This window comes from Artibeus jamaicensis, unplaced genomic scaffold (assembly GCF_021234435.1).
Source record: "Artibeus jamaicensis isolate MK-2021 breed Jamaican fruit bat unplaced genomic scaffold, CSHL_Jam_final contig_3152, whole genome shotgun sequence".
NCBI lineage: Eukaryota > Metazoa > Chordata > Mammalia > Chiroptera > Phyllostomidae > Artibeus > Artibeus jamaicensis.
The window spans coordinates 1,563,823-1,807,615 of record NW_026521729.1 but is presented as its reverse complement, the minus strand read 5'-3'; the positions used below and the strand labels follow the sequence as shown (position 1 = coordinate 1,807,615).

The 243,793-nt window shown below is 51.0% G+C and overlaps 11 protein-coding genes, 1 long non-coding RNA gene and 2 other non-coding genes across 27 annotated transcripts; 9 read left to right on the top strand and 5 right to left on the bottom strand.

Annotated features, from left to right (window-relative positions):
• Positions 1–475: 475 nt before the first annotated feature.
• On the bottom strand, positions 476–26,398 carry PSME3IP1 (proteasome activator subunit 3 interacting protein 1). 7 transcript variants are annotated; one of them, XM_037141511.2, is made up of 8 exons: positions 26,382–26,398; positions 26,171–26,248; positions 17,251–17,392; positions 16,675–16,773; positions 16,168–16,289; positions 12,032–12,165; positions 5,663–5,727; positions 476–1,275 (listed from the first exon to the last, which is right to left on the bottom strand). In XM_037141511.2, exons 3-8 carry the CDS (start codon positions 17,375–17,377, stop codon positions 1,058–1,060), a joined length of 765 nt encoding a protein of 254 aa, XP_036997406.1. In that variant the 5' UTR covers positions 17,378–17,392; positions 26,171–26,248; positions 26,382–26,398; the 3' UTR covers positions 476–1,057. The 7 variants fall into 7 exon arrangements, with proteins under 7 accessions (XP_036997406.1, XP_036997407.1, XP_036997403.1 ...); XM_037141512.2 differs by lacking the exon at positions 26,382–26,398 and adding an exon at positions 26,332–26,351; XM_037141508.2 differs by lacking the exon at positions 26,382–26,398 and adding an exon at positions 17,491–17,622 and having other exon boundaries at positions 26,167–26,325.
• A 201-nt stretch (positions 26,399–26,599) lies between these two features.
• On the top strand, positions 26,600–68,698 carry RSPRY1 (ring finger and SPRY domain containing 1). 2 transcript variants are annotated; one of them, XM_037141503.2, is made up of 15 exons: positions 26,600–26,748; positions 39,014–39,518; positions 43,750–43,802; positions 44,484–44,596; positions 45,662–45,788; positions 46,577–46,635; positions 48,451–48,517; positions 48,921–49,052; positions 50,281–50,396; positions 51,347–51,490; positions 56,094–56,205; positions 58,228–58,330; positions 58,713–58,865; positions 63,702–63,806; positions 67,173–68,698. In XM_037141503.2, the coding sequence occupies exons 2-15, from the start codon at positions 39,169–39,171 to the stop codon at positions 67,267–67,269; spliced, it is 1,731 nt and encodes a 576-aa protein (XP_036997398.1). In that variant the 5' UTR covers positions 26,600–26,748; positions 39,014–39,168; the 3' UTR covers positions 67,270–68,698. The 2 variants fall into 2 exon arrangements, with proteins under 2 accessions (XP_036997398.1, XP_036997399.1); XM_037141504.2 differs by having other exon boundaries at positions 26,741–26,830.
• A 3,788-nt stretch (positions 68,699–72,486) lies between these two features.
• Positions 72,487–78,905, top strand: ARL2BP (ADP ribosylation factor like GTPase 2 binding protein). The gene is made up of 6 exons (XM_037141501.2): positions 72,487–72,776; positions 73,485–73,546; positions 75,235–75,341; positions 76,488–76,573; positions 76,793–76,889; positions 77,550–78,905. Exons 1-6 carry the CDS (start codon positions 72,739–72,741, stop codon positions 77,649–77,651), a joined length of 492 nt encoding a protein of 163 aa, XP_036997396.1. The 5' UTR covers positions 72,487–72,738; the 3' UTR covers positions 77,652–78,905.
• A 1,348-nt stretch (positions 78,906–80,253) lies between these two features.
• PLLP (plasmolipin) lies at positions 80,254–98,836 on the bottom strand. Of its 2 annotated transcripts, XM_053663265.1 has the most exons (5): positions 98,548–98,836; positions 86,505–86,639; positions 84,130–84,303; positions 82,182–82,304; positions 80,254–81,190 (listed from the first exon to the last, which is right to left on the bottom strand). In XM_053663265.1, the coding sequence occupies exons 1-5, from the start codon at positions 98,680–98,682 to the stop codon at positions 81,074–81,076; spliced, it is 684 nt and encodes a 227-aa protein (XP_053519240.1). In that variant the 5' UTR covers positions 98,683–98,836; the 3' UTR covers positions 80,254–81,073. The 2 variants fall into 2 exon arrangements, with proteins under 2 accessions (XP_053519240.1, XP_036997395.2); XM_037141500.2 differs by lacking the exon at positions 86,505–86,639 and having other exon boundaries at positions 98,548–98,829.
• An 11,130-nt stretch (positions 98,837–109,966) lies between these two features.
• On the top strand, positions 109,967–110,049 carry TRNAL-CAG (transfer RNA leucine (anticodon CAG)). The gene has a single exon. It is a non-coding gene; the product is annotated as a tRNA-Leu (tRNA).
• Positions 110,050–110,268: 219 nt separating this feature from the next.
• Positions 110,269–110,351, bottom strand: TRNAL-CAG (transfer RNA leucine (anticodon CAG)). The gene has a single exon. It is a non-coding gene; the product is annotated as a tRNA-Leu (tRNA).
• A 7,161-nt stretch (positions 110,352–117,512) lies between these two features.
• Positions 117,513–119,986, top strand: LOC128627084 (uncharacterized). Its single transcript, XR_008391183.1, has 3 exons — positions 117,513–117,718; positions 119,450–119,519; positions 119,903–119,986. It is a non-coding gene; the product is annotated as an uncharacterized LOC128627084 (long non-coding RNA).
• A 24,482-nt stretch (positions 119,987–144,468) lies between these two features.
• On the top strand, positions 144,469–148,883 carry CCL22 (C-C motif chemokine ligand 22). The gene is made up of 3 exons (XM_037141609.2): positions 144,469–144,562; positions 145,696–145,819; positions 148,135–148,883. The coding sequence occupies exons 1-3, from the start codon at positions 144,490–144,492 to the stop codon at positions 148,217–148,219; spliced, it is 282 nt and encodes a 93-aa protein (XP_036997504.2). The 5' UTR covers positions 144,469–144,489; the 3' UTR covers positions 148,220–148,883.
• A 6,520-nt stretch (positions 148,884–155,403) lies between these two features.
• CX3CL1 (C-X3-C motif chemokine ligand 1) lies at positions 155,404–166,192 on the top strand. The gene is made up of 3 exons (XM_053663282.1): positions 155,404–155,591; positions 161,220–161,340; positions 163,132–166,192. Exons 1-3 carry the CDS (start codon positions 155,525–155,527, stop codon positions 164,192–164,194), a joined length of 1,251 nt encoding a protein of 416 aa, XP_053519257.1. The 5' UTR covers positions 155,404–155,524; the 3' UTR covers positions 164,195–166,192.
• A 14,304-nt stretch (positions 166,193–180,496) lies between these two features.
• On the top strand, positions 180,497–182,950 carry CCL17 (C-C motif chemokine ligand 17). Of its 2 annotated transcripts, XM_037141608.2 has the most exons (4): positions 180,497–180,576; positions 180,689–180,800; positions 182,036–182,153; positions 182,693–182,950. In XM_037141608.2, exons 2-4 carry the CDS (start codon positions 180,731–180,733, stop codon positions 182,811–182,813), a joined length of 309 nt encoding a protein of 102 aa, XP_036997503.2. In that variant the 5' UTR covers positions 180,497–180,576; positions 180,689–180,730; the 3' UTR covers positions 182,814–182,950. The 2 variants fall into 2 exon arrangements, with proteins under 2 accessions (XP_036997503.2, XP_036997502.2); XM_037141607.2 differs by lacking the exon at positions 180,497–180,576 and having other exon boundaries at positions 180,686–180,800.
• Positions 182,951–189,652: 6,702 nt separating this feature from the next.
• CIAPIN1 (cytokine induced apoptosis inhibitor 1) lies at positions 189,653–202,476 on the bottom strand. 2 transcript variants are annotated; one of them, XM_037141498.2, is made up of 10 exons: positions 202,381–202,400; positions 200,047–200,258; positions 198,213–198,386; positions 197,373–197,525; positions 195,947–196,023; positions 194,345–194,513; positions 192,961–193,034; positions 192,065–192,180; positions 191,073–191,154; positions 189,653–190,575 (listed from the first exon to the last, which is right to left on the bottom strand). In XM_037141498.2, exons 3-10 carry the CDS (start codon positions 198,367–198,369, stop codon positions 190,465–190,467), a joined length of 939 nt encoding a protein of 312 aa, XP_036997393.2. In that variant the 5' UTR covers positions 198,370–198,386; positions 200,047–200,258; positions 202,381–202,400; the 3' UTR covers positions 189,653–190,464. The 2 variants fall into 2 exon arrangements, with proteins under 2 accessions (XP_036997393.2, XP_036997392.2); XM_037141497.2 differs by lacking the exon at positions 200,047–200,258 and having other exon boundaries at positions 202,381–202,476.
• A 42-nt stretch (positions 202,477–202,518) lies between these two features.
• Positions 202,519–213,137, top strand: COQ9 (coenzyme Q9). Of its 2 annotated transcripts, none has more exons than XM_037141496.2 (9): positions 202,519–202,629; positions 204,774–204,942; positions 206,051–206,186; positions 208,278–208,420; positions 208,696–208,780; positions 210,191–210,295; positions 211,570–211,725; positions 212,064–212,117; positions 212,439–213,137. In XM_037141496.2, the coding sequence occupies exons 1-9, from the start codon at positions 202,554–202,556 to the stop codon at positions 212,472–212,474; spliced, it is 960 nt and encodes a 319-aa protein (XP_036997391.2). In that variant the 5' UTR covers positions 202,519–202,553; the 3' UTR covers positions 212,475–213,137. The 2 variants fall into 2 exon arrangements, with proteins under 2 accessions (XP_036997391.2, XP_036997390.2); XM_037141495.2 differs by having other exon boundaries at positions 204,762–204,942.
• A 1,803-nt stretch (positions 213,138–214,940) lies between these two features.
• On the top strand, positions 214,941–221,243 carry POLR2C (RNA polymerase II subunit C). Its single transcript, XM_037141493.2, has 9 exons — positions 214,941–215,103; positions 215,284–215,333; positions 217,115–217,183; positions 217,302–217,354; positions 218,601–218,729; positions 219,161–219,212; positions 219,414–219,582; positions 219,705–219,779; positions 220,314–221,243. The coding sequence occupies exons 1-9, from the start codon at positions 215,018–215,020 to the stop codon at positions 220,456–220,458; spliced, it is 828 nt and encodes a 275-aa protein (XP_036997388.1). The 5' UTR covers positions 214,941–215,017; the 3' UTR covers positions 220,459–221,243.
• DOK4 (docking protein 4) lies at positions 221,195–234,259 on the bottom strand. 3 transcript variants are annotated; one of them, XM_037141492.2, is made up of 9 exons: positions 234,095–234,259; positions 228,674–228,930; positions 224,790–224,897; positions 224,527–224,641; positions 224,135–224,254; positions 223,853–224,042; positions 223,026–223,164; positions 222,717–222,840; positions 221,195–222,608 (listed from the first exon to the last, which is right to left on the bottom strand). In XM_037141492.2, the coding sequence occupies exons 2-9, from the start codon at positions 228,737–228,739 to the stop codon at positions 222,490–222,492; spliced, it is 981 nt and encodes a 326-aa protein (XP_036997387.2). In that variant the 5' UTR covers positions 228,740–228,930; positions 234,095–234,259; the 3' UTR covers positions 221,195–222,489. The 3 variants fall into 3 exon arrangements, with proteins under 3 accessions (XP_036997387.2, XP_036997385.2, XP_036997386.2); XM_037141490.2 differs by having other exon boundaries at positions 221,195–222,840; XM_037141491.2 differs by having other exon boundaries at positions 221,195–222,840; positions 228,674–228,927.
• Positions 234,260–243,793: the final 9,534 nt, after the last annotated feature.

Sequence of the window (243,793 nt, the reverse complement as noted above, 5' to 3'; positions counted from 1 at the left end):
GGCCTCCATACCTGCTCTCCATCCTTTCCTCTTGCTCTGAGACACAGAGGTGAGGCAGCACCTCTAGGACTTGGTCACTCCCAGCCTGGGAGCTGCTCTCTGTGGGAAGGGAAAAGAGCGGGGGAGCGGGGAGCAGGAGGAAAAAGAGGAAAAGGGAGAAGGAAAGGACTAGGGCAGTACTGGAAGCTAAAAATAGCTTCCATCGCTGGAAGCCACACTATAAAGGTGTCAACCAGAGAGGAACCTTGACAGGGTTCAGAGTATAGTCAGAACATGCAGGTGCGTCGAGCTGGTTTTCAGTATCAGACATCCAGGGCTGCCAAAAATAAGTCACCTCCTTCTCATCCCTACTAGCGCTTCTGATTTCTGGCTCTGATGAAACCAGGCCTGTGTTCTAGAGTCTGAAATGGGATTGGATAAAGGGAGGAGGAGGACCAAGTTTTCTAAGAGGAAGGAAACGCGTCACACAGAGTGATGAGTGGTAAGTGACACCCCAGTAGGTGCAGTTTTTAATCTCAGTCACACAACATCAAGAACCGGTCAGTGCCCGGGGAGTGCGCCAGGTCGGTACCTGGGGCCGTTCTCTCCCGTCACATTTCCACAACGCAGTACAACCAAACAGCGTGTGCGTCTAGAATAGGACGTTTCAAATAACATCTGCCCAAGAATGGCCCTTGCTTCCCCGTGCTGTTGGAAAAGGAAAAAACAAACAAACCAACCCCCAAACCCAAGAAAACAGCATAACCCGAACCTGGTGCAAGCCAGCGGTCCCTCTTCCCAGGGCATTTTTAGTGGGGTTTCTGCCGGCCCCGACCCCCAACACGGGTGAGGAAAAAGGCAGAGGGACGGGTCTGGGCATCTGCACAGGAGTGGAGAGAAAAACCAGATGCAGGTCGTGCCACGGGCGGATGCGGCACGTTTTTTAGACGAGGTTAAAAATGTCCCGATGTGCACAGGGGACAAGCAAAAAAGTTCTCTGAGGGAGGTAACACCTGAGGGCAGATGCGCCATCCAGTCCACTTGCGGGGAGGAGCTCCGTGCAGCAGGGACGCGGGAGCTAGGGGGCCTCGAGGAAGGTGTTGGTTCGGAAGATGGAGGAGACGATCTTGCCGGTGGCGTTGATAGTGCCTTCGCTGTCCGAGCTGGACTCAGAGTCGCTGCTCCCAGAGTAGGCGCCCAGGCCCGGGAGGATGCCGATACAGACCGCGGCGGAGGGGCAGTGGATGGAGGGACTGCTCAGGGACGTGCTTCCAAGAGACACGCAGGACGGTGCTTCTGCAAGGAAGGAGGGAGGACTTTAACTTCACCACCCTCTTTCAAAGTCGACGGTCCACTTTCCACATGTCAGGCGCTGTGCTGAGGGCTTCCCGCTGGGAGGCTCGGAACAGCCCCGCACGGGCAGCAGCCCCATCACCCCCCCCCCTTACTGCTGTGTTCCTCTTGTACAATCGAGGACAAAGGAATCACAGGCAGAGAGCATTTTAAGACCATGCAGAATGTCACCAAGTAGGCTGAGGCTCTTTTGCCCCAGGATACCCAGTTACACTGCCACCTCTGTGACAGAAAGCCTCAGTCTATAAAACACGGGACCTAAAGGTTAAAGTGGAAATTAAGAGCTCTATTCCTTCCTTCTAAATGTTTCCAGCCTCATTTAACCACCACCACCTGCCATGCAAGTATTATCCCCCCTTTGACTGATGAATGAGGTCAAATGACCTGCTACGGTTAAAGGCCACTTAGAGTAGAAAATGTTCAAGTGAATCTGAATGAAAAAATGATGTACTAAAATGACTCCTGATCCTGTATGATCCCAGGTCAGGGCACGTGCCTGGGTTGCAGGCCAGTCCTGGGCATGTGTAAGAGATGTTTCTCTCCCTCTCATTCTCCTTTCCTTCCCCCCTTTCTAAGAATAAACAAACAAAATCTTTTTTTAAAAAACTAGGGAGGAACAGTCCCCCGTGTCTCTGTAACCAAGGGCACCCCTGTATTTACAGCCGGGAGGGCCGTGGAGGACTGGGCAGTCTTGCAGGCGACAGGGACGGCCTGTCCACCCTCTCCGCTGAGCCTAAGTCTCTCACGGACACGGGCACTTTCCTCAGCTTCCCCTGGACAGAGCACGGGACCCAGCACCGAGCAGGCCATGATCGCACGCGTGGGAACGCCAGACAGTGTGGCGCACACTCCATGGAGTTTTGTTGCTAAAGGCAAAATTTATTTTGGGCAAGGTGGGGGAGAGGTGTATGAAAATTTTAGGCAAACATCAAACCCTTTGCCATTTATGACTTGAACATTCTCTGTATTATTGAGTCACATATACAGTGACACTTTCAGTATTCTGTTAGAAAAATTTGATTGTTAAAAAAAAAACAACCTGATATAAGGGTATGAGTCAGTGACTTAGAACACTAATTTATGTGAGGCTGTTCGGCAAGATACGACATTTTATTAAGTGTTTCAATGGCGAATTTCTTAGACAGAAAGATGGACCAAATTCAAGGTGCCTGTGGAGGCCCTAAGCTGGCCGACGGGGAGGATGGCAATCAGCCACAGACACGCAACCGAAAGTCTGGACCTCTGGGGCATCGGCAGAGTTTAAGCCAAAAGACTGAATCTCCGTCTAGGAGTTTCAAGAAAGAAGAGACCGCGAGTCTGACAAATTTCATTCCAAAAGCAGTTAACTGTCCAAAGAGAACAAATGGTGCCCTCTGACCTCACCCATTTGGTGAAGTCTCCTGCCAACTGCTGCATTTGCGGGACCACGCTGTCATACCAAATTAACGCTGAAAATTACTAACAGCGAATGTTCTTGGGACTCACGCAGATGCGTGACTTGCGAGTAGATGGGGTCAACTTGTGCATTCACCGGCTCTGCTCACAACACAAGCCCAGAGCCTCCAGCAGGGAAGCCTGAATCTCCACTGGGGCCACAGAGACATCTTCTGGGGAACCAGAGGGGCAAAGCCTGCTACTGCTGAGGACAAGACTTTGAAGCAACACACAGGAGATATTCTCCCTGTGTAGCCTTAGCTCCTAATGAGAGGGTATGCCTCACCCGGTTTCTGTTGTAAAAATGTAAGAAGGGGAAAGAAGAGATTTAGAATGCCAAAAAGACGGCTCTGAACCACGTGTCTGCCTCAGTGCAAAGACCCCACGCCAGTTTTCCTTCCACTGATTCACGCAAACAGTCCCTCCCCGAGAACAAGCACCCGATACAGAGCTCCTAATTCACTAGCTGAAGTTTGTTTAAGGGGAAGTATTATATATGCGTGTGCTTACAAACACACACTAAATGCTTATTCTATTTAAGCAGTTTAGCAAGCTTCCTACGTATTACAAAGCCATCAGTGAAATGGAGTTCCTCGAGTGCTGATGGGGATGTAAACTGGGGATAACTTCTTTGCAGGGCAACTGGGCAACACCTCCCTGAATTACAAATGCGCATCTTTCTGACCCAATAATTCTAAGTATTTAACCTGATATGTACATGTGAATATAACACTGACCCATGTATAGGGTTATTTAATACAACGTCATGACAGAGAAAGAATGGAAACGATCTAAGTGTTCATCAATAAAAAACAGGATAAATATACTATGTACAGCCATATGATGGAACCCTGCAGTCCTAGAAAGGAAGGAGGAAGCTCTTGTCATGCTACAGGCAACGGCTCCCAAAGTGCAGTAAATGAACGAAGCAATGGAAAGATGAGCAGGCTAATGAAAATAGTAACGATGAGAGGAAGTACAAAAACACAAGGCATGAAGTATTCCTGCCAAAGAATCAACTTGACCCGATCGAGCTCTAGACCTAATTACCACGTTACAGGAAGCACAGGAAGTAAAGGAACACCGTGGGGATGCCGTCAGCAAAACCTGGAGCGTGGGAAACTCCAGGGGACAGGGACGCGGCTTCTTCACAAATAAAATACAAATGAAACAAAAACTAAATGAAAAGAGGAAGACCTCCGAGTTAAATGAGACTTAACACACTGTGTATTGTTAAGATGCCACGGGTGGCGATGTTCCCAAACTGATCTACAGATCTGAGCAATGCCCAGCCCCAGTTGCCCTGGTTACAGAAACTGACAAGTTGACCCCAAAAGTCATATGGAAATGCAGGGGACCCGGAAAAAGAACAGAGCTGGAGGGCTCGCGCATCCACGGTTGTAGCGATCCAGACCACAGTGATGGCAGTGGGGACAGACATATATAAATCAGTGGAAGGGAGAGAATCCAGAAACAAGCCCACGCTTGGTCACCGACTTTCAACAGAAGCGCCATGACAGTTCAGTAAGGGAAGAACAGTCTTTTCAACAAATGGTGCGGGGCCAACTGGACATCTGTACAGAATGAAAGTGGATCCCTTCCTCACACCGCACATAAACATTACCTCAAGCCCTGCCTCGTGTGGCTCAGCGGACTGAGCACCGGCATGTGAACCAGAGGGTCGCCAGTTCAATTCCCAGTCAGGGCACACGCCTGGGTTGCAAGCCAAGTCCCCAGTAGGGTACACGTAAGAGGCAAGCACACTTTGATGCTTCTCTCCCTCTCTTCCTCCCTTCCCCTCTCTCTAAAAATAAATAAATAAAGCCTTAAAAAAAAGTAATTATGGATTAAACAATTTCATTTGAGGAATTGCCTCAGAATACACAGTGGGGAGGAGGCATAGGACTGGATACACGTTATAAATTGTTGAAGCTATGTGACGGGGTTCATTATACTATCACTGAAACGTGACTATGTTTAACTTGTCTATAATAACTTTTATAAATATATATATATACTTGTCATTGCTTGTACCTGCAGAGAACAGCTCTGGACGGATACATAAGAAATGCACGATACTGCTTCCCTCTGGAAAGGAGAACTGGAGGGAAGGGGGTATGTGGGTAGAAGAGTTTATATGGGGAGACTCTTCACTGAATGCCCCTTTCAAAAGCAGATTCTACAGCAAAAAGGTGTCAGCAATAGCTGACCACTACTGGTGCTCAGTAGATGCATATTTTAAAATATTTATTTTCTTTGGAGAGAGAGAAAGAAACGTAAGCCCGGTTTTATACACGACCCACTGAGTTCAGCTCTGACTCTCAACCCCACAGGGAGGCAGGGGCAGAACTGAAAACAGTCTTGAGTTTCTCATTCTTGATCCAGCCCCCAGGATCTAGCTCACCTTCACTTAAAACTCTGCCACTTACACACACAGTGCCAGACTGGGTCACGCAAAAGCACCCACGAAAGAAAGTGGTACTCCTGGAAACTGTATTAAAACTAGGCTCAATCCAATCCTACCAGCAGCACGAGCCAGGCATTCTGCCTTTCTCTGAAAGCCAGCAGGGTGAAACCAAGAAACTCGACATTCGGGGAAAACAGAGAGAGAAGTCCTTTGTTAGAGGAGGCGATGTGACTCGGGCCCTGGCTCTGGCAGCGCTCCCAGGGAGCACGGCTGTCACCACCAGCACCACGGGTCTCCAGCGTAACAGTGCACAGGGCGGTGGCCGTGCCCTGGGGTGCAAATCCTGCTCGGTGTAAAACCGCTTGGGGAATTACGTTTAGGTAGGCGTGTTATACACGCATGCATTCATTCACAGGTGCGGCGCCTTCCGGCCCTTTACTGCGGCCACATGCATTATAAGTAGAGAGCGAAATGAACGGCGCCACCCACCTGGATTCTTGTCATCGGGGTCAGGGTCCGATTTCAGTCTTTTTACCCCGTGGCCACTCTCTGAGCTGTAACAGAAAACAGGGTGATGTGAGCTAAGTCCGGTCTTGAGGTCAAAGCCTTGAGAACTGGGAGCTCCAATAACCATTTACGTGGATCTTGGGCGGCCTCACGGAACAGAAATAATCTGAAATAAAACGCCTTCGTTGCAAAGTCTCCTTCTAGATATATCGTTAGGTATAAAGACGATTTAAACCCCTGACCAATTCAGGAGGTAAACCATTATAAGTTCAACCATTACCTAAATTTTTGATTCTTTGCTGTCCTTATCATTCATCTTGGTTAAAACCATGCATGGATTTCAAGATCCATCCATGCCCATCTGGGCATGTTCACAAATGACAAAAATTCAATTATTAAAGATCAAAGGAAACATCTTTAACGACACGCCAGAGATTCCGAAAGGCATCCAAAGACCCCCCCTGAAGGAACGTCTGTGCCCTGACGTGCGTCTCAGCCGGTCGGGTGTCGTCTGCAGAGTGAAAGGTGGCCGGTTCCATCCCTGTCCGGGCACAGACCTAGAGTGAGTTCAGCCCCCGTCGAGGCTGCGCAAGAGGCAACCGACTGAGGTTTCTCTCCCTTCCCCTCCCTCTAAAAGTAAATAAAGTCTTTAAAAAATGACTAGATAAAAGAACATCTAAACAATGTACTTCAGTGAGGAAGGAAATAATCCCAGAAGGAGAGGATGGTGGGCGGGGGACGGGGGCAACCCTGATAAATACGAATATAAATCTAAACAAGTGTTGTCTCTACAAAAAACAACACTGCATTTGTGGTGTTAAACATGACCACACGGAAGTGGTAGGTGGCGGCAGCAGCATGTAACAAAGGAAGGTGATTGTAGCTAAATGTCCTAAGGTCAGTATATAATTTTGTAGGGAAGTAAGGTGGCTATTTACTCTGGGTTTTGCTAAGTATGCCTGGTCAATGGTAAGGTTAGCCATTAAAAGAACAGAAATCCAAACTAGGGAAAAAAATGAGTTTTTAATCTTAATTTTTCTAAAACAATGCAAGAAAAAATTCTTTTAAGACAAATAACATTAAGATAGTAAAAATTGTATAAAAATCCTAATAAATCCAACCTACCAATAAAAAGAGATCAACAGACTAAATTTTTTAATTCTTTTTTAAAAAGATTTTTATTCATTTATCTTTTAGAGGGGAAGGGAAGGAGAGAGGAAGAGAAATATCAATGTATGGTTGCCTCTCGTGTGTCCCCCGCTGGGAACTGACCTGCAACCCAGGCATGTGCTCTGAGTGGGAATCGAACCGCGATCCCTTAGTTCGCAGGCCCAAGCTCAATCCACTGAGCTACACCAGCCAGGGCTTTATTCCTGTATTATTTATTATTGCATTATTTTCTGTATGAACAACTATAAACCTACTTTTTTCTTGCTTTTTAAGTATATTTTTATTGACTATGCTATTATAGTTGTCCCATTTCCCCGCCTTTATTCCCCTCTGACCTGCACACCCCCTCCCACTCACATCCCCCCCTTTAGTTCATGTCCATGGGTTGTACATATAAGCTTTCTGGCTTCTGCATTTCCTATACTATTCTTAAGCTCCCCCTGTCTATTTTCTACCTACCATTTACGCCATTTATTCTCTGTACCTTTTCTCCCTCTCTCCCCACTCCCACTTCCCCATTGATAACCCTCCATGTGATCTCCATTTCCGTGACTCTGTTCCTGTTCTAGTTGTTTGCTTGGTTTGTTTGGTTTTTGTTTTATGTTCGGTTGTTAATAACTGTGAGTTTGCTATCATTTTACTGTCCATATTTTTTATCTTCTTTTTCTTAGATAAGTCCCTTTAACAATTCATATAATAAGGGCTTGGTGATGATGAACTCCTTGAATTTGATCTTATCTGAGAAGCACTTTCTCTGTCCTTCCATTCTAAATGAAAGTTTTGCTGGATAGACCAATCCTGGATGTAGGTCTTTGGATTTCATGACTTGGAATACTTCTTTCTAGTCCCTTCTTGCCTGCAAGGTTTCTTTTGAGAAACCAGCTGACAGTCTTATGGGCACTCCTTTGTAGGTAACTGTCTCCTTTTCTCTTGCTGCTTTAAGATTCTCTCCTTATCTTTAATCTTGGCTAATATAATTATGATGTGCTTTGGTGTGTTCCTCCTTAGGTCCAGCTTCTTTGGGACTCTCTGAACTTCCTGGACTTCCTGGAAGTCTACTTTCTTTGCCAGACTGGGGAATTTCTCTTCATTATTCGTTCAAATAAATTTTCAACTTCTTGCTCTTCCTTTTCTCCTCTGGCACCTGTGTGATTCACATGTTGGAACATTTAAAGATGTCCTGGAGGTTCCTAAGCCTCTCCTCATTTTTTTGAATTCTTGTTTCTTCATTCTGTTCTGGTTGAATGTTTCCTTCTTCCTTCTGGTCCACACCATTGATTTGGTTCCCTGTACATTTTCCTTTATTTCACCTAGCATAGCCTTCATTTTTCCATCTAATATGCAACCCTAGTCAACCAATTCTGTGATCATCCTGATCACCAGTGTTTTGAACTGTGCATCTGATAGGCTGGCTATCTCTTCATCGCTTAGTTGTATTTTTTCTGGAGCTTTGATCTGTTCCTTTATTTGGGCCATTTTTTTTTTTTGTCTTGACGCACCTGTTACGTATGAGGGGCGGAGCCTTAGGTGTTCACCGGGGTGGGGCAACCCAAGTCGTTGGGTTGTGACGCTGTATGTGGCGAAGGGGTTCGAGAGGGAATAATGGCGGTTGCTCTGCTTTCTGTCGAATCTGTCACTTCCCCTGCTACCCACAAGTAAAATGGGCCCATCTGGTGCTGATTCCTAGGTGGGTGGGCTTGTGTACGTTCTAGGACCCTGTGGGTCTCTCCAACAAACTCTCCTTGAGGTTGAGTTTCTCCTGCTGCCGCTGCAACCCCCACAGGTGTTTTCAGTTAGAGGTTTGAGGCTTTATTTGTGGCGCTGGAGCCCTGGGCTGTGGGTCTGTCTCGCTCCCCAGCTGTTCCTCCTGGTTTATCTGCACGTGGATGTGGGACCACCTGGTCTGCCAGCTGCCACCTTGCCGTGAGTCCTCTCCACCAGGCCGCCTGTCTCCGTCCCTCCTACGGGTCTGGGTGAGTGTTTCTTCTTTAACTCCTTGGTTGTCGGACTTCCATACAATTTGATTTTTTGTCAGTTCTGGTTGTTTTTTGTTTTTAAATTTGTTGTTATCCCGCTTTTGGTTGTGCGAGGAGGCACAGTGTGTCTACCTACACCTCCATCTTGGCCGGAAGTCCTATCTAAATTTTCAATCAGATATTTACGATGAGCATCTAAAAAAATGAGACAATTACAGATAGAACAAGCAGCAGAAAAAAATACTAGCAAATTAGCTAATGCACTTGAAATGAAACGAAATGGATGAATTCCCAGAAAATTTCACCAAATATAATTGACGCAAAAAGATATGGATAAACTTAAACACTCCTATAATCACAAATTTTAAAAGGAGGGATCAGAATGATTTTACAGAGGAGTTCTTCCAAATTTTCATAACACAGAACTCTCCTATCTTACACAAACTCCTCCAGAGAACAGAAAAAGAATACTCCCCAGTCATTTTGTGAAAATAGTTTTAATCTTCATGTCAAAATCAGATAAAACTGGGCAGCAGGTTGGGGAATACAGGCCAGTCTCACTCAAGAACATATACTCAACATTCAACAACCAATACAAAATATTTACTAATGTAAAACAAGCCTGTAGAGTCCAGAAAAATCATGACATATCACTGCCAAACTGGGTTCCTCACAGGAATGCAACATTAGGGGAAAAAAACCTATAGATTTAATTTTTCACTGTTAACAGAGTAAAGAAAAAAATCTGCTGATAAGTTATTATAGTTAATAAAAGTTATTATTAAAGAATTATTATTAAAGCTAATAAGAGCTGGTGGCTATTATTAAAGTAAATAAGAGTATTTCCTTTTTAAATATAAAAGTAAATACTCCACTGACTGAGTTTTTACACACCAGTAACAAAAATATACATAAAGTACTTAGAAATAAATTTAATAAAAAACGTGCACAACTTTTTTGAAAAATAACTGTCAAGACCTTATAGAATGACATTAAAGAAAACCAGTAAATGTAGATATATGCCATGGATAGGAAGACTCACATCCATATACATCTGTTCTCTATAAATTTAACAAGCAATTTAATAACATTTCAATAAAATTCCAATAGAGACTTTTAAAGTACTTAAATCTAAAATTTATATGGAAGAACTAAGTGGCCATAAATAGAAATGACACTTCTGAGAAGGATATAAGGGGACTTACCCTACCAGATATCGAGATTTATTAAAAGCTGCAATAATTACACAGAATGATACTGGTCCAACAGATGCAAGGCCAAGGGAAAAAAAGAAACCTCACACAACCCAGTGTATGGAAACTTGTGCCCCAAATACGTATGGGAACTTACTATAAGACAGAGATGACGTTAAAGATCACCAGAGAAAAAAAGGCTGTGTTTAGTAAATGCTGCTAGAAAATGTGCTTTTTGTTGAAGAAAAAAATTGAAATGGGATCCTTACCTCATGCCCTTCAGAAAAATCAATTACACACAGATTAAACACTAACATGTGAAAGATAAAACTCTAAAACTTCTAGAAAAAAAACTCTCAAATGACCTCAGGGTAGGAAGACATGTCTTGAACAAAATATAAAATGCTCTAACCACTGTATCAAAAAGAAAATATTGATACAGCTGACCACCTTCAAATGGTACAAACTCCCAGTTATAAAAGAAACAAGTCTTGAGAATGCAATACACAATATGGTGGCTACAGTTAATTACACTATATTGAAGGTCTGAAAGTTGCTAAGGGAGTAGATCTGAGAAGTTCTCATCACAGGGAAAAAAAAATTTTGTAACTATGTGTGGTAACGGATGTTAACCAGACTTAATTATAGACTCCCAGACCTCACTCCAAACTTACCGAGCCAGAATTAGCGGGAGGCCTAGAAGCCACACTGACAAACTCCCAAGTGATTCTGATAAACCCAGGCTGGATACATTAGGAACTCCTGCCCAGGAGACTCATTTATCACCTTGCAACACAAAACAATAATAAGTGTAGTTTCAAAACTTAAAGAGGTTATATGCATGCCACCCAGGAAGCTAATACATCATCTCTTTGAAAGGTATCACACCCACTCTGCTCACAGCAAGATGCTGTGGAGGCACCTAATTGCCCACCTAGAAAGCCCTTTGTTGGCGGTCCTGAAAGACCTCGGCCAAACAGTAAAGCTTAGGTGAAAGCTGGCCTTCTTCAGGCTGCTGATTCTCCTCCCTCCTGCCGCTCTGCCATGAGGACATTCTCACACATAAACAGCGTCCCCGGGAGCGCCTGCAGCAGGTGGACAGTGTGCCAGCCCACAAGACTGCATCAGTTTGCTCCCTTCAAACACGTGGCGGGTTGACAACACACCATATTGATTTTCCTAATAGACTGCACTTATGAACCTGACATCATTTTGTCCACGGTTTGGTGGTCAAATCGAAATGGCCAGACTTAACCACTTCGGTGCCATTTCAGGACTGGAAAGGGAGGAGCAAACATAACAAAGAACTCACCAAATCTCCCATCGGTGCTGCCACCCCCACACCCATCAAGCAGAGCCCAGCCAGGTCTGTGACCCTGTCCCAGCTGCCATGTTCTTATAGGCCTCAGTGCCTTTGCAGCAGCTGCCCCGCCCCCTCCCCTCTGTCTGCCGGTCAGAGCCCTAGTCATTTCCCCAATCACCCTCTCCTTCCTACTGCCTCCCCTCACTTCCCCAGCAGAGGCACGAACGCACCCTCCAGGCAGGTGTGCTTCCTCCTCCCTGGTCTGTATTTGTTTGCACCCTATACAAGTGCTTTAACAGAACTTGCTACCTCGTTTGCTGGAAACATAAATGCAAATATCAAACCCCTGCTCCCATTATTTGGTGACCTTGGATGAAAGCACTCAATCCCTCAAATTCTCGGTCTTCTCATCTGATAACAGTGCTTTGTATTTCACTGCCTCCTTGAGAGGAATAAATGAGATCATGCGCAAAAAGCACTTAACACAATGCCTGGCACACAGCGGGTTCCCAGTGAAGAGTAGCTATTCTTACGTTGAATGAGGAGTCAGAGACCAAGGTCAAGGGCTACAGACGATACCAAATTCCAAAGGGGAGAGCAAACTTCACAGAGACTTACGCTCAGGTAATTTTGCTCTGGCTATGGTTACAAACGGCATTTCAGAGCACATGGTCAGAGGGAGGTTTACGGTGTGAAACTGCTGACTGACCTCTTATGCTTCACCGCTCCTGCCAACAGCTTCGCCTGGGAGAACTTGTTCTTGGTTTCTATGGGTTTCACAGCCGCTTTTCTCTCCCCTTCCTTCTTGTTTTCTGGAGAAATTCCAACTTTGTGGAGATTACTGTGAGTTACAGGTTAAGGGTCAAACTAATCAAAAAGAAAAGCTGTGGCAGAACAATGATAAATTGAGAGAAAGAACACAAATATAATTCACTAGTACTCCAGTTCTGCCATGTAACGCTTAGCCTACTGATTAAAAAAAAAAAAAAAGCCCTCCCCTCTTTATTCTGCCAGCTAAATCCAGCTGATTCAAAGAGAAATGAAGTTAAACGCACAGGAAGACGGGCAAATCAAGCACAAAATAATACGGACGAGCAAACTTCCTCCCTCTAATTCTCTATGAATCTGACTACAGCCCGAAAGCCTGCTATTACCAAACACGTAGTCAATACCATGCTCGCTAGGAAATGCAAAGATCTTAAGGAATATAAATGCAACAAAAAATACAGCTTCCCGAATGTCCTATGACTATTAATGGCATTCAATCTTAGACATAATGAAAACTAACTGCTCCTCTGCTGGTGCAAGGCAGTATCAAAATCACTTGAGGTTCATTAACAAAACAGCGTGCCCAGCGCTGTCACCACCCCACACTCCTGGCTCCAGCTTACTGAGCGTAGACCTCCCGAGGCCCAGGAGCCAGTTTCAAATACTCTCAGAGATTTTAACCAGAAACCCTTGTGTGTATTCAACACAGAACCAAAAAAGTTGTTTTCGAATCATAACCAGTTCACTTGTAACATCCCTTTTTTTTGTTCCTAATTCAATCTCTGTTTCCAAGGTTTTGTCACTTTTGTTCTCCCCACCAGCCTCCTCCTCCCCACCTTCCCTTTCACTCTCTCAGCCCATTATGCAACTGAGTATTCCATTATGCCTTATTCAAGATGCGGTAGTGTCCGACTGGGACAATAGCGACACCTAGTGTCCAGAGACTCCAAGAAGCATCGTGCATTATCAACCCCAAGAGGTGGGGGTGGGGTACACTGTCTGAGCTGTTTATGTCTTTAAGCAGTGGCAAAAACTGGGTACCAGAAATAAGGAAAGTCTAATGTGACCACTCTCCAGGCACCATCTCTGTTTTCATGAACACCAGTCGCCTTAAACATTCGGGGCAGTTAAGGGGGATGGTATCTCTGCCCAATGCTCAGTACTGCTGAGTCTCATCGCTTTAATGTTTTTAAGGTCACGTGGAAACAAATATTATGTTAATGCTAAGTGTTCATTTTTTTTAAAGACTAAAATTGAAAGAAAGAGATTTTATCTGTCCAAAACTGTGAGCATGCTGTGATTTTTACCTACAACTCTATCATTAAGGGAAAGAAACCCAAAGAAAAGTCTTAATATTAAATATTGAAAAAACAAATTGGAAACAACACAATGAAAGTATACGTGTATTTATAATGTAAGACCAAGACACACATAAAGACCACAACTTAATTTTTTATTATTTTCAAGTGAAGAAAAACGTCCCACCTTTTCTTTTGGGGGAGAGAGGAAGCTAGAAGGTGGTAATTTTGTTATTTTTGGTCCATATCCAAAGCACATTTTTCCCTTTAAGTCCCTCTCCCCTAAAATGCTCCAAATACCACAAACACACCTCGAAACTCTCAAGGAATTCATTAAATGCATTCATTTTTTGAAATTGGTTTTTAACACGCATAATATGCCAAATACTGGTCAACCTGAAGGGAAAAAAAGTTCTGTTGTTTATGTGGCACAAACCATCGCTTATTTGTATTCACAAGTATCACAGTACAAAATGTATCATAATAATCAGTGAAAGCCGATAACCAGCTCCTGGTTTAGAGCTTTCACAAACAAATGTCTAATCCTTCAATTCCTCTCTCAACATGTCTCTGGCTACACTACCTTTGGGATTAGTGCATTATACATCAGTGAGCTGCAAGGCTTGCTTTTCTTCAGTTTTTCTAAACAGTCAGAACTTTCCAAGTTTCCAGTGAAAGCCAGTACCCCTGGGGCTGCTTCTACGTGGCCATGAGGTCGCCAGGACAGGAAAGCTTCTTTGGCCTCACTCCTGCACCGCTCACGCTTCCCTTTGAACTGGAAACCGAGAGACCTCGCACACCCACACCACGGTCAACACTGCTGTCCGGAATCTGCGTGGGGAGGCGCCCCCTGTCTTATTTGCTAGCCTACCAAATTAAGCACATAAAACGAGACAATTCAAGTGAGGACCGTAACTCTTCTATTTCCTTAGAGGAAAAAGCCTGGTGCCTGAAACAAGGCACTACATGTATCCGCCCTCCCTGCAAACACCAATGTGTAATGTTACTCGGGGGTCAGCAGAGGGGGCTTCCGAGCAATTGGTCTCAGTCCTCCAGTTGGGATGGAGGTGGAACTTTCCATCGGCTCCTGTCCCGACATTACACCAGAAAGTCACTGGGAGAACTGGGACTGAAGCCAGGTCTCTTGCTGCCCGTTAAGAGAGGTTTGGGGGCACCATGCCGCCACCTTATTTCAATCACCACCACCACCTTGATTTAAACCAAATCCCTACGAATCTTTGCACACTCTTCCCCATATAACTCCTTAATGGAACCTACTGTACACTCCCTGCAAAGAAAAAACCAACTAACACATACACACAGTATCACCTCAATCTTGGAAGAGAAGCCTGTTCAAACACACTAATAGTTATTCAACATATAAGCTTGAAATATTCGATGGGATTTTTCATAGGGGAAAACATCGGGGGGGGGGCTTCACTGACCTCTCCTATGAGTCACTCATTACTTTACCCACGTAGATACCAAGAAACTACTACGCGCCACACACTGGAAATCAGTGGTGACCAAGCCCTTGTTCTTGCAGAGCTTACTTCACATTCCAACAGTAAAGAGGCAAACAAACCGAGACTTTCAAGCAGTGACAAGTGCTCTTAAAAACGGCATTACAGTGATAGCAGGGGTACAGTCTTACACGGGTGCTTAGGGAGAAGCTCCATGAGGAAGGGAGATATGAACTGAGACCCAACTGCCCTGAAAGGGAGCCTTGTAAAATCTGAGGGCAGAGCATCCTTGGCAGAGGAAGGAGCGAAGCCCAGTGAGAGGGAAACAAAGAAGGCCAGTGGGCGGCAGCACAGTGAACACCAGGAGGAGTGAGTTCAGGATGCAGTGGGGAGGTGGGTCGGCCTAAATAACGCGGAGCCCTGTGGGGCCTGGGAAAAAATGCAGACGTAATTCCAAATGCAACCAGTGTTCCAAACAGGGAAGTGACACGATCCCATGCATGTTTTCAAAAGTTCCCTTTGACTGTATCTGGAGAAGGAACTGTTGGGGACAAGAGCAGAAGCAGAGACTAAGTAGATGGCCACAGAAGTCCAGAGACGAGTCTCTGACTATTGCAATGGCAGTACGGACCGATTTGGAGCACATCGTGGAGGTCATTTTTGGGCCAGGCACCTGGAGGTATAAGGAGCACCATCACTGAGACCGAAAGACCTGAGAAGGAAGAGGTGTGGGGAGGGGTGCCACGCGATGAGGACGGGGGTAGTGAGGCATGGAGCTGAGAACTTCGATTTAGTGAAGTTACATGTGCCGTGCCTATTAGGACATGCGGGTGGATATTAAAAAGGCAATACCGAGCCTAAGCAAAGTCACCTTCGCTGCTTTCTCTACCCTTCTGTAGGGACAGACCTAGCTATACCTATAGGGAAGGTTACTACGGACACAGGGGAGCTGTTAAACATTTTCTTTTAGAACTCAGGAGACAGTTTCCCCCCTGGATGAGGTACCCTGCATAGCCCCCCTGTTTCAGAATCTAATCCCACAAGGCAAGAATACCTTGGTACGGACTATTAGTGTTTAGGCCTTTAGTTAATCCTAAAGAATCTGGACTTTTGATTGCAACAGATTCTTACATGCAGTGGACTCCGTAAATCACTGCCAGCTAGTTATCTGGAGCCATAAAAATATCACTGTTGAATGGGAGCTTAGAGATCACCAGGTAGAAGAGCTCCGTTCTCTTTACAAAGCAACTGCAAGCATAGATGTTGGTGGGAAAACTGACACCTCAGAGACTTCTTTCAAAAAATACAAAGGATATTCTGTATTCCTTCAGTTCTTTCAGCTCTTCTTCTCTTCGCTGCTTTTCTATGAATTCCTGCTGCCGAGAAACCTCATCAAGAAAGTTGGTCTCGTCTTCATCCAAGCCTCTTACCATGTTTTCTGAGGATAATTAAACAAGGAACACTGAGCAGGCTAAAGGGAAAATACAGTCAGATAAAATCTTTCCTACTCCTTTTTCTACATAAATGGCGGGTCCTTCAGGGGATTAGAAGAAAGAATTTGTAAACAGCATGGCTTTTGATTAGATAACTCGGCACAAAATCAAGGCATTTCTCCCATTCCTAGATATCAGCATAGAATTAAAATGGGTGTCTTGAAGTCTAAACAAAAATGTTCGACATGGTCTAGAAGGCAGAAGTTTGTCTCTTTTCCAGCAAACACGCATTTAGAGACTAAACAATCAAGATAATTCCACGGCTATTTAGAAGAATGTGGATCAAGAAGGCCCTGCAGAGACTGTGGGCGCCGTGTTTCTGAGGCTTACTGAATTTGAACTGCTCCTCGTACTCCTGCTGCTTCCTGTCCTTCTGCTCCTGCAGCCTGTCGTACAGGGACCGCGGGTCGTAAACCTCCTCCGGACATTCTGAAAGGGAGAAAAGGGGGTGGGGGGACGCATACTTTATAACTCTTTCTTGTTATTTTTGGAGCCACGAAGGACTTTAATGACCAAGTCAAGTCCCTGCATGATCTGAGAGCGAGGATGACACAAAACCAGTGCAAAGTCCAAGGCCTCCCTGTGGACCTCAGAGCCAAATGTCAATGTCAACGGGGCCCATGGCCTGAGACGGTTCCCTGGATGAGGGACTAGCCCAAACTGGGCCTAGCAGCAGCATCCTCAGTTGTTGAGGTCCTGGATCCACATGTCTAGATAGAACAGACTAGCAGAAGCTCCGGGAGACGGTGCAGTAGAGCTCAAGGGCAGGCACAGGGGCACCCTGGCTGTGCTCCCGGCGCCGGGGCCTGGCTTAGGCTCCCTCACCCCTGTGAGCCTCCTCTCCAAAGTGAGGACACTCACAGCTGCTTTGCAGGGGTGCCGTGCGGACCGAGAAAGCCCGTGTACCTTCTGGATCTTCAGGTTTTCGAACTTTCTCCCATTCTTCTTGCCTCCTTTTGCGCCGTTCATCCAGTTCTGCCTCGGTCACAAATCTCTTTTTGATAACAAGGTTACCATCATCCCCTCCATCCATAGTGGAACAATCAGTCTATGCAAAACAAACAAAATATTTCAAGTGAGAATTGCAATTAAAATCCTAAAGAGAAACAAGAAGATTTAGCTCTGTCTCACCCAGCAGTGGACTACCTCAAAATTCCCTTTGACCTCGCATCAAAGAAGCCCAAGTCGTTCCATTCATAGTCACTGATGAAAGCACCTGATGACATTCCCCCAACGTATGAAGCAGTTTCCTTACCGCTATGTTACCTACAAAGCCACCTGGGGGATATGGAATGACTGTCATTACATACTGCCCCGCGGTAGACCTTACATTGCAAACATTCCTCTGTCCCTCTAATCTAGACAGACAGGCCTCCTGGACACCGCCCCTTCCCGCATTGTTCCTTCTTGAAATTCCTGTTTCAGGGACGTCACACTGCCTCGACTCACCTGGTCTTGTTTCCAAGAAGACTCAGAATGAAGAAACTCGGGCATTTAGGGAGCCTTTTAGGGGGCCTTAGGAGACCAAGCCCGGCCTGCACAGCAGGAGTGGTACGCCGAGAGAGGCGCAAACCACCAGTGGAGAACCCAGGTCCCTCAGATTGGCCGCATTCTGCGTTATACTCCGCCGCCGCCGCCTCCACCTCCTTCCTGACCCTCCCCCCTGCGCATTCCATACCTGTGCCGCTGGGGGCTCTGTCTCCAACCCTGCTCTCTTCTCACTGCCACGATGACCCAACCACTTAATGTGTATCCCGAGGCAGAGGACGCCCAAATCCCAATCAGTGTAAGCACCTCTACCTGAACCTCTCTTCCGAAAGGCGGGGGAAAAGGAAATAAAGACGGAGGACTGTGCATTACTCCTTTTAAACAAAATTTCTTTGCTCTTCTTTGCTGGTGTCTTTCCTTCTGAGGAACTGTTCCGAGCTATTCACAGAATCACATGTTCACAAGGAAGCACGTGTTCTGCCCTGCTGGCACATCGAGTCAACGCCCCCCTCAGGCCGATCCCTGATAACCAAACAAGAACTCTCTACGGTTAGCACAAAACAGAGTAGCAACCATTTACTGAGTGCTACTGTGTACTGAATACTTTTTACACATACCACCCCACTTACACTCACACTGACCCTGTGAGAAATCTCTCTCTTTATAGAGGAAGAAACTGAGGCCCAGAGAAGTTAGGTCACCTGTCTGGGGTGATGAAGGTGGTGAACGGTGGAGCTGAGAATCACGGCCAGGCCTGACATCAAAGATTCCTACCTCCTTCCCCATAGCCCTCCCCAGGCACCACGCATCCCGGCGGCAACGCACAAGTTAATTCCAGCTCTCCTCCTGCATCAAACTCCGGTGCTGAGAATGTTCTTGCAAAGCTTTTATTTAATAAAGATGAAAAAGCTGCGAAAATAAATCCAAACATTCAGAACAAGAGGAGAGACTCAGCCTAAATTCTACTGTTGCTGAAGTTTAGTTCAGTGTAACAATAAGAGAACTTTCAAATTTCCCAGAAGGAAAACCAAGTCAACCGACAGAACCGGGTGCTCCCACTGAGGCCTACTAACTGGACTCTTCCAACTCAGCATCACCCAGTGTCTCCTCCCAGATGCATGTTACAAAAACAGAACTGTTCGGTCTCTGTGAACATGCCAAACATCCAATTTCTGCAGAATGACCTCTTGTAAAACAGGAGCCAGCATTCTCTTAAATGTCCCTGGCAGAGACCATGTCAACTATGTAGGACTCTAATGGATGGGAGACATACTAGACCCTCAACTTCCCCCTTTATCACCCTCTGCTAACTGTAGCTCTCCTTCCTCACCCTAGACTGGCAGTCTGGTTTCTTATCCTCACCCCCATTTCCTAGTTAATAACTCAGAGTGGAATGGGTCCTCGCTGTCCACCTAATCTGATTCTCCATCAGGTATCTGGAGATTTTCATCCGGAACCTACGTTCATTCACCTTAACAAACCCCCTGAAACTCAGGGACAAGGCCTTTAGGACAGCTGTACCCAAGGGTCTGAATCTGAAATGCAAACTCTGCAGTGGTGGCTTCCAACTGGCGTGCCCTGGCAGGCACACTGGTGCCACAGAGGCTTTCGTTTCCCAGGACAACACCCGACCCACTGAGCCACGCTGGTCAGGCCTGGGCTGCAGAATTTTTTAGACATGCAACACCTGACTATTTGATCAGGGGCCCTGACCTCTTTTCCCTTAGGTTGTCAAATAAAAAAATGACAACGGTCAACACAAAAATAACTGACCGGTGTGAACAAATCAAAATTATACCTGTTTTTTTGTGTGAGATCAACAAAAAATACATTGTTTGATCTGCTGCAGCATTTTAGTAATGAGTGTATGTGTGCCATGAGATTAAAAGGGTGAAATCGTGGCTCTAGAGAAATAAGGATCTTCCCAAGATTTATCACTCACCTTTGAAAAAGGCAAATTGATGGAATTCCAAGAATTTCTTACTCTCTTTTTCACCAATCTTTTCCACATAAGTGTTAGAATTCAGCTTTTACCCCAAGAGTTAAATCTATGCTACCCATCTGCCACCCACAGGGACAAAATCGGGAATCACAGTTGGTTCATGAAAATAAGGCAGAAGCTCATTAAAAAAGAAAACTTAAAGACAATGTCTTTAGAGTTCGACAGACGTTCTGCTACTCCTCAGCCCTCAATGGGTTGGTTTCCCGAAAACACAGTCAGTCAGAACCAATGAATATTTATAAAAGTTTGCTCTTTACACCTAATATTATAAGCCTGACATTGTCTTGATGCCAAAATAAAGCTACTTATAATAAACCCGTGAGTCTGAAAGAGACTAGACCACGTGCAGACTGCTCTATCCCTCTCTTTTTTTCACTCGCATTTCCCTGTAGGTCCTCGTTCCCCAGCACGTGCACCGTGGTCCCCTCCTTGTGCCCCCTGGCTAATTAACTTGGTCATCTGCTATGTGTGGAGAAGTCACAGACAGGGAATACTCTTTCTCCAGAAACATGCAGGCCTTTTCAGAATTCAAAATGTCACTGTCAATAACTACTGCCAAGAAGTAAGGTTAACTTCACACCTTCCACTACAACCCAATATAATTCAACTAAATACAGCGCAAGTACCTTCTGCTGCAGTCTTCTTACCAAGAGGGAGCACAGGTAACGATAAAGAGTATAGAAGACTCCAAAATCACGAGACTGGAGTTCGAAACCTGATTCTGCCACCTACCAGCTGCCTTGGTTTCCTCATCCATAACTGCACTCACCAGTGAGGACTGAAATAGCACTGCACAACATAAATCTGTGGTGAGGATAAACAAGATCATTCCTGTAAAGCACTCCGCACCGTGTTTGACACATACTTCAGAATGCTCTGAAAGGTCTGTATTACTACGAAGCACCGTGCTGAGCTCTGGACAGGTTGTAACAGAGAAATGCTGTCTGCCCTCAAGAAGTGGGGGAGACAGAAATAAATCAGGGACATAAACAAGCATGACACTTGAAGTGGGAAAGGGACCACATCAAACCGAGAGACGTTAGGAAGAATGTACATGTATAAATAATCTGGTGAGTCTGTATTTTCCCTTTAGTGCGGTTCTCTAGTGTACTGTTTACTTTATTCAATTTACACAAACTCAGCACTGTGCTGAATGATGAACTGTGTCCAGCACTGTGCAAATCTTCTAGTGTGCATAAAGGAAATAAACTTTTAAGAGTTAGGACTCTTAAACTAGCTAAAACCAGATACTAGTGTAGACGACAAATCCCCCAAGTGAGAAGTGCTGGTACTCGGCAGTAATGAAGGCCGTGATCACGGACCGATCCGGTGTCCAGGCTGAACACCTGCACCCCTTTTTCCTCCCTTTCTCCCACCCCACCTGTCACCCAGTTCTGCTGTCCCCACCGCATCATGACTTCTTTTCAATCCGCCCTCTCCTTTCTTCTTCTTCCTTCTTTCTGTTTCTTTTTTTAAGAGAAGATCCTTTCCTGTCTAACCTCTTCTTTCCAGGGCTGCCTGCTGGGTGGACTACTCTGATGGCGCTCCATCACTGTGTCCCTGTTTCCAGTGCAGTCCCTACCACAGCCACTTATTTATACCTCCACTACAGCACTTATCCTGTTTCCATTCACGACTGTTCCAACAGCTCTCGTATCCACAGTGCTTATTAACCCAGCGTCTGGCATGTATTAGGTATGTAATAAATACTTACTGAATAAACCAACCAAAGAGAGGACTGGAAGACTTTAAGCAGGGAGGAATGGTCTCACATAAATATTCCTAGGCATTGTTTGATCTAAGTTACAGAGAATGGTAGACATTAAATAAGTATTTTTGAGTCTTCTACGTCCCATGGGAAAGTCTACTCAAACACCATACAATTTGTACAGAAGGAAACACAAGACCAAAAATTAAATCACTTTATTACATAATTAATGTCTTCTTCAGGAATAACTCTCACTACTCTCCTTTAATTTCAACTAACTAAAAAATGCTCTTTAAACTGATTAATAAGAATTTCCCTCACAAAGCATTTTTCTCTGAAGAGTCCAATAGTCCTACAACTCATTTACCTCCTTCTGGAAATGATGACAGGAAAATGAGAAGTTAATAAAGTGTTTATTCCTAACTCCTACTGCCTAGCTAAATTTTCACAAGTCTCTTATTGCTCTGTTTACTATAATAATTCAAAACAAAACATAAATAAACAACTAGGGGTCTGGGGATCTAACTATGAAGATTTATGTAGGAATACTTATTTTTGTCCTTATTGTATTTAATTTTAGAAAGAATGCTATCAACTTTCCTTTACTCATATAAATTTTCTCTTCAAGGTGACCCAAATTAAATGATCAAACTAAACATTATATTATTTTTAAAAGAATTATTAAAAAAAATAATTATTTAAGTTCTCCAAATAGGGAATTCACGGAAACCCAAAACCATAACAAAATCCCTTTGTCCAAACTGAAAAGTTTCAAACTGATACAAAGAAAGAACATAGTTTTCACATTTGCGTGGCAGCCAAAAAAACAAAGTTCTTCTATTTCAAGCCAAAGTAACTGTAATACAGTGCTCTACTGTGTTTGCACTGGACACTGTGGTATTTCATTTCCAGGCTGCTGGGACAGAAACAGGCTCGGTGTCTGACACAGCACACGACACAAGTTTCAAGACACCAAATTTACCCAGCTGCCTCCAAAATAACTGCTGTCGCTGAAATGAGAAATTATTCCACCTAGCGAGCACCATGATACAAGTCAGTGAGATCTGGTTTCCTAAGGAATTAAATTTTACAACAGCAGATGACTTAACTTTGCACAGCACTGACCACCGCATCTTCCTAACTCTCCCCTTAGACAGACTGAAATGTAAGGACACACCGGGGAAACTTGGGGTCAGTGTGTCTAAGGCTTCTCTCTTCGGGCAGCAAAAGCAACGGGCCCATACACTGTCCCTTTGTCAGTAAATACAGTTAACTGCTGCTCTTTCTACGTTTTTATCCTGATGTTCCAGGCACATGGGATTTCAAAAGACAGGACAGCAACTAAGAGGAATGTTCCATCTGGCAAACTCAACTGTACTCCAAATAAAGACTGCTTTCTGGCCAGAAGGCTCTTCTACCAGCTACAGTCATTTAGATCAAGCCAATTTTCCCTACATTATAAAACTTAGGAGAATGACTAACACTGCTAGCATTTATTACTAGACAAAGTAATCCTCAATCTCCTAACAATAAGGCTTATTTAACATACCCCAGTACCTAAAAATGAAGGTACAGCATACCAACTTAATTCATGTTTAAAATGTTTATTATAGAAAACAATTGGTAGTAACCTTCTGGTTGTCTAGGCACCTAAAAAAACTCATGCAATAAAAAGTTAAAAAAAAATCTATATATGCATTTATCTTCCCACGAGAACTGAGTCTTATTATACGTGCATTTACCTTGAATTCATCTATACGCAGTGGAAGAGAAAGAGAACGTAAATGCTGGTTCCCTTGGCTGGTCCTCAGTTCCCCAGTTCATGCGGGCCTGACAGAGCATAAACACTTCTCTCACTATGTATGATTCTAATATTAGCTGTAGTTGTCACATATTGTGATTCCCAAATGCAAACCAACTACTTCATCTGGGGCTCACAGGAAGAAAAACAGCATCTGTTCCAAAGCGGGAGGAAATCCTGGCCGTGCCGGAGTCTGCTGTGCTGGTGCACCTATATGCAATGTGGTGCTTCCCGGAAAGATTTTCGAGGGTAGCCTTGATTACTTTGCCATCTGGGCTGGCTATGGCAACTAACCCACACTAAACCATACCACCCCACCTCCAGGCTGTGTATAACTAACTCCTTTTTGAGATCGTATTTTCTGAAAAATAAATAAAGGCTCTGCATTACACAACCATACAGAAGGCCAACTACCTCATTCAGCTATATTTTTGAAGTAAATCTTTACAAGGGGCAGATATTATGTTCAAGGCACAGGACTTGGCACTAACCTGGCACTCTACTATCAACACGTGAGGAATTTGTGTCCACTAAGAGCTGAGGATGGCATGTGAGCAAGTTAGAAAAAAGGAGTAAGATTAAATGCCGTGCAAGAATAGAAGCTAAGGAGTTCAGAAAAGGAAAACCTAAAAAAGCATCAGAGAAGCTTAATTCTGATAGTAGCCACAACACTTCCATGAAAATCAGTGTAAGTTTTAATCATACCAACTTTAACTCAGGATCGACCGAAATCACAAATTTCACATTCTAAAATCAAAATGAAAGGAAGGGTACCATCATTTACAGAAATAGTGGGTGAGGTTATTGAGACCAACCCTATACTTCTATAATAAAAATAGTAATAATAAAATATACTGGAAGAAATTCTAAAAATTCTTAAATAGAAAAGCTAACAAGACAGTTCTGAGAACCACCCCTGACCAGGGACAGAACCTGCAGCTTGGCATAGCGGGACGGTGCTCTAACCAGCTGAACACACAACCCGGGCTGCGCTTCCCGTTTAAAGAAACAAAAACCAAGCCTCAAAATTTATAGCAGAGAATAAAGAAGCTGTAAAATAGGGGTACAGCACATTGGAAAAGAACCAAAAGGAACTTCATGAACTAAAAAAAACGCAGTAACCGAATTTAAGATTTCAATGGATGAGTTTAATAACATATTAGAAATAGGTAAGAGAATTAATGAAGTAGAAATTGTCCAAAATGTAAAGTGGAAAAAAAAATAAAAAGGGGAAAAAGAGAACAGAGGAAAAAGGCCTATGTTAAACCAGCAAAGAAGGAGGAAGATAAAAACAATGGGGCAGAAGCAACACATGGATAGGAAAAGACCCAGAATGTTACCAAAGTAATCACAAGACACTAACCCACAAACACAACAACTTGAACAAACATCAAATAAATTTAACAGAAACAAATCCGTAGTTGGATTATATCACAGTGAAAATGCAGGAAACCAGATATAAAGACCGAACATGCTCTCAAGCATCCTGTAGTACAGAGTGAAACATACCATATTTAAGAACGAAATAGATTCCAAAGGTGTGCCATAGTGAGCACCCCGAAATGGTTTACTTTAGCTCACAAAGACATAATTCCTCTATACTGAGCCTATGAAGGAACCAGGCACTTACATTACTTTGTTTACCAGAGACGTGGTTTTCAGTTTCTGAAGCAGCAACTTGACTCTAACCGAACATCAACCTTCTTAGAAAGTGAATGGAAAGACTGCTGGCCAAGTAGATGGTCTGGAGGCCATTCTTCCTCTCTTAGAACTGTAAAGAATTTGTCTGCTGGGGTGTAAGGCACCAAGGCTTCAGATGAGAAAGACCATTGGGAGGCCTCCACTTTCAGACGCTTCCGAACTGTTAACAGCTCATCATTTCAAGCTCTACTTGAAAGACTATAAAAGATTATTTACCTAAGTTCAATTTGGGGATTAAAAAGGACTCTACACAACTGGTTCCTTTTCAAGAGTTCAGAAGCCATTTTATAGGGTCTCTCTTAACACATCAATAAACCAAACATCTGAAGAATCAACAAATCTTACCTCGCAGCTGGTACCCAAGAGGTCACAGGGAATTCTGACCCCCAGGCCGACACTTGGTTTCCTGGGTCCCACTCCACAATTACTCAAGTCAGACTATCTGGAGATGGGGTCCGAGAATCTGCATTTTAAAGGGGCCGCAGAAGATCTTGTTTTCTACGAGTTAAGAACCACTGCTAAGTCCGAACAGGTATCCTTCTCCCCCGTGGGGACGTTGACATTCACAGGGGCCACCAACTCTCAAACAAGGCGATTCAACTTTCGGTCTTTGTTTCCTAAGTTTTGTGCAAAACGAGTACGCTACGGCAACGGGTACATGGTACAGAATGAAACGTGGTTTCTATCTTACACTTACTTACATGCTATGATTCAACCATTTCTAACCAGGCATCCCCGCATCTCCTGGGTGGCCTGGAGCTGTCCCAAGACCTCTGGAATGGAGCCGACTCCTCGCCAGGAGCCTCGGTGGCCCCACCTAACAGATGAAGCGCAGGGAAGCCGGCAAGAAGCCTGAAGTCCTCATTCCGCTGAAAAGAGTCTGGCATCCTCGGCGATTCAACCCTGAGGCCATCCCACGGGCTCCCTCAGCGGCCACCCCCCAATCTCAGGCTGGGCCCTACAAGCCTCTGGCCCCGGGGACTAAGAACACTGGGCGAGTACACGGACCGAGAACAGGCCTGGCCCTCAACGACAAGTCAGACACAGCCCCCCATCTCCTCGGCGAAGAAGCTAGAGTCCAGGTTTCACCACCTGCCCACGGAAGGCCGGAGCCGCACTCACCTACCGACGTGCGGGAGGCGGGACACCCTCTCCTCAGTAGCGCCCACCTCGAACCGCCACGCCACCGCAAACGCCACTCGATCTTTAGGGGAAAAAAGGAAAGAATAAGAAAACAGTCTTTGCGTTTGTATTCCTTTTGACCCTTTGGGGCTTCCGGTTCCTCACCGCCACAACAAAAGTCCGCCCCGCTTCCGGTGGAGTAACCCAATCCGCACCTCTCTTTCTCCCCAGGAGTCCGATGGAAATCCGGTTCCCCAAAAAGCTGGCGGGAGACCCTCGATTGGACCATTCACACCTCAGCCTGGATTGGCCAATTCGCGCCTAGAGGGCGGGGCAGACCGTATGGTCACGTGACAACGTTCCGGACAGGTAATTGGTTGTCAGGGAGAGGGATTGCCACCTCGGAAGGGGCGTTTCCTAGAGGACTGTCGAGGGCCGGGGCAGTACGAAGCGGGGGTGGGCCCTGCGTGTAAAGGCAGCGCCGTGGCCTCGCGTCCATCTTTACCGCTCTCTCGGACCTGTCACAAAGGAGTAGCGCCGCCACTGCCTCCCCCTCTCGAGTGGATCCTGGAGCTGGAGAAAGTCAGTGCCGCAACCCGGCCGCCGTGCTCCGGGAAGCCCCTGGGGACAGGGTGGGGGAGAAGTCCGAGGGCAGGGGACATCGGTAAGGGAGGGGACAGTCCCCTGAGCTTGCGGCGGGGAACCTGACTGGTGTCAGGGGAGGCTCCAGGATGGGTGGCGTTCGGCAGAGCCTGGGAAACAGCCTGAGGTTCTCCACGGAGGCCCGTGCTGAAGGCGCCTGAAGATGTTCCTGGAAGAGGGGTTCTCGCTTTAGAGGGTTCTTGACGGGAGATTCTTAGGGGTTGCTCTTCTGAGAAGGCCGCAGCTAAAGCGGCCCAGGTGAGAGGCAGGTAGCTCTCGGGAGGGTCGTGATATTTAGGAAAGCTCTCGGCAGTGTCCAGGGCGGAAGAGATAGATGGGAAGATGCTTTGGGGGGGTTTCCTTTTGTGGAGTTCGAGATTTAGGTGGCCCGGGTGGGAAGCCGACATTTCCCCGGGAGACATGAAAATCGCCTCGGGGTAGAGAGATGCCTTGGAGAGAGGAGATAGGAGTTGGGAGCCAGAGCCAGCAGATTCCGGTACTCCGGAGGCCCGATGTGAAAAACGGTGAAGGGCCTTGAGGAGAGGGGATTGCGGGGTGGTTCTGGGAGGAAGAGACCTTCATCCGTAGGAAATTCCCAGTGAGGAATAGTGAGAGGGTAGCGGGACTGGCAAGACCGTTCTCTCTGGAGACCAACCCGGTGTGTTAAACACAGAATTCAGCTGCTTCGGGGCTTAGTGCAGGTGGGGGGGAGGAAGTCCATCCCAGCAACACTCCCTGCGTGACTCTAGATCAGGCTTTTGCCCTTACCGACTGCCTCAGTTTCTCTGTCTTTGGGGAGGGAAATCAAGGCAGGGATGGTCCACTGAGACTGCACTTCTTCCTTTCTCAGTGAGGTTGATCTTCGAGCGTTGTACTTTGAACTTTTAAGGGCTGAAGTGTCTGTTACTGACGGAGTAGAGTCCGTCAGTTGTCCCAGCACCTCACCTACCACCATCTACTCATCCTTAGACAAGTGACTTAACCAACGTAGGTCTCTCCTGTAAAAAAGCGCAGTGTGGAAAGTACTCTCCAAATTACAAGCCGTGTGAGAGTGAAGTATGTGATTCTACTACCAAATGGCTGTTAGGGAGTAAAAGTGAAGGCACTTAATCTAAACCATAAAGCGGTACGTCGATGTAAGGGGTTGGTGTTAACAGTGGTTGTCGTTCACGTTTGGAGTGCTGGGAGCTGTGTTAGACTGAAAGCCTCAAGGCTCACAGCCGTTTAGGTCACTTTATGGTCTAAACCCATGGGTGTCAACCCCTACCTCGGTGGGTGGAAGGATGTCCAGTTTTTGCTCTCGGAGTTTTAATTGGAAATTCTGACGGGCTGGCAGGAGGTAGCACTATAATATAATGGTTTCCTTCGGGAAGTTTTTCCCTGACAACTGAAATTTTCCTCCCAAGTAATTTCATCTCAATAATATAAACTACCTCTCCTGTATATGTATATGGCCTTTGTCTACAGGTACTGAATATCTGTCTTCTCAGCTGTGATTTTGTACACAAGACCTCCTTTTTTCTCCATGAATTATGCCTTCCTATAGCAGTTCCACACTACAGAGTAGCGATTGCCTTTGACTTCCTCTTCCACATGGTTTTTCATCATTTGTGGAGTTGGCACTTCCTGGGATGACATCTTGCTTTGTAGCATCCTCTGTGAGGTTATAAAGATGCTTGTGTCCAGGTATGACATTATTCTGTTTGGTTAGTGGCACTTATTAGCTGGTTTTCCAAATATTAGGTAATTTATGATGTTTGAAATTTGGCGTTTTTTTGTTTTTTAACAAAAACCTGACTTGTATTTCCTGTTTTTCTAAGCTTATATTTCATGGGTCTTTTTTTAAAAAAAAAAATCACTGCGGGGATTTTTGTGAGCTTTCTGTCTTCCCAGGATTCATGTTGTCCTGACCTGCTGCTTAATGTCCGTGACCTGCTTTTTGCTGTTTTCCCAAACCCTTCATTATTTCTGTACTCCATGATTATTTTTAAATTATTGATTATAGGAAGTGTGCCAGCATATGCTATGTAGACTTTTTCTGCTTTGTCAGCAAAATGTGCCCTTAGTAAGTTGGCTAAGAATCAAGAGGAAATAAAAACATTTCCCCTATTCTATAGTGAATAGGGGGAAACAAGAACTCTGAAGTATGTTTTGGCAAGAGAATAAAAAAAATCGTTTTGTGTTCCTGAAGTGCATTTACAACAGCTTATTTCAACTCATGAGCTTAGTTTAGTCTCAAGAATTGCCTGTACATTCCCTAATAATGAAGTAATTTGTTATCATGAACTGAGACGTCACTTTGCATCCTTTAAAATACAGCTCTCCCTTCAAAACTCTAACAACTATATAGTTTGAGAAATTGTTAGGAATTCTTGAGGATAGCAATCACTATTACACTAGTCTAAATCAGAGATTTTCTGTTGTGTGATGGGACCCTTGTAAAAGGAGGGCTTGAGAGCTACAACGGAACCAGTCCTCTCTTTCACAAGACTTACTTGCGGGTAGTAAACTACCAGTTTAGCTTCTTTCAAATATTTGACATTTTCAAGGCATTTACCATTGAATTTGGATAGTTCTTTTTCCCTGGTATGCAAATTAGGAAATGGAAAACAGAATACTCAGGAAGTAGTAAATGCCAAACTTGGGCTGCAAGCTTTAGGAGACTTAACAACTTTTAAGAGTGTAAAAGAAAGAATGTTTTCCCTTTGGTTTATCTATTCAATAAGTCAGCTTTTGAAATAGTTTTCGTGCCAATCTTCCTGATTAAGAAAACGTACATATTTGTTATTTTACTCTCAGTATGCATTCTGAAAGGGAATGCTCACTGGTTAAATGTGTTTTTTTAAAAAAGCCTATTTAACTGTAGATAACTGTGTGATATATACAAGGCTAAATGAGGTAAATCTTATGAATAGTGCTGGGCTCCCTAGAGAATATTCTCCTTTCTCTCTTTCTAAGCTTTTAAAAACTAAGAATGCATTTGAAATAGCAAAGAATTGATGCATTCCTTAAGTTCCTTAAGGAATGAACCCTGCTGGTATCTTTCTTATTGCTTGAACTTATGGCTTCCAGGCATAATTTTATGGGTCCTCTACACATCAAATAGAAGGTTTGAAATACCTTACTTGGCCAGTTTTTTATGACCTCATAGTTTCATGTTTCAGTGTGAGCGTTTTTACCCCTTCTGCCTTCTGAAGAATTGTGTTTCCTCTGCTGTGCTTGCTCCCTTTAGGCACAGATCCCCACTGATCCCTACAATGATCCCTACAATGATCCCCACAGTGATCCCCAGTGTCACACTCCTGCCCTGCCCCACCTTGTGGGAAATGCAGTTCCTTTTCTTCATTCTTATTGCTTCATAGCTAGTCATACTTACATATGCCCAAGGGCTACTGATTCACAACCTGCCAAGTGAATTATTAAGGATTACTAAAACATGGTATTCATCAACCAAAACTAGCACGGTAGAGGTTACTGTTGTCTGACAGCCTTCTCCCAGGAAGTCTGTCCTGAGACCCTGGGCGCAGTGCAGAGCTGGGTCCTGTGCAGACCGGGACTCCTGCAGTCACCAGGAAGGGTGCTGATTTTTCCACTGTGCTTCCTCTTGTGGTTTTTGTTTGTTCTGTTCTTCATGGGAGTTACTATTAGCTTCTTTATCAGCTTAATTCATGGGCTTCTGGTTAACCTTTCACTGTGGTCAGGGTATTTGTACCAACAATATTTTGGCTTATAATTTAAGACATGAGCATGTTGCAGTGAAGATGTAAATCCTCCACACCCCTTTGTTGATGCTGAGATGCGCTCACCTGAAAACCTGCTTGTACAGAAACACTTGACATCACTAGGTTCCTTTTGCACTAGAAGATGGTGTAGTAAGAGGCCTCCCCCACGGGGGCGGACAGCACTCCATCCACGGGCTTATTGACGTGTGTAACGTTATGCGTGGGGGCCCCCAGTGCCTTGTCTATCGCTGTCCTTCATTTCTTTGCCAAGAGCATAGGGGACCTATTTTTCCTTTTCTTTTATTTATTGAATTTATTGGGGTGACTGGTTAATAAAATTGTATGGATTTCAGGAGTACAATTCTGTTATATAATAGACCATTGGCATTATATAATTGCGTGGCATGGTTTTTCTTTTTTAACATTTTATTTATTTATTTTTAGAGAGAGGGAGAGACACATCAGTGTGTGGTTACCTCTCACTCGCCCTGCACTGGGGGCCCGGCCTGCAGCCCAGGCATGTGCCCTGACTGGGAATCGAATCCACAATTCTTTGGTTCCCAGGCCTGCACTCAGTCCAGTGAGCCACACCATCCAGGCTCATTGTGTGGTCCCCACACCATGTCGAGTCTCCTTCCATCTCCATTTACAGGGACCTTTTTGCACCTTTGCTCAGCGACATATAAGCATTGGATTCATATTTATTGAAGGATGTTGTCTCAGTTTTTCAAAATGATAAATATTTTGGAAACACTATTTTTACAGATTTTAGAATAAATTCACTTCAAGTAGTCATTGAATAGCTTTTAAGTTCCGGGTATGCAACTGAGTGTGTCATTGAGTAGATGACACCATTTTACGTAGATCGTTAAGGGAAGTGTCGCTCTTCACTGTTTGTGCTGTTGATACGTTTTGTTCACTTGTCTGAACAGTAAAGTGTTTTCTATAATAGAAAAATCCATATGCCTCAGATTTATGAATCCTGTGTTTAGATAACACATCTGCGCGATTTCCTATTATTCTGTCTCCTGGGGCAAAAATCCCAAATCGTACGGGTCCTGCACTTGGTTTTCTCCTTCGTACTGCAGCCATCACTAACGCTTATGTCCGTTCTTCCGCGGTGTTACCTCCGTTCTTCCGTGGTGTTTCCTGTTTGGGTCCAACGTGAATTTTCAGTCTCTGGGCCCAGGCAGGGATTATTTACTTGTGTGTGTGTGTGTGTGTGTGTGTGTGTGTGTGTGTCTTTTAACTATTAGTTGCGTCTGGAAATTCTTTACTCCATCCCAGCCCTAAATTTTATTTTTGAATACATTTTTTCAGATGCTGAAAGGATTCCCCTCTTCCCCCTTTTTCCTTTGCACCGTTTTAGGTCTGGCTGTATTCTGTAGTTAATTCTGCCCCAAGTCTCTCCTAACCACAGACCCTGCTGCTGCAGGGTTAGAAGGCTCTCGACATTTTAGGGGAAGCTTTTCCAGATACTCCTTCCCTAATAGTTCAGTCAGAAAAATGATCTGTTTTCCCCTCCAATGTGCACTTTCTGACACCAACCTCAGTGCGTACAACAAGCATCAGAACCATCCTGTGCCCCAGACAACTGAAAGGTTACAATTCAGGAGGCAATGCTACCTTGTATGAGTTAAGCTTCACGTGGCCAGTGTCACTGCAGGTAGATAATTTGGACACCTGGATGACATGTAAAAATATCTGAGCTGCCTTTCCTTTTGGGAAGAAAAATAAAGTTCCAAGCAAATATTCCTCAGCCTCCCTGCCCCACAAAACCAGATGTTTTAGAGTCTAGAGATGAAAATACCCTTGTTAAAATGCTTTTAGGTGGCTTCTATTTCAACCACTGGCAAGTGTATTCTTGGTGTATAATACACTTTTCTTATCTATTTATTATACTACCAAATAATCTTACTGACTTCCAAGTTTTTCCCATTTGAACACAAACTTCAGTAAGAAAATGATGGTCTTTAGGGTGTCTTGCACTGTATTTTAAAAGCAAACATTTCTGGGTAAGGTTTTCTGTCTTGAAACGGTTTGAGTTACAGAGGTGTATGCATTTGACAAAATCCTGCACACACACATGTAACACTTGTGCATTTCATTGTACGAGGGAGGACCCCTCCCCCCCCAACCCCCGGAATTATCTCCTGGAGGGCAGGCCCCTTGTAGTGCACGAGTCCTCTTTAGGCAAGTGTTCTAGGAACCCGTCTGTACCAGTGTACACCCTCCCTGTTTTCCTAGTCTCACCCTGATACGTTTTGTTTCCGTGGATGAAAAAATGTCTTCGAAGGGAAACACTTTGTCAGTGTGGAAGAGGTGAAACAAAAAAACAGCAGAAGCACTGAAAGGCATCAAAATTGACAAGTTCACAAACTGTTTTCAGCAGTGGGAAAACCATCTCAATAGGTGTATTGCATCAAATGGTACTTTTGAAGGTGACAGAAGTTTAAACATGTAAGGATACCTAGTTTTTACATATGGGTGGGTTCCCCTCATATGTAAATCTAACTTCTAAAAAATATATGGAGCCCAGACCAGTGTGGCCCAGCGGGTTGGGATTGTCCCCAGAGGGAAAAGTTTCTGTCTGTTCCCAGTCGGGGCACGTCCCTGGGTTGCAGGTTTCGTTTCTGGTTGGGGCACGTAGGAGAGGGAACTGATCCACATTTCTCTCCCTCTCTTTCTCCCTCCCTTCCCCTTTCTCTAACAAAGTAAATAAATAAAAGCTTTAAAAAGTATATTGAAATTCAGTTAGTAATACGTATGTGGAATTATTTAGAGGGAAGTATACTGATGTCTGCAATTTACTTTGAAATGCATCAAAAAATTAGATGGATTGATGATGGGTAGAGATGGATAGATATGCGATAAAACAAATATTACTATAATACGCAATAACAAAAATATGTTGTTACCATAATGTTATTGGCAAAATCCAGGTGGTGGGTATGTAGGTGTTCACTATAAAACTCAGTTTTGCCTTGTGTGTGAAATTTTCCATAATAAAATGGAAATGGGTCTGGGGTAGTAAACATGAGGGGGGAGGAGTTTTCCCGTATAATTTTGTCTTAGGGAAAAATCCAAAACATTTTCTAATGAGAGAAAAGTCGTTAAAATCCCCAGTGCATCGTGTATTGTCAGTTTCCGTGCCGCGTGTTCAGCCTTGAGCCCTTGAGCGGTGAGAAGTGAGGGGCGGGGAAGAATGCCTCGTCCCTCCCATAACCGTGTCTGCGAGTGACACCGGGAAGACGTCAGCCACCGTCCTCCTGTGACCCAAGTTTGTTTTTCCTGCCTTCGGTCATTCCTTTAGCCAGCCTCTCCTTTCTTGCCCGCATAATCCCAAAGTCTTATTTTCAGAGAAAAGGAAGTGTTCTTAGTGTCCCTGAGCTGTATTATGATGGAATGCAAGCAAATGTTTGCAGAGATGAATAATTGATTCCTGGACCGTTTGTTAGAGAGGGTTAGACTTGGCCAGATGTCTCCTGTGGTGAGCCCAGTTCCACTGGTGGAGGTCTGTGCTCTGAGTGCAGGAACTCATTGCTCGAGTTTGATTGCCCCCTCAGAGCAGCTTTGAAAACTATCTAAAATCTAGAAATCTAATAAATCACAAACGATGTAGAAATGGAAGAATGGTCTTTATGTTTTAAAAGGGAATCAAAGTTAGTATTACCGCTCTTCAGAGAAATAGATTTGCAGAGGGAATACTTGATTATAACTGTGCTCTTGCAGGAAAAAAGCTGAGCAGTTTAATGACGTAAACAGCACTACCACGTAGATGGGAGAAGTCTTTCTACCAAGCAGTGGCATCCAGATTAATTATCATTAGTACGGTCGATAATTGCCATATCAATTGATGGTTGCCACAGCTGCAGATTTAACAGTTGTATATGTTTACATTTTTTGATTAGCTTAAGGTCTTTGGTCACCAAATTGACTATACTGACCATCTACTGCTAAGCAGTCTTCAACGTTGAGGTGAGGTATATAGGTATTACATAGTTACGTGATCTCTAGCTTCATTCATTTTCTCTTCCATTTGGTCTGTCGACCCCTGGGTGACACAGTCCAAGAGCAGAGTACCATGTGGGTTCATTATGTTACTTCACAGAGTCGATCTGGTGAGAAGTATAGGGAGCCGTTTTATTCGTTGTGTCGATACACACGGTACACAGTCACTAATGGCTGGAACTGTACCCTGACAGGCACTGTGGCTGCCCATTCCAAAGATAGTCCCAGTTCGTTTTTCTGGAAGGGAAGACGAACTGTTTTGACCCCAGAAGAACCACCCATAAGTGTTTCAGTTCGTCCTGCAATCAGTCAGTCAGTACGTCCTGCCTACTGTGCCAGGTTCTTTGTTAGGTTCTTATGGCAGAGTGATTTCCAGGCCCGGCCACCATCAGAATCACCTGGGGAGCTTTTAAGAAAACACTTGCTTGGATCACATCCTAGAAATTCTGATTCTGGCTGTTTGGAGTGGAACCAGGAATTTGCACTTGAAGGAGTAACTAAGGGATTCTAATGCTCATCACCTTTAGGATGAAGTTACAATCCCTTCCAAGGTTCTTTGTCTGAAAGTACAGATTAAATAAAGATGATTTCAGTATAGGGGTAGATGAGCCCTATGACAGATTAAGTTGTTCAGTTATCTTAGTGCTCTGAGGCCAGGTCTTATTGTAGAGTCCCCCCCCCCCCAGATTATTTTGTTACCTCTCATTATTAGGCGCTCATTTTATAGTAACGCCTCGCATTTTGGGATCCCATTTAAGTGTTAGGCACTGTGCCACGTGTTCTACAAGCACCATGTCATTCCATCCTCACAGGGGCCCTGGGAGGCGTTGAGGAGTGTTACTATCTCCCTGTTTTACAGTGTGTCTGTAGTCAGGGCAGCTAACGTGCAGGGCGGGCTGTGGACATTGCGGGGCTGGGAGCTGTGCTTCCGGGGCCTCGGGCGTCCTGCACAGCATCTGCAGACCCAGCCTCACTGTCTGAAAACAGAGCAAGCACCTTGGCAAGTGGGCACGTGATGCTTTCGGAGCGAGATAAAACAAAGCTATCAAAGTGTAACTGTTTAACTTCATTGCTCAGTGTTTTGCCTAAAGAATTCACATTGGTTCTCAGAAAAGTGTCAGGAGTGACAGCCATGTCCAGGTGAAGAGCTATATAGATTTGTGGTGCTGAGGAGGTCCGAGAGTTCACGCTCTGTTTATTTGTGCACTCTGCCTTCAGGCCGCTACCCTCAAGAATACTCTGTAAGCTCATTTCAGAAAATTTTAAGAGATAACAGCTTTTATTTTTTCTTTGTACGTCTGATAGCATTATCTTTGAAATGCCTCACAGCTTCTCCCACTTAATTAACCTCTTCTTTATACTTGATCTTTACAGCTAGTCTTCAAGAAAGAAGGTCTTTGTTTTTAAAATATTTGAAAACTTTTTTTAAGCTCAGTTTCCTTCTCTGACAAATTTTGTAGTTGACATCATTTTGTGGGTCATTTTAAGGAAAATGAGTTGGAAGCAATCGATCTGAAACTACACTTGAGTTCAATTTGGAAAGAGGGAGGAAATAATTTTTATCTTGCAAATTTAGTCAGATTTTTAAAAATGTTCGTATGTATGTATGTATTGGATATCTTCCATTTACTTTGAAACTCTACTAAATGCAAAGCTGCATAGATTAATTCTATATTCAGTTTAGATAAGCCTTAGCAAAAATTTTTTGGATAGAGTAAAGTTTTAAAATTTGAGGTCCAACAAACCTTTTAACTCACTGCTTTCCTCATGAGCATTCCCAGCTGTTTCTTCCTCATTGTTCTGAACGGCTTTACAGGTGTTGACATTGAACTGTGACTTCACAGGATCCTCTGCTCCCCTTCAGGGCTTCGTTTGCTGGGTCCTAGTGTCACCTTGAACTCAAATCACTGCCAGTTTACTTTTAGTACCCGAGTGGCCTCTCCTCCTCAGGTATGTCTTCCCCAGCGTAATGCGTCTGGTGGGGCTGAATCTACTGTTTTCGTATCGTGCCCCCCCACCCCCTGACTTCCCTGCTGACGGTGGAGAGGCCGGGGAGCAGAATTCCCCTCTGCTCTGGGAGCTTGGATACCACAGAACAGTTTGGGGCGAGACAGCTCTCCCCCGGGACATGAAGCCTTCCCTGATAGATTCCCTTGTACGGAATTCTGAACCACTCCCTCTGCCGTCCCCAAAGAATTACTTGGTTTGGCCACAGATTTTTATAGCGTAGCGGTTAAGGGACACCGGTCATCCAGAGTGTGGGTTTCTTTACAGCCGTATGTAGCATGAGGTAGCTGCATGGCAGAGTGGTATAGGGACATGTGTCGTTAAGGGAGAAAAGCAAGTCACAGCACAATATTTAGGGCATCGTCCTAGGTACCAATGTTGTATGTACATAACAGTAGGTATGGGAATAAACAGGTGAAGCTTTTAAAGCGGATTACCTCTGGGAGAGGAATGGGTGGGGAAGGAAGTATTTCGGGTGAGAGCAGAACAGGCTTTCACTATCTGTAGACACTTGCAGGTTTAGGTCTCAAAATGAATGTATATTCGTTTTTCCTTACTTTTAAGAAGTAGTGGATAAAATTTTTAAATATAATACTTTAGAATATTAAGAAAGTGCTCTACTGGCCTGTCAGCTAGGCTACTGCCTCGTGGCAAACCTGCCAGAAAACCTTGGGTTCTCTGCCTCCTCCCATCTGAATGGTTCCAACTGTGTCTCTGCACCCGACCTCTCCAGCAGAAGGGCCAGCGCATCGCTTCTCGAGTGTTGCTTTTTGGTCTCTCTCGGAAACCGGCATAATTTATGAGATCAATAGAAATTTATACCAGGGACCCTTTAAATGCATCATTTCAGATTTCTGTCTGCTGTCCTTTTAAGCACTGAAACCTCTTGGATACGTAGCTTCTGAAGGACATCATATACCCTGGTTCCTGCACTAATAGGAATGGTATTACTTCACTCTTTGCTGGTTCAGCATGTGCTTTCTTTCAAAAAGCTATTTCCAGCCGAGTCCTTACGTCACACTCCTACCTATATTTTAGTCATAGCCTTTTAAGGTCAACCTCTCAATTTTGAGGGCAGCCTGTTTGGGGGAACCCAGAACATTTGTGGTATTACTTCGCTCAGCCATTGCTGTCCTGGTGTCCGGAGGGAAGTGCTGTCTGTCACCTCTCCTCTCTCCTCCCATCTTATGTTAACCCACCCTATCTCCTCCCCTCCCCTTGTATCTGTTTTACTAGTCCCCCCTCCAAGAGCAATAATTAAGCTGGGCAAATATTTTTAAAGAATTTGCTGCAGATCTATCTAAAATACTGGAAGTAATTTTTCCCTTGCTCTAATCCCACCAAATTATACATTTAATTCATGTCTATTCCTGAGCTATTGCTCAATATCGGAGGATTTCATAGTAAACAGCCAAGTGCTGGGTAAAAACTGTACACTAGTCTCTGTTCCTTGTGTGTCCATTTGCGTTCTCATGGGTCCCAGTTTCCAGGTCTCGGCATGATTTTTTGCTGTTTGTTTCCAGCCCCGTGTCAGCCTCCTGCCTCTACATTTTTACTTCTTTCTAGACTTAACCAGACTTCTCAGCTTAATGAAGAGCTGGTTCTATCATTGGGGTTTTTGATGACAAACGTACTGTGTGGGATGAGGGTGGTCATCTCCAGATGTTTGGAGGACAGGGACGGTGCCTCGTCCTCCCATTGCTAGGGCAGTGCCCGGCGCTAGCTGCTCGGTCAGTGTTTTCCATGGTAATCGGTGCATCCTTATCCTAAACGTTGTAGCAGATGTGTTGTGCAGCAAACTGATCATCGTGAAAATGTAACCGAGTGATAAATATTGGCCTTTCCCCAAGACGATCTTGCTCAGATAACAGAGAAAGTTTGTAACGACTGTTATGATTTCTGTAAATTCTCAGGGCCTCCACGGGAAACCTCCACAGTTTGGGTCATTTAAGTGGAACACTTCATCCTTTTATTCTTCTTGCTATCAGACAGATGCTATCACAGTTGTATCATAACTTTTTAAACAACAAATCTCTGTAATTAATTTATTTGAAACACTGAATTTCTCATACACATGAATTAAGAAAGGAGACGCTTCTTTTTGTTTTGTACGCAAAAGGAGCCCCAAATACCTGCACACATGCTCCTAATGTATCAGCAGTTCTGTACCGATAGAACTACACGTATATATTTTTTTAATCAGTGGCAATTCCTGTGGTTTACAAGGATGTGGTTTAGCAATCAATTTTATAATCTGAGTATAAAAGGAATTGGTGATTGTTAATTCTCTTATGCAGAGATACCTCTCTGGTTCCAAAATATATAAAAATAACCAAAGACAAGTCTTCATTTGTAATCCTACTGTCTATAAAATCAAACTAGGAAAGTTTGAGCAATTGAATAGCCAAGAACCTTTGATTCATTTTCTTCTTGGGTCTTTTTTTTGTGTGTGTTTTTCCTTTTAGAACTGTTGCTGGATGACCAGGATTCCCTGTAACTGATAATGTTGGAGATCAACTCTGCAACTTTCTTCAACACCCAGTTGTTAAAAACAAATAGGATGCAAGTGTCTCAGCCCCGGATTATGAAAACAGTACTTGGAAAACTGAAAACTATCTAAATGATTGTCTTTGGTTGGGCCGTGTTCTTAGCAAGCAGAAGCCTCGGCCAGGGTCTGCTGTTGACTCTCGAGGAGCACATAGCCCACTTGCTGGGGACTCCAAGTGCCACCGCTGCCATGGGTAACTCCTGCATCTGCCGAGATGACAGTGGAGCAGAAGACAGTGTTGACAACCAGCAGCAACAGGCCGAGAACAGTGCCGTGCCCACCGCTGACACGAGGAACCAACCCCGGGACCCTGTCCGGCCACCAAGGAGGGGCCGAGGACCGCACGAGCCACGGAGAAAGAAACAAAATGTAGACGGACTGGTGCTGGACACGCTGGCGGTCATACGAACTCTTGTAGATAAGTAAGTATGTGCTCACGGTCGCCTCCTATGCAGTGATAGGCGTCCTGCCGGGAACTGTGGCTCCTGGACCCCTCGGTTCAGAGCTTGTATTCGCCAAGCCTTGTGCTCCGGGGGCAGGGGGATTATTCTCCTTCTCCGATGGCAGAGTGCACCGTACGGTTTGGTGTTCTTACTGGCTGACACCCACTCCGGTCTGGACATGTCCAAACACTTCCGGAGCAGAAAACGCTAGTTAATCTGTGGTCTTTATCAGGGCACACAGTGAATAAGGAGTGAGTCTGTATGGTAGGCGGCCGCAGGATATAGTCTCACGAAGACTCACCCTTCACTTGTCTGCCTCTCTCCTCCACTGACCAGAGCTTCCAGATGAGCTGCTTTACCAAGAGCGCGGCTACGTGCGACTTCCGTTGGCAGCGCAGGAACACAGATCACGGAGTTTCCCCCTCCCCGCTTTTTTATCTCCCTGCTTGGCCCTCTTAGACTCGCTTGGGGAACGTGTAAATTGAAACTGCAGGACACACCTCTACCTGTTCTGTTTTCTCTTTTGCTTTGTCTGACCCTTAAACTCAAAACCCTAGATTGAATAACAGTGAAATCAAAGGGCATTGTTCAAACTGAAAACAATATTTTAACTGAACCGTACAGTTCGGTAGTTAGGAGCAAAAGTTTTTGAGCCGCGATGGGCCACAGTTCAAATCGTGTCCCAGCCCTTTAACTGGCTACGTGACACAGGGTGAGTTACTTCTCTAAAGCTCAGATTCCTCAGCTTTGAAAGGGAAATAATAAAAAAATACTTAAAATGAAAGGGGAATAATACCTTTCTTACAGGGATTATCACGAGATAGTGATAATTTTAAGTTATATCTGTATTCTTTTTGCTTCAGGCTCTGCTAGTAAATTTAAATATCTAAGGAGTGGATAATCACACTTTAATTTTTTTATAGATTTCATTTATTTATTTTTAGAGAGAGGGGAAAGGAGAGAGAAAGAGAGGGAAAGAAACATCAATGTGCAAGAAATATATCCATTGGTTGCCTCTCACATGCCCCCATCTGGGGACCCGGCCTGCAACCCAGGCATGTGCCCTGACCAGGAACCAAACCATGACCTTTCGGTCCACAGGCTGGCGCTCAATCCACTGAGCCACACCAGCCAGGGTGATAATCACATGTTTAGAATGTGGTTTTGTTTAGTTCCTCCAAGATTATAGCATAAAGCGAACTGTACCTGTGCATGTTATTCTGAGGGAGTTTTCCCCTTCATAGAAATAAATTTGTTTTACGCATCTCTGCATCTGCTATAGAACACACTGGAAGAGAGTGGTTCTCACAGATACTCCCCACTCCAGATCAGAAATGCCTTCCAAAGTTTATTAAAACCAGCCTGTGAAGTAGGTCTGGTTTCTAAATAATTTAATGCAACGCCACTATGTTTGGAGGAAATACCCGTTGAATAAAGCTATGCCATTTACATCCCCTAAACTCAGGTGAGGGGCTAGAAGCTGCTATGGTGAAATTTGGGAAGTACCATAAGAGTGTAGTGAAAAGTTGTCCGTCTCAAATAAGGAAATAAACCGTAAGCAATGCTATTTAGCCCATTGGAAAAACAGATACAGAGCAGACTTTGCCATGTATTTTTAAAAGTGTGTCAGAGAGCGCGGGGGCAAGATAGGAACTGTATTTCCAAACTTTGGGAAAATATTACACATTGCAAGTGAACTTGCTGATAAAGCACAGAATTCACTTCCATGAGGCAAATGGTGTACATTTGAGTAGTAGGGCAACTTCCATCTTAAACCTGTTGTACTGAATTGTAGTTAATAACTCTTTCGAGAACGGAAAAATAGGCAGGTGTAGAACAAACTCGAAGTGCCGTGCCGGAGAACACAGTGGCCAAAAGGTTCAGACAGTCTATAAACATAGTTATGTAGCTGGGTTTAAACTACTAAAGGAGAAGAATTTGAAAACCTATGAAGTTCATAAGGCTTTTAAAACAAGACATGAAAGATAGACAGACTTGGGAAGATCATACCCAGAGGGATGTCTGTGTGTGTTCTCCTTGTTACTCAGGAAAGGACGGCATTCATCTGACAGGAGACAGTTGCTGTGAGAAATACAGCAACTTTAAATGCACTTATTTTAAAATCATTTTAAAGTTCTGTTATTTGCATTTTGGGGGTAGTGACTTTGTCCTCAATGATATGAATGTTATCACATGAGAATCACATTATTCTCATGTGATTTAGAACTTTAATTTGCAGACTCCTCCTAATGGGAATTGTTTCCCTCACTGTGTGTGTGTGTTCTCTCTGTCATTCATATTCTCTCTCTCTCTTCCTGTAGAACCTGCCACTTTTGCTGCTGTCACCTTCTGGGTCCCAGGGACCTTCCGAGTATGACTGAACCTGAACTTGATGGTTCTGAGTCCCTTCCCGCCATAACAGGCCCAGGCCCTGCTCAGGGCTGCCTCTGCTTGTTTTTTTCCCCCCACTAGACACTGGCATCTTTATACCAGTTATAGCTCAGACTATCATTCATAATTTTTTCAACTCCTTTGACTGAGAGGGGCCCCGCCCCAGCCTCACTTGGTGAGTCTGCTTCATCCCATGCACAGGTGGTATTTGGTCCCCATTACCTGCCTTGCGGGCACAGTGCTCCTGGTCACCTCTGTCTCGTTCCTGACCCAGGGCCCTGCAGTCTTGTGGCTTTAGCACCTGCCTCCTGCCAGAAATTTCTACTCCATTTCTTTTTTACAAAGTTTTTTGTTTTTTTTAATGTAGGGATATATGTGTCCTTCAGGTATAACTGTATAGAATTGAAGTGCTCATATTCCTTACTGGTTGCTGACCCTATCGAATATTTTATTATTTTTTCCTCTTTCCCAATTTCATTATCCTCTTTACCACCTACCTCCAAATATCAGCAGGGGACCATTCCGTGAACTTAAGTTGTGTTCTTCCAATCTGCCTGTCGTATGTTTGTTTCTGTCTAGGAAGTTTACAGAGAGTGTTTTTTTGTCCCCTGTAGAAAAGGTACGTCACTGATATCATAACATAAATCTCTCTTTAACTTCTCTCTGCACTGCATTTGAGAACCGTGCTGCTGTGTGTGAAGCCGCAGCTGCTCTGACCGGGACAGTGTGTGCCTTTGTGTGCCCCAGGTGCTGTGGTGTGTATCCTCTAATCTGGTGATGGTCACTTAGGATACATCCAAGTTTTTGTCCCTACAGATAGCACTGCAGCAAATAGCATCCGGTGTGTCTGTGACCTGTGTCCTAGTTTCTCTGGAATTGTTGGGTATATGTATATTTAATTTTGTTATTGCCAGATTGCTCTCCAAAAGTGTTTTTATCTGTCAGCTCTTTTAAATAAGAATTTTCCCTCGTTATGAAAAGACACAGGATATGAACAGCCAGTACCTAAGGAATCCCTGGAAGGAATTTAGTAACTCCCATGTCACGAGGTTATTCTGACGATTAAATAATTGAAGACAATAGTTTTTAGGGTTTTTATCATAGTAAAACAGAGAGCCACAGTATGTGAACAAATAAATGGTAGCTATATTCCTTCAGTAATTAAGTTTATCACTGTTTGATGGAAAATATTTCTTTCATTACTGAAACTTTCCTAAAGCACTCAGGTTTCCCAGGATCACAGTTTGAAAACCCACTGAATTAGAGTACTTTAATGCCCTTTTAGAATATTAAATAGCTCCTCGATTAGTTTTGGTCTCTTTTTCTTCTAACACCATTTTTTGAAGCCAAAGCAGATAGTGACAATTTCCCAGGAGAGTCCTTAAAAATGAGGTATGCGGCTGAGATCACTATCTCCCTCCCTGACATTTTCTTTGAGGTGAGTATGAGGAAGATGATGTTGACTTCCCTGGCTTGTCTCAGTTGGCACTCAGCCTCTAGAGGTAAAGCCGAAAGAAAGTAGGCTGGGGTCTCTAACTCGAGTCCTGTGCTTCTCCTTCAGCCACGTGGTGGCCCCACTGTGTGCCCCTCTGCCCACGTGTTTGTGGGCCGTGTGGGCAGTGAGTGGCCTGGGAATGAGCGCGTGTGGAATGCGTTCGTCCTGCCAGATGACAGCTCTGATCGTCCCCTCCGGCCCATTCTCCGCATTCCCTGCGTTCACTGCGTATTTCTCTTTCTACCCCGACACGGCGTAAACTTGTCTTTGGAATGGTCCTTTCTTATTTCTTCAAGTCTGATGCCTTGAATGTTTGTTTTTCAGCGATCAGGAACCTCCCTATTCAATGATTACATTGCACGAAATGGCAGAAACAGGTATTTTTTAAGTTTTTTAAAAAAAATACTTCCTACTAAATTAATGAGTTTGAAGAATTGTGACCATGTTTTTAAAAAATAAAAGATTCCAAAAATACTTAACACATATGACAAAGAAAAAAAATCTCCTAGTGTATGGAAATTTCCTATAGAAAGGACAGGAAATGTATATTGCATCCTGAATTTGTAGCCACACCTCTCAGTAATAGTTTTATCTCACTGACATTACTACCAGAAAAACTCCTTAGCATTGACAGACCCTTGACCCTAACTTTCCTAGAGTGGGAAGGATGATTTTTTGTCCTTCAATTTCCTAAGTGTAATTCTAAAAGTAGAGCCAACCGCTCCAGAACCTAATCTTCTTAGTGAACTCCTATGTCATAAATAAAATGCCAAAAATGATTTCAATCCTATTTTGAGACTGCAGGGCCATAGCTTGAATTTTCTCCAAATAAAGATGCCCAGAAATCACCAGACCCCTGGAAGTTCCGATTCGTTGCCTCCATAGTAACTCCTCACAATCGCTAACGATGCCCATGCCACACATTAGCTGCTTAGAAGCTACAGGCCGAAGGCCAACAGTGTTTGTGTTTTACCGTGAAGTCATCTCATGTTGTAAGATATGTTTTCACATTTCGAAAGCAGTAGCTCCAATGCGTAACCTTCTGGATTTGCTCTCAGATGAAGGCTGGCTGGACGTCGTGCAGTCGTTGATCAGAGTGATTCCGCTGGAGGACCCGTTGGGGCCGGCCGTCATAACGCTGTTGCTGGACGAATGTCCCCTGCCCACTAAGGTGCGCTGGTCTTTACCCTTCATGACGCTGTCGTCCGTGTTCAGACACAGGACGAGCGGCCACAGAGAGCGTATGATACATTGCATTTCCTCTTCGTGCAGTTGGGGTCTGTTTTATTCGATATTAATTTCATTATGTACACTTGGTTTTTTATTACTAACAGAGTAGTGCATCCTTCTAGCAATAGCTTACTGTAAAGCTTTAGTTTAAAATTTTAAAAATGTTAAAACTGGAAACATTTATATATAAAATATAAACTTTGTTTGGAAACTAGAAGATAGTATTCAGTTGCTGAGCTAATTTTCTTATCTTTAAACAATTCCCTCGTAACAAAATTTTTTACACATTTTTCTATTCAGAAAAAACATACTGAAAGCACTTTCGAGTCTTACCCAAACATTACAGATTGTATAACCTTGATTATCCCTTACATGGAACGAAAGTATCAAACTTTCATTGCTTGAAGGCCATAAACTCCATGGAAACCCTTCTTAAAAATGTCGGATTCTGGCGTCTTTCATTCGTTTAAGCCTCCGACATTGAGGCCCATCCAACATGCAGAAACAATGTAGACAGAAGGGAAACGTCCTCGGCCATGTCCCTGATGTCCTAGGAAACCGGCTGTTTCCTAGGCTTGTAAGAGGTTTGTTTCTGTTTTAATTTGCCTCAGAAACTCTGGTGAGATTTGTTCTTGGTAAAAAAAAAATTTTTTTCAAGTAAACTTTTTACTTCAACATCTCTAGGCCCTATTGTTCTAAGTTACAGCGGCATTTGGGTAGATTGTGTCAACTGAAATCATTTAACGGTTTCGTGATTCAAGAGCCCATGGCGTGTGTTTGGTATAACTGATACATTTGGAATGAAGTGGAATTTAGCAGTTCGTGTGAGACAGCTTGCAGGTTAATCGGACACCATTTCCCATCAGTGACGGTGTCACTGGGTGCACTGTATCATTTTTGTGCGGTTGTTCCAACACCTGATTATAGATTTTGTCTGGGAGAATTGCCTTGGGGGAAAAACCAAGTAGCATGTTTGTCAGATCCAGTTGTTTGTTTTTGTTTCTAGGATGCGCTCCAGAAATTGACCGAAATTCTTAATTTAAATGGAGAAGTAGCGTGCCAGGACTCGGGTCACCCTGCCAGGCACAGGAACATATCTGCCGTCCTGGGCTGCTTAGCAGAGAAACTGGCAGGTAACTTGGGGAAGCCCCAGCAAGGGTGGTCCGGGCCCCTCGACATCAGGAAAGAGCTGCCCTGCGGGTCTGGGCAAAGCCGCCGTGCCAGAAGCAGGATGCGCCTCCCCCGGCCCCCAAGACTGAGGGACAGGGGTAACTCAGAAGCCACAGAGGACAGTGCAGTGTAATTACGCTTTGAGGATTTTCAGAAGGAAATTTAAGAGAAAATGTGTTTATCAGTTTTAAAATTAAAAATAGGAGAAAAGGCTGAACTCAGTATAACAAAGATTATGTGTGTGCACATGTAATATACATATATGCATGCACATTATAAAGTTTAGGTAATGGAGACAAAGGTGGAGGGAAGCAGAAAAGGGATTTTAAATCGGAGCAGTTACTGAGAGGAGAAGCAGATAGTTAACTTATTTACGAATAGAAGCCACTTTAGAAAAGTTAACATTGAAGTACAGCTGAACAGCTCAGTCATGTCGCACATGGTGGAAGGAACAGTGGGTGAGAAAGCAGAACAACTGGGTGCTGGTTCACACTCTGCCATGTGCCTCCCCCCCCTACTGCCTGCCCCCTGCCTTATGCCCTGGAGTAAGTCACCTCACTCAGGGGCTGAGTTGCTCAGCTGTGACATGGGGACAGTACTAGTCCCTACCTCAGAGCGGGAGGCTTGGGTAAGATAATGTACAGGAGAGTACTTTGGGAGAGTTCTACCCAAACAGTTTCAGTGTGGTTGTCTCCTGATTAAAAATCACCCAGCGCATTGAATTATATCAGTGTTTGTTGTGCTTATCTAGGTCCTGCCAGCATAGGTTTACTCAGCCCAGGAATACTGGAATATTTGCTACAGTGTCTGGTAAGTGAGACATCAAAGCCAGTTATTCTTAGTGGTTTAGAATTGTGCTTTTTTCTCAAACTGCCAGCCTAGCCGTTGGCACAGAGGATGGAATCAGTTACAAATTTTATTTGCAGGTGTTCCCTGAGTGTTTCTTCCCCCCTATGTTAGAAAAAAATGAGGGTGGGATGGCAGTTTATTACGAGCAATAACAGCTGGGTTGGTCTGGTATTGAATTTAGTTATTAGATAGCAGCCGTGACCAACTCTTTAGTGTGAGTCCTCGGGGTCTGCCAAATGGTAGTAGGGAGCTCCCCAGTGTGGACAAAACTGCATGGCATTCCAGGCCAGGAAGCCATCAGGTCCGATTTCCAGTGTAGACGAATCTCTGTTCCTCCCTCCCCCGTTGCTTCTGCTCTTAAAACTATTGCTGTTGAGGGTTCGGTGTATCGTCTCGTGGCTGCTGTGGCTCCGCCGTCAGGTCTCACTGCTGGACTGCAGCCTTGACTGGTCTGTAGTTTAAAGTTGTTTTCGCAGGCCTGGTGAGCACTGGCCTTCTTCAGAATCCAAAAGACCTTATATTTCAGTACCTACGTGATATGTACTTAAAACTCCTAACGCTGTTAGGAACGTACTCTAGGACCAGTGATTTGGCACTTGGGAAGTTCAGTTGAGGGTACAAAACCACCCGGACAATGCGGCGAGCCTTCATTTTACGACAGGACATAATCAAGAGCAGAATCGCCTCCTTCAGACGAAGAGCTGCGGGAGTTCTGAGAAGGCAATTGGGAGGTGGGAGATAGGGGCTGGGAGAGTCGTGGAGACGGACTGTCCTGATGAGGGTGGGGCCCCTGCTGGGCCACGCCATAGGGTAGGCTTTGATGGTGCACACAGGGAGGGGGAGATGGGTTCTGGGCTGAGGGCGGAGGCCCAGAGATACGCATGAGCACGCTCCTGGCATATTACGTAGAAAGGATTGTCTGATCCGAAGATAGTGTTCAGAGACATGAGGACATGTTTGCCAGAAGGGGAGGGCCTAGGGCCTGAAAAGCCAGACAGTGGGATTGCAAATGGACAGGGCAAGAAGCTGGCATGGGCTTTGCAGCAGGGGAGGCTGGTGGTTATACGAGCTCTGCAGACCCTACTCGGGCTCCAGGGAAGTGAGTGGATCTGATGGGTGCTCCTCTGCAGACCCCTCACGCAGCTGTGCGAGAGGATGGCCGTGAGACGCGGAGCTGAGCGGGCAGACCCTTCTGTCCACGTGAGCACATGTGATGTGCACGTCACTGTCACTGAAAGAGCTCCCTTGCTGCTCTCTCCCTCCTGCCATCAGCATCTTAGGGCCCCTTTCAGAGAACAGAGGGAAAACTAAGCCATTAGTTGTTAATTGCATTATTATTCTAGAACATGGCAGTGATGAATTGTTCCTTTTAGGGTGCTGAATAAAGAGTCATTTTTTTTGCTATAATTCTATGTTTCTCTTTGGCTTGCTTAAATGAATGTAAGAATCAGCATTATTTTTATTTAATAAAGCCTTAATATAAATGTTACTGAGTAAAATAACAGTGCATTTGACCAGATACTTTTGAAGTTTCTGAATCCAAGTGAACCCAGTAAACTCAAGAAAATAACATAAGACTGAAGAGACTCAATCTCAGTTTTTCATTACTTAACAATATTAGCAAATGGATAATCGAGGACTTGAATGAGTAAAACTTTCTGACTGCTCCAACAAAAATCTGGCACATACTGGGCGAGAAGAGGGAGTCGGCGACTTGCCGCCTCTGCAGGGGATGATGTTTCCGTTGCTGTTGTTTTACCTTTCGTTGTCTTTCAGAAGCTGCAGGCCCACCCCACGGTCATGCTGTTTGCACTTATCGCACTGGAAAAGTTTGCACAGACAAGTAGGTATAGTGACTTCTTGCACTAATGATCTTACATGTCGGGTGTTAGAAATCTTATTTCCTTAGTTACTGGCTGAGTTTACGCTTGGAGCCCCACCAGACACGCATCCGTCCTGTTTCTGTCTGTGTGGACACCTCAAGGCCAGTGAGCTGTAACAGGGACAAAGGCGAGAGTTTTCTCACCTAAGAACCCAGACTTGGTAACAGTGATTACCCCCTTTTTATAGCTAAAAATTTAGTGAGAGGTTGCTACTTTCTAGAAAATATCAGAGCTCTTGAGCCGTGTCATTATTCTAGTTTCCAAGTTCTGCAGTTACCTCTCCTCACTGCTTCCCACCACTAACCTGCCCGGCAAATCACGTGACTTTTTCAGGGCTCACTCGAGTTCTGTCTTTCCAAACAGGTGAAAATAAGTTGACCATCTCCGAATCCAGTATCAGTGACCGGCTTGTCACGTTGGAGTCCTGGGCCGACGATCCTGAGTACCTGAAACGGCAGGTTGGCTTTTGTGCCCAGTGGAGCTTGGACAATCTCTGTGAGTCGCCGTCTCCCACCGAAATGCCTATTTCCATCCCCAACCCATTTCTTGTACAGGATCACTGGTCTCCAGTTTGCAGTAGGGAGCCGGCTCTTTCCTTAAAGGTCCTCTGCGTGGTAGGTCGGCGGGTTGGCTGCTCTGTAGCATCAGAGCATTCTGTGGGCCCCGCAGACAAGAATCGTATGGAATGCTTCTGATTCCAGCGCTCTCCCGCTCAAAACACTGCTTCCCTGTCTCCTGCTGCATCAAGGCTGTTAATGAAATGGCCCTGTGTAATCAGCTATTCCCAATACCACTGTCTCCTCCTGCTCTACAGAGAGGTCTCCATCACGCCTGCCTCTGGGCCTGTTCCCTCGCTTGGAATTCCCTCTCGTTACTCTTCTCCCCGACCCAACTTTGCTCTTCAGAACTCCAGTTATGTCTGATACACTGACGTACACAACAGGGGTGGCTCCTGATTTTCCTCTTTTTCTCCTTTAAGGGCTGCTGGAATAAGACCATTTCACCCCTGTATCCTCACTCCCCATTCACAGCGAGCACCGTGCTGGAGCGCAGTTGGGCGTGGAACTGCCAGCTGTAGCTGCAGCATTGTAGGGCTGGCGGGGTGCACAGCCCGTGTTCTGCCAGTTAGAGAATAATTCCGAAAAAGTGCGATTCAGGTTGTTGCATGCAAAACTCAGGCAGACCTCTTTTTATTGCATTTTTGCGTTTTGCAGATAATTGCATTTTTTGCAAATGGGAGGTAACGCCAAGAGAAAGATTACAACTCACTGAAGACTCAGAGGATGGTTAGCATTCTTTTTTAGCAATTAGGTATTTTTTAATGAAGGTATATACATTATTCTTTTTAGACATAACATTGTTGTACACTTAATGGACTATAGTATAGTATAAACATAAATTTTATACGTGCTAGGAAACCAAACACTCCGTGTGGCCTGCTGTATTGCGATGCTCCCGTCATGCAGTGGTCCGAACAGAACCCACAGTTTCGCTGAGTCGTGTCTGTGGTGGACACAGGGAGTGCAAGCATAGACCCAGCAGTGCTGCCTTTCCTGGTATTTGCTTGATCCACGTGGTCGTGCAGCCACAAAGCCAAGGTTATAAGTCTTGCCACCAGCTCTGCCATTTACAAGTACCTGCACTTCTGAACAAGAGTGCCATAACACTAACTTCTTTCCCACAACAGCCTGCCTTAGAGACATGACCACTTTTCCTCTTGCAGTTTTGAAAGAAGGTAGGCAGCTGACCTATGAGAAAGTGGACTTGAAGAGCATTAGGGCCATGCTGAATAGCAATGATGTCAGCGAGTACCTGAAGATCTCACCTCATGGCTTGGAGGTAAAGCTCCTGCAGATGGACCGTTAGGGGTGGTGGGGGGAAGAATCTTGTTCTCGTCTTCACGCCCCGGTTCTGAACAAAAGCAATTTCCCGCAGAGGAGATGGAAGTGTATTTCATAGTCACAGGATGGTTAGAGGGACAAGAGGCAGGAGAGAGGTTGGGGATATCCTTTGCTCCTATATCCCTCGTGGTGTTGTACATACAGGAAGCACACTGATATTTATTGACTGTTTGGTTAAATGTGTCCATTTTTAATCTCTGCCATTTTATTCAGCTAAAGGTAACAAGACTAGTGTTTCTAATAAAAGAACCCCTTCTTTTTTAAATCCCCGCATAGCCAATGGTACTTGGGCTAGTGCTTCCCCTCTTTCCTGCATGTTGGAAATGCTTCCGATTTTTTGGGGAAGGTTGGTGAGAGCTGCTGATGTACAGGAAGGTACCGCAAGGCACTAGACACATCAAGATTAAGGAGCTGTTTGAAGAGTGACCGCAAACAGCTCTTTGATCTTACATATTGCCAAGTGTTCTCTGTACTTCTCTGCTTCCCATTGTTGTTAGGTGCCACATCCTATGCCCTAAAATGTCCCCCTTTCCCACCACCAATATCAAGGACAGGTTAGGGCAATGTTTATGCATTTGTGATAGATTCTACTTTGAGAGCAAAGCTCTGGAAGTATTTAAAAATGAAGTCAGTAGCCTTCACTGATTCTTACTGCAGCCATCTGTAAGGCCTTCCCACCCTGTTAGAATTCCCCAGAAAGAAAAGTATAACATGGCGTGTGCTTCATTCAGCTTTGCACTCCTGTCACTGCGGAACCACTGAGAAGGGAACAGTAGCCCACCAGCGGTTTTCATAAGGAGAAGGTGCAGTCAGCCTCCCCAGCGGTCGGTTTTCCCCGGTGGTCTTCGGGTACTGATGGCGGACTGTCCCGCTCTCTGGTTTCGCCAGGCTCGCTGCGATGCCTCCTCTTTTGAAAGCGTGCGGTGCACCTTCTGTGTGGATGCTGGGGTGTGGTACTATGAAGTAACCGTGGTCACTTCCGGCGTCATGCAGATCGGCTGGGCCACACGCGACAGCAAGTTTCTCAATCATGTGAGTACCCGGGGGATGTGCCGCTGAGCGTGGCGGCAGGTTTTTGCTCAGTGGGTGGAGGATACTTCTTTTTCAGATAGGTTTGCGCAGTAATTGTTTCCTGGGCTGAACCGTGCGGTGCCAGATCCCTCACAGTAGCTCACCGGCCTGATTCAGAGGCAGAAGCAAGTGAAACTGCCCCTCGGCTTTTTCTCTCTTGTGTTTTAAGTTCATGGTAATTTTCCCCCGAGAGGCTGGATGTGTCCTTTGTGCGCTCTGCTCTGGCCCCAGCCAGTCGTTGGCTCAGCTTTTATATGGGGGCCATGATCATTTTTAACTTCCATTTAGGCTTTAAGAACTATGTCGAAGTTTTCTTCCCTCCATTAAATATGAGGTGTAGGCTTTTCTTACTTGACGTCCCTTGGAATTAGTGGGCACATCTGTTTTCAGTATTTAGTATTTACCTCTCACTGTAGACGGTGGTAGCATAGAACGGAAGGGAGTCCAGCAGAGCAGGCTGGGTCGGGCCACCACTACTTGAGTGTGAGAGGCTGGGGTTCTCCCCTCCCTACAGGTATCGTACCCTTCCCAGGCCCAGTCTAGTCGGCTTCCTCCTGTTACCCAAATTGTACGCTGTTTGGAGTTAATCCAGTTTGATCAGGAATATTTTGTGGATATGTGATTTTTACCCTTTGAGCTGGGAAGAGCCCCTTGGGTTATTTTGTTAACCTAAACAAGTTCCTATCCCATATGCAAGGCCCTGGGACAGGTTTTAGAAGTGACCCAAGGAGACCAAACTAAGCTTGCCCGCCATGAGCACAGTGAGTAAAGGGGCCCTTTCAGGAAGGCTCCGTAGCCTCCAGAATCGCTCCTGCGTCCTGCTTCCCTCCTTGCTGGACCGAGGCAGGTTGGAGGCAGGAGGCCAGTGCACTGGTCAGGCCCAGACCCCCGTCCAGCGAGGAGAACCAGGCTCCAGTGTGCCGTCACTTTTGTCGGGAACCTTCCCTGACACAGGACCTCCTTGTCGACGGGACCTCATTCAGACCCAGAAGCTTGGGGCTTCTGTGGGGCACCTTGTAGGCAGAAGTAAGTGGGGCCAGAGAACAATGCTAGTTAATCTCTTAGTTCCCAACCTGGGCACTGATTTAAAGGATCCATTACATTTAGAGCCTGCCCCAAATGATATCCTAACGATGATTTTTTAGGACTAAGAAAAAAAAAATTCTAGCCTTGGCTGATGTGGCCCAGTCAGTCAGAGCATCAGCCCATAGACCAAAAGGTCACGGGTTCGATTCCCAGTCAGACCACATACCAGGTTGCAGGTTCGATCCCCAGTCCAGGCACATATGAGAAGGTGACCAATTGATATTTCTCCCTCACACTGATGTTCCTCTATCTCTCTCTCCCTCTCCCTCCCAAAACAATGAAAAAAACCTCAGGTGAAGATTTTTTTTTTAAATCTTAATTTCCAGAGCACCTTCATTTTAGAGTCTATTATCTGATTCCCACAACAGTTTTTACAATCCCAATTTCCATTTCACAGATGAGAAAACTGAGAGCAGGGCATAAAGAAACGGACCAGAATCAGTTGCCTTCCTATTCTACGATAGTTCTTTTCTTTGCTTTGAAATAGGGAGCATCTCAGAGAATTGTCTAATCTCCTCATCCCAGAAAAAGTTACTCAAGAATTAGAAGAAATATGGATTCCTCTAGGGAGGAAGCGTCAGTGTAAAATTCATCCCTCCCGATGCGGCGGCAGACACACGGGTCCAGGGGCAGGGCACCTGCGACTGGGTGTTGCAAATATGTCTTTAAACGATCACCGAAGCTGGACCCTTTCATCCGATGGATGAAACTCACTTCTGCCATGTAGTTGCAGAAACTTTGGCTCCTCACGTTAAGAGGCTTAAAATACTGTTTTCCTACCTTCCAAACTGCTTGGTAGACTGTTAATTTCTTTCCTTAAAAAACAAAAAACATTTTTCTGTGTCCCAAGTACTGGTCAATTCCCTGTTAGAAACTGATAAAGCCTGATTATATCTTTTCCCAAAAGTACAATTTTAATGATGTTGTCATTCTTACAACTTTGATTCAAATGGACATTGTTCTGGTGATTCAGACTCTGCCTGTGCAGACAGGGTGTGGTTTTATGGAAGAAGTCATTCCTAGGATACACCCAATTTCTAAATTTGGAGTTGGTCCACAGTGCCTTTTTATTTTAGCTCTTACTGCTTGGGCTTCGGTTTTGAACGGATGAGCAAAGTGTGGAGCTTGGAGATCCAGCGTTTAAATAAGAAACTTAAGGATAATTGGTGTTCAGGTCCCTACAGAACAGTTTGTTTTATTATTTTGTATTTTTATGGGGGTTTTGGAGTAGTAAGTTCCCAAGGGTGCATCTTGACTTGTCAAAAATATTTTTTGCCTTTTCATGAGTGTATACCTTGTGGCCAGCTTTTCATATACTCATCTTTAATCTTCAGAGAGTTTAGGAAGTTGGTATTCTCCTATTTAGAGGTGAGAATGAAGTTGGGAGAAATTAATTTAGAAACTTGCGCAAAGTCACGTCGTTTCCAAGTGCTGAAGCAGTCAAACCCTGGTCAAGATAACCCAAGGAACACTCTGTACCTCGGAGAAGCTGACTCTTGTCTTAGAAGAGGAGTAACTTGGAGGCCAGTCGGGGTCTCCCAGACCATGAAGGGGTTTGGGAACTAGACAGACAGGTTCCAGGGCTGAGAGACAGAATTAAAAGTGTCCGTGTTTTCAGGGCCACAGTGCCGGTACTACTGCAGCAAATCATTCAGAACCATCCCTCCATCCGGGGACCCTCTCACCACGCCAGGGGTCTGATGGGGCGGGTCTGGTTGGCCAGGCCCAACATCTGACCCCCGCTGCCTCCAGAGCAGGAGGCGGGACCCTGCGTCTTCATTACATTCCCGTAACAGGAAGGGGTTGGGATGCTGGGCAGCACAGAGAAAGGACAGTGTCCACCATGCGTGGGAGGATTCGAAACATTCCCTGAATGATGAGCTGTAGATAAACTTTCTTTTGTTTTGTTTTGTTTTGTTTTGTTTTGAAGTAATGTTTCTAGTACTAAAATACATGACCAGAAACAGGCAGATCAAAATTATCACCCCAAATACCAAGTTAGCTGCCCTGTCCTCTCACTCACTTGTCTCAGCCAGTGGAAACCACAGTTAGTCCTGCTGGGAAGGTTTTCGGGAGGATGTGGTCCACCTCGATTGCCCTCTGAGATGCAGGCTCAAGGGGGCTGTTAGAGTGCATCTCTGCTTGGCAGGGGCACCTGCTTCTCAGCCTGTAGAAGCTGGTCTGTGGTGAAAAGTATTTGAGCTCCCCCGTTGTCCCACGGTGCCACTCTGCTGGGAAGTTCATCTGGGCCTGGAAGACACTGCATGGTCAAGTCCACTCTTCACAAGTCTTGGTGGCTAGCAGTCTGCTAGGGATTTCTTTCAAGTGTTCTGCGGTGGACTTGTAGGACATTAGAAAGTTTAGAAAACAATTGTTTGCCTTTTGCCTACTTCCCAACGAACACCCATAAAATAAGAAGTTGGTTTTTTACTCACTTGATCAGGCTTTAAAAGGGATAGATAGCAAGGGGTTCTTTCCAGCAGACTGGTGAATTTCTGCCCTGCCTGAAGGCAATTTAGATGCAAGTTTATTTAACTCTTAAATAGTCTGAGTAGTGCATTCAGAGCAGCTAATTCAGAAGTCTCGCTTTGGAGAACAGGCATCCAAATTCAGTATGTTGTGTCCAGGAACTCTGTGCATCAGGGTGCACTTGTCTCGGAGTCTGGTAGAGCCTTTTTCCAGTCCATGTCTCACTGCGTTGTTTATCTCATGGACTGATTAGACCACCACTGGGCCCTGAAATCTTCCTGGGTTTGGCCCACATTTTCAATGTCTTTCTCCATAAGAATCTTTCACCCTTGATCCTTGGAGATAACAGACGTCTGATGTGCATGCTTCCTCTGTTTTTACAGTCGCTCAGAATAACTTAAGATTCCATCCACCTTTTTTAAAGCAAAATAATTGTGAAATAATTAAAAGGCGACACATAATAACAGAGGGTTCCAAGGGCCTGTATGCCACTCAAACTGAGCTGGTCTGAGTAGCTCTTAGCTGACCATCCACTGTAACCTTCGTCTCGTCTCCAGTCTTGAAATCTGTGAGCGTGTGGGGGTTTTAAAGTCCGTTACCAGAATGGTGTGCACCCGGCCGCAGTGAAGTGGACCGCACACTGTCCTTGGAATCAGAAGACTCCAAGGTCCGGACTTGACTCTCTAGTGATGTGCCTGTGGGCGAGCTGGCTCACCTCTCCGAGCCTTTATTTCTTCTCACAACGGAGTCGGCCGCCACCAGCCTCGAGGTGGTTAATGAGGATTCAATGAACTCACAAATGTGAGACGTGGCAGATACTTGGTGAGGTCATTCTCCATCCACTTAGAACAAGATTCTGGGTCAGAACTTGGGTATCTTCCAAGAACACAGGCTCTCCTTTCACCCAAAAGAAAATTTAGAATTCAAGGCACAGGTTAATGGTTAAAAAGACAGCCTCCTCCCACCAGCCGGCAGCCTTGCTGACCTTCCGGACCCTGTCTCCCCGCAGGAAGGCTACGGCATTGGCGACGACGAGTTCTCCTGCGCCTACGATGGCTGCCGGCAGCTGATCTGGTACAATGCCAGGAGTAAGCCTCACCTCCACCCATGCTGGAAAGAAGGTATTCTCTCCGTCCATCGGGAGTTTACCAACTGGGTTTTAGGGCATTGGTCATTGTGTTGGGCCTTGAGAGGTTTTAATGGAAGGTATTAAATGGGAAAAGGGTTAGTTAGCGTTCATATCCCCTGCCATGGATGTGAATAGTTTTTCTCTGGTGGAGCCCTTCCTTCAGCAAAAACATCTCAGAGTATAAAGTTCTTTATTTAGTGGGAAGTGACCCTGGTAAGGTTAATGTGAATTCCAGTTTCCTCTCTGGGGGTGGTCTGGAGGATATGGACATTGCCATGCCAGTTCAGTGAGGACGTTTTCAGAGACCAGATGGCCGTGGGACAGCCACCATCCAGTGGACACATTCCGGACACCTCTAGCGCAGCCTCCAAAGATGGCTTAAGCGTTTAGGTCCTCAAACACATCTGCCCAGCCCCCACTCCCCAAACATCAGGCTCAGGATGCCACAGGGGCCACCCCGGCTACCAGAACACTCAGTCCTGGGTCAAGGGTGTTTTGCAGGAATGTATCTTAGCAACAGCATGATCTTTTTCACCCCATTCAATTTTTGTTCCCTCCAGTTTGCAGTATCCAAGGCACCAGACCCATGAAAACATTTATTAATGAAAGATTAAAGCAGCAAAGTTAGAGCCACACAGTTGGTGTGTTAAATACTGAGACTGAAGGATTTAAGGCTATTGAGTCTTTTCACCCCTGGCTAAATTCAGTGTAAACAGGCTTTGCCCGCCACAGCACCACTGCATTGGAGGGTGGTATTCTCAGGGGGCCTCCTGGTGACCTGCCCACCCACCCAGCCACCCACCTACCACCCCCACACTGGTTCTGAAGATACACAGTCAGATGGCAGGGGATGGAGCCTGTGGAAGGATTTTATTCCCAGCACTGGACTGGAACTAGAGAGGGGATATATCCGCTCTTCTGCCCCAAGCCCTCTTCTCTCTGTTTCCTGCCCCAGTCAGCATTGTAAACGTAAATGGAATTTTCAGGCATGTTAAGAGAGCAGGAAATTGATCACTGTGCAGGGACAGCTTCACTTGATTAACTAAACTGACAGCGTGGGAAAGGAAAAAACTGTAAAAGCCAACGTAAGTCTTCACTTTAATGGCTTGCAGGTTCTTAAAGGAATATGAAACTTCATTTACCGGAGCATTAGATAGAGGCACTGTCTGCAAAGACTGTCTGGTTTGTTTTTTAAATAATTTTAAAAAGCATTACTGAAGTAATATGTTTATTACAAAAATTTGGAAAATAGGGGGGAAAAGAAAAGTGAAGCTAAAATCCCTTGTACTTCCTCCATTCAGGTATTTATTTTAAGAAACAAAAATTTGGTGTAAATATATTGTCATATAATTATACTTTATTAATCAGTGCCTCAAGATTGGCCAGTTACATTTTAACCTTTTTAAATCACTATTATAAAAATGTACTACAAGCCACTCTGGATTTCCTCAGGATAAACGCTTTAAGTGAAACTCCTCCTGCAAGGGGGATAAAGAATTTCATTTTTCAAGCCCTTTCGCTCCGTAATACCAGATGCCCTGCCACCCGCAAGGAGTGTCATCTTCCACGTCATCACTGTGTAATCCACATGTTCATCTCCAACAGTTTAGAAAGCAAAAGCTTCATGAGCGAAGGTGAACACCACCGCCAAAACCATGCTTTGGGGCGGCTGTTACCTTAGGGCGTTTTAAATCTCAACCAAGAGGCAAAAAAGCACATGGTTTTGATTCCAGCAAATTTCACTGATCCCAAAATGCACGTATCTTTTTTCACATTTTTAACATCTTCGAAATTGGGCCTGTCGTGGATTAACTGACAGCACTTTCTTCCCAGCGCTGCACTGAAGCACTGGTTACGTAGGGCTCAGAGCAGTGCGGAAGGAGCAGGGGAGAGGGGTGTTGACTCCTGGCTACTGCAAATGCAGGCTCAGCGCAGTGACATCGGAACCCTGCAGCACTTAGTAAAATCCAATAGTGTCACCGTTATCGTAACAGTGTTTTGCTCTATCCTGTAGGAGATACAGTAGGATTTCTGTTGGACTTGAATGAAAAGCAAATGATCTTCTTTTTAAATGGCAACCAGCTGCCTCCTGAGAAGCAAGTCTTTTCATCTACTGTGTAAGTAGCTTTTTCCAGTAAAAAATTTGAGGAGATGCACGGAATGCACTTTTCTCCAGAAAAAAGACTTTGCCCATTTATATAGTCAGTTGCGAATGGGTCCTCAAACTTGAAATAAAATGGTTGAGAAACCATTTTATTTCAAGTTTGAGGACCCATTCGATCATACCTACAGCTATCCTGGAGTTTTACCTGACAAGCAAGGGCAGGAGATCCCTTCCTGGGACCAGATAGAGCGGCCCGGTCAGCCTAGGTCAGGACACAGAGCCTGCCGCCCTCTCGGCCAGGGTGTGACAGTTCCGACCTCTGCAAACCCCGTCGTGTGTGAGCTTTGCTTTGCTTAATGAACTTGCCTAACCTCTGCATTCATGTTTACCTGTAGATCCGGATTTTTTGCTGCAGCTAGTTTCATGTCATATCAACAATGTGAGTTCAATTTTGGAGCAAAACCATTCAAATATCCACCACCTGTGAAATTTAGCACTTTTAATGATTACGCCTTCCTGACAGCTGAAGATAAAATCATTTTGCCAAGGTAAGGGGCCTGTGCCCACTGTGTCCAAACCTTCGCATACACCCCATGAGAAATTACAAGTTTCTATGTTGGGAACTGCCCTGCCTGGTTTCAGAAGCTGTAACCCCGCCATGGCTAAGGCTGAGTGAGTGACCCGGGGACCATAAGTCACTAAAGAGACGAAGCTTATCTCCCTGGCAAGGGTGTCACCTCTGCTCCTTTTACTTCACCCTGCCTGGCCCCCAGTGCTTGATTGGTTAGCCAATGACAGGTAAGATTCCTCAAGGAAGGGACGACCTAAAGACAGGCACGATCATGGGGAGGCCCCAGGGAAGGACTTGGGGGACTATAGAAAAAGGAGGTGATGGACCTGTGCCCCTCGGCTTTGACACAGCCTGAGTCCTCATTCTGTCTGGACGAAGTCTCCTAATCTCTTGGCTGCCTTACTTCCCCTGCCTGATTTAAGCCTGAAACTATGCCTTAATCGTGAAACAATGCTGGAGGTGGGTGAGGCCCAGGAAAGGGCAGGTTCCCCAGGGCTATCAGGCCTAAGAAAGAATGCATAAAATCCTGTGAAACCTGCTTTGCTAATACCCTCAATTTAAGTGATAAGGGTCCAAGCCTGAAATGAGTTTGTTTCCCCCAAATTTTATGGCCCTTTAGCTATTTGACCCTGAGGCAAAATAGGCCCTCAGAGTTCTTTGAATGCTATCTATTGTTTAATAATTTTTGCCTGACGATGATTGATGAGCTTTATTCCTGTGCTAATTGAACCCAGTGAAGTCCTGTCCAGGCAGGGGTCTGGGCCCTCACCCCTTGAGAGTGGGCCGAGGTGCTCTGAGGCTTTTTCTCCTCTTGAGAGAGAATCCATGCCGTCCCTTTTCCTCCACAGGACTCAGTAGTCCCTGTGAATTTCTCTAGCGTCACCCACAATGCCACAGACCCCACAAGCCAGGGTCTGTCCGCATCATTTCTAGAGGCTTTTTTTCAACTTTCTACAAATAATCTGAAATCTAAGTAAATAGTACTTCCTAGGAAATATGAATTACTAAAACACATCCCAGAAGAGTATTTTTTAAAAAGCCATTATTATAAAATTAATTGGAAAAAATTAAGAGCTGTGGTCCCCAGAAGCACCTGACCGAGGCAGTTTCACACGGGACTGCCACCAGGCTGTTAGGTAACAGGTGAGGTCACTGCCCTTTAAAGTGCTGCAGGCCCCAGAAAGAAAGACACTCCAAATGGTGGTTATGAGCTGAACGACCTTGGTTATGAACGTCAGACAGTGTAACACATGCACACACACACCAAAAAGCCCTGCACACCAACTTCACTTGATGTCCGTAAATCCTAAACGTTGGGAAGTGAAGTCCATCTTTTAACAGACTTGGGTTTGTGGAAACAGACTTCTCGTTGGGTTTCACTGCGTGGTAAGAATGCCAACGCTGTTCTGCAGCTGTTAGGACAGCGGAGGGCATCTTGGGTGAAACTTCACAGCAGCGGTGGTTGGCTCAGCCTCAGTGGACGAATGCCCGCTTTCCTTCCGTATGAAACGCTCCTGGTCTGTTCCTTAAGCTGGGAAGGACTCCAGCTGCTTCCTGGTAACCACTTCAAGTTGAAACTTGTTTCACGATGTGAGCCAAAGTTTCTCATCCTTTAACAGAGCAGCTTCCTGGGCCTTTGTGAAGAAGAGCATTGCTGTTACTAATTGCTGTTACTGTCACATGTGTTATGTCAGTGACGAGTCTCTCCCTGCAGTGGAGGCAACCACACGGGCCCTGGCGTGGCCCGTGTTGGCCCGTTACGCCCCTGAAGGTGCCTGTGACGTAATGTTGTAAGCCTAGCCCGGTGTTGGCTCAGACGGCGGGTGTGTGAGCACCTGGGCTGCGCTTCACCTTGGACTCAGTGCCCCAAGGCCCGAGAGTGCCTCAGCAGTTTCCAGAGGAACCGGAAAATGTCACACAGTGACAGCAGCATCATCTGCAGTAGGAAGCTTCCAGAAATGGCCCAAAAACCGAAGGGCCACTTACATCCCAGCTTAGGGACCTAAAGTTTATTCCTAGAACTTCCCCGTAACTTGTCGTGGTGCCCGACAGAGATTCTGAGCCTGATTTCCTCTTGGTGAAAGTCCGAAGTGACAGCTCTCTCATCTGTCACACCCCGTCACTTTTTTCATGTAGCCTGTCTTGCATGTGGTGCATACACCAGTCTGCCTTCTCACAAACACCGTGAAAGGCACGATCGATCCATCCAGAGTCCCCTGAAGGCTTGCTGAAGTTAAAACTGCCTTGGCATTTAGTTAGCCGCCCCCGCGGGATCACACTTTCCGAAAGTCAGATGGTAACAGGCATCTGCTAGGGGCAGATCTCCTTTTGCGGGCAACTTCTGGGCACTCTCTTGGTGCCGCGTCAGGGCAGCGCTGACAGGGCGGCCTGCCTGGAATAAGGGCGGCAGAGTTACAAGCTGCACTGGACTTTGTTGTCACCGACAGTGACGCCAGGTAGGAGTCGTCGGAAGCTACCTGAGTGGCTTTCTTAATGCTAGTACATTCCAGTCACGCTTGCTTACAAAGTGTGGCTTTAAGTGCTAACATGCCCAAGACCGTTTTCTATGCCATTAATGTTTTCAGCCCGTGTCCAAAATTTTACATTCAGGGATACTTCTCACTGGAATAGTGTCCTTCCTGGTTTCAGATGAGGGGATCCTGGCCCTGTTGCTTCTTGGGATTTTGTAGACTGGTCTGCATTGTGTGTGTTCTCTGTCTCTAGTACCTCTCCTTTTGTTCATTCTTCTTTTCTTCTGTACCTTTTTATAATGGAAAACTTTAAATACACACAAGAAGAAAAAAACAGAATAGCACAGTGAAGCACTGTGTATCCGCCCAGCTCTCAGCCACAGTAGTCCTCCACGTCGGGCCACCCGCCCCTCCGCAGTCCTCCTTCGTCTCTTAATAACCTCGTCATCACTCTGGGTTCCCTGGCCAGGACCCCGGTGTGTCCTTGACACCTTTCTTTCTGCCCTTCCCATGTCCCATTCCTCAGCAAGTCCTGTAGGCCGTGTCTTCAGGTTACAGCCCAGGTCCAGCCGCTCCTTACCGTTCATTCTCACTGCTCCCATTGTGGCTCCAGCCTCCTTTTCCCCTGGATTTACTTTTGCCCTGTTCCTGCCTTGCCCCCCTTCACTCTGTTCAGTCAGTACAGTGTCCAGAATGACGGTGTTACAGTTTAAATCACATCATGTGCTTCTCTGCTCAGAACACTCGTGGCTTGCCATGTCACTTAAGATAAAAGCTTAAATCCGCACGGTGACCTGCCATGCCCTACAGTGTGTCTCCTCCTCTGTTACATCTTCGAATCCATCTCCTTCCGTCTCCCATTCATTTAGCTTCTTCAGCCTCCGGCCTCCTTGCTGCTTCTAAAATATACTCTAGTTTTATTTATTTCTTTTTACAGAGCGGGGAAGGGAGGGAGAGAAACATCAGAGTGTGAGAGACACAGCCATCAGTTGCCTCTGGCACACTCCTGACTAGGAGCGTGGCCCCCAACCGAGGCTTGTGTCCTCACTGGGAATCAAACCAGCAACTTTATAGTTCACAGGCTGGCGCTCAAATCAACTGAGCTGCACCAGCCAGGGGTAAATGTCACCTTTTCTGGTGCGCCCTCCTTGTCATTTTCCCCACTGTATTTTTCTTCATGTTCATGCTCATCAGTGCTTGACACTCCGTATAGTTCACTTTTTTATTTAGTTTCTTGTCTGTCTCCCCGCACTGAATGTAAGCTTTCTGAAGGCAGAGAACGTTTTTAGTCCTGTCTCTACTGCTGGATCTCCAGGGCTGGGCACAGTGTCCGACACAGAGGAAGGCCTTACGTACCTGAGTGAATGTTTCATGTTTCTCCTGCCCACCCGTCAGGGCTGACCTTCAGCAGTGTGGTTCTGTCTTTCCATTCCACACAGTGAAAATACAAGGGTTCTAAGCTGAAGCGCCTGGACTTTCAGGGAGTCTGTGATGGGCAATTATAAAACCTAGTGAAATTGTATGAAAACTTACGTTGGTGCGTTTTTCTTGGGAAAGGCCCTATGCTTTCCATGAAGTTCTCAAAGATGTGTGACTTACACGGTTGAAAATTTGCTGGTAAAATGAAAAGAATGCTGGAGTAAGAACTAAAAGATCTGAACCTGATTTCTCAGTCTGTTTGCGATGTGTGACCTTGTGCAGATCAGTTCCTTGAACTGTTTGTACCGTGGCAGTGACCATGACGTCTTTATTCCAGATGGAACCCAGTGATTTCCAGCCTTTGTGAGATGAAATGCCTGTGAAAACTACTGGACCAAGTTTAGTGTACTTCATGTACTAGAATGCAAGAATGCCCAAATCTGCAGAATATTTTACGAGTTTTTAGCATTTATTTAAGCCAAACTGAGAACGTGCTCAGAACCAAGCTCTCACGGGGTACAGGATAGTAACAATTTAACATTTCCAGTAAATAGAGATTGTGCGTGGGCAACAAGGAGACAGGGCTTTGAGGGGCGCCACCTAGTGGTTATGCCTCCCAAGGGTTTGGAGAAGATCACATTTCAAAGGCTTGGTGTCCCAGGTGCCTGAGAACAGTGGAAAAGTAAGGAAAAGGTTAACCCATCACTAAGGAATGATAGGCCTGTCATGTGACTACCTACCATGACCCCTCAGTTAGGAATGTGTGGTCCCTTTCAGTCACTACTTGTCAGGTCGGCTGAGCGTGTCAGGTCTGCTGCGTAGCCCCTTTTTTGTACACAGCACGGAGCAGTTTCAGAGCCTTGCCTACGCCTCACTGCTCACGGGGCCCATTTATTTGTTGACACACCGTGTTTTCTACTCAGGCACAGGCGTCTTGCTCTGTTGAAGCAAGTCAGCATCCGGGAAAACTGCTGCTCCCTGTGCTGTGATGAGGTGGCAGACACGCAGCTGAAGCCATGTGGGCACAGGTAAGACGGTTTGTTTGAGAAGCGCCTGTCTCGTACATTACGTTACGCAAAGTTTCATCCTGTTCTTGAATTGCTTTTAGAGTGTTTCCAGTTTCATAGCAGTTCATCAAGCTTCTTTTATCTAAAGTGGGCTGAATGAGGAATTATACTTGCCAAGTAGTGCATGGCTGACTTCCAAGAAAGTACCTGAAATAGAAGCTGCTGCTTGACGAGGAAGCTCTTTGGTTTCTCAGCACTGTGTGCCTTGGGCCTTGCAACTGGAGACCTGCCCGTTGGGCTGTTTTCACATCACAAGAAGCTATTTATGAGCTTCTTAGGCAATTCTTAGTCTTAGAGCTTCCACATATATATTTATTATTTATACTCCCAACCACTGAGAAGGAGGCATCGCCCTGCCATCTAACCAAAGTTCAGTTGTATGAGATCAACTCAGAGGGCAGCCCAGACCCTAAAGAACAGGACAGCTAAATATCAAGACCACACAAAAAGGCCATCCCAGCCAGGGTTGGAACAGGGTTGGCGATGGGCAGGCCCTGGCCTGACCCAGGTGTGTGTGCTGACGATGTGTGAGCAGTACTCATGCCGACATTCCAGGCCAGTTCCCTGTAATTCATCACAGCCCAATTGCTCCTGCCTTGCTCCTATTTTGACATAGCTGTAGCCACCAGGTCTCCTAGGGGTCCAGAGCCTGGAGTGATGGATGCCAGTTTGTCACCCTCAGTATGTCTCAGCCTGGGCCCCTGACTGTGCCTCTGCTTATCTGCTGTCCTTTGAAATGGGTTATCATCTGACGACTGCTAAGGGACAGTCATGCAGTGTCCTGCATTCCACCCTCACCTGTGCCAGTGTCACTTTGAAAGGAAGGCACCACAGCGCCAGCCCAGAATTCCTCACTTTGCGCCCCTGCGGAAGTTCTGTTATCAGGGCCTCACAGGCAGATGCAGAGTTTAAGGCTGGGTATCTGGATACCCTTTTTGATCTTTGCTCCATAAGTATGTTAAGATCCCAAAAGGTAGAATCTGGTCTTATTCATCTTTGTGCTCTCTGGCCCTCTCAGTGTTTCTGCACAGAATAAGGCTGAAATCTAAAAACTTAGAACCAGGTTTCTTAAGTGTGAGCGCAGTATCCTTAATAGATAAATCCAAAACTGGTTGGAGGAGGAAATGAAAAGAATTACAAGAAAATCTAGCTCAGGTTTTAGCAGCAACAGTTTAAAAGGATGGAGTGGAGGGTAGCAGTTCAAGAAAAGAAGTCTGAATAAACTGAATAACATGAACAGAACCTGAGAAGAGACTGAAAAATCTTGTATTTCTGTTACCAAAGAAGAATTTGAGATGATGATCGCCCCTGGCTGGTGTGGTTCAGTGGTTTGAGTGCCATCCTGTGAACCAGACGGTCGCCTGTTCAGTTCCCAGTCAGGGCACATGCCTGGGTTGTGGGCCAGGTCCGCAGTGTGGGGTGTGCAAGAGGCAACCACACATTGATATTTCTCTTCCTCTCTTTCTCCTTCCCTTCCCCTCTCTAAACATAAATAAATAAAATCTAAAAAAACCCCAAAAAACATCAAAGCTACCTTTGGCTTTCCCCACAATCACCAAGCCCAGAAGATTTCCCAGGTGAATTCCTCCAACTCTCAGGGAGTAGATAGATCCTATTTAAAGTTCTCCAGACCACAGAGAAAGCAGGAAAACCACCATATTCTTTTTACAAAGCCTCCAGGATGATCATACCAAAAGGTGATAAAGGAAACACAAAAACAGAAAACTTAAATCTAAAAATCTCAAATATTAGCAATAGGACCTAGCAACTCAGTCAAGGGGGGGCTTGTCTCAGGAATGTGAGGTTGGTACAGTATAGAACGTCTATTAGTATGACGCACTTAAATGGGCCAGCAGGAGGAGGCACAGGGAATTAAACACTGTCTCCAAAAATGTTGCAAAGGCACTAAGTAAAATTGAATATCCATTCCAAATGGATGAGATATTTCAGAACCACTTAAAATAGGAATGTGTGGATGCTTCTTTAACAATATAAAGACATATATGTCTCAACCAAATGCTAGCATCTTTTTAATGGTGACATACTGGAAGTCGTCCAGCAAATGTTGGGGACAAGACATGGATGCTTGCAGGCAGTACCATGACTTACATTCTCTAAGTGAAGGCAGTCAAGACAAGACGAAAGCAGGGAGAGGAACGGGAAGGAGGAGCAGAATCATTTGGAGATGATAGATTAAACACTGAAAACCCATTGAATAAACTAGTCAGTAAAAATTAGCATCTCTTTTCTGTATGAACAGCCATCAGTTAGAAGGTGTAATTGAAAATTCCTTTTATAATAGTCCCAAAAAGGCTATCTGTGAATACATACCAGGAAGTACATGGTGCCTATGGGAAAAAAAATTAAATTACCAAGGAACGGAATAGAAGATAAATAAATCTGCTCTTGGATAGGACGACCTCAGTATTGTGAAAGTGAACGTTTTCCCTAATCCCTAAGTTTAATTTGCTCCATATAAAAAGGGCTACATGAGTTCTTTTCTAGAAATAGAAACACTAATTTAAAAATTCATATGATACTAAGGCCAGAAAAGTTTTTTATCTAGTTTTATGGGGTGTTTTTAAAGATTTCATTTATTTTTAGAGAGAGGAAAAGGGAGGGAAAAAGGGAGAGAAACATCAGTGTGAGAGGAACATCGATTGGTTGCCTCTTACACGCACCCCAATCGAGGACCAAACACACAACCCAGGCATGTGCCCTGACCAGGAATGGAACCGGTGACCTTTCGCGTTGCAGGATGACACCCAGCCAACAGCCACACCAGTCAGGGCTGGCCAGAAAATTCTAAAGCAGAAGAGGTATGGAAGAGTGCCACCCTACCTACCACATCTTAAGATATTAAAACAAATGTTTATTGTCCAGTCCTAATCTATGAACAAAATGACAGAACAGCAGAACAGGGTAGAAACCCAGAAACAGAACTAACTACAAGTGAAAATTTTAACACGTGATAAAGATACGGTGTCAAATCTACGATAAAATACGGACTATTTGGCAAATGATATTGGGCTCAATGGCTAGCTGTCTGGGAAAAATAGTGTTGAGTCTCTACATACTTATACACGTCTGCACATATATGCCGTGCACATGGAGACTTCGGGAAGAATGCACACAAGCTTCCTCGGGAGAGGAAGACCAAGGGTCAGAGATGGGAGAGAGACTTATTATTTATATACTTACTTCCTTTTTTAGCCACTGATTCTTACTCGTTCCACTAACAAGCTTATTGACGTTTTAGGTGGCCTGAGTCGGCAGCGGTGGTCCCTTTGACGCGCTCACCTAACTGGTGTTTGTCTTTCTTCTCAGTGACCTGTGCATGAATTGTGCCTTGCAACTGGAGACCTGCCCGTTGTGTCGTAAAGAAATAGTGTCCAGAGTCAGACAGATCTCGCATATTTCATGACACACGTGAAGAGACATTATGGACTTATTTCTACTCAGTTCCAGCCAATGTTGAAAAGAAAAACAAAGGAAAAAAAACCCATCTCTAATCAGTCGTATGCACATTGAAACTTATAGCCATGGCCAGATTTTATGCTAAAAACGGTAGTTTTTCAAAGACAAAATTCTCTTAGAACCTAACCCAACTCGCCAGCCCTGGGAAATCCCTTTCGTGGCCGAGGAAGGCCGAGCGCTCGCGAGCAAGGCCCGGGTCTTCCATGACAACCGGTAGGGGAGCGCGCCCTCTGGAGCGCCGGAGCCACGCAGGAGTTCTCCTGGTTGGGGTCATTGGATCGTTTAACCCAGGATGTTTTGTCTCGTGTCCTAAAGTTTTATTTTGGCAGAAGGTCATTACGGAGGAGCACATGACGCCATTTCTGGGTTAAGCGTGACTTCCCACTGGCCCGAGGTAGCCGTGTGTTAGTGTGGCTCTTGCACTGGAGACTCGAATCTGTAAAGCTAGAATCACGCAGGTCAGTACTGCGGCAACGCGGAGGGCCTCCAAGGAGGTGCACAGACGATAGGAAGAACAAAACAAGCCCGATTTTTGATATTTCAGTGATTCCAAAGAACATCCTCGTTTTTTTTAACCGCAGAACATTGGTGGTGTTTCCACACTCGTGTTTCTGTCCAATTTCAGGACCCACGTTTTGTGAGGGGAAATGTTCTCACATTGCAGGAGGAATTCTTAAACTGACTGCAATGGCTGACTGGAGAAAATTTGGTATTTAGAGTATTTTTAAGGTACCATCAAATCAGGTTTTTGTTTAAAAAAATTTTTTTAATCAGTATTGTTTTTGGAAGTAATATACTTTGAAACTCTTGAACGAATAGTCTCAAAGACTCTTAGAGGACAGTCTGAGAGCACGTATTCCTGTTGTGTTAAATAAATCACATGGTTCTGAATAGTGAATTCAATCATGGGTTGCTGACCATGTCTTCATCAAAAGTGTTCATCCCTCTCAGGGTCTCTGGTGAAGACCTTCAAGAGTTTGGTTTTTTCTCCCAGAAAATTGGAAGGTAGAATTGTAAATTCCTAGAACTTATTTTATAATGGTGTACCTCAGCAGCTGCCTTTCAATTTATGCCAAGTCCTTACTGAGTTTATACTTGAATAGCAAATATGTCTTCTGAGTTTTACAATGTCTTAAACTCAATGCACATTTTTTTTTCTTCTTTCCCCACCCTTTCTTGTTTGTGGTTCTTTAAGATGTCCCATTACAGAGCTGAGTTCCTTCCTGGCTGTACTTGTTGGGGTGCTGGGTTTTTTTCCATGTCTTCGTCTTCCATAAATCAAATATATATATAAATATATGTTTTCTTTAGCTTGTGGTGAATACAGTAATTTGCATTGAAGAAATAAAACATTTGTTGCCTTTTTTTACTAAGATTTCACAACTTTAATTGGTGCCTGCTGCTGAAGTTCCAAGACAGCATACTCTCGGGTTTAGGGGCTACTTTCCAGAGTAGGGGAGAACCAAGCAGTAGGATTAAGAAGCAAGGTTAATTCCTGTTCATTCAGCAACTCCTTATTGAGCATCTAATACGTTCTGGGCATCGTGCCAGTACAGTATTCAAACAGGCCTATTCATGGGGCTAACATCTGGTAGTAGGAAGAGAGCAACATATATTTATTACAATAAATTGTTAGTGCCTTGAAAGAAAAGAGTGTGATGCTATGAGAGAGAATGAGGAGAACTTCGTTTAGATGGGGGAAAGGGTAGAAGAAACCTCACCGAGAAAGTAACATGAGCAAGAAGTAGGACAGGGCCAGCCAGGCGAGACTGAGAACGGGCATCTTGGTCCGGGTGGCTACGTGAGCACGACGCTGTGGGCAGAGGCCCTCCCCCGGGACGCTCCCCGGGCTTCAGGATCTGACGGAAGGCCCTGCAGCTAGTAAGAGAGGAACCGAGTGGGCTGCATTGTGGGCTCCAGTGATGGGGAGATCAGGGGGGTTGCTCATGAAGCCATGTGAAGGTATTTCATCCTAAATGCAATAGAAAGCAAAGAAGTTTAAGCATGCAAGTGCTTTGATAAATACAATAGTTTTAAAGAATGGTTCTGGCTTCAATATGGAGGGTGGGGTGGCGTGCAGGATAAAAGGTGAGCAAAATACGGAAATACACCTGTAGGGAGACTTTGGAGTAATTCATCTGAGAAGTGAAGGTGGTCTGTAAATCCAGCAGAGACAGAGGAAGTAAGTGGAATTAATAGGTAATCTGTCAGTAGGCAAAGGAACGTAGCTTTCCAGGAATCTTCTCTCAAACTTTGTTCACAAGATGGTCTACTTCTCCGATTCTTAACTTCTAGACCAAAGGGAAAGATATTTGACATAGAACCAACTAGCAAGCTGTGTGAGAGAGAGGAAACAATAGCTCTGTACCTGCGCAGCCTGTAAGCATTTTAACAGAAATTGAAAGCTAGGCTCTTACTGATGACATACTGCACCAGAGAGAACAAAAATGTAGTTTATATATTATGTGTTCCAGAAATACCCTCAGGATTCCAGCAAAAAAAAAAAAAAAGTTTTTAATGAATTGCCACCTTTTTTGAATGAGATTGATAAAGCAAGGTGAAGTCACAGAGCCATTTGCAGAATGCCAGGAAACAATGATTCAATCACAGAAATAATTTCACTAGCAGAAGATTTATGCAAATGACTAATTTGCATAAATTATGTCCATCTTGAATACACATCCATGAAAACACTATACCACTAAGATCAGCTCTTTCACAGATTGTCCATTTTTTGCTATCCACTTAAAACAAGTAGTAACTACCCCACAAAGGATTTAAGAAATAATTCATGGGAAACATTTAATACAGTACATTTATTTTTCTACAGAAAGGACACCATTCTGGAGTTTGGTTTTCTGGCTCTTTTTTCAGAAGGGTATCGTTCTGGTTTCCGCTGTGGTCTAACTCAGAGATTGGAGTTTGGCGTGATGAGTAAAACAGGAGTGAGCCTGGATCCATGTTTCAGGCCCATGATTTTCCTTGTTGCAAGTTTGCAAGGACTTCTGAGCCTTGGTTCCCTAATCTGTGAAATGGAAATGACGGTACTTCATTGCAGTTTTTCTCATAGGGTTGCAAGTATTTCAGAAGGAGACAACATATTTATAAATGTTTGGCGCCAGTAGTTGGCACATGCCTGAGTATACTAGTGGGTACCTATGATTATCTTTATCCCAATAGTTTTTGTTTTGTTGTTTTAGATTTATTTTTAGAGAGGGGGAGGAAGGGAGAAAGCGGAAGAGAAACATTCATGTGTGAGAGAAAACATCCATAAGCTGTCTCTCGAACACCCCCAACTGGGGACCCAGCCTATAACCCAGGCATATGCCCTGACTGGGAATTGAACTGGAGACCCTTAGGTTCACAGGCTGGCACTCAGTCCTCTGAGCCACACCAGCCAGGGCATATCCCCATTTGTTGTTATAGTTTGTTCTAATAGCCAGAGGTGGTGAAGTGGACTAAAGTTGGTCACAAGTTCTTTGACATTCCTTCCATCTATAAGTGAGGTTTATGTCCCCTCCCCTTAAATCTAGGTGGACTCTGTGGCTGCTTGATCAATATGATTCAGTGGATGGGATTCTATGCCAAGTGTCTAGTCCCAGACCCTTAAATGACTGGCAGCTTCCACTTCCTGTCTCTTGAGGTAATTGCTCTTGGAACCAGCCACCACGGAATGAGGAAAAGCGAGCATCCCTGGGAAGGCCTATTGCACACGTAGAGGAACTGAAACCCCTCCACCCCAGCCCTCTAACAAACATCCACACTGAGCTCCCAGCCAACAGCCAACACTAATGTTCCAGCCATGTGAATGAGCTTCTGGGGAAGAGACTCCTCTAGCCCCATTCCACTGCCCCAACTGATGCGGAATAGAATAGACACAACCTAGCTCTCCCTGCAAGTCCTGCCAAACTACAGATTGGCGAGCGAAATCATTATTTTAAGCCACCAAGCTTTTCGGGTGGCTTGCAACAGCCATAGGTAATCAGAATAGATGAAGTCATCATTTCTCCCTCCACTCGGACCCCATACATGATTTAGCAGTAGAAAGGGTGGGCAAGTTCATTTAGTCCAAAAGAAAAGAGTGGTTTATACAGAAAGTAGGTCATGAGGAAATTTGCCAAGTTTGCTTTGAACTGTGTGGCCAGTGCTGGACTTGAACAGAACTCAGTCCAGTTATTCCGCAAACCTTTTTTAGATGCCTGTCTCCTACTGGGTGTTAAGCAGAGCTAGTACCTCTGAAAATTGATCCTATCCTAGATACAATTGTGTCTTGATAACAATTGCCATATCTTAAATCCCTGTACCATGTGCCACACTTGGCCAAAAGGTGATACAATGCAGATGGAAGGGACTCAATGCCCAGTGGTCTGAACAAGAGAAATAAGCTCTCAGGAATCGTTTTGGCAAATTTGGGCATTTTCTCTGATTGCATTGTTCAAAGGGAGTCTGTCAACTTTCATCTCGCCCAATTAGCAAAGAAACCGGTTGCTATCAAAGAGTCTTTTTAAAAATATATATTTTATTTTAGAGAGGGAAAGGGACAGAAAGAGAGGGAAACATCATTGCGTGGTTGCCTCTCGTGTGCCTCCCACGGAGGACCTGGCCCGCAACCCAGACATGTGCCCCGACTGCGAATGAAACTGGCCACCGTTTGGTTCACAGGCCAGCATTCAATCCACTGAACCATAGCAGCAAGGGTCGAATAGTCTTTATGATGTGAATATTTATGATGTTCCAGATATCCACTTTCTGTGAGGCTGTCCTTCCACGACAGGGAGTAACTGCCTTGCAAATCTGACGTCGGCAATTATTTGTTTCAAAATCTCTCCAGAGATTTGCAGTTTACAGTGCTCTTAAAAACCGTTTTAAACTAGCTAATCTTGTAATTTGCAAATGAGGAAATTCAGGGACTTGGCTTGGATTCCTTCTACAAAACGGGGGTGATGTGAGATTTAATCGCCGCACAGCACGAAAACACGCCAACCAGCCCGTGGTGCTCGCTGAGAACCACCGCCTTTCCCTCCGAGACTCCATCCTTTTCCATCACTTCCGCTCCCTACCTTTTCCCCGCCCCTAACATCAGGCAACACGTCTGTGATTGGTTGTCGGGAGCCTGAGGCAGCAGGACAGGTTTGCGGTTACCGTGGTGACGGGAGGCGGGCGCGGTGCCTAGTGTTCAGTAACCGCCGCTTGGGCCTCACGGCAGCTGCAGTAGCTCAGACACAGGCCTGGCGGGGTAGAAATGACGGGCCGGCGCGTGGCTAGGCCGTGACCGGGCTGTGGCCTCGGCGTCAAGGCCTCCCAGATGCCGGTTGGGGCTCTGCGGAGCAGAAGCGAGGTTGGACCTGGGCTGCGGGCCCGTTAAGAGGCCGACGGGCCGGCTCGCCAGTGCGGGGTGGATGCAGCGGCGGCGGCGATGGACGCCCTAGAGGAAGAGAGCTTCGCACTGTCTTCGTAAGTGACACCTCCCGGTCTGGGGCAACTTGGCGCCTGGCCTTGGCCTCCGCCCTTTGAAACGGGTGCCCTGGCGAAGTGGGGGGCTGTCGAGGCCCCGCCCCAATTCCCGGTATCAATTCTGTCACTGTGGCACCCGCCGGCTTCAGGCCCAGGAGGACAGGAGTTCGAGGCGGGTGTCATGCAATGATCGACGCCTCCATCACAGCCCGCGCCCCACCCCCCACTCCCTCCTCCAATCTTTCGTCGTCAGCAAAAGTGGCGGCTTTGAGCTGCCCAGGCCCCAACACGGGTCAGAGAATCCTCCACCACCAGGGACTCCTGGTCTAATAACCCCCAACCCTGGCCAGGATCTCACCCGCTCCGGGTTCACGCTCGCACGGATAGTGTGGGTTCCTAGCAAAAATGCGGTGGTAAATGGCGGAGGGGCTTTAAGATGTTCTACACGACCCTTTCCCCCCTTTATTTCAAATTTTCTTAAAAATGGAGCCATTCTGTGCATCTTTGATGTCACAATGTGTGTGTGTTTTTCTGTCTGGAATTACTAGATTAGACAATAATCGTTTTAACTGTTGTCTGATCAAACAACAGTGAAGCTGAGTGAAGCTTATTATGGGGGGTTCCCCCCACACACACATATAAAAATGTCCAAATAAATTTTTTAAAAAACTATGTGAAACAGCAGCTAATCCAGGTATTATTTTTCAGCTCTTCCGCCTCTGACGCAGAGTTCGATGCTGTGGTCGGATATTTAGAGAACATTATCATGGGTAAGCTTCCTCACCAGTGTGGCCCGTGCGCTTCAGTTCTTTTAAGGACCCTTGCTTTTAAGGACACTGACATCAGTTTGGAGAGTTAATTATTTTTTTTTAATTTTATTTATTTTACAGAGGGGGGAAGGGAGAGGAACGTCTATATGAGGGAGAAACATTGATCTGAGGCCTCACACACGCCCCCTACAGGGAACCTGGACTGCTCCCCAGGCATGTGCCCTGAGGGGGATCCACCCAGAATGACCCTGGGACCTTTCGACCTTTTGCTTTCTGGGAGGGTGCCCAACCCACTGAGCCACACTGGTCAGGGCAGAGTTAATTTTTAAAAGAGAAAACATAAAGCTGTGTATAATTTTTAGTGTAGCACAATGTAATAGTAAGCCTTACTACAAGCGGCCCAGTATTCCTTAAAACAACTAATGTCCACAGATCCAGGAGTCAGGACTTAATGGTAAATTCAGCACCCAGAAGTTACGGGGCTCTTGGCAAAACTTCAGGAATGATTGCCCTCCTTTATTTCAGAGCCTGTGAGCAGTCTAGTTTTAACATTTTATGACATAAACGACAGGATCATACCATAGTCATGGCGCCCATGTCCACAAGGAAACCAAGGTGTCATACTTTAGCTGGTTCTGCGCTTCCTGTTCGTGGGTTTGTTCGGCATCCGTAAGTTCTAAGTCGTAAGCAGTAAGTGGCACCAAAGGCTTAAGACAACTATGCGAGAGAGAAAAACTTACAGTCTGAGAAAATCTTGTCTATTGACTTCAAGTTTTCTGAGAATCAGGAAGAGAACACTTCCTTGGTGTTACTAGCAGTATTTCTTCATCTAGTTTAGTCTGAAAATCACAGCCCATTTTTGTATGTTTGGGTGTAGGAGAGGTCCGTGCCCTTAACCCTGTAAATACCGACGTTTCACCATTCACGTTTCACCCTTAAGCTCTCATTCCCCGTGGGTCTGGGGATTTGGGGGAGACTGAGGAGTTCTGCCATTTAGGGGTACCCTGTATGCTCTGGGAAAATGAGCCTTCTGTAAGCCCAGCATATTTACCCCAAAGACTGTTCAGCTGTTAAAATTCCGTTTTCTGACATTTAAGTGTTTGCTATGAACTAATCTCTTTGCATGAATTCTCTTGTAAACGCCACCTAGCCATCCTGTATAATAGGAACTATGATCGTCCGGGTTTTCCAGGTGAAGAAACTGGAAACTAAGTAACGTGCCCAAGGTCACACAGTGCAAAGCGGCTGAGGTGGCGTTTGAACCCAGGCAGTCGAGCCTCTCTCCGAGCCCATGCATTTACTCACTGAACTGTTTTCACTGCTGCTGCCGGATTTATGTTAGGATTAGAGAACCATTTCGTTCCTTTGTGGACGAGTGATGTGAGGGGGGTAATGGCCGCGAGGCAGTGTGAGGGTACTCAGTGCCACCAACCTGGGCGCTTACAATTAGAGAAGTCTTATGTTGTGTGTATTTCATTACAATTTTTTAAAACAATAATAAAAAGACTGTATCGCTGTGTTAAAACACTGGGGTCCCATTTAACGCTTCCTTGAAACACCTTGAGCTTTCTCTCTCCCCGACACTGACCACTAAGAAACCAGTTCTGACTTACGACTCCCAACTACGTATGAATCAGTATGGTTTTCAGTCTGCATCACGAAGAACCACTCTTTTCATTGTGGCTCAGATGACGAGTTCCAGTTACTGCAGAGAAACTTCATGGAGAAGCACTACCAGGAGTTCGAAGACACAGAAGAGAATAAACTCACCTACACACCGATTTTTAACGAATATGTAAGTGGATTTCTACTTCTCTTACCAGAGGGTAGGGTTTCGTTAAAATGTGAATTTACGATGAAAAGGTGCTGAAATTTGCCCTGACAGGTGTGGATCGGTTGCTTGGCATTGTCCCTCAAACCAAAGTGATGCCGGTTCGTATCCTGGGCAGGGCACACGCCTGGGTCGCAGGTCTGGTTCCCAGTGGGGTGTGTAGGAGAAGCGCCCAATCAGTGTTTCTCTCTTTCTCCCTCCCTTCCCTTCTCTCTAAAAAATAAATAAAATCTTTTTTAAAGAAAGATGCTGAAATTTGCTTAACCTAACATCTGCCACCAGTACTCTGCCCGGAATTCTAATTAGAATCTGGTCTGGCCCTCATCTCCTGTTGCCTTGCTCTGCACAGCTTTTGGGGCTGTTTTTCAAACGTTCGATTTTATCAACTTCTGTTTTAAAAGGCTTCATCACAATCCTGCTTTCAGTACTATACGTGGGGTCACCACACCTCGCACTTACATGCTTTTGACCTTTTCACTTCACACACTGTGTTTCTCCTTCTAATCCAGTCAGGCGGGTATGACTTAGGTAAGAGTCAAGACCAAGACCAAGGTCACTAGTTGGTGGCAAAACTGAAACTAGAGTCCAGGGACTTCGATTCTCGACCCCTGGGCCTTTCCACTCTGCTGAGGTCTGGGGCCGCCTCCCCGAGTGACCGCACCTGTCCGAGAACGGCCGTGGGCCCGCAGGACTCTCTCTTCTTACACAGAAGCTTGGCACAGTCATGCAGGCTTCTCAGGCCAAGCCCCAGCTCACAAGGGCCCTGTGATAGCCTCTAGCCACAGGCTTCTGTGTGTGCGCTTTCTGCACGAATTCCATCTGCCCAGGATGAAAGGCCCCTTCACTTCACTCCTGACTTCCTGCCACGGGGTGGGAGCCCCGCTGCTGTCCCCACCGACCAGAGAGCCTCCGTGTTGTTACGGTGTAACAGCCCACCAGTGCCTCTCCCTCGGTGGGCCTGGCGAGTCCTCTTCCAGGACAGCAGCCATGGTTTGGTTCTCTTTGGCATCCCCTGCACTCAACCCATAGCTTGGCGCATAGAACAGGCTCTTAGTTCAGGCTTTCGGGAAAGAAGTCAGGCGGTCCGACAGAGGCCCTTTGTTGGTACAGATCTCCTTGGTAGAGAAGTACATCGAAGAGCAGCTGCTGGAGCGGATTCCGGGGTTCAGCATGGCGGCCTTCACGACAACTCTGCAGTGAGTGGGGCCCCACTCCGAGTTCCGCCAATCTCCACCTTCCTCCCCCTCCCCCGTCTGAAAAAAGACCCCCTCTGGTTTTCGGTGTTTGAACATCCAGGCACAGTGCACTCAGCAGATGGGTCCCAGGTGGGAGGGCCCCCGGAACCTTTGAGCGAATCTCAAGGAGACAGTCTGTCCCACCATTCACACGCGGACCAGCTCTCCTGTCCTTTGCAGGCACCATAAAGATGAAGTGGCCGGTGACATATTCGACATGCTGCTCACGTTTACCGACTTTCTGGCCTTTAAGGAAATGTTTCTGGACTACAAAGCAGTAAGTCACTTTTCTTTCCTGTTTTTTGTTTTGTTTTTACTGAGTCACTCTCGCCTGTTGAGTTAGTCGCACCAAGCCACTCGGAAAGGTCCGAACAGAACCGTTGAACACACCACCGCCGCCACACTCCTCCCCAGAAGCCTGGCCAGCAGCAGCCAGTGGGTGTCGGGACAGTGAGCTGCTGACCTCTGGCAGGGGCCTGGGACCCTCACTGGGGAATTGCATTCTCACATTTAGGTGACTCAGGTCCCAGGGACCTCTCAGGGCCCCTACATAGTCAAAAGGACAAAACTAAAAGGTACGCCTAATTGAGCCTTGCCTTTCTTTTTTTTTTTTTTTTTTTTTTTAATATTTATTTATTTGTTTATCTTTAGAGGGGAAGGAGAGGGGGAGAGAAGTTTTCTTTAGTGCATCCTGTGGGAGGGAGGGGGGGATGCTGCGACTCTGGTGCGGAGCCTTGCCTTTCTTAAACTGCAGGCTCTTAAATAGGAAAAATAAATGTTTCTCGGTGAAGAGAGGTGCATTTTTTTAAGACTGACCAGGGCCTGTGCAAATAAGCACCTCCCACCCTGAACGCCTCCTCCCCCAGGCCAGGGTTCTGAGCGAGACAGGACGGTTTTCTATGTGTTGCCTCTTGAAGTTGTTTCTTTCCCCGTGTAGGAAAAAGAAGGCCGGGCACTGGACCTAAGCAGCGGATTAGTGGTGACTTCACTGTGCAAACCGTCCTGCCTGCCAGCTTCCCAGAACAGCCTGCGCCACTAGTCCCACCACTGGCGGTGAGATCGTCCTGGGCCTCGGCAGCCCAGTGGCTTCGGCTAAAGATGGAAGAATAGATCTTCGAGGGACCAGCTCTGTTCTGCAACTCTTCATTAATGTGACAAGTATTGATGAGTAAAAAAAAAAAAAATTACGTGACCCTCCCAGAACCCATTCCTTCAGAAAAACCTGTGCCCAGTAACCCTGGTATCCTTCTTAGGTGGACCTCTCGCTCAAGGGCCACAGCCGGGCCCTGCCGCGGGCCGCACCCAGCACCCCAGCGGGGGTCTTCCCCAGCCGGTGGTGGTGTGTCAGCGCGCAGGTCTCAGGCCTTTGCCTCCGTGGGGCTGTTACCGTGTGTAGCTTCCACCTCGGGCTCGACTCGGGCCAGCTGTCTGTCGTGGAGTCCCTGAACCTCTATTGTCACGGCGAGTCTTGGCCATAGGAATGAACTGAGAGTGTCCTTTATGTCCTTTACCTGAGAGCTACATGTTCAAGTCCATTTCTGGTCTTCTGTTTGCAGTCCCTGTATCACCGTGTCTTCTGCTGGTCCTGATATAGTCCCTGTTTCTAGAACTCTCTCCTAAGCATTTTTGAAAAATATTTTTATAGATAAATACTCAGGCTAACCTAGTGGCTATAATCTTGGAACTTCCACGATTACCCACTTCAAGATCAAAGTATTATATGCGTGTGCTCTTTAGTTGTTAGTCATTAGCGCAGGGAGAGGGCAAGTGCTCTCTGCGCCAGCGGCCCCGGCTCTCCGGGCCCCAGTGAGCGTGCGCTCCTGCTGGAAGTGGACCGAAGGCGTCCTCCTCTCCTTCCCCAGAGTGTGCTGCGTGCTGCGTGCTTGAGCAGGTTAGCTTTATCTTCTTCTGTGTAAAGCACTGTGTTAGCCTTTCTGTTGGAGTAGTGTCTGCAGTTGCTTCTTCCGGTCAAAAATCTTCCTCCCAAGGCAGGAGGAGGGCGCACAGACAGCTTCCCAGCCCACCTGTCTGCTTCGGCTCGGTGCGGCAGCTTAGGCAGTGCTGCCAGACGGAACCGTGACACACGCTGCCACGTCTTGAGGAAGAGATAACGGCTCAGTTCCCGGTGTGCACCTTAGATTTTTTCTTTTAAGTAAAAATAACCTGTACTGACTTTCCACCTGGCTGTTCCGACTTTAAACAATGAGCTATGTACAGACTCTGATTTTGTACTGATGTGGCGCTTACTGAATACATCTGCACTGTGAGTAAAATTCAAGGTGTTTTGCAAGAACCATGATTCTAAACGAGCCGTTTCTTTTCTTCGCTGTAGCTGCTGCCGTGCCATTGGCCTTGCTTTGGTCCCTCGAGCCAAAGGCACCCAGAGCCAGCTCTCTAAATGCTTCCTCACCTGGGCTTGCCTTCCCCTCACCTTTTCATCGGCGGGCCTGCCCACGCGGGGGGGGCACGCTGGGGGCACCTGCCTGTCAGTTCCCCTGGTTGAGAAAAGGCAGGTGGACAAGTCTAGAGATGAAATGATGAGAAAAGAATGAGAAGAAAACAAATGGTTCTTTACACCATTTCTCACTCAGAGAGAGAAGCAAGCTTGTTGTAGTTCAGTGTTAGAAGACAGGCTTCCTGACTTCTTTTAAACAAGCGAGAATTCTCTGTCCCAATAGCATCCTGGGTCACGTGCCACCTGGGCTCCGGTCGGCCTGGGCAGGAGGAGCCTGGCATTCCACCCCAGCCCCAGGAGACAGCCGCATTCCCATTCCCTTCTCACTGCGGGAGACTATCCACCCAGACCGAGGGGTGGAAGGGCCAGGGGGGCGTCGCCCCAAACCAAAGGGTGTTGCCTGACTAAGCGTGTTTACACTTCCCCTGAGACAGGCCATGTGTTAGGGTGTCTGCAATCTGTAAGACTTGCCTGGAATTTGTTCTCTCTTAAGCCTCAAAAGCAGCTGATCTCTGATGGCTTAATCCTGGCACGACTGATTCATCATCCTGAGACATTCGAGGGTCAAAGGGAATGCCGTTCATGGTTCATGTGTACACTGGGACCACAGATGTGAACTGGGACGTGCGCAGCTGGCTCAGTGCCCCTCCCTTCGTGAAGGAGTTGCTCATCCATAGTGGTTTGAATCTAGTTACATAAAAGGACCAGGGGGTACCCAGAAATGCCTCCAGCTCATTATTCAGAGCATGTTGCTCTGTGGTAGCAGAAAAACAAGCTCGGGCCCCTTTTCTCCATGCTGGCTATCCCTCAGTCAAGCAGGACCACTCGTCTCTGAACATCACAAATGTAGAAGGTGACATGACAGCAGTGTGAATTCAACATGATGACCAGACTTGCCTAAAGCTGAGATGACTAAGTGATTCACTGTTAAACTGAGATCCTCTGAGAATAAAGGTGACGCTATCAAACTTACGCCAGGGCAAGCGGCATAAGCCGGACCTGGTGTGAGGAAGCAGGCAGGATGCTGGTCGGCCTACCTCAGGCCACAGGAGTGGCTGGGGTGCCGAGTGACTCCAGGACTGGTGCTGCCCCATCCTGGACATTTGGAACCTCCGTATTCTCTTCCCCTGCAGCTTCTTGAAGTTGATAAGCATCTACAACCATGATTCCACAGCACCTTCTCAAATAAGTTCTTCCATCTTTATTTTTGTAAAAAAACATAACAAAACACAAAAACTGAAAACAGTGGTCACCGAGAGCACGTGACAGCTCACCGAGCAAGTTCCTGACACCCTCCTTCATGTCCCACGTGCCTAATCAACGGTGCCAGGGACACAGTCGGCACTGACGCTAGCTTTTCCCCAAGGCACATTGCACAAAGGCCTTTGAGACGGGTTTTCATCATTGAGAAGTTGCTTAAAACCAATTTGTTTTTAATAAATGGTGTGTCTGAGACACAGGAAAGGAGACCGTGCTGTCAGGAACATCTGCCTACAAGCGACATGTTGGTCTGGGGGAGGGTGGGTCGGGATCGTGCTTTCGGGAATCAGAATGGTCTCGCGAGCTTGCTCGGTGCTGCCCGGACAACAGCCATGATGAAGACGCACACATGTGGCTCGTTAGGCTTATTCTACGGTGGGTCAGGGGCAGCAGGTCTTAGTCCTCGTTAGTGTATTTAGTGCTGGTGGTGAAGCTGGGCCCTGCCTTGGATGCCGAGGTCCTCTAAAGACAAAGCAGGGGCAGTGAGCCCCGTATCCCCCGTCACCTTCTGCTGAATAAGGGGGATGAGGAGGCGGCGGTGGAGGAGGTCTCAGCCGTTGGCCTGTTTCCAACCCACGCGCACGCCAACTCGGGCCAAGCCGGAGGGAGGATCCTGATTCCTTAGGCGTGTCGGCTGAGCCCAAGTGTGATGGTCAGCGAGGAGCAAGTGCAGTCCCTTCTGGGCCGAGCCGTACGGTGACCTGGCCACAGCCTTCAGCCCCAGGCTGGGCATTGGCCCAGGTGGCTCAGGCATAGCCACCAGCCATCTGACTGGTGGCTGCGTTGCTGCCTCCTCCTCGCCAGGCCTGGAAGCTGAAGAAAGCGCTCACTCCATAGGCGATCATCACTAAACACGCAAAGAACTGCAAGAGGAGAGAAGACACCAAAGCTGAGCCGTCTGCGGCGTGGCGCGGGGAGAGGGGCGGTGACGGTGACAGTGACGGGACGGACAGCCTGGGACCAGCAGAGTAAAACCCTAGGCCCCTCAGGGAGCTGGGGCCAGCGGCTCTGGCAGCCACGCCAACCCCTCCTTAGCCTGCACCCATTGCTGACGTGACACTCTACTGGGGGACCATCGACCACCAGGCCAGGTGCGTGGTGAGGGCAGCCGGATGGCGTGCTGGCCGGAGTGGCTGAGAGGCAGCAGCCACACGAGCTTCACCTGGGAGTTTGTTTGAAAAAGGCAACATTCCAGGGCTAGCCCAGGAAATTTCTGGAATCTTCATACATGGCGTTCAGAAGCCCCGAGTCTCGGTCTCAGTGTCCAAGTTCACTGATTTCAGAACCATCCTCACCGGGAAGACTGCGGAAACCCCAGTCCTGGTCTGGACCCTGCCCTACCCCGGACCTGGCTGAAGCGCGTTGCCTGTCTAGGCCTCAGTTCCCCTGCCTGTCAGCAGGGCCTGGTGGTCCCTGTCCTGCGAGGCAGGGCCTGGTGGAGGGGGTTGCCTGAGGCTTCCCGGGACAGCCTACGAGCCCCCAGAAGGTCTTCACCAACAGGTTCTAGCACGTGCCCTTTTCAAGGTACAGACGGGGGCGACCGTCTGTGACGGTTTCTCGGAGGAGGCGTATGACCCTACATCAGTGCGCCACGACTGATTCACAGCCAAGTTCGACAGCTGACCTGAAACTTCCCTTCACCACAGATACGTCCCAAGCACTGCGGTTCTTCAGGGTCTTACTGTTAATTGGGGAAGACGGAAAATGAGCTTGGCTCCTGTGGGACCTGCTGAGAGTGAGGAGGACTCTCGGGAGGTGGCGGGTGCCTGGCCTCAAACCAGGGAGCAGCGGGGGTCAAGGGGTGGGGCCCTAGCTTCGGGAAGCCCACTGGCCCTGCCGGAGAACCGTACTCACGGAGGCAGCCGCACGCTGGTTATACGGCCGGGTGCCCTTCAGGGATGTCTGTTCGACCGAAGCGGAGCAGGCGATGAAGGCCGTGATGTAGAGAACAGTGGCACCCACGTTAAATATCATCAGCTAGTGGTTGGGAGAAGGGAGAACTGGCTTAGGACATGAGACTCCCAGTAACTGGGACCTCCCGGTTCCCACTGGCACATGCCTTAAGTAGCCAGGACAGGCTGGCACTTGAGGATGGGGCTGGAAACACGAGGGCCTCGTACATGCTCTGCTCCGAGGCCCTCTGAGCAGGGGCTCAGGCTGATGGGAGGGGAAATGATGGGAAGGCCCGCAGGGAGATGGTCAGGGGCTGTGACACTCGTACCAGGTAGAGCCCATTCCCGTGGCGAGAGGCCCACCCAGCCCAGCTCTGAGTGCACCAGCTAAAGCACAGAAAGCCACTCCTCCCTGTCCACTCAAGGCCAAGCTCAGGCCCCCTTCCCGTTGCCACTGCTAGGGGCAGGGGTGGGGGTGGCCTCACCTTCTGCTCTGCCCCCAGTGGGAGGAACCTGTTGGCCCTTTGGGCCACCCTAGGCTCAAGGCTCCACACCCAAGACCAGGGTCAGAGCCCAGCAGGGTGCCGAGCCAGACTGGCAGGGAGGACCTCAGGGAGCAGACAGCCAGGCCTGGTGCCGTTTCTCCAACACTGGGCCCCTGGAGCCAGTCAGTGGTCTTACCGGGGACTGCACACTGGCGACCCTCAGCATGCTTGGCTCCGGCCACAGACTAGTTTTTAAATTGCCAACAATGTAAGATTAGATTACCCATGAAAACCTGGAGATCTCGTTAAGATCTTTCCACCATAAAACATCAGGAGACTCGGTACCAGGGGGTTGTTTTCCCATTACCAGCAGCTGGAGACGAGCAGAGGCGGCTCCCTGCAGGCTGACAGGGTCTGGGCTTTCCAGACCCGCTTGCTGACCCACTTCACGTTTCTTGCCTGCCCTGGAGAGGGCTTGTAGCCCCCATCCCAGAAAAATCCCACTGGGCGTCCCAATCCAGCCTTCTGTGGATACACAGGCAAAGCCCTCCCACCCTCTGCTAGAAGGTCCAGGACACGCAGCCCTGCCGTCAGCAGCTGGGGCCAGAGACGCCCAGGCCCCTCCACCCCCAGAGGCACAGGGCGGGGGCTGGACCCCAGCCTCAAAGTCAGCCCGCCCCTGCTGGCCCCGGGATCTTCCCTCCAAGCCCAGCAGCCACTGCCAACGCCACCTGGCTCCTGCCAGTGGTGTCAAGACCTAACAAACCCGTTCTGTCCCGAGGATGACTCACGTTTCCTCGGTTTAAAAAGTCATTGAATTCCAAACAATGCTGCCCAGTCCCAGCCCCGCTTCTCTTACAGTCATGTGCCTCTCTCTGCTCACTGAGGGCCTCACACCCCAGCTACAGGGCTTTCCGGGTCAGAGGAAAGACCACAGCACTTTCTGCGTGGGGCTCAGGTACTTCCTGTGGATGCTTTCGGTCCTGAGGAGCCTGATCTGGGCAAACCTGGGACGCCCCCCTCTCCAAGCTGCAGGGGCTTCACCCTGGAGGCGGCGGGTGGGCAGCCCTGCTGCACCGACCTTGTCCTGCACCCACCAGGCCCAGCCAGGGTATTCCTGCCCGGCCGGCCCAGCCTCCAGAGACCTTCCACAATACAGGTTCCAACTCCAGCTGCCCTCAAAACAAAAAATATTTTCAAAACCCCGAATGGCTTCCGATGTCTTCCTCCAACCGCCCCTCACTTCCTTTCTCTTCCCCGGACAAAGTCCGGCCCGTGTCCTCCCTGGCTCACGCTCCTGGTGCTCAGAAAACCCGGACACCCAGCCACTTCTCATTTTGGGAGAGTCGACATGGTCACAGGTACCCCCGCCCCGAGGCAGAGCGCTCAGCCTGGAACCGCCCCAGCGCCCCCACCCAGACTCACCACCAGCGGCCAGGGCACCCTGTACAACTTCATGTGCAGCTGAAACAGGTAGAGGACGAAGAAGACGATTGTCACCAGCCAGAGGAAGACAGCGACGAACATCACCCAGCCGTAGGCCGGGTACAGGTGGTGCGGGGTGTCGGCAATCAGGGCCCACACCAGCAGCCCCAGCACCTGGAGCGAAGAGACAGGGGGGCGTCAGCCAGAGCCCCCCAGCACTCGGGCCACAGGCCACAGAGCGGGGCCCCCCGGCCCCGTGTCCACGGGCTCCCGTTTAGTGGAGAAGTGTCCTGCGGCTCCTCCGGAACAGCACCGCGTACCAAGCCCTTGCCTGGTAGCTCCTGTTCTGGGTCTCGGCTGAGATGTGGCGTGTTCCAGGTCCCCCACTCCTCCGACCTGGATTCCAGAACCCTCTCCGGTGCTTTCGAGGCTCCCCCGGCACCCACCCCTTGGACTGAGGTCTCCTTTCCCAGACTGGGAGCTCCCCCAGGGCACGACTGCCTCACTCATGGCTGCCTCCAGGCGCCCAGTCCAGGACGTGGGCACTGCCAAGGGCTTTCCTAAAAGCTGTTGGAAGAACGATGAGGTCACCAGCACACCTGAGGGGCAGACAGACTCCCAGAGGCGGGAAAGCAAACAACCTATCTGTGTCCTCTGGGTAAGAGACACCTGGAGCGCCTCCCAACCCTGTCCATCCACCTGCTCTGACTCTCCTCATTGCCCCTCTACACAGGTGTCACCAATCTCACCTTGCAGGTGAAACCGGACCTCAGAGAAGCCAAGCTCTCTGACCCTGTTCCCACGTGACGGCGTGGGCCCTGACAGCCTGGCAGGCGAATGTGTAGCTACAAACAGCGTGGACTCCAGAGGCACCTGCCTGGTTTAAAATGCACCCCCGTCACCAGGCAAGTGACCCTGGTCAGATGTGCCCGTTGCCTGTACGTCCATCGCCTCGTCTGTCCCTCGAGTGTGGTGCCCCAGCCTGTGTCACAGGGCTGCGCTCAGGACCAGGAGCTGCTCATGGAGTCGAGTGAGTGTGACGGAGCGTTTGCTTCTATTATTCCCAGCGGATCCGCGGTGCCCGCCCCAGCCCTCCAGGCCACAGCGGGTTCTGCACAGCCCTCGTGGGGCCCCCCGGGTGGGCCCAGCACAGGGCCAGCTCTGAGGCAGGGAGCTCAGGGGAGGCCCCCGCAGGGCTCCACTCATGTGGGGGCCCTGGCATCCCCCGGCCCCCCTCCTCCACAGGGACATTCTCTGGGAGCCCTGGCCAGCAAGGCATGACTCGTCAGGGCCGGCCACTGAGGGGAGGGAGGGTCTGCCATGGGGCTTTGGCAAAAGGCTCCACGGTGGATGAAAACTCACAGGAAGAGCACTGTCCAGGCACATGGACAGTGACCCTGTCACCGCCCAAGATAAGCCAGCTATCAGATCACAGAAAAGCCACTCAGGAGCGAGACCTGCCTCTGGCTGCTGGTTTTGGGGCACAAAACGTCCCCCTGGCCACTCACGCCCGTTGATGGGCTGTGGCAAGCTCCTGGACACACATGAGAGAGCTGGTACGCACCCAAGGGCCATGACCCAGGGGACAGTCTGAGCTGGGCACCTGCCAGACACCCCACCTAAAGCAACCCGCCCAGACCCAGAGGGATCTTCTGTAGGGAACCCTCTGTGGCCCGTGGGGTCAGGCCAAGAAAGACCTGAGCCAAGTGGCCCAGAAGTCCAGCAGCCCCTCTGGCCGCCGCCTTTCTTTCTCCTCTTCCTGCCCCTCCCCTGCAAGAGGCTGGGGAAGGCGCGGCTTCTCTTCCTGCACCACTTGGGAAGGGGGCACGGAGCCCTGGGCATCGACAGCTGGGTTTCAGTCCTGCCTGAGTGGTGTGACCCAGGGTATGCGCCGTCCCCTCTCTGTGGCCTCCCTGGACAGCTCTACCGAGGTCCGCCCAGTAGAATGCAGGCCCCGTGAGGAATCCGGGCTTATTCATTGCTCTGTCTCCAGTGCCCAGCATGTAGTACCTGCTCAATAAATGCGTGCCCCGGAGCGAGTGGGCCTCAGTCTCCCTCATCTGTAATGGAGTGGAAGCCCACCCTGTGTGGGTGCTGTGTGCTGGGAGAGGAAGTGGGTGTGCACTGGTGAATCTGCCCATCTGACCAGCACGGACAGGCTGGCGGTGGCCTGGGTGGGGGGCCCAGGGAGCAGAGCCTTGCCAGCTGTCACAAAAGCTGGGGACAGAGCTCTTATCAATGAAGACCAAGGGCCCCTCCCACTCCTTTGCCCCCACCCTTAGGATGCCCTGGCTGAAACAGACTCACGAAGCAACATCGTGAGAGTGTTGCTTCCACTCTCACAGAAGCCTGGCCCGTTAACTCTCCGGGCTCACACTTTGCTGCTGCCACCTGGTCCTGGACCCTCCCGGGTGACAACTGGGCATGGAGGGCAGGGACAAACGGTTCTCTTCTCCCTGAAAGCGGGCTCCTTCAGGGACCATGCCATGGGGTTGCCGGGCTCCAGCGATCTGAAAGGAAGCCAGACAACGCCGTGAACTGAAAACTAAGAGACCAACTCAGATACATACGCATGTACACCTGTCGGTTACAGGCATTATTACTCATAGACTCGGCTCCCGCCACCACACAGGCCCCGGCTCTGGGCCCCGCCTCGGGCAAGCTCCTCCCCTTTGATGTCACAGGTCCCCACAGCCCTCCCATCAGTCGGTACTATTGACGACCCCCATTTCCCAAACGGCTCTGAGGGAATTGTGCTGGGTTACTCAGTCACCCGTGGGTAAAGGGCAGGGCAGGACTTGACCCCAATCTGTCCTCCCTGGGAATCCGGGGCCTGTAAGAGTTACTTAGTGATGTGTACAAAATGAGGACACTTCAGCTGGTGGCCCCGAGGGTGAGGCCCGCTGGCACCCAGGCTCCCCCACCCCTGCCCAGCCCTCCCGCCAGCCCTGGTTTCCAGATGAATGAGCCCGGCCTCCGGGAGATGGCGCTGCTGGGTTGGCAGAGGGAATTTCTCCTTTTCCTTCTGGCCTCGCTGCCCTGGCCATGGGCCCAGGGCACCACCTCGGTTTCTGCCCTAGAACAAGGAAGGTCCGTTCCTCCCTCTGAACCAGACTGACCGGCTCCTCCTCGCCCCCACCCCTCATCTCCTGTCCCAGCCCCAGGGAGCCAGAGGGAGCACCCCCGCCCGGGGCTCTAAGGAGAGAGACTCCAGTCAGAAATGCAGCCCCCCTTTTTTTTCTGAAAACGAAGATTTCGGGTTAGGAATGTTCTGTTTAAATGAGGACTGTCAAAAAAGACACATCCACATATGCCCCAGGACCTTTGCGCCTCCAAAAGCATTTCTAAACTGGCTAACGGAGAGATTTTTGTTAAAATCACCCGCGGGGTCAGAGTGGAGAGAGATTCGGCACAAACACCAGACCAGGCGACATTCCATGGTCAGCGTGGGCCCCGTGCCAGTGACGGGTGCCCTTAGGAGAGAGAAACCGGACACGGAGAACACCACGTGAGGGCGGAGGCAGAGACCGGAGGGATCTGTCTCCAAACCGAGGAACGCCAAGGGCTGCTGGCAGCCCCCACAAGCCGGGAGCGAGGCATGGGACAGACTCTCCTCTGGGCCCCGCAGCGGGCGCCAACCCTGCGGACACCTTGATCTTGGACTCACGGCCTCCAGGACTGGGAGAGAACATGTTTCTGTTGTTTTTGGCGCCCCACCGCCCCCAGTTTGGGGTACTTTCATTATGGCGGCCCTGGCACACACCCACACAGCTTCCTCAGCTACTCTGAACCTGCAGGTGGGGTCCCGCTCTGATTTCACTGTGCGGGGCCAGCACCGGCTCTCACGGACGCCTGGCCTGTTAACTCTCCAAGCTCACGGCACGCTGCTGGCCCGCTCTGCCTCAGCGTCCTTTCGTCAAAGTGTGCCGACCTCATGGGGTAGCTCTGAGCTGTCCCCGAAGACCTGTCCAGGAGGGGGCGAAAGCAGGTTTAGCAGGTTCGCCGTTGTTCACCTGCAAAAGGATGTGCAGGTGATGAGCGTGACCACAGCTTTATTAACTCAAGAGCCTCCCAGTGTGCCTGTCAACCGACTTTTGCCCACCCCATGTATAAGGTATTCGGACCACCACCGCCAGAGACTGAACACTCAGGGCCTGTTCTACCTATCACTCTCAGAGGAGAGGCGCGGTTTGCAGGTCATTCTCTGTGTCTAGTGCCCTTGGGTCTCACAGGGTGTACACCTCCTAAGGGTGTAAAGCCCGGGTGAGATATTTACTGTATCTAAACTTAAGCACCAGGCACCGTGCCTGGCAGATAAGGGCCCTGTGCCAAGGTGGGTCCCACCCATCTGTCAGATAAGGCAGTTGGACTTCTTGGAAGGGGAGGCCCCGGAAGCCCACCCAGCCCAGCCACAGGATGCTGTACTCCTGACCCTCATAGGCTGAGGGCCCCTGGGAAGAACGTGTCACCCCTTCAGACCTCAGTCTCCCCCTCTGTGCACTGGGACCTCTCAGTCTCCCCTCCTTGCAGCGGGGCCTCAGCCTCCCCGTCTCCAGTGTTCTCCAAGGCAGCCAGAACACCTAACTTTTCAAGAGGCACCAGAAATCTGACTTCCAATGTGAAATCCTCAGCTTTTTAAATACCAAAATTAAACCAAATGTTCCAGAAAAGTGGAGGGGCAAGGCCCGCCCATCAGCCCCCAGGACTTCCTCTCCCCACTGCACCATCCGGGAAACTGAGGTGCAGGCCAGTGACGTGAACCCTCTCCCGGGCTTCCCCCTCCCAGGGACACATCTGGACATTTGAGGACACTCAGAACTTGGCTGGCCAGGCCCCGCCTCAGCCTCCACCCCCACCCTGGCCCTTCTCCCTATAGTGAAAGGGACTTTATGGGGACAAAAAGCCACCTATTGTGTCACAGGAGACAAAGGCACAGGGGACAGAGGCTCCAGGCACCCGTGTTGGCCACAACAACTCCACACACCACCCCCTCCCTGTGCAGCGGGTCAGGCCTGGGGGGCGGCTGCTTGGAATTCCCTCACTGAGTACTGGGAACATTAGAGTCACGCAGAGCAGGGTCTGAGCCCCACGGGGGCCGACAGCAGGGTCTGGCGTGTGTGTGTGGGGGGGCGGGGGGTTCCTTATCTGGAAAGAGGGTGTGACTTAATCCATGGAGTAAATTGAGTCCTTCAGTCACTGAGCAAACTGTGGCGGCGGGTCACTCTGTGCCAGGGGCGGCAGGGAGCCAGTGGCCAAGGTCCCTGCCCCATGCAGCTTCCAGTGTCAGCAGTCACAGGGAAGGGGGTCACAATGGGTCACCTCCACGGCTTCCCAAAGACGGCCTTCATCACGTTATTCCTGAGTCCCAGGATTCAGAGTTAGATTTTGAAAATTCACAGTGATGGAAGAGCTTCCTACACACCCTCCCCAACAGCCCAGCCGCCCCCGGAGGCGGTCCAGCCTGTCATGCACCCTGCAGGTCAAGGACCCCACAGCCACTATTGTTCCTTCATGGTCTGCCTCAGGACTCCAGAAAAATCTTCCCAACAAGAAGTTCACACGGGGCCTGGAGACCAAGCAGGCCCCACCCACAGAAGGTCCCAGGGGTGTGAAGGCGGGGGGGGGGGGGGGGGGGTTGCATCACATCCGCGAAGCGTCCCCTGGCTCCCAGAGCAAGTGGCAGTGGGACCTCTCAGTCTCCCCTGCACCTCAGTTTCCCAGATGGTGCAGTGGGGAGAGGAAGTCCTGGGGGCTGATGGGCGGGCCTTGCCCCTGCACTTTTCTGGAACATTTGGTTTAATTTTGATATTTAAAAAGCCGAGGATTTCACATACGAAGTCAGATTCCTGGTGCCTCTTGAAAAGTTAGGTGTTTTGGCTGGAGAACATTGCACAGACGGGGAGGCTGAGGCCCCGCTGCAAGGAAGGGAGACTGAGAGGTCCCACTGCCACTTGGCAGTGCTCCTTGGTGCGGTTCTAGAAATTCAATCCTCACCTACCTGCCCTCCTCCTCCTCTCCCCCAGCCCCTCAGGAGTCTCCGGGCCCACCCCACCTCCCTGCAGCTCCAGACAAGCTACACAGAACCTTTCCAGGAAGCCCTTGGCCCCCTGTAAAGCCCCAGGTCACATCCAAGCCCAGCCCCCGCCTCACTCAGGCCACCATGCCAATCCGTGCACCCCTCCCACAGCCTTCCTCCCCGAGCCTGACCCTCTCTCTGTCCAGCACTAGGACCATTTTACAGTCGAGGAGGCCAAGGCACTTGGAAGATGGGCACCTGCAGGGCCAGTGCTGTGGCCCAGCAGGTGGAGGTGCCCCAAGGACAGACCTTCGAATCCCAGGGTGGAAGGACACTCCCCTGGAGCCTGGAGGCCCTGGAGGGGCAGGGGCTGACCTTGAACTGTGGGCAGAGGTGTTCTCAGCACCCCACGCAGGCCTCCATCAGCCCTCCAGAGACAGCTGGCTGTTGGGAGCACGTGGAACCTCATTAGCACTCCAAGAGACCTGCCCTCGGCCTGCTGGGGAACTGGGGTGTGGGGGGTGCTAATGTGAGGATCTTCTCTATTTCCCGACTTCTCCCTGAGACCCTGGCTCTAGCCCTGACTCTGGCACAAATGTTCTGGGAGACCTTGAGTGAGATGAGCCCATCTTAACTTCAAGGAGGTTGGGTGACCCCATCTGCTAACTTCACGCACAGTGGCAGGTTATCTGGTGTCTGACAACCTCCCCTCCCCCCACCACCCCCATGAAAGCCCAGGTCTGTTGCCTAGCAGCTCATCTGCTGGGCCCCGCCTGACCTTTGGCACTAGCCTTCCTGTGAGACCCTGGGGTGCCACCCTGGCCTCTCCCCCTTCGGCAAACAGGAAGGACCAACCCAGCCCAACAGCAAAGGACCTGTGAGTACCCAGGGTGGGGCTTACTGGGCTGCCAAGAAAACAGCCCCCCGCCCCCAGTCAGGTTCCAGTTCACCATGGGGACCAGGGCAGGACCCCTGCAGTTCCCCAGACCACCTATGAGCAGGACATCAGGACCTGGTCCTCCCTGAATTCTGCCAAATGACTCACCAGCTAACAAGGGGTGACCAGCGCCGGGCCCTGCCAGGCGCCCGGAAACAGCAGCTGGCCACGGCGTGTGGACAGCTCCGCAGCACGTACCCTGCCCACACCGGCCTCGCTGTGGGGCCGTGGGCCTCATCCTCTTCCCATGACAGATGGCTAAGAAAACAGCCCAAAGCCATCCGGCCGGTACCACCGAATTCAGGACTGCTGCTTGCCGCTGTGTGACCCTGGGAGTTGGCCTTCCCCTCTCTGGGCCTGAGGACCTTCAAGGGCCACCTTCCTGGCTCTGCAGTGCCTACCAGCTACCTGCACTGTTTTCTACTCGGTGTTCATTTCCTTGAAAGACGTTTTGATGACTTTATTTATTTTTTAAATATGTAATAGTTATAGCATGGTGGATAACGTGATATATCTCTCCCCCAGGGTCAGCCAAGAGCGGATTCTCATGCGCCTCTCTCCAAAACCTGTGTAACACACACACACACATGTCAGAGAGACAGACTGACAGGCACATCTGCATTTAGTCTGTGGGCATACCTCCCATCTGAGTGACAATGACCCATCGCACAGTTCACCACCTTTCCCTCAGCTAACGGGACAGTCTGGAGGTTGTCCATCATGACATACAGAGCTGCCCCCCCATTTTCTTTGCATGGGTAACATCATCTTTTCACCGCTACACAAATGTATCATTATTTAACCAGTCCTCACCAGTGAGTGTATACATGCCACACAAATGAGTCCATTATTTTAAAAGGAAACTTTAAAATCACAAAACAAGCGGGGAACCGCATTGTCCGCCACAATAGAAGCTGACTGTAACACTAAGTACAACAAACACATAACAACGTCACCACATCCTGGACAGACGCAGTTGTCTGCCAGGGTCCAGAGCACCCTATTTTTAAGAGGGAGGGGGAGTGGGAAGGTGTTAAAGGTGCTTTAGCACCAGCCTGAGGCTGTCCCCTCTAGTAGTCTCAGGAGTGTGACCGACTGGGTGATGCGACACTCTCCCAGTTCTCCGCAGAATTGCCTGGGAGTGAGGAAGTCCAACTCTGAACCGATTTCCAGAAACCAGAAAGAAAGAAGAAGTTCAGCAACATTAAAAACAAAAACCTGTGCGGCAAAAAACACCGTGAGCGAAGTAAAAAACAAACTAGGAAAACAATACTGAAATCCTGGAGAGCTGGTGGCAACTGGTGAGGCACAGACCACCAGCTTGGCCAACGGGGAAGGACCACACACAGTAAGACAAATGGCTCGTCAACATATTTGAAAAAGGTCAGCCTCACTTGTTGAGAACTGCAGAAAAATGCTGCAGTGACCTGCCATGGGTCACTGCCAGACTGGGGCCCATGGGAAGGCCCTGGGGGCCGCCGGATGGGACCCCTATGGGGGCACTCAGGACCATCTCTATCAAAATCACGAACACACACACCCCCCAAGCCAGCGGTCCACTTCTGGAAACGCACTGCGCAGGTGCAGGTGGTCGCTCGTGCAACAGCAGGAGGAGACCCCAAGTGTCTTCCAACACGGGGCAGCCTCCCCAAAGTCACACCACAGCCACACAAGGGGCCCCTACAAAAGCCAGTGCACTGCACACGCTGAGACCAGTGGACTGCCAGGCACATTTGTAAGTGAAAAGGGGGCAGAAGGACATGGATGGACTGCATCTCTTGGGTAAAATGGAGAGGTGGGAACCTACAGCTGCATTTGCACAGATCTACTGAAAAACACATCGGGGCCCCGGGCAGGTAGCTCAGTTGGTTAGAGCATCGTCCAAATACGCCAAATTGCAGGTTTGATCCCGGGTCAGGGTACGTCCAAGAATCAACTAATGTATTTATGAATATAATAAATAAGCAGAAAAACAAATCCGTGTTTCTCTCGCTCCCTCCTTTCTCTCTCTGAAATCAATAAATAAAACTTAGAAGGAAAAAAAAAACGGTGCCTGGGAAACGAGGAAGAGTTTCAACTCTACCCAAAAGGTACAGACTTTTTCCCACTGTGCTCTTTGCCACTCCATCAGACTCCCGAGCGTGGTAAATATATTACTTATTAAGGAAATTAAGTAAATAAAGGATTAGAGAAAGGACCCAGGCAGGGTGATGTGCGCTGATACAGAACATCCTGGATAGACTGCGGAGGGGGAGAAAGCCTGGCAGGGCCACGCACGCCGGGGGCTCCCCTCTGTGTTTTTTTTAAGTGAGGACAGGGGTTCTGTGTAGAAATACTCACCGGCTGGCTCTGGGACTACACACACACACACACACACACACACACACACACACACACACACACACGAGGGCGGCCGCCCTGCAGGCCTGGTCAGGGACAAGAAAGACTGTATTTCCACTGACAACTCTTGGTACTGTTTGAAGGTTTTGCCACAGGGCAGTAATTTTTTTTTCAAACAATAAAATAATTTTTCAATGGGTCCATCAGTAGCCCAATGGCTAAAGAAGAGGGGGCCCCCCTGACACTATGGGGTACCCCGGAAGAGTGAACAGGAGGGAGACAGCTCTGTACGGCATGAAGGGTCTGCTTGTGCCTTGGGTGTGAGAAAAGCAGCTTCCTGAATGAAGAATACAGAATAAAACCATCGATGTTTTATTTTTAACGGGCACGATAAAGAACTGCAAACAACCCAAAATGGTGGTCCCCTTGGGGAGAGGGGTTAGTGATCCAAGAATAACTTCAGCCTCATCTGTAACAGGTTTTTATTTTTTAAGGAGGATGCGTTCTTATATTTATTACAAGTTAATTCCAAACAGCACCCTCCCCAAGGCAGTGGGAGGGGAGATGGGCGGAGCTAACAATACAAAGCCCTGGTTTGCTCAGTGTTGGAGGAAGCGGCCTAAGAACGGCAGGGCCTGGAGCGCTACACTCGTGACTAGGAACCCACAGATCTCAGAGGTAAGGAAAGCCCTGGGAGACCCCGGCACTGTGGTGCAAAGCAACCAACCTCTGCTCACACCTCTCAGACCTGAACAACCTGGTCTCGGCAGCCTCTTCCTGCAGGTCAGAATTGACCTTCAGGCTCCGCCCTGCCCTCCTACCTGGAGAGGAACAGGCCGGCCTGCTGGGGCTGACAGCAGAGCCAGGATTGTCAGGAGGGAAGAACTTTCTAAAACTCCCAAGTGCACCAGGATGGAGCAGGCCTCCTTGTGAGGGACTGAGCTCCCTGTCCCTGGAAGCATGCAAGCTCATGGTGAGCATGCACCAAAGGACCTCTGGTAGCAAGCATAAGAGCCCTAGGATTCTGTGACTGTGGATCAATCCTAAGTGCCCTCCATTCCAACCTACTCCGTGCTAAGCCCTTTGTAGGCATCATCTTTCCATGGTCCTCACACCCCCACCATGTTACAGACAAGAAAACTGAGGCCCTGAAAAATCAGGGAACTTACCCAAGATCACACAGCCAGGAAGGGGCAGAGGCAGGATTTGAATCCAAGGCTCTCTGCTTCCAGGCCTGTGCTCCCACCAATACTCTCAGCAACACCACACTCGATCACTGTGATGGGATGCAGGTGAGGCCTCTGATCCACTTACTCACCTGCGAACTAGGAATTGTGTAACTGCCCCTGATCCCCGTAGGCAGGAGGAAAGCTAGACAGTGCCGCAATCACGAGGGCTCTATTAGCATTCAGCTTCTACAACCTGGGCCTCAAGGATGTTCTTGCACAAGCTCTGGTCGGTTCGGTCCCTCCTTAGCACTGCCTCCTTCCATATAACTAAGCCCTTCAGAGCCCACAGCTGTCAGGAAGCCGTCCTGAGTGGCCCTGGCTCCTGATGGTCTCCTTTCCTGAAGTCCCTCCCCTTCCCCATCCCCCAAAACCAAAACCAAAACAAACAACAAGAAACAATAAAAACAGGAAGCATAGCTAAAGCCAGGCTCTCATGCCCAGATCCCAGTGCAAACCCCAGCTCTTCCACCGCACCCCATGACCCTGGGCAAGTTTCTCACCCCCTCTGAGCCTGTTCCTGCATCATCATCTTTCTCCCCAGGACTTGGGGAGGATTTAAAAAATAAGAAACAGATGGTTGTGGCAGCCACTCTGTACTTACCCTATAAAGGCTTTGGGATGAGCCATAAGCATGAATTAGTCACTACACCCCCCCACGACCTTCCCATACGCCCTGCCACACAAAGATCCGCAGCATCGAACCTCCACGTTTTTATAACCAAAAGAGCTGCCTCTGGATCAAATTTGCCTGCTTCTTTTATTAAGACACTAGCTGCATAAATTCATGTTTTCCTTTTTTGCCCAGGCTGCTAGGAAGCTCAACTAAGAGTAACAGCCTTAAACTTCCTTCAAATTGGTGTTACAATGATCTCTTTTTAGCTTTCTTTAAGTTAACTGCCCTCATTCCCATACCCCTACACACACCAACAACTTTAGAAAATGTATTCTTTTGTCTCATGTGGCTTAAAATCATAATCCGTCTAATGTCCTTTTTGGAACTAGGTGAAGTTGGGTTGGGGGGTGATAAATCAGTGAACACTGAGGTTGGTTCCTCAGGGCACATTCAACACCCAGCAAGGAGCACATCGTCTCCACCCCTCTCCTCTCAGCACGGCTGGGCCGCCTCACCAGGTCCTGGGAAACCGAGAGGCCAGTGCAGCTTCAGCTCCCTCCTTCCCTCTTACCACCTCCTCTCTGCAGCCCTTCAGCACCAGACCCTGGGCCTGGTGAGAGCTTAGCAGAGTGTGCTCATGAAGAGCACAGGCCCTGGCGTCCTGGCCAGGTAGTTCAGATGGTTAGAGCGTTCTCCCAATGTGCCAAGGATGCGGGTTCAATCCCTGGTACATTCAATCGATGTAGTATGTAGGGGAAATGACAAATCAGTCTCTCAATCCCCCCTCCCCACCGTCCCTCCTTTCCCCTCCCCCACCCCCTAGGTGGTTCCAGAAAAAAAAGTCAGACCGCTGCAGACCACTCAGGACCATTGCTCCCTATGAAGAACTGGCCTCTGAGCTCCAGTTCCCTCACCCCTAAAAGGAGAATATAAAAGGGCACACAAAGCCCTTGGCAAAGGGCCTGGACCCTACTGGGTTCCCAGGAGATGGTGGTACCCGCTGAGTGAGCCCCTGTGTCTCAGACCCAGTGGAACTGCCCGTTGCCAGAGAAATGGCTGGGAGGCAGCTTCTCCCAGATGCAGATGAGGGGCAGGTCTTCCTTCTCCTGGGAGACCCTCATCCTCCAGGCCCCACAAGCCCTGCCATGGAGGGCAGAGGAAGGTGCCTCGGTCCCAGCCAGTTCCTGGGAGTCTGGAGACTGAAGGGCCAATCTCCACTACTGGACTGCGTCCTACCCAGACCTTAGTGTCCACATCTGTGTGATGGGACCCAAGTGTGCAGGACAGAGACCCAGGCAGGCGTCCTCTGGAGAAAGCTACCTAGGTCCTCGTGGGCACAGCAGGAGGCTCCTCTTATTCCAAATTCCTCTAATTCCACTTATTCCAACTCTTTGTTCAAATGCAAAGGGAGGGATGCTCAGCTCCTGTCTACCAGGAGCAAACCTTAGGGATCCACCGACCACCTCAGCCCAGCACAGACCCCTCTGCTGGTCCCAGACCACCTAAGGCTGCCAGTGAACATGGTCCCCACCTCTCCGGCCACCCCAGAAGCTAGTGCTTCAATGCCAGTCTCACCGACCTGTGGGCTACTTCCCGCTACCTCCTTTCTACTTTCAGTCCCCAAGCCTTGGGTCACAGGATACCCTGCCCTTTGTAATTTTTAAAAATATTTATTGCTTTTAGAGAGAGAGAGAGAGAAAGGGAGAGGAAGGGGTGGGGACGAAGAGAGACTGAGAAACCTCGATTTGTTGTTCCACTTATTCACGCACTGATTGGTCGATTCTTGTATGTGCCCAGACCAGGGATGGAACCTGCAACCCTAAAGGCAAAGATGCTCTAACCTGCCGAGCTACCCGGCTGGGCACCGTGCTTCGAAAGTCCTTTCCCTACCAGGCCACAGATTTCAGGGAGGTCCCTGCTCCAAAGCCACCTCTCTTCCAAGAAATTTCCTGGACTCAGAACTGACCTCCTCCGCCGCCGCCCTGCACACCCCAGGGCCCTGGGCTTCCTTCCTGCTCCCTGCGGCTCTGTTCACTACCACCCAGAGCCTAGCACTCGCCTCGCTCCAGACTGAAGTTAGTCTCCGACCTCCTCCTCCACCCCTCCCCCATCTCCAAAACAACTCCTGGAGAATTCAAAATGTAGATTTCTGGACTGCACTTCCTGAGATTCAAATTCCAATTTCACATTTTTTCCGGGGGTGGAGACCAAAACTCTACCTTTTAAACAAACCCCTTCAGGAGAATCTGAGGCTGGCGTGCAGGGGGCAGGCGGGGGTGGGGGGCAGGGGGACAGCGCGGCTCACAAGCACAGAATTGAGAAATTCATAAACAGAGACAACACTGGCTCAGCCGGCAGAGGGGTGCCAAAAGGGACATCTGTCTCAGAGCACCCCTCCTTCCAGACTGAGCCCGGCACCCTAGCCAGGACTCAGCAGTGGGGGGAGGGCGGGAGAGGCCCTGAAGGCAAATGGATCCTGGCCCACCTCCGAATCCCCCAGTCTTCTGAAAACGGCCCAGGCCCTTGATTGGGGGAAAGCTTCCCACAGGGGCAGCTGCCCAGCTTCTTGACTCACTCTAGAGAGGGAACTGGACGCCCCCAGACCCGTAATGAGTGTGTGGGGAGGGACAAGGGCTGTTCCCATGGGTCGGCCAGCAGCTAGGGCGTCAGACAGTCTGAAGGCACAGGAGTCTTAACCCTGCTTCCCACAAGTCACTCACTCCCCCCGGCGCTGGGCGCGGCATCTCAGTCCGCTAGGCCGGCCAAACCGGCTGGAACCTGGCAGGTCACCGGGTGGAAGACAGAAGGACCCGGCTTCCGCGCGGGGCCCCGCAGGACCGGGCCTCAGTGCACGGACTGGGTCGGATGGCCCTCTGGACTAGACCAGAAGTGTTCTGGGGTGCAGCCCGCGGGCAGCGTCAGCAGAGACTCGACTTCGATTTTGCCTGAGTCCTCTGGAGGGGTGGACATCGTCTTTGCCAAAACAGAGACCGAGTCCTCCGCAGTGACAGCGACTTAGGGGAGCGCTTCTGCGGGTGGCCTCTGGTGACCACCTGGGGGCTGGTGGGGCGTTGGGGTGGGCACTCTGAACAGGGGTGCCCGGTGTGTGAGCTCGCAGGGATGGCACCGGGGACTTTCGGGGTGAGAGGGACCTCGGGGGCATCGGTCCTACAAGTTGGAACGGCTTGTCGGGGCCCGTGTGATCCTGGGTTGGTGGTGTATGAGGTGCTGAGGAGGGTCCCCCCGGAACGCCGATCCCCCCCAGGGCCCCGCGCGCACTCACCATTTGCAGCAGCATGAGCGCGCCGAGGATGGAGCGCACGAAGCCCAGGTCCGGGCGCAGCGCGGTGACCGAGGCGCCCACACCCTGTGCGGGGCTGCTGGTCCGCGTGCTCACTTTAGACGGGAACTCGGCCATCGCGGCTTCGTCACCTCCCGGAGGTCGCTCCTGCAGCCGTAGCCGCCCCTCCCGCGGTGGACACCTGCTCCTGCGTGGCTCCCTGAGGGGGACCCCGCTCCAGCCGCCGCTCCCCAAGGGATCGAAGGGGAGGGATCCAAGAGCAGCCAGGTGCGGCTGGAGCCCGAGCCCCGCCCTCGCTGCGGGACCCTCCCCTTTAACCCTTTGCTTGCCCCTGGCAGCTCCAAACAAATGAAGTTGCATCTGTCTACTCTATAGGCGGAAAAACCGAGGCCGCCGTCGGGAGATGGCACGCCAGAACCAGCCTAGGTAGCTGCGCGCTGCCGTCCTGGGGAAGGCCGCCTGGTGGGAATTTACACCGCTGCTCCGCGCCCTCCTAGCCGGTGACAGCTGCTGGCTCTCCTAGGTGTCTGTAAGGCGCAGGTGCCCTTTGGCCAGCCCTTGAGCCTCTCTTTGCTCTCTCCTTAAAGCGGGATCGGCATCCGGGGAGAGCGGGCACCCTGCAGGGAAGGGTCTGTGTAAATGGTGGATGCATGGGACTCAGATGAGGCGCTTTTCCTTATCAACACACTGAGCAGTAACTTAGGCGATCGCTGAGCCTCCGCTGTAATGTAGAAAATGAGAGGAGCCGCCTCACGGAGCAGAATAAAGGAAGCCCTTGGGACTCAGTGGGGCCAGGGTGTCCCTCAGAAGGTGAGAAATGATGTTGGAGTTTCGGTTTCACTGCCCCACCCGCACCCTGAAACGCACAAGCACATCCCCCACCCCTCGAGTCTCGCAGGCTTGCACAGATCACATTTTGTCCGTCAGCCAGTGTTTGCTGAGGGCCTGCTGAATGGCAGGCCCTGAAGAGACAGCAGTGGACAAGCCAGACAAGGCCTTCCTGGATCCCATTTCCTTGTGGGGTGACGAGTAGTCAACTGGGGAGAAAAGAATAACTTTGGATAATGCCAAGTGCTATGGCTAGAGTAAAATGGGGGCGGGGGGGGGGGGCAAGCGACAGGCAATGTTTAGATGGAGTGGTCAAAGAAGACCCCTCAGAGAAGGTGATGTGTGTACAGAGACCTGACTCAGAAGCAGGGATCTGCCCTGGGAGGACCTGGGGGAAGAAGTAAGTGCAAAGGCCCTGCGGTTCGGTAATCCTGGACCGTTTGAAAGATCGCTGGTGGCTAGGGCAGAATGAGGGATGAGAGATGCGACCTGTGGGCAGGGACAGGGTCACAAAGGGCTATTTAGATCATTCTTTTAGTTTCCTGTGGCTGCTGGAACAAATTATCCCGAACTCGGTAGCTTAAAAGAACAGAAACAGATTCTCTCAGGGTTCTAGCGGCCAGAGTCTGAAATCAGCCTCCCTGAGCCAAAATCAAGGTCAGCAGGACCTCTGCTCCTGTGTCCCAAAACTTCTCTTGGTGGCTGTCGGCATTCCTGGACTTGTGACCCCATCACCTCAATCTCTGCCTCTCCCTTGTAAAGATGCCTGTGATTGGATTAAGGTCCACCCAGGTCATCCAGGCCATCCTTCCCTCATCGAGAACCTTAGTTCGATCTGCAAAGACCCTTCTTCTCTGTGAAGTAAAAGTTGCAGTTTCTGGGACAGGCTTTGATGTTTCTGGGGGCCGTTATTCATTCTGCAGGGTGGTGGAGGGAGTTAACCTTTTTTTTTTTTTTTCAAGCAGGAGAGTGGAAAGTTATTCCTTGACAGTATCACTGGTTGATGCTGACTTAACCCTTTACTCACTCAACTGGATGTTCAAGGGCTTCCTCCCAACACACCCGACTCTGCCCCCCAGCAGGTACTCAGGGAAGGAGCAGGGCTTCTTGGTAGCTGCAGAGCCCCTGCCCAGAGACCAGCCTTCCTGCTCACTGCTCCAGCCCAAATGCAGAACAAAGCACTTGGGTAAACCATTAATTTTATTGTGACACAGAAGAGAATACAATGATTGTTTCTGAGGCTGATTCTAAAACAGTGGAGTGGTTTTGTTTGGTTTTGGTTTGGATTTTGTTTTTTGGTTAATCCCACTTTCATTCCTTTCAAATGGCAGCAAGCAAGACTCAATCCCTGCATTGTTTTCTATGGTGACATTTTCTTCGAAACCAACTTTGTTTACCCCCATCCCAGTCAGAAAAAGTGGGAAGGGACCTGTCCCCAGGCTAGGACCTGCCGCCCACTCAGGATCTCTGCCGCCCCGTGGGAGCCCTGGGTTCTCCGGGTGGGGTGGCTGAGCAGAACGCCAGGATGAGGATGTGGAAGCCTGCGTATTCCCAGGGCTGGTCCCCGACCCCAGCAGGGGTCTGAACAGGTACTGTCACACAGATCAGTGTCACGCAGGTCACCTGAGGCACAAGTCTAGTCACAGTTCTCACTTCTACAGAGGCTCCTTACTCTGGCCAAGCCCCTGTTGGGAGCTGGGCCTGCCGCACGTCTGGGTGGGTGCGGCATGCGGGTACAGCATGCGGGAGGGTCACCGGGCAAATGTTTAATGTGTACCTCGGGTGTACCCAGCGCTGGGGACGCAACTGGGAGCCCTCCAACCAGACCCCACCTCCCGGAGTCTGAGGGGAGAGAGAGACAGTGTAGATGCACAAACCCACGGGTCAACAGGTATGTGATTACCACGTGTGATGACTTGGCTGTGGAAAAGGAGCAGGGTATCATGGGAAAAGAACAGTCATTTAGATAGCTGGGTCGGGGCAGGTCTAAATGTCTAAGCAGGGATCGAAGGGATGACTAAGAATCAGGCAGGAAAAGAGAATTCCAGGCAGACAAAACCATGAAAAGGTCCTGCCCTAAGAAAAGTTGGGGGAAGAGAAGAAGGTTTTGTTTTGTTTTTTACGATATCTGAGTTTTTTCTCTTTTTTTTAACATTTTTAAATATTTTATTTATTTTTTAGAGAGAGGGGAAGAGAGGGAGAAAGAGTGAGAGAGAAACATCAATGTGTGGTTGCCTCTCGTGTGGTCCCCTACTGGGGACACGGCCTACAACCCAGGCATGTGCCCTGACTGGGAATCAAACCAATGACCCTTTGCTTCACAGGCCAGCGCTCAATCCACTGAGCTACACCAGCCAGGGCAGGACAGAAGGACTTGAGTTGAGGGTACTGGGAAGAGATTGGGTTCCCAAGGCAGTCAGGGGCCAGATCACCCAGGGTTCAAACCCTTAGCAATGGAGTGGATTTTATTATAAAAGAAAACAGACCACCAGAAGGCAGTTATACCATTTGATTTACATTTTTTAAAAAATGTCCAGAAAGGTTTTCCCAGGGTTCATCCAACAGTGAACCCAGCAGTTTCCAGAAGCCAGCATCAGGAGGTTGGTGATTGTAATCAGCAAATATTGATTTTGCACTTTTCCGGCTGCCCCTGTGCCTGGTGCTGTAGGGCTGGTCAGTTTTGGTTTCTTTGTTTTTCATCATTTAATTCATTCATTTATTTCATTGCACGTTGCACACGTATCTCCAAGCCTGGACCCTGACCTCCCCTGACCTCCAGTTAATCACTGAGAAGCATCTGGAGAATCTTAACCTATCTTTTCTTTTTTAGATTATTTATTTATTTATCTTCAGAGGGGTAAGGGAAGCAGAGAGGGAGAGAAGTGTCAATGTATGGTTGCTTCTCATGCATCCCCTGCTGGGAACTGCATGTGCCCTGACTGGGAATCAAACCATGATCCTTTCATTCACAGGCCCATGCTCAATCCACTGAGCTACACTAGCCAGGGCTCCTTTTCTTTATTTCACTACTATATGCTACATGGTGGAAATAGAGAGACTTGCTTGGTACATAACTTTTAAAAAACATTTACTTACCAAAGAAGGAAATTACACTCTATACACTGAAATTTGACTTTTCCACTTAATGTTATGCCTCGGGAATTTCTCCATGACAGTACATGAAGATTAGCCTCATTCTTCTTCTATGCCAAGTAACATTTGATAGAGTAGCTGTCACGTAATTCTTTAGCCCTTCCCCCACTTGACAGACATGTAAATGGTTCCCAATAGCTCCTCAATACCAGTGACATCATAGAAGCACTTACTTACATACCTTTGCACACATGTGAGACTCTACACATCTTTGAAGACCTGCACATTAAGAACCACTAGGTTGAAGGGTATTGGAATGTTTTTTTTAAATGGAAATTGCCAAATTGCTTTGAAAGACCGCGTTAGCTGACACCCCCCACTAAGAGCATTAAAGAGAGGCTCTTCATTTCCATTTCTATTTTCTGACACTTCGCTGGTAGGGCCAGAGCTTCTCCCTAAGCCTATTTGACCATTCCTACTTCCTTTTCTCTGAAATTCAGTTTTGAACCATCTGCCCTTACCTAGCGAAGAAGTTAAATGTGCCCCAAGAGAGGTCTGTCCTTTGCCCTCAGCTTCTGGGAGGTAATAAATAGCTAAACCCACGGAATGGTGCGCCTGATGGAAATGTGTTTGTTTCAGGTGAGGACGGCCACACCGGGCAGTCTAACTGTGTGGTTTGGGGTGGGAGTGTACAGTTTCAGCTCATTTAGTTCCACCCCGAGGAGCTGGACACTGGTCAGCTCTGTGGGCGGGCAGCTGTGGCCGTATGACGGAGCCCCGTGCAGACTCCGGACGCCGGGGCGGTGAGCTCACCTGCGTGGCAGGAGTCCTGGTGAATCTCCGCACACCGCACACCGGGGCTGGGAAGGTGACGTGTAGGGCGTCCATGACTCCTGGGGAGGGGGCAAGAGAAGCTCCACGTGTGGAACTTAAAACTCACCCTTTTAAAGACGAAACAAGCCCCTGGTTTTTAGTGCGGTCACTGTTAGTGAGTCATCACCACTGCCTCATTCCAGAACGTATCCGTCGCCCCTGTGTGCGCTCGCCTCCGCTGACTTCCGTGGGCGCCAGTGCATTTCCAGTTTGCAGGCCGTTACCGAACCTGAGAGTGGTATGGGCGACGCCCTGAATCTGCGGCGGCAGAAGGGACAGCTGCTTGGCTGATGACGTGCTCCCTCTCACATTGCAGCCCTGTCTGTCATTTTTTTTTTAACTTTATGAGCTCCTTTTCTATTACAGGTACTCATCCTTTGTCACTTGTGTATGTTGCTATTGTTTTCTCCTACAATGATTCTCTCTGTGGCATTTTGATAAATGCATACAGCCTGTCGCCACCACCAAAATGAAAAGATTGAGCATTTTGATCACCCCAAAAAGTTCCTTTGCAACCTCTGCCCAGGCCCCAGGCCACCTCTGATCTGTTTTGTTGTTCTGGCTTTTCTAGAATGTCCTATGAATGGAATCTTACATTTCACAGTTGTGGCAGATTGAATAATGCCTCCCTTGCCAAGAAGTTCCGTCCTAATCTCTAGCTGCCCCCCACGCCCACCCTGTGAATAATAGTTACCTTTAATGACAAAAGAGGTTTTGCAGAAATGATTAAGGATTTTGAGATGAGGAGATTATCTGGGATTATCTGGATGAACCCAAAATATAATTACAAGTGTCCTTGTAAGAGGGAGGCTTGCTGATCGCACAGGAGAAAACAAGGTAAACCCAGAAATGGAGGCTGATCTGATATGGCCGGGAGCCACGGAATGCTGGCAGCCTTTCCAAGTGGAAGACACAGGGAACAAATTCTCCTTGGAGTCTCCAGAAGCAAGGAGCCCTGCCGACCTTTTGACTGAGCCACCTTGGGCTCATTTGGGATTCCAGACAGTAACAGAGTAAGTCTGTGCTGCCTTACGCCACTAAGTGCGTGAATATTTGTTATGGCAGCAAGAAGAAACTAATACAGTGCTTAGTCTTCTGTGAAAAGTTCGTGTAACACAAAGTTTTCTCAGTTCATCTGTGTCGTTCAGCACATAACAGATTGTTTCTTTTTTTATTGCTGAATGTATTTCACTGTATCGAAATACCACAATTCCTTTGTCCTCTCTCCAATTAATAGACATTTGGGTTCTTTCCACTTTGGGCCACCAGGAATAAATCTGCCAGGAACATTCACATGTAAGTTTTGTGTGTGTGTGTGTGTGTGTGTGTGTGTGTGTGTGTGTGAACAAGTGTTTTTGTTTTTCTCGGTTAAGTATGTAAGAGCAGAATCCCTGCCATGTAGCAGAAGTACCATTCATTTATAAGACGTAGCAAAACTGTTTTCCAAGTGGCTCCTTGTCACTGCTTTTACAGACAAGTAAACCAAGAAGATAGGGAAGTGATTTGCCCACTGAGAGGCTTCCACAGAACTGAATCTACATTTAAATTTGCTCATCCCCAGCAGGGACTGGGAGAGGCAGGTCCAGCTCCCCCAGGGGGTTCTGCCCCTTCCTACCTCTCTTCCGTCAGCTAGCCCGGTAGGAGGGGAAGGCCAGAGTACCTTTCAGTTCAATGTCAAAGGACTGCATGTATGGGTGATGATGCAGGTTTTCTATGACAGCCAAATTGTAAGTTTCTTTTTAAAGCTCATTTACTACAGTTAAAAAGTGAGTCCATGTAAAGAAAATAGTTTGGTTTCAAAAACTATGCAAATCCCTCGCATGATTTTCAAATGTGTCGAATGATTTTTGACAAAGGTGTCAAGACCACTCGGTGGGGAAAGGGCAGTCTTTCCAACCAGTGGTGTTGGGAAGCTGGGTGTCTACAGACAAAAAATGAAGTTCGGTCTTTACCTTATACCAAGCGTGAAAATTAACTTAAAATGAATAGTAAGCCAGAGGCCTAAACATAGATAAAAATCTATAAAGCTCTTAGGAGAAAATACAGCGGAAAGCTTCATGACAGTGAACTTAGCAATGATCTTTACAGTGTGATGCTAAAACCACAGGCAACAAAAGTCAAAATAGGTGCATTGGAATTCATCACAGTCAAACCAGTGCATGAAAGGACACGAGTAAACAGAGTGAAAAGGCAATCTACGGAACAGGAGAAAATATTTGGGATTAAGGGATTAATACCTGATAAGAGATTAACATCTGGAATATATAAAGAACCCTACAACTCAATGACAACGACAACTACCCATTCAAAAAGAGGGCAAAGGGCTTGATTAGACATTCTCTTTTTTAAAAAAAGATTTTATTTATTTTTAGAGAGAGAGGAAGGGAAGGAGAAAGAGAGGGAGAGAAACATCAATGTGTAGTTGCCTCTCGTGTGGTCCCCAGTGGGGACCCGGCCCACAACCCAGGCATGTGCCCTAACTGGGAATCAAACAAGCAACCCCCTGGTTCATAGCCCGCACTCAATCCACTGAGCCACACCAACCAGGGCATGATTAGACATTTCTTAAAAGAAGACATTCGAATGGCCAACAAGCACATAAAGAGCAGCTCAGCACCACGAATGATTGAGGAAATGCAACTCTGAACCAGAATGAGATAGCACTTCATATTCAGTAGGGTGGCTACTATCCAAATAGAGAAAAAGAAAAAAGAAAAAAACAGGAGTTGGCGAAAATGCGGAGAAATGGAAACCACTGTGTACTGTTGGTGGGAAGATAAGGCGATACCCACCCATATGGCGGTCCCTAAAAATTAAAAATAGAATGACAGTGTATATTTCACCTCTGGGTATAGATCCAAAAAACCAGAAAGCAGGGTCTCAAAGAGATGTTTGTACACCCACGCTCATAACATTATTCACAACAGCCAAAGGATGGCAGCAACCCAGTGTCCACTGATGGATGGATATACACACGAAATATGCTCATATGCACAGTGGAACACTGTTCAACCTGAAGAAGGAATGAACTTTTGACATATGCTACAGCGTGAACTTTGAAGACATGATCCATAGCGACATAAGCCAGTTGCAAAGATGCAAACCCGTTTGATTCCACTCATATGAGGGATCAAGAGCAGTCAAGGTCGTGCAAAGAGAAAGTAGACCAGTGGTTGCTAGGGGCTGCAGGAAGGGAGGAGGGGGGAGCGAGTGTTTGATGGGGAGGAAGTTTCAGTGGGGACATGACAAAGCCCTAGAGACAGAATGTAGTGACGTTCACACAGCAGTGTGACTGCCACAGAACAGTATACTGAAGATTGGTGCGTTTTATGTTACGTGTCTTTTACCAAATTAAAGGAAAAAATAAGTTTCTTATTTTAAAAAATGTAAGAGAACAAGTAGTATGTAGATATTTTTTAAAAACCCAAGGTAATAACTAAGTTTGAAGTTTGGGAAACAGTGATCTGGTTTAACTGCTTCCTGTCACCATAGAGACATCTGTCCCTCCCAGAGAAGGACAGGACTTAGCTCACAGCGAGTCAACATGACCAGGGACCAGGTGCCTCTTCTTCTTTATTTAAGTATTTTATTTATGTATTTTTAGAGAGAGGGGAAGGGAGGGAGAAAGAGAGAGAGAGAGAGACATAGGATGTGAAAGAGAAACATCAGTCGGTTGCCTCCTAAACGTGCCCCTGCCCAGAGACCTGGTCCACAGCCCAGGCACGTGGCCCCACCAGGAATCAAACTAGGGACCTTTTGGTGTCTGGGACAATGCCCAACCCACCAGGCCACACCAGTCAGGGCCAGGTGGCTGTCCTTGTCACTGAGCACCCCCTGGGGTTAGAAGTGGCTGTGCATGAAGACCACAAAGCCAACAGCTTCGGTGGGCTCTAGGAATTCCAGGCTAACGCCCATTCTATACACCGCCGCCATGGCTGACCTTCCTGGAGTAACAAGATATGAGGCCTTCAGGGTAGAAGTATGATGTGGACAGAGCCCTGAAAACAGCCATTTGCGAAGGGGGCATTCCAGGTGGATAATGCAAGAATAATGGGTGCACACCAGGATGCTGAGGAGCGTGGGCTGATGGCCTTCGTGACGCCTCTGTGCTGAGAGATGCAGCCAAGACATGGGTGGAAGGGGCAGGGTCCTTGCAGGTACCCTCCAACTTCCTCCGGGCCAGTTACTTATTGGCCCAGAATGAGGCAAAGGTCAGACTTGAGGTTTGGTTATTTTCTCTGCCTGGCCCCTTCTGCAAGAGGGGCGAAGGTTGTTCAGGGTGGGAGCTCCAAACAGAGGGCATTAGGATTAATCATTTGTTCAGGGATCCAAGGCTCAGATTCCCGAGCCTTCCAGGGTTTGAGTGAACCCACCCCATTCTTTCCAGGTTCCAGCTGCGGCGGCATTTCCAGGACTTGCTGTCCCTGGCTTACCCCTCTCCTGTTGTTTGTACTCACTCGTTACTCAGCCTGTACTCATTTAGCTCCCTCGTCACATTTTTGTGTCCTAGACGCTGGGGACTTAGGGGCAAACAAGACTCTTGCAATCTCCGCCCTTTTGAAGAACTTATTTTGGGGGCAGGAAGGGGACACCCAACTAGACAAGCCATTCCAATCCCGGTGCTTTGAGGGGTCAGCCCAAGAACTTGTGGGGACACAGGAAGCCAAAAACCTAGCTGAAGGAAAGAAGCATCAGGGAAGGCTTCCTAAAGGAGGTGACAGAGGTGAAGCAACCAGGAGGCAAGGAACCCTGAAGGAACTCCTTCAGCCTCCCTTCCAGTGGTGCAACCCAGCTCCAGCCATGGGGGCGTCAAAACTCTCCCTCTCCCAGCTTCGGCCCAGGCCCCACTGCTGGGAGCTGCCCCCTCTTCCACCCTCCCTCAACTACTTCCCAATCTTGCCACAGTTCCAAGACTTCCTGAGACCTCCTCTGCAGGATGCCAGGCTTTCTCATCTCCATCAAATACCATATGACCCAGCAATCAATTCTGCCTCTGGATATATATGCAAGAGAATTGAAAGCGGAACCTGGAAGAGATATGTGTACATCCATTTCACAGTAGCATTATTCACAATCGATGAAAGGTAGAAGCAGCCCAAGTGTCTACTGATGGGTGAGTGGGTAGGCAAAATGCAGAATATATACATACAACGGAGTATTGTCCAGCCTTAAAAAGGAAGGAAATATGGTCACATGCTACAGCATGGATGGACCTTGAAAGCATTATCCTGAGAGAAATAAAACACACAAAAGGACAAACACTGTATGAGGTACTTAGGGTTACTCTGGTTAAAAAAAATATCAAATGTATAAAGACAGAAAGCAGAATGGTGGTTGCTAAGGGCTGGGGGAAGGAGGCTATGAGGAGTTGTTTGATGGGGACAGAGCTTCAGTTTTGCAAGATTAGAGCTATAGGGCCCTTGCCCGGTCGCTCCCTGGGTTGGGCCATCATCCTGTACATCAAAACGTTGCAGGTTCAATCCCTGGTCTGGGCGCATATGGGAGGCAGCTGGCGCTGATCATGGCTTCACAGCAATGTACTTAATACCACTTAACTGTACACCTCAAAATGTTGAAGATGGGGCACAACGTTATGTGTATTTCAATAATAACGAAAGATGAGAGAAAAAGGAGAATATATATAATATATATATAATATATATATATATATATTATATATATATATACACACACACACACACACATACCCACAGGATGGGGCAAAAGTAGGTTTACAGTTATGAATATAGGAAACGCATTGTTTATTCTAGTATTATTCTTTATTAAGTACTTTACTATTTTTCACATCTATACCGTATATCTCACAATCAGTGGCGATTTGTTACAGCAACAATAAGAAACTAATACGGGGACTCCGGAATCCCCTCACCAGCCCTTCCGCGGAGTGGCTGTGCTTTCCAGCCTTGAACGCCTCCGGGGACGGGGACCTGGCCACCCGCCCAGGCGCCCCGCTCGGTAACGACCCAGCCGCACTGCGCGCGCACCTCCAGTCGCAGGTCTCAGAGCAAGGACAGCCGGACGCCTCCCGACCCCTGGTGCACAGTAGGCGTCGGTAGGCCGAAGTTTATCAACAAGGTATAAAAGTCACCTTTCTCCGGATGAGGCTCCAGCTCAACAGCTTGTGGAACGGGATCCCGTTGCCCAGGGCTTCCCATCCTGGGGAGTCCACGCGAAAGTCCATCACGGAGCAACCCCCCTCTGCCGAAGAGAACCCCCGAAACCCCGCAGTGGCCCAACAGTAACTGGGCCCTTTACCCCGATAGAATTAGTCGTTAAAAATAAGGTCAAAACTTCGGGTTCCAAGCCTCGGCAAGTGGCGAGAATTTAAGGAAAGAAGTCTCGTTTCCTTTGTATTTATTTTTATGTTTATTTTCTACCGATGGCTGGGGAAATTGGTTTTCTATTTCTGTTCAGGCTAGAGATTTTCCATTTAGGATTTATGAGTATTAAAAAAGACTGAACCAGGTTCAGAGTAACGACAGGGACCGAGTGTAAAAAGGTGCCGGGAATCCCTAAGTCACTGGTTCGGAAACCACGTTGCATTCAACTAGAAACTACATAATATCGAGGGCCAATCCCTACCCGGGTCAGGATGGCCGAGCGGTCTAAGGCGCTGCGTTCAGGTCGCAGTCTCCCCTGGAGGCGTGGGTTCGAATCCCACTCCTGACAGCTGTCCCCTTTTTAAACCACTCGGGTGTGAACTTTTGACCACGGTAACAACGTTCCGCTGTACAAGGGGGATTTATCTTTTTACGTGTAAAGCTACGTACGTCTAATTGGGAAGATGAAAATACTTGTTTTTACAACACACTGGTATCTAAAGGCACAAAATATCATGTAGTTGATTTGTGGTTATTTATTGATGAAATAAGAAAAGTAGTAGCCTCTTGTCAGGAGTGGGATTCGAACCCACGCCTCCAGGGGAGACTGCGACCTGAACGCAGCGCCTTAGACCGCTCGGCCATCCTGACTGCTGAGACAAGTTGTTGCCGGAAGAACTTTTCTGAATATCTCTAGTGTACGCATGCGCCTGAAATGGCACGGGCTGAGCTTGTTCTGTACCCAGCATTGGAAACAGCTGGAAATCAGCACGGGCTCGAACGGAAGCGGCGAGCGAGGCGCCCAGGCTGCAGCAGAGGGCGCACGCAGCCTGCCGGAGACCCAGGGCCGCTTTTGGCGCCTCCGACTTGCATTCATTCTGCGTGCATGCATTTTCTATGCACATCAGCTTTGAATCTTGCCCATCTGCAAGCACCCTCGCGTTTCTGCAGGAAGCAGTCAAGCCCGCACACCGCACTGGCTACGAGATCCGTTTGCTGGCGCCCGAAGGAGGGGAAGCCGGGATATCACAAGGTCTGCAGGCACCGGTACCGCATTCTCTTTCCGAACATTTGTCAAAACGGCAACTTCACATTTATACGTGTGCTCAACTCATTCAGGCTCCGGGTTAGATGGACTCCTGCAACCACACAGCCACAACAACCCTATTCTTGACCGTGACCCCAAGGTGCCCAAAACGTGGTTGGCACAAGGTAGGCGTTCAGATAACATTCGTGGATAATCCCTGCCTCTCCTTCTCCTTCGTGACTCATGTCCCCCCACCCCCCAGCTCTGCGACCTGGAGCCCGACGTTCCACCCCCTCCTTCCCTAACCCCAGATTTACCCACGCGTCGGCTCTATCCAGAAACCAGAAGACCTCACGGGATTTCTGAGCGCCTTTCTCCACGGGATTTCCGGGAGGCAAAGGATACCCCCACCTTCCTAGGATCTCGTGTGCCCCCATCCCCAGGCACCCTGGGGCCTTGAGAATGCAATTCCTAAAGAAAGGTGGGCAGGATGGGGAGACAGGAGACGGAGGTGCTGGCGTGAATGGGCCACTAAGTGACACGGGCAGGGAAAGAGAGGGCCTGAAAGCTATCTCAGCACCGGGCCCTGGAGCCCAGGGTACAGACCCCGAGGGTGTGGAGTCACACTGACACCTCAGTGCCCTTTGCCTCCCCTGAGATGGTATCACAGAGCAGCCTCAGCCAGAGAACACGCCCTATCACCTCCACCCCATAACTGTCCCTCTGAACCATTAGGGCTCAGGATGTCGAGGAGCCCTGCAGCACCAGGCGTGGGCAGAGATCCTGGTTGTTTCACAGGCGATGGACCGTCCCCCCTTTCCTTGCTCCAAATGCACCTCCTCATCCGCAGTCTGAATTTATTACTTTAGACCCAGCGATAACCTCCTTTGTGTCCTCCCCTGAAATACCGATTGCCCTGGATATTTATTGCAAAGGATGTCAGTATTTCTTGAGTCCTTGCTATGTGCCGCCCACTCTTAGATGCTGTGTGCAGTACCATCTCTGCCCTCACGTTACAGTACCGCGTGGGTGCAGGGAGAAAGATAAGGAACAGGTGAACAAGTTGGGGTACTGGTAAGTGCAAGAAAGAAGATGTGTGAGGAAATTTTTAGACACCTTGAAAGAGGCTAACCAAAGATTACTGGAATCTTGCCTGGGGCACCAACCCTGGCTCTCTGATTCTATAGCGGCCTTTGCTTTTCATTACTTCTACACGCAAATGGCATCTGCCCATAGAAAGACAGGTGGGTTTTAGGAATGCAATGCAATTAAATATCGCCTTGTGGATATTGGCCACTTTTGCATCTGTTTATAAATTCATCATCCCCGGTTGCCAATATGTGTGTCTTTGAAATCCCCTTTGAACCCATTGCAACTATTACTGCCGGTTCCCCCATAAAATAACAAGTTGAATGAAATCTTTGACTAGCGTTCATTTATATTTATGTGAGACTCATGATTTTACCTCAAAAAAAGTATCCTTTAACAGTGATCGAGAATGACAAGGGGCTCTCATAGGAAGAGTGGTCAGGGAGGGTCTCTCTAAAGAGGTGATGCTGAGTTCAAAAGGGAGAGACAAGTAAAATCACAGTTGGGGGTGGTGGGCATTCCAAGTGAGAGGCACAGCCAGTGCAAAGGTCCTGGGGCAGGGAGGAGTGTGGTCTGTCAGAGGAACAAGGCCAATGGAGCAAGGTCAAGGTGGAAAAGGAGGCTGAAGTCCACATCACTCAGAGACAGAATGCCAGGGAGAGGAGTCTGGATTTTCTTTTGTGTGTGATGGAGTCACTGGAGTGTCTCAAGCAAGGGAGGGACATGATCCAGGTGGCCCTGCAGAACAACTCCTCTGGCTGCTGCGTGGAAGGTGGATGTGAGAGGTTAGGAGACGAACTGCAGTCCAGGGGGAAGGCCATGGCAAGGGAGGGGAGAGATGACGGTGGCTGGTCCAGGGAAGCGGAGATCACAAAAGGTAGTCAAATTCAAGATTCAAGATGTGTTTTAGAGGTAAAAGGGACAGGCCCTGCCAGCTGGCTGGTGGGTATGTGTGGGGGGAGGCGTGGAGGGATGTGAGCAGGAGAGAGGGGATTCAGGGATGCAACGGAAAGCCCCCCGAGACCACAGAGGGGCCAGGCAACCAGATGCTCACAACTTCCTTTCAAAGTGCCCCCAATGGGGGCACTTTTGCCCCATTTTGCAGACCAGGGAGCCAATGCTCAGGCGGGCTGAGTGACTTGTCAAGGTCTTGTCTGGGGCGGAAGCCCAGAACTCTCTGCCTCTCAAACCCTCCCCTCGTGCCTTATACCACCGGTGTCTCAGAGTGCGCATCATTCTAGAGATGAGGAAACAGAGACTGGGCAGAGCTGAAGCCCGCCCAGCCAGCTGTGCCTGTGGCCCTTCCTGCCTGTCTGCAAAAGAGCGCTCCCTTGAGAGGGATCCGTGCTGGGGCCCCACTCGGGCCTGTGTCCTCCTGGGTTTGGATGAACGTCAGGTGTCAGACTCCCAGCCTGCAAAATGCTTTTTAGGAGCCGGTTGCAGCCCCAGGCCCCCAAGACCATCTCCTCCTTATTGGCAACCTACACATCAAAAATGGGCTCTTGGGAACAGGCTACACCCATTCCTTGTTCTGGGCATTTGTCCAGCTTGGGAGAGGAAAGTCCCGTGAGGTCACTATGGAAAGTCTGCCCACGTCAGGGGAAGTCCCAGCCTGGCTCTTCCAGTTGGGGGACCTGGTGCTTGGGGAGCTGAGGGACCTGGAAGGGAGAATCCTGGCATCTCTGCGACCTTAGCCCGTATGGCCACCTCTGCCTGGGGGGAGAGTAACAGGAAGCTGAGCCTCAGTGAAGGCCTCCTTGACATCCATTATTTCCCTTCGTAGCGTTAATAGCACCACGACACGGGTTTTCATTGCCTTCATTTTACAGATGAGGAAAATGAAGCTCAGAGAGGCCAAGTCACTCACCAGAGTCACACTGCTGTCCATGGAGCCTGAACTTTCTAGCTCAATATCGCTTCTTGAGAACTGTTCTGGGCCTAGCATTGTGATAGGTGTTTTCTTTACATTGTCTCAAAAAAAAAAAAAAAAAAAAAAGGCCACGCAGGCTTGCCAACTCAGATGGCAGCCTTTACTCTGACGTGCTATTTTTAGGCCTGTTTTTATGATTGGAGACTTGAAGAGAAAGGGTTGGCTTTTCCCGGCAAGCCAGCCCAAGTGGCATGGCCAAGTTTCTGTGCTTCACGCTCTGGTTTCCTTGGCCTCCGGGGCTTCAGAAACCATCAAGTGCCAGCAGCGAGTCCCTGCCAAGGCTCCGGTTTGGACACCTTGGCCCACTGAGAGTGGGTCCCAGGGTGAAGTGGATGAACCGTCAGCCCCTCTGGAACCGGAGCCAAAGACCGCAGGGTCCACAGTCTCCATGGAGAGAGATGGGCAGACCAGTTTCCCCATTCTGAATGGATGAGGTACACGGTGGTGATCAGAACAGACCAAAGACCAGGAGCTCACTTCCAGGTTCTGTGGCCCGCTTATCATGCCCCCAAACTTTTGGTTACCCTAGAAAGAGAACCCCAGGAATGAGTGCCATGGAGCTCAGGAGGCCTCCCCAGGTGAGGCCATCCATGACCTTTGGTCTTCCCAGGAGCCTCCATCTCTGACCCCCATGCCCAGCCCTCCACACGGGCACATCAGCTCTTTTGTCCATCTGAGCCTCAGGGACCTCTAGACCCTTTCACAGGCCCCATCTACTCTGCCTCTTTAGCTAAAAGGGTTTTGTGTTCTGCTTAGGGCCTGGCCAGCCTGGCCTTTCTCTCCCAGTGCTTCATGCAGCGAACAGGGAGGACACAGTACCTGAGGTCTAGGCTACTGGATATACCCCTGGTCTACTCCTCACGGCCAAGTCCATGTGGGCAGAGTAAACTAGTGCGGTGCTAACTGCTAACCAGGGCTGCTAAAGAGGTTGCCCACCCTGGCTCCTCCCACTCTAGATTCCCCACCCACCACCAAGCCCCCGATGGATCCAGCCCAAAGGCTGTTCCCCATCCTCATTGTAAGAGCCACATTTATCATGAAATATTTTTAACATTTCCTCAGGACCAGATGGTTATCCTCTTGGACCAGAACTTTCTGGGAGCCTCCTGGAATTCAGTTCCACTCTGGCGACAGCTCACTCCCCAAACTCATCTTCCTTCTCTACCTCCCAACCCTGTCTTCTGCTCCCAGCCTCCCAGTTTTTCTTTGCGGAACAAGCCCCTCCCCACTCTCCTTCCCAGCAGTTCAGGTGAGGCTGATTCCACTCCCCAACCGTAGGAAATGGGCATGTGACTCAGGCCGGACCAATCAGTCAGTTCCACTCACTTAGTCACTCAGCGATTGGTTCAGAAATGAGGACTTGAGTCCAGTTGGCCCAATGGGAGTCTGGCCGAGGAAACTTAAAGAGAAGCTAAGTGTTGGGGGGTCAGACGGCAGAGCTAGTAGAGGAAAGCCTGAGGCTCGTGGTGGCCGTGTTTGCAATGCCATCCGAAGCCTGCTGAGAAAAAGAGCTGGAAAATACAGAACATCAGACCTGTGAGGATATTGACATCACTGGAACTCCTGGATGTCAGTGTGCCTAAAACCATCTAGCTGGGTCTTTTCAGTTTCACAAGCCAATGCTCTTTTTGATTTAAGACAGTTTACTGTGAACTTCAGCCACATGTCACCTGAGGGCCAACACAGCAGTCAGGAGCTGGCTACTGAGCATTTGAAATAATGAAGATGAGTTGTAGGCACAATATACAAACTGGATTTCAAAGGAAGTATGACAATTAAAATGTAAGCGATTCTATTATTCATTTTGCATATTGAGGACATCTGGAAGTAATAATGCTTTGGCTGTGTTGCATCAGGTAAAATGTATAGTTAAAATTAATTTCATCTGTTTCCGTATACTTTCCAATGTTGTTACTAGAAACAGTTATATATGTGGTTTGTATTATATTGTGTATTTTAATCTTTTACTTTTAATTGATGTTTAGGAAGAGGAAGGGAGAAAGAGAAACACCATTTTTTTTTATTTACCTATGCATTCATTGGTTGATTCTGTATGTGCCCTGACCAGGGCTTGAACCCACAAACTTGGCATGAAGGGACAATGCTCTAATGAACTGAGCTACCTGGCCAGGGAAATGCCTGGTTTGTACTTTGATTGTATAGTGTGGGCCCTGATGGCTTGGCTGTAAACCATCAGGAGCAAAAGAGCAAAGCTCACCCAATGAAATAAGCAGTCCCACCAGAAAAGAACTCCAGCATTGTCAAAGAGGGGAGGGCTTGCTGGAAAAGGTGGGCAAAGAAGAACAGGCCTGATCCGCAGGGGTGGACAGGAAGGGGGTGGCATTCCAGGCAGGGACACCGCAGGAACACAGGCCTGGGAGTGGGGCTGAGTGGACATGGGTCTGAGAACCGAGGATGCTACAGAGGAGCCTCTAGGGTTAAGCTGGGCCATCGATTTCTGCAGGGAAGCTGGGGATCTCGGGGAGAGGGCGGTACAAAGGGACGAACACTCCACTTTCCCGAAGCCTTCACTCATTTTCTGCGCGCAGCCTGAGGGCCCAGCCTGCAGCTGTTTCCTCTGCTGTGCAGAGTCGGATCTGGTCCCTGAGATGCTGGAAGTCGGCACTGCCGTCTCTGTGCAACACCTGAGCCCACCCAAATGGGGCTTCTGAGGAGGAGGAGGGTGGCCTGAATACTGGGAGCGGCCGAATCTAACAGCTACCGGACTTTCCCACTCACACAGAATCAGAGCTTCAACATTTCCTCCGGAAATTCTCTCACCCTCAAATAACTCCCAGTTTTCTGAACTCTCGATGTGCCTTCTGGGCTCCAGAGCCTGAAAAACCCAGCTTTGTTTTTGGTGCTGGGAAACTCCAGCAAAGGACATGCCAACAGGGGCCAACAGGTGACAGGTTGTCTCTTTGAGTTCACATAGGTCATCGCTGACTAGTACAAAATTAGGGTGCCCAGGCCCCCTGACAGAGACATCCTGGGGAGCCAGGCTCCCCCAGTTCACTGCTCCTGCGACACCAAAGAAAAAGTCAGGAGAACTTTTCAGAAACAACAAGGAGGAGCATTCCTGACGCATCCTTTGTTCTTCAAAGGTCTCAGCAGCCACACAGACCAAGTGTCCTGGTTTATCAAGCCTCCCATAGAGGAGAGAGTTGAATGCAGTATATATATATATTTTAGGCCAGGCAGTCTGAAGAAGATTCAACATTGCAGAAGGAACTCCATACCTTCACTTCAGCTCTCTGGACACCCCTAACCCTAAGAAGGTGACCTCCAGCCTGGGTCAGCGCACCTGTCTGCACCAGAACTCTCAGCATGGTGTGTGGTTGCATACAAGTGTGTGTGTGCATGTGCGTGTGCGTGATTCTCACGCCGCATGGGCTCCCAGCAGACCCCACGCTCCACGGGGGCAGGACCTGCCTGAGCTCCTCATTCCCCACTGATCCCAGCACTGGCACCTTGTAGGCACTCTGGCGATGCTTATTCACTGAGAAAATGAATGGATAAACCCCAAATTCCCAGTGTCCTTTCTCCAGATATTGACAGCACCCCAGCCAAAGACCTCAGTCCCTGTGCTCTGCTCCCTGAGATTACATTTTGGCTAGACAGTTCTCCCCTAGTTAACCGAGGAAGCGAGGAACTTATTCTTTTCCCTGCCTACTCAGCTTATTTATTCATTATTATTATTTTTTTATCCTCACCCAAGGATGTTAATTGACTTCAGAGAGAGAAGGAAAGAGACAGACAGAAACATCCACGTGAAACAGAGACAGAGTCCAACTGCCTCCCATAGGTGCCCTGACCAGGGATCGACCCGCAACCTAGGTATGTGCCCTGACTGGGGGATTGAACCTGCAACCTTTTGGTGCACAGGACAATATTCCAACCAATGGAGCCACCTGTCCAGGGCCCACTCATCTTTTTGATTGGCCCACCCTGCACCAGCCCTGGGGACCCCAAGTAGGTCTGGGGGGCAGGAATGTGTGTTTTCATTATGCTTGGGCCACACTTAAGGGAGAGTCTGGAGTCAGACTGACGTGCAAGTTTCCATTCTCTGAGAGCTACTGGGGGAAACTGAGGCAAGAGATTTGGAAAGATTCAGTGAAGATGAGCAGTAAGGGAGCATGAAGGTCACAGGGGCCGGAGTGAGAGTCAGGGCTGGGCCTCCACTTTAGAGTCGGGATTTTTATCTTCCAGCGAACGTCCCCTTCAAGACACCTGCACACTTCAACCTCAGGAGCCAGTAATCTTCACCAAATCTCCAGGAGGTCCCGGGGCTGCGGCAGTGAGGACAGGAACCTCAGAACTCTTCTGCCTTAGAAACTTGGCCAGATGGGGAAGGGCACAGAGACAGCGGGCCCAGGCTTGGCTGGGAGATGGTAGATGGTGGCAGAATCCACAGCAACTGGAATGAGATCGCACAGGGAGGGGGTGTGGCCTCTCTGAGGTTGAGAGAGGAATCTGGTGGAGACAGGACAAGTGCTGGTGTCTGTGCCTATGGGTGTATAGAAGCTGGGTCTCTGCAAGTGAGGACATATGTGTATGTGTCTCCAGTGTGTTTCTGCACATTGCACATGAGTGATCAAGTATGCGGGAGTGCGTATGTTGGTTTGGAGATGGCTGCGTGTGCATGGGGGTGAGGGCAGCCCACGGGGCCAGTGTGTGCGTGTGTACGGGGTATTTCTGTGTGGCTGGGTGCATGTAAGTGTGATGTGTTGTGTGTCTGTGCTGGACAGGAGATAGAGCAGAGAAGGACTGTAAGCTGAGGATGGAGCCACTCAGAGCTGACACTCCTCCTAGACTCGCGGACATTGGTGGACATGAGGGTGGGAGAGTCAAGTTCAAATCCCAGATTTGCCACTTTCCAGCTGTGTGGCCTCAACAGTCTCTCCCCCTTCCCAGGGCTCAGTTTTCTCAGCTACAGAAAGGGCATCATTACCTTGACTGCTCCCAGGGTCGACCTGGAGATGACCCTGGGAAGGTGCCCAGAACCCTGTTCACTCTGGGGAGAGGGAATGAGATAGGAGTTCCCAACTCTCTGCGGTCCTGGAATTTCTCATCACAAGCATGTATATCACAATGATCATAAAGAAGATATTAGGAGAAGGCATTCGTGCTCTGGAACCCTCCCTGGGTGCCCTTGGTTCTGCTGGGGGATGACCATGGTGCACACGGCCAGGCGTGAGGTTATTTGCCAGGGGTTGGGACTGAGGCTGGGCAGGCTCTGCCCCTTCCCCAGGAGCCGGCTGAGGTTGTCACTGCCTAACTTTAAGATCCAAAAGACACTGCCTCAAGGAAGCCTCCCGGTTTACATTTCTGGCCAAGGAGAATGGAGCCCAAGCCCTCGGCCCAGAGAAACGTGAACAAATCACCTGCCAGAATAGCTCTGAGCAGACCTAAGGGTTAAGTTAAATGGAAACTTGCCTTTCTCGGCGCCTGTCGTTCCCTCCCTGTTATTTTTGTTTTTTTTCAGTGCCAGGTCTTTTCCAATGAATCACAGGAGCCATTATCAGAAGTTGCCGCCCGTGAGCAGAGAGGATTTCACTTTCCTTTTGCATCCCCCCTTCTCCTCTCCCGCAGGCATCCGGAAGTCTACGGCCAGAGATCCTGCCCATTGTTGTTTGTCCCTTTGAACCTCAGCGAGTTCAAAGGCAACCAGAGCCGAGGCCAGTTTTATACTTGTTTCTCCAGGTCACCAGTTCGTTACAGAGGACATTAAAAGGGACAAATCCACACTCAGACCAGAGATGCCTGGGAGCAGGTCGGGCACTGAGGAGCGCCTCTCCCTGCGGAGTTTCGGGCTGGGCACCGTGGCCCGTGGAAGCTCCTCAATTTTGGGCGGGGGGGGGGGGGTCCCAGAGGCTTCATTGCTCAGGTGTGATTGATTAACGCCCCAGCCCTGGGCGATTGATCTGACCTCCGTCCCTTCTCTCCCCGGAAATCAGGCTGCGGGACCCTCTGTTCAGGGCTGGTTCCCTGGCAACCGCAGCCACTCCCTAGGTGCTTTCCGAAAACTACCCCTGAACCCAGTTGTGGTAGAAAGGGACTCCCCCACCCCACCTTTATGGCTCTGAAGGGTTTTCAGGAACTAAAGACAAGAAGTCAAATATAACAAAACATGTTTCCATTGCTCTTATCACTCAGGAAATCCAAAGGGTTTGAAGTGGTGGGAGCCAGGAAATGAGGATGAAGACCAAATAAATACAGGTGACAAATAGAATTGGGTCATCCGAATGACTTTGGATCCTGAGGTTATAACACTTTTATGTGAGGAATTTTAAATATACCAAAATGCAAATTTCAATGTACCCTTGAAACACTTTTGACATCATATGTCTAAAAAAGTTTTATTAACAGGCTTTTACATTTACATAATTCTACTTTAAATGGCACGAAAGACTCACTAGGGAAACACTTTCCTCGCACCCCTGCCCCCAGTGTCCTTCCCAGGAGGCTCCCCTGTCCCCCGAGGCTCGGGCCCATCCTCTTCCCAGCCTAGAGGAGCACGGGCACCTGAGTCCTCCTGGTGCCTCCTCTTCTATGCCCCTCCCCCCCAACAGTAGCTCTCAGTGGTGGTTTGCAGGAGTCCCCGGAGGCCTGCAGGAGTCCCCGGAGGCCTGCAGAACCTGTGTATTTTACAGAAGGGTAAACAGAGGCCCAGAATGGTCTAGAACTCACAGTCCAGGGGCTCACTTTTCAAGTTGGAGGGTGAAATCCCCGGAACAAACTGTCCCTGCTTTAGACATATTATTTAAACAAACAAACTCGGAATGAAATAGAAATCAAACCAAGAGCTGTTTGTTTGACCAGCCCCTGGGCTTCTCAGAAGGAGAGGAAATGGGAGCCTCCTAAATGCACACTGAACAGCAGCTGCCTGGCCCTCTCCCGCGACCCCTGGGGGGTGTCTTTGGGCCAGCGCCCACCTCTGTCACAGAGGGCTGCCTTCCAGCCCAAAGCGGGGCCAGGTCTGTTGACCCCTTCCAGCTGTGTGGCATTACATTAGGCAGGCCACTTGCCCCTCCGGGTCTCCAGGGCCTTGCTCTTTGGGGCTCCTCTTCTCCAAAGAGCTCTCTGCGCCTCATCAGCTGGGAGCTGTGGCTCCCTCTCCTGCGTTCCTGAAAGACATGATTTATGACCCCGCTTCATGCCTGCCTCCCCTCCCCCCCCCACCGTGTCCTCCTCTCACCCTTGAAGTAATCTTTAATTAATAGATCATGTATGATGTTCAAGGTCCATGCCCTGGCCTCCTCATGCTTCGGAGTCTCAAAGCAGTACTGACAGGTACGGAGAACCTGGACTCACTTCACACATAAGGAAACTGAGGCTGGGACAAATCCAAGAACTTCCCGCTGGTCGCCTGGCGGGTTGGTGTTGAAGAAAGCACGCCAGGCCAGCTTGGCTGACTGCAGAGTCCCTGGGGTGGCCCACCGCTCCCTTGGGCCTTGATTTTAGAGGGTGAAGTGAGACAAGTTCACACCAGTCCCTAGACGAGGAGGCAGGGTGTGGAGACGGGGGAGGGGGAGTGACTGCCTGCAGCATGAGGCTCAGGGGTGGGGCTGAAAGTGCAACATTTCCTTAAGCTTTGAGATTTTTTTTAAAAGAATAATTACTTTTTTATTTTGATTTTTATAATTTTTGATTCTTTATTTTTTAAAATATTTTATTTATTTATTTTTAGAGAGAGGGGAAGGGAAGGAGAAAGAGTGGGAGAGAAACATCAATGTGTGGTTGCTGTTTCCTCTCATGTGTCCCCTACTGGGAACCTGGCCTGCAACCCAGGCATGTGCCCTCACTGGGAATTGAACCAGCGACCCTTTGTTTCACAGGCCCATGCTCAATCCACTGAGCTACACCAGCCAGGGTGATTCTTTATTGTTTTAGAGAGACAGGGAGGGGGGAGATAAAGAGAGGGAGGGAAACATTGATGTGAGAAATCTCAATTAGGTGTCTTCCATACGTGTCCTGACCTAGGACCAAACCTGTGAACCAAGGACCCTTCGATTTGCAGGAAGATGCCCAATCGACTGAGCCACGTGGACCAGGGCAGAGCTTTTGGAATTTTTAAAATATATATTTTATTGATTATGCTATTACAGTTGTCCCATTCCCCCCCCTATTTCCCACTGCCCTGCACACCCCCTCCCACCCTCATCCCCTGCCTTTAGTTCATGTCCATGGGTCGTATATATAAATTCTTTGGCTTCTACATTTCCTACACTATTCTTAATCTTCCCCATCTTCTACCTACCATTTATGCTACTTATTTTCTGTACCTTCCCCCCTCACCCTCTCCCTCCCCAGATAACCCTCCATGTGATCTCCATTTCCATGATTCTGTTCCTATTCTAGTTGTTTGCTTAGTTTGCTTTTGTTTTAGGTTCAGTTGTTAATAGTTGTGAGTTTGCTGTCACATTATTGTTCATATTTTTATCTTCCTTTTCTTAGATAAGTTCCTTTAACATTTCACATAATAAGGGCTGGGTGATGATGAACTCTTTTAACTTGACTTTATCTGGGAAGCACTTCATCTGCCCTTTCATTCTAAATGATAATTTTGCTGGATAGAGTAATCTTGGATATGGGTCCTTGCCTTTCATGACTTGGAATATTTCTCTTTCCAGCCCCTTCTTGCCTGCAAGGTCTCTTTTGAGAAATCAGCTGACAGTCTTATGGGCACACCTTTGTAGGAAACTGTCTCCTTTTCTCTTGCTGCCTTTAAGATTCTCTCCTTATCTTTAATGTTGGGTGATATAATTATGATGTGCCTTGGTGTATTTCTTCTTGGTCCCACCTTCTTTGGGACTCTCTGAGCTTCCTAGACTTCCTAGATGTCTATTTCCTTTGTCAGATTGGGGAAGTTCTCCTTCATTATTTGTTTTTTTTTTTTTTTTTGAATATTTTAATTAAATTTATTTATTTTTTGAATTGATTATGCTGTTACAGTTGTTCTATTCCCCCCTCCATTTCCCTCCACCCTGCCCCCCCAACCCCACCCTTACCCCCCCTTTAGTTTATGTCCATGTGTCTCAAGTCCTTTAGGTTCTATATTTCCCAAACTATTCTTGCCCCCCCCATCTATTTTCTATCTACTGTCTATGCTACCTGTTTTCTGTACCTTCTCCCCCCTCTCCTCCTCCCATTCCCCTGTTGCTAACCCTCCTTGAGATCTTCATTTCTGTTTCCACTCCTGCTCTAGCTGTCCTTTTAGTTTGCTTTCGTTTTAGGTGTGGTTGTTAATAACTGTGGGTTTGTTGTCCTTTCACTGTTCATGTTTCTTTATCTTCTTTTTCTTAGATAAGTCCCTTTAACATTTCATATAATAAGGGCTTGGTGATGATGAACTCCTTGAATTTGGTCTTATCTGAGAAGCACCTTATCTGTCCTTCCGTTCTAAATGAAAGTTTTGCTGGGTAGAGCAATCTTGGTTGTAGGTTTTTAGATTTCATGACTTGGAATATTTCTTTCCAGCCCCTTCTTGCCTGTAAGGTCTCTTTTGAGAAATCTGCTGACAGCCTGATGGGGACTCCTTTGTAGGTGACTGTCCCCTTAGCTCTTGCTGCTTCCAGGATTCTTTCCTTCATTTTAATTTTGGCTAATGTAATTATAATATGCCTTGGTGTGTTTCTTCTTGAGTCCAACTTTTTTGGTACTCTCTGGGCTTCTTGGATTTCTTGGAAGTCTATTTCCTTTGCCAGATTGGGGAAATTTTCTTTTATTATTTGTTCAAATAGTTTTTCCACTGGTGGTTGTGTCTTTCCCCCTTCTGGTACCCCTATAATTCGGATATTGGAGCGTTTAAAGATGTCCTGGAGGTTCCTAAGACTCTCCTCATTTCTTTGAATTCTTGCTCCTTGACTCTTTTCTGCTTGTCCATTATTTGCTTTCTTCTGGACCCTTGCATTGATTTGAGTCCCAGTTTCCTTTTCATCTCTATGGGATTCCTGTGGAATTCCATTCATTTCCCTTAATTTAGCCTCCATATGTTTCTCTAATTTGTGGCTGTAATCCACCAAATCTGTGAGAAAGGTGATGACCAGTGTTTTAAACTGTGCATCTGAGAGTTTTGCTATTTCTTCGTCATTTAGATTTATCTCTGGGGCTTTGAGTTCTGCCTGCGACATTTTTGGTCTGTTCTGGCCCTTTAAGTGGGACAAGCGGCGCCTTGGAGTCCCAGGTCGCTGGGTTGTGACGCTGTATGTGGGGGTGTGGTCAGAGCGGGAAATGGCCGCCGCCGCCGCCGCCGCCGCCGCCGCCGCCGCCGCCGCCGCCGCCGCCGCCTGCCGCCCGCCGCCGCCGCCGCCGCCGCCGCCGCCGCCGGGCTGGTCCAACCGCTTACTCCCTCACTCGCGCACAGCCAGAGTCAATTCGTTGCCACCGCCTCCCCACTGTGTCGCTCCCCCGATGGGCTGCTCGGCGGCTCACCAGGACCAATCCTGGGTTTGGGACCCGCGTAACTGGATTCGCGCGCCGATTCCGCGCCGGTCCGACCGAGCCCTCCTTTGTAAGTCCTCACCGGACACTGGTTTCGCACCTTACCGGTCAGGCTGAAGAATTTGTTGTTAGCGGACTTCCGAAAAGTTCAGTTTTCCGTGTTCTGGTTGTGTTTTGTGATGCTAATATTTAGTTGTCCCTAAACTTGGTTGTGTGAGGAGGCAGGCACATCCAGCTAAACCTCCATCTTGGCGGAAGTCTCCTTCATTATTTGTTCAAATAAGTTTTCAATTTGCTGTTCTTCCTCTTTTCCTTCTGGCACCCCTATGATTTGGATGTTTGAAGATTTAAAGTTGTTCTGCAGGTTCCTAAGCCTCTCCTCATTTTTTAAAATTCTTATTTCTTTATTCTGTGCTGGTTGAATGTTTCTTTCTTCCTTCTGGTCCACACCATTGATCTGAGTCCCAGTTTCCTTCCTGTCACTGTTGGTTCCCTGTACATTTTCCTTTATTTCACTTTTCATAGCCTTCATTTTTTCCTCTAATTTGCGACCATATTCAGCCAATTCTGTGAGCATCCTGATTACTAGTGTTTTGAACTGTGCATCTGATAGGTTGGCTATCTCTTCGTCGCTTAGTTGTATTTTTTCTGGAGCTTTGATCTGTTCTTCCGTTTGGGCCATTTTTTTTTGTCTTGATGCACCTGTTACGTCAAGTGAGGGGTGGAGCCTTAGGTGTTCACGAGGGCAGAACAACTCACGTGGCTGTGTTGTGATGCTATTTGTGGGACAGGGGTCCGAGAGGGAACAATGGCGCTTGCTCTGCTCTCTGCTGGGTTTCAGTCACTTCCCCCCGCTTCCCACAAGCAAACTGGGCCCTCTGGTGCTGACTCCCAGGTGGGTGGGCTTGTTCTAGGACCCTGTGGGTCTCTCCAACAAACTCTCCTGTGAAGCTGGGAGTTTCTCCTGCTGCCGCTGCAACCCCCACAGGTGTTTTCAGTCAGAGATTTGAGGCTTTATTTCTGGCGCTGGAGCCCTGGGTTGTGGGTCTATCTTGCTTCCCAGGTGTTCCTCCTGGTTTATTCGCACGTGGATGTGGGACCCCCCCCCCCCGAGTCCACCAGCCACCTTTTGCTGTGAGTCCTCTCCACCCGGCCGCTCGCCTCTGCCCCTCCTGCCTGTCTGGGTGAGTGTTTCTTCTTCAACTCCTTGGTTGTCAGACTTCCATACAGTTTGATTTTTTGTCAGTTCTGATTGTTTTTATTTTTCAATTGGTTGTTGTCCTTTCGGTTGTGCAAGGAGGTGCAGTGTGTATACCTATGCCTCCATCTTGGCTCGAAGTCGATCTTCTGGATTTGTATTGCATGCTGGACACTGGGGCCATGGAGGTGCATAGAACACCCACTGTTTGCTCCCAGTTGCTTCCTGATACAACGATCAAAGCCCATAGCTGCATGCCAGGCACTGCGTACCTCCACAGACATTTGTCACAGGGACCCGGCAGGAAAGAGACTCTTATCCCACTTTACAGATGGGGGACCTGAGGCTCAGAGAGGTGAAGACATAGCCACCACTCTTATCCCACTTTACAGATGGGGGACCTGAAGACATGGCCGCCTTGGAGTTGGAGCCCTGGCCCACCTCTGGCCTGTTGTTTTGACCGTCACCGCCCTGCTCGCTGGCTTGAGGATGTGTAGCCCTACAAAGGAGGGGTGGGAGTATTAATACTTAATAACCATTATTACTGCTCTGGGGTCTTGTTACTGGACGACCTCCTTCTTGGGCCAGAGCAGGAAGAGTAAAGGTTTGGAAAGAGGGTTCAGGACCTTTTCTGGCCCTTCCACAGGCAGGAAGTGACTCACATATTCCTCCGATAGTCGAATGCCAGCTTGAGACCCCGGTGCCCGGGGCTGGCCCAGCCGGCAGCTCCTGATCTCTTTCCCAAGTGGGCTTGGAGGCAGGGTCTCCAAGTGATTTCCCTGGAGGGGAAAGAGGGGGCTTTCAGCAGCTGAGGAGCAATCAGAGAAAAATCTCACTCCTGGGAATCCTGAAGATGGGGAAACTGAGGCCAGAGCGGGGCAGTAATGGATCTGAGTTGCACAGGAAGTCAGAGGCTGAGGCAGCCCCATCTGGAACAATGAACAGTTCTTGGCGAGGTTTGCTGTGAGCTTGAGGCTGCGATGCCATGAGAGACAGGACCCAGGGCCTGCCCGCAAATGTCCATGGCTCCGTGCAGAGTGAGGTCACGAGTGGGCAAAGACAGCATGGTGTGGCCACTACATGGTGGAAGAAGTGGCAGCCTGGAGGCCCAGGGGAAGATGCTATGGGATTCTGTCTGATTCAGGGAGGGGAGTACATCAGGGAAAGTACTTGGATGGGTCTGGAAGGATGCAGGGAGGAAGAGCATTCCAGCAGGAGGGAACAGCAGAACCAAAGTTCAGAGGCAGACTCTTGCCCAGGGACTGAGAGCGGCGGTTGAATGTGTGAGTTAAGAGCCTGGATTTGGGTGTCAGACTTCTTGGATTTGAATCCTGGCTCTTTCAGTTACAGCTGTGAACCTTGGCAAGCATCCTACGCTCTTGGTCCTGCTTCCTCCTCTGTAAAATGGGAAAACAATAGTACCCACCAAAAAGGATTTTTGTGAGCATTGAATAAATTAATCAAAACAGAGCTAGGCACATAATTACCACCTGCTTTTATTGACATCATAATCGGTTCTGGAACATTCCATTGAGGTGCAGTATGCTTTCTTCTGCACTTGGCTCCACCTTGCTCTTTGGGGCTTCAAGAAGCCTTCCCTTGGCTTCACCCTATATTTGAGACTCCAGAAGCATGGTCTGGAGAAGGGGGGATTGTGGGAACAGGACTAGTGGAGCTTTTGGTTTCCCAGCTGTAGTACTGGCATCCAACCCCAGGAATTAGGACAAGAGCGAGGAGAGGGAGGTGGGAGTATGGGAAGGGGAGCGGCTGTGGACAGAGCAGGCACCCTCTTTCCCTGCAGGGGCCTCTTGCCTAAAGGCTCCGGAAGACTCTTGTAGGAAAGGTCAGCAGGGCAAGGGAGGTCACAGATTTATGACCGTTTGTTACATAAAGAATTTGCCCAGGCCTCCCACACAGGGACATGGAATGTCCAGAAACAACTTGGGGTGGGGGTTAGTAGGAGGGGAGGGCAGAGCAGCGCTAAGGCTTCCCTGAGCAGCTCAGCCCCCAACTCCGGTTAGGGGCAGGCGGGAGCCTCCAGGGTCACCAGTCCACCTTGACCTGCCCTGGAGATATGGAGCCACCTTCCCAAGGTGACTGCAGGGTCAGTGGAAGAGTCCCATCTGAGCCAGTGTCTTAGGAGCCAGATGTGCGTATGACTTCCAAGGTGTGGATAGGTTGCAGGGACATACGGGAAGCAGGATCTGAGGAGACAGGACTGTCTCTAAAAAACCCACTGCGCACCCTCCCCGCTCTCCTGCTTCCTACGCCAGGCCCTCTGCCCATGTGTGTGACTGAGCTTCTCTCTGGTCTGTATTTCTTTTCCTTTGGCTGCTGCTGCTGTGGTCTCCCTAGGTCAGCCATGCTCCACCCCCACGCCCATCCCTTACCATGCATGGCTCCTGCTCACCGCTTTCCCTCAGGGGGGCCTGGGTTTCTCCACCACTCTCTTCTCCGTGTCAGAAACACCACGGGGCGCGGGGAGACTGACACCCCAACCCATTCTCCAAGAGAAGGATTGTTCTTTCCCCAAAATTGTTTTCCCCAACAATTGTTTTTCCAACTGAGTAGTGATTTTAATCTCTAACTGGTTTATTTATTGTAAAATAAGCAAACACATGGACCAAATTTTTTTTCTGAAATCAGTATCACATGTCATCTTCATCAGCTCGGGTTGCTACAATAAAGTACTGGGTGGCTTATTGACAACTGAAATGCATTTCTCACAGTCCCGGGGGCTGGAAGTCCAAGTTTATGGCACCAGCAGGGTCAGGCTCAGATGAGGATGCTCTTCCGGGTTGTAGGCTATGGAATTCTTGTTGCTGTAGCCTCACGTGGCAAAAGGAAGGGGTGAGCTAGCTCTCGGGCTTCTTAGAAAAGCACTAACCCCTTCATGAGTCTCCATCCTCAGGACCTGAATTCCTTCCAGAGGCCCCGACTCCCACATTACCCTGGGGGCTAGATTTCCTAAAGGACAGCATAAATGAAAAAAATTAATAAAGTAGACTACATCAAAACTCAAATTTGTGTTCATCAAAAGACACTGTTCAGAAAGTGAAAAGTCAAGCCAAAGACTGGAATTAAAAACCTCTCACCTAGAACATGTAAAGAACAACAACAACCAAAAAAACCCAAAGAGAATACAACAGACTGTTTAATGGGGAAAAATAGTTAAAAATACATCAACCAGCTTTTCACAAAGAGGATTTCCACGTGGCCAAAAAATGAGACAAAATGAACTTGCAATGGTGCACGATTGCTTTAGACATCAGGAACATGTAAATTAACACCAGGAGGAGGTGCCCACACTCGCCCTCAGGCCGAAGAGAAAGTGAGACAAGGCCATGGTCAGCGAGGACATGCAACAACCAGAAATCTCACACCCTGCCGGTGGAGGTGTACGTGGGTGGGAGGTCTGGGAGAATGCGTTAGCAGTATTTGCGAAAGCAGAATGTGCGTGCGATCCTGAGGTTCCCCTCTGAGTTTGCACCCCAGAGAAACGTGTCTACCAAACAACACACATAAGAATGTGCGCATTAGCTAGCAGCCTTCATCGAAGCTCCAAATTGGGGACGCCACCAGAGTCCATCACCAGCAGAATGGAGAAGTACACTGTCCATTCTTTTGTGTGTGTGGTTGTTTTTGCCAGGCCTTTTTATGTTATTGTTCAGCGTACAGTGATTTTAGTGGATGTCCAGAGTTGTGCACCCATCCCCACCACTGAATGGTAGAACATTCCATGACCCCAGACAGACCCCTCACGCTCATGTTGCCGTCTTTCCCTTTTCCCCATGCCCAGCCCACTACTCACCTAATCCATCCCTGTCCCTGCAGATTTGTCTTGTCTGGAAGTTTCACAGGCAGGGAATCACTCAATATGTGGCCCTTTGTGTAGGGCTACTTTCACTCAGCCTAGTGCTTTTCGGGCTCACCCACGCATGGGTGAGTGGATGGATGATCTTTAAAAGATCATCCCCTTTCAGGGCTGAGTAGTGTTGTGTTGTGTGGCCCACAATGCAGTTTGTGTATCCACTCATTCACTGATGGGCACTAGGCTTGTTTCCACCGTTTGGCTATTACGAATAATGCTGCTAATAATATTCATACTGGAGTCTTTCTGTGGACATACATTTTCATTTCTCTTGGGTCAGTATTCCTAGAAGTGCCATTGCTGGGACATATAAAACGCTGTTATGTTTTACTTCTTAAGAGACTGCCAACCTGTTTCCAACGTGGATGGACTGTTTTGCATTTCCAGCATCAATTTATGAAGGGTCTAGTTTCACCCCTGCTGACAACTGTTACTGTCTTTTTTTATTGCAGTCGTCTTTGTGGTACGATGTAGTCACTTATTACGTTTTAAATTTCTCTGACGGCTAGAGGGGTTGAACATTTTATCATGTGCTTATTGGATATTCATATGCTGTCCCTGGTGAAATATCTATTCAGTTATTTTGCCTATTTTTTAAAAATTTTTTAAAAGTTTATTTATTTTTAGAAAGAGGGGAAGGGAAGGAGAAAGAGAGAAACGTCAATGTGTGGTTGACTCTCATGTGGTCCCCACTGGGGACCCAGCCGGCAACCCAGGCATGTGCCCTGACTGGGAATCAAACCAGTGACCCTTTGGTTTGCAGCCTGCACTAAATCCACTGAGCTACACCAGCCAGGACTTATTCTGCCTATTTTTAAATTGGATTAACTGTCTTGTTCGGTTATGAGTATTCTATCAGGTGTTGTGTATTTTTAGACACATGTCTTTAAGCAAATCTAGAATTTGCAAATATTTCCTTCCAGTGACTATGTTTTCCTAATGGTGATCGCTAAAGCTTTAAGTCTGATAAAATTTCATGGATTAATTTTTTATTTTATGGATTGTGCTTTTGTTGCCGTACCTAAGAAACCATAGATTTCCTCTTGAGTTTTGCAGTTATAACTTTACATGTCAGCCTCTGATCCATTTTGAGTTTTATTTTGTGAACAGTGTGATGGATGGGATCCAACTTTATTCTACTGTATGAGGCTATTTCGTTGTCCTACCACAATTTATTAGGGAAAAAAACACATTCTTTTACCATCGAATTACCTTGGCTCCTTTATTGAAAAATCAACTGACCATAAATGTGAGCATTTGTTTCTGAGCTCTCAGTTCTATATTCCACTGATCAATATATATATACCCTTATTCAGTCCCACAGTCTATGACTATAGATTTATAGTAAGTTTGAAATTAGAAAGCTGTGTCTCCTAACTTTGTTATACTTTTTCAAGATTGTTTCTGCTGTTCTAGGATCTTTGCCCTTTAATATAAATTTTAGAAACAGATAGTCAATTTCTATACACACACATACCAAAGAGCCTGCTTGGATGTTGATAAGAATTGGGCTGGATCTCAGGATTGAATAGACCCGAAATTCCCTATTGACAATGTGTCTTCCAACCCATAGACACAGAACGTCTCCCTATTAGATTTCTCTGCTTCCTCTTGGCAATGACAGTTAATTTTCACTGAGCAGATCTGGCACCTTGTTAGTTATCATGTCATCTGCAAATTCTTCCTTTCTGATCTGAATGCCTTTTATTTCTCTTTGTCGCTTAATTTCTTGGCTAGAACCTCCAATAAAATGTGGAATGAAAGTGCCCAGCACAGCCATTTCTCCTCTTCTCTTCTGTCTCAGGGGGAAACTACTCAGTCTTTCATCATTCGTTTCTACGGTAGCTGCGGGTTTTTCCTAGATGCCCACCACCAGATCGAGGAAGTTCCCTTCTAGCTTTAGTCTGTTGTGTTTTTTTTATCGTGAAAGGATGTTGGTTTTTTTAAAAAAAAGATTTTATGGTATTTATTTTTGGAGAGAGGGGAAGGAAGGGAGAAAGAGAAGGAGAGAAACCGGGGACCGAACCCACAAGCCGGGCGTGTCCCCTGACCAGAAATTGAATAGGAGACCTTTTGCTTTGTGGGATGACACCCAACCAACTGAGCCACGCCTTTGTCGCGTTTTAAAAAATCATTTTTTCTTTCCAGACTAGGGCCCAGGTCCATGCGGCCGGTACAGCCTCCCTGGGGCTGGGGCTTCCTGGACCTCAGAGGACGAGAAGGCGAGGAGAGGGTCCCTTTCCTTCGTGGTTTGTCCAGAAGGGCCTTTCCTCAAGCCACCTACTACAGGGTGAAATTGGTCTGGGTCATTCTGTTCCCTGAATTCAATCCACTCCCGGGGATTCCACGTGCCCTCAGTTCCCCGTTTACTTCTCTGTAGTCTTCCCTCTGTGCCCAGATCACCAGGGCAAACAAATCACTAGCAAAGGAAGGTCAGAAGGTACGATGGAAAGAACCTTGGACTTGGGGATGCACTTCCATGGGTTTCTTCTCTCCTCCTTCCACATCATTTCTCACCCTTTTTTTTTTTTTTTGCTTCCCTGTTCCGATTCCTTCTATGCAGGGTGTCGTCTCTTCTCTTAGCTTCAGACGCCACGTCTTCTCTGGGGACTGTGAACAGGGGTTTCCCTGGGACAGGCATGTCACCTCTCCAGCTCAGACGTCCCCCATATGTGAAATGAGCAATGGCCACCCAGGCCCTTTCGACGCCAAAGGGTTGTGTGAGGACCACTCGGAGCAGAGAATGAGAACATCTCTGATTCTCACATAAACCTGTGGTGGTGAATGTCACTAATTGCCATTTCCCAGAACTAGAGTGTCAGCTCAGGGACATGAGGCTTTGCAGCCAAGCCCTCGCTGCCAATTTCAGGGTCCCGATCTCCGAAACTTGGGGTAAAAGCCACACGAGCCCCACCCCAGAGGCTTTAAGGGGCCTCTTGTTCGGGTGGCACAGCGAAAACCCAGACTGGAAACCCACGAGACATCTCATCTGGCAGAAGAAAGTGATGGAGTGTGTAGGATTATTTGGTTTTCTAAGGGATTTCTTCCTGGAAGAAAAGCAATTATGATTTTATAATGGGACTTGCTTTCAGAGTCCAGGCCAAAGCAAGCTCCTCATTCAGAATAAAGTGCTGGAAGGTAGCTCGCTGTCCCCTCCTGGCCGCAGCTCCTTGGAGGACTTCCAGGCTTTGCAAAGACTGGCTGGCTCTTCATCAAGCCTGTTTCCCCTTCTTCCTGGACACTGGTGAGAGAATGTTCCAGGCCTTCTTTGCAGGTAGGTGAAGCCACAAGTTCGAATCTGGTTCACCGAAATGTGGGCAGAGCTTACGTGCCCCATTTCCAGACCTGGGCCATACAAGCCTCCCACGCTCCACGCCCGGTTCTGTGCTCCCTCCTTGGCTTCCTGCACATGCGCCCAGGGACCTGTTAACAACAGCAGAGCCGCAGGTGGAAGGAGGCAGGGACCCTGGCCACCCCTTGTAGAAAAGCTGCCCATTAATCAGGAACACCCGCCGTGGACTTCAGGGAGTGAGAAATCAACTCTTACCATGTCTGAGGGGCTTGTTACAGCATCTAGTTAGCTTCCCTGATCCCACCTGCTTTTTGTTGAACTACAGAAGACGCTTTATATCATTCATGCGTTTAATAATTTTCCCAAACTCATAGAAACCCAGAATAGTTTCTTACACCCCTGTCAATGCCTTCGACTGCAATGTGCCTTGGAGTTGCATCCCCTCCCCCCCCTCCCTCGCTGAAGCGGCTCTGCCTGTCATGAGTTGATCATCACTGTGGGAGTGGCGGGACCAGGAGCCAGGGAACTGGAGACAGCAACACAGATAACCCTTTTGAGTTGGACTGTAAGGATGCAGAATCGGAAGCAGATGTGGGGTCAAGGCACTGTTTATTTTTATTATTTCTTTTTAATTTTTTCCTGTGGAAATATTTTATTGGCCTTGCAAGCAGAAACAGGACTTTCTTTGTGAGGAAGGAGGGTCCCGTCACAGTTCTGTTGGAACTTGCACACGGTCTCCTCCCGGTGCAGCCCGGCCTGCGCTTCTCGTCTGCGAGGCTGGAACCTGGCCCACCCGGCACCTCGTACACAGAAGTCCAGGCCGGCAATACCAATGCTTGGGTCGCCTTTGGTCCCCAGATCGCTATGTTCCTGGGTCCCCAAACCAAAGTTTCCAGTATCTGAGTAGTTACTGTTTTCGTAACTCATGCTCACGCACCCTTAGACCTTTCTCCAGGATGTCCCTTAGCCCCATGGGCTGTGCAGTGACCTTTTCATTTCTCCTGATGCCGAAGGGTCCGAGGGTGTATCTGGCTTTGGAGAACGCAGGGGCCTGGCCTGTGAGCTGCTCCGGGACCCTGGCTGCCCGGGTCAGTCTGTCTCCACTCTCCCCCACACAGATGTTGAGACAGAGCTTGCAGATGTGAAGTTCCCACGTGGGGTTTGATCCTGCATCACAATTATTGATTTTTAGAGAGAGAGAAACGTAGATTTGTTGCTCCATTTGTTTATGCATTCACTGGTTGACTCTTGTATGTGCCCTGCCCAGGAGATTGAATCCACAGCCTTGTATCGGGACGATGTTCTAATAAATTGAGCTATGTGGCCAACCAGGGCAAAGCACTGTTTTCTCCCAAAGGTGGGAGAAAGAACAGTGTGTCACATGCAGATGAGAATGACACAGCAGATAGGGGGACATTGGTGATGCAGGAAAGAAATGGGAGCGCTGAGGAATAATCGCCTTGAGTAGGAAAGGCAATTAGTCAGGAGCAAGGAAGAGGCGCGTTGTGGGTCGGGGCGGTGGCTGTGGGTGGGTGTGCTCTTCTAAAAGCCTATTTTCTCCAGAAAATAGGTATCGGGGTCACCAGTTGAGAGTGGGGGGCAGGGAGCTGGGGGTGAAGATTTGAGTGGAGGGAAGAAAGAAGGGAACTGTCAAGGAGAGGGGAGAGCCAAGGAGCCAGGGACGTGTACCAGGACTTTCGGGCATCCTGGAAGGGCCATGGGAGACTAGTGACCTTGAACTCTTGGCTAGCATGACCAGGTGCTTCTCTCCAACCATGTCCACCTTGTGTTGGAGCAGGGAGTGAAGAGGTGGGTTTCACCCAGTCGTGTTTTCATCACGAGGGAGCAAGAAGATCGGGAGTTGCTGTTATTTGGGCAAGAGAGTTGAGGGTACAGGTCAACAGCGCTCGTAATGAAAGTCTGTGGAAGTTGAGGGAAGTCAGGAGAGAAGCGAGGACCTGAGGGAGGAGCGAGGGACAGGGAAAGGGGACAGCATTGGGCAGGTGGGGTGGGAAGACTGGCGGAATCGGACACCCAAGGCGATGAGTTGGGCAGATAAAGGGTGGCTTGTGGGAAGCAGTGTGTCTGAAACTGAGGCTATGCAGGGGAGTAGTTACTGGTAATGAGGAGGTCAAGGGCATGACCGTGGGAGTGAGGGGCTGAGGTAAGTAGAGGGTAAGTTCCCTGGAGAAGAGAAGGTCACAGAACTGGGAGGTGCTGACCGAGGTCACCATGCTTGTGACAGAATCACATTGGAGAGTATGACTATGAGCTGGGAGCTAAAACTGTCACCGAGGGAGGGGTGACATGGTGGTGTGTGTATGGTGAAAACAGGAGTGGGTAAGGGACGGTAAACCCTGGGGGACAGCAGCCACTGCTAAGAAGCCGCAGGCGAAGCAGGGTCCCTGGCGGAGAACCATGTTTAGAGCAAACAGGTGGAGGGGCCAGGAAGACTCAGACAAGGGCGCCCATTCATTACAGAACTCTCAGAACAGCGAACATCGGGGGACGCCCTGAATGCGGCTGCCGGGGGACTGGCCAAATAAACAGCAGATTCATCCAAAACGGAATTTGCCACGCACAATAGTGAACACAAATATGCGGGCTCTACTGGATCAGGGTGAGAAAAGCTTACAAACATAAACTGGAGTGAGGGACATCGGCCGTGAAAGGTTACACTCAGTCAGATGCTTCTCGTGTAAATGCTAACACCCATCAAACAATACTATGTTTAATGAGAAGGCTACAAAAGGGTAATGACACCCTTAGGAAGGACTCCTAGTAACTTCCGGATGCTCCCAGGGAGAGAGAAGGAGGGGAAATGGGTGAGGGTAGGGGTAAGGTGGTGTTGGCTGTATCTAAAGTATTTTACTTCTCAGTAAACAAAAGGAGAGAAATGAACCAACACATAGCAAAATACCAATGGCTGTTAAATCTTGGTCATGGGTCCCAAGATTTATTTTACTTTTCTGTGTGTTTGAGAGATTTTTTTTTTGGAGTTTTATGATGTAACCCAGAGGGGATTGGTGTTATTATTATAAAGTACAGTAATCAGGATGGTGCGGTGCTGGCATAAGGGTGGACATATAGGTGCATGGAATAGGGTCGAGAGTTCAGAAACGCATGTCAACTTTTAGAGGCAAACTGAGTTTTGACAAGGGTTCCAAGACCATTCAATGGGGAAAGAAGGGTCTTTCAACAATAATGCTGGGACAACTAGATAACCACATGCAAAAGGATGGACTTGGACACCCACTTCACACTGTGTGCAAAAACAAACTCAAAGGGGATCAAAGACTGAAACTGAAGAGCTAAAATTAGGACACTCTTTGAAGAAAACAAGGAGAAAGTTTTGTGCCCTTGTATAAGGAAATGATCTCTTAGGTTCGACGCCTGCAGTGCAAGTAACCAGAGAAATGACAGGTAAGCTGGACGTCATCAAAATGAAGACTTTTGTGCTTCGCAAGACACTGTCCACACAGTGAAAAGATGAGCTAGAGAATGGGAGAAAGTACGGATCTAACATCAAGACACATAAAGAACTTACAACTCAGCTCCAACATAAAAAAAAAAAGAAAGAAACCCCATTTAAAAATGGGCACGAGCTATGAATAGACACTTTTCCAAAGAAGACACACAGAAGGCCAACATACACATGGTAGGTGCTCAATGTGATGAGTCATTGGGAAAACGCAAATCAAACCACAATGACACATGACTCCACACCCACTGGGCACAAGCAAAAGGACAGACAAGCTACAATGTGACTCAGCAACCCCCCGCAAAAAAAGCAGACAGACAGTAATGAGGGCTGCTGTGAAAATGGAGAAAATGGGGCCATCCCACACTGCTGGTGGGACTGCATGGAAAATATAGCGCCTCCTTGGAAACGGTCTGATAGATCCTCAAAAAATTAAGGAGTGACCACGTGGCCCAGCAATTTCACCCCTACTTCTATACCCCCACGTTTACACAAAAGCTTATACACAGTGTCCATGGCAACATTATTTACAATAGCCAAAAAGTCCGAACACGCGTTGACTGATGAGTGGGTAAACGGACTATGCCCGCCCACAAGGAAATACTATTCAGCCATAAAGAAGGAGTGAAGTGCTGATAGAAGCTATAGCATTGGACGACCCTTGAACACTTAGGCTAAGTGACAGAAGGCAGTTGCAAGAGGCTGCGTACTGCATGATTTTATGAAATTTCCACATAAGGCCACCTCACTGAGACAGAAAGATTAGTGGTTGTGGGGGGCAAGAAATAGGGGAAACTCATGAATGACCGCTGAGGGGGGCAGTGTTTTTTCTTGGGGTGATGAACATAGTTCGGAATTAGCAGCAATAGTTACATACCTTGTGAGTACATGAAAAACCACTGAATTATACCCTTGAAAAGATGGATTGTTATAGCATGTGAATTATATCTCAATTTAAAAACAAAACCAAAAGGTCAGATACAGAGTCCTTCAGTGTGGTCCCAGCAGATGGCTTCTTCTGTTCTCTGAGCCTTGCTTCCCCATCCTAGGGGGCTGGAACTCAGGCCGACCCCTGTGGAGATGGGCTCCATTCATGGCTCGCCATTCCCACAGGTGCCTCTGCTCCTACTCTGACCCTGGCTTCAGGCAGCGAGCTGTTCGAGCGCCGCTGGGCTCTGGCTTCTGCCTTGGACCCCGCCGCGGCTGGGTGTGAACCCTCTATAAGTCTCAGTTTCCTTGTGGGGGAGAAGGGGCTGACTCTGGTGGCCTCTCCTGGGTGTTGCTGTGGGGGGGGTGATGAGGTCGTGAATGTAAACCACAAGACACAGTAAGTCTGGTGCTCAGTAAGTACCAGTTGTCTGCTTTCTCCTCCTCCTTCTTTTTCATTATTATTATTATTATTATTATTACTATGGTGGTTGTCATTGTGGCCATCTAGCTCCTCAATTTTTACTTCTCCTCTCCACCCCTCTCCCCGTCCATCCCAGGATTTCCCAATTGCCTCACAGTCTACTCAAGTGGTGATTTGGACTCAGCTTTGAAGACCTGGCCTCCTGGCTCACTCTGGACATACTCTTTGCTCACAAGGGCCCAGACTTGCTGGCCCACTGGGTCAGGCCCTCAGATAAATGCACCCCTCCTTCTTTCTAGCTCCTGAGACATGATGGGGTGCTGATCTCCTCCCTCCCAAGGAGACAGATGGCAGGATGTACCCCCTGCCCCGGGGAGGTGTTGGGTAAGGCTCACAGCCAGCAGCTCAGAGATCAGGGGCTCCACGTGGAGCCCGTTGCTGGGACCCTCCTACCTTGGCTGAAAAGAGGAAGCTCCCAGGCAGCTGTTCTGAGGAGGGACTTTCTCTTTGCAAAAACCCAACCAGTCTACTTCTAGGAATTTGTCCCCTAGAAACGGCCCCCCTAGTGACAATGCGCGAGTAAGTTTAGTTGTATGACTTAAAAGTCCGGGGAAGCCCAAACCTTCCATCAGGAGGTGACTGGCTACCCGTGTTCTGTCCATCCACACAGGGGAGAGCACAGCCACTGGACAGGATGAGGTGGAGCCAGATGTGCTGCAGGGGCCTGATCCCAGGATGGAAAAAGCCAAGTACAAATCGGTGCTTGTGTATTAATGGCAGGCTGTGCTCTCCCCTCCCTCACCCCACCTCTGACCCTCCCCGCCCTCCATTTCTCTCGGGAATACCTCTACAGGTGCGCTAGCCTAGGCAGAGCCTGTTTCCGAAGGAGGAACAAGAAATCGTTAGGCCTGGTTTCCTCTGAGGCTGGGGGAATGAAAGCTGGGGGGATGGGTCCGAGGTGGGACCACTTTCCAGTTAACCCCTTCTTGTGCTGAATGAATTTAAAATTTCATCTATTGAGTAGGTCCCTGGTGCCCATGGAAAAAATTTCAGATCATATTGAAGGGTGTTTATTTGGTGGAAAGTAAGCCTCCCCTCCTCCGGTCCCCTGCCCTGTCCTGCCCCGTTTGCCTCCTCAGGGGCTACTGATGAGGTCAGCTGTGTTTCTTTCCAGATACACAGTATGCATTTGTATAAATATATGTTCATATGTACTTACATCGATTTTTATTGTAAAATATACATAACATACAATTTACCATTTTGACGACTTCTAAGTACAGTTTAGCGGCGTCAAGCACACCCACGCTGCTGTTCAGCGATCACCACCATCGTCTCCAGAACTTTCCGCCTTCCCAATCTGCAGCTCCGCCCCCATTAAACACACACTCCCCACCCCCTATCTCTAGCCCCTGGCAACTGTCATTCTACTTTCTGTCTCCAGGGATTTATTGACTCTGGGTACCTTCAGCAGGAGGAATCATACAGTATTTGGCTTATTTCCCTGAGCTTTATGGTCTCAAGTTCATCCATGTTCTACCCTGTTTTTGGCCTGAAAAAGAAAAAAGAACTTCCTTGTTCGGGCTGCATAATATCACCTGTCACATGGATTTATCACACTCTGTTTACCTCTATTCATCTGTTGATGGATATTTGGGTTGTTTCCATTTTTATGTATTTTTTAAAAGATTTTATTTAGCTTTAGTAGGGAAGGGAAAAAGGGGGAGAGGGAGAGAAAGATCAATGTGTGGTTGCCTCTCGTGGGTCCCCTGCTGAGAACTGGCCTGCAACCCAGGCATGTGCCCTGACTAGAAATTGAACCCCGTTCCTTTGGTTTGCAGGCCTGCGCTCAACCCACTGAGCTACACCAGCCAGGGCCATTTTTTATGTATTTTTTGATTAAACAAAAACGGGCTTCAACAAAAGAAGGAGGAAGTTTGGGGAAAAGAGGATTTGCTCGGGGAGGCCTCCACGCACTGCAGTCAGGACAGAGTGACTGGGCCCCTCAACCGCAGGCAGAGAGAGAATATCCCCTTCAAAGGCACCTGCCGGTGGTTACCTCTGGGTGGTTCCCCCGCCATCAGCCCCAGAGGACCTCCCCTTTCCTTTGACAACTGGCCCTCCGCACACTGCCTGGCAGCTCAGGGCTCTCTGAACGCTGTGCCTGACTCTTGTCCAGGGCCCCAGGGGTTGGGGGGCGGAGGTTGGCTGGTTACAGGTGTGTCTCCCCCCCTCCCCCCCCCCCCGTCCAGGTCCTGGGGAAATGGGGTGATGGCCCAGCCAGCAGGAAGGGCACAGGGCCCTGTGAGTCCCTGGGGACACAGGTGCTCTCCAGGGGGGAGCCCCCGAGACCACCCTTGGAGGGGCCTCAGCCCTGGAGGCCCCCCCCATCAAAAACCCCCATTTCGGATGAAGAGCCAGCAGACTGATTCTCTGTCTCTCACAGCCCTCCAAACACAGCTGATTATTCAAAGGTGACATCCACATTAAAAAATATTTTTCTCTTTCCCCGTTTTTTAAAAAATATTTTATTTATTTATTTTTAGAGAGAGGGGAAGGGAAGGAGAAAGAGTGGGAGAGAAACATCAGTGTGTGGTTGCCTCTCATGTGTCCCCTACTGGGGACCTGGCCTGCAACCCAGGCATGTGCCCTAACTGTGAATGGAACCAGAGACCCTTTGCTTCACAGGCCCGTGCTCAATCCACTGAGCTACATCAGCCAGGGCTCCCCCAGTTTTTATTATGAAACATTTTACTTGTTCAGGAAAGTTGTCGGGGTACCAGCATATCCACCACCTACCTGCAAGTTGTTAATATGTTTCCATGTGTGTCTCGCTTCTCCCTTTCTCTGTTTGAGATATTACTATACCTACACATACCTCATATATGTACACACATGCATGTATACATATAAGTGGGAATGCACACACATTAAATACAATGGGCACACATATATCTATACACACACATTTCCTCTGAACATGAATTCTTCAGAGGTAAGAGCATCATGACCTTCACCCTGAGATTCTTCAGTATGCATCTCTCAAGAACAAGCATGTTCTCCTACTTACCCTCTAAGTCTTTATAACACCTAAGAAAACCAGCAATAAAGCCCTGGTGTCCTCTAATGTTAAAATTTCCCCATTTATCCCCAAAAGGCCTTTCATTGCTGTTTTTCAAAAACCAGAGCTCAGGCCAAGGTCCTGCACCGCACTGACTTAGATGTCAGGTCTCCTAACCACCTCTTCATCTTAACTGATCGTATGTACTTTTTAGAAAACTTCTTTCTTGCTGCTGGGATGGTTTTCTTGTAGAAGGCAGGAAGGCCCCACCTTCGAGAACTGTCGGACTGTTTTCTTGTAGGGTCATTCCTCTTTTTCTACCCCCTGCATTTCCGATCAACTAAAAATAAAGTTAAGGCTTGATTAGATTCTGGGTAACAACACCTTTTCTGGTTTGAAAGACTTTTTTTTTTTTTTTTTTTGAGAGCAGCTGCAGGTTCGCAGCAAACCTGAGGGGAAGGGACAGAGGTTTCTGATGTACTCCCTGCCCCCACACACACATGGGCTCCCCTGTTGCCAGTGTCCCCCAGCATCGCGGGACGTGCGTTACAATCGTGAGCCTGCAGGACACATCGCACCCCGTCACGGTCTACATTGGGGTGCACTCTTGGTGCCACACACGTGCATACATCACGCTGGTATCACACAGAGGAGGTTCACGGTCTCAAAAATCCTCTCTGCCCCTCCCGGTGACCCCCCCCACCTCACCCCCGGCGACCACTGCTCTCTTCTCTGTCTCCACGGTGTCACCTTTTCCTGAAGGTCATCTAGTTGGACTCAGTACAGTGTACGCACCGGCCTTTTCAGACCGACTTCTCTCACTTAGCAGTCTCCCTCCTGCTATACGCCAAGTCTCCCTCCAGTCTTTTCAGGCCTTGAGAGCCCCCTTTTCATCATTTATTTTAGTGCTGCACCATAATCCCATTATCTGAGTGGGGCTGAGTTGATTCACCCAGGCATGTCCTGAAGGACATCTTGGTTGCTCCTCAGTTCTGACAGTTCTCAATCCAGCTGCCGTCCCCTAGGTTTTTGCGTGGACGTTAAGTGTTCAGCTCCTGTGAAATGTGGTCTCTGCATTGTATGGTAAGAGTGTGTTTATTTTGTCATAAGCCGACAAACTGTGTTCCCAGGTGGCCACGCCCGTTTGCATTCCCACAGCTGCGCAGGGGAGTTTCCTTCGCTCCACAGCCTGCCGGCACCTTTCCGTGGTGACAGGGGACGTGGAATGCCTTTTCACGGGCCACTGTTTTCTTTTTCATTGGTAAAATAGCCCGAACAAAATTTGCCACCGACAAGTCCACAGATCTGTGGCATTCAATCGCTCACGTTCCTGTGCAGCCATCACCACCACCAGCCCCTCCACAACTTGTTCATCTTCCCCAACAAAACTCCATATCTGTCTGATAATACAGGCTCCAGCCCCGGCGGCCACCATTCTGCCTTCTGTCTCTGTGAACTTGGCTCTTTCAGGGACCTCACGATGTGGCTCATACAGTGTCTGTCCTGCTGTGACCGGCTTTGGGCGACACCTTTGACCACAGGCCTTTGCGGGTGACGCTGTGTATTTTCGATGCGTGCCAGTGGCACGTTCACAGAAGGCTCACTCCTGCCTGCCCACCCCTTCCACCGGCTGCACCCTGTCCCCCGCCCCCCTCCCAGGTACTCAGCCCTCTCCCCGAGCCAGGGCCTTTGTATGTGGCCTTTCTTTCCTGGCAGACTTCTCGGTACCCTCTGGATTCCAGTCCAGTGCCACCCCTGTGGAGAGGCTTCTCTGGACACCCACAACACCTTCCCTGTTTCATTTCCTTCCCGGCACTTGTCACAACCTGCCATAACCACGTTCGGTATTTGCTCGCCTGTTTACCGTCTGTCTCCAAGGTAACCCCCTCGAGAGCTGGGACCTGTTCACTGCGGTGACCCCAAGTTCCCTGGCATGTGGCAGGGACTTGGCTTAGTTCCCCTCTTGCTGTTATAATGAATGACCACAAACTTGGTGGCTTTAAAACAACACAAATGTAGCCCTGGCTGGTGTGGCTTAGTGGACTGAGTGTGGGCTGTGAACCAAAAGGTCACCAGTTCAACTCCCAGCCAGGGCACATACGTGCCTGGGTTGCAGGCCAGGTCCCCAGTGGGGGGCCATGTGAGAGGCAACCACACAATGATGTTTCTCTCCCTCTCTTCCTCCCTCCCTTCCCCTCTCTCTAAAAATAAAATAAATGAATAAAATCTTTTAAAAAATAAACATAGGTCAGAAGGTCAGAGTGAGGTCAGAAGGCCTAAGGCAGCCTCTGGGGAGGGAAGGATCTGTTTCCTTGCCTTTGCAGATGCTGGAGGGCCACCTGCCCCCCCCCAAGGTCAGTCTCCCTCTGCAAGGGGGCCCCCGTTTCTGCCCTCTGGGTTCCTGTCGGAGGCTGACTCACCGCTCTCCTCTTACAGTGGTCCCATGGCCCTGTGCTTACCTGGGGCCGTTCAGGTCCTCTGCACATTCTGTTTAATTTGCCCTTTTCAAATGGAAGGTCACATATTCACAGGTTTTGGGAATTAGAAAGTGGACATCTTTTGGGGGGGACTGGGGGCATTATTCTGTCTTAAATATTTATTGAATGGATGCTAAATGAACGGGTGGGTCCCTTTCCAAGTGGAGTGCTGAGTGCTGAATTCTAGGCCTGGCGCAGCCAGTCCCAGGCCCTGAGACCCTGGGCAAGTCCCCTCTTTCTCTTCAGTACCCTCCTTCACTCAGTGTCTCCTGAGCACCCAACCTGTACTCCACTCTTGGTAGACACCGGGAATGCCGAGACTCCGGAAAGGAGACCCCTGCCTTCCCAGAGCTGGGAGGCCAGTTTCTGGGGAGGGGCCCAAGAGTGGGGAAACCGGACAGTCTTCCCAGGTCCCCAGTCCAGGTCACCCCGGAGACCTCTCAAGCCCCGAGGGGGCGGGCCTCCCTGGGAGGTGACATTTCACGTGGCCATGGACACGCGAGTGGGAGTTTATGAGGTAGAGAAGTGGAAAGGGCATTCACGGCCTGGGACAGGCCGCAGACCTCTTAGAGGAACTGTGAGCCATGTGGCGGGAGACCGTGGGGGCGGAAGCATGTCTGGGAAGGGGGCCTTGAAGGACACGGGCAGGAGCTTTGCCACTGCCCTCAGGTCAGGGGACCGCAGCAGGGTTTGGAAGCACGAGAGACACATGTGTCGCTCTGAACCTGGGCTGCGCACGCGCTCTGGCCGCTGCCACACAGACAGAGGCCGAGGGACCCACATCCGAGCCTGAGACAGAGGTGGCCTGGGCTGGGCAGGGACGATGGGGGTGGAGGGAAGAAGCCAGACCTGAGGGACAGGTAGCACATAGAGTCCGCAGGACATGGTGGGAGACTGAGAAGGGGCCGGTGAGGAAGAGCTCAGAGGCAGCTGGAGAAGGAGACAGGGAAGATAGAAATGCGGGTGCAAACTCCTCGAAACTGTTGAGTGGACCGTGAACCGGCCTGAGTCGGGACTTTGCGAGAAGCCACGGAAGAGGCTGGTGATGAGGTAGAGAAAGCAAATCAGTGTGTGCGTAGGCCTGTCCCAGGGACCAGAGATCAACCACGACCGCCAAGGGTAGCAGACAGGTCTTCGTTCCAGCTGAGGGTTCGGGGGGCTGTTTAGTGCCTGTCCTCATTCTCTCCTGACTTACTGACAGATGCCAAGGTGACCAGGCAGGGCTCTGAAACCATCGTCTCCATTCCCAGAGACACCCAGTGGCACGGACACTTCTGAGCAGGTCTTAGGAGCGAAGGCCTCCAAGAGGCCCAGCTCAAGGGGGATTTTGCGAGTCCCTGGAGGTTCAGAGGGGAGGAGGGTCAGGGTCCCCTCTGATGGTTGCAGCCACAGAAAATTTCCTCCAACATGGAGGAAGCGGGAGTTCTCCTTTCATAATGCGAGTGTCAGAATTTGCTCACCAATGACTAAGAGTGTTCAAGGCTTGTGGGTGTAGCAACGCTTAAATATCAGACCTTGGGGTCTTCCGGCCATCGTAGACACCTGGCCTGGGACACAGAGGACAGGAGCATGGCCAGCCTACAGACCGCGCTCCTGGCTGTCCTGATCCTTCTGGCTATGGCGCTTCAAGCAACTGAGGCGGGTGAGGCTGGGCAGAGGGCGGGCTTCCTGCGTAAACCAGGGTCGCACCCTGGGGCATGCTTCTCATGGAGTGGGAAGCATGCTGGAGCGAGAGCAGATACCCCAGTGTGCCTCTGCCTCTTGAGCCAGTCTCTTTGCTTCTCTGGGCCTCTGCGTACACATCTGTTAAATGGGTAGTTTTGAAGGCTTAAGTCTAGGGTCTGTCTCAGCTGGTTGGGGGTTGTGGCAGGCATGGCCTAGGGTCCTCAACTCCAGAGAACTGGAGTGCAGGGCCCTTGGGGTGCGGAGAAGCACTGGCAGCTGGAACGGGGGACAGGAGCTGAGACAAGGGATACGCCTTTGCTGACCCCGCCCTGCCACCACCCCAGTTTGCTCCAGAGCAGGCCCTCAAGGCTGGGGTCCTCATTCGTCTTTTCCATGACAACGTAAATGCTCCGGCCCTGGATCGGGTGGGGGAAGGAGAGCTGGAGTGGGGGTCGGGCAGCTGAGAGAAACAATTGCTCGGAGATTTGGGCTCCTGAGTGTTTTCCTTGCACTGAAAGCCCCACAGAGGCCGTGCTATTATTACCCCCTTGGTCAGAGAAAGAAATTGGGCCTTCCCTCAAGTGGCCTGGTGGGACTCGAACACCAGTCCTTGTGACTGGGCTCTGCCTCAGCCCTGGCTCTCCAGAGTCGTGCTGTGTGACTCTGGGTAAGTCCTCCCCCTCCCTGGACTTTAGCCTCACCATTTGCTCCATGAAGGGGGTTCAAGTGGATGGAGCTGAAGCAGACTTCTGAAGCACTTGGGATCCCGTCGGCCTGCCCATCTGATTCGGCAAGGCCGGGGCTGGGCTCTGAGCATTTCTCAGCAGCTCCTAGGTGATGCTGATGGTGCCGGTGTGTGGCCTCATTGCAGAGCAAAGTTCTAGGGCTTCTCCCTGTTCAGCATCTCTGGGGCCCATCTGGAAGCGTAGGGCATCACGGATGCCCAGTTTTTCTGAATGTCTCACCTTTGACCAGAATGATCCAGAGTAATGACATTGGGCTCTTAGTGGCTTCTCAGGGGCCCAAACCCTCTGACACCAACCTTCCACAGAAAAAGCTGTGTCGAGGGTGGGGTTCTGTGCCCAGCCTCTGAGCACCTCTCTTCCCCAGGCCCTTATGGAGCCAACGTGGAGGACAGCATCTGCTGCCGGGACCACATCCGTCACCCCGTGCCCCTGCGGTTGGTGAAGGGTTATTACCAGACTTCACACTCCTGCCGGAGGCCTGGCGTGGTGTAAGTGGGGCGCTGGGGAGGCAGGGCCTCGGAGAGCCTGCCGGGTGTGGGCCCAGGTGCAGGTGGGTGGGGAAGGCACTGGAAGCGCTTGCCTGCAGCAGCTGGCACAGCCCAGGCTGGAGTGTACTGAGAAAGAAGGGCATGTGATCCTTCGAGAAATGTTATGGGTGCCTATTCTGTGCAGGCAGCCTGCCAAGTTCTGAGGATGCTGAGCAAAATGAACAGATACACCCCTGTGGGGATGGTGGTGTAGGCAGTCTAGAGCCACAGGGCATGGGCGCAGAGCCTGTGACAAAGATGCGCCTATCAGAAACATCTTGGGTCCTCCCCAAGGTCCTGGGAGTTGCCCGAGGTAGCCGTCGTCCTTTCCAGAAGAAGAGTATTAAGGGCTCACACATACAGAGTATTCGATCTGGGCCAGGCACTGTTCTGGGGTCACTGCACCAAGCCCCCTGACCCTCACGATGACCCTGCAGGAGGCTCAGTTGCTCCCATTTCATAGGTGGAGAAATAGGTTCAGGGAGGGGAAGTGACGCGCCCAGCGTGGCCCAGGCTGGAACCGGGGCCCCTTCTTTCCCTCAGCTTCTTTGCTTCCCTCTCCCCCATCGCCTGTCCGCTCGGGGCAGCCTCGCCAGCTGCCACTCTGGCTTCTCCCAGCCTGCTGCCAAGCCACACACTGGGGTGGGGGGAGTGGGGCTTGGGGACTCATGACATCTCGCGACATCTTTGGGGCTCTGTCATCGTCTCCTCCTCGCCCTCCTCACTCATCTTCATCCCTCAGAGGGGTCTGCCGGTGAATACCAAAGAAGGCTGAAGCAGGAAGCCCTCCCAGGGCTCTTGTCACTTCAACTCTGAGCCTCACCTACCCCATCATGATCCCCAAATGAGCACCTTTATTTATTTTCATTTATCAGATGTATCAAGAGTGCTTGCTAAGTGCCAGGCACTGTTATAAACCCTTTATAAATCGTAACTCATTTAATACTTAAAACAATCTTATGTAGCAGGCACGGTTGCGACCCCCTTTTTACAGGTAAGAACTGGGCACAGAGAGGTTATGCGGCCCCTCGAGCATCACGGGGCGCAGGAATCATAGGTGGAGAGCGCGGTGCCCGGCAGGTGCTCGGTGCTCCATAAACACGGCACACATGTGATTACCAGGCTCGGAGCTGGAAGGGATTCTAGAAAGAACGTGTCTTGACAAATGGGGAGATCGGGGGCTGAGCCTTGCCCACTGTCATACAGCAGACAGGGCAGGCTGCCCACAAGGCCAAGGTCAATGCTGCACACTTCTTTTTCTTTCTGTTCATTGGTGGTCTATGCAGTGGGGCCGGTCAGGGAAGTAAGGGCAGCTAGAAGCTCCTGGCCCCAGGACAGGCTCTTTCTTGAACAGCAGGAAGGGAGCCCCAGGCTGGAAGATGTCCTACCAACAAGGGTGGGGGCAGAGTGCCCCAAGGGGCCCAGCGTGGCGTTTGCCACAGTTTGGGTGAGGTCGGGAGCCTTTACCCACAATTGCTGTGTGATATTGGGCTAGTGTGCACCCCTCTGTGCTTTGGGCCTCTCGGGGAGGCCCGCGTGGGGACACTCTGCAAGGACACTGGCCCCTGAGAGTCCAGTTCACAGCGAGCACAGTGGCTTTGCCACTTCTTCGCCAGCTCTGGCACTCAGGCAAGTGGCTTTGCCTCGCATCCCTCGGCTATGAAACGGAGAAAATAATCAGACCCCATAGGATTGCTGTGAGGATTCATTAAGAGAACTAATGTCCAGGGTTCAGGCCAGCTCCTGGCACAATTACATAGTACATCCTGCTCTCTCTGCACTCCAGCGTATATCAACACATCAAATGTCATCAGAACCCTGTGAGTCTGGACCATGATTCTCACCCCCACTTTACATATGTGGAAAGGGAGACTCAGAGAAGTCAAAGGACCTGCTAACAAGTGTCAGGGCTAAGATTTTAACCCAGATAAGCTGACTCCAAAGTCCATGCTCTTGGCCACTACCCAATACTCTCTCCTCAAGGCCACGTCAGCAACGGTCATGAGACTCTGGCGCCACTTTGCTCCCTGGACGGACCTGGCACTCAAGGCTGATGGGCTAAGGTGTGGGAAGTTCTCTTGCCCATCTCCCCCTCTCCTCCCTAAGAAATATGTTTGCATACAGCAGGTGGCTCATAAATGCTAAGCCACTGTATAGAGAAGGCATCTGTACATACAGTAGGTGACTCATACAGGCCAAGCTTTCTGGGCAGGATGTGGCAGCCTCCCTGCATGCTACTGCTGTCTCATGGCGGCCCCCACGTCTCCTCCTTCCAGCCTGCTAACCACCAAGGGCCGGCAGATCTGCGCCCATCCCGAATCGCACTGGGTGAAGAGGATTCTCCAGAGGCTGGTCTTTTGAGGAAGGGTCCTGCCCTGATGACTGTGGCCTTGGCTCCTCCAGAAAGGCTCCTGGATCCCTACCTTCCTGCCATTACAGCTGCTCCCTGGCCAAAGACTCTGCGCTCCCTGATCTCCAGCCCTGCAGCTGTCATCCTCCATGCCACAGCTGTCACTCTCTTCTCCCCTCTTCCTCCTCTAACATCCTCTGTCCTCCTGTAGCCAGAGGGTCCACAGCTCTGGTCAGTCACTCCCCTGCTCCAAGCCCTTCCATGGCTCCCCATTGCCCGAGGCTTGGGTCAGAGCTTCTGAGCCTGGCTCCCCTGCCTCCTGACCCAGTCCCATCGCAGTCTCCAGCCCCGCCTCATTTCCCAGCATGCACATCGAACTCCAGCTCCCTGTCCTCCAAACCCTTGCCGTAGTACATTTCTATGTCTGGGTCCTCACCTGTGTGTTCCTGACACCCACAGTGCCTCCCCAACACCAGCACGTGTCTGACCACCAGCCCTCCAAGGCATTGCTCAGCCTAAGCAGCCAGTAATCGAAGTTTACTTTTATTATATTTTCCTTTTAAGCTTACGGTTGGCAGAGTCAATGTCTGTCACTCTCGGCCAAACAGTCCTAAGAGACACACTATTTCTAAGTAATTGAGTTTGGGTTTGTAGACTTCCTCTGACCCTCTGCCCCTTCTTAAGAGCCCTGATTACAGTTTGCCCAGAACTTCTGGGGTGTGGGAGCTTGTCTTCCAACCTCTCTGGCTGGACCAAGATCCACACCTGAGCCGCTTCTGTCTCCTGGCCTCTAGGACAGAGCTCAGGGCCTGGCGCAGAATCTGGGATCGGCGAGTGGCCGCAGACAGAACCCATAAAAGCAATGTCCCTCTCCCACCCCTAAAAGCCCTCACACATCAATACTGAGACTCCAGGCCATCCAGGCAGGAGCCAGCTGGGTCAATGGTGGAGCCTCTGCCTTGCTCACCTTCACCTCTCCCCCATTTTACTGCGTGTTGGGTCTCTTCACGCTCCTTGCTTCCCTCGGGTTTTTACTGCTCCTGTAACCTCCCAAACCCAGGCCTGACCTTTTCAGAGTTCCCCACTTTCCCTTTCTCTACATAGCTGATAACTAAATTCATGCTATGGTGTGAATGACTACCCTTGGCTTGGTATTACAAACTCTAGTTATATTTGTATATGAGAAGGCAGAAAATGCTTAAGAGGCATAGAAGGCCATATGGATGGTTGGGAGAATTTCAGGAACCGTGTGGGAAAGGGACAAGGCAGAGCTTTCCTGGCCCCGGGAGAAGTGCACAGGGTATAGTTAAGTGAAAAAGCCTTGGGTGGAGGTCACTCTCAGGTGGCTGGGGCCAGGCTAAGGCCTGGGACTTGAGACTTAATTGTTCCTCCATAGGATCAGTAGGTTCCCCAGGTAAAAGGAAATAAGCTTTACACGTCCTGGTTCCTTTCCAAGGGAACCTGGTACCACTCAGTGGGGTGGCTGTCACTCTGTGACCCCGAGGGGACCATCTCCCCTCCCCGAGCCTCACCTATGAACGAGAACACCCGTTTTGCAGAGCCGCTGGGGGCTCAGGTCCAAGACGCAGACAGTGGCTTTGGCAGCCCTGAAACTCAGAGTCTTCCAGGGCCGGTGTCCCCCCTGCAGTCCCGCCCATCTGCCCACCACGGGCACCGGAAGTGCAAGCCTGCATGCTGCCCCTCCACAGAGCCCACAAATGTCCTGGGATTCCCCCTCCCTTCCTGTCCTGCCCCTGGCCCTCAGACCTTTTAGAAATAAATCCTCAACAATGGTGTCTGCTTGTTCCTTGCCATTTGCTGTCCCTGGGAGGAGGGGTAGGAGGCACCTGGTGGAAAGCCCTTGACATTGACACGTGAGCTGGCTTGCCTAGGGGAAGTCACTGTAGGAGGGGGTGGGGAGCCAGGACCAGACAGACCTGGGAAGTAGCTGCTCAGGTGCCAAGAAGGAAGCCTACACAGTGGTCCGCCAGGCCTGGCCCACCCTGGGACCACCGGTCAGGAGGGTCTGATGAAGCCCTCCACTCAGTCCCCAGGGCTGGAGCTCTAGGGGCACATTCCTTCATTCAGTCAGTCACTCAACAATCCAGCCCCAACCTTCCCCCTTCGAGTGTAGACTCAAAGGAAGAAGAGTTGTGTTAGTCAGGAAAATCTCCTTTATGCAACAAACCTCAAAATCTCAGTGGCTCAACCCCACAGAAGTTTTCTTCTCCTGTGAAGTTGAAGAAGGCATTCCTGGTCCAAGGGCAACCTTCCCCATGGTCATTCAGGGACCCGGGCTCCCAGAGGACCTGGACTTCTTCCCACCCTTCAGCCAATGGGGTCAGGGAACATAGCCTATTGGTGGGGGCGCAGGAAGAGGGGCTCATCACTTCGGCCCACGTGCCATTGGCAAAACTCAGTCACATGGCCACCCTGACCTCAAGGGATGCTGGGAAGTACAGTCAAGCCATGTGTCCAGAAAGTAAAGGGAGTTGGTTTGGGGAGCACCTAGTTCATCTGGTGCTGAGCTCCCCGGGGTCTTCAAACAGGCCTGCTCTCCTGGGGTTTGTGGACACAGCTCCCTCTGCCAAAACAGCAGAGAGGGCTTCTCCTCCCTCAGGGCAGGGAGAAGCATCAAGAAAGGCACATGTCACGGTTTTGGGCAGACTAGAAACGCTCGCTGGCTGGTGTCCAAACAACTTGCTCATCCCTCTGACCCTCAGTTTCTACCCCTGTGAGTGGGGAGCATAGAAGCAGATGCCAGGGCTTGTGGCCATGAGAATCCAAGGCACAAAGAAGATAGAGCCCAGTAACAACACGGGCAAAGACGTGAGTAGACATTTCTTCAAAGAAGATGTGCACACGGTCAATAAACACAGGAAAAGATATGCTCAGCATCAGTAATCACAAGGGAAATGCTAATCAAAACTCCAGTGAGATGCCACCTCACACCCATGAGGATGGGCATTACATCCATATTTAAAACAAGATTGGTGTGGAGAAATCGGAACCCTCGTGATTGGTGGTGGGAATGGAAAATGCCGCCGTTGCCGTGGAAAGCAGCGTGCGGGTTCTGTTAACATAGAATTACCACCTGATCCAGTAATTCCACCTCCAGGAATATACACAAAAGAATTGAAAGCAGGGACTCAAACATCTATTTGCACACCCGTGTTTAATGCAGCATCCCCACAATAGCCGAACGGTGGAAACAACCCAAGCGTCCATCGACAGCTGAGTGAATAAGCAAGATGGGATCTACAGGATAGTGTTCGACCTTAACGAGGAAGGACGTCCAGACACCTGCGACAACATGGGTGAGGCTTCGAAGATGCTGTGATGAGTGAAATGAGCCGGTCACGAAAGGACCGATACTGTGCGATTCTTAGAGGCGTCAGACCTGCAGAGACAAAAAGTGGAGTGGTGGTTTCCGGGGCTGGAGGAGGAGAAATCCAGAGTTATTCAATGGGTCCAGACTTTCGGTTTTGCAAAATCGAGAAGTTCCAGAGGTGGACGGGATGCTGGCTTCACCACAGTGCGCTCTGCAGTCTTAGAGATGGTTGGAAGGGTGTTTTATCGCAGTAAAGAGAGGGCATGTGCACAGGAAATACCAAGTGCACAGGGGCAACCCTTCTTATCGGCCACAAGCGGGAGCTGGCCAGAGCTGGGTGGGGCAGCAAGGGGCCCTGGAGATGGCCACCTGACTGGCCAACCTGTGCCCTCCACCACCCTGGGTCCCCACAGGCGTGCCCTGAGCCCCCTGCCCTGCTCCCACAGCCCTGCTGTTCTGCCTCCAGGACCCAGGGAAATCCCTCATGTCCCACAAGACCGGTGCAGGCTGCCTGCTCTCTGGGGCACCCAGGAAGGTGTGAGCAGGGATACCCTTGTCACCCCCATCCCACTGACCCCACTGACCCCACTGACCGACTGCTTCATCACGCCCTTGGCTCTATTTATTCCTCAGCTCCCTTTGCCCCTGAATAGTATCTTCATCCCTTGCTCCAGCTTCCAAGTATCTAACTGCAGCCTCTCTGCTTACTTCTTCCTTGAAGCCAGCATCATCGGATCATTCCTCATCCCCTGCCTAGGTCCAGCGCTTCCCTCCTGGGTTAGGTTTTTCCCTGCGCCTGAAAGGGTCTGGGAAAATCCCGCCCGGCTGGGCACCGCGGGCTAGTTGTGAATCAGGAAGGGGATGCTTCCCCTGCAGAGAGTTCTGTTAGTGGAATGGCCTGTCTGTTGTGTGGCTTGTGATGAGAAATTCCTGCCAAGAATGTAGCCAGGATCTCCCCAAACCCACAGATCTAACTCCCGGGTTATAGGAAATACAGAAGATAGGGGAATAGATCAGATGACATCATAATCGGGGAAGTTCTTGCCAAGAATGTAGCCAGGATCTCATCAAACCCACACATCTAACTCCTGGATTGAAGGAAATACAGAGGGTAGGGAACAAATAAAATGACATCATGCTTAGAGAAAATAAGAATGATCACGGTGTGTGAGACAACAGTCTTGATCCTTTGAAAAGTCAATGCCATGTAAATGCACCCAGGCAGCACGGGTGAGGGGGGATGCAGAATCTGTTGTAGACTAAAAAGAAATAACCATATACTATGGATGAACCTAGATCGGGTCCTGGTTCAAAAACTTAAAGAAGGAAACAGACAGGAGGGAGAGAGGAAGGAGGAAAAAGAGGAAAGAGAAAGGGAGAAGAAACTATAAAATGCGTTTTGGGGACCATTAGAGAAATCTGATATGCACTGAGTATTACCTGTAGGAGTTATTATTCATTTTAGGTGGGATAACAGCACTATATTACTAAAAGGCAGTATCTTTACGCTATGGAGATGCATGCTGCTGTATTTCAGGGCAAGACATCAAGCATCCATAGTTGGATGGACCAAAAAAAAAAAAAAGATGAATAAGGAAAAATGCTCGTCATTGCATGGAGGTGGTAGAGATATGAACATTCTTTGTCCCACTTCTTTACTGTTTAAAAATTTTCTCAATGACAATATGAAAGAAACAAACCAATCCTCTGCCCATCTTCTATCTGAGCCGTCACCTCTCACTCCGCCTTCTTTGATGCTCAGATAAGAATGAAGTCCTCTCCCCTCCCCCAGGACCCGCACTTTCTTTGTCCTGCTGAGTTGGGGCTCCTTGGGGCAAGGACTTGTCTTATGGACTTGCCTTTGGGTCCCCCGTCCCACCAGAGTGCCAGGCACACGCCAGGGCTCAGTGACAGACATGAGTCACTTGTGCAGGCCAGGCAGTGAAAGTCTTAGTTAATACTCCCCTGGTGACTGACTGATGACGTGGCTATAGCCTCCCATTTTACAGATAGGGAAGCTGAGGGCCAAGAGGTTAAGTCACTTGCCCAAGGGGGATACCCTTCGTACGTGGTGGAGTCAGGTTTGGTACCAGGTCTGGCTGACCCGAAAGCCAGGGTACTGTGTCGGCATTGAATCTGAACACAGTTAGTCTTTAATGCCCTGATAAGGTCAGTGGGGTGACCATTCCAATATTGTGGGAGGGAAATTTGGAGCAGAAGAGGGCAGAGGACCTCCCCAAGGGCTGAGCAAAGAAGAGCAGTGCCATTCTTGGTGTTTTGGCAGCTGTTTCCTGCTGGGCCCTTACAGACACTAAACTCAATTTTCATAGCAGTCTTCGAAGTAGGGGTGGAGGGGAAGGTGGGATAGCCTGGTGGTCGTGAGCTCAGACCCCAGAGCTAAGTGCCTGGGGCAGGTCCAGGCTCCCCTGCTTCCTGACTGGAGATTCTCAGAAAATTCCTTGACTTCTGCATGCCTCAGTTTCCCCACCCATTAAATGGGCCACGACAGTGATATTTGGCTTATACCCTGGGTTTGTGACCATGATTAGGCAATTTAATCATGCAAAGCACTTAAAACAGTGGACATTGGCCCGTGCAGGGGTGGGTGGTCTTTCCTGCCAAGCAGGGTCCAGCCTTGGAGCCCCACACCCCAGGCAGCCCTACTGTGCTTGTGAGAGCGGTCCCCTGGCCGTGGGAGCTAGATCTATAGCCTGGGACTGTGACTCACAGACAAACTGGTTTTCCTGTGGCTGGCAGCCCAGAGACACAGTTAGATTGAGCGGCTTCTACCTACGCCGCCAGGCTGGGCCCCCGCCTTCCGGGAAGATACTAATAAATCGACATCATTGCCACCAACACCTGCAGCAATCCACACAGGCCTGTTGGGAGCTGCCGGCTGTTCGGGTCTGGCCCTGTTGTCCTGGCCAATCAGAGCTGTGAAGTCCCCTCCTCGGTGGGCTGACCCAACTCCCCACCTTGTACAGGAGGAAAACGGGACCCCCTGAGACAGGCCGGACGCATTGCGGGTGGAAGATAAACACGGAGCGACCTGGGTGAGGTTGCCAGCGGTGTTGTTCACAGAGGCCAGAGCCGGAGATGGGAGTTGGTGGAAAGGGGGAAGGCCAGTCAGGTGGGGGTGCTGGAGGCCGGGACACGGGGCCCCCTTCTGTGTCCTGAGCTGGCCACACCACAGCTCGAGCCACGGCATCTTCCCTGTGGCATTCTTCCAACCCTGATGCTTTCTATGTCCTGGGGTGATTCTGCCCTCTCCCTGGGCCTCAGTTTCCCTATCTGTCCCTATGACATTTACTATACCAAGCCCCTGCTTACTGGGCGCCTGTAGGGGAATATTCTGATGAACAAGTTCCCCCAGGATGAGGCTTCAAGGGGTAAAGGCTGGGGGTCCTTCATGGTGTGGGGGAGATACGGCCAGGCCAGGGGAGAGCTTGTCAGCCCCAGAGCGGCAGGGCGCTGGGCCTCTCGGTGCTCACAGCCAGTATTCTCTGTTCCTGGGCCCCTCTGTCCTTTGTTTATCACCCACTGAGGAGCTGGGGCCCCAGGCCTGACCAAAGGGCATGTGCCATCTCCCAGTATGGAGCTGACTGGGTGGGTGGGAAGAGAGGGGGCTGTTCGAGCCGTAGCAGCCCTGGTCCAGCCTCCCCAGCAGTTTCTGGTTTGAGGAGCCATCGTGAGCAGCCAGCCCAGTAGCCCCCGCCGTGGGCCCTCCCTCCACTGAGCCTTCGGTTCCTTGGCAACATCCAGAGGAATCTCATCCGTGTGTGCTGGCTCTCTGCCTTTCCCCTCCCACCGCCTCCCTGCAGGGGGGCTGGGAGGCGGAGGCGGAGGCGGAGGCTCTGAGCCTGGCTTCTTAAGGACAGAGCGCTGGCAGGTCGGCTGCGGGAAGGCGCAGGGAGCTCGGAAGCCGGCCTGGCCACCTGCCCTGGCCTTACCTGGATCCCCGCCTGGACCCCCATCGCCCTCAGCCATGGCTTCCCCGCTCTCCTGGCTGCTCCGCGTGGCTGCCCTCTGCTCTCTAATTGTGCCGCTGGCTGGTGAGTGGGGCGGACCTGGCATGAGCAGGGTGGGGGAGCCCCCAACCCCACTTCTGCCCCTCAGGCCTGACATCAGGGCAGCAGACCCTTCCTGGGTAAGGCTGAGGTCTGTGGCATCCCCCTCCCTAGGGACGTGCCACAGGCGGATGGGGGGCTGTCGCTCCTGAGGGAAAGATTTGGCCCAATGGGGAAGGTGGCTGCTGCCTAGGGCACAGGGAAGTGGTGAGGGAGGAACAAGGGCGCCAGGTAGGGGAGTGACAGGAAGGCGGGGGCTGGGAGCAGCGGGAGGCAGCCCCTGCTGGGAATCAGGGTGGGACCCAGGTTTAATATGTAACCCGGAGTCCAGGCTCCTGAGTCTCAGCCTGGCCTCAGGCTAGCGCACAGTCGGGACTTCCACCTGCCCTGATTTCAAAGCCACCCAGCAGTAGGGGGCCCAGGACCAGTGGAGATCAAGGTCATTGCGGCTCAGAGTAGGCTCATCACTGCTGCTGTGGTCTGTGGCCCCAATGCCCCTGCCCGTGTCTTCCTCGTGGTGCAGTCATCCCCCTCCAAGCATCGCTTGGAAAACGTGTGCACCTCCAGTCACTTGCTTCGGAGCTTGGGACCTGGAAGGCACTAGCATCCATCCCTCTGGCCGTGACTTAGATGGAGGCCCACGGAGGTTCAGAAACTGGCCGGGGGTGGCAGAGCCGGCAAGTAGAGAAGGAGAGGGTAGGCTGGTTGCAGGAGGGGGCAGGGATGCGTGCTCACCCACTCTGCGGGCCATGGTGGGAACCATCTGAGTCAGCCCCGTCCTCTGGGAGTATCCAGGTTGAAGCTCAGAGAGGGTGGCAGCCCACCCGAGGGTACACGGTGAGCCTGGGAAGATGAGGACCGCTTTCCAGCTCCCAGAACACCACCATGGGGCAGACTGTCTCCCAAGACCCTCTGTGTGGGGACAACCCACTAGTGGGGCAGGGAGCAGGTGGGTGGGGGTGGCGTGGGTGGCAGAAACCTGGCGTTGCTGGCTTCCTGTTTCCTGAGCTTGAAATGCCGAGGCCCAAGGTGTCTGGGGAGAGTGAGCCCTAGAAAAGGGCAGTCAAATGGAGGTGCTTGGCCATGACCCTGAATGGGGTTTTTTGCTGTCTTTGGTCCCAGCTGCTGCACCTTCAGACATTTGGGAAGTGGGAGGAGGAGGAAGATTATTTATACTAAGCCAGGGGTGGCAGTGAGGGGCACCTACACTAGGGGGGAGGGGATCCTGGGGGGACCCTGGATGCTCTGTCTAGCAGCCTCAGGCCTTAGGACCATCAGGTTCCTGTCCTGATCTCGGTCACTGACTTCGCTGGGTGACACTTGCAGTATTTCAACCTTTCTGAGTCTCCGTTTCTCCTCCCGTAAAAATAGGCACTTGGCCAGGCCCACCCTAGAGGTTCTCAGCCGCATTTGACATTTGTGGCTCTCAGAGGCCCCCTGGGAGCCCCTGCAGGACTAGCGCGTGGTCCGCAAGTCAGAGAAGCCCTGAGGGGAGGCTGGGGGCTTCTTGTCTGCTGCTCCGGCTGGTGCAAGGCAGCTACGTCAGTGCCTGCGCTGTGTCTCCTCGGCTTTATGTAACCAACCTGCGGATACAAGTCAGAGCAGGGAATTTTTCTCCCCAGGCACTGACGCATTCGCTCCCACTCGAACCCCGGCAAGGAAGAAAAACCCGGCCTCCCTCTGCTGTAGTCTGCCACCTGCTCAGTGCTGGGGGTGGGGCGGGGGGAAGGCAGGGGAGGACAGACGCAGGGTGTCAGATCCAGGCCCCTGTCGAATTTAAATAAAAACTCCTCTAATTCTCCATTTGTGAGGATCCTCTACGTCACAAAGTGCTTCTGTGTGCATTTTGTTGATTCCTTCCACAAACATTTACTGGGCGCTCAGGATGCGCCAGGCACTGTTCCTGGTTCTGAGACCGGCTCAGCGAGTAACACTGCCCGAGACCCCAGCCCTCAGGGTGTGAGCATCGATAGGGGGCAGACAGACAATACACAAGATACATCAGTCAATAATCTGATCTTTTAGAAAGAAAAAAATGCTGAGATGTTCTTTTAAAGGAAAGGGTGGAGGCAGGGAGAGGTGTTGAAATTTTAAGTGAGGGGTCAGGGACATCTCCCTGAGAAGGGGGCACTGAGGGAGGGGGGAGGGGCCCTACAGATCTCTCCAGGCAGTGGTCCTCAGGGGGGGGCTTTGGCCTCCCAGGGAATATTTGGCAATTTCTGGAGATATTTTGGTTGTTGCAAATGCCCCACCATTTTTGGTTGCGGGGTAGTGCTCAGGCACCCGGAGAGTAGAGAGAGGCCGGGGACGCTGCCAAACGTTTATAGTGCACAGGATGGCCCCCAGGATGAAGAACCGTCTGGTCCAAGGTACCAGGGGTGTTTGCTGTTCAGAAAACCCTGCTCTAAGGGCCGGGTATTTAGAAATCTTTATCTTCACAGTCTTCGGAGAAGTAGGTGTTATCAGAGAAGGGAATCGAGGCTAAGAAAGCCTACGCGACTCACCCCAACCGGCCACCTCACATCCGCTCGAACCCTCTCTCTTGTCACCTGTCTCTAACATCCCCGCCTCTCCCTATCTGTAAGCCTCTTAGTCGTCCTTGAAGCCTTAGAGGCATCTCCTCCAAGAAGCCTCCCTGATCACTTGCGGTTGGAAGTGGTCTCTCTCTCGCATAAACCCCAGCACAGCTGGGCTGTGTTTCAGAACATGGTGCTTCTACCCGGCGTTTGAGGCAGCCTGGGGAAGCCATCTATCTAGGGCCCGGGAGGACAGCCAGATCTGCCACTAAGCAGTTGTGTGGCCTTGGGCATGTCATCTATCCTTTCTGATTCTCAGTTTCTGCCTCTGTAAGATGGGGGTAATAATACTCCCTTTGCAGGGATGTTAAGAATTAAAGAGAGCAGGTGTGCAGGTGTGTGCTGAGCATAGGATTTAACACATAGTAGGGGCTCAAATGAGAAAGGCTCTGGTACTTTGTGTGTTTTAGCTGCCCCCTGAGCTGAGCGCCTCCTGAAGGCAAAGATGGGCCTTGTTAATCCCATTATTCCCACAAGACAGAGGGTAAGTGTTTGTTGGTTAGTTGAGCAAACACAGCTACCTGGTAGCACTTATTGGGATTGAGGTTATTATCTCTCTAAGCCCTGCACCAGCACCGGCGAGAGTTCAGGGTTGAGGACAAGAGAACCGGGGTCTTCGTAGATATTCAGAAATAATTCAAACAAGGTTGGCTGAATGAGGACGCTGGTGGATGAAAGGGAGGATGGGTGGGTAGATGGATGGGTAGGTGGATGGGTGGGTGTGGGGGGATGAGATCGAGGCGTTATTTCATTTAGCGAATATTTATTGAGTCTCCCCCTTGTGCTGGAAAACATTATGATACCCAGACAGACAAGGGAGGGCCTGCCCTCCTGAAACTCGGTGACAAATACTAAGTGACTGGCCAGATGGAGGCAGTATCTCCATCTACAGGAAAGAAAACTCGAGTTCCAAGAAGAAAATCTCCCCTAGGTTAGTTATACGACCTGCCCTGGGCAGGGCCTAGAACAGAGCCTGGCCCAGGGCATTCAGGCACTGTGATAAGAGAGTGGGGACTCGGGGGACAGGCCGATCTGTGGCTCCAGAGGTGGGCAGTGGCCCTCCCCACCCTGGGAGGTTGGGTCCAGAGAACAAATTGGCCTTACCCAGCTTATCCCTCCTGCCCACTGGGCAGGCACCCCCAGGCTCCAGCTCGCCCAGGGGCACCTTTTGGCTGGGGTTTTTCCCGGGAAGACAGCTGCCGGGCCAGTCCAGGGGGCTGCCTCCTGAATCCACTGGACAGGACCCCTGAGGGCTGCCACTGAGTGATTCCGAAGTCCTGCTTGGGGAGAAAGAGGAAATGAGATAGCAAGGGGGACTTTCACATCCTGATCCCTGAAAGAGAAAGGCAGCCCATGCCTCAGGGCCCGGCGGCTGCTGGGAGCTCCCCTCACTGCCGCCCGCCCCCGGGAGCTACTAGTGCACAGGTCCACGCGGTTGCATCTTGCGCATGCGCGGTGCGTGTGTGGGTGGTGTCCAGGGACCAGTGGGTGCCCCTAAGCCCTGCAGAGCCTGATGAGATGCGTTTGCTCTGTCTACCCGCTGGCCGTGGAAGTTCTGGCCTCTGGATTTTTTGCAAAGCCTTCCAGGGTCTTGCTTCAGCTGCACAGGACCTTGACCCAGAACTGAAACTCAGTCTCTTCCTCATTTTTTTACATACCCCTGCCCAGCTTTCACCAAGCAGAGTCAATTTTACTGAAGATTTTAAGGGAGAGGGGGAGGTGGTAATGCAGTGCAAACAACCTCAAGCATTTATATAAAATACATGGGGCCCTGACCCACCTGGCTCCATTGGTGGAGCGGCATCCTGCAAAGCAAAACCTCGCGTGGGTTCCATTTCCCTTCAGGACACAGGCCTGGGTGGTGGGCTGGCCGGCAGTTGGGGCCCGTGTGAGAGGGAACTAAGGGATGCTTCTCTCCCTTTCTCCCTCCCTTCCCCCTCTTCTAAAGAAAATAAGTAAATAGAGTGCCTATCTTAAAAAAAAAAAATCTGAGTTTCCAACTGTTGAGTCAGCCCCATCCTGTGCTGGGGTGGCCAGCCGGCTGAGACCCCGCCCCCGCCTCTGCTCCCACCCCTGCGCCTCCTTCCTGCCCTGCCCCCATCTTGCCCTGAGATCGCCAAATGGCCGATTCACTTAGCTCCTCTCCTCACCTTCTCCCACACTGAACCTGGCTCTTGACAGAACAAAGCATGGTCTACTCAGCAGCGCACGCCCCACCCCCTCGCCCATGGTCCTTAGAAGGCAGTTGTACTTACACCTTTAGAAGACTTTATTATATTACCTGTGCCCTGTGCCTGGTTGTATGTATGCCTGTACGTGTTTGTGGGCAAGGGTGCGCACATACGTGCGTGCCACTGTGTTTGTTGGTGTGCATGTGCGTGTCGCCGGTCGTCCCACGAGATGTGGATGGCACGAGGTCTCAGAGGTAGTGGAAATCCGGGACTATAGACAGCTTGGGAGGGAGGAATGGGATGTGTGTGTTTCCTGCACTGGTACCCGGGATCGGGGAGCAGGCGACTGAATGGAGGAAAGGCAGGGGATGGGGGATGGGCAGCACCACAGACCCACAGGCAGGATGGGAGCCAGGCCTAGCAGGAGGGCCTGTTCTGTCACTTGCCGGCTATGTGGCCTCAGGCAGATCCCTGTCACTCTCGGACTCCTCTCCTCTGTTTACCACAGACTGGCTATAGTGACTGAATTTTTTAAATTAAACACGTCTGATGTCCCAGGCAATAAGAGCTCTATAAGCCAGAATTCACTTCCATGGGTTCTTACGACTACCCTTTGAGGTAGACACCATCATCGTCCTTATTTTACAGGTGGGGAAACTAAGGCACAGAGAAGTTCAGCCAGAGACAAGGGGGAGGGGGGTGTGGCAGGGTGAGAGGCTGAGGTCAAGGACCTGGAAGGCCAGGTGCACAGAGTGTTGGTTCCTGGGGGGGGGGGGGGGCAGGGGTGGCTGGGACACACTGTCACGGGGCTGGGAAGCCTGATGCCCCTGGACAGTCCTGCTGACCAGAGACCTCTGTGGTCTCAGGACAGCACCATGGTGTGAGCAAGTGCAACATCACATGCAAGGACATGACCTCGAAGATCCCTGAGAAACTTCTAGTCAGCTACCAACGCAATCAAGCATCATGCGGCAAACCTGCCATCATGTAGGTACCACCCTCTCAGCCTCCGTGCCCCCATCAGGGCCCTGGGGACGGTCCCAGGCCTCTGCTCAGCCACGTCCACATCCTCCTACCCCCACCCGGACTCCTAGCCAAGGGCTTTGGCCAGTGCCATTCTCCTGGCCTGCTGACCCCCTTGTTGACCTTAATATTGTTCCACATGCAAGGTGGGGAGCTGTTTCCTGCATGGCCTGCGGCCCAGAGCAGCTACCAAGGGGGCCATTTCTCCTGGACCAGAGAGTGCTCTGTGCAGCTCTAGAGCCCCCTGGATTTCGAGAGGAGGTATAGCACGGTGGTCTTGGAGTGCTGGTTACGGCACCGGCAGGCGTGGTGAGAATCCTGCCTTCGCCATTTACAGGCTGGGCGGCCTTGCTCCCATTGCCCACCCCCGTAAGGCAGTTGGTTGGGAGGACGAATGGGGATAATGTAACTGAAGTGCGTGGCAGGGTGCCCAGAAGCTGCTGACAATGACAGGCAGAGATGGTCTTCTCCAGGGGACGAGAAAACAGGATGTCTAGGAGACTTTGGACAGGAGTCCAGCCAAGCCAGCTTCCTCCATGGTCGTGGGACCCCCCAGTCATCTTGGCTGCTTGCTCCTCAGGGGTGCCTCTTAGGTACTGCCAATGGCGCAGCCCTGAGGCCTTTTTCCGGGACTGAACTTTGGGTCCCAAAGCAGCGCTGGCAAGCAATGGCTAGGGAACCTTTGAAGTGGAGGCTCAGCTAAAGGAGGTCATCGCTCACTCCCATCGGTGGGTCCGTTGATTGTGCAGTTGCTTCAAGAGCGGCCAGTGTGCTTCTGCTCGGCTTCTCTGCTCACCCACCAGGCTCGCTTCCCCACGATCCCCCACACATTTGCTTCTGTTTTCTGGGGTAAAGGGAAGTAGGAAGCACCAGGGAGGGATCTCAGCCCTGGGGCCTCACTGGTGCCTTGTGAGACCTACAGGGTCACGTTACCTTCCTGGGCCTTGGTTTTCTCATCTGAAAAATGGGGGTGAGCGTGGTGGCCTCCTCGCAGGAAGAGCAGAAGATTTAAACAGGCAAAATGACTGGCACCGGGCAGCTCCGAGCTGTGGTCTCAGCAAAAAAACAGCCACACACGACTTCAGAGGAAGCTCAAGATTTGGGTGGCACTTGGGGTCCCAACGAGGCCACCACATATGTGGCTGTAGCTCACGAGGTGTCGTTTTAACCCGAAGACACACACACTAGCAGAAAAGGGCCAGCTTGTAACCGAGGGAGAGGAGGAAGACCACATTGTGACACTGAGTCCTCTCCAGAGTGAGGCGGTCCCACCATAGAGCTTGCCAGTCACACACCTGGTGGCAGTAGACGCCTGTGACCTCTCCTCCCAATCAAAAGACTCAGGCCAGAGCCCCTGCCTTAACGGCCAGGACAATATTATTAGCAGTGTTATTATTTCAGCTATTACTGATCTCCTACTCTGAGCCAAGTGCCTTACATACTTTTGGGGGTATTTTTTTTTTCACAATAACACAGAAGCAGGCAACCAACTTTTCCCAGTTTGCCTGGACTTTCCCCAAAAGTTCAGCCTCTCAAGAACCCCCTCAGTCCCAGTTTTTCTGGGACGGTTGGTCACCCTCCCAGAAAGTAGGTGTCTTATCTTCACTTCTCAGGTGAAGACACAGGTGAGCTCTCTGCTAGGAAGCAGTGGGGGCAGGACTTCTGGCCTGGCCTGTTCAGCCTCAGAGCATTCCCGGGAGACCCCTACCGCACGGCCTCTGGGCATCACTGGGTCCCTGTCTTCCTGCCTTATAGCTTGAAGACCAAGAAAAACAGAACGTTCTGTGCTGACCCAGAGGAGGAATGGGTCCGCAAAGCCATGGAGAATCTAGACCGAAGAGCTGCGGCGGCTGTTGAAAACCATGGCGTATTTGAGAAGCGGACCGGGGATGAGCCCACCACCACCCTGGCCTCCGGGGACATGGACAAGTCTGCAGGCTCCGAGCCCAGAGCCACAGGCGAAAGCAGTATCCGGGAGACACAGACGGCCTTGGGGACTTCCCCGGAGCTGCCCACTGGTCTGGGTGGTTCCTTGGGGACCAGGTCGCCCAGCACTTCAAAGGCTCCGGTTGGAGGACCTTCGGCTGAGCTTTTCAGCACCACTGCCGTCACCAGAGCTTGGTGGAGCTCTTCTGCTCACCAACCTGGGTCGGACCTCTGGACTGAGGGAGAGGCCTCTGAAGTCCCCTCCACCCAGGCCACCTCCACCCAGACCTCCTCCACCCAGGCCCCCTCCACCCAGACCCTCCCCACCCAGGCCCCCTCCACCCAGACCCTCCCCACCCAGGCCCCCTCCACCCAGACCCTCCCCACCCAGGTCCCCTCCACCCAGGCCCCCTCCACCCAGGCCCCCAGCACCCAGGCCCCCTCCACACAGTCCCCCACTCTCTCACGCAGGGCTCCAGAGGACAATACTGGGTCTGAAGGCCCATCCATGCAGATCAGCACACAGGACCCCACATCAGAGGGCTCTCTAGGGCCCACAGATGCATCCACGGGTGCCCCATGGGACACTGGCAGCGTGCCCCATGTCTCCACGGTCCTAACCCCCTCCGAAGAGGCCCTCCCCAGGATGCCCGGGACCTCAAGCAGTGGGGGCCTCACGGCCAAGTCCGTCCTCAACCCCCAGGAAGCTACCAGGAGACAGGCAGTGGGGCTGCTGGCCTTCCTGGGCCTCCTCTTCGGCCTGGGGGTGGCCATGTTCGCCTATCAAAGCCTGCAGGGCTGTCCCCGCAACGTGGCAGGGGACATGGTGGAAGGGCTTCGCCATGTCCCCCGGAGCTGTGGCAGTAACTCGTATGTCCTGGTGCCCGTGTGAGCTGCCCACCCGCCTGTGTCGATGCACAACTCAAACAGCTGCCTGGGGTCCCCCACGCCCCCCACCCTCACCCAAGGGCCTGGCCCGAGCTGGGATGACCGGAGCAAGGAGGCCAGACCCTTTGGGTGGGGCTGGGCTGCCCCCAGGTCCTGGGAAGGCCCCGGGGGCCACCTCGACCATCACTAACCTATTAGAAACAGGGTGTGGCCTCTGCAACTCATGCCACTGTCCCCAGGTCAGAAAACTCTCTTCTGCTGCTGATTGGCCAGAGGTCTCCTTTGACACCGTCCCAGCCCCAATGGACAATTATTTATTGAACGCTCAGCCCCTCGGGCCCGGGTCCCCACGTGGGTACCACGGTCATCCCACCTCACGGTGAGCCTCAGACCAGGCCCTCTGCCCACTCCCTCCAACCTCATCATGTCTCTTGGTCCTGCTGCCGTCACCAGTCACCCGGCCACCTGCGGTGCTATCCCCCCTGCCCCTTGTGCAGAGCCCACGCCCCAGCTGGGGACCTTTTTCTCTTGCATGAGGTAGGTGTGCTGTTTGCTGGCACTGTTCCGCATGAAGGCTCTGCCCTCAGTGAGGCGTCCTGGGAAGGGGAGATGAAGTTCCCAGCCGCTTTGGTCATTTCCCCTCCTCGGTCTGCGCTGTGTGCTGAAGGAACATGGGCTCCGAGTGGGAAGCCTGGGGCCCCAGTCCCAGAGCCGCCATCAGCCTGACGAGGCGTCCGTCCCTCTGGCCTCCCGTCTGTGAAAGGAAAGCTGGACAGCGGATATGTGGCGATAACCTGTGCCCCAACTGTTGCCATCCCTACGTGGTCCAGGGACCCCTTTCCCCAGACCCTGGGGACAGCCTCTCAGCTGTCCTCAGCAGAACACCTTAGTCCTTCTCTACCAATGGGCGAAACGGGCACATCCGTGGGCCCTGTCACCGGGAGAGCCCCACGGCCCAGTCCTGCCCTGTTGGAGGTGGTCAGCACTGTGGGCCCCCAGGGTGGGGCACTTGCGGGGCAGAGACCAACTTTTAAGGACCCTTTCTGACTTTGAGAACAGCCCCTCTCTGTGTCCACCAGGCTTACAGGGACACTGACACAGCCCTGGTGACACATGACAGGCTGAAGGAGGCGGGGAGGCCTGCAGGCTCTGGGGAAGGCTGAGGCCCTCCAGAGAAAGGTCCAGAATCCCGCATTTGGTCTTTCTGCCTGAGGCCAGGGTTCCCTGATCCCCTCTCTGGCTCCCAGAAAAAACTGCTCTCCGCACACCGTGTTCTCCCCATGGTGGACAGAGCCAGAAATGTCCCTGACATTTTCTATAGGGTCTGAGCCACTCATGTTTCTTTCTGAAAGGAGCTCTGTCCGTGGAGGAAGGGATGCTGTAGACGTGGGTTCCTTTCAGCTGCTGAGGACTCAGGCGGGCCGACCTGGGTGAGGCTGGAGGCCTGCCGGTCGGCCAGCACCCTGTGGTCGGAGCCGGACCAGCAGGCCTCGCCCTGCAAGGTCCCTGGCGGCAGCTCCCCCCCTCCCTCTGATTATCCCCAAGGGTGACCCTTGCCCTCCACCTGAGAAACCTCCCAGGGGCTGGGCTTCCTCCAGACACAAGTGACACATTCCTTCACAGATGGGTACTCAGAAGAAGCAAAGAAAGGACCGGGCCTCCCCTCACTCCACTGCTGGGCACGGCACCCCTCGTTTAGGCTTGGCTTGAGTTGGGGGGCACTTTGAGGGGGATAGCAGGTCCGAACGCACTTTTTTTTTTGGCTCCTGCCAGCTGGGAGCCTTCAAGGGCTGGGGTCCCTGTGATGGGGCTCCCCTCCTTTGTCAGAAAGCAGCTGGGGCAGCTGGTCCCTTCCAATGACTTTGTCCCCCTCGTGGGACACTGACAAGAACAATTGGGGGAGGGCTTTAGAAGAAGTTGGTTGATCCTTTTGCTTTTCCGACCCTATCACCAATGTCTGTGCCATTTTGTATTTTACTAATAAAATGGAAAAGTCTTGTGAATCAAACTAAGGTGCTTTTTCTAGGAGCCTCAGGAGGGATGGAAGGAACCAGGGAGGGGACAAGACTCCTTGGGTCAGCTCTGGAGACCCCTGTCTTCAGTCCCTGTGGGGCACAGCGGCAGGCGCTTTTACAGTCAGCAGGGGCCGGAGCCCTGGCCTGGCTCTGCTCCACCGGGGCTTCGACCCATGCCCTGCAGGGATCAGAATCCCTCACGAAGCCACCCTCCTGCCACCCTGCCCCATGCTGGCTCACCTTGGTGACCTGGTGGCCCATCACCCTCAGGGATCTGGTGACTCGTGGGAGCCAGCTGAGCCACATTTTCCTCTTTGCCGCTCTGACGTGTCTGGTCCAGATAAAGATGGAAGAGGGATTGCTTTCCGAGAGCCTTGGGCCTTCATAGATGGGACCCAAACACGGACCGGCCGGTGGCCCCTAAGCCCTTGGCGTCCTGGGGTGGTGTCATAAGAGCTGCTATGAACAGTCATGTGGAACGGGAAGTGTGCAAGGTGACGCGGGGTGACTCCAGCCTGTTGACGTACAGTCTCGTGCGGGTTCTAAGATGCATGTTTTGCCACGTCGTGACATCTCGGGAATTAGGATGAGCCTTACCAACGATGGCTTGTCATAGTTTAATGAACAGTTCTCTTTTTCTTTATTGGTTCATTAGCTATCAGAATGCCTTACAATCCATGGCATCTTAGAGCCGATGTCTATGCCATGTTTTTTAAAATTAAAATCACCATGGAAACATCAGGAAATTACGCACACAAACCCACTTTTGTAGGTTCTCTTGTTCTTATCCTCTTGGGTGACTCAGAAGGTTTGTGCCCCACCCCTAACCCCTGAAGCCCAAGGATGATGGTGGACGGAACCTGAACCTCAGCTGTCCCTTGACCCTTGACACGGGGCAGGGCAGAACAGTCCTGCCTGCTCTTGCCCACGCCCAGCCAGCCACAGCAAGGAGCTCTGCCTGAGGCCAGGTTCCAGTCTCCCTGCAACCCCTCCCCCACACCACTCGGCCAGCAAAACACCAGCAGAGGCTTTGAAATGAAAATACTCTTCACGTTAAAAATCCCGCTGCTCAGGAAGAGGATGGAGTGGGAGAGCCTTCCTTTTCATTCCAGAGCCATTCCCCAGGGATCTGGGGATGTTATGCGTTTTATTTTCTCTTTCAGTTTGAGAGCTAAGCTTTAGCTAAAGCGATTCCCACAATTAATGCGGAGGGTATGGAGGTTTGAGGGCCTTCAGAAATCTGTGGCAGAACTACCAGAACTCTGAGATAATAATGATAATAATAGTAGTAGTAATAATAGCCACTGTTTGTTTCCTGCTTACCATGTACCAGACAATGTGCTGAATTCTTTTTGCACAAGGGCCCCTGTCTTAACAATGACTAAAGTAAAACTCTCCGAGGATGTGTGACCTGCCGAGCTAGGCTCTGACCCCAAATCTTCGTCCAGAACTTGCAGCTTAACCCCTGTTTCCTGAAACCTGGAGCCACAGACCCTTCCAAGTGTGGACCCCCCGGCCCCATCTCAGACCTACTGAATTCAGACGCCAGGGTGGGAGGGCTGGGAAACAGCACCTCCAAACTATTGCTGCCTTTCCCATCCTTTTCCTCTTCTGTCTCCCTGCTCCCCAAGTTTGGTGCCCAGCCGAAGTTCTAGAGCGTCCCGCACCAGGACCCCCTACTGCCACCTGCCCAAGGCCGGCAGTGCCCTTTGAATCACAGCTACCTACAGCCTTCTGACTTTGTCCTGAGTGCCCTGCACTTTGTTCTCCCAGCGTTCCTTCTCCAGACCGGAGAGGCCAGGTGGAAACGAACGGCCGGGAATTCCCAGCCGGGGTGTGTGTGTGTGTGTGTGTGTGTGTGTGTGTGCAGATGCCCTGTTCCTGGGTGTGGAGGAGCACGGGCCTGCTTTTACTTCTGCTCAGTCACGTGCTTTCTTGGGTAATGTTTCAGCTGCTGGGATTTAAGAAAGGGTCTGCTGCCAGGCTGCCTTTCCTGAGCCGACCGTGAGCTTCATCAGCGGGACCCAAGTACTTAACCTCCGAATGGAGGAAAATCCCAGAGTGGTGCATGTTTGGGAAGAGAGGCCCCTCTCCTACCTTCAAGGGATCTGTTGCCCCCAGAAGGCAGAATAGAATTACTGGTAGTAAGCATCTTGCTTTCCAGCAAACAGGAGTGGAATATAATGTGGGGTTCTCTGGCTGTGTGACTTTGGGCAAATTGCCTAACCTCTCTGAGCCTCGGTTTTCTTCTTTGTAGAGTGGCAATAACAACAACTTACCATGCAGATAAAAATGCCATAGGTAATCTTTGCTAAACACTTAGAAAAATGGCATGTTCGTAGTGAGCTCGGGGTAAGTGGAATGTATGATTATGCAGTAGATGTTTCCAGAGGCTTTGAAACATCCTATTTTCATTGGCTTTTGTTACTGGATACCCACACAAGACTATGGAATTATAGGATTTCTATAAAGAAACGCAACCATCTTCATTTTCAATAAAGCAAGTTGGAAAAATGTCATGATGTCATTAGGCAGATAAGAATAATTTGTATATTTTCCCCTGAGCTGATAGAGGCTGTCTAAGTTGATGCAACAAGTTCTAAACTGCTTTTGAACTTGGTGAAATCAAAACCGATGAGTCCCAACTAATTAAAACCAGACTGTCAAGACTTCTGCGTCTTCGGTTTGGACGGGGGAGAGAGCTTATTCATGTTCAAGTTGGAGACTGCAGTGTCCAGCCCCCTGAGTATTTCTGGCTTGCTGCTCTCCAGGCACAGAGGCAGGGTACTCTTCCTAACTCCTTGGGGGTGATGGGGGCCAAATGACCAGTTCTGGCCAGTGAGCTGGGAGTGGAAGTGACATGTGTCTCAAGATTCAAAGATTTAATTGATGGTGAGGACACAGTCCCTCAGGCCCAGCCCCTGGCCACTTATCAGGAAAGGATGGCACCACTATCCTGAGTCCCCGAGTGGAGATGACTCAGGGCCTCCAGCCCTGGGAAGACCCCCACTGATCTCTGCTGAAGCAACAAACTTTTGTGCTTCTAAGGCCCCGAGAGGCTGAGGTTAGTTGTTACTATAGCACAACCTCACCTATCCTGACTGATGCAGCAGCCGGGAAGAAAAAGTGTGCTGATTCCTGCATTCAGTAGGAATGACTTGTCCTTCCCACTTGTCATTCCTACTTGCACGATGCTGTGAAAAGGCTTGGCAATGTTCGTTAACTGGGATAAATAGTCTTTCTATCACGTAGCTCGGCCTTCTTCGTGTGCATACTCTGCAGACGGAAGAAAGGTCAACCTCCGCTTGGCTAGCTGTCTACAAATTGGTTTGGCATTCTCACTGAATGGAGTGGAAGAGAGCTCTGTCGTAGTTTCCCTGAAGTACCTTGGTGTTCAGGCGTTTTAATGCTCAGATGTGCTGCTGATCGAGTTAGCAGACGAGGAAGTAAAGAGGAAGAAAAACGTTAACAGGATTGAGCACCAGCTGTTTGCCAGACGATCTGGAGGAACCAGTCCTTCAGGCAACCTGGGCCTGTTGCCACAGGAACCCGGTGATGCTGCAGTTCTAGGAGCTGACATGTGCAATTTCTATGTCTTTGTTTTCCTGGAAGACTTAAAGACTTCCTGAAAGACTGCTGGTTCCCCTCCTCTCGCTCCCCTCCCCCACAACACCTTTGGCCACACATTTTCTTATACCCTCAACTCCATCTTTTCTCTTGCACCTCTGAGCCATTGCACTAACTGTGTGCCCTTTACTGTTCTCCAGGCCAACTCCTCCTCCGCTAGCTTAGAGGTTGCTTCCTCCAGGAGGCCTTCCCTGACTTCTCAGCCCAATGAAGGTTCTACCATAGGAACCTTTGCCTTCACCCCAGACAGCTATGCCTATCGCAAACCCTCAGGTGACTCGGCTATACCTGCTTGTCTCAATGTCCTCCTGGAAGACCTGTGAGTGCAGTCACGTGTGTTTCTTGTTCCCCTTTATGCCCCAGTGGCCACCACATGTCCTGCAAGGAGTGGGACAGGACAAAGGCCATCTGCAGCCATTGGCACGGTCTGACTGGTGCGGTCCCATGCGGCTTTCTGATTCATGGAAAGCAACCCTGTCCCTGTGAGGGGATGCAACTCAAGGCATTTCCTGATGAGAAAATACTACCTCAAAGAAATATCAGAGACCAAAAGTGACCATCTGTGAAGATGTGTCCAAGCCACCCCGGAGCCCCTTGGACCCTCCACTGTCACACATCCTGGTGAAGAAATGGTCCCCCAGGCCCAGCCAGGACCACCAGGACACCCAGGCTGGGTCTGACTGTCCCCCAAACCCCTGAGAAGAATAAGCGGGTGGAGGGGGAATCTAGCGGCCCTGAGACAGTGGTACTCTGCTTGTGAAGGTCCCTGTCTCCACCACATACTGCTGTGAAACTCAATGAATTTTCTAATCTAAACCCGAAGATAGGCCCTACTTATAGGGGCCCTACTTTCCAGATGGAAGTCCTGAAGCACAGAGAGATTAAGGAGTTTACCCAACATCACACAGCTAGCAAGTGACAAAACCAGCAGGCATATATACTCATATATTATATTATAATTATATATAACCATATACTATATAAACATATTAATATATACACATATGTATATATTAATATGTGTGTATATATAGTATAATCAGAATATGAACACATATTAATATATACATATATGTATATAGTTCATATGTGTGTATATACATATATGTTTATATAGTACATAATTATTTTATTGGAACTGGTGAAAAAAAAAGAAATACAGTCCTGGCTAGTGTGGCTCAGTGGACTGAGCACCAGCCTGCAAACCAAAGGGTCTCTGGCTCACTTCCCAGTCAGGGCACATAAATGCCTGGATTGCAGGCCAGGTCCCCAGTGAGGGGCATGTGAGAGGCAACCACACATTGATGTTTCCCTTCCTCCTTTTCCTTCTCTAAAAATGTTTCAAAGAAAGAAAGGGAGAAATGCATGGCACCTGTGGACAGGGCAATCAAGTTCAGCTGTGGAGGTCAGACACTGAATGAGGATGTTAAGGCTTACAGACCTGCATCCACACTGGTCTGTGTGGTTTGCGGACACACACACATCCCTCAGTAAACCATGAAGAAATGCGTGGTGCCCAGTTCAGTTTCCATCGGTCCACAGAGGGGTGAACTGGTAGAGGCATGTGGGACCTCAGTGGGCAGAAATATTTACCTCTTCACCTGGGGCTGGGTTCTCAGTGTGGTTAACAACACTGGTTCCCCACTCAGGGCCCTGCTCCTTTCTCTGCTTTAGCTTCTAATGCCAACTCTGGCGCCCCCGTGTGGTCAGGTGGAAGTTACCCTCCTGGGACTTGGCCTGAGGTCACCTTCCCATCCCTTCTCCGCCCTTAGGCTCCTACTCCATAGCCATCTGCCCGGGGAGCACGCCCTTAGTGAACTTCACCTGAGGCAATGGAGGGAGTCAATCTCCCAGATCCCCAACCTGCAGCCCATGGGAAGGGCAGGAGTGAGGAGGCGCTGGCAGGGGCAGGAGGGATCGGATGGGTGAAGAAAGACTTCGAGGAGTAGAAGGAAAGTGGAGGGGAAAGACCACCAGCTCTCTGAGTAAATCTACACATTCAAAGTGACCCCAACAAAAACACCAAATCATTTTTGGAGCTAGATTAGATCATTTCAGTGCCACTTAAAATTTTTTAAAAAGCAGTGATTTGGAAGGGCCGAAAGGAGCCAGGCAAGGCAGGAAGGAGGGTGGACTCTGCGATAAGCCGAGCAGGGCTGAGGGGAAAGCCCCTGAGTGTGGAAGGACAAGCCACAGCCCAGCTGGCCCTGGGCCCGTCCACTTCTCTCTGCAAAGGGAACGGGGTGGGGGGGCCCGAGTCTCCTCTGGGGGCCTATGCTCCCCCAGCCTGCACCCAGCTCAGAAGCAGCCTTGCACCCTTAGCCCCACCCCAAGGGAGCCATGATCTTGGTGGGACCAGCCACACATCAAACACCAAATGCTGATGGTGCTTTCCCTGATGGCTTCCCGCCCCCCCCAGTGGCTGAGACTGAACAGGAATGTGGGGGGACGGCCAAGCCTTTCAAAGGGGCCAGATCCCCAGGCTCCTTAGAAAGGGTGCCCTGGCCTCCTGCTGTGCGCTTAGCGCTGACCCTGGTGCTGAAAACATCTTCCTGGGGGCTCGGAGGGCTGGCTCTGGCCGGAAGGGTCCACCTGCCCTCTCCCCTGAAGCAGGCCCCCCGGGGACTTCTGGCTTCTAAAGGAAGGGCCTGGTTTTTGTGCCCCGAGGGGTGAGGCTTGCATTGGTCACTTAGCAACGGAGCCCTGCAATGTCCCAGTACCACGGGGAGACCAAAGATCTGAGTGTGAAGTAACTTGCCCCCAAATGCTCCCTGGAAAGAGAGTTGGGCCCTAGCAGTGGATAAACGGAGCTGACTCACCAGCCCGGAGTGGGAGCCCAGACGGAATCCTGCAGCCCAGCCCTGGAAAAGGCGGAGACAAGTTTGTGGGTGACAGTGATTGTGGACTCAGCCCCAGGAGCAGACCAGCTGTTGATTCGTCTGCTCGCTGAATTCAACAAGAATGTACGAAGGGTCTACCACGGGCCAGGGAATATGCTTCATTGAACAAAAGGGACAAAAGTCTCTGCCCCATGGAGTTGCATCCTGTGGGGATGGTGGGAAGGGGTGCAGGAGGGAGACAGGCAACGGACAGTAGGTATAATAAGTAAATATAGTAAAGGGTGGGAAGTATTACAGCAGAAAAATAAGCTAAAGCAGAGGAAGAGGTGGGGGTTGTTTCAGTTTTATAAATAGGGTAGGTCTTATTGAAAGGTGACACTTGAGCAAAGATGTGAGGGAGGCAAAATAGTGTGCGTCACGCAGGTATCTAGGGAACGAATGTCCCAGGCTGAAAGGACAGGCTGTGGGAGCATCCCAAGGTGACAGTGTGCCTGGATGATTGAGGCACAACGAGGAGGCCAGTGTGGTCTGGGCAAAGGAAGCAGGATGGGGTCTCGTGGTCACTGTAGGGTCTCTGGCTGTTCCTCTGAGTGTGACGGCGGGCCACTCCCATTCCCTGAGGCCGCTGTGCCAGGAAGAGATGATGGGGGGCGGGAATGGAGGTAGGGAGCCCTCCAGGGTGCAGAGGAGGAGCCCAGGAGAGAGATGGTGGGGTCAGATGAATTCTGAAGGCAGAGCCAAGGGGTCACCTGACAGGTGGAAAGCGGGGGTGAGAGAGAAAGGCGTGAAGGATAGCGCCCTGGTTCTGGCTGGAGTAACCGGAAGGAAGGGGCTGGGGAAGAACGAGGAGGAGCCGGCGTGGGGGTGGATGGGAATCGGGGACTCAGGTTCGAACTTGGCGGGCGTGAGATGCCTGTTCATCGTGTTGAGTGGGTATGCAGCTGGCACTCAAGTCTGGAGTCGGCGAGAGGAACGTGGGAGTCATCGGCAAGTAGATGACATTTAGAGTCAGAAGCACGAGCTCTTTGCCAGATATAGGCTCCGAGGCGGTTGGTGTGAACCGAAGCCTCCCAATGTAGTTACGGTTATTATTTCCATTTTGCAGGTGTGGAGCCCGAGGCTTGGAGAGAAGCGACTCGCTCAGAGTCTCACAGCTCATTGACGGCAGAACTGAATTCACACCCGGCTCCTGACTGAGGGTCTGCTCCTGGCCCCTCGGCTTACCGTGACCCCCTTGCTTAATCTTCTATGGCAATGTCATGTAAGAGACATGGATAGAATTTGGTTTGAGGGGTGAGTAGTACAGAAAAGAAGAAGATGGGAGCAGCAAAGCAAGCCACATAGTGAGGGAACACACCGACCCTCGGGCAAGTTGAACTTGGGCAAGATGAGACTGAACTGGGAAGGAAGGACCAGGCTGAAGGCAGGGCGTAAAGGCCTGCCTGAGGAGCTTCACGTGGCGGGGGGAGGAAGTGGGGAGCCATTGATGGTTCTGAAGGAGGGGCTGTAGGAAGTGAGGGCGGCACCTGAGAAGGGCCTGTCAGCACGGACATGCGGGCTGGACAGGGTCAGCAGGGGCCAGAGGAAAGGAAAGTGGTCGATGATTTGGGCCGAGCCAGTGAGAACGAGGAGGAAGTGAGGACGCTGAGCGTCACCTGAAGACATCACTGAGCACAGTTGGGGCCCTGCATCTGAGGGGGGCTGGAGGCGAGGCATGAGTCAGAGGCAAAGCTCTAGAAGAGCAGGGGGGGGACGCTGCCGGCCTGAACAGAAAAAGGGAAGTGGGTGGGACGGAACTTGTCTTGTTCTCGGGGGCGAGTGAACCGTGAGGGAGCAGACTTCCGCCCAGTGTGGGTGACAGTCTGCACGGAGCGGGATGGGCTGCAAGGTGGACAGAGCCAGGATATTTGCCAGCACAGGCAAGAGGAGGCCGGAGGCCAGGGTCAGGCCCAGGAGGGTGTGACTGATCGGTCACTAGTCGGGTCTGGGGAGAAGCACCCATTCCAAGGTCAAAGGCCTGAGTGGCTGACCACAGGGAGGGAGAGGGTCTCCAGAGGAGAGAATACATCCTGGGACAGAGCCCAAGGCTCACTTCTGCCACCTGCTGGCTCTGTGTGTCTTAACCAAGGTGTCTGTAAAGTGTGGCTAACAATTCTTACTGGCCAGCACCTTTATGGGCACGATACAAACTCAGAGATGCAACTGCTGAGACCCCCCGCCTCCAGCCTGTGGTGAGAGCTCAGGAATGTTACTGAGAAGGGAGACCCACAGAGAGCTCACCTGGGAAAGAACCATGTGCAGAATCCTGGGTGGGGGTTATGTCAAGGAGGGGAATGGTCCCAGGGATGAAAGGGAGATTCCTCGAACTGGCTGGAGACCCGGGACTTTACAGTTAACTCTCCCAGCAGTACCACGAGGGGGCGGCTAGCAACATGTCCATTTTACAGATGAGGAGAGTGAGGTTCCTAGGCTTGTCCTTGGCCATACAACCCGGCGTAGGTAGGACTGGGACCACAGCTGTAGATAATGCTTCCAGGGCATCCGTGGGTAACCACGGCTCCACGGTACCCCTTGTGAAGAGATGGCATGTTCAGCGAGTGGCTGAGGGGTTTGAGAGGCCGAGGGGTTCGAGAGAGTGGTGTTCCTAGACTTTCAGGGTCAGAAACCACATTACTAAGAGTTAAGTCACAAGTGAGCGGAGAGGAAACTCTAGTGGGAGGTGTGGGCTACATGTTGGAGAGGTCTGGTCATGAAAGAAAGGAGAACTAGGAGGGTGTGCTGGGAGTTAGCAGGAAGGGGGCTGGGGTCAGAGAGAGGTGTAATGGGAGCAGAGGGACTGGGTCACGTCATCTGCCCGGGGGATGGGGAGGGACTGTGACTGAGGGGAGGAGGCCCTCTGGGGTTGCAGAAGGAAGGGGGACACAGAGGAACGTGGGAGCTAAAGAAGGAAGGGCGGGTTGGAGCTGCCACCTGAAGAAGGACAGGGAGAAGAGTTGCTGCTGACACACTTAGGTTTGGCGAAAGGCTGGAATGGCTGCAACGCACCAGGAAGGTGGGAAGCAGATGCAAAAGAAGCCAGCTGGCTGGTTGGGTTCCTCCACCTCGTCCAGGAGGAATCGGTGTGTCTTGTGAACCGGCAGAGCACTCTGGGTCACTAACAGCTTGTACAGGGTGAAGGAGCTCCCGGGACAGCAGGCAAGCTGGGCTCATGCCATACTTCAGACACTTGTTAAATGTCCATTCATTGATTGATCCATCATCCATCCATCCATCCACCCACCCATCCATCCATCCTCCCATTCATCCATCCACCCATCAATCCATCATCCACCCATCAGTCCACCCATTCATCCTCCCATCCACCTATCCTTTCATCCATCCACCTATTCATTCAACTATCCAACCTCTTCATTCATTAAATTAAATATTTTATTGAGCACCTACTTGGTGCTAAGTCCTGTAGGTACAAGTTGGTACATAAAACAGATCCTATTTTCAAGGTGTTCACCACCATAAACCAACAATTACAACACAGTGTGGACAGAGCAGGATAGGGAAGTGTGTTATGAACTGTGGGGACAAGGAGAAAAGTGAGGGCTGAGGGAGGAAGTAAGGGTTTAAGCTGCAACCCGAAGGATGAAAGGAAGTGGGTGTGGGAAAGCAGGAGAGAGAGTTCTAGACAGGAAGAACGGCCTGTTCGGAGGAGCCCTGGGTGTCTGAAAACCCGGCATTTCCCTGGAACTGAAAGGAGCTTGACATGGCTACAGCAAAGTGACATGGTGGGCGGCAAACAGGGGGCCAAAGGCGAGGCTGGAGAAGTCGGTGGGAGCCTGGACTTCATTCTGAGAGCAACACGGAGGCATTGAGGGGTTTTGAAGAGTGGGAGCCTTGCTCAGATGTGTTTTGGGGGAGATGGCTGGGCTCTAGGGCGGAGGACAAACCAGAGGAGCAAGCCTGGAAGCTGGGACATCAGTGTGCGACTGTGGTCCAGTGGAGAGATGGAGGGGGTGGCCTTGTGGATGGTGAGGAGGAGAGGGGTTCAAGGATTCCAGACAAACCCACCAGGCAGCCCACTCTGCAGGCCTTGCTGATTGAATGTGGGAGGTGAGAGATGGCCCTGGCAATTCTGACCCGAGAATTAAGCAGAAGGACAACCTGTCAGGAAGGACTAACTCATCCCTGAACATGGCAGGCCCTGGGGACAGGGGGTGAGACGTATTTTTTTGACTGGGGGATGGTAAAAAACAAAACAAAACACTTGGGACCTTTGCATCCCAGACCCCATGGGCAGGATAGGATGGAGCTGAGCAGATAAAATACTAGATCATTACAGAGATGATATGTGGGACCCTGGGCAAGTCACTGCATCTCCTGGAGCCTCAGCTGACATAGCTGTCACAGCTAACTGTCGGTGACAACTTTTGCCATCCCAGTGACACTGTCACGGACAATTTGAGGATGACAAATTGTTCCATCCCCAGCCACCTGTCCCCAGCTCTGCAGCCTGGGGCTAAGTTCTTGCTGCTTCGACAACATCCTTGGTCCCCCACCCCAGCTCACAGCCGAGCCAAGGGTGGGGGAGGAACACTCATTCCGTCCCTTTCTGGGTAAATGACTCAGGACCCAGCCGGTTCAGGCCCTCTGGCCTGAAGCAGGAGGTGGGAAGGTGGGGGTGTTGATTCCCTCCAGCTGGATTCACCCCAAAGGGACTCCTCACAGCAGTGGCAGGAGGGGTGTCAGGTGCACAGGGTGTCACGGGGCTGGCTTGAGTCTGAGGTGTTGAGACAGGGAGTCCCGCTGCCGCTTCCTCCCACACAGATCCAATTTCCTTTTGACTGTTCCAGCAGGCCATGTCTGGCTTGTTTCCTTGCTGGTGGCCTTGTCCCCCAGCCCCTGCACAGAGCCCTGCCTCGCTGCGCCCTCCTCCAAGGTACAGCCCTGATTCCCCTGACGGGCCTCCAAGTCACAGCACCGTGAAGGTCTCCAGGCCCTTATCACAGGCCCCCAGCTCAAGGACATTCCATCTGGAAGGTCCCTTAGAATCTGTTTCGTAGCTGGGAGAAGCAAGGAGGAATCAGTCGGTTAATTTCTAGTGAGGAAAACACCTAAAAAATGTCCCTGGTCTCTGTGGTCTTCCGAATAAAGCCAAGGGGTGTGCGGGGCCCCCCATGGGCTCTCCAAGGCCCTTGTTCCCTCTCACCTCCTTGTCCTTGGATCCTGTGCCAATCAGCCATCCCTCGTGGGAAGCCCCCTGAGTGCCGGGCACTGTGCTTGGAGCTGGGGGTCCACGTGGCAGCGAGCAAGCCAGACACCTCGCTGCCCTCACGCCACTTGCTCTCTCGGGGTCACACCTAGGCCGCTTCGTCCACCAGCGCTCTGTGCTGTCCCTCCCTCATCACCTGTGCGCAGTCCCTCGTCTGCACCTTTGCTAGTCGCTTCCCTGATGCGGAATGCCTGCCCCTCCTTCTCTTGTCACCAGTCCTTGCACCCCAAGGCCCAGCTCTCTCGCCTCCACTTCCAGGCGGCCTTCCGAGTTGGCCGGCAGCATCCTCTCCTATTATCATCCCTGGTAATGGAAGTTTAGTAATGGCTCCATGATGAACACAGAGCTGACCGAGAAGGCAAAATGGGCCCTTCACCTTACACACATGACCCGCACCTCCCTACGTGGAGCCAGACCTTGCCCTCCAGGCCCACCAGCTCTGAACTCTGCAAGGGCAGGGGCTGCGTAAGGCGCTGCCTGCCCCTCAGCCCCCCCCCCACCAACTGTACCCTACCCCTCACAGTCAGGTATACAGCAGGTGCTCACTGGTCCACTTGCTGCCCTGCTCCCCCTCCCTCCCCAGCCAGGCAGCTGGCACCAACCCAGAGCTGGTGCGGACCTTCTGTTCCATTCCCTAGAAGGGACAGGGGAATTTGGGTCCTTCTGGAGAAAAGTTCTGAGTGTGCAGCAGACCGGGGGACTCAAAACCCACGTGGGAGTTTCCCCCGCAGTGGGAGCAGGGGCTGGGGCCTCACTGCTCACAAACTTCTCCCCGGTGTGATTACAGCCTCCTGCTGTTCAGCACAGAGTGTGGGGCCACCTGCGGCAGGTGGGAGAGAGCCATGGGACAGGGGCTGTGGGGAACAGAGGTCAGCAGACTCGTGACCTCTGCCCCCAGCCCCTCCCCACGGACCTCTAGTCTACCCTGTTTCCTCAGGGGCCCAAGGGGTCCAAGGCTGTCTCCAGGTCGGAGCTTCCCGGCCCCCAGCCAGGGTCTCCAGGGCACCAGCACCCTCTCCCCCTCCAGGCCTGGCCTCCTCTGACCCAGCAGGGTGGGACTGCTGTATGCTTTTCTGTTGGAGGTGAAGGTTGCCCCCCACCTCTGCAGGAAGCTGGTGTCAAACAGGAGACAGTCAGGAGGCCCAGCTCCCTGCCCCTCCACTGCCTATGCCTTGGGGACAGAAGGCATGACCCAGCCAGACAGACTGGGGGCTGAAACCTGCCCAGGGGTGGCTTGAGGAGTGGTCAGGGGTTAGGGGTCTCTGGCAGGTGATGGGACCCTAAGAGAAGCAGAGACATGCTGGTGTGAGGCCCGCTAAAGGAAGATCCATCTTTTTCAGACCTACCCAAATGTCTTTCTACAGGTAACGCCTCTGACGCCCAGAGAGGGTCTGAGAGCTGCCCGTGGTCACACAGCAAGGACCCTGCCCATCGGCAAGTTCTGCCAGGGACAGGGCCACTCCTCGCCTGTAGGGGCTGGAGCAGCCCCAGCCTCCCAAGGTGGCCCTCGGGGAGGAGGAGGAACACCTGGCTTTTCCCTCGCATGTTCTGGTCCAGGATCGTGGTTTCCACTCATGGGTTTGCTGAGAGGTTATGGTGTGCGCGCCTGCTCCTGGTAGGGCTGGGTTTCAACAAGCGGCCCCTGCTGCTGTTACCGCCGCAGGCAATGGAAATTTAATGACGGCTCCTCAATGAACACGGAGCTGACTGAGAAGGCAGCAATGCACCTGACGCCAAGTGGCAGTGACGGTGACATTCCGAGCCGCCCCCAGTCACCCAGGCCCAGCGCGGAGCCAGGCCTAGGTCCCCTGTGGCAGAATCCGAGTCCAGAGCTGCCCTGCTGAGGGGCTGCCCCCCCGGAGGTGGGCAGGGTCTCTGCCCTAATTAAGGGACTCTCGTAAGCCAGTCCAGGGGAGCCCTAAGCAGACAAAGGACTGTTTCCTCTGGTGATCAGGACCTGACCCGATGCAGTGACATTGTGGTCCATGGGTTCATGGGCAGTCTGCTCAGAGCCTGGCTCGGGCTAGACACGGGGCACAAGTCCGAAGCAGACTGGGCTCCTCCAGGAGCTAGAGGCTTCGTTGCACATCTTTTTGTTTTGCTCTTCAGCCTGGAGGGGGAGGCAGCCTTTGGGGGGATGTGGCCTCCCAATCTGTCTAATGCAAATCTAGACTAAATGATGATTAAAAACTGTCAGACTCTGGTCTTTTTTGTGGTTCAGGGGAAGGCCCTGAACTTGAACTTGGGGATGGCCCACCATTAGGGTTGTCTGGGCCTCAGGTCTTTCTCAGAATGTGAAGGAGCCGGCCCATCTCACGAGAGAAGAGGGGGTCTTTCTGCACCCTGAGCCCCTCCAGGCCCCGTTACGCTGCCTTTGCTGCACCCCATCCGGCTGTCCTGCTACCCGGGGAGCCTCGAGCAGGATGAGTCCCACTGAGGATGAAGCCTTCTGTGTGCTCCTGAGCTCCTGATAGAGGAACCAAGAAGTAGCCCTGCAAAAAGGAGAAGTGCGTTGTCCTGACCCCCGGACATTCATCCCACCCCACCTCTGTCCCCAGTCGATGGCCCATTCTGTGGAAAGCCACAAACATTCCAAACCTGGACTTCTACTGAATCATTCCAAATTCTTCGAACTCCACCGGTCGGTCTAGGGAAAGATGGGAGGAACAGGTGGTGGGAGGCGGAGCCAGATCCCCAAAGAGGTTAAATAGGTCACCTCCTCCCTTGGTTCTCATCCTGTCTCCCCTGAGCAGAGGGACCCACGCGCAGAGAACATCTCCTGGGCCACCAGCACCATGACCCCAGTGAAGATGCTGCTCCTAGTCGCCCTTCTCCTGGGCGCTTCCCTGCAGGACACCCGAGCAGGTGAGAGCAGAGGAGGGGTGGGGGAGGGGCGGGCACCCGCCGAGGCCCCAGCAGCAACGGGCACCGGTTCGAGTGTTACCTGCCCTTCACTTACCCCTACCAGGAGGTCAGAGGTCAGCAGCAAGAGGATTTTGAGGGAGGCATTCAGAGGACAATAATGACAAAGGTGATAAAGATCATGAGGGGGAGAAAGAGGCCCCAGAACCCGCCAGGGGACTGGCTTGGGGAGGGACAAAGCCTTCCCCCCGCCTCACACTCCGAGGGGCTTGTGGTGCGGTGCCGGGGTTGTGATTTGACATCGGAAAGTGAACCGTTCTCAAAGGTATCCCTCGGTTTGTGTTTAGTGGGTGGGTCTTCCACGCCATGCAGGAATCGGCATGAAAGGAGAATGGGTTCTCAGAGGATGGGAAAACAGAGGTTTTCGACATCCGCTTGGGAAAGGAAGGCTGAAGTCAGACACAGAGCTGGCGAGTGCTGGCCGGCCGGCCAGGGGCAGTGGGCAGCTCTGAGGCCACCGGCCTCCCTCGGGGCTGCACTTCCACTCTCACTGCTGTGAGCCACTGGGCCCCCCCTCCGGCTCCGGGGTGAGGCAACGGCCCCCTCACGGCCAGAGGGCCAGAGGGGCTTCTCAGAAGACACGTTCGCGTGATGTGAATGAGAGCCACAGGCCTCCAGTTCACCTTTTTTGGGAGCGCTGGGTATTTGTCGTGCAGAGATGAGGAAATGGAGCCCCAGAGAAGCATCTTGACACCTCGGGCCCCCGTTCAACCACCTGCACAATGGGGTGGGGGTAGCACCTGTCTCCAGGTGCGCGGTGAGGCCTGAGTGAGCAGCTGCCAGGAACGGCTCCACCCGGAGCTGGGCTCAGAGTGAAGGAACACATGCGGATGCAGGGCTGGCGCTGAGTGTGCAGACACACACACAGGTGCACACAGAGACGCACGTGTGAGTGAGCATGCACAACTCCTCCAACACACACAGACACACATGCAGGCCCTCCCACCCATGCAGATACATACCCATACACACACAGGGCCTCCGGAAGCCCACACAGAGACTTCACACACACACCTGTGCACACATGGCACACACAGACACCCTTGCAGGCCCTGCACAGAAACACACACACAGACTCCCTTCTACAGACAGACAGACAGACATGTGTACACAGACCCACCACAGAAGCTCCCCACAGCCACGGACGCTCACAGACGCGCCTGCTTCTTCCTCTGCAGCCCGAGGGACCAACGTGGGCAGGGAGTGCTGCCTGGAATACTTCAAAGGGGCCGTCCCTGTCAGTAGGGTGGTAACGTGGTACCGGACCTCAGACGAGTGTCCCAAGAATGCTGTTGTGTAAGTCTCCTCCCACCCCCCCACCCACCCACCCACCCCCGTCCTGGGAGCTGAATACGGGAGTGGGAGGGGCCTGGAGCTCCCACAGGGGCTGCTGGAAGGAGGAAAGGAGAGGGCGGCCTGTGCTGTTCCCTCCATCACCCTGGCCCTGCCCTGTACCCCACCCTGCAGTGCCCGAAGGCCCAGGCCATGGGGCCCGCCCTCTTCGTTCATTGATTTATGGCAACTGAGGCTCAGAGAGAGGGCACAGTCCTGTGTCACCCGGGCAGTCACAGGGGATGTAGTCTCTTCCCCCAGCTGGGGCCTGCGCACTCCTTGTTCCCCAGCTCTAGGTGGTCTGGGCAGAATGGGGGGATGGGCAGAAGGCCCTATAGCCCTGGCTCTCTGGAAGGGTCAAGGTCACTGAGAACAGAGCCTAATATCCCAGATTTCCTCCTGATTCTGTGTGACTTCAGCAAGTCCTGGTGGGTGCAGGACGAGGCTGCCCAAGGCTCTGCAGGGTCGCCCCGCCCTGATGCCCCCTTTCTCCCTCTGTGTAGGTTTGTGACTCTCCAGGGCAGGTACATCTGCACAAACCCCGAGGACATCAGGGTGAAGAAGGCAATCAAACACTTGCGAAAACACATGAGGTCAAGTGACCCCAGCACCCAGAAGTCCTGATTTCTCCCTGGACCATTTGGAAACTTCCCATAGCCTTGGTGTGGGCTGCCCCAACCCTCAGCTGCCTGAGTCCAGTGGAGGCCCTTCAAGGACAAAGAAGACCCTTATCCCCTCTTCTGAGCTGGAACCATGGCAGGAAAGGGCCCCAATTAAAGTCTCTCTTTCTCAGCCTGGGTCTGCGTGTTCTGTCCACCCCAGGCTGTCACACTGGGGAGGTGGCGGGGGTGGTGGGAGAACATGTGACCCCGCCCTGTCCAGGTCAGAAAGGGAACTGAGACCTAGAGGCCCCGGTGAGAGAGGCCCAGGCAGCAGCGGGCTGAGCGGTCCTTGGGAAGATCAGGGCAAGCGTGAGCGGGAGGCTTAGCAGCCCCTTCTCCGTGCTATGCGCAGGCAAGTAGGGGTTCTGGAAAGCAACGTCTGGGTTCTCTCTGGTCTCGTCTGCCCCCCTAAAGCGCCCCGCACCCCACCGGTCTCCTCCCAGACCAGCCCCTGTGCTCACCTGTGATCCCTGGTCAGGTAAGGAGCTGAGCACAACCCCCTAAAGCGTTTGATCCAAATCCACAGATATCTCCAGGACCCTTCCTTGCAGGGTTCTGCGAGTGCTGAGGAGCTCCCTGGCCTGGGGGTCCCTGCAGCCCCTCCCCAGCTCACCCACCTCTCATTGCCAAGCCTGTGCCAGACCCAGGTCCTTCTCCAGCTCCTTCTCCCAGCTCAACCCCCAGACCAGCTCCAAGGCCCAAGTCCTCAGCCTGCTTCCGGCTGTCTGTAGCCCAAGCCTCGCCCGGCCCCAGAGTCATCGCCCACTGAGTCAAGCCCTCCTCTCCCTCACCACCAGGCCACCCCACTCAGCCCTCTAGCCGCAGCTGGGGAACAGTGCCCACCCGATTCTTGTTCTGCTGCTTCTGCCACATTTCAGGGGCTACTGTAGGGCAGCCTGCCTTGCGACAACCGTTCCCACATTGACTCCTGTGTGGGTCTGTCTCTCAGTCCTGACTCTACCACTAGGTTGGGGGGGGGGGCTCTGTGAGCCGCTCTGGGGACCCCACAGCCCATTAGCTCAGAAGGATGGAGGTTATGGACCACCACCATTTGCCCCCCCCCACTGCCCCCCCGGCCAGGCCCAGCTCAGGGCTGGAGCCCTCGTGGGCGGGGGAGTCAGTCTTCAGATTCCAGTTCTGTCTCACTGGCCATGGGCTCGTGGCTTCTCTCTCTAGCATGCAGTCTTGTAACAGGGTGCAGCCAAGTGGGGAGTCCCAAATAGGGATTTGTAATGGGGTCCAGAACTCAGGGTGTCCAGGAAATATTAGAAAATTTTATATATATATGTAAATATATATGATGTCCTCATGTCCAGTAGTCTGAGCTGGGAGATGGGACACATGGAGCAGGGCCATTGAGAGATGTTCTGCATTGAAACAGCTTTGCAGCTAACCTCTGGCATGGTCATTTAACATATCTATAACCTTTAACTGGTTCCATGGATATGTTAAATGGCTGTGGCCATGCTTTGAGCCAGGGGGATGGAAGGGACTTCCACCCAAGATGTAACTGGGAGGCCACTCCCCCTGGTTACAGCGCCTGTGTGAGAGCTTGGAGGTGATTGGCTCCACGCCATGGGGCCACACCTGCCCAGACTCACTATGGCAGCCCAGTAAAGCTGGAAGGATAGGGGAATGCTGGCAGGTGTAACTGATTGTGGGAGGAGTCGGAAATGGGGCTGCAGAAGAAGACTGGCGCAGGGATTTAAACCCAGGCACAGCAGCCATGGCAGATTGTTGTCATACAGCTTTGGGCTGCTCCCTTTTGGCATGTGGCTTAAGAAGCAGGAGACACTTTGTCTGGAAGAAAAGGAGTGAAAGGACTCCTGCTGGTGGGCCAAGAGAAGGTGCCACATGGTTTTGGATTAACTGGAGATCACGGCGGCGACACAGCTGATGGTGCCAGAACTAAGGGGCTGCCTGAGCCACGAGCTTCTACTTCTTTTCCTGAGATATGGTACCCCAGACTGGGCAGAGGGAGAAGGAGGGACACTGTGCATTTGTGGGTGGCCTAAAAGACTTGAGCATTTTAATGAAGACAGTAAGTCATTACTCCAAGTCTGTATATCTCTTTGAATAAATAATTCCTTTCCTTTTCACCAATCTCTGGCATTGAGAGAAGTCTTTCAATGGCGGCAGGCAAGGCAAACCTAGTATGGGGGCGGGGGGTCCCTGGAGCACAAGGGTGGGTCCATTCAGTAATAGTGTATCCTTCACCACCACCACCACCACCGCTCTGTTCTGTAACAGTTGTTGGCGCCCAACGTGGGGCAATAATTGCCCGTGGCAGACCGACCCCCTCAGGCATGGGAGAGGGAGACTTCGGAATCTTCCCGGTCTCTGAGAATTTCTCTGCACTCCTCCTGAGGGCATTGGACACCTAATCACGCCCAGAAAGGTGAAAAGGAAATGAAATGGGGAACAGAGCAGAGAAGTGAAATGGTTTGGCCAACTTGTTTCTGCACACTGTGTGGAATGATGGACCTGTGGATAATGGTTTGGTTAGCATGCTGCTTCCAGGTTGCCCCAGTCGGCTCACTTACAGTTCCAGTGAACCCAGGGGGCACTAAGGGAACCTGGACTCAGGTCTGGGGAGGAAGCAAACCCCTAAGGGCTCTCTTTAGTTTATGGGCCATGTGTTGCTGCTGTGTGGGCTCCAGCAGTCAGGTTCTCTGTGCAACTGGTTCTGATAGGGAGGACTCTGGTTCTGAAGGTCATAAACTGGGGTCCAAGGGTGACCACCTGATTTATAGGGTGTCTGCAAGATCTAAGCTTCAGAAAACTGCAGGGTGTCCCTGCAAATCTAGGGACTTTTAGTGGAAGGTACCTGTAATGCTAGGGACTTTTGGCTTCCAGATGCTGAGTTGAAGTACTGAGTTTAAGTATAGTCCTTCCCAGTGTGGGGAAGGAACAGGGATTAAAAGAAAATTGTGGTTAAATCAGGATGGATAAAACTATGTAGGAAAGATTGTGAAAGTTTTAAACCTGGAGGAAAGGAAACCTCAACTGCTTGTTTTCTGGTTTTATGGGAATGTGGTTTCAATTTGGTTCTGTTCCTGATCAGAAACCATCTGTACCTGAAGACCTAATTAAGGTCACTTGAAGACCTGTTTAAGGTCACCTGTAAGACCTAGTTAAGGTCAACTGTAACAGGTGGGGGATGAAGGCCTTTGCTACCCGGGACCCAGGAAGGGTCACTCAGGGCAGATGAGTGTTTCAGCCTGAGGCAAAGGATCGTGTCTCTGTGGAGGCACCAGTGGACACACTGGTACAAAAGACTGACTCTGCCTTATCTACTGTTCTTCTGGGGCTCTGTCTGTGTTTTGGATTTTGCACTGTATCTTCTCTGAAAAGGAAATTGAGGATTCCAGGGAAGGTTAAAACTTCCCACTCTCTAGGAAAGCGAACAAGGGAAAATGTAAGGTTTGTGAATGAAGAAGGATAAACTATAAAAGGATACCAAAAGGAAAAGGATTTTCCTTCACACGTTGTATTTTTCTCCCTGCCTGATCCCTCCAGAGTTTGGCATTCTGAAGGAGTGAGTGATGACATAAGGTTTCTTTGCATAAATCCATTAAGACCACTTATCAATGGTGGTTTTGTGAACCAAGACTTTGGCTGGAATGTCACTCCTGAAGGAGGCATGTCTGGGTTCTGGTTGTTACCAGAAATCCCGGAGGAACTGGGATTGACTTGCAAAGCTAGCAAAAGCCCACAAGAAAAAGCCTGGTACTTTGGTTGGCTGTGCAGTTCGTGGCAGTCTTTCCAGGGAAGGGACAAAGGTTGCCTTCCTGAAAAATGACTAAAAAGGAACCTGTAGGCACAATGGAAGCCTCAAGGATTTGAGTGAAACGACTGGTACAGGCAAAGCCAGACGGTGGATGTGTGGCTCTGCTTCTGTGCCCCAAGGGGCGGACTGAGAAGTTAGTCTGAAGGTTCCCTGGGTGAGTTCCAGCAAAGCAGACAAAGACTGTAGGTGATCCAGGCTGTTCTTAGTGTGTTTATGCAAATAAACAGGCAAAATTAAAAGCTGGACTCAATGTAGTCCCTTTAATAACAATGGGGATGATCTTAGGGAGAAAAATCATGGTTCAAGGAAAATCACAATGCTCAGTATTGGACATCAGAATGGCACAGCTAACCGTCTTGAAAGTTTGCTTTCATTTGAAAGTTGAAACCAGGTTTGTAATATCACCAAAGAAGTACAATGTACAGGTGCAAAGGACCTGTCAAATTGCCATTGTTAAATGTCATTGCAGCAAGGACCTTGCAACTGGATGTCTTCCCAAAAGATAGTCTCACAGGAGCAGAGACTGGCTTGGGGATTGTTATGTGAATTAATCTGTGTGCTCCTCCTTCTCTTTTCATAGGGTGTATGCCTATGACCTCATTACCTGGGTGATTGGTTGCAATATAGGTCTCACTTAAGGAGCCCATCTTCATCATCGCCCCCTGACACTCAACGGTTTGGTTAAACCAAGTGGTCGGCTTGGCAAAGGGTTCGGGCTGTCTGTGGACTTCACTTTAGAACTGATTTTCCCTTTTCTCTCCAATGGCTTGGACAGAAAGGGCCCAGAAATCTGAAAGGAGGGAAATCCTAAAATATTCCCCTCAGCCTGAGCTAAGTGTAGTGGGCCACAAGGGTTTTGGACAGGTATAACATGCCTCATACACCTTCCTCCAGATAAGCCATTTCTTACCTGCCTTTGTCATTTAGTGGTTATGATTCAACTGTGCCTTCCAACTCTTTCCAAATCTGTCATCTCCAGAATATGACTAGGATGCCAACTGTCCAGTAATGCCAGCCTTTGAACACTAAGCCTGCGACTTCCTGGTGACAGCAAACTGACAAGGATTCTGTAAGGTCCTTCCCCTTATAGGAAGGACTCCCTCTGTGCTGCCCTCCCCCCTTTCAGGGCACTCCTGACCCAAGGTGGGTAGGACGATGTCCATGTCCAGCTGGAATAGTTCCAAGAAGATGAGACCTTTATCCATTGTCCTTTATATGATTATAAAGTGGTTGTATATCTGAAAGGAGGGATTGTAACAGGGTGCAGGGTGCAGCGGGGGGGGGGGGGGTGGCCCAAAAGGAATTTGTAATGGAGTCCAGAACTCAGGGTTTCCAGGAAATATATATATATGATGTCCTCATGTCCACCAGTCTGAGCTGGGGGATGGGACACATGGAGCAGGGCCATTGAGAGATGTTCTGCATTGAAACAGCTTTGCAGCTAACCTCTGGCATGGACATTTAACATATCTATAACCTTTAACTGGTTCCACGGATATGTTAAATGGCTGTGGCCATGCTTTGAGCCAGGGGGATGGAAGTGACTTCCATCCAAGATGTAACTGGGAGGCCACTCCCCCTGGTTACAGCGCTTGTATGAGAGCTTGGAGATGATTGGCTCCATGCCATGGGGCCACACCTGCCCAGACTCACTATGGCAGCCCAGTAAAGCTAGAAGGATAGGGGAGTGCTGGCAGGTGTAACTGATTGTGGGAGGAGTCGGAAATGGGGCTGCAGAGGAAGATTGGCGCTGGGATTTAAACCCAGGCACAATAGCCATGCCAGGTTGGGATCACGAGGCTTTGGTGAGAGTCAGGACCAGGTGGCTTTGGGGTGCTCCCTTTTGGCATGTGGTTAGGAAGCAGGAGAGACTTTGCCTGGAAGAAAAGGAGTGAAAGGACTCCTGCTGGTGGGCTAAGAAAAGGTGCCACATGCTTTTGGAGATCACGGTGGCAGTGACGACACAGCTGATGGTGACCAAGGAACTTAATCCTTCTCTTCCTAGGATTTTGTGACCTTAGTGTTTGAGGTTTTTTTCCCAAACAAAACTTTTGCCTCTCGCTGCCCTCCTGTGGCCAATTGTCTCATTGCAGGCTGCCCTAGCTCACTTTCTGGTAGGGGCAGGGGTAAAACTACAGTAATAATGAGGCTAATGAAGGTGATTGGCTGGCTTCCCTGTGACCCCGGGTCTCCCGGGCCATGGGTGGGCTCTTCGCCTGCCCTGATCTTGAGCAATATTCCTCAAACAGCTGCCTCGGACCCAGTCTTGGGGGCACATCAGTCTGAGTGTTTGTGGAAAAATGTTGTCTGAATCCATGGGGCCCAGTTTGGGGCGGGCAGGGGTGGGAGTGCAGGAAGGATGATCTCACATATCTAGGGAGGGGAGGTGTGGAGAGGGAGCCAGCGAAGGAGAGTAAGGGTTTCTCACTCGGCAGGCTACAGCTGGAAAGACTCAAGACATGCATTCATTCCAGCGCTTGGCACACCTGTCTTCAGAGAAGCAAAGCACTTTCCTCCCAGTGAAGTCTTCCTCGGGGGCCCACACTGTGCATGTGCAGACTCGGAACTGCTGTGAGGACTGGGGGGCCACGGGGGTGTGCCTCAGCCGGGGATGCTGGAGAGGGGACCAGCCCCCACAGTGCAGGTTCGCATCAGGGACGTACAGGGCTGTGTTCTGGGCCAGGGGGTGTGCTCCCTACGACCCAGGGTTTTATGTGTGGGTTTTTCTGGTTTTTGAATAAAATGCCTCATCAGTACAAAATACTCAAAGTATAGGTGAGAAACACAAGCCAGCGATAGAACAAACACCTGTGTTCGCACACAGCCAGTGCACACAGCTTTGCCGCTTAAGGTGACCCGACCACAGCAGTGAGGCCCGGCCACGAGAGGCCTGCTCATTCATGCCCTCGGGCAGGCGCCCGCCGTCAAACCAGAGTCCAGCCGCACCTGTAACAAAGTCCACCGACAGGGACGGAATATGCAACAGCCAACACTGACTCAAGTTTCAGGGCTAATTCCAAAGAAGACTTTTATTTATTGGTAGGACATAAAAATCCAGGTCTCCTGAATCCATGCACTGTCCCCAACTACTGGCGAGATCCACTCCGAGTCTGTGTGGGTGACAAGCACAAAGGGCCTCCTCCTGGGAGATTTACTGTGGGTTCCGGCTGCTGTTCTGCTCGCTCTCAACTCTTGTCAACCCAACTCGTCTGACAGGGATGGAGAGGCCCTGTCCCGCAGCACAGGGCCGGCCCCATCGGTGTGTGACCCCGAGTCTCTCCAAAACCAGTTCTGTGCTCCGAGTTGCATGGCTGCGTCAGACCAGCCCCCGCCCCCGACACACGCACGCCCTCTTCACAACTGAGAATGCGGAGGAACGCAGGTTTAATGGTAACTGCAGACTGACGGAACACAGGGCAGGACACTACTGCAGGGGTGGGGGGGGCGGAGGGGCCCCAGCTGTGAGCACACGACTCCACTGGTGCCCTGAGGTCAGAGGACACTATCACCAGGAGCGGCCTGCAGAGCAAAGAACCGACTCCGGGGGACCAGCGGTGGCACTTGCTGAGTGCGGAGGCGGGGCGGGGCCTTTGTCACAGAGGGCCCACTCGCAGGAGTCGCACTCGGGAGAGGGCCCCTCAGCACACATCCGTTCCCTACTAGGAAGAAGCCCACCCGCCCAGGGTGACCGACGCCTTGGCCTTCTGGTCCACGGCAGCACCACACCCCCCCGCCCCCACGGCCAGCCTCACTGCCCACCAAGCACCCTCCCTGCAAACGGGTTCCCAGCGGAGATGAGCAAACGCAGAGGGGCAGGGGCGGCCTAGTCGTCGTGGAGGCCGCTGGTGCTCAGCAGCACCTGCTCCCCGGGTTTGAAGGCCGGCATGCCGAGGTAGGGGCAGCTGGCGCAGCGGAAAGCGTCGCCCAGGTAGCACTGTTGAGAGAAGAGACGGTCAGACTGGGAAGCTGACCCCGAGGTAGGGGCTGTAGGGACGGGACCCCAAATTTCGTAATATGGCCACCATGGCCTGAAGGAAATGGGTGGTGCGTCTGTAGATCCACCGGGGACCCGAACACTGTGAATGTGAAGACCCCTGGTTCCGTGAGAACAAGGGTCTGGGGAAGCTCCTTAGGAGACTGTGTGTCTGTATTCTCGGCAGTTCAGACCGCAGCCCAGTGCAGCCAAACGGCTGAGGAACCTCAGGAAGACAGGGAGGAAAATAAGAAATGAGCCCCCCACCTGGGCAGGACGCGCTGGCCCCGTCTCACGAGACAGCCTCCCCTCCCCCCAGACCAGCCGCCGCTCTCGTGCAGTGGCCGACTACAGAAATGGGGCAGTAAGTTCCTGCGGCTGGGGCTGGTCTGTGTGTGGTTGAGGGGCGTGCCCCACACCGCGGGGGGGTCTGGGGGACACGGAGTGCTGATACTTACGTTTCCACAGGCCGACTTGGGTTGGGAGCTCATCTGTTCCCTGGACTTCTCTTTTTCCAGTTCTTCGGCGAGGCCACATGTGCTGGGTGGGGGGGATTGGTAGCTGATGAGTGAGATTGGCCACCACCTGGAAACTCCAAATCCCAGGCAGTGCCAGGGTGCGCTCTGAGACTTTTCCCACCAGGCTGTCTTAACTGAAACGCCTGCGGGGTCAGGCGGACGAGGGCGTCAGGCTGCTCAGGGAGACAGAGGGTGGTGGGGGGCGAAGGCCCAGCAGGGTGCCCTGTCCACAGAGGGCAGCCACCTCAAAGCGTTCGGCTCTCCCCTCTGCACCCCGACTGTCGGCCGAGGACACTCATTTCACCTGAGAGCAGTGTCCCACTGTGATCTGCTCCGAGGGGACAGCAGGCTCCGAGCAGGACACAGGCAGCAGCCACTCCCTCTGATCGTATTTCTGCTGGTCACCCAGTCCCTGTGCCACATGATAACCCTGCCAGCTCTTCCAACAGCGGCACGTCCCTGGTTTCCTGGAACTCACTCGTGACGCTCCCACCGACTTCCCTGGAAGCCGCTCCAACAGGTTCTCAGAGAGGCCAGACCAGAAGCCCTGTCGGCCCTGCCCTTCCCTGGGGCGGCACAGACGTGGGGATCGATCTTTCTCTGCCCAGTCAGGTCGGGGCTCACCACTCAGCTCTCCACAACCACGTGGCAGGTTGTTTGGAGGGTCTCATGGAGACCTCGTTTAAATTATCAAACGAGCCGAGAATGCCTGGCACAAACTTGGAATGGTGCAGAAGGGACTGCTGAGGTACCGGTAATGTTTCTGATCCTTAACCTGGTGACCATGCCTGGGTGTTCATTTTATTATTCTCTGAAATGTCCCTGCTTAAAACACTCCCCTGTAGGCGCGGCTCATTTCACGAGTCACATGTCTAATTAATCACAGTGCTGCGGCGCCTGGAACGGCAGAAGCCTCTGGAGGCGGTGCTCACCAGTTCTTGCAGGCCTTCCTCTTTTTCCCTTCTCCACATGAAGGGGCCCGCAGGGAGGCGGGGTCTGGCTTCTTCAGATCCTCTGGGTCCAGCAGCTCGTCTGAGTCGATGAGGTCCTGGGGAGTGTCGGAAGCCGTTAGTGACATGGTTGGTCACGGGCTCTGCCACGGAGGAGCAGAGGGGGTCACAGGTGAGGGCAGTGGGTTTATGCCGCGTGGGTCAAGAAGACCCCACGGCCCCAAGTGGGGCTGATCCTCACGTCCCAGCTGCCCACCCCAGGGAACTACCGCGCACAGAGTGTGTGCTGGCTGGACGGGGACTGATTCGCACCAAACAGACTGGTCGACGGGGCGGGCAGAGGCAGGCCTACGGCTGAGTGCGATAAACAGAGCTTCTTCTCGTGTCATTAATTAAGTACCGCGTTATTTCCCACACAAACAACGGTGAACCTACTTCTGCCCCACCTTGTGTATGCGGGGCAGTCAGGTGAAGACGGGAACAAAGTATCTTGTCCATGATTCCAGAGAAGAGGACCAGCAGTGTTGACACTGACCGTCCTCGGATGGCTGTGGACCAGAGAACCCGATCGCGGGGGCACCGGCCAGACAGGGGGGAGCGCGGCTCTGAAGACCGTGAGCGCTCAGGGGCTTGCCCAGAGGAGCCAGGAAAAGTATCTCAGCCGACAAACTCCAGGTTTGCACGTGCCCTCGGGGGTCTTTAACGTGTCACATGACACATGGGGAAAAGAGAAGCTGAGGGGGTTCCTTCTAATTCAAAATGAGAAAGCTGCGACGCTGGGCTTTCACGCGGCGAGTCCCGAGAGCGCCCCCCGAACGGCACACGTTCACACCTGCACTGGGGCTGAGAGAAGGCGACGGGCCCAGGGGTCCACTCACCGTGTCCTCGTCTTCCATGTCATTGGCTGAGAGGGTCCAGAGTTTGACAGCCGCGGGGTCCACAGCAGGCTTCACTGTGTCCACCCAACAAAAGAAAAAGAGCTCTAGGAAGAAGCCCTAGGCGAGCTACAGGCAGACAAACGCTTTCTGGTGAGACTCTGTACAGAGCATGCTGGACTGAGTCAGGAGACCCGTGACAGTCCCAGAAGCCATCACTGTCGGCACCTGCTTTGTGGCAGACACTCTATGAAGCCTTTTGTGCACATCACCCATGTAACCCTGCTAACAACCTTGTCAAGTACCTGCCACCCTAAGTGTACAGGTGAGAAAGCAGGTTGAGATTTAAGCCTGCCACAAAAAAAGGCAGTTCTGTCTAGTACTTTTACTCCACTCCATGTGGTGTTCTTGTATCTCAGTGCCCACCCCCAGAACACGGGGCCACTGGCGCTCCCCGCAGCCACTGCAGGCAACAGGAGATGGGATGAGAGGGCGCCAGGAAGCGTCATAAGCAAGGAGCTTCAGCCCCACAGACGCCTGCGGCGTACGAGACCATAAGCTCCAGAGCAGACGGGGGAGCGTAACACCGATCGGGGGCAGGCCAAACCTCACGCTGCCCATGTTCTCTACAGGCCAGGAGATGGGAAAGGATGGGAAGGGATGGGGGTGGGCATGGGGGCGGGTAGGGTCAGAGCACCCTGCGGATCAGTGTGGCACCGCCTGCTCCAGCCTTCTGCAGGGCGAACTGCTCACGGAAGCTGTCCTCACCCGCTCTGGCCTATGAACCCCAAGGCCAGGATTCCAAGGGTTTTTTGTAGACGTGGGCTGGACAGTCAAAACAGAGCAGTGTGAACGCACCTGCGTATTTTTGCATACCCCACAGCCGGGAAATGTTCTCAATTCAGGTATTAAAAACAGATGGGAAATGCAAAGCAGGGGAGGGGAGGATAATTCTCTGAGCAGAAAAAACTTGTTTACAAGTGTCTGAGGATCCTCAAAGTAAGAAAAGCCAACTTTACTGGCACAAAAGTCAAGGACACACGGGAAGAGGAGCAGGACCCTCTTACCTACTATGACCTCCACCATGAGGTATCCCGAGGACAAAAGTCAAAATCCTGGGGACCAGAGAGGCTTCACTAACTCAACTGTGTGACTCGGGCCTTCAAAATCCGGCAGCCCCAGTGTCCTCCAGGGCAGAAGGGGTGAACCAGACAGTATCTGCACATCGCTCCAGTCCGGGTCCGAGGACACCCAGGACCACAGCACACAGAGCATTCTTCCCTTTGGACATGGCCAACATGGAGGAAAGACTGACACTCTCTCATCTCTGGCTCAGTTTCCGACGCGCCCTTCCTGGCCTGTTCGGACAGAAGACGTCCAGTCTTACCTGAAGGAGCAGACTTCTTGGCAACAGAAAGCTTCAGCTGACTAGAAGAACCCACTTCGAAGTTGGGCTTTCTGCCTGTGATTTGCACGGAGAGCAGGCTGTCGCTATGGTGACCCAGGTGCTCTTGGACAGACTGCTTCTCCTCAGCGCTCAAGGACTCCCGCTGCAGCTGGAACGCAAGACAGCCGCAGGGTGAGGCCGCACCCCACGACACGGCACTCCATGACCCCCCACAGGCGTCACACGCTCAGGTCCATGTCTCCAGTGCCTGAATGGCGGGACAGAGTAACGTGCAGGGTAGCGGGACGACGGACATCGCCTCGGGCCACTTTCTCACTGCTTGGAGCCCTGGAGTGGAATTTTGTCTACATTTGTACTTTGAGTCTGTCCCTTGAAAAATCTTAACACCCTCATTAGATGCATGTCTCTTAGGCATAATAAGGTGCTGTGTGAGTCACTGTGGGGGTCGCAGTGGTTGTTACTCAGATGCATCGACACGGTCCTGCTGAACAGGACCCAAGCCCACAGTGGGGACACATGCTCACCCCAAAAACAGCAAAACGTGTGTCCTCGGAGGAGAGGAACCACGGGGGAGGGAGACGCTTTCTATGTTCCTTGGGAAGCAGCATCTGACAGTGAAAGCAGGAAAATGGGTGGGGTGCTGCGCCATTAAAACAATGCTAACCTCTAAGAGGCAGAATAGTTCAGTAAGTCACAGCCCACCTACAGCACTGAAGAGTGTTCCCTCGTTAACAAGAACAAGGGGCACCACACGAGATGGATCAGCCAGCGACTGAACAGTGCACACGTATGGCCTTGTTTACATTAACAAATGACGCGTGTACAGACACATGAAGGGGAGGAGGGTGTGTACACCTGCAAATACGTAAAAAAGGTCTGAACAGCCAGACAAACAAATACACTGGTGGATTCCTCTGCGGCGGGAGTGTGAACAAGGACTGGGATGTCACTTTATGTTTATTGTTCTTCAATATTAACTGGACTTTTCCAAGCATCTCTTATTTTAAAGAACAGAAAGCCTTAGACTAAAGACAAAAAGAAAGGGTGGGCGTGAGTAAGTGAAGGCCCTTGGCCAAGCGGCAAATCGGTGGTATAATGGCCCTCAGAATATAACGCCTGGCTCTCACACAAGGATTTCAACTCTGAGTAAGAATATAGAAATATAAACGCCTCTATTTAATGAAAACACTTCTACTGAATTATCAGAATGGGATTCCCCCCTCCAGGCCCCCACCAAATATCTGAAGATGAGCCAGGGGACTCCCAGCTGGGCCTCGGACGCATGTCCATCGAGAGACCTGCACTGCGCTGCCTCAGCCGTCAGCGCCACTAACCACCACTGAGGCCAGGGGGGGCCGGCCCCCGGGTCCCGCGGGACTCCCCAGAGGAGGCGTAGTACCCGAGGTCTTGCTGTGCGTCATCCTGCAGCTCACAGGCAGAGTGCTTCTCGGCGTATTTCCCAGTCTACATGGGCTGACCCCCCACATTATTTCCCCCGACTCCCTCTGTATCATCTGACAGACATGGGGACTCATGGCCCCCAGCCCAGGTCCCCACAGAGACAGTGTCTCCTGACATTACCTCTCTCACTTCCACGAGGCCAGAAAGGGTCAGGGCGGAACACAGTTTAGAGGTTGTCCTCACTTTGCCGCTGGTGACTGCCAAGAGGAGAATCCAGATCAATAGCTTTGCAGGTCAGAGCAGGAAAAATAATAAAGGCTCCCTCTCAGCTGGCAGTAAAACAGTAATAACCTTTCATGTTTAATGTTTATGTATTTTAGCAATGTTTTAATTTGAGCTTATTCACAATGCTCTTACCAATGCTCTTAAGTCATTACGATGGAATATAATGGTTCCATCACTATCATTTCTTATCGTTCTCTGCTTCTTGGAGACACCAAACCTCCCGGGGCTGTTAGAGAATGACCAAGCTTGAGGCTCAGAGACTCGAGCGAGACCAGCGCTCTATTCTCACTTCACAGTCCTGGCAAGAGACACTGCGGTTTGTCACCGGGGCTGCACTCCTAGCAAGGGGCACGGACGTCCACTCCACACACACGCCTTATACACTGTAAAGTGCTTTCACTTCTGCCATCTTATTTGATGAAATAACTCATCACGTTTTGATGGAAAGTCCAGTAAAAAAAGCTAAAATCCAGAACTGATTAACTCTTTTAACACATCACCACTTGGACAAGTAAGAGAGTTTTTATTTCCTGGCTTCTCTCACTGGCTCCCACGCGTCACAGTCCCCTCAGCAGCCCCAGACCCCGCCACTGTTCTCAGGGAGGGCTCGAGGCCCCTTCGCCGCACCTCCCCGGAGGCCATCCTCACACGTTCCAGCACCATGTGAGGACCGGGAACCTGATGCCGTCCACGGAGCTGACCCGAATCCCACCAGCTTTACATGCACCTGTGCATGTGTGTGTTGTGTGCCTCTGTGCAATCTCGGCACACATGCAGGTGAGTGTGAGCACCGCCACACCCAGACACAGAATGGTCCATGACCACAAGGAGCCCCTGCACTCCCCCCACACGCCGCCTCCCTGGGCAAGCGCCGACCCACTCTCCATCCTCCACACTCCGTCATTTCAAGAAGGTTGTGTGAGCAAAACCAGGCAGCAGGTGACCTTCTGGGAGTGGCTTTCTCACCACGCGACTCCCTGGAGACACATCCGAAGTGTCACACACATGGCGCCTGTGCCTTTGTTTACTGCTGCGCAGCCTCCTGTGGCGTGGACACAGCGAAGCCTGCCCCGTCACCGGCTGAAGGACCCCGCCGTTTTCCGGTAGGTAGTTTCCTTCTATTTTCCTATCTCCTGGGTCAAGATCACCGTTTCCTCAGATGCACTGATTTAGATTTTTATAATAATTTACCTCTAAGGAGGGGGTCCAGCTGTAGGACTACTGATCTCTAAACGGCATCTCCTGCTCGGAGAGATGCAGCAAAAACACCTAAAGATCGGACCCTGTTAAAGTCTAGCCTTTCGGATGAAGACTTCCTTACCGACAGCCGTCTCTACCGGCTCTTTCAGAAACAGACATCCGCCAGGCCGCAGGATCCGGGCCATCTCGGCCAAAATCTCGGTGCTGTGCAGGGTGGTGCTTCCGGGAACCACGCCCGATAAAATAACATCAAAGCTCGATTCTCGGTGGGCAGCTGGAAGAAAGGGGGACTCTGTCAGCGATCACCTAGGCCCCAAACAGTCTCCCAAGCGCCCCCAAGTCCCCCCAAGGGCTGCCGGCCTGGCCCAGAAGAATTCACAGCCGCCTGTGTAGCAAATGCCATCAGACCACTGTTGCTGGCAAAGTCCATGGTGCTACTGCCTGGCTCTCCCTCAGTCTTACTAAGTTCTTCTCTTTTTTAAATATTTGTTGATATTTAGAGAGAGAAGAAGGGAGAGAGAGAAACATCAATTTATTGTTCCACTTATCTACGCATTCAGGGGCTGATTCTTAGAGGTGTCCTGACTAGCGATTGAACCTGCACCCCAGGCGTATTGGGACGACGCTCCAACCAACTGAGCTACCCAGCCGGAGTAATTCCTTATCCTTTCATATGCTCAGGGACTGGAGTCAGAAAGGAAGCTGGATGAAGAGTAAGATTTTAAAAATAAATGTGGAGTACCTAGATAAGAAACAAGAGCACGCTTTTACAAATCATCAACTACACTCCTGAGTCCACTACATCTCAACCGAAATCAACAAAGGACCAGCCACGAGTAGCACGCGCCGCCACCCAAATGAAAACTCAGTTACCGAGGAATGTCAGAGACGCAGGACTCCCCGGGAAACCGGCCCATCCGCCCCCTCCCCACCTGTAAAGGCACCCTGGGTGGGTACTTACATTGCAACAGCTGGTCGATGTTTTCCACAGACACGCGGCCCTCACTGCCCGTTAGCGCCTGGAGCTCACCCACCAGGCCTTTCAGAGACTCTGCCGGGGAGGACTTATCCCAGACCACCGCCACGAACTGGCCAGCTGCGATCCCAAAGTCCGCCATTCCTGCTCGCGGCGGACCTAAAAACCACAGGCCAAAGGAGGGTCAAAACCGAGCAGAGACAAGAGCACAATCTCATCCATGAGGCACCGTCGAGCACAGTCAGAACCACAACCCAGTTCTGACCGGGGACGACAACCACGCTAGAGAACTGTACTGTGGACGTGACAGTCTGATTAAGTGAGCCCATCATCCTTGGTGAGAACCCTGACCTGGCAATCAGTTAAGGAGGCCAAAAGCAGAAAGGTCATTTTCCCTTTGATAAGCGACAACTTGGCTTGACCAGCATGTAGAACACACAGGACATTAATTAGGCAGAAGTATGACTCAGCAAGGGAGGCCAATCGACTGGCAGACACAACCCAGCCACAGCTTCATGTTTGAGAGACAAGTTATGAAATTTAGGAAATTGAGTATTTTCCCTTTCATCAAAATACGATCAGTGTGTCAGTCAGTGATCAGCGGTATCGGCCAGACTGCTCGCAACACTTTGCACACATGACCGCCACTGCACCAGGTATTCATCCCATTCTACAGCCAGGGAACCGAGGCGCTGACTTAGCCCTGGTGGCACAACTAGTAAGTGTTGTGTGGATCCACATAGAGCTGGGGTTTGACTCTAAGTCCGTGCAACTGACTGTGAAGCCCGTGCTTTTCACCCACGGAAATTTCCCCCCGTGGGTCAACTTTCTCTTCCACCTGATACTCAGACGAGTATAGAATGTGCTCACAGTGAAATCAGGTAAGGAGATAGCGCTCTGTTCAGTTCCTCCTTTCTTTCTTAAACATTAATGCCATGAAGTCTCTGACTTCAAACCACGCCAGTAAACGACACAGAGACAGCAGCTGTGGTGGGGACACCAGGCATGGGTCAGTCTTAGGCTGAACACTCTGTCTTCCACAGAGGTGGCTAACTAAGGGGCAACTGTGCCACCACAGACACTCTGGGACTGGGTTTAAGCCGGGTCCACTGCATGCTTCCTTCTGTACAAATGTCGACTTCAAATGACTGGCTCTTCTGCCAACAAAACACGCCCGGGTGAGCCAGTCACCCGTCACTACTGCAGTACTTTGGTTTTGCTGCTCCTTTCCTACAGGGGTTACTGAAAACTTTCCTTTCTAGAGCAAAGTCAAACCTCTTAGTCTTCTGGGTCCTCCACACTCTGGCTCCGTGTGTACCTGACACCTCTCCGAAGGGAATCCACCCCCCCCCTCCCGCCGTTCTGTGAAACACCGTTGTACTTTCAGGCTGTCCTGCCCCCTCCCTAGACCCTCCCGTGTGGAATGCACACACTGGCCTGACCTGGCCTGACCGCAGGTCACCGGGCAAGGGCGCCGGGTTGCTATCAGACAATCGGGATTCCTTAGTCACTGAATTATGGTTTTCAAATCCCTAAAATATGCACAATAAAAAAGGTTTTCGGTATCTCACTGAGAATCTAAGGCAAGTAGTTTATGGTCAATGTCACAGTTCAGCAGCAGCCAGGGAGGACAGGAATGGGGATTGCTGGGTATTCGGTTATAAGAAACAAATGACCTGTCTAGTCTAGAATGATGCTGAATCAGGTTCTCCTTTGGGACACGGAAGAGAGACAACAAGCCCCCTGCCCAGCAATGATGGCCACAACCTTGCACAAAGAAAATCCTCATTAAAGAGTCAAGGGGCCCAAGGTTACTTACTTGCTACAGGAAAACAAAAACCCAGATGTCTGGACCTTTCTAGCAGCCTTTATGGCGGCAGAGTTTTACACAGCACAGGTTCTGAACACAGATGACCCAGGTTCTATCTACCACCAGGATCTTCTAGTTCATAGCTACGTGCCATGAGTCAGCTACTAGCTTCTTTTTCTCATCAATACAGGAGGGGTGATAATTTTCTATTCCCAAGGCTGCTGTCAGAAATAAACGAGAAAATGAAAATACACAAAGCACTCAGCAGAGGCTGGCACACAAAGCTCAATAAAATAATGTTCTGAAAGCAACTCCGAGGCTCCACTTCTTGCAGCCAGAAGAAACGCAGTGCTTCTTTTTCCCTGTCCAAATCCCCCGGCGCAGGAGCTCACTCCAGGATGCCTCACACGGCTCTCCAGTGGGGCTGTGCCGGCAAAGCGCCTGAATGGAAATGCTTCCCGTTCACTATCCCCCCCAAACTAATCTTCTGTGGCAAGAGGGAGCTCATAAAATACACTGATTAAAATTTAACCTTCAAAAAACAGACACAGCCCCCACTTTTGGCCAGCATTTTCCTAATGCAATGGGAGAGAATGTTCTTTTAAATATCTAAATGCCAAAGTGTGATGTTTTTCATCATCCATGTTTTGTGTTGTTTTCAATCTGTTTTTAACAACAACAAAAACAATAGGAAAAACTGGCGCTGAGGTCAATATACTCAGAAGTGTGACTCAGAGCCCAGTTTCACAACTGAAAAGAGGTGGAGAAGTCATTGTCACGTCAGTGGACGTGACTGTTAAGCACCTCTCCAACCCTCACCGCTGCACACACGTGCCCCAGCCCTTCTCAAACATTCCTGGCAGACGGTGACAACAGATGTGTGAGAACAACTTCTGGAGAGGCACTTGTTTATTTTTAAGGTACCCAATAAACACCCAATCTTGAGGCATTTGCCTCCTCTCAAGGATGAGCAGAGCCAAAAGAAAAAAGATCAACATTTGGATATCAGTTCAAACAAACAAACAAACAAACAAACAAACAAAAAACAACTCCTTTTAAGTCAGGTCCATAAAAATATCTGAGAATCCTGACAGTTACAGGAAAAGAAAAATTTAACAAAAATGAACGGACTGAAGCTTATGCATGCACACACAGGGAGCGAGAGAGGGGAAAAAAGGAGGATAATCAGCAAGTAAACTCAAAGGAGAAGCAATGGAAGAGTGTCACCAATCAGATGTGCATCAAGGGTTAAGGGTCTCAGAACCGATATCCAAGAGCCACAATTTCCACAGAAAGGGCTCCTTTGAGGTGGACAGAACTCAGAAAAAAAAAAAATCAGGAGAGATCAGCAGTGCTTCACGGAGCTCCAAAGACATTGACCTGAAACTTAATATTTGAGGAGTTTCCCCAGCACTCATGCAGGGGAGCACAAAACCGCTTGAAAAGAGGAGTTGGTAAAGGGTATGTGAAATATACGAAGACAAAATTGTAAACCCAATTGCAATCTAACTGCCAGCAAAATGTACGGAACAGCGTGCTTAGCTTTCGTCATAGCTAATCCTCAATCCCCAAACCATTGACGTCTTCCTACTCCTAAGAAACCGTCACTGCCCCGAGGCAGTGAGGCGCTCTGCATTTACATTTGTTTGATTCTAGTCCCCGACCTTCCAGGGTCACCCAGAATTTGGCATTCACGTCTAAACGAACGCTACCAGCTTTTTCTAAATTTGCAAACCCGACACATCACCTGGGGGTATTCGTTAAAATAAAATGCCTGAACTACGCCCAAATGCACTGAATCAACTCTCTAGAAGAAACGCCTGGGTGTATACGACTTAGTAACAAGCATCCTGTATGATTCTTCCTATCGGGCAAGTTGGGGAAATATCTGATTACAGCCATTTAAAACCTTGGAGGTTCAGGAGAATCATTGGAGGTTCCCTCCACGACCGAAACTTCAGTTTGAGGAGAGGGACCGAGGCCCAAGGTCACAGCATCTGGCTACAGGCAGAAGCGGGTCTAAAACCCAAGTCTCCCGGACCCCAACTCAGGACTCTTCCTCCTGACTGTGCCGTCCCCGGGGCGGGCAGCGCAGGATAAGAGGCCACCCAGGAAGGACAAGGGGCCACGGCGCCAAGAGCCCGGGGCAGACAAAACCGGTCCACCCCTCACACCGCTTCTCTGGGCAAAAGCCCGCCGTGATCCTTAGGGAGGTGGCCCCGCCTAAGGTTCCCGCTAAGGGATGGGACTGGGACTAGCAAAGGGGAGGATCTGGGGATCAGAGTAAACCAGGAGGGGACCGTTGGGGGGAAGTCAGGCTCTTGGATCTCGGGACGCGCTTACCTCGTTCTCCCGAGTCCTCACAGTTTAGCCGCAGCCGCCGGCTCCGCGCCGCGCACCTCTCGCGAGAGGAGGAGGAGCTTCACCCCGTGCGAGCCAGACGGAAGTGGGCGTGCCGCGGTCCCGGTGCTGCCCCCCCCCCTCCCGTCGCTGTAGGCGGCGTGCCCGCTTCTAAGATGGCGGCAGCGGCGGCGGTGTCTGGTGCGCTCGGCCGCGCGGGCTGGAGGCTCCTGCAGCTGCGGTGCCTGCCCGGTGAGGGGGCGGCAGAACCGGGGAGTAGGGGGGCGAGGAGAGGGGGCGCGGGGGCCACCTTCTCTGGGTGCGGGGAGGAAGAGGCCGTGGTGGCGGCTGGCGAGCAAGGTGAGGTGAAGGGCAAGGGTGCGGACCCGCCGGCGTCCCGGGATTGTTCGGGCGGTCCGGCTGGCTTCTGCCCCCAGTCCACGGCTGTGAGGGCCGAAGCGGCGGAGCAGGACCTGTCACTCCCATTTAGCGGAGCCAGTGGAGCCCCGGAGAGGTTGTGGGTGCCCAAGGTCACACAGCTCGGGAGTTGCAGAACTCGGACCCAGCCTCCTAACTCCCTCACCAAGTCCCTGGGCCAGGAAGGCTCGAGGGACAGAGTGGGCAACAGCCGCAGCGAGCACCTATTCCGCTGTTTTCTGCCGGTCATTTTCCCACCACCGATAATTCCATGATATTCTTGTACCACGTATACCACTATACAGTCAGCGTTTTTGTTTATACATCTGAATTATTAAACATACGGACATTTACTTAAAAGGGGAAACTTTGTATCACTACCGTAAATGGAAAACCAGTGTCAATTTCCATAAATGGGATGTACGCATTGGTACTTTAATAAAAATACAGAGCTGATAAATAATAAACATTCTCCCATATTTCACCTAAACTCATAAATCACAGCGGTTCTTCAGTGTTTCTTTGGAACCTTCCTGCCCTTTTCAAAGTTTTATGAATATTTGCCTCATTTCTTCTGTACATACCCTAAAATGCTGACATTTTTACACACATTGTGCTGTGTTTTTTTAAAAATCATTGTCTCCTGTGTTAGTCCATAGATCTTTAAAAAAAAAAAAACAGCGGGTGCCCTTTTGCTGTTTTTATATAAAACTCTAAATAATGCCTGTGACCCAGCAGATCCTCTCCTAAGTACTTACGCAGAAAAATGAAAGTATATGCCCACAAAAAAGGTTTGTACAGATACATGCATAGAAACTTGACTTACAGTAGCCAACACTGAAATAGCCCAGGTGTCCATCAACAGAATAGGTTTCTTAATGGAATACTACTCAGCAACAACCTACTGATTTACACAAAAAATAGGACTCAAGCTAAAATATATATATTAAACAAAAGGAGCCTTACACAAAAAGGGCATCATGTATTCTTGTACTTAGATGAAATTCTAGGACAGGCAACCCCAGAGTGAAAAATTCAGAACAGTGTAGTCAGGGAATGACTGGGAAGGAATGAACATGAGGGAACTTGCTGGGGTGATGATTCCAGATTCAGTTCAGGTCATAAGGGTATGTATTTGTCAAAATTCAGAATAGGCACGGTTAAGACTTTTGTATTTCATTATATATAAATGTGACCTCAGTAAAGGAACAGTAAATGAATATTAGACTCTGGTTAATACTGTGCATGCTGAAATGTTCAGAGGCAAAGAATACTGAGGTCTGCAGTAGGTGTATCACAAAACAAGATGAATCAAACTCTGATGGCTAAACACAGAGAATCCAGGTGGTGGATGTACAGGTGTTCATATCACAGTTCTTTCAACTTGCCTTTGTGTTTGCACTTTATAATACTACAATGTTGGGAAAGAAGAAGGTAGTATGAGCCCATCTTAGCAAACACTACGTATTTTCCAAAAGCCCTTGCCTACAGTGAATGAATGGGATGTTCCAACACTACAGATGAAAAAAGATTGAGACACCATATAAACACTGGGGAGTCAGTCTTTAACTTCTGGTCCAGTGCTCTTGCTATGATAGGTAAATATGAAACATCTTCAAGTCACTTTTCACTTTTGGTTTCAACTCCTATCCAACTAAGTATAGAGATTATTGCTCCTAATTTGCATACTTTAAAAAATTATGCTCACTAGGATGAAATGGTTTGCTCATTACCGCACAGCTAACAAAGACACGGGCCTACAGGCCAGCTCTTTAGTTTTCCGGCTCATACTTTTGTCTGCGCATCATGTCTAAGGGTTGCCAGTTTACCCATGATTCTTGCGTGGGACCCAGCACTTGGATAAGTGGTTCTGGAGGGGTCTCTGCCCTGTTCTTCCCCTTCCCCATCCCATGTACCACTCGAGGTCTCAAAGGGCCTTTTCTGATACATGTTTCTGACTGGTCCAGTTTCCGTTTCAGTGTCCCGCTGCCGACCAGCCCTGATGCCACGTGCCTTCCACGCTTCAGCTCTGCAGCTCAGGTCTTCCGATGAGCAGAAGCAGCAGCCTCCTCCCTCTTTTTCTCAGCAACATTCGGAGGCACAGGGGGCAGAAGAACCCAGTGCAGAGTCTTCTCGTCTACCCCCCAGGTAGGCACCAGAACCCAGTTCAGCCATTTCCTGCCTCTTTGCACGCCTGGCTACAACTGTTCGTCCTCTCTCCTCTCTGTCCCTGTTTTCACCTTTCATCATTTTCAAGACTGTCTTTGAAAGGAAGTCATTATTTTTTAATGAAAACGGTGCCTGTACATTGTAAAACATCTAAACAATTAAGGCAGAAATTACCAGAAACACAAACCCAGAAATAACTCTGCTAACACTTTTGTTAATATCCCTATAGATGTTTCTCTGTGCATACTCCCTATGTAAGCCTGTGCCTATAATAATGATTAGTTACACTGTACGCTAAACTGTATGCTGTTCCAGAACTTGTTTTTTCATTCAGCAGTACATTTGAATCTCTTTTCACAGTCTGTATTCTTTTAATAATTGCATAATGTTCCAGCAAATGACAATACCAAAATTTATTTACCCCGTCTTTTACCGATAAGTATTTAGATTTCCTGGGATAAAGCGTGTGATTCTCTCAGCAGCGGCAGCACTGGGTCAAAGGACATGCACTGCACATGTAACATTTTGTTACCATACGGGTCCACAACCCCCCAGAAACAGAATAGTAATGAACATTCCCATTAGATATGTTTTCTTACCCGCCACTGAGAAGTTCCTCTAGCTCTGAAATCAGAGTACCCCAGTCACTTTTCTGGTTTCCTGGTTAATGTGCACTTCATTTTGGTTCACATATTTGTTGAGGATCTTCCTTGTGCCTGGCCCCATGGATACTGTAAACCGTTGTTTCGGACCCCATGGATTTCTGTCTGGCGCAAATACAGATTAAAAATGGCGCTGAGGGCTGTAAACAGGGAAGTCCAGGGTGCGGCAGGGGCACGTGTCTTCCCAGCGCAGGACCGCCTCGCTCGCTGCTGCCCTTCTCTTCGTGGCCACATGGGAGGGGAAGGGTGACAGAACTTGTACTGTGCTGGCATCACAATGCCAGTACGACGCAGAAGTGAATGTCCTCCCAACGTGTGCTTAGAGGAGTCACAGAGCTCTGGTTTCTGGTCAGGCTCATCTTGCTTGCAAGGCAGCAGGCAGTGAGATGAGGTGTCCCCATGTCCCTCTCGGATTTGGGTCTCAGGTACACAGATCAGAGTGGCCAGGAGGAGGAGGACCATGAGAGTGAGGAGCAGCTGCAGCACCGCATCCTGACGGCAGCCCTGGAGTTCGTGCCCGCCCATGGCTGGACGGCAGAGGCCATTGCAGAAGGAGCCCAGGTGTGCGGGCTGAGGGTGGGCGGCCTGACCAAGACCAGCCCGGGGAGAGTTCCATTAGCCAGAGCAGAGGGCCTCGAGTGTCTTCCAGCCCAGCTTGGAACCCCTCTCTGTTACAGGGTTTTCTCTTTTGGGGGGTATCTTTCCCAGTAAGGTGAAAATGGGTGCATTTTTAAACTATTTTTTTAATATAAAAAGAGCATAAGATGGAGTTGGTTTTGGGGAGTTGGGTTCTAAAGGCAGCCATTTAGGCAAGAATTGCCTGCGATAAAAACTACCATATTCATTGACTCCGAGATGCCCCTGCTTGTAAGAAGCAACATTGTCTTTGCATCATTAAAAAAAGAAAAATGCTGCTATGAACTGTGACACATCATTGTGCAGTTCACACCAGTTGTTAAAATGGTAAATACCTGCCTCTTCGACTTGACGAAATGCGGTGAGTGAAACCCCCAAGAACGCACACACCACTTGGGAGACCAGCTCTGCGGGTCTCACTAGGGCTAGGAGTCCGCTTTTCCTCCCGAGTGGGAATAGACGGCTGCTTTGGATTAACTCGCATTTAGGTGAGATGATCCAACATACAGCACAGCAGAGACTGTCCTGCAAGAGGCCCGTGAGGGCAGAGACTGGGGGAATCGCAGATCCACGTCTCCCACCCCAAGCCTGCCGTGGGGCCCCTGCTCGTGAGGCCAGACATCGGGCAACTCCACTGCTTGACTCAGATTTAACGGTTACCTCTCGTGTCTCTCACTCTCCCCCGAGAGCACGTACGGTAACAGAAGTCATGTGCATGGAGGGTGCATGTGATGTGACCCCACAGTACGCTCACTGGGAAGACTTTGAACAGTACAAAGAACGAAAAAGCCCATCCATGATCCTACTATAAACATTTTAATGCCTATTTCAGTTTTCTAAAAACCTTTTTGTTTATTAATCATTTATTCTTTAAACAGTTATTGAGCAGCTAGCGTGCACCTGGCACTGTGCTAGGTCCTAGGGACATCATAATGGTCAAGGCGGACACAGCTCCACCCTTGCCGAGCTTCCTGCCCAGCGGCATTAAACAAACACGCAAACACGAGCTTACAGGGTGGGCGCGGGCTGTCAGGAAAAGGTGCTGTTGAGACGTGCAGTGGCGGGACCTGATCTGGAGGGGAGGGGTGAGAAGGTGGTCGGGAAGGGCTTTTGAACTGAGCTCTGAGGAATGCGTTAGGCTTCAGCTGGTCTGGTGAGGGTGGGGGATGGACAAGCCCAGACAGAGAGGCAGCGTGTGTGAAGGGAAAGAAGCCTGCAGCAGCAGAACCAGAGCACACCATCATGCAGAGAGGGAGGGAGAGGGAGGGAAAGCTCAGTGGAGGTCCTGAAGGTCATGTTAAGGAGTTTGGCTTTTGTACTAAGAACAATTGAAGGTCTGGGGTGACATTTGATGTTTGAAAACCTTCATTTTGGCTGCTGGGTGAAAACTGGATTAGAGGCACGGAGTCACTGGGGGCTGCTGCCAGCTACCCAGGAGAAAGGAGGTTTTCCAGCCTAGAGCAATGGCAGTGAACGTGGAAACAAGTGGGTCAGTTTGGTGATAGAATGGCATAGAGAGTGGCAAGATGGCACCAGAGTTGCCAGCTTGCCTGTGTGGTACCTACTGGTGCCCTTTTCTGGGATTAGGGCCACTGGGTGAGGACCAGGTTTGGGGTGGCATGGGTACAGTCTGGTGTTGAATATGAGGGGTCTCTCAGTCAACAAGTGGGGGAGCTCAGGCTTGCAGAAAGGAGCTGTCGGGGGCTCTGCCCCATCAGCACCAGCACTCGTTCTAAGGTGGTCTCTCAGTGCCTGCATTTGGTCGTTTGCACATCTTCAAGGCAGTCACTGTGAAGTCCCGTCATGCAAGTCTGTGCCCCATGCTGTGGGGCACATTCAGGGGCTGACAGAGTGTGGTTAGCGCCACTCATGTCTCAGGGGTCAAGAGTGGAGAGTGTGGTGGCCCTCTGGAAAGCAAGCCGTTGTTGCTAGAAGAAGAGGCCCTAGTGACAAGCAGGCAGCACACGTCCACCACACTTGCCACCACTGTTCTGTCTTTTCTTTCTCTCTCTCTAGTCTCTGGGCCTCTCCAGCGCGGCGGCCAGCATGTTCGGGAGTGACGGCAGTGAGCTGATCCTGCATTTTGTGACCCAGTGCAATGCTCGGCTCACCCAGGTGCTGGAGGAGGAGCAGAAGCTGGTGCAGCTTAACCAGGCAGAGTAAGTCCTGTGGCGTTGTCGCTCAGGGTGGCAGCTGAGGACTGAGGGACGTGGGCCCCCCCTGGGCCCCACTGGGCATCCCCGGGAGGCCAGTCCGAAGAGGGCTGCACTGAGCAGACCTGCTTCTTCGATGGGACCGGCTGGCAGCCGTCCGTCTCTGACCGCCGTAGTCAGGCCGTGGTCCAGGGCTGCCGGGCCCTCCTCCTTAGGCTAGCACTGAGCCCATGCCTGTGGCCCAGTGACCCAGAGACTCACTGGTTTCTTTCCCCCTCCAGGAAGAAGAAGACAGACCAGTTCCTGAGGGACGCAGTGGAGACCAGGCTGAGAATGCTGATCCCGTACATCGAGCACTGGCCCCGGGTACAGAGTCCATACCCAGGCGAGGGGCAGCGGTGTGTTCGGACTGACGACTGGCAGCACCTGTTGCCTGGAGGGCATCGCACTGTCAGAAGTTTGCTTGCTGGTCCCCAGAGACCCAGGGGTGCTCTGTGCGCTTGGCAGAGCTAAGCTTCAGATGTTGGGGTGCCAGGGAGGGTAACTCAGCTATCTGTGTCCCTGGAGAAGCAAGTGACCTGGGTACTGGATCACATCCTGGGTGGGGCCTTAGTGGCCCGAGTGTGCCAGCAGGTCCTCACTGAGGAGGAATCGATGAAGGAGATCAGAAAGTCAGCAGGTCGTATTGGCCGTGGTCATTAACAGGCCCATCGTGTTCCAGGTCTCAGAGGGCTGGACTTCTTTTCAGATTGTCACTGTGATGCTTGAGAATTGGAGTGTTCACTCCGAGGGCTTTTCTCCCCTTCTGCGGCTTCCTTTCTCCTTTTTGAAAGCACAGCCCAGTGTGAGCCGTTCTCTCAGTTGAGAGAGTCAAAGCACATCAGAGATGAGAGGAGGAGTGCGCAGATCACCTGGCGCCCTGCACGCAGCCAGGACGCTGCCGAGCACATCACTTCAGTCGGCTGGCTGACAGACCTTTGAACTCCCTGGGCTGGGGTGCAGGGCGTGCAGCCGGGAGTCACATCCATCCCCTGCCTGTGCTTGCCACGCCTGGTCTCCAGACCTGTGGCCTTGACTCATCCCACCTCTCAGTTCACATGATGAACGTGAGCGCCTCCTGATTCAGTGCATTTCCTTCTGGGCTCCTTCACCTCCCAGCCAGTCCAGGACCTCGCTGTCCAAATCCCATGCGCCACAGCTGAGGAGTGTACAGTTGGTAAAGTGGCAAACCGTGCACGTTCAGGACTTGTCTGCCCAATGGAAGAGTCTGGGTTGTGCCATTGCCTGTATTAGTGGAAGGATTTTGGTTTCAGGTAACAAACTGACTTGAGTTAAGCAGAAAGTAGAGGGGGGTGGTGAGGAGGAGTTTATTAAGGCTGCAGCAGGATATCAAGGGCAAGAATGTTACTGGGCCCTGGGGATGGCCTAGAATTTGGACCCAGAAACCAACCCCAGATTCCCCTCATCTCTGCTGCTTCCTCCACGAGCCCACCCCCATCCTTGCCTTCAGTTCTCAGAGAGACCAGGCCAGACACTCCCAAGTCCACGTGCTGGGTGGGCATTGAGAGTCGGATTGGGCCAGGAGGCTAGGATTGGCCCCTGGCCCCGTCAACTGTGGTCAGGGTGGTTGGCTGCCGGGAAGGGGTGGCGATGGTGGGTCTCAGACTGAGAGCAATGCAGGCCCCACACACATCTCAGTGGGGAAGCGAAGCACCAGCCTCCTGTGTGCTGTCGTCACCTGTGTGTGGACCTGTCCCTCTGCCATTCTCTCCGCAGGCCCTCAGCATCCTCATGCTCCCGCACAACATCCCGTCCAACCTGAACTTGCTCACCACCATGGTGGATGACATGTGGCACTACGCTGGGGACCAGTCCACCGACGTGAGTGCTTTCTGCGGGCCCACAGGATGCTGCGGAAGCTTGGGTTAAGCATTTCTTCCAGAAGTTGGTGGAATTCCTTTGGTCACACACCCCTTCGGGGGGTCTGTGGGCCATTCCCACCTTGGTGAGGAGAGGCCAAGATGTGAGGAAGGGCTTTCAGCAAGCCACAGGGGTCTCGGCTGTCTTCGTTCAGGGACCAGCGCTCTGGCCACAACCCAGTGGTCCTTCCCTCTGACCTGCAGTGGCAATGCCAGACGTTAGCCTGTGACTGGGCTGCCATTTTACAATCCTTTCTGCCTGCAGTCTCCTGAAGTTCAGATTCCACAGCAGCATTTCTCAGCGTGTGACTTTCATGAAACTACTTTTTTTTTAAAAAAACCATGGATACACCATGGCTTTAAGAAGTTCCCGCCTCCCCCTCCCCAACCCATCTTGCCTGCTTTGCTAGGAGATCAATAAGCCTTTAAACAGACACCGGAAAAGAACTGACTTGTTGATGCTGTTAGACTTCTGTTAGCAAAAACGTTTTAAAGTATACCTTCATAAAAAGAAATTAACACCCAGGCCAGGGAGGCAAAGCAGTACTCCCACTATAGTTGTAACAAAGTGCTTTAATAAGCTTCCCTCCTATGGGAACGTACTAGCAACAGAGATGGCAGGAAAGCGAATCAGAAAGCAAAGAAATTAAAGGAATAAAACACCAAGCAGCTGAGCCAGTGCTCTGAAGAGTAGTTTGCAGGGCTGCTAACAGACTTGACCACTCAGCTTTTCCAGGTGGTCTAACCCGGCCATGGCTCTGTCTCAGCCCTCACTTTCCTCGTGAACACCCTGAGGTTTGGTCATACCTGGCTGGCCACAGAGCCTGCTGGGACTTAGATGTGCTAAGATGTAGTCTTTGGGCCAGCAGTTCCAGAAAGAACCAGATGTAGCAAAATCACCTGGGATGCTTAGGAAACTTCAAGACTCCTGGCACTTAGAGGAGACCCACCGAGGCTAAACTCGGAGGTTGGGCCGGGCCTTGCCTTTGTAATCTCCCAGGTGATTCTCGTGCACAGTGTGTAGAGAACAGTGTTGTCCAGAGGGCCACGTGTATCTGAGGGAGAGAAGAGATCCGGAAGCCCACGAGGGCCTGTGGCTTCGGGTAGCTATGCACTGCCCAGACCATCCCCGCCCTCCCCCACTCCCGCCCGCCCCGGGCTGCTTATTCAGTGTGTCACTGCTCCCAGCCCCCAGCAGCAGTGGTGGCCCATCTGCCTGGGTGGGTTTCTTTGCAGCTCAATTGGTACACCCGCCGAGCTGTGCTGGCTGGCATCTACAACACGACAGAGCTGGTGATGATGCAGGACTCCTCCCCAGACTTCGAGGACACTTGGCGTTTCTTGGAAAACCGGATTAATGATGCAATGAACTTGGGCCACACTGCCAAGCAGGTAGCAGGGGGCTAGCCATTTGGGAAGCCCCCTCACTAGGTGCACCATCCTCCTCGGGTCACAGCCGGGTGCTGTCTATTCTCTTGGCCCCCTTTGGTCTCAGCTGACAGCTGTGAGGGCCTCCCCAGGGAGCCTGGCTGGTTCTTCCTCATACCCAACCTTCTGAAGAGCCGCCCTCGGCCCATTTGTGGTTACACCATCCATGGGCTCTTCCTCCAGTGCACAGGGCCCTCGTGACTCTGCCTGTTGGGACTAACAGGCCTGCTGGTTTATCCTGTCTGTCTCCCCTTGGGACTTGTGATGGGGACTTAAGGGAACCTGACTCGGACTCTTTCCAGGTGCAGTCCACTGGAGAGGCCCTGGTGCAAGGACTCATGGGAGCAGCGGTGACGGTGAGTACTGCCCAGATCATCCCCACCCTCCCCGACCCAGTGCTGGCCCCGTGCTTCTTACTTAGTTTAATGTATCACTGACCCAAGTAGCTTTGTAGCATTAAACTGGAAAGTTCGGGATGAGACTGACAGTGACTCAGCCCAAGTTTCTTGATTGCAAATGTCCCACCTCTTTAGTTTCACTGGCTGGCTCCCAGGACACTGGTATGCCAGACCTCTGTACCATAGCCATGCGGGCCGCCTTGCAAATCCTGATCCTTCCCATTGGAGTCCCAGGGTGGGGCAAGGACTCAGCACTCTCTGTTTGCATCCCTTCGTCAGCTCAAGAATCTGACAGGTCTGAACCAGCGTCGGTGAACAGGAAGGAGTGTGAGCTAGAGTGCCCAGAGGAATACCTGCAAATGTATTTAAAGGGCATCGGGAAGTAGGACATGCCTTCTACGGGACAGAGTATCAATGATAAAACACTGCAGGACTCCTGAGTCACCACCGCCACCCAGCAACCACAGGGCACCTGATCATGCAGCTGTAGCCCAGGATTGGGCCACTTCTTCCGTTCCTGATATCAGGCCCAGCCTCTTGGTGCCTTTCCGAGTGGCAGCCGTGTGACTGAAAAACGAGGCTCCCCTCCAAGCATTAGAGCCTCAGAAACCCAGCACGTCCCTGTCATGGTCTCACAGGCACTTTGATCATATCTCAACCTTCCTAGAAACGCTCTCTGGGACTCCCAAGTTGGAGTCCAAGTCAGAAGTCCCCCGAAGTAGCAGCTGATCCACAGCCCAGCACAGGCACTTGCACTCAGGGGCATCCCTTGCAGCCCTCTTCTTCCAGCACTTTGACATGCTGCACTGGGGACCCCTCCAAACGCTGCTGACCTGCGACCGCTGCCTGCTGGACGGTGGTTCTCAGCCTGGCCAGAGGTGATCCCAGACCTGGTGTCGCGTTACACCAGCATGCGTGGCAGGATTGTCAGTGAACTCAGAGTCTGTAAACATATTAATAAATATGTTTGAATTCGTTTCCTGTTGTGTAGTCGGTTTTCGTACAGACCACGGCAGGCATGCAAGACCCCGGAGAGAGAGCAATGTTGGGGGAAAGGCTCGAGGCGAGCAGCCAGGAGACCGGAGTTCTGGTCCTGGTGCTGCCTGGTGGTGCTGGGCAATATGACAGTCTGGTCCCTGGTTTCCCGTCCATGCAGTGTGAGTGACAGGCCTTCCTCTTCACCGTTAGCTCCTCTGGCTGCTCTTGTCTGTTGCTAGCCATTTCAAGGATACATTCTTCAGCTTTAGTGATATCCTTGGCCTCTGCACTGGTGGGCTCCCTTTGCAAGTCGGGTTAACTCTTGTATTGGTCTGCTCAGGTTGCTATAACCAGATACCATCAACTGGGTGGCTTAAACGTCAGACATTTTCTCACAGTCTGGAGGCTGGGAAGTCCAAGATCAAGGTGCCAGCCAGTTTGGTTCCGGGTTAGGGCTTTCTTCCTGACTAGCAGATGGCTGCCTTCTCTCTGTGTTCTCACATGGTAGAGAAAGTGCTGCTGTCTTTTCCTGTTCTTATGAGGGCACTACCCTTGTGACCTCCCAAAGACCCCCATCTCCAAAACCCATCACAGCAGGAGTTAGAGCATTCTGGGTGGCCATAATTCAGGCCATAGCACCTGGCTGCTACTTTGCAGGCTCCTCCCTAAGCCAACCATATTGGGTGAAGTCAGCCAATAGGAATTTCCAGTCTCTTCTGGGCCTTCCACTGGTCCCTGTTGGCACCTTTCCAGTTCTTTTCATCTCAACACCCTGTCAGTTTCCCTGCTGTAGCTCTTGCCAATTTCATTCCATTCTCCTATATCCTTCCTAGCATTCTATTCTCTTTCAGCAGACAACGGCCTTCCTCAGAAGATAAGTCACTCCTCGTTAAGGCAAACTCCTCTTCTGATTACTCTTCTTTGGCCCACTAAGTCTAGCCCCTCCCCTCCAACTTCTAATTTAGGGCCTCTTTTCTCCATGGGATCAGCTGCCACCTTTTTGAGGCCCATTCAAACCTCTCCATGCTGTCGAAGTGACTGATCATTCATTTATGGCACATTCACCCCGTGAAACGAACGTTGGCGGGCAATGGGGGGCGCAGAGATGAAGAGCCACGCCCCCTCCCACCCACTGCAGCTGCACAGTTTCTGCGGGTTGAAAAATACTTGACCCAGGCTGGAGGGTGGAAGGGGAAGGGCACAAACCTACCGGTCAAATATACTTCGCTAAAGTATACTTTTGTTTTTCCATAAATGTACAAATTTCATTCTTTTTAAAAAACATCATAGTATTCCTATGTTGGTATATTTCACCCAGGTCTCTCGATGGACAATTTTTATTTTTTTAATTATTATTTATTGATTTTTAGAGCGGGGAAGAGAGAAACATCGATTCATTGATCCACTTATTTGTGCATTCGTTGGTTCCTTCTTGCATGTGCCCTGACTGAGGATGGAACCCTCATCTTTGACGTATTATTTGGATGACACTGGAACCACCTGAGCTAGCTACTTGGCCAGGGCATTTTTGGTTATTTTTTGATATTACAAATTGCTACAGTAATCTTCCCTGAAATGTATCTTTGCTCACAACTTAAGTATTTCTACAGTATGAATTCGTGGGAATGCTATCACTGAGTCAAGTGCGTGTGCATATTTTGCAAAATCGTCATCCAAGGTGCTTGAACCCTGTGCATTTAAATCAGGCGGCGGGTAGAAAACGGCAGGCCCGGAGCAGTCCCGGCCTCCAAACAGCAGGTGGCGCTGTGGGCGCGTCTTCAAGGAGGCGGTGGGGACCAAGCTGACCGACTTCCGGTAACTTCTGATGCCGCGGTGCGCGTAGGAGCAGACGCAGTAGTCGGTCCCGGAGGTGGTTCGCCATGCCCTACGCCAACCAGCCCACCGTCCGAATCACGGAGCTTACCGACGAGAATGTCAAATTCATCATCGAGAATACGGATCTAGCGTAAGGCTGCTGAGGGAAGCGGCTGATGGCTGGAGCCCCGGGGGCCGGGGAGGCGGGGAGGGGAGATGGGGTCGTGTCTGCCGGCCCCCGTGTCCTGGCTTTCACTTAGGGAACCCGGAAGCGCAGGATCGGCATGTCGAGGCTGCAGTGACCTCATGCCGTTTGATTTTCATCCCCCAGGGTGGCAAATTCTATTCGGAGGGTCTTCATCGCTGAGGTGCCCATAATAGGTAAGCGACCCCCTCCTTCTCGCTGCCAGGCTAACAGTACCCTCCTAAACTCACCCCTAGCCCCCTGACCACACACACCTGGGGCTTCTGCCTCCAGCCCTTGGTTTGGGCGAGGGGTGAGGGCGCAGAGAAAACACCAGGGCCACTTCTGGCCACCTCCCTGGCTCCCACGGGCCACTTAGGTCCGCTCTTACATTTGCATTGGTGAAGAGCATGGGTTCAGGAGTCTGTCTGGAAACTTAGGTTCAAAGCCTGTTTTTACTTCCTGTGTCTGTGAAACTTGGACAAGGTTTTGAACTGTGGTGTGGTGTTCTCTGGAACATTGGAACACCAGTAGTACTCATGAGGGTGATAACAAGGATTAAGTAAGTAAGGATTAAGGATCATTGCCTTTAAATGCTTTGCATCTGGTGAGTGCTCAGGTCCTGCAGATGTCTTTTTATCTGTCTGTTTCTTCAAGTGCACTTATGGAGCATCATAAATGCCAGGCAGTGGCTGGGCACTGGGAATGCAGAGCTGCGTAGCACAGGGTTCTTGCCCCCTGGAGCCCACAGTGAAGCTGCAGGGCAGAGGTGCACCCACAGGCAATGCCCGTGCAAAGTACCCTCAACCAGCGGTTTGTGAGAGGCAGAGCCCCAGTGCTGCTGGTGCTTGGGGGGGGGGGGGGGGGGGTCTGGTCCAGCTCTGGTTCCAGCTGGGCTGGGCCAGGTATTTTGCACATTTACAAACATACAATGGTCTATATTTGGGAGGGCATGGTGGTCTAGCCACTTCGCCCCCCACCTCTGTCACTGCAGCTCAGAGCCTGGCCTGCTGGACCTCCCTCCACCTAACCATTCCATGCTTCTGGGGCTGGGCTCCATTTCATCCAGAGTACAATGAGGGAGTGGCACTTGACCATGCAGCTCTGATGTTCCAAATTGAAATGTCACCTGTCCCACAAAGTCAGTTCTGCAAATAATTAAGAACCTGCTACACTCCAGGCCACAGCTGGGAATGCAAAAGTTAAAACACCTGAAGACCCTGCCCCAGGAGTTTCCAGAGCTTGAGGTAGAGACAGGACACACACAAGCGTTAACACAAGGCGCAGCGTGGCAAGTGTCTTAAGAGAAGTCTGGGCAGTTTTTGTGAGGGAGGGGCTCTGCCCATGTCATGGATTCTCAAAGGCTTGTAGCCTGTGCCAGAGAGCATAAGGGCACACCAGGGCGGGGGCAGAGAGGGGCAGAGACAGGAAAGGTTGGCTCTTGGTCCTTATTTGATTTGGGTCAGGGAGGCAGTAGGAGGCATGGAGCAAAGCAGGCTGGGGCCTGACTCTGTTCCTGCTCTGGCCTATTTCTAGCATCCACACCCCCTATTGGGCAGGTGGGCTCCAATGCCATTTGCTTACATGAAGATGTGAATGAATGAATATGTGTGTAAGTCAAGTGTATGTGAGCATGCAGTCCTTCTAATAGCTCATTGCTGGAAGGGATTGGATTTTATACGTAGTACGCCTTACCCATTAAAGGTATGCCATAAACGTTGGTTGATTGAGTGAGAATAGTGTTAAATAAGTCACTGTTTTCCTCTGCATGAAACCCCTGGGGGTGGGGTTGTAGTTCTTGCTCAGATGTAGGTTCCCGGGCCCCAGTCTAGAGCTGTGCGAGTCAGAAGCAGGCAGCCTGACCAGGCCCCGCACGGGTCAGGAACCGTGGGCAGCTCCTGACCGTGGAGAGCCACTGCTCCCAGTCTTCCAGTGAATTCAGTGGCTCAGCTGCATGTCTGCCTCCTTTGCTTTTCAGCCATCGACTGGGTTCAGATCGATGCCAACTCCTCCGTCCTTCATGACGAGTTCATCGCTCACAGGCTTGGTGAGTGCCGGGTTTGGGAAGGGGGAAGTCTCGGCGAGGAGCCCTCCTCACTCCCAAGGGGACTCCAGGTTGGCCTGGCCACTTGGCCTTCTTCAGAGTGCTTCTCTGTGTCTTCCAGGATTGATCCCCCTCACTAGCGATGACATCGTGGACAAGCTGCAGTACTCCCGGGTATGCTGGGTGACCGGGTGGGCTGTGGGGCGGGGGAGGCAGGAATCAGAGGGGATTTCCTGCTCTCCTGCTTCTAGTCCTTAGGAAGACAATGTGGCAAGAGTGTCCAGGCCCGAGGCCGGCCCTGTCCTCGGTTCTGAGGGGCCTCAGATCAGTCCGTCTCACGGGGCATCAGGGAGTCCTGTTGGCCCGTGACACATGAGGGGTGAACACCGGAGTGCCCATTCATGCCAGCCGGGGGCTGCCCCTCTTCAGAGTCTGGTCTGTTCAGGAGCTGCTTTCCAGAGCATCTCTTCCTGGTGACAGGGGCCTAGGATGTTATAGGGAGTCAACAAAAGGTTGGGGGTGGGAGAGGACAGGGCAGGGGGGAGAACTGTCCCTGGAGCAGCGCCTGAGGACTAGGGTGCTGGCGTCTGGTGGGTTTGTGGCTCACCCCATAGGTACACCAGGGTGCATTTGCCTCACTGGTGTGAAGGGAGAGCAGTTTGCTTGACTATATTGTAGTAGCTCCTTACGAAGGACTGGGGTGTTTTAAGGACAGCAAACTGGGGGCAACTGCTGAAGCTGAGGGATGGTCTCATGGTGGCATCTCTCTCACATGTTTCTTGGCTTTTGTGGTAAATGTATGTAGTTTTTTATAATGGAACATGTTTTAAGTTTATTTTTAGACAGAGGGGAAGGAAGAAAGAGAGGAAGAGAAACATCAGTGTGTGGTTGCCTCTCATGTGCCCCCCACAACCCGGCCCACAACCCAGGCATGTGCTCTGACTGGGAATTGAACTGGTGACCCTTTGATTCTCAGGCCTGCACCCAATCCACTGAGCCACACCAGCCAGGGCCTAGAAATTTTTTTTAAAGAAAAGGTCAATAGCCTAGAACTTGAACGGTACTTTTTTCTACAGTTCCCTTTATTTTGTCTTAGTGGTGATTACGTTCCAGGGCCCGCCCACTTAGCCCGTGGAGGCTGTGCTGAGCATCACAGTGGTGCTGTTGGGAGGCGTGCTCCCAGGGCCAGGCTGAGATGGGTGTGGAGGGACGTGGTGGTGGTGCCCCGGGGTTGTCCTTAATCTGGGAAGCGCCTGTCCCTAAGAAGGCTACCAGAGCAACACAGCTCCCGAGAGCCTGGAGGCCGGCCGGCCCTTGCACACACAGGGATCCGGAAGGAATGGAGATCCGAAGTGGGGAGCTCGGGTCGGCCGGCTTGGCTCTCCATGGACTCGCTGCTCTGCTTGCCTTCCGGCCTCAGGACTGCACGTGCGAGGAGTTCTGCCCCGAATGCTCGGTGGAGTTCACTCTCGACGTGCGGTGCAACGAAGACCAGACTCGTCACGTCACGTCTCGAGACCTCATCTCCAACAGCCCCCGGGTCATTCCGGTCAGTGTCTAAGGGCAGCCTCCCTGCCAGGACCCTGGCTCTTCCCCTTCTGCCTGCAAGTGGGCCAGACGGGGTGGACTCGTACGAGACACTGCCTTTCCCCGGACTACCCTCTGGTGCACAGGAGGCCAGTCTGCACCCGTCGGGGGAGGGCGGGGGCCGTGTTGGTTCCCTGTGCCCTCTCTCACCCCAGGACCCGTGTGAGAGGCCGTGGCGCTGTTGGGACTGACCAGGGTGCCACAGAGCTGCAAAGTAGAGGTGGGAGGGTCACCAGCACAGACTGGGTCCTAGTGGGCACTTGTGCCACCTCAGTCCCAGGCACCCTGTCCCTGGTTTGGCAGGTTGTGGCCTGGAAGTCCTGGAAAGTGATTTCTAGAAGTGGTACCTGGGAGATGAACAGCTAAAAAAGGTCTGTGTTTGGGCCCCTCCAGGTGACATCCCGGAACCGAGATAATGACCCCAATGATTACGTGGAGCAGGACGGTAAGGGGCTGGAGTGTGTGTGCGGAGGTCTGCCCGAGGTGCCGCTTTGCAGGCCAGCAGGGAGGCAGAGACCCAGCCCAGTCTCCTCCCAGCTGGCCTTTGATCCGATTTTCCAGATGTCCATGGCCTTCCAGTGGCAGTTCGGGTCAAAACCGGGAGGGCCGTGCCTCTCCCGGTGCTGACTCCTACCTCTCCCCACAGACATTCTCATCGTCAAGCTGCGGAAGGGCCAGGAGCTGAGACTGCGTGCCTATGCCAAAAAGGGCTTCGGCAAGGAACATGCAAAGTGGAACCCGACCGCAGGGGTGGCTTTCGAATACGATCCCGACAATGCCCTGAGGCACACAGTGTACCCCAAGCCAGAGGAATGGTGGGTCCCAGCTGGGAGTGGAGGCAGGCTGTTAGGGTGGGTGGGGTGGGCAGCCATGCTGTGCGCACAGGGGCCCTGGAAGCAGCAGTAGCGACCCTGTGCTGCCCTGTGCTTGACCCCAGGCCAAAGAGTGAGTACTCGGAGCTGGATGAGGATGAGTCACAGGCGCCCTATGACCCCAACGGCAAGCCGGAGAGGTAAGAGGCGTCTGGCTCAGGAAGGGGAAGTGTGCAGGAGAGCCTGCCGCTTGGGTGCAGGTTCTGGGTCGGGGAGATGCTTCCCCTGGGCCCCAGTTCCCGTGGGCTGATGACCACCGAACCCACGTGCACACATCCCCCTTCAGTCACCTGGGAAAGGGGGGCCCCCAGTTACCCAAACCCTCCGGATTCTGGGTTTCAGCCTCCAAAGAAGGGGTCAGCCTGGGGCCAGAAACTGGCTTGTCTTCTGGTGACGACCACGGAGCTGCTGGCCCCCGGGACCCTTCCTGTGTGTGTTCCACTTTCTCAGTGTGGGATACAGCTGCACGGAAGTGTTTGGGGGTTTCACTGACTGGAGTGACCAGGGGCTGGCTTTGCGGTGGCGGTAGCCTCTGAGGTCCTGTGACAACCACTGTTACTAAGGGGAGGGAGGTCACCTGGGGCGGGTTCAGTTCTGGTGGGGAGGGAGTTGAGACGCCGAAGCTCCGGTAGCCTGCCTCTCGGGGAGGGCTCTCACCGACCCTCACCTCTCAGGTTCTACTACAACGTGGAGTCCTGCGGCTCCCTGCGCCCCGAAACCATTGTGCTCTCCGCCCTCTCTGGACTGAAGAAGAAGCTGAGTGACTTACAGACCCAGTTGAGCCACGAGATCCAGAGCGACGTCCTAACCATAAACTAGCCGCAGCTCGCCTGCTCCGGCGCGGAGGGATCTGAGCTTCATCGCAGGTCTGTCCGTAGACGCTTCCAGGTCTGGGCAGCTGTCACTCACTCCTCGGCGGGCCTCTGTACCCACCAGAGAGGCAGCAGTGGGGAAGGCAGGCCCATCCCAGCCTCGCTTGGTCACAGGGAGAGCACCAGGGTGATGCTGGTGTCCAAGGCAGGACAGTCTTTCTGGGACACTGAGCACGCCTGGCCCTGCCTGCTGATTGGCAGCCCTCTCCCGGAACCCAGACCCCTTCCCCGTTGCCGAGCCTGCCTGTAGGGGTCGCACTGCTTCCTTGTTGAAAACCACCGAGCTGGTCCCTCCTCCTCTGGTCATTTCAGGTTTGGGTTTTTTTGTCCAAAAGTTGGTATGTTAGGTTTCTGGTGTTAGGGGTGAGCGCGAGAACTCCCATTCACGCTGCCTACAAACCCAGGGCCCGCCTGCTGACACCTCAGATTCTCGAGCGTCCCTAACTTGAGAACGGTGTTAGACCCTGGTTGCATGCCCACCCCCCCATAAACCCTGTATTTCACTCTCTGCCCCTGAGTTGGGGCTTCGCTGCCAGTGACCCCATCATTTAGTTTGGGGGTAGACAGTGGGGGGAGTGCAAGGGCCTGTGTCCTGCAGGGAGGAGCAGACACAGCAGTTATGAGGCAGCCTGGGAGGAGGGGTCTGGAGAAATGTGGCAATACAGTCCAGAAAGGAAGTGACATTTATTAACAGTAGAGTTTTTATTTTTGGCAATAAAGAGCACAACATAATCTCCTTCATGCGTCATCGTGCCGCTGGCGGAGCCAGCCAGCTCTGCCCGCCTCTCTGAGGCCCTGGACCAGGCCCTCAGGCCAGCTCATGCCTCCCGGTGGTCAGCCTCAGAGCAGAGCTGGCCGCGGCCCCCTCCCCAGCTCCAGGGCTCTGCTGGAGGGGCCACGTGCGTTCTCCTCCTCCTGCCACACCTTGGGTGGCAGCTATTTACATCCAGGTAACAAGGTCTGTTCCCACAAATCAGAACCCTAAAGTACTTATAAAAAAACAAAAACAAAAAACATACACACAACCATAGGTTTGATGTGGATAGAAAGATAGCCCTTCTGCCCAGTAGTCAATAAATACCAGCACTAGAAAATCAATTGCTTTAATTGCATTTCAGCGGGGAGCCTCAGCACCATGTGGGGAGGAGGGACGGGGGAGGGCTGGTTTCTGAGTGCTCTCTGGCCAGATGCAGAGAGGGGTACCTGTGCTAGGCCACTGCCCGTCCCAGGTCAGTGAGGGGGGGCAGCAGGGGAGCTCCCCACAGCAGGCCTGCCGCGGCCTTCCCTCCTGGCCTGGCCCCGGGGTAGGACAGAGCTGGGGGCTGGCCTCTCCCCTGGTTGAGGTCATGGCACTCACCCCCACAGGGCAGGCTTCTCGGCCTCCAAAACAGGAAGGAGCCTGGGCAGACATTTTCAAACCAGACTTTCACCTGAGGTGTCAACCAGATGTCACCAAGTGGCACAGTGTAGGTTCGGACCCTCCCTGGGCCACTCAGGCCCCAGAGGACCTAAGAAGCTGCCTGCCACCTTAGCCCTTGTGTGGCCCCAGCAAAGCTGGCCCAGAGTTCCGACTGCCTCCCTCTGGCCCGGGCAGCTCACACGAGTCCTGGCAGCAGGAGGGCTGTGCACCAAGGACATTCAAAACCAGCCTTGACTGCGGCCTGGTCATGGGATTAAAAACTGTGGGGTGGCAGGGAGGGACAGGGGGAATCTCATTAATATAGAATATGTCATAAGCCATATATATTAAAATCATGAACAGTATATAGTCCCGTGGTAGCTCCAGCCTCACACATGCTCAGGTGGTGTGGCCAGCCCGTGGCCTTGGTCCAGCCTCACCCACTGGGGCAAGGAAGGGACAGCGGGCTCCCTTTCTCCAGGCTCTTGGCCAGCAGCCCCTGAGGCCGCCCTCAGCATGCTGTGGCCGGCCTTGCAGCTGGGCAGCCCCAGTCATCGTCCATGCTCGCCAGCCCTCCTGTCACTGGGCCGGCGTCTTGGCCTCACTGCCGTCCCCCTGGCTGGGCTTTGGCTTTAGCAGGATGAATCTGTTGAGGAGGTCCGTTTCTGAGCTGGCCTGGGCTGCCCCACACGCCTCACCTGTGGACACACAGGCAGACTCAGGACTCCAGGGGGAGAGACCCCTGCCCGGAAGTCCTGGCTCCCACAGCAGCAGGGCAGGTGGCTGCAGACACCGCAGGGACTCACCGGTGTAGCTGGAAGCCTCGGTGATATTCTGGGAGCCCGTGATGTGGTGCCAGTAGGCACTGCGGGGCAGCATGGTGGTGGGCGTGCAGGGGTAGGAGTAATGTTCTGTGCCCTTGTTCAGCAGCTGTGGGCCAGAGGAAGGTCCCTCCTATCAGCTCTGGGGGCGTGGCCTACCCCAGCAGCCCAGCCCAAGACCCTGCCTGCAGCCCCCACCTGTGCACACTAGGTGGAGACACCTGGCGCGCTCCAGGCACGCTGCCTGCCCACCAGCCTCCCCTGCACCTGGGGCCCAGGCACCCACTGCCTCACCCTCACGTTCTTCTCCATTTCTAGCAGGACCCGCTTGTGCTGCTCGGCAATGGCCAGGGTGGCACTGTGGACCCTCTGGTAAATCTGTTCCCCTTCCTGTGTCTGGAAGGTGTAGAGCCCTTCACCGGCATCACACATCCTGGGGACACAAGTAGCAAGGTGGTGGGGACTCCACCCCACACATGCACACACCTGATGGGGCTCCCCTGTATCCCGGGCCCTCTGGGAAATAGGCGGGGCTGCCGCCCTGGGTCTGACCACACACAGCAGGAACCGACTGGCAGCATCTTCCGTGGGCCAGATGGCGATCCACAGGAATCAGCCCATTCAGTTTTCTCCACCAGCTCTTCAGTCCCTGCACTTAGTTTCCTCGTTAGGGTTTCCCAAACCACGTGACAACGAGGAAACGGGCATACGGAATGTGTAAGTCACTTCACCACGGTCACCACAGGGAGGATCACAGAGAACTCAGGTCTAGGCAGGCTGGCTCCTGAGCCCACACTGCAGGTACCCAGCCCCCACCGCGACCCCGTGAAGTAGGTGCTTTTCTCATCCCCTCTCTGACAGATGAGGCAACTGAGACTCCGGCCCGCAGCCCCAGAGCCAGTCCGGGCCAGGGCCTGCGTCCGACGTGAGGCCAAGCCGCCTCCTCGGCCTGCCCGCCCTCAGCCTCCATGTATTCATCTGTAGAGTGGGAACGCTATGTTCCCTTTTGGGTTGCTACGCTGATAGATGCCTTCAGCGCTCAGCACAGTGTCTGGTGCAGGTGAGTGGCAACCACTGTCATGGCCATGTTGGGACAGGGGCGGTGGGCAGGAGGGTCCTACCGGCCGGCCTCAAAGGTGAAGCGTGTGGCGTCCCGGCCGTAGCGGCGCAGTGAGCAGAGGGGCCACGAGACGAGCTTCACACGGGGGTTGTGCATGTCCCAGAGGTAGATGTTCTCGTGGGTGATCTGCAGCTTGCACTCGCCGTACACGTCCAGGTTGGGGCAGGGTAACAGGAAGACGTTAAAGCGATCTGCAGGGGGTGAGGGCAGAGAGGCCAGCCTGGAGCTTCCGGTGGGACAGCCTCCACCCCGCTCCCCGCCCTCTCCCAGCACCAGGCCTCACCTGTCTGCTCACACTGTACCCCCGGGGCCAGGAGGTCCGGCTCTCCCAGACTGATGTCGTTGAGCCTGGAGCCCAGACACTCCACAGACAGGGTCTTGTACCACTCCTCCGCCTCCAGCTCTGGAGGAAACAGCACCTCATCGCACTGCCAGCTCAGGGCCCCCCCGCAGCCCACCGTGTGCTCAGCCTGAGCTGTCCTACCATGCAAGGCAGGGACAGGGCCAGCGAATCCTGCCTGTCGGCCCCACCTGATCCCGGCAGCCTGCGCGGTCAGAGGCACGCCCAACCATCCTACCAGCCGGGCCTGACCTGCTCTGCCTTCCCCCACTGGACCGCCAAACCACGGCTGGCCCAGGGGCGCTGGATGGAGGCCTGCAGCCCCCGGGCCTCACCTGAGTCGCAGGTGAAGGTACGGGCTGAGTCATCAGTGAATATGATGGCCACCGCCTGCCTCTTGGTCTCCTTGGGGAGCCGCATGACACACTTCACATTGCTGATCTCAGTCACCTGGGACAGCATCCACAAAGGACTCAGCCAGGTGGCAGCACCTCCCTCTGCACCCTCCCACAGTTTGCCACCCTCCAGAGGGTGCCCTTGGACCTCAGGACTCCTCACTGCTTACAGGTTAGGGGAGCTAGGGCCCAGGCCCCCTAACCTTGGGGCAGCCTCGGAGGCACACCGACTTCTCATCCGGGTACTTCTCCAGCCGCTGGGGCCCCTTGCTGGAGGATTTCCGGAACACCAGCCAGCACCGGCGGTAGATCTGTGGGGCAAGATCGCAGGGGGTCAGGCTTCCTCGACCTGCTTGCTGGCCACCCAACAGGGCCCTGCAATTACCCCTGCCTACCGCAGGGGGCAGCACCACACAGCCTTGCTGGGAGGCCCCAGCCCAGGGGAAAACCTGGCGACAGCTGACTCCAGTGTGACAACCCCTGGGGGAGTTCCCCTCCCCAAACTGTCACTTCTTGGCTGGCTCTGGACGGCTGTTCCTACAGAGGGTGAGCTCCATTTACAGCGAGCTTAGCTCTGAGTGTACAGTTGGCCCTTGAACCACACAGGTTTGAAACACAGAGTCCACTTACTTACACGTGGTTTTTTTTTCTTTTCCCAATAAATGTACAGCCCACCTTCTATATCCCAAGTTTCACAGGTTCCCCTTCCCATCCTCACCAAAGGACATGCTCATTGAATTTAGAAAGAGAGGAAGGCAGGGAGGGAGAGAAACATCAAGGTGAGAGAGAAACATGGATCAGAACCAAACCCGCAACCCAGGCATGTGCCCTGCCAGGGAATCGAACCAGCGACCTCTTGGTTTATGAGGATGATGCTCCAACCAAGTGGGCCCCACTGGCCAGGGCTCCGAGGGATTTTTTAATCTGTGGTTGGGCATCTGTGGATGTGGAGGGTCTGTTGTCTGCATTGTTCTTACACGATTTTACAGAAGGGACTTGAGCACCCATGGATTTTAGTATCTACGGGGCCCTGGAACCAACCTCCTGCAGACGCGGAGGAACGACTGAGGAGTCAAAAGACTTTCTACGTCGAGGGAAAGGGGGCCCAGCGCCCCTAACCCCCACATTGTTTAACAGTGATGTAAGTAGCCAACACTGACCAGGTGCCCCTTATTTGTCCTTTTTTGGTATTAGCACTCCACACAGTTAATCTCGGGGTCACTTGAGGTCAGTTCTGTCCTGTCCACTTTATAGGTAAGGAAACTGAGGCACCAAAAAGTGAAGTAACAGCTAATAAACGGTTGAGTCAGTCTCCCAAACAGGCTGTCTAGGTCTAGAGCCAAACCTTGGAGCCCTGTGCTCACAGAGTCCTGCCCAGAGGGAGTGTCCTGGGGACAGGGATCAGACCCTTCTCCGCTCCCAGCCTGCACAGCACTGCAGCCTGGGCCTCAGAGCCGCCCAGGCTCCATGTAGGCAACTCCCACTCCTGCCAGGGCGCTTCCCTCACCCTCCTGTCATTCTCCAACCACCTTTGGGTGCAGGGGTGCCTGTTCCATTTGGGAAACCGGAGCCAAGAACCTGGGGTCACACAAGAGCACAGTGCCTTCCCTGGCCAGGTTCCCTCCTCATCCAGCCACTGCCAGTGACCCTGTGCCCACCACCACCCAAATCCGCTATAGCTCCTTGGACGCCTCCCAAGGGTCAGAGTGCCGGGGAGGGAGCAGATCACCCCCTAGGGCTCCAGGGGCAAATTGATTGGTCAGACCACTTGAGGGGAGGCCCTGGCTCCCTGGCCAGGCTGCAGATTCTTCCTTCCATGCCCCCCACCTCCACCTCAGGCTCTCACCCAGCCCCAAGTATGGCTAGCATGCACCGCCCCTCTCAGCGGGCACTCCAGGGCCCACAGACCCCTATCTCCCAGAAATCCTGGTACTCATCGCACTGGCAAACAGTGGGGACATCAAAGGGTGGCCCAGGGTAGAGGAGGCAAGGGGGCTTCTGGGCCATAGCCCCGCCCCCTCCCAACCCTGTTCTTCTATGTAGGCGCAGGTCCTTGGCAGGCAGAGTCCCAGGGTGCAGGGGGCCTGGACAGCCCACATCCCACAGTCCTAGCTCAGCCTCTGGCCTATCTACCTAAACGGCAGTAGGCCTCAGCTCTCAGCCAGGAGCTCCTTTAGGGCAAACACAGTATTTTATTCTCAGAATCCTCCCTCACTCCCATCCTGGGAGCCTCGTTAACAGAGCTCTGAATGACCATATGACAGGCCGTGAATGAATGAACGGATGGATGCGTGACCCAGATATGCCCTGCCAGGTTGGGCTCCACGCTGCTGCTGCGTCAGGGGCAAAAGGCCTGGGGGGGCCTTGGCACCCGGGTTGCCTGGTTACAGGAATACACACACTCACAGAGCCCCAGGGAGCCCCTGCGCTGGAGGGCCCTCCTTCCCCACTTCTCACAGGTCTTTCTTTGATCACTCCTTCAGAAACCAGCCACAGCTCTGCCTGGGAGGAGGGCCCTGGCAGGTTGGGGGTGGGCTCCTGATCCCTTTAGCCCCTCCCCCTCCGCTTGGTGGGTGAGACATAATGGCTGTCCTGGGGGCATTCGCAGACCCTGGAATCTAGGTCTGACTGGGGAAGCTGAATTCCCTGAGGGGGGTTCAAGGGGGGTGCAGGGCCTCAGACCAGGCCTGGCCATGTGCTGGGCTCCCCACGCCCCTTCCCCTGGCTGTGCCCACCTTGGAGGTTCCCCATCTGCCAGGACAGGCCTCAGACTGGGCCCAGTGGCTGCCCCAGGTGGCTCACCTTCCAGGTAAGCTTTGTCCTGGGCAGGGCCTCAGCCCAGCTGGCCCCTGCAATGAGGAGCCACACAAGGAGCTGGGCCGCCACCCACTTGACCCCCACCGCAGCTCAGCCTCTCTGTGCTCCCTCAGGGTAAAAGCAGAGTGGCCAAAGGCCACTAGAGCCCAGTCTCCTGGGCTGGGGCCCAGGATGGGACACAGATCCAAATTCAGATAAGGCTGCAAACGTGCCCACCCCCACGGGGCCCTCAGGCAGGAGGGGGGACCCCTCTCCAAGGCCAGCACTGCTCCTGTCCTGCACACAGGCAGCAACCGGGGAGCTGGTATGGAGCCCTGCTCCTCCCCCACCCCACTCAGGCACAGCCAGCAAGCCTTGAGCAGTCTGATCCCACCCAAACCCCATCAAGGCCATGGGGGAGGGACAAAGGGAGGGACCAGGGACCCGGGTAAAACCCTAGACTTGGGCCACCTCAGTCACCAGGGTTTCTTTCCTTCCTGCTGGGAGGGGACAGCCGCCAGGCCCCTCAGTGGAGGTGGGGAGGGTGGGCAGAGAGACAGGAACTGCCCTAGCTCTTGGACAATTCCACCAGGATATTAAGTGGGTCCCTGAAGTCCCAGCTTATGCCTTGTGGGAGGGGGGTCTTCACCAGCAGTGGGTGGGAGAGGGTGCACACCCAGGTGTGTCTGGGGCTTCATCTCCAAGGCCCAGCTCCAGGCCCAGCGCTGAGCACAGGGGGAGCAACTCACTCGGAGCTGGGCCCCAAGTTCTCATTCATAAACCACAGACACATCGGTGCTGCACCCCTCACGCCACCACGCGCCCCCACAACTAGCCACTCTCCTTTTCAAACACTTCTTTAACGGTGAAAGCAACAATGGAAGAGAAATAAATACCTGTATGCAGAAAGCAATGGGAAGCAGGGGTCGAGAAGGCACTTCAAAGAAAAGAGGCCAGGAGGGGAGGGGAGACCCGGGGAGGCAGCACAAGAAGAGGGGCAGAGGGGATGTGAGAAGGGGTCTCCGCTAGGCGCTCCAGGCCCCTGCCACTGCCCTGGTGACAACTTCAACAATAGCCAAGGAGCCTGGGCTGCCACCACTGGCCGAGCCGCTGGGATGCCAGCCAGTCCTGCTGGGGCGGGGGCTGCAGCAGGCAGGTCCGGGCCCAGGCACATGCCAGGCAGCCTGGCGACCACAAGTGCTCAGTGCCGGGCCGTGTAGCCCGACCTGTCAGTTTCCAGACTGAATCCTCGGCGCCCGGCCCTCAGCAGGGCCCTGGGAGAGTGGCTCACCCCGAGCTTCCTGCTCTTCATCCTCACATAGCCTTGCTTGACGATGTCGTTGAAATTGGTCGCCATGGTTTCCCCACCTTCTCTTGGGCTCAGGGCCTGGCCAAGGCGAGGAGAGGGATACCCAGGTGGCCTCCGTGCCGGCTCCTCAGATCACCTGTTCAAGATCCTCCTTCGAGGCTTCCTCGCAGAGGTAGCGCCGGCGCTGCTCACCTCGCCAGCCTCAGCATTGTTCTAGCAGCTCCTTCGCCCGGTGTCTGCTGGAAATAAAAATGACAGGGAGATTAGACAGTGACATCTTTCTCTTCCCTGGCTGTCTCGCTCTTTTTTCCTTCCTCTTCCCACACTCCTCCCTCCCCTCCTCCCCCTCCTCCCGCCCTTCTTCCTTCCCTTCCCTCCCCACCCCTGGACGAGTGAACCAGTCAGGAAAAAACGAGGTGGAGGCAGCCTCGAGGAAAATGGTCCAGCCCAGTCCCCTCCCTCACGGCTGGAGCTGGCAGTTAACCCCTTCCTGGGAGGATGGGCGCTGGCACCGAGTCGGAGGAAGAGGTGGCCCAGGAGCTGCTGTCAGGCCTGATCTCCTGTTTCAACTTCAGGGCAGACTCAGGGCACTATGCTCCCTCTACGCGCAGGAGCCCCGCGGAAGCCTCCCAGAGATGGAGGGGTCCCCAGGAGATGGCACAGAGGTTAGGAACACTTAGTTCGCTTTGTCAGTCTCGGCAGACGCCGCCCCACCCCCAGCCCCCAATCCTGCTACCCACCCCATCCTATGCCAGTTCTCTCCAGCCCCTGGCAGGAAGCTGAAAATGTCACCTCCAGCCCACTGGGGCCCTGCTCCAGGCTCCTGGAGCTCTTTAGCAGTTCCTCTGGGTGTTGCTTGCCGGGTGGGAGGGCAGAGTCCAGCGGGGCGGGCCCCCAGATAAGACCGAGGAGTGTGTGGCCGGCTGGAGGTGGCCCCTGTAGGGGCAGATGCCTCGCCCTGGCCCTGGTGCTGGGACAGCACCAGGGCCAGGCCATGCAGCGCCCCCAGGTCCCGAGGGTGGTGAAACTTGATTACAGGGAGAACTAGCAGTCACCTGGGCCTGGGACAGAGGGCACAGCCAGATGGCAGGAGGGATGCCAAGGGGAAGTTCATGTGGGGCGGGAAATGCGAGTGTCAACAAGGGCCACCAGAGTCAGATAATGAATCAACAAATAATGAAGACTCAGATTTGGGGGCAGGGGGGTTGGGGTCTCAGTGACGACCCAGTTCAACACCCATATTACAGATGAAAAGGCTGCCCAGAAAGGCTCGGCAGCATGGCTAAGGTCACACAGGTGACACGGATAGCCAGGGACAAACGAGAAGCTCCTGAGCAGGGGATGGATGCCAGCCTGGGGGTGGAATGTCGCACGGACACCTCTGGCTGCTTGCCACCACCTAAGCCCTTTCCTCTGTCCAGGCTCGGGACAAGGCTGTGCCAGTGGCAGGCCCCCCGTGTCCCCAGGATTGCTGGGGGGAATGAGCGGCATTTCTGGGGTCAGCTGGGCATCAGCACGGCCAGAGCAGAGCCTGGGGCAGGCGCGCTGCTGGGTCTGCCGGCAGCTTGGCATTCATCAATCTCCCGGAGGCCTGTCTGTGAGTGCCCAACAAGGAAACAGATGGGACTAGCCCAGTGGGCACACGCAAACAAGGGGAGCAAAGGGAGTCACACTCCCCCACCCAACTGGTGCTCTGACAGCTTCCCTGCCCTTTACCCCCTCACCCCCAGCCCCCTGGGATCCAAACCCCCCCATGGGACACCCAAGTTGTCTGCTTACCCCCTACAAAGTCCGGTTTGGGGTCCCCTCCCTCGCACTGGCCCCCAACAGCCCTGCCACCCCAGGCTCCGGCAGCCGGAGATGGGGTAATTCTCCCAGCTGTCTCCACCACCTGCCCCACGGGCTGCCTCGCCCCGGAAGCAAGGCCCAGCTCCACAAATTTCCCCTGAAGACGGCAGCAGGCTGGCCGCTGACCCTGGGGCCACAGCAGGAAGGCCCCTCTCAGGACACACCTGCAAGAGGCCCCCAGGACCCTGGGTCCATTCAAGAGTGGCCCTGACTGGGGAGCAGCCAGGAGTGTCAATCCAGCTGGCCGGGTAGTTTGGGTAAGCCACTTAATATCTCCGTGCCTCGGTTTCCCCGTTAGTAAAAAAAAAAAAAGCATACGTTCAAATGAGAAAATAAATCCATGAGGCAGGCGCTTGCCCACTTCAGAACCAGAGCTTTCACCTTGAAACAAGGGCTGTTTGCATTTCAAGAGCTGTGGCCCAGCTGAGGGTGTGAAACCACCACAACCGGCTGGAACCCACCTGCCTCATGCAGGCCTCCCTTCCGGGCTCCACCAGCTCCCTTCCCAGTGACACCCCCCAGGGACCCAGGTCTCAGGAGCACCCCTGCTGTGTCTGTCTATAGGTCCACCCCCGCCCCAGACCCTAGACCCTAGAATTAGCTCCACACAAATTAACCAGCAGAAAAGCAAACCTCCCTGGCCAGCCAAGGGCCTGCCAGCTCACTCTGGCCCTGTGTCCCACACGCAGCTCCTAGCAACTCTTAGTGAGGTTTGCAAGAGCAAGACCCTGCCTGCAACCCCAAACGGTGCAGCAAAGGGGACCAGGGAGGCAGGGAGGGAAGGGGAACAGCCAACAACGGAACCACAAACTTGACAGGCAGTGTAATCAGGTGAGGCTGCGGGGGCACCTGGAACCAACCCAGCCCCCAGAGGGCCTGCCCTTGTGTTAAGCTAGAGAGGTGGCCCCAGGCTGAGCCACGCAGGCCCAATGGGCACAGAGGAGAACAGCAGGGTTCGGTGGGCCAGGAACTGGGCTGAGTCGGCCCGGCCCTGCCATCACGACCCTGGCCACGTTCCCCTTGGCTCCTGAACCACCACCAGCTCTGCCTCCCACCAGCCTGCAGCAGGAGTGACGGCCCCACTCATTCAAGAGGACCTGAGGTCTCGGGCCTGTGAGCTCAGCTCTGAGCACCCAGAGAAACCAAGCGGGGTGACCAGCAGCCCACTCCACCCTGCAGGGGAAAATGAGGGCCTCCCATTTTTCCTCTCAGCCTGGCACCCTCGCCGCTGAGGCCGTCAACCAGACAGAGCCAGCCCCAGGCCAGGCCATCACGGGCTCCTTCACAGACAGAGCAGGACTGAACTGCCCCTTTTCCCCCCACCCCCATCCCCAGGGTGGGGGCAGAGGAACTCCCTGGTGCCCAGCTGCAGGGAGGGGAAGGGCTCTCCTACCCACCTGCCCCGTGGGGCAGCCACATTAAGCGCTCCCTCCCTGCACCTGGATTCTGCCTGGAGGCTTTGGCTCCAGAACAAACGCTACTCGCTGCTGCGGGCAGCCAATGGCTGAGCAGAAGCAGCTGCCTGCCTGCCGGAGCCTCCCCGCCCCCTGACAGATTGGATCTGATCAGGGCTTCAGGGACATCCCTACCTGGACACCTGGCTCCCTGTTGTCTCACTATCTCCGCCCCACAGCGAAGATCCCTCGGGCAGGATTCTCACTGGCACTGAGGACATTGCTCTCCACCTGTGGTCTGGCCCTCTCTCCTCCAGTGCAACTGTTACGGGAAGCCAGGAGGGGTCCCCCTTCCACCTCTCCCTAACCCCCACCTGTGCAAATCCCCACAACTGGGCAGAGAGAAACTATGGGATGAGGGACAGCTGAACTGCTCCTGTCTCCTGGGCCCTGAAGTCAGGAAAGCGGTGCTGTGGTCCACGCCATGGCCACCCTGCTCGCTCCCACTCCCCACCCACCTGCTCGGTGCACCTGGCCACAGCCAGGCTGGCTTTTCTTCTTCCTCTGAGGGCCTAACTCCTTCCCACGCAGGACCACTGCTGCTGCTCCCTGCCTACAGCACGGTTCCCTCAGATGGTCCCAAGGGTCCTTCTGCCACTTCACTCAGGTCTCAACGCAAAGGTCACCTCTTCAGAGGCTTTCCCTGACCACCCTGGCCAAAGGAGCCTGGCCATCAGCCTGAATGACAAGCTCCAGTCTCACCGACCTCGCCACACACGTCACTAGAGGATTTTCTTGTCCCTTCATCAGTCAGTCCATTGGCTACGCAGCAGCTCAGTCTCCTGGAACGCCCTGGAAGGTAGGCTCCCAGGTGCTAGGCCTTGTCTGTCTAGGTAACCGCACCATCTTGGGACCCAGAACGGCACCTCACGGAGGGCGGGAGCTCGATATTTGGAGACCGAAAGCATAATTCTCTCCAGGACTTGTCCACAACCTTTCGCCCACTCACTGCCACCTGGCCGGGCTGGGCTCAGCTCCCAGAGGTGCAATTTCCAGAGGTGTGTGAGCAGGGCGGGCCCCACTCCCGGGACCCTGGGCGTTCCCAGTGCCGATCCACAGCCAGCACTGTTATTCCTGCAGGACCCGCAGGGCCCCAGGCCCGCAGTTTGGTTCAGAGCTGCCTGGGGAGGGGGGGTGAACCGTGCTGAGGCTGTGTCCAGGCCTGCTGAACGGCTTCCCCCACCCCTCCCCCCAACCCCCTCTGCCACCTCCCCCAGGGCTGTTGGGTGAGGTCATGTCCAGCCCCACTGCCCTGCCCCAGAGGGAAGGGCTAGAAGTAGCCAGCTTCCAGGCACAGAGACCCAAGCACCCGGCCAGGAGGGGGCACAGCTCCTGGTAGGGGCAGCAATGGCCCGCACAGGAGCCACGTCCCTCTGAAAGGAGCAAGAAAAGAATCCATGCTAAACAAGGCCAGCCTGGGATCACTGCCACTGTCAGCCTGCTGGCCCCTCACTGCCTGACAGTCCGATCCTGACAGCCCAAACCCTCCCTTCAAGTGTCCTGGCAGCGGCTGCTTGGGACAGGCGGCTGCACAGAGGTTCTGCTCCGCTTACATCACCCAGGTGCCCAGACTCCTTTCCTGTCCCTTTGCAGGGGCAGAAAGCATTGAACTGGAAGCAGGGCACCCTGGGGGAGAAGGTGGACAAACGGGGCTGGGGGAGAAAGGTTCAAGGGCAGCAGTTTAAGTTACAGGGTGGGCACCATTTGCAGGTGGGGGTGGGCAGTGGGGGCAGGCGGGATGGAGAAAACAGTCTCTTGGGATTTGGTGGTACTGAGAGAGCAGGAAAGTGGGGACAGCATGGGATGGGTTGTGCCCCTCGGTGATGACAGGCCCAGGAGCAGGGAGCACAGGGCCCTGGGCTTCTTGGATGGATATATGTGGGGTAGCGCTGAGGACGGGCCGCGATTCGGGCCCCTCTGCAGTGGGAGATCTCGGGGGTTCTAGGTTCTAGGGCCTGGGCTGGCTTTGGGGAGCAGCTCCCCCGCCCCCTGCCCCCGAGTAGGAAGGGCCCCAGGCTTGGAGAGTTCTCATGTTGGAGTCACCCTAGGTTTCCAGGGCTCGGCCTACAGTCCCCTTTCCCTTCTCGCGCCCCCTAGTTACCTGGGAGCCGAGGCCAGGTCGGGGTCGTTTTCAAGGCGGGTGGCGGGCCAGACTCCTACGCGCGTCACTGCGAGGCCGCCGGTGGCAGTGGCGGCGGGGTGGCGGCGGCGCCGGGTGGGGACAGCCAGGGAGGCGCGGCCGCAGGGCTCCAGCTCCGGCAGGGTCTGGGTGCGCTCCCCTGTCCCGCCCTCCTCACCCCGCCCCGCCCCGCCCCGCCCCGCCCCGCCCTGCCGCCACCGCCACCGGGCGCCCGGCCCCCACCGTATTCCTCCGAGCCGCCGTACCCGCGCACCACCTGCCTCACCTGATGCGCCTCCTCAACCCCTTCAGATCACCCACTCCCCGCTCAGCCCCACCGCCCCTACCTGGGCCCCAAACCCCAATTTCACATCTCTACTCAGCCTTTCAAAATTGAACCCCACATCAGCTCCTAGTCCCCCAATCTCAACTCCCATCTTCTTCAGGAATCACACCCACCCACTCCTGCCCTTCCCCCAGAACCCCTAGTGACTTCCTTAGGGATCCCCCCAAACTGCCCCCCACCACACAAAGACACACACACACACACACGCACACACACACGTTAGGTAACACATGCGCTCCTCCATCCCTCTGCTCCTTAGAAGTCTGCCAGCCTCTCCCTTCCCCGGCCTCCCCACCCTCAGAATCTGTTCTCTGTCCCCTTGAGACTTTGCCCTCAAGTCCAAACCCCATTCTCCTCCGCCATCCCCAGCACACACACTCACCTCACTGCCCCCGAGGTCACTGCCCTAGGGCATCACGCTGCAGGGACCTCCTCTGCAGTGCAAGCCAGGAAGGAGGCGGCCTCCCCCTCTGGTTTCACCCCCTGCACCTTCTTACAGTGTGATCGCTCCCTGGGCCAGGGGCATCAGCTTCACCTTGACGTTTGTTAGAAAGGCAAAGTCCCTGCCCCGGGCCCAGACCTCTGAAATCAGACTCTGGGAGGAGCACCCAGAGATCTGTATTTAAAAGCCCCCAGATGTTTCTGACACCCACCCACCACTGTTTTAGACCAAATATAGAGAAGACAACCATGGTCCAGGTTGCTCAGGGGACGAGCCTGATGGAGCAAGGGAAGGAGGACCTCAGCCCTTGCCCAGGGAGTCCAGTCCTGTGCCACCCAGTCACCGGGCCTGGGCCTTGCCCGGTGGGCTCAGTGGATGCTTCTCTTCCCCTGAAAATTTTCCGGATGGTCCCGGGATGGTCGCTCTGACCACAAAGGGAGCCCCAGGGACTGCTGGGGATTTCCTGCCCAGGCCCTGAGAAACCAGCCCCACACCCATCCCAGCCCCTGCAGGCCAAGCTGTCCTGGGTCTCGACCTCCTGACCTCTCCTGCCTCTTCCAAACTTGACCCCACCTGCTTTGCTTCAAACCACAGCCCATAAAGCCCCTAGCACTCGATTCATCAACGCAAATTATTTTTGCCACCAGAAAGCTCCGGAGGAGTTTTGGCCAACTAAAAAAACCAAAAAGTTCTCAATAAAAAGTCATCTTTTCTAGGTGGGTTTCCCAGACTTCTTCATTCTCTCATTTTCATATTAGTGCTCAATCCACTGTCAGTCTGTGCTATAGCCATCTAAATATTTTTAAGTTAAATGTTTTGGGATATTTGTATTGTAGACTCCCTGCAGTTTAAGGTATAATAGAGACATCCAATGTACCCTGGAAAACCACAGTAGGCTACTGGAGCCCCAGACACTGACATTGAAACGGTCACGATATTGAACGTTTCCACCGCCACAAAGCTGCCTGCTGTTGGCCATTTATATCCATACTCACTTCCCTCCCTCTCTCACCCCTCCGTTACCCGTGGCAACCACTAATCTGCTCTCCATTGCTATCCTTTGGCCATTTATAACTATTTGGTCATTGGCAGCATTTTGATTGCCAGAATGTGATAAAACTGCAATCATCAGTGTGTCATCTTTAGGGATTGGCTTTTTTATGCTCCGCATAATTCTTTGGGGATTCATCCAAGTTGTCATACATGCATCAACAATTTGTTCTTTTTCCTTGCCGAGTAGTATTCCCTGGGATGGATGTACCACAGTGTGTTTATTTGCACAGCCCTCCAAGGACACCTGGGTTGTTTGCAGTTTGGGGTCATCGTGAGTAATGCTGCTGTAAACACTCACATATAGGTTTTTATGTGAGCCTAAGTCTTGCTTGTTCTGGGGTAAGTGCCTGGGAGCATAGTCACTGGCAATTGCATGTTTTGTTAAAAAACTGCTGAACTGATTTCCAGAGTGGCTAGACCATTGTACCCGCCTGCTGGCAATGTATGAGTGATCCAGCTTCTTAGCTGCTGCTTTTTCTTAGCTGTTCCGATAAGTGTGTGGTACTCTCTCTTAGTGGTTGTAATTGGCACATCCCTGATGGCTGATGGGGTTGAACACCTTTTTGGGTGCTAATTTGCCATCTTCATATCTTCTTCAGGGAAACTTGTTCATGTCTTTGCCCCGTCCTAGTTTGATTTACTCTTGAGATTTGAAAATGTAAAAAATATATATTCTAGATACTATTCCTTTTTTTGGATACATGGTTTATAAATATTTTCTCCCAGTCCATCGCTTGTCTTTTCAACCACCTAACAAGGTCTTCCACAAAGCACAAGATTTTCACGTCCATGATGTCCAGATTATCCATTTTTCCTTCTATGGACTGTGTCTTTGGTGCCATGTGCAGGAATTCTTTGCCTAGCTTTTGATCCTGAAGATATTCTCCTATGTTTTATTCTAAAAGTCCTATAGTTTTATGTTTTGCCTTTTCAAGTCCGTGATCCATTTTGAGATCAACTTTGCAGGAAGTGTGAGGTGGGAAGCTTAGGTTATAATGTTTCGTTTTGTTTTGTCTATGGATGCGCAATTGTTCCGGCACCATTGGTTGAAAAGTCTCCCTTTCTTCCATTGAAATGTTTTGGCAGCTTTGTCAAAAGTCAGTTGGGTCTATTTTGGGTTCTCTGTTCTGTTCTGTGGATTTATGTGTCTGCCCCTCTGCTAAAAGCTCACAGTCTTGATTCCTGTAGCTGTGTGAGTCGTGAAATCAGGCCAACTGATCCCTTATCTATACCTATAGAAAATGTTCATGGGATTCTGGTAGAAATTACATTAGGCTTGTTTATCAGTTTGGGGAGAATCAACATTTTCACTATGCTGAGTCTTTCCATTGAAGAACACAGTGTGTCTCCATTTACTGGGATCTTCCATTTCTTTCATTAGCATTATGGAGGTTCATGCAAATCTTACACATTTTGTTAGATTTACACCTAAGTATTTTATTTAATTAATTTTGGCAATTTTAAATGCTATTATATTTTTAAATTTTACTGTGCATGTGTTCATTGCTAGTGTGTAGAAATCAATGTTCTTGTGTGTTTATCTTGTATTTTGCAACCTTGCTGAATTCACTTATTAGTTCTAGGAGTTTGTGAATTTGGGAGTAGACTCCTTGAGGTTTTCTTCATCAATAATCATGTCATCTGTGCATAGGGACAGTTTTATTTCTTCCTTCCCTATCTGTATCTTTCATTTCCTTTTCTTGCCTTATTGCACTGGCTAGAACTTTCAGCAGTATGTTCAAAAAGAGTAGTGAGAACTGGTATACTTGCTTTGTTCTTGGTCATAGCAGAAAAGCATTCAATTTTTGAGTGAGTGTTCTACAAATATCGATTAGATCCTATCAACTGATGGCGTTGTTGAGTTCTTCCCTATTTTCATCAATCATCTACTTCCATCAATAGTTCAGAGAGAGAAGTTGATGTTTTCAACCATTATTATAAATTTGTCCCTTTCTCCTTCAGTTCTATCAGTTTTTGTTTCACACATATTGTAGTTACAGTGTTTGGTACATTCGCATTCAGGATTGCTGCCTCTTCTTGGTAGACTGACCTTTCCATTATTATAGTTCCCTTTTTGTCTCTGTAATTTTCTTATCTCTAAAGTCTGGTCACTCCTGCTTTTCTTTAGTGCTAGATTAGTGCTTGCATGATGTATCTTTTTCCATTCTTTGATTTTCAAACTTTGATTATATCTGAAGTGAGTCTCTTAGAGATAGTGTCTAGTTTTTTTAATGTCACTTTTAACCTAGTCTGCTAATATCTTTTTCTTAATCTATTTAGACCATTTGCATTTAATATAATTTTTGACATGTCAGAACTTCAGTCTCCCTTTTTTTTTTTTGTTTTCTATTTGGTCTCTGTTTTTCATTTCTGTTTTCTTTTTCCTGCCTTCTTTTGAGTTACCTAAATATTTCTTGGAATTTTATTTGATGACCTATTATGTTATTGAGTGCATCTTTTTGTATAGCTTTTTTGTGGTTGCACTAGTTATTACCAGTGTCTTTATAATTTATCACAGTCTGTTGACATGATAATTTTGCCAGCTTAAGTGAAGTAGAGAAATCTTACTTCCCTTTAGGTCTCTTTACCCTCCCAAACTTATAACTGTCTTTAAGAATTGCTCTATATAAACTTAGAACCACATCAGAGAGTATAGTGTAATAATTTTTCCTGTAATATAATAATTTTTGCTGTAACCATCAAGCACCATTTAGAAAATTTAAAAGGAGAAGGAACACTTATGGCATTTTAAAAAGGATTTTTATTTTTTAGAGAGAAAGAAAGGGAGGGACAAAGAAAGGGAGGTAAACACCACTGTGTGGGAGAAACACCAATCAGCTGCCTCTTACATGCCCCTAACCAGGGACCTGGCTCGCAACACAGGCATGCGACCTGACTGGAAGTCAAACTGGTGGCCTCTCAGTTTGCAGGCTGGCACTCAACCCACTGAGCCACACCAGCCTGGGCACCTATGCTATTTAACCATATGTTTGCTTCTCATGTTCTTTCATCCCTTCTAATGTTCCAGGGTTCCTTTCATAGTTTCCTTTTTGCAAAACTTCCTTTACTCACTTTTTTAGGGTAGCTATACATTTTCTTAATTTTCCTTCCTCTGAAAATTTCTAGATTGTTCCTTCATTCCTGAAGATCATTTTCACTGGTCATAGGATTCAGGGCTGACAGTTCTTTGCTGTCAGAACTTTAAAACTATTTGCCACTTGCTTCTGGCCTCCATATTTTCTGATAAGAAGTCTACCGTCATTCAAATTGTTTTTCCCCTATATGTAAGGTGTCAGGTTTCTCTGGTTGCTTTCAAGATTTCTTTCTTTATCTTTAGCTCTCAGAAGTTTAATTATGATACATCTTGGAGTATATCTTTTTGGGTTGTCTTCTTTGGAATGTATTGAATTCAAGCTTCTTGAACCTGTAGGTTTATATCCTTTACCAAATTTAAGAAGTGTTCAGCCATTACATCAAGTACTTTTTTTAGCACTACCCTCTTTCTCCTCTCCTTCAAGAATTCTGATGACACAAACATTAGATCTTTTGTTATGGTCTCACAAGTCCCTGAAGCTCTGTTCTTTTTTTTTTCCCATCTACTTTCTCTCTGTTGTTCAAATGGGGCAACTTCCATTGTTCCACCTTCCAGTTCACTGATTCCTTCCTCTGCCTCCTTTATTCTGTGCTTGAGCTCACCCACTGAGCTTTTAATTTCAGCTATTATGTTTTTCAGTTCTAACATTCCATTTGGGCCTCTTTCTACCTCGCGTGTGTTTGCCAAGTCTCTCTGTGTTTGATGTGCTTCGAGCATACTTGTAATTGCTCACCGAAGCATTTTAATCACGGCTGGTTTAAAATCTTCATCAGAGAATCCTAACATCTCGGGCATCTCAGTGTTGGGATCCACAGATTGTCTCTTTTTCATTCAGTTTGAGGTCTTTCGGGTTCTTGATATGAGTGATTTTTCGAAATCCAGACCTTTGCATATAGCAAGACTCTGGATCTAGTTTAAGCCTTCTGTTTGAGCTGGTGTTCTCTGCTACTGCTGCAGCCGCGGGGGAAAGAGGTGGGGGGCACCACCTGGCTACATCCAGGTGGAGGAAGAAGGCCAGGTTTCCTATTTAGCTTCTGTTGACACATCACAGGGGCAGCCTCATTCCTATTGGGCAGGGGTGTTCTTTACTGACTCTACAGTGGGCGTGGCCTCATTACTGCTGAGTGATGGCAAAAGTCCTGACTCACCACTAAACCTCCTCAGACCCCTGTCCTATCGCAGTATTTCCCAAACCCCAACCACTCCGGCCATGTCACGAATTCTGCCAGATTCAAGCACCTCCTGTGCTATTATTTGCTCAATACACGTCTTTGAATCACCTCACATTCTTCTATTTGCCTTGAGAACAAATTGCATAAATAAAATACCTTGAAAATAACATAAATGCATGCATGACATGCGTGCTGGCTAGTACTGCTTGCCTGCAAAGCTCTGAGGCTTTGATTAAAGAGGAGTTCAGCAAGTGTTAGAGGGGTGCTAAGCCCACACGACCACCCATCTGAGACTCTCTCCTTAACAACTGTCAGAGGGTGAAAAGAAGACTGAGCAGGGAATTGCTTTCTTGTGTCAATTAGGAGCGTCTTGTGGAGTGGGTCCCACATTGTTCTAACGATCGTGGTGTGGGCGTGAGTCCGTACCTGGGGAAATGCTGTTCTAATCTGCTGAACCTCACCGCAGCAATATGGAGTAGAAATCACAACCCCCATTTCACAGGGAGAAAAACTGAGGCCCATAAGTAAAAGAGTCTGTCTGAGATGTTGCAGCCACGCTAGTGTGTGAAGAGGAGACCTCGGAGTCTCTGTTTCTTGGCATCTTGACACCTAGGATACAGACATGGGTCTGAGTCCATGTCAGTGCCTCAGGGGGCGTCTTCTGCAAGGTCTTCACTGCCCCCCGCCTCTCCATCTGTGCATGCTTGACAGAGCCAGAGTGGGAAGAGTCCCCAGAATCCCCGGTAAAGACTCCCAGGCAATCCCACCGCAGCCATCAGGTTCGTGAGTTCTTTTCAACGTTGTGGGTGAGAAGCTGGCGTTCGGGAGAGCCCGGGGCCCCTCTGCTGCATGGAAGCGCTGAGACTGGGCCGGTTTGTCAGTTAGGATGAAGCCCCAAACTGCTTCCCTCCCCCAGCCAAACAGTGACACAAAACAGCCTCCCGGAACCTTCACATCAAAGGCACTGAACAGTGACCAGGAGACGGGTGGAGAGGAAGGAGATGGGGCCCCCTTGCTCCCTCTGCTTCCTCCAAAGGAGGCTGAGAAAGGGGTGTTTTCCAATACAAGCCGACAGCAGGGAGGTCTCGGGAAGGAGGGGACATTCTAGTCCCACCTCCCAGTGTATGGCTCTCTCTGGCGCTTGTCTCTGGGCTGCTGGGCAGAGCACAAGGGTGATGTGCCTACCTGGCAGGTGTCCCCTGGGCAGGCAGGCCAGCCAGCAGTGAAGGGAGGTCCTGGGCTCGGGCCGGCCTTCTCTCCCTCAGTGACTTAGTGATTCATTCAACAAACATCTGAGCGCCATCTGTGCCAGGGGCTGAGCACTGGGGACACAGTGGCTGATAAGAGCAATGTGTGCCCATGGCCTAGGGACAGTGACAGGCATCGATCCAAGAATTCCACAGTTGCAGGCACCACTGTTGGAAGGGCAGAGAGAGTCTGCCAGGTGCTAGAAGAGATACGGGGGGCGGGGGGGGGGGGAACTGTCAGATCTGAGAAGGTTTACTGAGGCTGTGACTGGTCGTTGTTGTTTTTTAATCTTCACCCAAGGACATGTTTATTGATTCTAGAGAGAGAGGAAGGGGAGTGGGGGAGAGAGAGAGAAAAAGAGAAACATTGATGGTAGAGAGATACATTGATCAGTTGCCTCCCGTATGCACTCCACTGGGGATTGAACCTGTAACCTAGGTGTATGCCCTGACCAGGAATCAAACCTGCAACCCTTTGGTGTACAGGATGCCATTGCAACCAACCGAACCACCCAGCCAGGGTGGAAATGACTCTTAAGGTAAAAGCAAAAGAGGGAGTTACCCAAGCGAGAAGGGGAGGGAGAGTGTTCTGCGTGGGCGGAGCGTCAAGTGCCAAGGCCCTGCGGCAGAGATCCAGCCTGAGCGTGGGAGGAGGCCGGAGTGGCTGGACCGCAGAGGGAAGAGGGGCAGCAAAGTGCTCAGCGAGGCTGCGCCGAGGGGGCTTGAAGGCCAGTTCAAGGGTTGAGTCTCTATCTCAGGAATAATGGGGAACTAATGAAGGGTTTTAAATAGGAAATGGTAAAGAATCCAATTAGCATTAAAAAAAAATCCTTCTGGCTGCCCTTAGAGAATAGGTGGAAGGCCTCCATGTGAGGAGCAAGACAGGAAGTGAAGGTCACTCTCACAGGAGAGAGCTGGTGTGGCTTGGGGAGTGAGGGGGCTGTTTGCAGGGGACAGATCTGAGAGGTCTCAGAAAGTCAAGTGTCCCTGGCTCCTAGGTGATTGGCCACCGGAAGCTCGGAAAGTTGGGGATAAGAAAGGAGAAAGACGGTGACCCTGAGACTGACATGATGGCTTTGATTCTTCCACGTGTATAGGGGGGAAGCCAAGCGCCCCACTTACAAGGTATTGAATCTGAGTTTGCACGCCCCCTCTGCGGTACGAAGGTCGATCTTGCTGACTGTCCAGCATCTCCCTGGAGAAATGCACTGTCATTTATTTAACCAGCCCCCACCGCTGGCCACTTAGCTGTCTCTATTTTTGCCTTTGTAAACAACGCCACAATGGGCACTTGTGTGGCTAAGTAGTTGCAGCCACACTTTTATGCATGACGTGTGCTTACAGACTTCCCTAAGAGGGCTCTGTCTTTGTTGTAGCTGCATCTTGCCAGGGCGCCCTGCAGGGGATTTCGAGCCCTCTGCCCCGAGAGGAGGTGCCTGCGTGGAGAAAACCTTCCCAGGGCCCACAAGGTCAGAGCAGCGCACCTTCCACATCCGTTGCCCCAAAACACTCCACATTGACCAAAGGTTGTTATGAATTCCACAGATCATTTAGATGAATTTGTACCTCGTTTGCTCTGTGGTCTTCATGCTTCTAGTGGTACCTGTCTGGGGAAAACATACGGATTTGAGAAGCCCCTTGCCTTCCTCTGAGCCCCCTTCCCAGGGTCCGGGGTGCCTGAAGAAGTCATCCCTCACTCATGTGCTCACCACCCGGAGGGCCGGCCCCTGCAGCTCAGAGACGAGAGCCAGGAGGGCTTCCCAGCGGGGGACAGCTAGGTAGGGTGGAGAGGGGAAGATGCAGCGGGGAGGCCAGTCCTCTGTGGGGGCTGGGGGAGACTTGTCATGGCCAAAGGCAAGGGCTCTGTTCTGGGGACTCACCCTGTGCCCATTTCCTGAATCAGGTCTCTCCCTTGACAGCAAAACTGGCTTATTCTGGAGCCTGGCGTAAAGTGAACGTGTGAGGTCCCCTTGAAAATTATTAATAATTTCAAGACAGCCACAGCAGAGTGTTTTACCAAGTGCGGAGCCCTTTGAAGTGCAGGGCCTGGGTGACTGTGCAGACCCCACACCCAGGAAGCCGGCCCTGCTGGGCCAGTCTCTCCCTTCAGGAAAAGAGGTGTCCGGGGTGGGCAGCGGCAGGAAGTGAGGGGGCGGGCTCACAGGCGACACTGTTCCGAGAGGGCCAGGGGTCTGGCAGTCCAGCCCTGGCTTATTTTTGCTGTAGCTGGGGACCCTCTGGGGCCTCGTTGAGGCTGCCTGTCAGGCTGATGAAGTGGATGGATGGGGCGGCGGGGAAGCGGATGCAGCCAGGGGCCTGGCAGACAG

Excerpts from the sequence above, each read along its gene's own strand:
- CX3CL1 (XM_053663282.1), top strand. The coding sequence starts at position 155,525 with ATGGCTTCCCCGCTCTCCTGGCTGCTCCGCGTGGCTGCCCTCTGCTCT. Across the intron at positions 155,592-161,219 it reads TCTAATTGTGCCGCTGGCTG|GACAGCACCATGGTGTGAGC; the intron begins GTGAGTGGGGCG and ends CTGTGGTCTCAG. Across the intron at positions 161,341-163,131 it reads TGCGGCAAACCTGCCATCAT|CTTGAAGACCAAGAAAAACA; the intron begins GTAGGTACCACC and ends CCTGCCTTATAG.
- CCL17 (XM_037141608.2), top strand. The coding sequence starts at position 180,731 with ATGACCCCAGTGAAGATGCTGCTCCTAGTCGCCCTTCTCCTGGGCGCT. Across the intron at positions 180,801-182,035 it reads CCTGCAGGACACCCGAGCAG|CCCGAGGGACCAACGTGGGC; the intron begins GTGAGAGCAGAG and ends CTTCCTCTGCAG. Across the intron at positions 182,154-182,692 it reads TGTCCCAAGAATGCTGTTGT|GTTTGTGACTCTCCAGGGCA; the intron begins GTAAGTCTCCTC and ends CCCTCTGTGTAG.
- COQ9 (XM_037141495.2), top strand. The coding sequence starts at position 202,554 with ATGGCGGCAGCGGCGGCGGTGTCTGGTGCGCTCGGCCGCGCGGGCTGG. Across the intron at positions 210,296-211,569 it reads CTGGGGACCAGTCCACCGAC|CTCAATTGGTACACCCGCCG; the intron begins GTGAGTGCTTTC and ends GTTTCTTTGCAG. Across the intron at positions 212,118-212,438 it reads TCATGGGAGCAGCGGTGACG|CTCAAGAATCTGACAGGTCT; the intron begins GTGAGTACTGCC and ends TCCCTTCGTCAG.
- PSME3IP1 (XM_037141511.2), bottom strand. The coding sequence starts at position 17,377 with ATGGATGGAGGGGATGATGGTAACCTTGTTATCAAAAAGAGATTTGTG. Across the intron at positions 16,290-16,674 it reads CGAGGAGCAGTTCAAATTCA|AAAACATGGTAAGAGGCTTG; the intron begins GTAAGCCTCAGA and ends AATTATCCTCAG. Across the intron at positions 5,728-12,031 it reads GGAGCGGTGAAGCATAAGAG|CTCAGAGAGTGGCCACGGGG; the intron begins GTCAGTCAGCAG and ends TTTCTGTTACAG.
- DOK4 (XM_037141490.2), bottom strand. The coding sequence starts at position 228,739 with ATGGCGACCAATTTCAACGACATCGTCAAGCAAGGCTATGTGAGGATG. Across the intron at positions 224,043-224,134 it reads GGTACAGTGTGAGCAGACAG|ATCGCTTTAACGTCTTCCTG; the intron begins GTGAGGCCTGGT and ends CACCCCCTGCAG. Across the intron at positions 223,165-223,852 it reads TTCACCTTTGAGGCCGGCCG|GATGTGTGATGCCGGTGAAG; the intron begins GTAGGACCCTCC and ends TTGTGTCCCCAG.
- CIAPIN1 (XM_037141497.2), bottom strand. The coding sequence starts at position 198,369 with ATGGCGGACTTTGGGATCGCAGCTGGCCAGTTCGTGGCGGTGGTCTGG. Across the intron at positions 194,514-195,946 it reads GCCTCGTGGAAGTGAGAGAG|CTGCAGCGGGAGTCCTTGAG; the intron begins GTAATGTCAGGA and ends CTTGCGTTCCAG. Across the intron at positions 193,035-194,344 it reads CAAGAAGTCTGCTCCTTCAG|TGAAGCCTGCTGTGGACCCC; the intron begins GTAAGACTGGAC and ends GGGTGGACACAG.
- POLR2C (XM_037141493.2), top strand. The coding sequence starts at position 215,018 with ATGCCCTACGCCAACCAGCCCACCGTCCGAATCACGGAGCTTACCGAC. Across the intron at positions 217,184-217,301 it reads GTTCATCGCTCACAGGCTTG|GATTGATCCCCCTCACTAGC; the intron begins GTGAGTGCCGGG and ends TGTGTCTTCCAG. Across the intron at positions 217,355-218,600 it reads ACAAGCTGCAGTACTCCCGG|GACTGCACGTGCGAGGAGTT; the intron begins GTATGCTGGGTG and ends TTCCGGCCTCAG.
- CCL22 (XM_037141609.2), top strand. The coding sequence starts at position 144,490 with ATGGCCAGCCTACAGACCGCGCTCCTGGCTGTCCTGATCCTTCTGGCT. Across the intron at positions 144,563-145,695 it reads GCTTCAAGCAACTGAGGCGG|GCCCTTATGGAGCCAACGTG; the intron begins GTGAGGCTGGGC and ends TCTCTTCCCCAG. Across the intron at positions 145,820-148,134 it reads TGCCGGAGGCCTGGCGTGGT|CCTGCTAACCACCAAGGGCC; the intron begins GTAAGTGGGGCG and ends TCCTCCTTCCAG.
- PLLP (XM_053663265.1), bottom strand. The coding sequence starts at position 98,682 with ATGGCCGAGTTCCCGTCTAAAGTGAGCACGCGGACCAGCAGCCCCGCA. Across the intron at positions 84,304-86,504 it reads CCAGGTGGCAGCAGCAAAGT|GTGCTGGGGCTGCTGGTGTG; the intron begins GTGAGCCCGGAG and ends TCTTCGCTCCAG. Across the intron at positions 82,305-84,129 it reads GGGTGCCCTGGCCGCTGGTG|CTGATGATATTTAACGTGGG; the intron begins GTGAGTCTGGGT and ends CCCAACCACTAG.
- ARL2BP (XM_037141501.2), top strand. The coding sequence starts at position 72,739 with ATGGACGCCCTAGAGGAAGAGAGCTTCGCACTGTCTTC. Across the intron at positions 73,547-75,234 it reads TTTAGAGAACATTATCATGG|ATGACGAGTTCCAGTTACTG; the intron begins GTAAGCTTCCTC and ends ATTGTGGCTCAG. Across the intron at positions 76,574-76,792 it reads GCCTTCACGACAACTCTGCA|GCACCATAAAGATGAAGTGG; the intron begins GTGAGTGGGGCC and ends TGTCCTTTGCAG.
- RSPRY1 (XM_037141503.2), top strand. The coding sequence starts at position 39,169 with ATGATTGTCTTTGGTTGGGCCGTGTTCTTAGCAAGCAGAAGCCTCGGC. Across the intron at positions 48,518-48,920 it reads GGAAAAGTTTGCACAGACAA|GTGAAAATAAGTTGACCATC; the intron begins GTAGGTATAGTG and ends CTTTCCAAACAG. Across the intron at positions 56,206-58,227 it reads CCACCCATGCTGGAAAGAAG|GAGATACAGTAGGATTTCTG; the intron begins GTATTCTCTCCG and ends TCTATCCTGTAG.